At 42.6% G+C, this 288,358-nt stretch overlaps 3 protein-coding genes and 1 pseudogene across 5 annotated transcripts; 2 read left to right on the top strand and 2 right to left on the bottom strand.

Annotated features, from left to right (window-relative positions):
- Positions 1 to 14,106: 14,106 nt before the first annotated feature.
- Positions 14,107 to 53,001, bottom strand: LOC121572369 (kinesin light chain 1-like). 2 transcript variants are annotated; one of them, XM_045211690.1, is made up of 16 exons: positions 52,658 to 53,001; positions 45,271 to 45,554; positions 36,827 to 37,057; positions 35,684 to 35,762; positions 35,073 to 35,301; positions 34,778 to 34,865; positions 34,129 to 34,230; positions 33,496 to 33,669; positions 30,984 to 31,083; positions 28,648 to 28,697; positions 27,985 to 28,040; positions 27,753 to 27,861; positions 27,250 to 27,366; positions 17,668 to 17,792; positions 15,616 to 15,679; positions 14,107 to 15,318 (listed from the first exon to the last, which is right to left on the bottom strand). In XM_045211690.1, exons 2-16 carry the CDS (start codon positions 45,517 to 45,519, stop codon positions 15,235 to 15,237), a joined length of 1,857 nt encoding a protein of 618 aa, XP_045067625.1. In that variant the 5' UTR covers positions 45,520 to 45,554; positions 52,658 to 53,001; the 3' UTR covers positions 14,107 to 15,234. The 2 variants fall into 2 exon arrangements, with proteins under 2 accessions (XP_045067625.1, XP_045067626.1); XM_045211691.1 differs by lacking the exons at positions 14,107 to 15,318; positions 15,616 to 15,679; positions 17,668 to 17,792 and adding an exon at positions 18,685 to 21,378 and having other exon boundaries at positions 52,658 to 52,998.
- A 21,346-nt stretch (positions 53,002 to 74,347) lies between these two features.
- Positions 74,348 to 175,926, bottom strand: LOC121572371 (phosphofurin acidic cluster sorting protein 2). 2 transcript variants are annotated; one of them, XM_045211692.1, is made up of 25 exons: positions 175,573 to 175,926; positions 121,338 to 121,425; positions 117,194 to 117,283; positions 116,732 to 116,857; positions 114,245 to 114,407; positions 113,088 to 113,179; positions 112,646 to 112,729; positions 106,366 to 106,425; positions 101,399 to 101,550; positions 100,862 to 100,955; positions 98,255 to 98,344; positions 95,882 to 96,033; positions 94,827 to 94,959; positions 93,024 to 93,128; positions 92,366 to 92,472; positions 91,885 to 92,039; positions 91,445 to 91,555; positions 89,997 to 90,099; positions 89,464 to 89,496; positions 87,371 to 87,413; positions 85,970 to 86,012; positions 85,430 to 85,568; positions 81,381 to 81,604; positions 80,940 to 81,053; positions 74,348 to 77,239 (listed from the first exon to the last, which is right to left on the bottom strand). In XM_045211692.1, the coding sequence occupies exons 1-25, from the start codon at positions 175,803 to 175,805 to the stop codon at positions 77,121 to 77,123; spliced, it is 2,853 nt and encodes a 950-aa protein (XP_045067627.1). In that variant the 5' UTR covers positions 175,806 to 175,926; the 3' UTR covers positions 74,348 to 77,120. The 2 variants fall into 2 exon arrangements, with proteins under 2 accessions (XP_045067627.1, XP_045067628.1); XM_045211693.1 differs by lacking the exon at positions 89,464 to 89,496.
- Positions 175,927 to 182,454: 6,528 nt separating this feature from the next.
- On the top strand, positions 182,455 to 187,596 carry LOC123482785 (annotated as a pseudogene).
- Positions 187,597 to 212,923: 25,327 nt separating this feature from the next.
- Positions 212,924 to 216,150, top strand: LOC121572373 (transmembrane protein 121-like). Its single transcript, XM_045211648.1, has one exon. It carries the CDS (start codon positions 214,624 to 214,626, stop codon positions 215,653 to 215,655), a length of 1,032 nt encoding a protein of 343 aa, XP_045067583.1. The 5' UTR covers positions 212,924 to 214,623; the 3' UTR covers positions 215,656 to 216,150.
- The last annotated feature ends 72,208 nt before the right edge of the window (positions 216,151 to 288,358 follow it).

Here is a 288,358-nt window from a genome sequence, read left to right on the forward strand (position 1 = left end):
TCGAGGCTGTAATCGCTGCCAAAGGTGCTTCAACAAAGTACTGAATAAAGGGTCTGAATAGTTATGTAAATGTGATATTTCAGTTTTTTATTTATTTAATACATTTTAGAATAAGGCTGTAACGTAACAAAATTTGGAAAAAGTGAAGGGGTCTGGATACTTTCCGAATGCACTGTATGTCACTCATATACAGTGTATTTCATTGCAGTGAATCGAGCAGTGTCACGTTCGTTGAATGACGGGTCAGACCAAGGCGCAGCGTGATATGCGTACATGTTTATTAAACTTTAAACACACGACAAAACAACAAAGGAACCGAAACGTGAAGTCCAAGGTAGAACACACAACATACCTTACAAGGAACAAGATCCCACAACTAGACAGTGCCAATAGGCTGCCTAAGTATGGACCCCAATCAGAGACAACGAGCGACAGCTGCCTCTGATTGGGAACCACACCGGCCAACATAGAAATACACATACTAGATAATAAACATAGAAAACGCACAACAAAGAATATACACACCCTGACTCAACATTTAAGCGTCCCCTGAGTCAGGGCGTGACAAGCAGGTGGAGTAATGAGTCACCAACACTCTGTATTAAACCCACTGCCCAGCACAAGAGACCAATTCAAGTTTTGCAGACTCTATATTGAGTAATTCCGATTACATCTTGTATTTTATTAAATGTGTATTTATTTAAAGAGTGACTGCCCCTAAAAAGCAACTAATCCCTTTGAAAACGGCCTATGTGGCTTCGATATGAGTCAAAAACATTTATTCTTGTGTCAAAATTGACTACAAAGTTTAAATAGGATCATTTTTAATGAAGTCAGTCTTGTCTAAAATAGTTTAATATTATTTTTTCTGGTTTGTCTGTTGAGCAACACATCCTAGTCATGTCGAGTTTTGTGGATCTATGTATGTGTAAATGTTTAATTAATTATGGAAAAACTACACTGAACAAAAATATAAACAATATGTAAAGTGCTGGTCCCATGTTTCATGAGCTGAAATAAAAGATCCCCCAAATTTTCCATAAGCACCAAAATCTTATTTCACTCAGTTTTTGCATTAATTTGTTCACATCCCTATTAGTGAGCATTTCTCCTTTGCCAAGATAATCCATCCACCTGACAGGTGTGGCATATCAAGAAGCTGATTAAACAGCATGATCATTACAAAGGTGCACCTTGTGCTGAGGACAATAAAAGGCCACACATTTTCAGTTTTGTCACAATGCCACAGATGTCTCAAGGTTTGAGGGAGTGTGCAATTGGCAGGCTGACTGCAGGAATGTCCATTAGAGCTGTTGCCAGATAATTGAATGTTCATTTCTCTACAATAAGCCGCCTCCAACAACGTTTTAGAGAATTTGGAAGTATGTCCAACCAGCCTCACAACCGCAAACCACATGCATGGCGTTGTGTGGGTGAGCTGTTTGCTGATGTCAACGTTGTGAACAGAATGCCATATGGTGGGGTTATGGTATGGCCAGGCATAAGCTATGGACAATGAACACAATTGCATTTGATCGATGGCAATTTGAATACAGAGATACCGTGATGAGATCCTGTGGCACATTGTCGTTCCATTCATCCGCCGCCATCACCTCATGTTTCAGCATGTTAATGCTGAAACATGTCACAAGAATCTGTACACAATTCCTGGAAGTTGAAAATGTCCCAGTGCTTCCATGGCCAAAATTCTCACCAGACATGTCACCCATTGAGCATGTACGACAGTGTTCCAGTTCCAGCCAATATCCAGCAACTTCGCACAGCCATTGGAGAGGAGTGGGACAACATTCCACAGGCCACAATCAACAGCCTGATCAACTCTATGCGAAGGAGATGTGTTGCGCTGCATGAGGCAAATGGGCACACTAGATACTGCCTCGTTTTCTGATCCACACCCCTACCTTTTTTTTAAAGGCATCTGTGACCAACAGATGCATATCAATATTCCCAGTCATGTGAAATCCATAGATTAGGGCCTAATGAATTTATTTGAACTGTAACTCAGTAAAATCTTTGAAGTTGTTGCATGTTACGTTTATATTTTTGTTCAGTATAAATTAAATCTTACACAAATAATAGTTTGAAAACATTTTTTTTCTTTCACCTTTATTTAACCAGGTAAGCCAGTTGAGAAGAAGTTCTCATTTATAACTGCGACCTGGCCAAGATAAAGCAAAGCAGTGCGATAAAAACAACACAGAGTTACGTATGGGGTAAAACAAAACATAAAGTCAAAAATACAACAGAAAATATATATACAGTGTGTGCAAATGTAGCAAGTTATGGAGGTAAGGCAATAAATAGGCTATAGTGAAAAATAATTACAATTAGTATTAACACTGGAGTGATAGATGTGCAAGAGATGATGTGCAATTAGAGATACTGGGGTGCAAATTAGCAAAATAAATAACAATATGGGGATGAGGTAGTTGGGTGGGCTAATTTCAGAAGGGCTGTGTACAGGTGCAGTGTTCGGTAAGGTGCTCTGACAACTGATGCTTAAAGTTAGTGAGGGAGATAAGAGTCTCCAGCTTCAGAGATTTTTGCAATTCGTTCCAGTCATTGGCAGCAGAGAACTGGAAGGAATGGCGGCCAAAGGAGGTGTTGGCTTTGGGGATGACCAGTGAGATATACCTGCTGGAGCGCATACTACGGGTGGGTGTTGCTATGGTGACCAATGAGCTAAGATAAGGCGGGGATTTGCCTAGCAGTGATTTATAGATGGCCTGGAGCCAGTGGGTTTGGCGACGAATATGTAGTGAGAACCAGCCAACAAGAGCGTACAGGTCACAGTGATAGGTAGTATATGGGGCTTTGGTGACAAAACGGATGGCACTGTGATAGACTACATCCAATTTGCTGAGTAGAGTGTTGGAGGCTATTTTGTAAATGACATCGCCAAAGTCAAGGATCGGTAGGATAGTCAGTTTTACGAGGGCATGTTTGGCAGCATGAGTGAAGGAGGCTTTGTTGCGAAATAGGAAGCCGATTCTAGATTTAACTTTGGATTGGAGATTCTTTATGTGAGTCTGGAAGGAGAGTTTACAGTCTAACCAGACACCTAGGTATTTGTAGTTGTCCACATACTCTAGGTCAGACCCGTCGAGAGTAGTATTCTAGTCGGGTAGGCGGGTGCCAGCAGCGTTCGATTGAAGAGCATGCATTTAGTTTTACTAGTGTTTAAGAGCAGTTGGAGGCTACTGAAGGAGTGTTGTATGGCATTGAAGCTCGTTTGGAGGTTTGTTAACACAGTGTCCAATGAAGGGCCAGAAGTATACAAAATTGTGTCGTCTACGTAGAGGTGGATCTGAGAGTCACCAGCAGCAAGAGCGACATCATTGATACAGTGGGGGAAAAAAGTATTTAGTCAGCCACCAATTGTGCAAGTTCTCCCACTTAAAAAGATGAGAGAGGCCTGTAATTTTCATCATAGGTACACGTCAACTATGACAGACAAATTGAGAAAAAGAAATCCAGAAAATCACATTGTACGATTTTTAATGAATTTATTTGCAAATTATGGTGGAAAATAAGTATTTGGTCACCTACAAACAAGCAAGATTTCTGGCTCTCACAGACCTGTAACTTCTTCTTTAAGAGGCTCCTCTGTCCTCCACTCGTTACCTGTATTAATGGCACCTGTTTGAACTTGTTATCAGTATAAAAGACACCTGTCCACAACCTCAAACAGTCACACTCCAAACTCCACTATGGCCAAGACCAAAGAGCTGTCAAAGGACACCAGAAACAAAATTGTAGACCTGCACCAGGCTGGGAAGACTGAATCTGCAATAGGTAAGCAGCTTGGTTTGAAGAAATCAACTGTGGGAGCAATTATTAGGAAATGGAAGACATACAAGACCACTGATAATCTCCCTTGATCTGGGGCTCCACGCAAGATCTCACCCCGTGGGGTCAAAATGATCACAAGAACGGTGAGCAAAAATCCCAGAACCACACGGGGGGACCTAGTGAATGACCTGCAGAGAGCTGGGACCAAAGTAACAAAGCCTACAATCAGTAACACACTACGCCGCCAGGGACTCAAATCCTGCAGTGCAAGACGTGTCCCCCTGCTTAAGCCAGTACATGTCCAGGCCCGTCTGAAGATTGCTAGAGTGCATTTGGATGATCCAGAAGAGGATTGGGAGAATGTCATATGGTCAGATGAAACCAAAATATAACTTTTTGGTAAAAACTCAACTCGTCGTGTTTGGAGGACAAAGAATGCTGAGTTGCATCCAAAGAACACCATACCTACTGTGAAGCATGGGGGTGGAAACATCATGCTTTGGGGCTGTTTTTCTGCAAAGGGACCAGGACGACTGATCTGTGTAAAGGAAAGAATGAATGGGGCCATGTATCGTGAGATTTTGAGTGAAAACCTCCTTCCATCAGCAAGGGCATTGAAGATGAAACGTGGCTGGGTCTTTCAGCATGACAATGATCCCAAACACACCGCCCGGGCAACGAAGGAGTGGCTTCGTAAGAAGCATTTCAAGGTCCTGGAGTGGCCTAGCCAGTCTCCAGATCTCAACCCCATAGAAAATCTTTGGAGGGAGTTGAAAGTCTGTGTTGCCCAGCGACAGCCCCAAAACATCACTGCTCTAGAGGAGATCTGCATGGAGGAATGGGCCAAAATACCAGCAACAGTGTGTGAAAACCTTGTGAAGACTTACAGAAAACGTTTGACCTGTGTCATTGCCAACAAAGGGTATATAACAAAGTATTGAGTAACTTTTGTTATTGACCAAATACTTATTTTCCACCATAATTTGCAAATAAATTCATGAAAAATCCTACAATGTGATTTTCTGGATTTTTATTTTCTCATTTTGTCTGTCATAGTTGACGTGTACCTATGATGAAAATTACAGGCCTCTCTCATCTTTTTAAGTGGGAGAACTTGCACAATTGGTGGCTGACAAAATACTTTTTTTCCCACTGTATACACAGAGAAAAGAGTCGGCCCAAGAATTGAACCCTGTGGCACCCCCATAGAGACTGCCATAGGTCCAGACAACAGGCCCTCCGATTTGACACATTGAACTCTATCTGAGAAGTAGTTGGTGAACCAGGCGAGGCAGTCATTTGAGAAACCAAGGCTATTTAGTCTGCCAATAAGAATGCGGTGGTTGACAGAGTCGAAAGCCTTGGCCAGGTCGATGAAGATGGCTGCACAGTACTGTCTATTATCGATCGCGGTTATAATATCGTTTAGGACCTTGAGCGTGGCTGAGGTGCACCCATGACCAGCTCGGAAACTGTATTGCATAGCGGAGAAGGTACGGTGGGATTCGAAATGGTCGGTGATCTGTTTGTTAACTTGGCTTTCAAAACCTTTCGAAAGGCAGGGCAGGATGGATATACAGTGAGGGAAAAAAGTATTTGATCCCCTGCTGATTCTGTACGTTTGCCCACTGACAAAGACATGATCAGTCTATAATTTTAATGGTATGTTTATTTGAACAGTGAGAGACAGAATAAAAAAAAAAAAAAAAAAACGCATGTCAAAAATGTTATAAATTGATTTGCATTTTAATGAGAGAAATAAGTATTTCACCCCTCTTCAAAACATGACTTAGTACTTGGTGGCAAAACCCTTGTTGGCAATCACAGAGGTCAGACGTTTCTTGTAGTTGGCCACCAGGTTTGCACACATCTCAGGAGGGATTTTGTCCCACTCCTCTTTGCAGATCTTCTCCAAGTCATTAAGGTTTCGAGCCTGACGTTTGGCAACTCGAACCTTCAGCTCCCTCCACAGATTTTCTATGGGATTAAGGTCTGGAGACTGGCTAGGCCACTCCAGGACCTTAATGTGCTTCTTCTTGAGCCACTCCTTTGTTGCCTTGGCCGTGTGTTTTGGGTCATTGTCATGCTGGAATACCCATCCACGACCCATTTTCAATGCCCTGGCTGAGGGAAGGAGGTTCTCACCCAAGATTTGACGGTACATGTCCCCGTCCATCGTCCCTTTGATGCGGTGAAGTTGTCCTGTCCCCTTAGCAGAAAAACACCCCCAAAGCATAATGTTTCCACCTCCATGTTTGACGGTGGGGATGGTGTTCTTGGGGTCATAGGCAGCAATCCTCCTCCTCCAAACACGGCGAGTTGAGTTGATGCCAAAGAGCTCCATTTTGGTCTCATCTGACCACAACACTTTCACCCAGTTCTCCTCTGAATCATTCAGATGTTCATTGGCAAACTTCAGACGGGCCTGTATATGTGCTTTCTTGAGCAGGGGGACCTTGCGGACGCTGCAGGATTTCAGTCCTTCACAGCGTAGTGCGTTACCAATTATTTTCTTGGTGACTATGGTCCCAGCTGCCTTGAGATCATTGACAAGATCCTCCCGTGTAGTTCTGGGCTGATTCCTCACCGTTCTCATGATCATTGCAACTCCACGAGGTGAGATCTTGCATGGAGCCCCAGGCCGAGGGAGATTGACAGTTCTTTTGTGTTTCTTCCATTTGCGAATAATCACACCAATTGTTGTCACCTTCTCACCAAGCTGCTTGGCGATGGTCTTGTAGCCCATTCCAGCCTTGTGTAGGTCTACAATCTGGTCCCTGAACCTTGGAGAGCTCTTTGGTCTTGGCCATGGTGGAGAGTTTGGAATCTGATTGATTGATTGCTTCTGTGGACAGGTGTCTTTTATACAGGTAACAAGCTGAGATTAGGAGCACTCCCTTTAAGAGTGTGCTCCTAATCTCAACTCGTTACCTGTATAAAAGACACCTGGGAGCCAGAAATCTTTCTGATTGAGAGGGGGTCAAATACTTATTTCCCTCATTAAAATGCAAATCAATTTATAACATTTTTGACATGCGTTTTTCTCCCTCACTGTAGGTCTGTAACAGTTTGGATCTAGAGTGTCACCCCCTTTGAAGAGGGGGATGACCGCGGCAGCTTTCCAATCTCTGGGGATCTCAGACGTTACGAAAGAGAGGTTGAACAGGCTAGTAATAGGGGTTGCGACAATTTCGGCGGCTAGTTTTAGAAAGAAAGGGTCCAGATTGTCTAGCCCAGATGATTTGTAGGGGTCCAGATTTTGCAGCTCTTTCAGAACATCAGCTGTCTGAATTTGTGTGAAGGAGAAGTGTGTGGGGGGGGGGGGCATGGGCAAGTTGCAGCGGAGGGTGCAGAGGTGGTGGCCGGGGTAGTGGTAGCCAGGTGGAAAGCATGGCCAGCCGTAGCAAAATGCTTGTTGAAATTCTCGATTATTGTAGATTTATCGGTGGTGATAGTGTTTCTTAGCCTCAGTGCAGTGGGCAGCTGGGAGGAGGTGCTCTTATTCTCCATGGACTTTACAGTGTCCCAAAACATTTTGGAGTTAGTGCTACAGGATGCAAATTTCTGTTTGAAAAAGCTAGCTAGCTCATACAAGTTTATTGTGTATTTTCTAGATACTGCTGGTTATGTAATGTTAGCATTTGATAATGCAAGCTAGCTAGCTACAGGCTAGCTAATGTTCGCTAAAGTGCTCATACAAGTGTATTCTGTATTGTCTAGGGCAAAACGAAATAATGGATGCAGCTATGGCCGTAGCTAACTCATGTCTGAATCTGACTAATACAGTTAACTAGGAGCAACAAACCATAAATAATGGCGTCACCGGCCTGAATCTAATCTAATCCAATCTGGAGCTACAGTCAGCCTACATCTGTAAAGCATAGAATAGAATTAGCTTGACCCGAGTTACTGCCCTGATGACACAGACGGCTTCATCAACAACTGTAATGTGTGTTATGTGAAATGTTTTATAAAAAATACCCGGTTTGATAAACTAGTAGGTTAATTACCCAACCAAGCAGATACAAGTAGTAGAGTCACTTTGGTTGTGAAGTGCATTATCAAAAAGCTTTGTCCTTTCTTTAGAACAAAATGCAATTTACCACGTGGCTGTCTGTTGTATCACCCCGTCACAGGCCCTCCCAGTCAACACCACCTCATAAGATGAGGAAGTACATTGGTTATGAGGATTGCCTGCTGCAGTTGTTCGAGATATGTCCAGCTGAACATGCAACATAGAGAAGACCAGCAAGGGGACCCTCCAGCATCACAGACATGCCCATGCTTTGAGCGTTCCTATAAATGGAACAGGGAGTACACTTAAATCAGATTGGTTACATTTGACCTGGTGAAAGGTCAAACCAGTTTAGAGTTTTGTCCAAATTCACCTTTATAACCTAGCCTGGTGAAACCAGCCTGATCACTGTGTTTACCATTCTATTTCACTACATATACCATGATATCTGAAGTGAAATATAAAGGTGAATGCAGCGATCAGGTAGTTCCACCAGGCTAATCATAACCACCATTGATCATGTAATCAGTGCTCTGGGTGTGTGTTTGTGTGTGACTGTCCAAAATCTTTGATGAGGGGCCAGGGGCTGATCTACGCTGCCATGCTCACCAACGGGGCGCTTTCAAAGACCTTACTTCCAGCCTCACCTCTTTCCCGCTCACCAACGGTCGTCGATTAGGTAGGTTTAGTCTGACTTGTTCAAACTTCAACATAGTATATGTTTGTGTGTCAGATATCACCTATTCTAACTGCCATTGGTAATAGAACAGTGACTGTGTGTGTATGTATTCGCAGAAACATGTATGGAGCCAGCACATGGAGACTTGCAAGATGATGTGATGAAGTCCAGGACTGACAGACGGGCTTGATACTGATGTCTCTAAATGGAGAGAGACCTGGCACTCAGCATAACATTTTTACTAGACAACTTTTACTTGTATTGTCTTTTTTAAAATTGAATGTAATGTTATCAGTCAATATGGGGTGGGAGAAACCCTATCTATTCTGCACCAGGATCAGCGAACTCCTGTTGTATACGGGACACCACACAGGAAGGTATGACCACTCTGACATGTTCGCCAACAAAATTATGATAGGCACAGTTTCTGTATCAGCTGAGAATGACAATGAAAGGTGCAGATTGTTATATTAGCAGAACACTGCTTCTATGGTAATTATGTAAAGGGTTGTTTATTCTACATGGAGCTGTTACTTCATTTGAAAGGTATCAAAACACTTTGTTTAGAATATCTACATAAATTCAGCAATTGCATTCTTCTCATATTACTCTGTAGCCTACTGACCTATTTAAAGCTTCCTCCGGCATCTCACCACACATCTATCTGCCTTTAGTCATTGAACTCAACCTGCAGGAGGTTTGTTGATTGAGTGGGGTGAAACAGCTGCGGGCAAGGTTCTGACAGATGGGTGTGTCTTGATGGTGGCAAGGACACACCCAAATGAAACCACACACCCAAGCCAACTGAAGTTTTGCTTCTGTCATGGCCACCAGTATTTCTTGAGGAGCAAGCCAAAAAATAAGTCAAAATTAGCAGGCACAGTTCCCCTTTAAATATAGCCTGCCCTACACAATAGCTTTCAACATACCAGTATTGGTGTAAACTTTTTTAAAGAAATGCTGGTATAAATAATACAATATAAGAGTAAAAAGTATCTCACATTATCCATTTATTTTTTCAAAGGTGGTTGCAATGCTGTGAAAAACAGTTGTACTGCACTAGAGTTAAAAAAAAAATCGATATGCCCAAAGTTTAGCATGAATTTGCAAGGGGACTCTTATTTATATATATATATAAAGAAATCCGCGATCGTGCTGCCAGCATAATATCCTGCTGCTATGAGAACGGTACTCAATGCCGCTGCGCGATAGGAAGCTGGGGTGTAACGTGTGCAACGTGTGCATGTCCTTGGAAAACAAAAAAAGTGATACATCAAACCGATGACGGTGCGTATAACAATGAATTTATATATAAGGTTTATATACATCATTGATATATCAGCCACCAATGTTCCATGAAACGATGCCTACCATTGACTATACTTGACAGTTTATCATTAAGGCTTGGTTGCTCCACCTCGGACTTTATTTTGTTCATTATATTCTATTCTTGTTCTATTCTGTTCCATTCCATTTCTATTATTAGAAAAGCGATACCCCTTGATAAGTTAAATAGTTTGATCCATTTTCTCAAGACAACTGCTGATGACTTGCTATGATTACCCAGAAGTGACATGACATTGTTTGTTGTTGCAGTTATGCATAGGCATACAGCATTGTGCCTACATTATTTTACGTCATTTAGCAGACGCTCTTATCCAGAGCGACTTACATGAGCAATTAGGGTTAAGTGCCTTGCTCAAGGGCACATCGACAGATTTTTCACCTAGTCGGCTCGGGGATTAGAACCAGCGACCTTTCCGTTACTGGCACAACGCTCTTAACCACTAAGCTACCTGCCGCCTCTAAAGCCCGTGCATTATGTCCACAGTCATCATAGGCTATCAAAAGGTTAGTAATAACAATCAATACCAGGACATGATATTAATTTACATTCAATGAAGGAATTCTGACTGAAAATGATTGCATGAGATGAATAATATCATAACCTGAGAATGGTAAACAATTTTACACCACTAAGAGACCCTTTAAATGTGAAGTAATTTGAAAAACCTTTGATCTACATATACATATATATACATACACACATATATATATATATATATATATATATATATATATATATACATATATATCTATATATATATATACATACACACACATATATACATATATATATATATATATACATACACAGTGGGGAGAACAAGTATTTGATACACTGCCGATTTTGCAGGTTTTCCTACTTACAAAGCATGTAGAGGTCTGTAATTTTTATCATAGGTACACTTCAACTGTGAGAGACGGAATCTAAAACAAAAATCCAGAAAATCACATTGTATGATTTTTAAGTAATTAATTTGCATTTTATTGCATGACATAAGTATTTGATCACCTACCAACCAGTAAGAATTCCAGCTCTCACAGACCTGTTAGTTTATCTTTAAGAAGCCCTCCTGTTCTCCACTCATTACCTGTATTATCTGCACCTGTTTGAACTCGTTACCTGTTTAAAAGACACCTGTCCACACACTCAATCAAACAGACTCCAACCTCTCCACAATGGCCAAGACCAGAGAGCTGTGTAAGGACATCAGGGATAAAATTGTAGACCTGCACAAGGCTGGGATGGGCTACAGGACAATAGGCAAGCAGCTTGGTGAGAAGGCAACAACTGTTGGTGCAATTATTAGAAAATGGAAGAAGTTCAAGATGACGGTCAATCATCCTCAGTCTGGGGCTCCATGCAAGATCTCACCTCATGGGGCATCAATGATCATGAGGAAGGTGAGGGATCAGCCCAGAACTACATGGCAGGACCTGGTCAATGACCTGAAGAGAGCTGGGACCACAGTCTCAAAGAAAACCATTAGTAACACACTACGCCGTCATGGATTAAAATCCTGCAGCGCACGCAAGGTCCCCCTGCTCAAGCCAGCGCATGTCCAGGCCCATCTAAAGTTTGCCAAGGACCATCTGGATGATCCAGAGGAGGAATGGGAGAAGGTCATGTGGTCTGATGAGACAAAAATAGAGCTTTTTGGTCTAAACTCCACTCGCCGTGTTTGGAGGAAGAAGAAGGATGAGTACAACCCCAAGAACACCATCCCAACCGTGAAGCATGGAGGTGGAAACATCATTCTTTGGGGATGCTTTTCTGCAAAGGGGACAGGACGACTGCACCGTATTGAGGGGAGGATGGATGGGGCCATGTATCGCGAGATCTTGGCCAACAACCTCCTTCCCTCAGCAAGAGCATTGAAGATGGGTCATGGCTGGGTCTTCCAGCATGACAACGACCAGAAACACACAGCCAGGGCAACTAAGGAGTGGCTCCGTAAGAAGCATCTCAAGGTCCTGGAGTGGCCTAGCCAGTCTCCAGACCTGAACCCAATAGAAAATCTTTGGAGGGAGCTGAAAGTCTGTATTGCCCAGCGACAGCCCCGAAACCTGAAGGATCTGGAGAAGGTCTGTATGGAGGAGTGGGCCAAAATCCCTGCTGCAGTATGTGCAAACCTGGTCAAGACCTACAGGAAACGTATGATCTCTGTAATTGCAAACAAAGGTTTCTGTACCAAATATTAAGTTCTGCTTTTCTGATGTATCAAATACTTATGTCATGCAATAAAATGCAAATTAATTACTTAAAAATCATACAATGTGATTTTCTGGATTTTCGTTTTAGATTCCGTCTCTCACAGTTGAAGTGTACCTATGATAAAAATTACAGACCTCTACATGCTTTGTAGGTAGGAAAACCTGCAAAATCGTCAGTGTATCAAATACTTGTTCTCCCCACTGTGTGTGTGTGTGTTATATATATATATATATATATATATATATATATATATATATACATATACATACATACATACATACATACATACATACACACACAGTGGGGAGAACAAGTATTTGATACACTGCCGATTTTGCAGATTTTCCTATTTACAAAGGATCTTGTCAATGATCTCAAGGCAGCTGGGACCATAGTCACCAAGAAAACAATTGGTAACACACTACGCCGTGAAGGACTGAAGTCCTGCAGCGCCCGCAAGGTCCCCCTGCTCAAGAAAGCACATATACAGGGCCGTCTGAAGTTTGCCAATGAACATCTGAATGATTCAGAGGAGAACTGGGTGAAAGTGTTGTGGTCAGATGAGACCAAAATGGAGCTCTTTGGCATCAACTCAACTCGCCGTGTTTGGAGGAGGAGGAATGCTGCCTATGACCCCAAGAACACCATCCCCACCGTCAAACATGGAGGTGGAAACATTATGCTTTGGGGGTGTTTTTCTGCTAAGGGGACAGGACAACTTCACCGCATCAAAGGGACGATGGACGGGGCCATGTACCATCAAATCTTGGGTGAGAACCTCCTTCCCTCAGCCAGGGCATTGAAAATGGGTCGTGGATGGGTATTCCAGCATGACAATGACCCAAAACACACGGCCAAGGCATCAAAGGAGTGGCTCAAGAAGAAGTACATTAAGGACCTGGAGTGGCCTAGCCAGTCTCCAGACCTTAATCCCATAGAAAATCTGTGGAGGCAGCTGAAGGTTCGAGTTGCCAAACGTCAGCCTCAAAACCTTAATGACTTGGAGAAGATCTGCAAAGAGGAGTGGGACAAAATCCCTCCTGAGATGTGTGCAAACCTGGTGGCCAACTACAAGAAACGTCAGACCTCTGTGATTGCCAACAAGGGTTTTGCCACCAAGTACTAAGTCATGTTTTGCAGAGGGGCCAAATACTTTTTTCCCTCATTAAAATGCAAATCAATTTATAAAATTTTTGACATGCATTTCTCAGGATTTTTTGTTGTTATTCTGTCTCTCACTGTTCAAATAAACCTACCATTACAATTATAGACTGATCATGTCTTCAGCAGGGGATCAAATACTTTTTTCCCTCACTGTGTATATATATATATATATATATATATATATATATATATATATATATATATATATATATCTCAACACATATATAGCACCGGAGTGATACATTTTAAATCTTACAATCATATATAAACAAATATTAATCATATTAAAAAACATTCACAATTCAAGCTTAATGATATTTTTATCTCAATACTATATTCATATGATGGATTAATACAAACTCAATAAAATGTTACCAATCATTATATTTATGCATAATCATTTTTCAATATATAATGTAATATCTGTCCTACAACTGGTAAATAGATCTTTCATGGCTGAATGAAAACAAATGTCTTACTTTTGGCATCTCTCCAGCAACGTTCTTAGGGAGGAAAAGCTATAGAGAAAATGACCATTCACTTTTCAACATTGGAACATTTTGACATCCATACAAAGTTAGCCTTAGCTTGTCACTTATTATCATGCCAAACAATTACAATTTTGCTGTGAGGCTAGACTGTTGGGCTTGACAATGAGCAATGGAGTGGTCAAGAGCACAAACAGATCTGAGACCAGGCTAGATATGGCTTAGCTACACTCTTAGAAAAAAAAAAGTGCTATCTAGAACCTAAAAGGGTTCTTTGGCTGTCCCCATAGGAGAAACCTTTCAAGAACCCTTTTTGGTTCCAAGTAGAACCCTTTTGAGTTCCATGTAAAACCCTTTAAAACAGAGGGTTCTACATGGAACCCAAAATAGTTATACCAGGAACTAAACAGGGTTATTCTATGGGGACACCTGAAGAACCCTTTTGGAACCCTTTTTTCTATGAGTGTATTGCATGAATTGGAACTAAGATACAGCATTGGAAAGTATAGCTTTCGGAAACACTAGATCCCTGACTCTGAGATAAATAATTACTGTATTAGGTTCTTATACAGTGCCTGAAGAAACAACATAACCAGGTCAATATGTGGTTACCATCTAACCTAAAATGATAATTACATCATGACATTTGGCCTTTACTGAGTAAGTACTTAGATTAAGGTTAATTTCAGTAGCTGCACTTTCCCCCAGAGTTATTTGTGCTCATATTGCTCCTTTACTTGAAAATCTCTGAGGAACACCCTAATTAATGAACATGGTCAAAAAAGAAGTAATTTGGAACAAGCTAACAGGGGTCCTAGCACCACTTTAATTATGGTACACTCAACAATGCTAAAGGCTAAGCTGTAGTAGCTATATAAACAAGACATCTCTGGTTCCATCAACTATTTTCTTAATGTACATTGTTATTAGGTGAAGTACCCCTTTAAATCTCAGATATATTTTATTCTATATTCTAAATTCATGATTACCATCTTCATGACTTAATTACTATTTAACAACAGTACAGAGTATCTTCATGGTTATGGAAAGAGGGAGAAAACACTGTAAAAAGAAGTGTAACGGCTAAATTGGACAGCTCTTGAAAATAATAATCCTCTCTGATTTGGGAAGAGTGCTTTCGGAAGCTGCAGGTATAGTGAATAATAGATCCAGGCTTGGTCTCCACGGGAAACACTATTGTCCACAATACACTGCCCTGAGAGTCTGATTGCACAGTGCACCTTAAGGGGATTTGTATCAAACTAAGCCAAGCAGTAACGATTTTCGCTGTCTGATCTCACAATATATTATTACATTAAAACCAAGCAAATTTTTACAATATAATTGTTGTATTCTACAGAAAGTCTACACAATTAATACAATGTCCAGAAAGCAGCAATAACATTAAACAGTGTTTAAATGTAGGAATGGAAACGACAGAATTTAGGTGTAGAATGGCACAAGTGAAAATTAAACAACATCATATTTGGAAAAACTGTTGGGAGTGTGTGTGTGTTCAGTTTCCAGTTCCACTGTAGAGCTCAACAGTACTGGAACTCAGGTACCTGCTCTGCCTTAGCCTCCTGCCACCTGCTGGACTCTGTAGATAGAAAGAGAGAGAGAGAGAGACAGGAGGAGGAGGGAGAGAAGGAGACACAGAGAGAAAATGAAAGAAATACAGATTTAAAAAACAAAACATAAAAATACTAGGTCATGCTTTATCGCTAAACTTGTTTCTGAAGAGAGAGAATGGCGGGGATGTTTTTAGAACCGGTATCTTGTTCCTGGGTGAACTAAGGTGAACTATCCAGCAGGCAGCTGATAAATTGCTACAAGGCCATAATGCAAACTAAGCAAGAAGTATGAATACCAGTATATCCATTAGGGGACGAGTTACCTGAAAGGAGTCATCGTCATCACTGCTCTTGTTCAAGTAGTTCAGAGAGGCAGCTCGTTTCATACTGCAAAGGAAAAAAAAAGTATTTTCATTGGAGTGGGTCTTAAGCAAATTTACATTAAATGTCTTATGCTTTGGCGAGTGTGTGTGTGTGTCTTTGTGTGTGTGAGGCCACTGAAGGGTACTGGACCTAGCATGAAAAGAGGAGTGTATCATGTTGTGTGAATGTGTGTGTCAAACGAATGTCACAACATTTTAATTTGTTTACACATTTGTCAAGTGCATTTCATTTTGTTTGATAATGATTTAGTAACACCGTTACTGAATATCTGCTCAGAATAGCATAGCTCCATGTGAGATTCATCATTATTGTAACTGTACATTTAAGATAATTTTCTTGCTATTTATCTTCAATTGAATCTTATACAGATGTGTTGAGTTGGTGGTCCTAATAAAGTAGGACCACCAACTCAATAGCTAAAATAAAAAACACTGCAGCATTTTCCTTAACCAAAAATGCAGTGTCAGACTATCTGCTGTAGTTGCAGAAACACAATTGTAAGAGAGTGAAAATTGGAGTGGAGAGGGGATAACATTTTTTTGAGGTACTTGGTTAAAATAATTTACTATGTGTGAATATTGTTGTCCATAATCTAAATCTATATTTTTTAGGCCAGGGTATTTTGACACTATTGAGACAGCATGGAAATCAGATGGGGATACAGGCAGGTGGGAGAAACATTGGGATAGGTGAACATGGGGATTGAACCCTGGTCTCCAGTGGGGAGATTACAATGTCAATAATCAATTAACTATAATGGCTTGGGAGTATGAACACATAACTAAAGTTGGCAAATAATTAGTAGGAAACCACTTTATCGTTATTATAATGGCGTCATATTTACTTTAGACAGATAGCTGTGTTGCCACATTAGCTTGCAACTATCGTCATAAAAACCTAGCAATTCTAACGTTAGCTAACTAAAATACAGCGGTTTTCATTCAATCTTAGCTAGCCAACATTATACTACATCTAAAGTAATTCTGACGACAAAGGTTTTGCCTAACTATTTGCTTACTTTAGAAATGTAATTGTATTTCCAGCCACTATAATGCACTGTAGAATAAATCTTCATCAGCGGAATGCATTGAGGTGAACTGTCAGTCGACCAATGCCATGACAACATTCAGTTACTGATTGGTTGGTGGAAATAACAAATATTTTCCATGACAACATTATGCAAAGACGACGCACTAGGGGCTTTATTTTTCGTGTGGCGTAGCGTACGTTAGTTGGCTATTTCGGCATGTAAATAGCGCTCTGGCATTTACCACCCCTGCGCCTAACCCAACCTGGTGTCTGAGCATTTCTTATTAAACATTTACCAAAATGTACGCACTGCAAAAATTGAGCATGGAAATTAGTCTTCCTCTATTATTTAATGTTCCTACAGTGAGGGTTCAACCAACGATGCATACAAACCCAGGGTTGCTGATGCTATGTCTTGGCCAATGAGAGGCTTTGAAGCCACTGTTGACCTTAACAAGGGCCCCAGGACTAGTGGAGGCAAAATAACCCCATAACATCAAAGATCCACCACCATATTTTACAGTAGGTATGAGGTTATTCTCTGCATATGCATCCGTTTTGAGACGCCAAACCCACCAGTGGTGTGGGTGGCCAAAGAGCTCTATTTTCATGCCATCTGACCATAGCACCAGTTTCAATCCAAGTGCCAATGCCGTTTTGCAAACTCCAGGCGCTGATATTGTCAGATGGGTCTTGGGTCCTTCTAAAGGCAGGTGGCTACGCCTCTTACGTCAGAGCACAGGCCATATTTTCCCGCCAAATCGTACCCGAACACTGTTATTCCAGCAGCTACCAGAGGCAACACTGGGGTCTGAGGTTATCATGTAATCTTCAAAGCATTTTATTATCTGATCCTTGCCACTTTATTATGGCCATTTAGAGCTATCTGAATGAAACATTCTTACATAATGGGGTGTGAGGACTCACTAGGCACTGTGTGTTTGTGCATGTTTATAACTTACTGGGGGTTGCGTGGGTCGGGGGGACCGTTCCCCTGTAGTTTCTTCACCAGCATCTCACTGCTTCGCCGTATGATGTCCCGGAGCTTCCCCATCGATCCTGCTCTCCTCAGGCCCCCACTGCCATCCTGAAAAAACACCAGGGTCAGGCAGTCCTGTAAACTCAGTCTCCCAATCCATTCCTGAAAGACCCCAGGGGGTGTGCACATTTTTATTCCAGTCCAGCCCAAACATACCTGATTGCTTTGACAAATTGTCTCCAAAGAGCATCAGCAATAAACTTCCTTTACAATACCCAATGTGTTTTTTTGTGCTGGCCTAGAACAAAAGCCTGCAGACCTTGTGGCTCTCCAGGGGTGTATCTCAACAATTAAAGTGGCTTACTCATACTCACCTTGTCTCCTTTCCTTCATCTGTACTGATGGGTTAGGGTTAGTACTGGACGATTAAAATCAAGTCCACAAATTGTTATCCCTATGGTTTTTACTGTTCAGTATTTTTCAGACCAGTGCAAATGAAGGCGGCAGATGAGAAGAAGCTACCTAACCCTGCCCTTGCTAAGGCAGTCAAGGGCATTATTTCAAAATCAGTACTTCTCCAGTAGGGGGCAGGAGAGATAAGAATTGACAGTGTGTCGAAGATAATACATTTCAAACACAAAAATGCATGAATAGGATGGAATAGGAAGCTGTAGAAATGCTTTGCTTTGAGAAACTAGTCTTTGATGCCCTACCACCACTGAAGCAAACCTTTAGTCCTTAGAGACTTCAACTGACATGAAGCGCACACTTCGAAGGAGAATGTACAAGTGCACACTTCAGGTAGAAGGGGGTGAAATGTAATTGGATTAATCTGCATTTTAGTATGACAGTGAAGCTATCATGCGCCAGAGCATCCGGGTAGTGAAACTAGGTCAATGGACTCCAGAGGGGGGAGAGAAAGAGTGTGTGGGAGAGAGCGAGAGCATATTGGATGTGCGGTTCTCCCTCAGGTTGGTTTCCACAAGCATCCAGCCAAAGAAAAGCCCAAAATGAAAGTCTTTATTTTCAGTCGATGTCAAACAAAGTTAAGAGACACATTCATCACAATGTAACAGAGCGAGGGTGTACGTAGGCCTACATAATGCCAGGACAGGGGTATCAGTAATGGAGAGCACAACGTTCTACAGACAGACCGATTAAAAAAAGGTGTGACATAGCTAGATTGCTCCACTACATAGGCCTACCAGCCCGACAGCCAGTGTGTTTCAGAATTGGCTAGCTCCACTATTACTGCTTTTCAGAATCGGTTAGCGACATTGGAGCCGTCTCTTTACACTGAGACACCAAAATGCCACAGTTACATGGAATTGCATTTTCATATGGTAACAAATAGTGTAATTACTTTTAACTATTCAATAACTACACATTAACTAATAGTCTCATAGTACCGCATCAGTTTTGGTAAAGCACATGCACTTTCTTTTAAACCATTATCTGTAAATGTACTATAATTGAGTATATACCTGCACTGATTGTGAAACAGTTCTTATATAATAGTTAAAGTCCTTATAGAGTAAACTACACGGCATACAGGCAACTTCAATTTGGTGGTGTTGGCTAATGCTGAAAAGACTGGCTAGCTAGAAGGTTAGTTACTAGTACTACACGTATTCAGACTAAAATACATTGTTCCCCTCGTTCCTTCTTTATACTAACTAAACTAAAGTGACTGAAACATGGGAAATAGAAAAGAAACTGGAACAGTTAAGTAGTGGACATCCGTGAGTACATTTCAAGCTGCAGTGTTGTTTGAAAAATCTTTCCATTCAGGTAACATAACACTGTTCAACGATGCCTCAATATGATCACACCTAACTTAAAATACCCAATCTACAGCAGATCTTTAAGCTGCTATAAGCATAGCATGACAATGTCATCAGGAGCAATCAAAATCTGATGTCAATTTATAACGTATAGCTTATGTGCAGCCAGCCAGGTCACTTGTCACTGTGTTCAAGGTAACTAAGTTGTTGGCTGACAAGGTAGCTAACATTTGTCGTTTCATATGTGCCATGGCTATTCATAGAGGTGTCATAAACTAACATAAGCTGTTATGACTGCCTTACGTCATGACAGGGTAAAGTAGGCTTTTAAGATGAGGATAACAAGAGAGAGAGAGCTGTGCCAGGAACAACAAGAGGACCATCAAGCTAAAACCAAATAATGGACCTCACGAAATTTCACTCAAAATACAAAGTCAAATACAACGACTTTGTGCGGCAGTGTACATTAATTTGTGTGTTTCTGTGTCTCTGGTGTTTGTGTCCCTTTTCAATGGCTACTTCAATACATGAAACAAGATTATCTCTTGCTTGGAGCATAATTACAGAGAAAATCACATTTTTCAAGCCATGGCTTTGGAAAAGCAACTTGCACAATGCCATTCAATTCAAAGACTTAGTTTGAACCTACATTTAGCAAGCTGTTCCTCTTTAAAAGTCAATACCATAAATCAGGCACTGACACCACCATCATTCCTGATCCTATGGCTATATAATAATAATGGCTTAAAATATTAAGCAATTGCTTAGAGGGACAATGCAAAGATAAATAAGCATGATGATAAACACTGTTTAATATTTTCTTAAATAGCATAAAAGTAAACTAAATAAAAACAATAAAACAGGAGACATTGATACACTAATCTCAATAAAACACATTAGTAATCAATGTGTAAACTCAAAAGGTGCTTGTAAGTGGCGACGTGACTTGGAATCATTATAATAGCGTCATAATATTTTGTATTTTCTTACATCTGCTCCCATATAACATAATAGTACGCATTAATATTTTACAAGGGTCATGGTCACACTTAAAACAAGTTGCAAGTTAAAATAAGTTAAAATAAAAAAAGGCACCTAGGTAGTTCAATCCTGGTCAAATGTCAGGACAAAAAGCTGTCTGCAGCAAAATAAAAAAACAGTACTGTAGCTAGCTGCACTGTTATAGCTGTAACAAAACAGGATACAAAGTCTAACTGGTCTCATTTGATAGTGGACTAATAATTGATGCCGTTATAACTGTGTGACTGTGCTTGGTGGAAATATGAAGATCAATTGAAAAGCAATCATATTTGCATACAAGGAGAACAGAAAAGAGGGAAAATCAAACAACCAATCCAAAGCTTTGATAGTTAAGTTTCCGGTGTTCAATTGGCCTCTGGTGCCACTGTCCACCATCTCTTATTGGTTAGAATATCATACATAGTACACAAGTGATGACACAGCAAGAGAAAAGGGAGAGACAAAGAGGGGGAGAGATGGATAGAGGAAGAGAAAGATGATGTGATGCAGCATGATGAGAGAAATGAGAGGGCATGAACGAAAGAGCAATTTAGCTAGAGAGAGAGAGAAAATGCAAGAGGAAGAGGGTAAGAGATGAGGAGAAGCAGGGCAGAGTGTGGAAAATGCAGGGAGATAGAGAACATGTGAGAGAGAGAGCGAGGGAAAGTGTGTGAGAGAGAAAGAGGCGGAGGTGAAAGGGATAATCCGTTTTGGGCCAGAATTTGGAGTGGGGATGAAGGAGGTGTCCTCCATGAGAGATTAGAAGAGGCTTCACACAGAGGAAATGACAAGCGGCATCCATTTTGATTCGATTGGCGTGATTTGATTGGTTGGCTTGATTTGATTGGTTGAGGAGAGTGACGGAGGAAGGTCATCCCGCTGATTTAGGCCTAATGAAGGAGAGAAAGAGAAGAAGAGAAAGAGAAGAAGAAGAAAAGTAGAGAGAAAGCGACAGAAAAAAAAGAGAGATTGAGGAGAGAGTGAGAACCAGAACGAGGAGAAAGCGAGAGATGCAGCAAGAAAGAGAAGAGAAACACACAGGTAGAAAAACATGAGGTTAACACACCCTTCTAGAGAAGAATAAAGCAAGATTAAAAGATCAAAGCTTAGAACATTAATTTATGACCAATATTAATAAATCAGTATCAAACATGACTGTACATTTGCACTTGTCATAGTGAATTAAAATGTAGAAGACAGACAGTGTAGGGCCACAAATGATTGACAATTATATCACAGTAATCATTTGAAAAGGTTTAGAGAAGACAAAGCTTTTGTAGTATTCACTAGGCTGCACTGAATGCATTATTGAAGAGTCAGCTAATGACATCATCAGTGTGAGCCGCAGTGGGACTCGAGGGGCACCTTGGCAGTCTGCTCACCCTGCAATGCAGTGTGCACCTAGCCATCTACAGTAGGGACCAGGTCTGTGGAGAATCTGCTTTAAAACTGGTTAGAAACCATTATACACTGAGTATACCAAACACTAGGACCACCTAATATTGAACAGCCTCAATTCGTCGGGGTATGTACTCTACAAGGTGTCGAAAGCATTCCACAGGAATGCTGGCCCATGTTGACTCCAATGCTTCCCACAGTTGTGTCAAGTTGGCTGGATGTCCTTTGGATGGTGGACCATTCTTGATACATACAGGAAACTGTTGAGCGTGAAAAACCCCAGCATCGTTGCAGTTCTTGACACAAACCGGTGCGCCTGGCACCTACTACCATACCCCGTTCAAAAGGCACTTAAATTTTTTGTCTTGCCCATTCACCCTCTGAATGACACAATCCATGCCTCAATTGTCTCAAGGCTTAAAAATCCCTCTTCAACCCGCCTCCTCCCCTTTATCGACACTGATTGAAGTCGATTTAACAAGTGACATCAATAAGGGATTATAGATTTCACCTCGACTCACCTAGTCAGTCTGTCATGTATACTTAGTGTATATTAAACCAAGTATAACATACAGAGACGTGATTAGAGGATATTAGTTATTTATTAATAAAATGTCTTCTGGATTGACAAGTTGCTGACAAAGAACCAAATCTATGTTAGAAATACACTACATGACCAAAAGTATGTGGACACCGGCTCGTCAAACATCTCATTCCAAAATCATGGGCATTAATATGGAGTTGGTTCCCCCTTTGCTGCTATAACAGCCTCCACTCTTCTGGGAAGGCTTGACTACAGTGAGGGAAAAAAGTATTCGATCCCCTGATAAAAATATCATTAAGCTTGAATTGTGAATGTTTTTTAATATGATTAATATTTGTTTATATATGATTGTAAGATTTAAAATGTATCACTCCGGTGCTATATATGTGTTGAGATATATGTATGTATGTATGTATGTATGTATGTATGTATGTATGTATGTATGTATGTATGTACAGTGGGGAAAAAAAGTATTTAGTCAGCCACCAATTGTGCAAGTTCTCCCACTTAAAAAGATGAGAGAGGCCTGTAATTTTCATCATAGGTACATGTCAACTATGACAGACAAAATGAGAGAAAAAAAAATCCAGAAAATAACATTGTAGGATTTTTAATGAATTTATTTGCAAATTATGGTGGAAAATAAGTATTTGGTCAATAACAAAAGTTTCTCAATACTTTGTTATATACCCTTTGTTGGCAATGACACAGGTCAAACGTTTTCTGTAAGTCTTCACAAGGTTTTCACACACTGTTGCTGGTATTTTGGCCCATTCCTCCATGCAGATCTCCTGTAGAGCTGTGATGTTTTGGGGCTGTCGCTGGGCAACACGGACTTTCAACTCCCTCCAAAGATTTTTTATGGGGTTGAGATCTGGAGACTGGCTAGGCCACTCCAGGACCTTGAAATGCTTCTTACGAAGCCACTCCTTCGTTGCCCGGGCAGTGTTTTTGGGATCATTGTCATGCTGAAAGACCCAGCCGCGTTTCATCTTCAATGCCCTTGCTGATGGAAGGAGGTTTTCACTCAAAATCTCACGATACATGGCCCCATTCATTCTTTCCTTTACACGGATCAGTCGTCCTGGTCCCTTTGCAGAAAGACAGCCACAAAGCATGATGTTTCCACCCCCATGCTTCACAGTAGGTATGGTGTTCTTTGGATGCAACTCAGCATTCTTTGTCCTCCAAACACGACGAGTTGAGTTTTTACCAAAAAGTTATATTTTGGTTTCATCTGACCATATAACATTCTCCCAATCCTCTTCTGGATCATCCAAATGCACTCTAGCAAACTTCAGACGGGCCTGGACATGTACTTGCTTAAGCAGGGGGACACGTCTTGCACTGCAGGATTTGAGTCCCTGGCGGCGTAGTGTGTTACTGATGGTAGGCTTTGTTACTTTGGTCCCAGCTCTCTGCAGGTCATTCACTAGGTCCCCCCGTGTGGTTCTGGGATTTTTGCTCACTGTTCTTGTGATCATTTTGACCCCACGGGGTGAGATCTTGCGTGGAGCCCCAGATCGAGGGAGATTATCAGTGGTCTTGTATGTCTTCCATTTCCTAATAATTGCTCCCACAGTTGATTTCTTCAAACCAAGCTGCTTACCTATTGCAGATTCAGTCTTCCCAGCCTGGTGCAGGTCTACAATTTTGTTTCTGGTGTCCTTTGACAGCTCTTTGGTCTTGGCCATAGTGGAGTTTGGAGTGTGACTGTTTGAGGTTGTGGACAGGTGTCTTTTATACTGATAACAAGTTCAAACAGGTGCCATTAATACAGGTAACGAGTGGAGGACAGAGGAGCCTCTTAAAGAAGAAGTTACAGGTCTGTGAGAGCCAGAAATCTTGCTTGTTTGTAGGTGACCAAATAGTTATTTTCCACCATAATTTGCAAATAAATTCATAAAAATCCTACAATGTGATTTTCTGGATTTTTTTTCCTCAATTTGTCTGTCATAGTTGACGTGTACCTATGATGAAAATTACAGGCCTCTCACATATTTTTAAGTGGGAGAACTTGCACAATTGGTGGCTGACTAAATACATTTTTTTCCCCACTGTATGTATGTATGTATGCATGTATACAGTGAGGGAAAAAAGTATTTGATCCCCTGCTGATTTTGTACGTTTGCCCACTGACAAAGACATGATCAGTCTATAATTTTAATGGTAGGTTTATTTGAACAGTGAGAGACAGAATAACAACAAAAAATCCTGAGAAACACATGTCAAAAATGTTATAAATTGATTTGCATTTTAATGAGGGAAATAAGTATTTGACCCCTCTGCAAAACATGACTTAGTACTTGGTGGCAAAACCCTTGTTGGCAATCACAGAGGTCAGACGTTTCTTGTAGTTGGCCACCAGGTTTGCACACATCTCAGGAGGGATTTTGTCCCACTCTTCTTTGCAGATCTTCTCCAAGTCATTAAGGTTTTGAGGCTGACGTTTGGCAACTCGAACCTTCAGCTCCCTCCACAGATTTTCTATGGGATTAAGGTCTGGAGACTGGCTAGGCCACTCCAGGACCTTAATGTGCTTCTTCTTGAGCCACTCCTTTGTTGCCTTGGCCATGTGTTTTGGGTCATTGTCATGCTGGAATACCCATCTATGACCCATTTTCAATGCCCTGGCTGGAGGTTCTCACCCAAGATTTGATGGTACATAGCCCCGTCCATCGTCCCTTTGATGCGGTGAAGTTGTCCTGTCCCCTTAGCAGAAAGACATCCCCAAAGCATGTTTCCACCTCCATGTTTGATGGTGGGGATGGTGTTCTTGGGGTCATAGGCAGCATTCCTCCTCCTCCAAACACGGCGAGTTGAGTTGATGCCAAAGAGCTCCATTTTGGTCTCATCTGACCACAACACTTTCACCCAGTTCTCCTCTGAATCATTCAGATGTTCATTGGCAAACTTCATGTATATGTATATGTGCTTTCCTGAGCAGGGGGACCTTGCGGGCACTGCAGGATTTCAGTCCTTCACGACGTAGTGTGTTACCAATTGTTTTCTTGGTGACTATGGACCCAGCTGCCTTGAGATCATTGACAAGATCCTCCCGTGTCGTTCTGGGCTGATTCCTCACCGTTCTCATGATCATTGCAACTCCACGAGGTGAGATCTTGCATGGAGCCCCAGGCCGAGGGAGATTGACAGTTCTTTTGTGTTTCTTCCATTTGCGAATAATCGCACCAACTGTTGTCACCTTCTCACCAAGCTGCTTGGCGATGGTCTTGTAGCCCATTCCAGCCTTGTGTAGGTCTACAATCTTGTCCCTGACATCCTTGGAGAGCTCTTTGGTCTTGGCCATGGTGGAGAGTTTGGAATCTGATTGATTGATTGCTTCTGTGGACAGGTGTCTTTTATACAGGTAACAAACTGAGATTAGGAGCACTCCCTTTAAGAGTGTGCTCCTAATCTCAGCTCGTTACCTGTATAAAAGACACCTGGGAGCCAGAAATCTTTCTGATTGAGAGGGGGTCAAATACTTCTTTCCCTCATCAAAATGAGAATCAATTTATAACATTTTCGACATGCGTTTTCTGGATTTTTTGGTTGTTATTCCGTCTCTCACTGTTCAAATAAACCTACCATTAAAATTATAGACTGATCATTTCTTTGTCAGTGGGCAAACGTACAAAATCAGCAGGGGATCAAATACTTTTTTCCCTCACTGTAGATGTTGGAACATTGCTGCGGGGACTTGCTTCCATTCAGCCACAAGAGCATTAGTGAGGTCGGGCACTGATGTTGGGCAATTAGGCTTGGCTCGCAGTCGGCGTTCCAATTCATCCCAAAGGTGTTCGATGGGGTTGAGGTCAGGGCCCTGTGCAGGCTAGTCATGTTCTTCCACACCGATCTCGACAAACCATTTCTGTATGGACCTCGCTTTGTGCATTGGGCATTGTCATGCTGAAACAGGAAAGGGCCTTCCCCAAACTTTTGCCACAAAGTTGGAAGCACAGAATCTCCTAGAATGTCATTGTTTGCTGTAGCATTAAGATTTCCCTTCACTGGAACTAAGGGGCCTAGCCTGAACCATGAAAAACAGCCCCAGACATTTATTCCTCCTCCACCAAACTTTACAGTTGGCACTTTGCATTGGGGCAGGTAGCGTTCCCCTGGCATCCGTCAGACTGTCAGATGGTGAAGAGTGATTTATCACTCCAGAGAACGTGTTTCCACTGCTCCAGAGTCCAATGGTGGCGAGCTTTACACCACTCCAGCCGATGCTTGGCATTGCGCATGGTGATCTTAGGCTTGTGTGTGGCTGCTTGGCCATGGAAACCCATTTCATGAAGCTCCCAACGAACAGTTCTTGTGCTGATGTTGCTTCCAGAGGCAGTTTGGAACTCGGTAGTGAGTGTTGCAACCGAGGACAGACGCTTCAGCACTCGGCGGTCCCGTTCTGTGAGCTGTTGCCCTACCACTTCTCGGCTGAGCCGTTGTTGCTCCTAGACGTTTCCACTTCACAATAACAGCACTTACAGTTGACCGGGGCAGCTCTAGTAGCCAGAAATTTGACAAACTGACTTGTTGGAAAGGTGGCATCCTATGACGGTGCCACGTTGAAAGTCACTGAGCTCTTCAGTAAGGCCATTCTACTGCCAATGTTTGTCAATGGATATAACATGACTGTGTGCTTGATTTTATACACCCGTCAGCAACGGGTGTAGCTGAAATAGCTGAATCCACTAATTTGAAGGGGTGTCCACATACTTTTGTATATATAGTGCATATTTTACACTACATTTGCACTCAATGCCTTCCTAAATAATATATGAAGGCTTAGGTGTGTGTGTCTGTGCAGTGCACTCACCCCATTCCAGTCCACGCTGCCGTCCTCCCCTGCTTCGGAGGCGCTCTCGTATTTGACGCTGCTCAGACTCTCCCTGCTCCTCCTCCCGTCTCCGTCTCTCTGCAGCTCCACCACACCCTGAACAAAACACACAAATCCTTTCAATATTGCTATATCATTTCACCTTTTGTTCTTACATTATTATTGAAAGTAATTGGTGCAACTGATTGGTAAATCAGTAAACCATGCAGTCACTAAAACACACACTCAAGCAAAAAAGTCCATGAATATACAGATGTGCCCTGGATCAAAGGCAAGCAAGAAATAGGGAAATCCTAATACTCAATATGCAACAATAGATCATCAAGTCTCTGTGGATGTCTACATTCAGTTAAAGCATTCCCATAACTGAATATAAACAAGTTTGGATTTCATAGTGTGGATTTAAGCTTGAACGTGTGTGTGTGTTTTTATAAAATGTGAGGGATTAGGCGTGTGTGTGTGTGTGAGCGAGAGAAGCTGACCTGTTTTCGGGACCTCAAGGCACAATCCTCCAGGGTCTCAGCGGCCTCCATCTTGCCTTGGCGGCGGTACAGAGCTCCCAGATTACGTAGCGTGGTGTTGACAGTGGGGCTGAGGGACACACACACACCAAGGTCACTTCAAAATCACTGCAGTGACTACAGAGATGCTAATCACTACCATTCCTTTGCTTCGGTAATGCTTACAAGTCTTTAAGTGGACTTCTTTTCTTACCTGTTCACCTTGCAGTTTTTATACCAGCCGCCATAATCTCCATAGTCATCTTTGCTCTGATGATAGAAGGATAGAGAAGGAGGGGGATAGAGGAGCACAAAAAGACATCACAAAAAGGGTAACCCCTCACATTCTCCAAAATGTCCCTCCGATTGATTCAGCTATTTGACAAACACAGCAGGGCAACATCCTGTTAAAAGACATCTACAACCGAATTCAAATCTCGCCAGACTACCACTGACTGTTAGCAATGTGCACCTTCCCTTGAGGCATGCTTGGGAAGAGCTTTTTGTTGTTGTGGATTTCAGTTAGCAGGAAGTTGCTCCCTCGATGTGTATGATGTCATATCGCTGAGTCTACCCAAAATAATCATTTCCCCAAAAAAATTTAATTTAGCAGACGCTCTTATCCAAAGCGATTTACAGCAGTGAGTGCATACATTTAGGTTATTTTACTGGTCCCCCGTGGGAATCAAACCCACAACCCTGGCGTTACAAGCGCCATGCTCTACCAACTGAGCAACACGGGACCAGACAGAACACTGGACCTACCAGAATTGACAAGTAAACAAATAGGCGCTCCTTATAAAAATGGGCAGCCCTGCCACATGCCCGTTCATGCCCGCGCTCTCTCACACACAGATACACTTTACATGGCACTCACCTTGCACTCCTCCCGCTCCTCGGCATGCATCCAGATGGGCTTGTTCTCAGCTGCAGAGACAGAGGAGAAAGAGAAAGGTGTGCTGTGTGCTGGCAAAAACATCCCCAACGATTAACAGACAGACGTTGAACAAATGGTAGGATACAGACGTAGACGGCTGCACCTTGCTGACATGTAGGCAACATTAGTTCAACTTTGTTCCCATCCTTCGTGTGACAAGATCCTATCGCAACCTCTCAATCTCAGTAATCGTTAGAGATACGTTGAAACCGCGTTTAAAACAGAGACCAGAGTTCTGATAATCCCTCCAAAATGCACCCCCACCCCACTCCCTCACGGAATCAATTGAGACTTATTTGTTAATTAACCGTGCATTATATTGGCATGGTAAGAAACTCAAGAGAGAGACAAGGTCACAATTCTGCCTCAAATTTATTGAGAATATGGAAATACGTGAAAATAATGTAGGCATGAAAGGCACTTGTGTGTAAAAATACTTAAACCTCAAATCAAAGTCAACCCATCATTTCACATGTTAAATCTTGAGGAGAGATAACAACTTTGATGAAAGCATTTCATTAGATTATGGATCAAAAATAACAAATAAATGAAGTATATTTCATATATTTCATAAAATATAATAAATCATTCAAAATAAAATAAACGTCAAACATTCAATACAAACTCAACATAACGAGAACACAACATGTGATTTGCGAAAGACAATGGAAGGACAGTAAAGAAAAATACATGAGAAATGTAAAGAGGATGTGGTAGCTTACTTGAAATATCTTGGTATGTTAAGCGTGAAAAACACTATCATAATGAAGACATGCTTATCCCCCCCCCAAAAAAACTTTTGACAGTATGATAACCAACCTGTCTTCTTTACAGCGACATCATAAGTATTATGCTAGTAGTTATAAGAAAACGTTGGCTGTAATAAGTGGTCATGTATGTTATGTGATCCTATAACAGTGTTACGAAGGCATTGTGTCAGACTACTTCAAGAAGTGATTTCCAAAGAAAAGTTTGTGAAATAAGAGACGACTTCATGACAGAAGAACCAAAAAATACAATGAAACATAAAATGTGCCACTATTTTAAAAAGTATGAAAAGTATATAACAAAGTATGGAATTTTACATAAGACAAAAACAAGCAACACAAAACAAACAAAGTCCAGACAATTCCATGCCCTCATGCATGAAGACACACAAAAACCGAGACTTAAATATCTTTGTTCACATTCTTTATATCGCAATTGGTAATAAATAATTAAATGGTGGACAATATAATAAGCACCACCTATGTAAACCAAGTTGGATTTTGTTCTTGTTTCAGATATGTGCATATTCCACTCCGGGAAAAACCCATCAATGTTTCCACTCACCTTCATTGCTGTGTATCATATGCACACGCCCAGTGATTATCCTACAATGTGACATGGCATTTAGGGTGAAAGTTCAAGAATACCTTTTATGGCACTTTGATCAACCATAACACCTCAAATTAAAACTCTCAGAAACAGCTTGCAAATGCTAGAAAATAGGAAAATGGTCAAGATCCCAATACATTCAATATGGGAAGAAGTCACATTTTTTCATCTTCTTGGTATCAAAATACTTCTTCCAACGGGGGAATTTAACAAAACAGAATCGGTTAGTTAGTCAGCTGGCACTTAAATAATATTCAACATCTTTACATCTAAAAAAAATTAAAAAAAAAAAAAAGACTAAACTATCCTTTCATATCCTCTATACTCTTAGTAACCAGTTGCTTTCTTTATAATCTAGAAAGTCAAAAATGATTTCGAAGTATTTCTTGAACAGCTCTTAAATCAGTCTGCTCTAGCCTGCACTGTTCTGTAAGAGGTGGTTGAACCATACACTTCAAGTCGAATATTGATTATGTTCTCATTAGCAATGAACCCCTACACTTCAAGTTGACTTGTCATCCATGTTGTCATTAACTGGGTGTCATAATAACCCATCCTAACAATTGATGGCAAAATGTGACAAATCAGTTAGCATTTTCTGCTGGCACACTAGCTATGTGTGAAATAACGGTGTTCTACAATGTCAGAACCACAGACTTATTGTATGTCTATGGTCAGTACAGTCAAGTGCTCTATTGTTCCTTCTAGAAATGTAAGACTTTGAATTCACATAAGGGTTTATGTAAATGACTCACATTGATCTCGATTGACTGAACAGCCATTTCATGTGAAAGCAACACTAGAACGTTTTGAAAAAAGTTTGCAAATAAGGACGCAAAGTGACTACTATCCCCAAGAGTTTGTAGTGGCCCGTTCGAGTTTTGGACTAGTTTGCTCACCATCCACGGATCCAAATTCCTTCTCGTGAGCTTGGGTGAGGATCTCTTTGTAAAGGACTTCCGCCTCCTTGTACTTCCCCTGCTTCAAGTAACACGAAGCCTGGGAGACAAGAGAAAAGGTTCAAACAGTTCAGACATTTCACCTTTGAACTACAAGTATGCACAAAGCAAATCACTGAACCAGGTGCTATCTATACAAAGCAACAACCATCAAAGTTAGGGCGGCAGGTAGCTTAGTGGTTAAGAGTGTTGTGCCAGTAACCAAAAGGTCGCTGGTTCTAATCCCCGAGCCGACTAGGTAAAAAATCTGTCGATGTGCCCTTGAGCAAGGCACTTAACCCTAATTGCTCCTGTAAGTCGCTCTGGATAAGAGCGTCTGCTAAATGATTAATTATTATTATTATTATTAATTATTATCTTTAAAGGAAAACAAAGTTCATTCTCATCCTTGCACCATCTTGTTTAGTCTACCACCAATATACAGTGGGGGAAAAAAGTATTTAGTCAGCTACCAATTGTGCAAGTTCTCCCACTTAAAAAGATGAGAGAGGCCTGTAATTTTCATCATAGGTACACGTCAACTATGACAGACAAATTGAGAAGAAAAAAATCCAGAAAATCACATTGTAGGATTTTTAATGAATTTATTTGCAAATTATCGTGGAAAATAAGTATTTGGTCACCTACAAACAAGCAAGATTTCTGTCTCTCACAGACCTGTAACTTCTTCTTTAAGAGGCTCCTCTGTCCTCCACTCGTTACCTGTATTAATGGCACCTGTTTGAACTTGTTATCAGTATAAAAGACACCTGTCCACAACCTCAAACAGTCACACTCCAAACTCCACTATGGCCAAGACCAAAGAGCTGTCAAAGGACACCAGAAATAAAATTGTAGACCTGCACCAGGCTGGGAAGACTGAATCTGCAATAGGTAAGCAGCTTGGTTTGAAGAAATCAACTGTGGGAGCAATTATTAGGAAATGGAAGACATACAAGACCACTGATAATCTCCCTCGATCTGGGGCTCCACGCAAGATCACAAGATGATCACAAAATGATCACAAGAACGGTGAGCAAAAATCCCAGAACCACACAGGGGGACCTAGTGAATGACCTGCAGAGAGCTGGGACCAAAGTAACAAAGCCTACCATCAGTAACACACTACGCCGCCAGGGACTCAAATCCTGCAGTGAAAGACGTGTCCCCCTGCTTAAGCCAGTACATGTCCAGGCCCGTCTGAAGTTTGCTAGAGTGCATTTGGATGATCCAGAAGAGGATTGGGAGAATGTCATATGGTCAGATGAAACCAAAATAGAACTTTTGGTCAAAACTCAACTCGTCGTGTTTGGAGGACAAAGAATGCTGAGTTGCATCCAAAGAACACCATACCTACTGTGAAGCATGGGGGTGGAAACATCATGCTTTGGGGCTGTTTTTTCTGCAAAGGGACCAGGACGACTGATCCGTGTAAAGGAAAGAATGAATGGGGCCATGTATCGTGAGATTTTGAGTGAAAACCTCCTTCCATCAGCAAGGGCATTGAAGATGAAACGTGGCTGGGTCTTTCAGCATGACAATGATCCCAAACACACCGCCCGGGCAACGAAGGAGTGGCTTCGTAAGAAGCATTTCAAGGTCCTGGAGTGGCCTAGCCAGTCTCCAGATCTCAACCCCATAGAAAACCTTTGGAGGGAGTTGAAAGTCCGTGTTGCCCAGCGACAGCCCCAAAACATCACTGCTCTAGAGGAGATCTGCATGGAGGAATGGGCCAAAATACCAGCAACAGTGTGTGAAAACCTTGTGAAGACTTACAGAAAACGTTTGACCTGTGTCATTGCCAACAAAGGGTATATAACAAAGTATTGAGAAACTTTTGTTATTGACCAAATACTTATTTTCCACCATAATTTGCAAATAAATTCATTAAAAATCCTACAATGTGATTTTCTGGAGAAAAAAATTATTCTCATTTTGTCTGTCATAGTTGACGTGTACCTATGATGAAAATTACAGGCCTCTCTCATCTTTTTAAGTGGGAGAACTTGCACAATTGGTGGCTGACTAAATACTTTTTTCCCCCACTGTAAATACAACATATAACAGGATCAAAGAGCTATGGCATGGATGAGCAACTTTGGTTCTCATAGGACAGGGGTGTCAAACTCATTCCATGGAGGGCCTAGTGTCTTTTAAAAATATTTGTATTAAGCCCTAGACAACCAGATGTGGGGAGTTAATTAATCAATCAAGCGCAAGAGAGGAGTGAAATCCCGCAGACACTTGGCCCCTCCGTGGAATTAGTTAGACACCTGTGTCGTAGGGCCTTAGTGTCTGCTGGTTTTTGTTCTTAAATTTGAAACCGCCGTCTGATTTAGACCAGGGAAACCAGGTGTGGGCACTTGTGTCCAATTAGTGTCAGATGAAAGAGAAAACCAGCAGACACGGAGTTGTTCACCCCTGAGCAGCAGTAGAGTCAAGCACGGCAGTCAAGCCAGGCAGCCCCCCTCACCAGGTTGTTCTTGGTCTTGGCCACGTTGGGGTCGTCAGGGCCCAGCCTGCGTTCGTAGATCTCCAGGGCCCGGCAGTAGTAGTACTCCACCTCCTCGTACTTGCCCTGGTTCTGGCACAGCAGGGCCAGGTTGTTCAGCTGCTTGGCCACATCAGGATGGTCCTTGCCCAGCACCTATATAGGAGGCGAGAGGACAGAAGCATCAACCAACGTGAGTTGAGGAGCAGCCAAATAATCATTGGAACATTTCTTGAGATTTCTGGAAACATTGATGTTTTATGGCTGCCATGAAACCATTAGAATTGTTATGGGACAGAGTGATGGCATACTTTTTTTACGAACCTCAGCTATCATCAAAGCTACAAAAAATTAATTATCATGTAATATGACCTCATATCAACGTCTCGCCATGTTAAAAATGATAATAATGAGCTAGTGATGAACCAGTGATGAACTTCGGTTATAAGCGCCACCTATGTAAAGTTACTTTTCAATTCCAGATTGCGACATTTGCAATTGTTAAGTATATTCATTAGTAATATTGCTAATTGAATGTAGCACAGTACAAATTAACTGACATTGTATCATTGTACCAAGTATGTCTACACTGGTTATGAACTGCACTGGACCTACCTTCTCCCTGATCTCCAGAGCCCTCTTGCAAAGGGGCTCAGCTTCCTTGTACTTCCCCCTCTTGCCATACAACACTGCCAGATTGTTCAGTGTCGCAGCCACCTGAGAAACAGAGAAGGATTAGTGAGCAGCTTTCATCATGTTATGTAGCTGCTCTGTGCCTGCATTGCGGTGAGTCAAACAAGGGAGCCTGTACCGTGCTCCCAAAAGTGCAACTACAAACGTGTCGTCTTATAGACCCCTAACACCACTACATATTGACATTAATTTAATTGACAATAGTCATATTGACATATCACCTTTGGGAGCATTAACACTAGAGTGAGAGAGCACCTTTTGCATTCCTTTTATGCCCGTGTACTTTCCAGGAGCCAGTGATGTGGATGCGTATAAATGCATATTCACTAACTTCTCTCTGGCTAGATGCCTGCCCAAGTGCTGACACAACCAGATTTGCCATTAGGAACGTGCTAAATAGTACATTCCTGTAATGTATTAATGGCCCACATGTTTTAGGATTAGCCAGCCTTTGGAGCCACTGATGGCAGTTTCAACCTGACCTGCTCCAACCCATGATGAACAAAAAAAATTCAGAAAAGTCCCTTTCGTCTAGTGAGAAGAGATTGCTCCATCCGGTATACTAGCTCACCGCAGGGTGGTCTTTCCCAAGGGTTTTCTCCCGGATAGACAGTGCATCGTTGAGCAGGTGAGCCGCCTCCTTGTATTTGTTCTGGTCCCTGAAAAAAAGAAGGAAAATACATTAAAAAAAGAGATCCTGAATAAACTCGGTACAGAAGGGAGAAGCAGTGTGTAGGTAAGTGGCATAGGTGGTTATAGAGGTGTTACATTATAAGGATAAAGGATAGCAGTGTGATAACTCGGCTCCAGCAGGAGAAGGGTTAATATGGTGGCTGCAACACAAAGACCAACGCAAAAGCACACACCTGTAGACCAGGGCCAGGATGTTGAGCATGGTGGCCACGTCAGGGTGGTCGTGTCCAGATGTCTTCTCCAAGTCCTCCAGGGCCTGTTTGCAGAGGGGCACGGCCACCTCGTAGCGGCCCTGGGAGGCATACTGGATCACCAGGTTGTGGAGGGTCCTCAGGCGGGCCGGGATCTCATAGCCACCCTGCTGGGCTGCGGCCACTGCTGCGCTGTTATGCTGGTGCGGCACTGAAGGAGAGAGACAGGGGAGGGACATATGCTGTTTGTTCATAGGTTTAGGCAGCTGCTGCAGAGTTTTATGTTCGTATAATGTGGATTTGGAATTCTCTCATTTGCATACAATCCAAAGAACATAAGAGTTGAAGACCAGTAAAATGCCAGTTCTGTGCTGATAAAATGATCAGATTTAAGGTCCTCAGCTCAATATTAGAGCAACACAAGTTCAAATATGGGACCTTAAATAAAAAGAAAGAAATAAGATGACGCAGCAGGTTTTGTTGTCTGACGTTATGCACCAAAGCAATGAACATACAATTAAAGGAAAGAATCTATACTAAGCCGATACTGTATGACGACATAGGATATGGTTGTAGGTAGACAGACCACTTACTTCCTTGACTGTTTTCCTCCTCATCATTGGGGAAGAGGTCATCTAGTGTATCTTTAGGAGGCTCTCCATCTTTCTCCTCCTGGAGAAAAACGTTCAAAAAACAATCCGTCGCTTATTGGCACTTTCATCGTTTCATCTTGGAAATTATACTTTTTTTTAAAGGCACGTGTCTTTGGTTTAAGGAGAGGAATTCTAATTCTATACTCAGTGCCAGTTACATTTGCCAAGATCCACCCCACAGTTTACAAACAGCCGGGGCAGCGCTTTTGACTAGAAATTAAAGTAAATTTTGTGCCTTTAAATCCCAGATGGCCACAAGAAATTTCCATCGAATTGAGAGTAAAATGTTTGACAGACAGCATATGAACATCCATGTCCCTGGTCTCTCATGGAGACTCACCACAGTTCCCTTCAGGCTGAACTAGAAAAACCCCACCTACCACATTCATACCCCCTGTCCTTGCATTCTCAAACACGTACTACAATTAGAAATATATTCAACAGCCGACATCATTTGAACAGTGCTAAATTCCAGTCTGGACTACATTTGGTACATATTAACGGGCTCTCTTCAAAGTGTATAAATGTTAATGACTAAATGAATTGCCTTACCAGCAGCCAAGGGACAGATGACTTCCGCCCACCATAAACTTTAACCAGTTCATAATGGTTGGGGCGAATAAGGTATTATAAAAAGAGAGTGAGTGAGACCAATTCATTTACCTTGGCAGCCTACATTGCTCATGTAAAGGGAGAAAGAGAGAGGGAAGAACAAATAAGAGTACAAGAGGAGCAAAATGGCTCTTTTATGACAAAATACGGAGCTTGTCTGTCTAGTTAACTAATAGGCTGCTACGCTTTACAAAAGACAACTCATTTAATCTCGTAGGGAGAATTCCACAGCCATCAATTCGCTCAAAAAAATTATCTTGCACATAAAGAGATTCAAATCCTGGTTGAGAATGTAGACTACAGGCAGGAGAGAAGAGGTCAAGTATTATCGATAGGTCACAGTTGCAAACCCCAGCAGCGGCTTCATCAGCTGAGGCTTATGCCATGCCTGATTACTTGCTTTTGTGCTTGCGCGCAAGCAATCGTGTTGTCCATTCAAGTATGGGTGTATGGGAGTGCATAACAACTCACAATAGGGGACACGTCCTCGTCGAACTTCTTGAGCTGGTTCATGAACTCCAGGTGCTTCTTCTCTTCTTCCAGCTGGGCCACGTTCTGCTCGCTCTTCTGCAGCTTCTGCTGGGTGCCCGCCAGCTCGTCCCGCAGCCACTGGTTCTCCTGGCACAGCCGACGTACCTGGGCACGCAGCTTCTGCTTCTCCGACTCCACAGCGTTCAGGTGGGCAGACAGGGCCATCATCACCTGATAGAGAAAGGTGCATACATACATACATACAGAGGGATCAATTAATGATGTATCATTGTACAGTGGTTCCTCAATTAAAATGTTTTGAGCTTATGTGGTAGATTGTGGTAAATTGCCTCTTTCTGTCATTGCACCACACTATCACAAGGGGGAGTTAGAATGCTGATATATCGGTAGTCTAAACGGTGGCACAAATTGTCTATCTTTTCGTAAATTAATGGAGGTGTGAATGTTTCAGTCCGAGAGTCTCTTCTCTGGCACTAGAGTTCTGCATCAGGCAAAAATAATTATAGCTGGCGACTAGTCACTAGCACTGCATCGCAGTGCTAGCTGTGCCACTAGAGATCCTGGTTCGAATCCAGGCTCTGTCGTAGCCGGCCGCGGCCGGGAGACCCATGGGGCGGCGCAAAATTGGCCCAGCGTCGTCCAGTGTAGGGGAGGGAATGGCCGGCAGGGATGTAGCTCAGTTGGTAGAGCATGGCATTTGCAATGCCAGGGTTGTGGGTTAGATTCCCACGGGGGGCCAGTATGAAAAAATAAAATAAAAATGTATTCACTAACTGTAAGTCGCTCTGGATAAGAGCGTCTGCTAAATGACTAAAATGTAAATGTAGTCCTGGAGTTGAGAAAGAACTTTGGTAAATACAATGGCTCAATTACACTTGACATGTGGACTGACGATTTTTGAAAAATGGGCACGGTGGGCCTTTGGTTTCTCTCCCTCTAAAAACAGAAATCAATCATTCTAAATAATAAACTGGCTTTCTTTACCACAGTGGGAAAGAGTGATATCCCCTCTATTTAAAGAACGTTTCTGAAACACGGAGTCCTTCTTTGCTGATGTGAAGAAGAAACTGAATGAAAGCGAGTCCCTTGAGGATAGGGAGGGGAAAAGGGTTGCCCATATTTTCAAGACCTGAGCTACTTTATTTATTTATTTTATTTATGAAATGTACTCGTTTATTTAGTAAATGTAATATATTTGTTTAGCCTTGGCCTATTTAGTAGGCTATTTCACAGCATAAAGCTATATTTGTCAGCACAAAGCTGACTGACTCACTCAATCGTGGCTTTGGATCAAAATAAATAAGTACCAACATTCTTTCTGATAGTCTTTAATAAATAAATGTTTTCACCAAGTTAATCTGCTCATGTTGTGTGTGTGTTCAATTATTTGTGACATTGTGGTTACAATGAAGAATGTAAATGAAATAAATCCTATTCATAATGAATAATCAGATGCGTTTTGCAAGCTTGTCCTTTTTCCTTATTAATTGTTTTTGTACGATTTTATATTTTTAGACAAAACAAAACATACACATAAAACAACAACTGCATCACACCTGCCTAGACCCACCTGCTCACACCTCCATCTCCAGCATCACTCTCCGCCACATGGCCTCAAACTGCACCATTTTGTTTCTCTCCATTGCCCACATGCACTTTCAACATTTGGATAATAAAGCATATAAAGGCTGACATTTGTTGAAGTATACGTTTTTTTCAAGATGATTGACGAGAAAGGTATCGTCCAACCCATTGGGTATCTCACTGCACCCTTATATGCCATGTCTTGAAATATGCAGACAGACGGATTAAAAGTTAATTTCCATTGTAATACTTGACAGCCAAATTTCTAACTCCACCCATAACTTTTGGACTTTATAACATTCCCAGAAGGCATGGATTATTAAAACCTAATGAAAAATGAACCTGCTAATCTAATTGAATTTACTGCAGGCCTAAGACTTACGGGAAGATTATATTGAAGATAGAAGCAGCCTCAATGTGTTCCGAGAGCCGATCCGTTACCCAACAAAATAATATCAATTTATTTAGCCTAATTGTTTCCTTCATTCATTAATTTGTCTGCATGTCTATTCAACATAAAAAGAAACCATGCCATTAATTAAGAAAATTTACACTACCGTTCAAAAGTTTGGGGTAACTTAGGAATGTCCTTGTTTTCTAAAGAAAAGCAATTTTTTTGTTCATTAAAATAACAAATTGATCAGAAATACAGTGTAGACATTGTTAAATGTTGTAAATGGCTATTGTAGCTGGAAACGGCTGCTATTTAATGGAATATCTACATAGGCGTATAGAGGCCCATTATCAGCAACCATCAGTCCTGTGTTCCAATGGCACATTTTGCTTGCTAATCCAAGTTTATCATTTTAAAAGTCTAATTGATCATTAGAAAACCCTTTTGCAATTATGTTAGCACAGCTGAAAACTGTTGTGCTGATTAAAGAAGCAATAAAACTGGCCTTCTTGAGACTAGTTGAGTATCTGGAGCATCAGCAATTGTGGGTTTGATTACAGAATCAAAATGGCCAGAAACAAATAACTTTCTTCTGAAACTCGTCAGTCTATTCTTGTTCTGAGAAATTAAGGCTATTCCATGCAAGAAATTGCCAAGAATCTGAAGATCTCGTACAATGCTGTGTACTACTACCTTCACAGAACAGCGCAAACCGGCTCTCACCAGAATATAAAGGAGTGGGAGGCACAACTGAGCAAGAGGAGAAATACATTAGTGTCTAGTTTGAGAAACAGACGCCTCACAGGTCCTCAACTGGCAGCTTCATTAAATAGCACCCGCAAAACACCAGTCTCAACGTCAACAGTGAAGAGGCGACTCCGGGATGCTGACCTTCTAGGCAGAGTTGCAAAGAAAAAGCCATATCTCAGACTGGCCAATAAAAATAAAAGATTAAGATGGGCAAAAGAACACTGGACTTTTTCTTTGCAACTCTGCCTATAAGGTCAGCATCCCGGAGTCGCCTCTTTACTGTTGACGTTGAGACGGGTGTTTTGCGGGTACTATTTAATGAAGCTGCCAGTTGAGGACCTGTGCGGCATTTGTTTCTCAAACTAGACACTAATATATTTGTCCTCTTGCTCAGTTGTGCACCGGGGCCTCCCACTCCTCTTTCTACATTTACATTTACATTTTAGTCATTTAGCAGACTCTCTTATCCAGAGCGACTTACAGGAGCAATTAGGGTTAAGTGCCTTGCTCAAGGGCACCGACAGATTTCTCACCTAGTCGGCTTGGGGATTAGAACCAGCGACCTTTCGGTTACTGGCACAACGCTCTTAACCACTAAGCTACCTGCCGCCCCCCTATTCTGGTTAGAGCCAGTTTGCACTGTTCTGTGAAGGGAGTAGTACACAGCGTTGTACGAGATCTTCAGTTTCTTGGCAATTTCTCAAATGGAATAGCCTTCATTTCTAAGAACAAGAATAGACTGACGAGTTTCAGAAGAAAGTTATTTGTTTCTGACCATTTTGAGACTGTAAATCAAACCCACAATTGCTAATGCTCCAGATACTCAACTAGTCTCAAGAAGGCCAGTTTTACTGCTTCTTTAAATCAGCACAACAGTTTTCAGCTGTGCTAACATAATTGCAAATGGGTTTTCTAATGATCAATTAGACTTTTAAAATGATCAATTTGGATTAGTAAACACAATATGCCATTGGAACACAGGACTGATGGTTGCTGATAATGGGCCTCTGTACTCCTATGTAGATATTCCATTTTTAAAAAAAATCAGCAGTTTCCAGCCACAATAGCCATTTACAACATTAACAATGTCTACACTGTATTTCTGATCAATTTTATGTTATTTTAATGGACAAAAAAAATGCTTTTCTTTCGAAAAAAAAAGGAAATTTCTAAGTGACCCCAAACTTTTGAACGGTAGTGTATATATTTTTATGACAACTCAATTTGCTTTAAAGAGCCTTCTAATATTTGACAACAAATAAATATACTAAAACAATAACTTCAAAAACAGTACATTCATCACTGGAGTTCTTCAAATTGCTGTGCAGGAAAAGGATGTCATCCACCGTGCCTGGTTGCAGGCTCACAGCTGGTTTCTCTCTGAATCCACAAATCCATCTGTAGGCGCTGCTTTATCCTTTGGAACCACACACTTACCAGGTGGACCAGTAGGCCTCTTGAAGCAATAGAGGAAGTCAACAAGATCCACAAGTATTCTTTCACAATAGCTGGCCATACAGTGATATGAAAAAGTATTTGCCCCCTTTCTAATTTTCTCTACTTTTGCATATTTGTGATACTGAATGTTATCAGATCTTCAACCAAAACCTAATATTAGATAAAGGGAACATAAGTGAACAAATAACACAACAATTACATATTTATTTCATAAACAAAGTTATGCAACACCCAATTCCCCTGTGTGAAAAAGTAATTGCCCCCTTACACGCAATTACTGGTTGTGCCACCTTTAGCTGCAATGACTCCAACCAAATGCTTCCTGTAGTTGTTGATCAGTCTCTCACGTCGCTGTGGAGGAATTTTGGCCCACTCTTCCATGCAGAACTGCTTTAACTCAGTGACGTCTGGGTTTTCAAGCATTTCAAGTCCTGCCATAACATCTCAATTGGGATTAGGTCTGGACTTTGACTAGGCCATTCCAAAACTTCCAATTTGTTGCTTTTTAGCAATTTTCATGTAGGCTTGATTGTGTGTTTTGGATCATTGTCTTGCTGCATGACCCAGCTGCGCTTCATCTCACAGATGGATGGTCTGACAATCTCCTGTAGAATTCTCTGATACAGAGCAGAATTCATGGTTCCTTCTATTAAGGCAAGTCGTCCAGGTCCTGAGGCAGCAAAGCATCCCCAAACCATCACACTACCACCACCATGCTTGACCTTTGGTATGAAGTTCTTACTGTGAAATGCAGAGTTTGGTTTTCGACAGGCATTACTGGAACCATGTCGTCCAAAAAGTTATACTTTTGAATCATCTGTCCATAGAACGTTCTTCCAAGAGTCTTGATGATCATCCAGGTGCTTTTTTGGCAAACACTGCATTCCACAGTAAGAACATCATACCAAAGGTCAAGCATAGTGGTGGTGGTGTGATGGTTTGGGGATGCTTTGCTGCCTCAGGACCTGGACGACTTGCCTTAATAGAAGGAACCATGAATTCTGCTCTCTATCAGACAATTATACAGGAGAGTGTCAGGCCATCCATCTGTGAGCTGAAGCTGAAGCGCAGCTGGGTCATGCAGCAAGACAATGATCCATAACACACAATCAAGTCTACATGAAAATTGCTAAAAAGCAACAAATTGGAAGTTTTGGAATGGCCTAGTCAAAGTCCAGACCTAATCCCAATTGAGATGTTATGGCAGGACTTGAAATGCTTGAAAACCCAGACGTCACTGAGTTAAAGCAGTTCTGCATGGAAGAGTGGGCCAAAATTCCTCCACAGCGACGTGAGAGACTGATTAACAACTACACTAAGCATTTGGTTGGAGTCATTGCAGCTAAAGGTGGCACAACCAGTTATTGAGTGTAAGGGGGCACTTACTTTTTCACACAGGGGAATTGGGTGTTGCATAACTTTGTTTATGAAATAAATATGTAATTGTTGTGTTATTTGTTCACTTATGTTCCCTTTATCTAATATTAGGTTTTGGTTGAAGATCTGATAACATTCAGTATCACAAATATGCAAAAGTAGAGAAAATTAGAAAGGGGGCAAATACTTTTTCATAGCACTGTATGTTATCTGCAGTTTTGAGCTGCACTGTCCCATTCTGTGGTAGATAACATCCACTCTTCGTTTATGTAATGGGCTGTAAGGCACAAGTATCCTATTTTTCGAAAATCGTCAGTCCACATGTCAAGTGTAATTGAGCCATTCTATTTACCCAAGTTCTCTCTCAACTCCGGGACCACCTGCCAGCTGATTTTTTTTGCCGGATGCAGGACTCGAGGGCGATAGGAGAGAGACCGACTGAAACATTCACACCCCAATTAATTTGCAAAAGGATAGTCTAATAGCTTGGCGTGTGAAAAATCCCCCAATTTGTGCCACAGTTTAGAATACCGATAGATGCTGCAGTCCTATTGTAAAGTGTAGTCTAATGGCCAAAAAATTGCAAACTTGCAATGTATTCGATGCTTAAGTACTCTAAAGTTTTACATTTCTAAGTCAATATCACAGACCAGATTTTCCCTAACGAAAATTGCATCAACCCCTACAAATGTATTAATAATCCACATCATAATTCAAACGAAATTAGCTGTAGCGAGAGGAGAGACTGCATGTTAAAGACAAATCCGAAAGAATGTGTCTTTAACCCTGCATTAATAATATAACTTATTTTGAACAAAAGCCAGGAATGAGTGAGTCACTCAGCCCTATGCTGTTCCTGCTTCTGTTGCCTATTTGAGTGTTTGTTTAATATCCTACTGATTCTGTGATCACCAAGCTTCATGCAACTGCCAAAATGTCGGATAAAGCAATTTCACAAATCCGGCTCTTTTAAACTTTGCTATGCTGTATTAAAGGCTTTACCATTTTTTTCTCCATTACAACAGACTCTGGTATTACTTGTACTTTATTCAGTATCGTTTACACTTTCCCAAACTGGCAGATAAATGACATTGTAATCTAACAGCACCTGTTTGTCATGCAACCGTATCTCCTGCACTTTTGACAATGATTTTACACGAGGCCTAATTCACACGATGCCTAAAATACTTCTATCCAATAGGCTAATAAATAATCACATTTTTCCTTTCGATTATTTGATTAACCTATATCACGATATTTCAAGTTATCCCTTTGGAGCACATGCAAAAGCAATTTGGAGTTGTTGAACGGGATTGACAAAATGTATTACAATTTAATTTCAATGAACTGAATGATGAGAATGAAGAAGAGTGATTGAATTTAAAACAATATTGTAATAATTGCTCTTCCTCTGTCCTGCGCGCACACTAAAAAATACACTTTGTTTGTTTCTACTTTGTCAGAAGAAGCTGTAACTGGACTGTGGCCTATTACTTACTAAAACTATTGTTATACTGTAAGGTTTCTATTCTAAGAGAAAATTAAATGTTATGTTATATTCCATTATATTCTTAAAATATATGTTGACTGAATGTACGCAAGTGATGCCAACTGTAAAATGCATTTTTGTTTTTCTTGGAATAGAAACACCATAATATTAATCAATTTAACGAAGCTAAATTTCTAACAGTATAAACAGCACAACAAATACATTTACAAACAAATGATAATCAATCCAATATAGTCTGTTCTAACAAAAAAAGGTTTTAAAGTCTCTAGTACAGCCAATATTAAAACTGTCAAATGCATTCGTAAATTCAATCGCTTTAGCCGACATGTTGCGGTTTATTCATTGTTTAATTATTCAAGGCTCCCTTTGTTATTTCATTTTAGAACTAAAATGCTTGACTGTATTTAAAGACATTGATGACTTGTATGCTGTGTGATGACATGTACAAATGAATGAATGATTGATATACTGTATATTGAAGTAGTAAGTATGTGATTCAGCCATGCCTCAGGACTACCTGGCCTGACGACTCCTGGCTGTCCCCATTCCCAGTCCACCTGGTCATGCTGTTGATCCAGTTTCTGCTGTTCTGCCTGTGGCTATGGAACCCTGACCTGTTCACCGGGTGTGCTACCTTGTCCCGGACCTCCGCTCTCCCTCGTTTGCTCTCCCTTTCTACCGCACCTGCTGTCTCGACATCTCAATGCTCGGCTATGAAAAGCCAACTGACCCTTACTCCTGATGTGCTGACCTGTTGCCCCTCTACAACCACTGTGATTATTATTTGACCCTGCTGGTCATCTATGAACGTTTGAACATCTCGAAGAACGATCTGACCTTAATGGCCATGTACTCTTATAATCTCCACCCGGCACAGCCAGAAGATGACTGGCCACCCCTCAGAGCCTGGTTCCTCTCTAGATTTCTTCTTAGGTTCCTGCCTTTATAGGAAGTTTTTCGTATCCACCGTGCTTCTACATCTGCATTACTTGTCCTTTGGGATTTTAGGCTGGGTTTCTGTATAAGCACTTTGTGACATCTGCTGATGTAAAAAGTGGTTTATAACTACATTTGATTGATTGATTCAGAATGAAAAACGTGTGGCAGCGGTGGATTCCTGTGGCCAGAGAAAGGCAGGCTATATAAGCCATAGAAAGATTAGTTAACTTCCAAACATGAAACTCTGACGCATGCAACATTAACACCCTTTAATGTTAACTCATGGGGATCCCCCAAGAATGGATTGTGAAACCGTGCTATAATCACCCCAAGTCTCTCCCGTATGGCTTACTCTCTCCATATCGCCCAGGGACCCTCAACCCTTGACCCATCCCCGGGTGCAAGTCTTACCTGCGCCTCGCCCAGCCCCAGCTCGATCATCTCTACCGACTTGCGCAGCAGGCTGGACTTCTCGTGCACCAGGTTGGCCTCCTCGTCCTTCTTCAGGCAGCGGATGGTCTCCAGCAGGCTGTGCAAGATGGAGTTGTGCTCGCTCTTCAGCGCCTCCAGGCCCTGGATCACCAGCTTGGTGTTGGAGATGATCTCCTCCTGGGACAGCTTCTCCAGTCGGTCCTCCCTGGGGTACACCATGATTGACATTGCCTGGTGGACCTAGGACCTAATACACTTAGAGGCTGGTGGAGGGAGGGAAGTGGAAGAAAAGGAAGGTTAGGTCACGCTTAGGGCAGTGGTTCCTTCTAATGCCATGACCTCACTTTTGGGGATTTTCTTGGACCTATCAGAACAAAACAATAGCCTACTTCTTTTCACAAGCTGGTTTTTAGTGACACAGGAGGGACTAACCACTACTACCCTCCATTTGTGAAACTGCTTTAGGGTCAAGTGGTGGAATTCACACCTAAATTGTCTGGTCTCGTTACGAGCTACACATAAAGCTTGTCAACGGGAAGTTTAATAATGCTGCAAGACAATAAGAGTGATGCTCCTGTTAATAATTTACAAAACATAAAATGACAAATCTTCTATAGGCTATAGAACAGTCAAAGTAGTAGCTATGCGTTGTTCTACGAGATTCCAACATCTTGAGACTTCCACTGTCTTTTTCAGCAGAAAAAAAGCACAGCTCAAGCAAACTTTCATTGAGGTTGCTCCGTTTACAATCCACGCTACATGTTTTGAATTAAACTGGATAGAGATGTATGAGAAAATGGAAGCCTTGGGATACAAAACGAAAGGGTAGGAGTCCAATCTAGCCCACAATCTCTACACTCCCTGGAATCGACAAGGCCAGAGGAATTAAACACTTGGCTCTCTCTGCCTTCACAAGATGGTCACGTGATTATGCTTGGTGTGGGCATAGCCAACAGAAAATTAGGCTAACCCCCGAGCATTTAGCCCTGAGTTCACCATCAAAGCGCTTGTAGATAATTATGAGTAGGCTGTTGTAGCCGGCTTAATGTGCATTTCCATTGTGGAAAAATTCTGCTTTCGTCACTCATATTGGTTTTCTTATTATAAAACATAAAAACAGGCAGATAACTAACTCTGGGGTGATTTTTGCATTTAAATTGAAATATCCCAGTACAATTAAAAGGTCTGTTTAGATCCATGGTAACAGACTGACAGAAAGAGCACCAAGAGCCAATCATAAAATGAGAACTAGTCCTGCACTGTGCCTACGTATCGTTTCACCTGGATGCACACTGTGCGAATGCAAACAAGCACGCACACAAACAGTCTAACAGAGTAGTACAGTAGGCTACTAGCTTGCATGACATTCCTTTCATATTAAAAACAAACATGGCATTTCAGAAAGCCTTCTAAAAATAGGTTGACTATCCAGCGAAAGCCTATAGATTCAGAAGAACACAGAATTGCTTTAAAGAATGGAATTCATTGATGCTCACATAACTCTTCTTGCTTAGATAGACTGAAGGCCTTTAGACGATAATGGACGCATCCTGACTTGAGATCCACGCATATAACTTCAAATTTCGCAGAAACCTCCTTTTGAAATCAACGCAAGTCCAATTTACACACAAATATTTAAAGTTAGGATAGGGCCCTTAGATCTCCATTCTATAAAACCCAGTAAGCTTCCGAGAAAAGTCAAAAGCAATGTTCTTCCGGTGTATTCCAGCACAAAACAAATGTTGTTTTGAACATCCTAGACAACCAGTTACGGAGATTGAATGAAAAGCCCTGCTGAGTCGTTAAAAGGGGAGAGGGAGGTTGTCTCCTTGATGTGACACCCCAAGGCTAAAGATACTTTTATAAACCGGCTTTTATAAACAGCTGGTCTGATATGTCTCTTCAAGCTGACATTTTCCAACCAATCTGACAATGGTGAGTCATGGCAATGAATCATTGATGCTGGTCCAAATGCCACGCAACCCCTTTCAGAGGCAGAAGGAGCAAAAGAGAGCGTGAGAGCGTGAGAGCGAGAGAGACAGAGAGAGAGAGACAGAGAGAGAGAGAGAGAGAGAGAGACTAGCACAAGTAGAGATCTGCTGAGATAATTGTCTCTCTTCAGTCTCTTGGCTTTACTTGCAGCTTTGCCAGCAAAATGAATGTCTTGTTATGTCTGGTATTACAAATAGATGGGCTACACAAATGTCTGCTGAAGAGGGAATGGAAATTCCAACCCGTCTGGTTTGAGAGCAGTAAATCAGACATAGTGGTATCAATAGGATGTGCAGTCCATTCGGAAAGTATTCAGACTGCTTCTCTTTTTCTACATGTTGTTACATTACAGCCTTATTCTAAAATTGATTAAATAAAAAAACGTTCCTCGTCAATCTACACACAATACCCCATAATGATAAAGTGAAAACAGGTTATTAATTTGTGCAAATGTATTAATTTTTGCTATGAGACTTGAAATTGAGCTCAGGTGCATCCTGTTTCCATTGATCATCCTTGAGATGTTTCTACAACTGGATTGGAGTCCACCTGTGGTAAATTCAATTGATTGGACATTATTTAGAAAGGCACACACCTGTCTATATAAAGTCCCACAGTTGACAGTGCATGTCAGAGCAAAAACCAAGCCATGAGGTCGAAGGAATTGTCCGTAGAACTCCGAGACAGGATTGTGTCGAGGCACAGATCTGGGGAAGGGTACAAAAAATGTATGCAGCATTGAAGGTCCCCAAGAACACAGTGGCCTCCATCATTCTTAAATGGAAGAAGTTTGGAACCACCAAGCCTCTTCCTAGAGCTGGCCGCCCGGCCAAACTGAGCAATCGAGGGAGAAGGGCCTTGGTCAGGGAGGTGACCAAAAACCTGATGGTCACTCTGACAGAGCTCCAGAGTTCTTCTGTGGAGATGGGAGAACCTTCCAGAAGGACAACCACCTCTGCAGCACTCCACCAATCAGGCCTTTATGGTACAGTGGCCAGACAGAAGCCAATCCTCAGTAAAAAGCATGACAGCCCGCCAAAAGGCACCTAAAGGACTCTGACCATGAGAAACAAGATTCTCTGGTCTGATGAAACCAAGATTGAACTCTTTGGCCTGAATGCCAAGCGTCACATCTGGAGGAAACCTGGCACCATCCCTACAGTGAAGCATGGTGGTGGCAACATCATGCTGTGGGGATGTTTTTCAGCGGCAGGGACTGGGAGACTAGTCAGAATTGAGGGAAAGATGAATGGAGCAAAGTACAGAGAGATCCTTGATGAAAACCTGCTCCAGAGTGCTCAGGACCTCAGACTTGGGCGAAGGTTCCCCTTCCAACAGGACAACGACCCTAAGCACATAGCCAAGACAACGCAGGATTGGCTTCGGTACAAGTGTCTGAATGTCCTTGAGTGGCCCAGCCAGAGCACGGACTTGAACCCGATCAAACATCTCTGGAGAGACCGGAAAATAGCTGTGCAGCGACGCTCCCCATCCAACCTGACAGAGCTTGAGAGGATCTGCAGAGAAGAATGGGAGAAACTCCCCAAATACAGGTGTGCCAAGCTTGTAGCATCATACCCAAGAAGTAGAGGCCGTAATCGCTGCCAAAGGTGCTTCAACAAAGTACTCAGTAAAGGGTCTGTATACTTTTTAAATGTGATATTTCATTTTTATATATGTGCAAACATTTCTGAAAACCTGTTTTTGCTTTGTCATTATGGGGTATTGTGTGTAGATTTTATCAATTTTAGAATAAGGCTGTAACGTAACAGAATGTGGAAAAAGTCAAGGGGTCTGAATATCCTTCCGAATGCACTGTATTTTATGGAAAAACAAGCTTGAGCTTTGCAATGCATTTTTTTTATCTCTGTACAATTCACAAACTAACTACATTAAGACATTAGCAAATAGGCATAAGAACTCCAAATCAATATGGCCCTGAACCTGTATCGATTCAACATGAGACCTAAATTCAATCCTGGGGAATATGATTCCCTATTTGTGCAAGGTTACGCATAGGCTAGTACCTTTTCTTATACATATAGGCTATTGCAGTAAATGGGGGAGGTTTTAGGAGTTTACAGCATTTCTCTCTGATTCATTAATTTCCTCCTTCCTCGAATAGGTCAGACACATGAGAAATCTGATGGACGATAGATACTCAGCACAGTACGAGGCCGTTCCTTCTCTTGCTAGACCTGGTACTGTCGAACCTGCCGTTTCTACTTGTAGAATCGCAATGATCGGCAATGGCCGACTTTGAGTCAGAGAGCATGAACCTCCACGTGGGGGAGCTGACAGGAGTGACAAGAAAAAGGAAAAAAACAGGGCACTTTCCAGTGTAATCCACCCTCTTTTCTAAAACAATAAAGCTGCAAAATATTTTTTTTTCTAGAGCAAGTCTTTACAACTAGCTAAGGAATTTTGTGCTTGAAGGATTTTTTAAGTTAGGTTTGATATGCACTAGCTCATTAATTAGCTAGCTAATGTTTGCTTGCCAACTGAGCAAGGCTGTCACACACTTCATATGAAACGAATGGGGTGGTAAGTGCTGCACAATGCACACAACACAAAATGATTTACCAAGCGAGCTATCTAGCAAGATGAGGAAATAATTAAATTCACTATCCATTATCCCATACTGCCAGTGCCAGTTCCCTTGCTAGCTAACGTTAGCTTAAGGGTTAGTATCGCCATTTGTCAGTAGCACAGCATAGCTAGCTTCTCCACTGAATCTCAGCAGCTTACAGGCAGCTGCTTCATTCAAAAATGAATCCATTGTGATTTATTTATAAATGTTGCTAACTATGCTAGTTATGGCCATCTAGCTAGTATCAAGAAGGGCTTACTACAAATACTAGCTAGCTAACAACATTAGCGCCGCTTGCTAGTTAGCATTAGCAATCTTCAGCAGGCACAACCCAAACAAGCTACTGCCACCTTGTGGTGTGGCGTATTTACGGTGGTTAAACTGGGCTATATGAACAACAAAAGGTTAACTGCCGACACTCTAGGCAGAGGTGCTAAGTACCTATCGGCAGTCAGATTTCTCGGTGTGTCTGACCCTTTAGATGACATTCAGAGACAATGGAAAGTATTTCCCCTGAGTGTTGCGAACCATTCAACTGGAGATCAAAGCACAACCTTATTCATGCTTAAATTCCTTGCACTGGTAAAATCGTTATGTGAAACAGGCAATGATAGGAATACATAGGAAATGGAAGGAATAATAGTCAATGGAGATGTTCTCTTCAAAGTGTAGCAGCTATGAATGTTTCAGATTTTGTCTGTTTTGTAGGCCTCTTTTTATGTACACTTTTGACTGACATCAAGGGGGTAAGGGCCCAACGTGATTTCAAAAGTCATAGTCCAAGAGTGTACATTTTACAGCATCACAAGGGTAAATTATAGGCCTATTACTGTTTGTGTCAGCTTGCTTCGAGGTTTCCCCACCATAGCATACATTTATTTGACAGAGCACGTTGAAAGGAAACTTCACTGCAAACTACTATGAAAATAATTACAGAGGAACAAAAGCTTTCATACAGTACTGTATGTCTTCTGGGTGTGTGCATTTGCGCACCTGTCTGGTAAAAAACTGTAACTAGGGGACCAATTTCTTCCTTTTATCTCACTCTCTTTCAGATCCAGTTAATATCTGACTGCTGTTGTTATGAGGTGTCTGCAGTCCAAAGGTCACTTAATTTCTTCACTGGCCTCGATTTACCTTCTCCACTCCAGTAAAAAATTCATTTGTGGAATATTAGGTTTTTACATTGTGTAAAAGCACAATTTCCCTGTTGAGATGCATTACATAGAAGAAAACGATCTGTGATTCATTCATTGCGATGATCATTGATCTCCTGAAGAAGCTATCCCTTTTCCTTTCTTTCTGTGCCCCCAAATGTTTGGATATACTGGTAAAGTTGCCAGGTTGTTAGCCAATGAGGTAACATTGGTTATTGACGTCGACGAGCAAGTAGTGTAATGTAAAATGCGGTCCAGTCGATTCGCTATAAGAAGACCTGGTTGGGCTACAGGCAAGCTGTTTTCGCTGCAGTAATGGTGAAACCGTAACGCACTCGTTTGTTTCTCTAGGGCACTTGGAAACAACGGTACAGCGAAGCCTTATCATTACAGTAATTATTATCTGGGAGATTTTTTTTCATAGTCGCACAGTGCTCCCAAAATAAAACTCCTGGTCGCACGAGACCAATGGGATGCTCGAGGAGGGTCATCACACACTATTGGGTCCCACAGCTAAATCTTTTGTCTCATATGCGACCAAATTAGTCGCACTTTAGAGCCCTGTGGGGGCTGCTCTTACACACACTAAATACAGTAACACATTAACACACACACAAAATACAGAAACAATACACACAGACAAGTCTGTCAAGATATAGAACATCAAATCAATGCCCCTTTTAATATTATACTGAACAAAAATATAAAACGCAACATGTAAAGTGTTGGTCCCATGTTCTGAAATAAAAGATCCCCAACATTTTCCATACGCACAAAAGCTTATTTATCTCAAATTCAGCACAAATTTGTTTACATCCCTGTCAGTGAGCATTTCTCCATTGCCAAGATAATCCATCCACCTGACAGGTGTGGCATATCAAGAAGCTGATTAAACAGCATGATCATTACACAGGTGCACCTTGTGCTGGGGTCAATAAAAGGCCACTAAAATGTGCAGTTTTGTCAACACAATGCCATAGATGTCTCAAGTTGAGGGAGCGTTCAATTGGCATGCTGACTGCAGGAATGTCCACCAGAGCTTTTGCCAGAGAATGTAATGTTAATTTCTCTACATAAGTCACCTCCAACATTGTTTTAGAGAATTTGGCAGTACGCCCAACAAGCCTCACAACCGCAGACCACATGTAACCACGCCAGCCCAGGACCTCCACATCAGGCTTCTTCACCTGCGGGATTGTTTGAGACCAGCCAGCTGATGAAACTGAGGAGTATTTATGTCTGTAATAAAGCCCTTTTGTGGAGAAAATCTCATTCAGATTGGCTGGGCCTGGTTCCCCAGTGAGTGTGCCTGGCTCCCAAGTGGGTGGGCCTATGCCTTCCCAGGCCCACCAATGGCTGCGCCTCTGCCCAGTCATGTGAAATCCATAGATTAGGGCCTACTCAATTTATTTCAATTTACTGATTTCCTTATATGAACTGTAACTCAGTACAATTGTTGAAATTGTTGCATGTTGCGTTTATATTTTTGTTCAGTTTAAATAAAAGGCTTTTACACGGACTGTTATCAATAGAGCAAGAACAATCACACTGTTCTTTCTTATGCAGTGTTACATTCTGTGACCCGAGACAAAAACACAGATGCTGCTATATGTATGTGGTTACATACCTAAATTGGTTAATTCCTCGTAGAACAGCCAGGAACTATAGGAGCCTTCTCGATGTACACACACACAGCTGAGACAGCAACAGCAGCAAACCTATCTCAACAGAATTCCCAGATGAGCGCGGCAATATGGTTTGGGATAAATGCGTGGAAATGTTCACTAGAACGACGCCATTTCATCGCGCACGACTGACAAACAAACCCTTTGACGGTACATTCTAAGTAAATATCAGGGCGACCGCAATGATAAATGGTGTTTCCAACTGAGCTTATTTTCTTCAATCACTGAGCGAGCTCCTTTTAAATCCAAAATGTCTTCCATGGATATTGATCTCCCAGCATCCACAGCGAAAGTTTTGAATGACGTCGTCATGTATTGCCTGTTTTCGGGCGTGGCTGCAGAGAGGCTGTGTGTCTGTGGCACTGACTGACCGTATGAATAACAAATCCAAATGCATCATTTCCATAGATACATCATTGGTCATATATAGATAAATAAATCCCCCTTTTATTAATTTGAATGTACACATGCTTTCGACTATTCTACATAGCAAATACATAAAATGTGATGATTTGATTTATAACCTAGTTATAACAAATATGTAATTAAATAGGCCTAACCAAACACATCTTTTTTTTTTCATCCAGATGTTCGAATACAGTAAAAAAGTTTTGTGTTTCACAACTTCATGTTAAATGGTTCCTCACCCTGAAAGTAGTCTATGGGAAAAACTATAATCAATGGTTCGGTTGTCTTTGAACATCCACTAAAATCTGTAGGTAACATTAGCCACGACTAGCTAATAATAATCAAAGGAACAAGCAGAGGCCATTTTTTAAAAATCCTTTAAAGGAAATATATTAAACAAGCAGTCCCCAAGAAGGAAAGAGATCAATAGTTTCTAGTAAATCATTGTGTGATGCATTTATTCATATGATATTTTAGAAATATGTAAACAAAAAACAACAAATGATAAAATGGCTATGAACGTTCTCATGCCACGTTCAAGACAATTAGGAACACAGAAACTCCTACATTTGAACGCAGCATAAGAGTTGCGGGGTAAACCACACATCACTCGAGGAACAACATTAATACTGTGTTCAAGACAACTTGGAACTCGGGAATTTGAGATTAGTAAACTAGTTGTAAAGAGATGAGGTCCGAGTTTCCCACTTGGAAATGATCAGAATCAACCAATAGGAAGCTCTATGCAAAAAAACGTACGCAAATTCAAGTTGTCTTGAACACAGCATAAGCGTAATTCAGAGTCCACAGACACAGACACGTGATAGTCCGGTGTCCCATTGTGACTTAGCTGACAGATGAGATCCACTTTCAGCGATCATTTGTCTAACCACGTTAGCTTTGCCCAGAGTGGCTCAATATGTGGTTGCTAGCCAAGTGGTTGCTAGCAAATCGACAGCATGCTAGGTATCAACACCCAATCCAGTAGGGGCTGGAAGCTATAATGAACTTCGATTAGTCAATCACGCCACGATATTGCAGAGTATCCCGCCCTGTTCACGTTCCCTCGCCCATGCTCACATTGCCCAACGGTCCCCTGCCCACTTCGCTTCCCTCCATTGAAAATTAATGGCTTCTGTTTTTTCATCGCCCCCTATCGTCATCAGTGGATACCTACTGTGGACACGCAGCTCGAACATGCACCTTCAAAAAATTGGGCGTGGATTACTCACTGTTACCTTACTAAATTCTGCTACGTTTTTTCAAATGATTGGACCTTAAAGGTTGTATTTCCAGACAGAGGAGAAGGACACCACAGAAGACCTGTATAATGACATCATCACAGACAACGACCTGATCGAACCTGGTTCTCCTGTGACAATCACCCCGACCTCAACAAGCAACCCATCACTCACCAGCCAGCACCTGCAGCAGCCTTTCCACCATCTGTATGTAAGTACAATCCTCATTATCTTATATGGAGCTACTTGATTGTCAACTCATTTAGTAACCACACCACCAAATGAAACAGCAGATTCCCATTTTTGAATTGTTCTGTCACCTCTGTCCTGAGCTACTACTAACACCACAAAACCTGTGAGACCTGAGGCAGATAGACCTGCAAAAAGGAAGAAGCATATAAGTCCAGGGGATCAACAGGGAGAGAATGTTGCTGACAACGAGGATGAACGATTCATGAATGTCATCATCGACCTCCTCGGGAAGCTACCGCCTCAACAAAAGACTTCGGCCAAACACAGAATGCATACTCCACCTATTGTATTCGATAGGCAAAATCCAGATAGATAACTTCTGAAAAACTGGTCCCAGAACTACATTATATATACAAAAGTATGTGGACACCCTTCAAATTAGTGGATTTGGCTATTTCAGCCACACCCGTTACTGACAGGTGTATAAAATTGAGCACATGGCCATGCAATCTCCATAGACAAATATTGGTGGTAGAATGGGCTTACTGAAGAGCTCAGTGACTTTCAACGTGGCACCGTCATAGGATGCCACCTTTTCAACAGTTTGTCAAATTTCTGCCCTGCTAGAGCTGCCCCACTCAACTGTAAGTGCTGTTATTTTTAAGTGGAAACGTCTAGGAGCAACAATGGCTCAACCACGAAGTGGTAGGCCACACAAGCTCACAGAACGGGACCGGCGAGTGCTGAAGCGCGTAGCGCATAAAAATAATCTGTCCTCAGTTGCAACACTCACTACCAAGTTCTAAACTGCCTCTAGAAGCAACGTCAGCACAATAACTGTTCGTCGGGAGCTTCATGAAATGGATTTCCATGACCGAGCAGCCGCACACAAGCCTAAGATCACCATGCGCAATGCCAAGCATCGGCTTGAGTGGTGTAAAGCTTGCTGCCATTGGACTCTGGTGCAGTGGAATGATGCTTCTCCATCTGGCAGTCCGAAGAACAAATCAGGGTTTGGCAGATACCAGGAGAACGCTACCTGCCCCAATGCATTGTGCCAACTGTAAAGTTTGGTGGAGGAGGTATAATGGTCTGGGGTTGTTTTTCATGGTTTGGGCTAGGCCCCTTAGTTCCAGTGAAGGGAAATCTTAACGCTACAGCATACAATGACATTCTAGACGATTCTGTGCTTCCAACTTTGTGGCAACAGTTTGGGGCAGGCCCTCCTGTTTCAGCATGACAATACCCCTGTGCACAAAGCGAGGTCCATACAGAAATGGTTTGTCGAGATTGGTGTGGAAGAACTTGACGAGCCTGCACAGAACCCTGACTTCAATGTCACGGATTCAGCCGAGGCTGCCCCTCCTCCTTTCTCGGGCAGGCTTCGGCGTTCGTCGTCACCGGAGTACTAGTATCTATGTTCGACTTGTTTTGTCTTAATTGGTCACACCTATTTAACCCTCTGTCTCACACTGTGTGTTGTGCATGTTTGTTCATGTTTTGGTTGTCGTTAGTGTGCGGGTTTGTTCCCTCCCTGCGTGGAGGTTGTTGTTCATTATTTTACCTACGAGTAAAGTACGCCTTTTGATTAGCTCTGTGTCCTGCGCCTGACTTCGCCTACCGCATTACACTGACGCCTTGACAGAAACACGCACCTTAACATGGAGTCAGCAGGTACAGCAATGCCAGCCGGATCGATGGAGGAACGCGTCCAACAACAAGCGGCCATGATCCAGGCTCTCGGCACCGCGATGGAACGAGTGGTTAATACCATGGAGCGATGGGAGAGAGGAGGTATCCCTATACCTCCTCCAATTACACCACCACCAACACCGCTGTCCACCTCTTCACCATCTGGGTGAAGAGGGCATATGACGGTACAGCTGCTGGGTGTCAGGGTTTTCTGCTCCAGGTAGAGCTCTACCTGGCAACCATCCACCCGGCTCCCTCGGGATACGAGAGCGTGTCCGCCCTCATCTCCTGTCTGTCCGGTTAAGCGCTGGAGTAGGCCAACGCCGAGTTGCGGAGTTTACCCGCCGCTTTAGGGCGGTATTCGATCATCCACCAAAGGGGAGAGCGGCGGGTGAGCGTCTATTCCACCTCAGACAGGGGAAGAGGAGCGTGCAGGAGTTTGTACTGGACTTTCGGACTCTGACTGCCAGCGCAGGATGGAATGAGAGGGCCCTCATCGACCACTACCGTTGCAGCTTAAGGGAGGACGTTCGTCGGGAACTGGCCTGCAGGGACACCAACCTAAACCTGGACTAACTGGTGGATATGTCAATCCGACTGGATAACCTGTTGGCCACCCGCGGACGTCCGGATCAGGGGCCGTCCATTCCATCCCCCAGCACCTCCGACCCTACCCCTATGGAGCTCGGAGGTGCTGCTATGAGGGGAGGGCCTTCAAGGAGTCGAGGCAGTAGGCAGAGCACTGGTGGACTGTTTCAGGTGAGTAGGCACCCAACTCACCCAGAGCTTCCTGTTGCGCATATGTGTATAGATGTTGTATTTCCCGAGTTTTCTTCTCATTCCCAGCATAAGGCGCTAGTAGATTCAGGCGCAGCTGGGAACTTTATTGATCGTCAGTTTACCCGTAAGTTAGGGATTCCTATTGTGCCAGTTGATGTGCCCTTCCCTATACATGCCCTAGATAGTCGCCCTTTAGGGTCAGGTCTGATTGGGGAGGTCACAGCGCCTCTCTGGATGAAGACGCAGGAGGGGCATGAGGAAACAATTAGTCTATATCTGATTGATTCTCCTGCATTTCCAGTGGTGTTGGGGCTTCCCTGGTTAACTTCTCATGACCCCACTATTTCATGGCAACAGAGAGCTCTCAAGGGATGGTCAAGTCAGTGCTCGGGGAGGTGTGTAGGTGTTTCCGTAGGGGCAACTACGGTGGAAATTCCAAACCAGGTTCCCATCATGCACATTCCACCTGAATATGCCGATTTGGCTCTCGCCTTCTATAAAAAGAAGGCGACTCAATTACCACCCCATCGACAGGGGGATTGTGCGATAAACCTCCAGGTAGGCGCTGCGCTTCCCCGGAGTCACGTGTATCCTCTGTCACAGGAAGAGACGGCGGCTATGGAAACATATGTCACCGAATCTCTGAGGCAAGGATACATTCGGCCGTCCACTTCCCCTGTGTCATCGAGTTTCTTTTTTTGTGAAGAAGGATGGTGGCTTACGCCCGTGCATTGACTACCGTGGTCTTAATCAGATCACTGTAAAATACAGCTATCCACTACCTCTGATTGCGAGTATGACGGAGTCATTGCACGGGGCGCACTTCTTCACGAAATTGGATCTCAGGAGCGCGTACAACCTGGTGCATATCCGGGAGGGAGATGAGTGGAAGACAGCATTTAGTACCACCTCTGGGCACTATGAGTACCTCGTCATGCCATACGGTTTGATGAATGCTCCTTCAGTCTTCCAATCTTTTGTTGATGAGATTTTCAAGGACCTGCACGGACAGGGTGTATTAGTGTATATTGATGACATTCTCATATACTCCGCTACCCGGGCCGAGCATATGTCCTTGGTGCGGCAGGTGCTTGGTCGACTGTTGGAGCATGACCTGTATGTAAAGGCGGAGAAATGTCTGTTCTTCCGAGAGTCCATCTCCTTCCTAGGACACCGCTTGTCCACGTCAGGTGTGGAGATGGAGATTGACCGCATTTCGGCCGTGCGTAATTGGCCGGCTCCAACCACGGTGAAGGAGGTGCAGCGATTCTTGGGTTTTGCCAACTACTACCGGAGGTTTATCCGGGGCTTTGGTCAGGTAGCGGCTCCCATTACCTCCTTGCTAAAGGGAGGACCGGTGTGTCTACAATGGTCAGCTGAGGCGGACAGGGCTTTTGGCCATCTGAAGGATCTGTTTACTTCGAATCCGGTGCTGGCTCATCCGGATCCTTCCTTGGCATTCCAGGTTGAGGTGGACGTGTCCGAGGCTGGGATTGGAGCTGTACTGTCTCAGCGCTTGGGTACGTCACCAAAACTCTGCCCCTGTGCTTTCTTTTCTAAGAAGCTCAGTCCGGCAGAGCGCAACTATGATGTGGGGGACCGGGAGCTGTTAGCTGTGGTTAAAGCTCTGAAAGTGTGGAGGCATTGGCTTGAGGGGGCTAAACATCCTTTTCTCATTTTGACTGACCATCGTAATCTGGAGTACATCCGGGCGGCGAGGAGGTTGAACCCTCGCCAGGCAAGGTGGGCCATGTTTTTCACTCGTTTTGTGTTTACTCTCACTTACAGACCAGGTTCCCAGAACGCTAAGGCAGACGCCCTGTCCCGACTGTATGACACAGAGGAGAGGTCCATTGAGCCCACTCCCATACTTCCGGCATCGTGTCTGGTGGCACCGGTAGTGTGGGAGGTTGACGCGGACATCGAGCGGGCGTTACGTACCGAGCCCACTCCCCTCCAGTGTCCAGAGGGTCGGATGTACGTGCCGCTCGAGGTTCGTGATCGATTGATCTATTGGGCTCACACGTCACCCTCCTCTGGTCATCCTGGCATCGGTCGGACAGTGTACTATCTTAGTGGGAAGTACTGGTGGCCCACTTTAGCCAAGGACGTGAGGGTTTATGTTTCCTCCTGCTCGGTGTGCGCCCAGTGTAAGGCAACTAGACACCTGCCCAGAGGGAAATTACAACCCCTACCCATTCCACAACGGCCATGGTCCCACCTATCGGTGGATTTTGTGACGGACCTTCCCCCCTCACAAGGGAACACCACGATCCTGGTCGTTGTGGATCGGTTTTCCAAGTCCTGCCGTCTCATTCCTATGCCAGGTCTCCCTACAGCCCTACAAACTGCTGAGGCCCTGTTTACACACGTCTTCCGGCACTACGGGGTACCTGAGGATATTGTGTCGGATCGGGGTCCCCAGTTCACCTCAAGGGTCTGGAGGGCGTTCATGGAACGTCTGGGTGTCTCTATTAGCCTTACCTCAGGTTTTCACCCCGAGAGTAATGGGCAGGTGGAAAGAGTTAACCAAGATGTGGGTAGGTTTCTGAGGTACTATTGCCAGGACCGGCAGGGGGAGTGGTCGGGTTTTATCCCCTAGGCAGAGATGGCCCAAAACTCACTCCGCCACTCCTCTACTAACCTTACTCCTTTCCAGTGTGTGTTAGGTTATCAGCCGGTCCTGGCACCTTGGCATCAGAGCCAGATCAAGGCTCCTGCGGTGGATGAGTGGTTTCGGTGCTCGGAAGAGACCTGGAACGCTGCTCATGTACACCTGCAGCGGGCCATCAGGCGACAAAAGGCGAGCGCCGATCGCCACCGCACTGAGGCATACACCGGGGGACCGGTTCTGGCTCTCGACCCGAAAACTGCCCCTTCGCCTGCCCTGCCGGAAGCTGGGTCGGCGGTTTGTGGGGCCATTTAAAGTCCTGAGGAGATTGAACAAGGTTTGTTATTGGTTACAGCTTCCTGTTAATTACCGTATTAACCCCTCGTTCCATGTGTCTCTCCTCAGGCCGGTAGTAGCTGGTCCACTCCAGGAGTCCGAGGTACGGGAGGTTCCTCCGCCCCCACTGGACATCAAGGGGGCACCGGCGTACTCGGTCCGTTCCATCTTGGATTTGAGGCGTCGGGTGGGGGGCCTGCAGTATCTCGTGGAGTGGGAGGGGTACGGTCCAGAGGAACGGTGCTGGGTCCCTAGGAGGGACATCCTCAATCCCTCCATGTTGAGGGATTTCCACCATAGTCATCCAACTCGCCCTGATCCGCGTCCTCCTGGCCGTCCCGAGGCCGGGGTCAGAGCACGGCTGGAGCCGCGCGTCAAGGTGGGGGTACTGTCACGGATTCAGCCGAGGCTGCCCCTCCTCCTTGCTCGGGCAGGCTTCGGCGTTCGTTGCCCAGGAGTCCTAGCTACTACCGATCCATGTATCTATGTTCGACTTGTTTTGTCTTAATTGGTCATACCTGTTTCCCATCATGTAGTTATGTCTTCCGTATTTAACCCTCTGTCTCACACTGTGTGTTGTGCGTGTTTGTTCATGTTTTGGTTGTCGTTAGTGTGCCGGTTTGTTCCCTCCCTGCGTGGAGGTTGTTGTTCATTATTTTACCTACGAGTAAAGTACGCCTTTTGATTTGCTCTGTGTCCTGTGCCTGACTTCGCCTACCGCATTACATTGACGCCTTGACATTCAACCCCATCGAACACCTTTGGGATGAATTTGAACGCCGATTGTGAGCCAGGCCTAATCGCCCAACATCAGTGCCCGACCTCACTAATGCTCTTGTGGCTGAATGGAAGCAAGTCCCCGCAGCAATGTTCCAACATCTAGTGGAAAGCCTTCCCAGAAGGGTGGAGGCTGTTATAGCAGCAAAGGGGGACCAACTCCATGTTAATGCCCATGATTTTGGATTGAGATGTTCGACGAGCAGTTGTCCACATACTTTTGGTCATGTAATGTATGTATACGTTGAAATTGCGTAGAAAATTCCATGTAGAACGGTTCAAAATCTTTTTAATCCTATATTCAATATACTGTATATTGGGTGGTTGAAATTGTGTTGAATTTCACATTTGATTAGACATACAGTATGTTATTTGACCTTGTTTCAAGGTTGATAGTAAAATTGTATGTTGGAATCAAAGCAAATTGTATTTGTCACATGTGTCCCGAATACAACAGGTGTAGACCTTACAGTGAAATGCTTACTTACAAGCCCTTAACCTACAATGCAGTTTTAAGAAGTAATAATACAAAATAATACAAAATAAAAGTAACAAATATTAAATTAAAGAGCAGCAGTAAAAATAACAATAGCGAGGCTATATACAGGGGGTACCGGTACCGAGTCAATGTGCGGGGGCACCGGTTAGTCGAGGTAATTGGGGTAATATGTACATGTAGGTAGAGTTATTAAAGTGACTATGCATAGATAATAAACAGAGTAGCAGCAGCATAAAAGAGGGGTGCAAATAGTCTGGGTAGCCATTTGATTAGATGTTCAGGAGTCTTATGGCTTGGGGGTAGAAGCTGTTTAGAAGCCTCTTGGACCTAGACTTGGCGCTCCGGTACCGCTTGCCGTGCGGTTGCAGAGAGAACAGTCTATGACTAGGGTGGCTGGAGTCTTTGACAATTTTTAGGGCCTTTCTCTGACACCGCCTGGTATAGAGGTCCTGGATGGCAGGAAGCTTGGCCCCAGTGATGTACTGGGCTGTACGCACTACCCTCTGTAGTGCCTTGCGGTCGGAGGCCGAGCAGTTGCCATACCAGGCAGTGATGCAACCAGTCATGATGCTCTCGATGGTGCAGTTGTAGAACCTTTTGAGGATCTGAGGACCCATGCCAAATCTTTTCAGTCTCCTTAGGGGGAGTAGGTTTTGTTGTGCCCTCTTCACGACTGTCTTGGTGTGCTTGGACCATGTTAGTTTGTTGGTGATGTGGACACCAAGGAACTTGAAGCTCTCAACCTGCTCCACTACAGCCCCGTCGATGAGAATGGGGGCATGCTCGGTCCTCTTCTTTTTCCTGTAGTCCACAATCATCTCCTTTGTCTTGATCACATTGAGGGAGAGGTTGTTGTCCTGGCACCACACGGCCAGGTCTCTGACCTCCTCCCTATAGGCTGTCTCGTCATTGTCGGTGATCAGGCCTACCACTGTCATCGGCAAACTTAATGATGGTGTTGGAGTCGTGCCTGGCCATGCAGTCATGAGTGAACAGGGAGTACAGGAGGGGACTGAGCATGCACCCCTGAGGGGCCCCCGTGTTGAGGATCAGCGTGGCGGATGTGTTGTTACCTACCCATACCACCTGGGGGCGGCCCATCAGGAAGTCCAGGATCCAGTTGTAGAGGGAGGTGTTTAGTCACAGGGTCCTTAGCTTAGTGATGAGCTTTGAGGGCACTATGGTGTTGAACGCTGAGCTGTAGTCAATGAATAGCATTCTCACATAGGTGTTCCTTTTGTCCAGGTGTGAAAGGGCAGTGTGGAGCACAATAGAGATTGCATCATCTGTGGATCTGTTGGGGTGATATGCAAATTGGAGTAGGTTTAGGGTTTCTGGGATAATGGTGTTGATGTAAGCCATGACCAGCCTTTCAAAGCACTTCATGGATACAGACGTCAGTGCTACGGGTCGGTAGTCATTTAGGCAGGTTACCTTAGTATTCTTGGGTACAGGGACTATGGTGGTCTGCTTGAAACATTACATTTACATTTATATTTACGTCATTTAGCAGACGCTCTTATCCAGAGCGACTTACAAATTGTGGTTATCCCACCTTATAGCCAGTGGGATAACCACTTTACAATTATTATTATTATTTTTTTGGGGGGTAGAAGGATTACTTTATCCTATCCCAGGTATTCCTTAAAGAGGTGGGGTTTCAAATGTCTCCGGAAGGTGGTGAGTGACTCCGCTGTCCTGGCGTCGTAAGGGAGCTTGTTCCACCATTGGGGTGCCAGAGCAGCGAACAGTTTTGACTGGGCTGAGCGGGAATTGTGCTTCCGCAGAGGTAGGGGAGCCAGCAGGCCAGAGGTGGATGAACGCAATGCCCTCGTTTGGGTGTAGGGACTGATCAGAGCCTGAAGGTACGGAGGTGCCGTTCCCCTCACAGCTCCGTAGGCAAGCACCATGGTCTTGTAGCAGATGCGAGCTTCAACTGGAAGCCAGTGGAGTGTGCGGAGGAGCGGGGTGACGTGAGAGAACTTGGGAAGGTTGAACACCAGACGGGCTGCGGCATTCTGGATGAGTTGTAGGGGTTTAATGGCACAGGGAGGGAGCCCAGCCAACAGCGAGTTGCAGTAATCCAGACGGGAGATGACAAGTGCCTGGATTAGGACCTGTGCCGCTTCCTGTGTAAGGCAGGGCCGTACTCTCCGAATGTTGCAGAGCTTGAACCTACAGGATCGCGTCACCGCCTTGATGTTAGCGGAGAACGATAGGGTGTTGTCCAGGGTCACGCCAAGGCTCTTCACACTCTGGGAGGAGGACACAACAGAGTTGTCAACCGAACATGTTGGTATTACAGACTCAGACAGGGAGAGGTTGAAAATGTCAGTGAAGACACTTGTCAGTTGGTCAGCGCATGCTCAGAGTACACGTCCTGGTAATCCGTCTGGCCCTGCGGCCTTGTGAACGTTGATATGTTTAAAGGTCTTACTCACATCGGCTACGGAGAGCGTGATCACATTAGCTAGGTTTCCTCCCAATTAGCGACAGATTTTAATGCAAATATTCCACCAGTTGTGTGTTTCCACTGACTTGTTGCAGATACAAATCAGTGCGTGATGACATAATGCACACAACATTAAATTTTTGCTTACGTTTTCATTTACTGAATAAAAATCTAATGTTCAATGTGTTTCCATCGCATTTTCAACTCTACCGATAGTTTTGTCACAGAAACTGTTGCCTTAAATAGCAAATGTGCCTACTCTTGTCTTGGTATGTGCGCTCTAGCCAACAACTCGCAGTGCGGGTAGGCTCTGCAGGAAGGCTAGTATACATTATGAGATTTTTATGGATAAGAGTGAGAATATTTGTATTTGTCAAGCGACAGTCAAGTATTGATCATCATTCCACCAGAATAAGACCCTTGATATTTATTGGATAGGAGGATCAAGCTCATAACCGTGCACTTTCACCACCATGTGAAGTTCATCATAACTTATTTAATCTGTAGCCTAATAAACTGCATAGTTTCCCGAGACATAGTGGGAGGATGACATGCCATGTCATTGCGTGACTCCAAGTTTACTTCGATATGATGGTTATTATATCAATATCTGCGCATAAAGGGGACCGTTAGAGATATATGGAACTCACACGGACCCGAGGACAATCAGACCCGAACCCAAATGGACCCAATGACAACCAGACCTAGACCCATACCCAAATGGGTCCGGGTCTAGACTATATTTTAGAATATTCGCATGACAATCTGTCTCCAATTGGATGGAAACCTAGCTACTGTTCCAAAATGAGATTGTTACGCAGTTAACACACACTGCCCTCAAACCAAGGCACGCTGTCTGCTAATTATCTATAGGCTATGTTTCAACCTGTCAATTTTACATGATTTTCTAACAACAGTTTGAAATGAGGTGCGTTCCGCCTCCTAATTAATTCACATAGAAGTAGCCTATTTCACTGTGTCGGACAATTTACGTTTGCTATGCTAATGTGAGGCAAGGATTAGCTATATGAGCCGGACAAACTTCTCTCTTCTATGAGAGCCCAAGCACTACACCAGTGTTTCCTCAGGTCAAGTATGCATACATTTGTGCATCTTCAGTCAGAACAGAACCTGCCTGAACTTTTTCCCCCTGGCGCATTTTCCGGCTGGTGCCTGCATTGCCTTCATTGTTGTTTTCCTATAATAATTACTGTGTTCGTTCCTATCAAAGTAAGTGCTTTATTACCTTATCATGATACAGTTTCTGTATATTGTGTTATGTCATTTATACTGTAGCACACCGTATTTATGTAGGGAGCATAATGTATTCTGTGTGTATTCCTTTATAACCGCGGACACGTGATTTCATTACCTGTATGGTGTTACACTCAATTTTGCTGATGTAGATTATATTAGTTCTGTAAAACAATGCAAATGCTAATGGCGTCAAATAAGTATTAGCTTGTGTTGTATCCTTTGAAGCTGCCCTGGCCTTATCATGACCATTGCATTGGCCTGTGTATTCATTTGGCCTGCATAGCTCTGTGCTATCCCGTTGTGGAGTCTTTGTGGAGCTCTTCAGTTATCATGTTACTTGTAATATTGTTTTATTGCTATATCCTGATATTTTATTCGAATTACTAATAATTCCTCTTTATTATGTACTTTCAGAAACCACACACACACACAGTGTTGAACATAACTTGCCAACATCATAACTGGAACTGGAAATCTTTCATGCCGAAGATTGAGGATAGCTTTTATATGATAGCAACATACTTTTTTGGAGAGGGAGTAGGGAGGATGAGGGAGTGGAGAGGATGATGAGGGAGTGGGGAGGTGGGTGAGATATTGTCACTGTAATTGCATAATGGAACTGTATGTGATTTGAATGTGAACTGTATGTCCAATTACAAAAAACCTTGTTCAGTAATCAACTCACTTGTTCGCTGGCGGTGAACTATGTGGCCATTGAGGACAGCAGTGTCGATCAGATATAAAAATATAGTCTTATACCACTTGGTGGTTTTCCAAGCACATGCCACAAAGCTGTTTATCATGTCCGCCTTATCCACTGCCCCCATTTTGCAATTATAGTCAAGCACACATTCTGGTTTGATCTTTCTCTCTCCCGTCAAGGGGTCCACCTTCCCTGTGGCTCTCTTCTCATAGCGATTAGTCTCCTCCACTATGTTCCCAACCAGCTCCTCTGTCAGAAACAGCTTGAAGCACTCTGCCTTAGAGGGAGATGGCATGGGGCTTTGCACTCGAGACTGGGACTCATCAAAGCCAACAGCAGGGCCAGGAGGGATGAAATGGCTGCCAGCCTTCCAGCTAACGCAGACCTCCTGTACTTCACCCACTGTTGGTGTGCCTCTATCACCACCAGCATCTTCAGAGGGACCTGGGACTTCGTTGGTGAGCAAGGGGTCCTCAGATTCAGGTTTCTCAATGCGGTAGCTGGCTACATACATGAACAACAACACTGATTAGCTCCAAATGAGTGTCAGGGGTGACGTGATTGGCTGCTGGTGTGGTGAAACATCCACAGATGGTTTGTTTACATAGCAGGTAAGGATAATTAACATGGCAGGTTAGGATAATTAACGTGGCAGGTTAGGAAAACTAATGTAGCAGGTCAGGTGAATTAACGTAGGAGGTTAAGAGAATGAGGTTAAGGTTAGGAAAATAGTTAGGGTTAAGCTTAGCTACAACGCTACAGTTGTCAACAACTGTTGTCCCCGACAGGACCACTAGATAGAGCTGTTGTAGGCCTAGCTACTCCATCTAGCCACAACGGTAGAAACGTAAAGAAACCATCTGTGGCGACAAATCATCAGTAACGTTAGCACGGGTCACTTGTATCAATAAATCACTATCATAATTTTTTTGTTTGGTAATCATTTCTTTATTCACTGTTTAATTCACGTTTTCAAGTACTATGACAAATCATGCATTCCGATTCTTGTATAGATTGTAATGGACACATATGATGTGTGTAAAATACTTTTTTGAAGGTTGTACTGATTATGTTGAGCTAATGCTAAGCTATTTTGTTGACATCATTCAATGCATTCTGGGTGTCACGTAAAAGCCTGTCCGACCAAAGATGTTATATCAAAATGAGGTAAAGGGATGGTTCACTCAATCAAACAAATGTATGTATAAAGCCCTTTTTACATTAGCCGATGTCACAAAGTGCTTATACAGAAACCCCAAAGAGCAAGCAATGCAGATGTAGAAGCACAGTGGCTGGGAAAAACTCCCTAGAAAGGCAAGAACCTAAGAAGAAACCTAGAGACGAACCAGGCTCTGAGGGGTGGCCAGTCCTCTTCTGGCTGTGCCTGTGGAGATTATAAGAGTACATGGCCATTAAGGCTAGATCGTTCTTCAAGATGTTCAAACGTTCATAGATGACCAGCAGGGTCAAATAATAATCACAGTGGTTATTGAGGGTGCAACAGGTCAGAACCAACAGGTCCGTCTTCTTCTTCTTCTTCTTCGATTGGCAGCTAATAAATGTTGCATTACCGTCACCAACTAGACTTATAAATAAATCAACAAATACCATACCATCCAACCCTACACTCATTAAAAACCCACCACCCTACTCCACTATTTAAACCCATCTAGTCCTACCTCAGGCCAACAGCCTGAAAGGATGGGACACCACCACTCAACACACCCTGTAACTCTTCTGACGTCAAATCTCTTCTCTGCAGCTGCCACCACAACCTTTATTTTCTGCGTTGTTCCATCCCTGCAGTACAGTTGATAACCATTGTTATGAACGCTAAAAAGCCAATCTTACTGAAGCATATATCACTCATTGACATATCCCTCTGTACTGATACAGATCTACTACTCACACGAATCCTCTCAGGATCCCTCCCCTTGACCCATCTTCCTCAACTTTCTTCACTGCCTCAGCATACGACATCCTCTGCTCTAATCTAACCCTGGTAACCTCAACCTGCCTCTCTCGCACCGGACATTTCTGATCCCCAGCCCAATAGGCACCTACAATTAACACATACCGCTTCTTTCCCCAATGCTACACATTCCTTTGTGCCCTTCTGCACACTTATCACACCTAGGAACCTCCCTCCTACACACTGCTGCCACATGCCCATAAGCTTGACACCTGTAATAACGTAATGTATTTTGCACATAAGCTCGTACGGGATAACTGAAATATCCTAACATCACTTTGTCGGGCAAAGACAACATCAAAACTCAAAAGAACATACGATGACTCTTCTGTTTCACCACTCACGCCACCCTGTCACTTCTCCCAAAATGTCACTCCTACCGTCACAGACTCATCTTTATCCTGAGCATCAGTGCAAGCCTCGGGCTCCGAGAACTTCACCACACCTGCCACCTCCGATAATTCGCCCTCATTCACTTCCATTTCTCCTCCAGACCTCGATCCGGCGTACGGCTCACTCTGCTTACACTTTCTACCATTCTTCTTCGACAAACCATCTCCCTTTTCCCCGCCATTTTTACCCAACTCAAGTTCACCCTCTTCCTCCCTCTCTCTCTTCAACCTCCTCTGCCTCTCCTTTTCCCTCCATTCCTTCTCCGTATTCCAAGTATACGTCTCCTTATGATAATATTATACTTCTTCTAACATTCAATACTGTTCAAAAGTTTGGGGTCACTTAGAAATGTCCTTGTTTTCCATGAAAACAGACATGAAATTAGTTTGAATAGATATAGCAAAATACATAGGAAATGTAGTCATTGACAAGGTTAGAAATAATGATTTTTAATATAAATAATAATTGTGTCCTTCAAACTTTGCTTTCGTCAATGAATCCTCCATTTGCAGCAATTACAGCCTTGCAGATCTTTGGCATTCTAGTTGTCAATTTGTTGAGGTAATCTGAAGAGATTTCACCCCATGCTTCCTGAAGCACCTCCCACAAGTTGGATTGGCTTGATGGGCACTTCTTACGTACCATACGGTCAAGCTGCTCCCACAACAGCTCAATAGGGTTGAGATCCGGTGACTGTGCTGGCCACTCCATTATAGACAGCATACCAGCTGACTGCTTCTTCCCTAAATAGTTCTTGAATAGTTTGGAGCTGTGCTTTGGGTCATTGTCCTGTTGTAGGAGGAAATTGGCTCCAATCAAGCGCCGTCCACAGGGTATGGCATGGCGTTGCAAAATGGAGTGATAGCCTTCCTTCTTCAAGATCCCTTTTACCCTGTACTAATCTCCCACTTTACCACCACCAAAGCACCCCAGACCATCACATTGCCTCCACCATGCTTGACAGATGGCATCAAGCACTCCTCCAGCAAATGTTCTTCTTTGTGATCCGAACACCTCAAACTTCGATTTGTCTGTCCATAACACTTTTTTCCAATCTTCCTCTGTCCAGTGTCTGTGTTCTTTTGCCTATCTTTTATTTTTATTGGCCAGTCTGAGATATGGCTTTTTCTTTGCAACTCTGCCTAGAAGGTCAGCATCCCGGAGTCGCCTCTTCACTGTTGACGTTGCGACTGTTGTTTTGTGGGTACTATTTAATGAAGCTGCCAGTTGAGGACCTGTGAGGCATCTGTTTCTCAAACTAGACACTCTAATGTATTTGTCCTCTTGCTCAGTTGTGCACCGGGGCCTCCCACTCCTCTTTCTATTCTGGTTAGAGCCAGTTTGCACTGTTCTGTGAAGGGAGTAGTACACAGCGTTGTACGAGATCTTCAGTTTCTTAGCAATTTCTCGCATGGAATAGCCTTCATTTCTCAGAACAAGAATAGACTGATGAGTTTCAGAAGAAAGTTATTTGTTTCTGGCCATTTTGATTCTGTAATCAAACCCACAATTGCTGATGCTCCAGATACTCAACTAGTCTCAAGATGGCCAGTTTTATTGCTTCTTTAATCAGCACAACAGTTTTCAGTTGTGCTAACATAATTGCAAAAGGGTTTTCTAATGATCAATTAGACTTTTAAAATGATCATATTGGATTAGCAAACACAACGTGCCATTGGAACACAGGACTGATGGTTGCTGAAAATGGGCCTCTGTGCGCCTATGTAGATATTCCATTAGAAATCAGCCGTTTCCAGCTACAATAGCCATTTACAACATTAACAATGTCTACACTGTATTTCTGATCAATTTGATGTTATTTTAAAGGACAAAAAAAATGCTTTTCTTTCAAAAACAAGGACATTTCTAAGTGACCCCAAACTTTTGAATGGTAGTGTACATCTCATTCTTGCCCTCTCAAGGGATGCCATTTTCTACAGCTCCCTTTAATAATAATAATAATAATAATATGCCATTTAGCAGACGCTTTTATCCAAAGCGACTTACAGTCGTGCGTGCATACATTTTTGTGTATGGGTGGTCCCGGGGATCGAACCCACTACCTTGGCGTTACAAGCGCCGTGCTCTACCAGCTGAGCTACAGAGGACCCTTTCAAAAGACTGTCTCCACTTCTTCCTTTCCAGCCCTACCTGGGACCCACCTCAGCAGTAAATGTCAGTTGGCTTTTCATAGCCAAGCAATCAGAGGTCGAGACAGCATGTGCGGTAGAGAGAGAGAGAGTAAACTTCCAGAAGTGAATGATGGGAAGTGAATGATGGTAAACGACACACCCCCTTCGCCTTCAACATGCATACTGCAAACAGACCCAACTCTTCTTGTCACCTCTTCTTATCTTTGGTTAATGCAAAAATAAACATGGTGGCGTGCACAAACTCTATCTACTGTGGGGTTACTTTTAACTTTTAGAAAGTGTTTTACTCAATTATTTCGATCACTGGTGAGCTCACCCGTGATATGATGAATTGTAAATAGTAATTGCTATTAGCTAATTCAGATTATGATTTCTATCAGCTGAGAGTTGGCTTAAATATGACTCACTCTTTACTCAGTTAGCGCTAGGATGTCACGCCCTGGCGTATGGAAGTCTTGTATGTTGAGTCAGGGTGTGGAGATCTATGTGATGCATTCTATGTTTGTATTCTAGGTATTGTGTTTCTATGTTTGGCCGGGTGTGATTCCCAATCAGAGACAGCTGTCGCTCGTTGTCTCTGATTGGGGATCATACTTAGGTAGCCCAGTTGCCTACTATGTTTGTGGGATCTTGTTCCGTGTTGGCTTGTATTGTGTATAGCCTTGGACTTCACGTTACGTTGTTTTGGTGTTTAATATAAATAAACATGTTCGTATACCACGCTGCTCCTTGGTCTGACCCGTCTCTCAACGTTCGTGACATAGGACTAATGTAGCCTACATTTTCTGAATTTGGATGATAATTGTGTTATGCTGTTGCTACTTCTGTGAATGCCTGAACATTGCATCTAAAAAATAAACTGCTCACATTGAGGACATAATGTTGTAGAGACTGTGTTTGTGCAAAATGTTTCTGTGAAAAAACAATGTGGCCAGCTCAAATGCTGACTGTTGTGTCAATCGTAACTTGACATTCTAATGAAGTGTTCCAATCACACTGGTTTAAGCGTACACTGCAGGGACCACTGTAGAATGATCACACCAGTGTGTGTTCCTACTAGTCAAAGGGCTCGTGTGAGAGTGAAGTGTTGCATCTTAATATGCAACCTAGTCCATGAATTGATGATATGCCCTTTTTTTACAGATGTTGCAAAACATTGCAGCTTTTGATTGCTGATAGTTAGGCCTAGTGCACAGTTCTGACTCTGTCTGTTTGGTGGCCGACCTGCCTATACTGTGCCCCTCCCCTCTCTCTAAGTCCCACGCTAGCTCGCTATGAAAGAGATGAGTGTTTGTGTTCTCGGAAGTACGGCAACTAATCAGTCTCTTCCGTTTCAAGAATACTGACACTCAGAAATGGCACCATTTTCGTATTAACGGAAAACTGATTTTTAAAAAATTTGTCACATCCCTAGCCTAGTTACACCCTAACACAGTGGTCTGAAACTCCTGGTTTACAGGCTACATTAAGCGTGCAAGTCACATTATGCTGGCCTGCAAAGTAATATGTAATTCCTATTGGAATACAGCCAGAGTGAGGAAATTGAGAATGACTGCCGGGGTAGGGAAGATTGATTATTGAGACTACCTAAACCACATCAACTGGAACAGCCATCTCAGTAATGGGTGCAATAAGTCCAACTTCTAACAGATTGGATTAGTTTAGAAAATATATGTTATTTATGTTTGTGTAGCATAAGATTACTCAACCAATCAATGTATATGCAAAAACACAGGTATTGAAACAAACAATTCTGAAAATCAACCTGCAATACATGCTGTGAAATATGATAATGATGAGTGCGGTTTCGAGTGGTTTTTAGCAAACATTAATTTTTATTTTACTCAACAAGCTTGTCCAAATTCAGCTCACTTCGAGCAGTTTGTTTAGTAAACACACTTTAACACATTAGCAAAAATTATTTTAATTTTGCCCTCAACTCACAGAATAATTTTGATTAAGCCATTGGTTAAAATTGCTTTTCTACGGTGCGGATGATGTCACCATAGTCTAGGATAGGAAGCAGCAGTTGGGTTAATGTCTTTCTAATGGATACAGTAAAACAGTTCTTAGATCTGTATAGTAACCCAAGCTTATAGTTAATTGTTTTTCTTAGATAATCAATATGCTTTCCAAAAGATGAATCAAACAAATCCAAATACTTTTAAAAAATCAACACTTTCAAGGATTGTTCCATCAATTGCATGAATGAAAAAAATTGCCAGCTGTGGAGTTTATTCTTTGTCGTGTACCAAACAGTATGATATGGGACTTTGATTTAAAACCAAATGATTTGCTAGAAACCATTTGTGTTTATCTTGTAGACTTGCTCGTATCTGCAAAACATTTGAACCATACAGTATATCCATACAGTATATTTGGAGGACTATCGTCAGCAGACCTGGGTTCATATAGATGCCTTTAAGAGCCACATTGTTGACAGCGCTCTACAATGCGTGATCTAATTGAATCCTTGCCTTCGCCTTCTTTGGAATCTGTATCAGATACGGATGGTGAGACTGGATGCTTGCCCAAGTCAGCGATTGTTGATTGTGCTTATGAGAAGATGAACATGCCTCTGAGTGGCACAGATGGCAGAGAGGGAGGGTGCAGGCTTCCTATTTGACAACCAAAGTTGGATCGGATTTAATTAATATTAAATCCAAACATGAAATTAAGCTCTGGTGTGTGGAATATCTGACCTTATTAACATTAAATTGAAAGATTCAGATCATGATGCAGATGTGTACAATGACTCTGCCATCTGCTGTTGGTAAGGGGAATCCAACACCATGTAACACTGTCCAGCCTCAGACATGAGCTCATTTTCTGTATGCGTGTGTTCTGTATGCAAAGACAGGTCTCAGTATGGTTAATAGGTGCATGGTATTATGACAACGTGAGTATCTTTCCAAATTGAAACAGTAATAAAACAACACAAATTCTCTCAACACTCATTTAATAGCCTGTTTTCACTTACAACACTTCAAAACCCAATTTCTAAACAGAATTTCTTTACAAAAGAGCTCAACTCTTTTCTTAAAAAGGGTTAGAATCATAAAATGGCCATACAAAAACTTAATAAAGAGTAAGATGTAAATAAAACCAAAGATATTTCAATAAACAGAAACTGATATGAAACAATACATACTGACATCATAAAAACAAGAGATTTTACCTTGTATTCTTTAGTGGTTCATTTAAAAAAGAAGAATACTGTCTGTCACATCATTTCAAATAATGTTTGTGCAAAAACATCTGCAAACTTTAATATACTTAAAAGAGCTGTAAAGCTCAATGTTGGAGTTATTTGACTGTCCAGTTTTTCTTGGTATTACTTTGTGCCGCTTGACTTCCCAAAAGTAGTGCTATAATATAAATATGTATTATGAAGTAGTGGAACATATTTATGTATCAGTTATGTATACATACACTACATGACCAACATCTCATTCCAAAATCATGGGCATGAATATGCAGTTGACCGGGGCAGCTCTGGCAGGGCAGAAATTTGACGAGCTGACTTGTTGGAAAGGTGGCATCCAATGATGGTGCCACGTTGAAAGTCACCGAGCTCTTCAGTAAGACCATTCTACTGCCAATGTTTGTCAATGGAGATAACATGACTGTGTGCTTGATTTTATACACCTGTCAGCAACGGTTGTGGCTGAAAGAGCCGAATCCACAAATTTGAAGGGGTGTCCACATTCTTCTGTATATATATTCTATATTTGTTTTCATGAAATAGTGGAACATTGTACAGTCAAATGAGTGGGATTGACTGAAGACCTTCCCTCTTTCCGAGGCAAAAACATGAGACACCTTGACCATCAGAAATGCATGAAGAAAGGGTAAAACATACGGTAACATACACTGTTGTTAATACTCAGCTACCATGGTGAAGATTAACAAAAAATATGTCAAATGTAATACCTATACATGTAGTATCTAATCGCAAGAGAAGCCATCGTTTTCAAAGGGTTGAAATTGACAAATGGGGTTACACAGTATCCCTTCTCAGCACATGCAAAACACTTAAAATCTCCAAAACACACTTTTATCCAAATGAAATGCATTTTTCGTGTCCAGTCACATTAGACAACACAAACAAAAGGTCAAAAGATGGAAGCGAAATAACTAAGGAAGGAATCTTTGATGTTTTGACTTCCAGGTTCCTTCCAGTGTCCTGCATAGCCTCGACTGAAGAGGCACATGACGTTATTTCCCTCATAGGTCTATGAGAAAACACACCTCATGAAAAAACAACACACAATACAACAACATTCCTGACATTAAAATGGTACCCTCAAACTGCACCCAGACTCAATCCTGGCAATTCCCTCAAAACCAATGAAGCCTGTGGCCCTTTTTGACTCAACGTTATGAGTGGGTCTATCTTTGAAGAGAGTATAAAAACAGAGCACAGTAGACAGCAATTAGTTCATTGTTGAATACGGCACGCTAGTTTCGTAAAGGGAATCCAGTCTTTCAAGAAGTTAGAAAAAAGAACACCACTTCAAAGTCACTGGTAAATAGTTAATTCTTATACCCTTTTCACACTACTGTACCAACCCAAACTGTACTGTGTTTAACTGTATTTTCTTTTCACATGGTCATTTTGAACACAGTTCCAGCAACTATAGTGGATGCGTAACCAGGCCAGTGCAGTACAGCTCGGCTTGGATCGACTCAGTAGTAGTGTGAAAAGGGTATTACTGAAAACTGCACTGCTGAACCCTTTGCAGAGACAGTAGGCTAACCAGGTGTGTTAGAGCAGGGCTACAAGACATTTGTCTCCTTCTTTCCTCTCCCTCCCTCACTCTTCTCTCTCCTATTCACGTTTGTGTGTATACATTCTTGCATGCACCTAGGGCCCTCTTCACAAATTCACAAGTGAAGTCACTGCATTGAACTCGCCTAAGGGTACATCCCACTCACTTACGCCTATGTTCGGAAGAATGTCTCTCGTTATACAGTGCCAAGTTTCTTGGTTACTGATTGTCCCTATTCTGTTTCCGTACAATGTGCTTCTAAATCAAGAAGGCAAGTATCCTAGCTAGAAAGTAGTGTATGAAAAACTTGAGTAAGTCACTTTTCTCACAAAAATTATGATAACGAAATACATCTCTCCATAGCAACAGGGGTTCCTCTGCAAATTTCACAGCAATTCCTCTCTTAGCATCCCACCCGTTCCCCTAAAAATCAGTAACACACACTGCCACCCGGCACACATTGCGAACACACACTCCAACACACCCCTTTGATCCTCTTACATTATATACAGGACATTTACCCACATAGGATTTCACAGAAATAATAATATAGTAACAAAACAAAGTGCCAACAAAGCTGCCATTACAGGTGGCCATTATAAGTGTCTAACCACAATATACACTATTATACTTAAAAGGCAGCATACATTTTTGTACAAAACGTGTTGTTATTTCCTTCTTTTTTTTGCTGGTGTATAAAACAGTCAACAACATCCATTCTATACTGGGAACACAGGTTTGTAACTGGACAGTTTCCACAGGAAAAGGACTAGGGGGTTTGTTTAAGTTTTTTGCTTAGTCAGAGCAGCCTTGGCTGGGTTCCAATCTGGTGGATTACTCCCAGCCTTCCCCACTACCTTTGGTAACTTGGAGAGCCCACAGAGAGCTGAAAGAGTTGGATTCATTTCAAACTTAGAAATATATTTATAATAATTGCATTTTGAAACATTGGGAACCAGCATATAAGGACCTATAATCTTCACTTGATGGAGCTATTACCATATTGATAGCCATTATTGATATTACCATATTGATAGCCTCAATACCTAGTAAATACAAATATCAAAGGACAGAAAGGAAGGGAGTGATTTTTCAGAATGGACTCCAGCTTGTCTCTCTCTATGGGAGATGAGGACTGTTCAAAGGACAAAGGGAACGGAGTGATTTTTTCAGAATTGAACCCAGCCCCAGTCTCTCTATGGGAGATGAGGACCATTTTAAAGGACAGAAGGAAGGGAGTGATTTTTCAGAATGGAATCCAGCCCGTCTCTCTCTATGGGAGATGATAAGGACTGTTCTGGGGTCAGGGTTTAGGGAGGGTGTAGCTGCAGCCCAATATGTCGACCGGAGTAAGGGCGAGTGGGTGTGTCGAAAGGGAAGTAGTGGGCATGTGGAAAGAAGTGGGTGTGTCAAAAGCGCTCTGCTATAGGCTAGATGGTTTTGATTGAGCAGTTTTTTTTGTCCGGTTCTTACCATACAACTATCGTACTGCGAGAGTTTGGACTTGAGTCTGAGTCGGCCAAAGGATGAGTATTTAGTTATTTTTACACAAATAATTGTACATTTTAAGTTGTAAAACTGATGATTTTTTATTTTTTATTAAAAGTACTGATGATGGGTGTACTGTTGCTTGTATGCGTGTGCTCACTGTGACTGTCACCCTGATATTGGCTACTAGATAGCTACTTCCCATGCTGGGACAGTGGTGCTTGGCAAGCGGGAGCAAGGACACTGTGTCCAGGTGTTGTTGCCCTTCATATCCTGCCCATTGAGTAGACTGTATGTATGTATCAATGTGAAATCTCTATGGTTATCAATAGTAGTTATTTATTTTGTAGGCTGCTATCCTACTTTAAATAAAATCATGGGAGAAAAAAAATATCCCCCCATTAGCTACCGCTGGCGACAACGTGACACAGCTGCCCAGTGGGAAGCACCTCCGGTCGGCAGGCACCTTGATACAAAACCGGTGCACTGGTTGGCGGACTATCGACTCGGCGTGCAGCCCAATCAGCCACGCAAAACGGTCTTGAGTGGCAACAAATCTGCCCAATTAGCTGATTCGCTTTCAATACACCCACTCCTTTCGACACACCCACTCGCCCATACTCCGGTCGCCATATTGGGCTGGAGCTACCCATACTTGGGTTTAGGTGGCAGTGATATGTCACATGGTGGGCTTGGTGTAGCCGAAGATGCCAACAGGGAAGTGCTTGACGTGAGTGGGCCACTGGGCGGCCAGCTGGAAAAACTTGACGTCATTCCACTCCACGCCGTCAATGGACACTATGGAGAGAGAGAGAAAGGAGAAAAATATGCAAAAGTGTTAATTTTCAACCACTTGGTGGCGATACTGCACTTCTTAAAGACTCAAAAGATTGAATTGAGGCTATTCAGAAAATTCACATTAACCTATGTGTGTGTGTCTTCAGCACCTACTCTACAGTATGTGTATAAACAGAATGAGTATGTAGTATACACGTATGATTGAACATGTGGGTGCATGCTTGCATTGAAGGGTTGCAGAGTGGGGTGTGTGGGTAGGGCTGTTGCGGTCTTGACATTTTATCAGCCGTTTATTGTCGAATTACTGTCGGTCTCACGGTAACTGACAGCTAATTAACATAAACACGTTTAGCCTCCACGCATACAAGCCGCTGATGTGCGACTTTGGAACATCTACATTTAATATACACCATCAAAATCCATTTAATATACACCATCACAATAAATCCATTATTTATTTTAGGCAGGTCTAAAGAAACATTATTATATGAAGAAAATGTATTTCAGAAGAAGATAATATATGTATTTTGGGCCATGCCACAGGCTGTAGGCTAGTTCATTTAGCAGACAAGATATGCTTATAAATCCCGTGCCATTATTTTATATTATATGATTTTATAGTAAGAAGAATATAATTGAACTTAGCTGAATAAAATAGAAAGGATATTTTTCCTATTCCGGAGTGAGTGCCCATATGAAGTGGCTATGTTGAGCGTAAAAGTGATCATTTGAAACAGGTCCTATATGCTAGATTTAGATTTATTTGGCAATTTTAGTTGTGTTGATACAAACCTTAGAATGTCTTAGAAATCAAAACATATATGGGCTGCATGATGCGACTATAGCCTATTGACGATTTAAGAAAGTCGCAAAAAAAGCTTGTGCTCTGTTCCTTGCCTCAGGCTTCACACGCTGCGCTCTCATCAAGTGCCTCGAATAGTAAATGGAGGCAGCTTTCCACGGTTCGTTTTTTCAATCATGCCTGGTAGGCTATTCATTTATAGTGGAGCATGTACTTAATATTAGCAGCTGAGAAATAAATATAGTAGCAGCTGGGATCCTCCTCTTTCTGCTTTCACACAGGACCGCATATAGAAAAGTCTGGTCTTATAAGAACACTTATATCCCTCCCATGCATCAACCACTATTTGAGGAGCATTCAGCCCCTCGCTGCGTGACAAGTGATATTCCGCCCAAACTATTTATGCTATGGGCTCTCCAACCCTGTTTCTGCAGCTACCCCAGTGCTTAATTTGGGCGTTTGGGAACATCGATAGTAACATATTTTCACAAAGAAACATATTTCATTTAAACTGTTGACAGCCTCTCTCGCTGCACGCTCGAGAAATGAATGAAGGCGAGAGAGGAGGACATGGAAAAGCACAGTGGTGAGATATTCTGTAGCTAAAGGTAATGTGTGAGCCTATTAATTATGAAAATATACAAAATTCCCTATTACTAGGCTTAAAAAAAAAAAAAAAAAATCACTATAATTGTAGGCTAACTCTGCCCTACACAATCAATTAACCAAAAAACATGATTTTTGGGGGGTTTGTATCATTTGATTTACACAACATGGCTACCACTTTGAAGATGCAAAATATTTTTATTGTGAAACAAACAAGAAAATTTGAGCGTGCATAACTATTCACCCCCCCAAAGTCAATACTTTGTAGAGCCACCTTTTGCAGCAATTACAGCTGCAAGTCTCTTGGGTTATGTCTCTATAAGCTTGGCACATCTAGCCATTGGGATTTTTGCCCATTCTTTAAGGCAAAACTGCTCCAGCTCCTTGAAGTTGGAAGGATTCCACTGGTGTACAACAATCTTTAAGTCATACCACAGATTCTCAATTGGATTGAGGTCTGGGCTTTGACTAGGCCATTCCAAGACATTTAAATGTTTCCCCTTAAACCACTCAAGTGTTGCTTTAGCAGTATGCTTAGAGTCATTGTCCTGCTGGAAGGTGAACCTCAGTCCCAGTCTCAAATCTCTGGAAGATTTTCCCTGTATTTAGCACCATCCTTCATTCCTTCAATTCTGACCAGTTTCCCAGTCCCTGCCGATGAAAAACATCCCCACAACATGAGGCAGGATGGTGTTCTCGGGGTGATGAGAGGTTTTGGGTTTGCGCCTGACATAGCGTTTTCCTTGATGGCCAAAAAGCTAAATTTTAGTCTCATCTGACCAGAGTACCTTCTTCCATATGTTTGGGGAGTCTCCCACATGCCTTTTGGCGAACACCAAACGTGTTTGCTTATTTTTTTCTTTAAGCAATGGCTTTTTTCTGGCCACTCTTCCGTAAAGCCAATCTCTGTGGAGTGTACGGCTTAAAGTGGTCCTATGGACAGATATTCCAATCTCCGCTGTGGAACTTTGCAGCTCCTTCAGGGTTATCTTTGGTCTCTTTGTTGCCTCTCTGATTAATGCCCTCCTTGCCTGGTCTGTGAGTTTTGGTGGGCGGCCCTCTCTTGGCAGGTTTGTTGTGGTGCCATATTCTTTCCATCTTTTAATAATGGATTTAATGGTGCTCCGTGGGATGTTCAAAGTTTCTGATATTTCTTTATAACCCAACCCATATCTGCACTTTTCCACAACTTTGTCCCTGACCTGTTTGGAGAACTCCTTGGTCTTCATGGTGCCGCTTGCTTGGTGGTGCACCTTGCTTAGTGGTGTTGCAGACTGCAGACTTAGTGGTGTTGTGACACTTAGATTGCACACAGGTGGACTTTATTTAACTAATTATGTGACTTCTGAAGCTAATTGGTTGCACCAGATCTTATTTAGGGGCTTCATAGCAAAGGGGGTGAATACATATGCGCGCACCACTTTACCATTATTTATTTTTTATACTTTTTTGAAACAAGTTATTTTTTCATTCCACTTCACCAATTTGGACTATTTTGTGTATGTCCATTAAATGAAATGCAAATAAAAATCAATTTAAATTACAGGTTGTAATGCAACAAAATAGGAAAAACACCAAGGGGGATGAATACTGTATAGGCCTATGCGTATGCAAAAGCTGAAATATGCGTATGGGGGTTTTGAATTAATCATCACCTTAGAAAGCGCTGTCCATTTCATTATGTCAGGCTTTGAAACAACATCCACAACAACCATGTCTTCCCCTCAGTTTCAACCTGCTGTTGAACTTCTTTCTTCAAATTGATCAATCACAGTGAGGTGAGTTTTAAAAGCATGATGCTGTTTTGATGATAAAGTGTTTGATGTGATTTTCGATTTTATTTGCATTGATGTCAGAGTGGTTAGAGGGACAATAGAGCGCTGAGTACCAGGCCATTAGGACCTGATGGTCGTTAGCTTGTTGGGTACTACTAACAGAGGAGTTTACCGTGACTCAACGGTCACGTGGAATTTGACTGCGGTCATGACGCGTGCCTGCAGGTGTGGCGATAATATGGTCACCAGTGCTTGACTTGGACTGAAATAGGTGCCAGTATTCATTTTGGGTGCAGGTACTGTTTATATTTTGGTGCAGGAGCTCCACAATACTTTTGAGCTAATATTCTATAAGAGGAACAGGAGCTCAAGCAGTAGAAAATGTGATGTGCCGGTACTCAGCTCCAGTGAGCTCCTGCCCAAGTCAAGCACTGATGGTCACCGCAACAGCCCTATGTGTGGGTGTGTGTGTATGCTTACGTGTGAGTGTGTGTGTGTGTGTTTGTCAGGCCTGTACCTCTCAGCATGGTGTGCTGGTGTTTGGCAGTGCAGATCAGCCTACTGATGCCCTCGATCACCTGGCTCTTGGAGTCCACCTCCTTCTCCTTGGGCTTTTTACTCAGGAATATCACTGCTCATCAAAGCAAGAGAAAGAGAAGCGAGAGAGAGGACATCAGTGAAGTAAAGAGATAATTTGCCATACAGGCTACAAAATAAAATAAATAAATTGTTTTACTAAAGATGTAAAGGTAAAGACGTCGTTTTCATGACGACATCAACACAACACCTGGTTGTTGCTGTATTTGGCCAGATTACAACCAGAAAAAGATGTCTTCTTCATCAGGTACACATTTCCATATAGAAAGACATAACATGCTATGAGTTGTAAGGTCGCATACATGCTTATAACAGGTAATAACGCATTCAACCCATTGGCTTTCAGTAAAGCGCCACCCACCTTTCTTGTTCTTCTCCTTCATGACGACGGTCATGGCCATGCCGGGAGGGGGGGTCAGCTCTCCTCCGTTGGGGATGCGGGACACCTGCAGTGAGCGGAAGTTGCTCTTTAGGGTATTCTTGATTCCCACGTCGCGCTTCTCGCCCTCCTTCTTCTTGTCGGCGCCGTGACATGTCCAGTAGTCCACCTGGAGCCCCATCACCTCCCCGCCCGTCACCGGAGAGCTGCACGGCGGAGGTATATGGGAGAAAAACATTTTATGAACGTAACAGGAACGTAATAAGAACGTCATAGGAACGTTTTGTAGGCGTGAAAGGTAAGAAAAGGCCCAAACTGCCAGGTATAGTACCATCTGAACTTGTGCGTGGATGTGTGGGGCTGTAGCCAGTTTATTATGTACAACTTCCAGGTCAAGTCATAAAAAGGAAGAGGAGAAAGGGTCCAGTAGAACTCCAGTGAAAGACACAGAAGACAAGTGGTCGTTCCCCCTTCCCCACCCAACATCTGGTCTCCAAGGAACATCTGGATGGAGAAAGGTCATTCAAAGTATGCGGAGTATGTGGAGTGGCAGGAAAGTGGGGTGGGGTGGCGAAGGATGGATATCCTCTCTCACTCGCTCCAGATTGGTCCATCTTTGGCCTTTTAAATTAATAATATATACACTGCTCAACAAAATAAAGGGAACACTAAAATAACACATCCTAGATCTGAATGAATAAAATAATCTTATTAAATACTTTTTTCCCTCACTGTATGTAAAGAAAAAAGTATTTGATCCCCTGCTGATTTTGTACGTTTGCCCACTGACAAAGACATGATCAGTCTATAATTTTAATGGTAGGTTTATTTGAACAGTGAGAGACAGAATAACAACAAAAAAATCCAGAAAAACGCATGTCAAAAATGTTATAAATTGATTTGCATTTTAATGCAAATCATGACTTAGTACTTGGTGGCAAAACCCTTGTTGGCAATCACAGAGGTCATACGTTTCTTGTAGTTGGCCACCAGGTTTGCACACATCTCAGGAGGGATTTTGTCCCACTCCTTTTTGCAGATCTTCTCCAAGTCATTAAGGTTTCGAGGCTGACGTTTGGCAACTCGAACCTTCAGCTCCCTCCACAGATTTTCTATGGGATTAAGGTCTGGAGACTGGCTAGGCCACTCCAGGAACTTAATGTGCTTCTTCTTGAGCCACTCCTTTGTTGCCTTGGCCGTGTGTTTTGGGTCATTGTCATGCTGGAATACCCATCCACGACCCATTTTCAATGCCCTGGCTGAGGGAAGGAGGTTCTCACCCAAGATTTGACGGTACATGGCCCCGTCCATCGTCCCTTTGATGCGGTGAAGTTGTACTGTCCCCTTAGCAGAAAAAATCCCCCAAAGCATAATGTTTCCACCTCCATGTTTGACAGTGGGGATGGTGTTCTTGGGGTCATAGGCAGCATTCCTCCTCCTCCTCCAAACACAGCGAGTTGAGTTGATGCCAAAGAGCTCCATTTTGGTCTCATCTTAACACAACACTTTCACCCAGTTCTCCTCTGAATCATTCAGATGTTCATTGGCAAACTTCAGATGGCCCTGTATATGTGCTTTCTTGAGCAGGGGGACCTTGCGGGCGCTGCAGGATTTCAGTCCTTCACGGCGTAGTGTGTTACCAATTGTTTTCTTGGTGACTATGGTCCCAGCTGCCTTGAAATCATTGACAAGATCCTCCCGTGTAGTTCTGGGCTGATTCCTCACCGTTCTCATGATCATTGCAACTCCACGAGGTGAGATCTTGCATGGAGCCAAGGGAGATTGACAGTTATTTTGTGTTTCTTCCATTTGCGAATAACCGCACCAACTGTTGTCACCTTCTCACCAAGCTGCTTGGCGATGGTCTTGTAGCCCATTCTAGCCTTGTGTAGGTCTACAATCTTGTCCCTGACATCCTTGGAGAGCTCTTTGGTCTTGGCCATGGTGGAGAGTTTGGAATCTGATTGATTGATTGCTTCTGTGGACAGGTGTCTTTTATACAGGTTACAAACTGAGATTAGGAGCACTCCCTTTAAGAGTGTGCTCCTAATCTCAGCTCGTTACCTGTATAAAAGACACCTGGGAGCCAGAAATCTTTCTGATTGAGAGGGGGTCAAATACTTATTTCCCTCATTAAAATGCAAATCAATTTATAACATTTTTGACATGCGTTTTTCTGGATTTTGTTGTTGTTATTCTGTCTCTCACTGTTCAAATAAACCTACCATTAAAATTAGACTGATCATTTCTTTGTCAGTGGGCAAACGTACAAAATCAGCAGGGGATCAAATACTTTTTTCCCTCACTGTAGTTGAATGTGCTGACAACAAAATCACACAAAAATTATCAATGGAAATCAAATTTATCAACCCATGGAGGTCTGGATTTGGAGTCACACTCAAAATTAAAGTGGAAAACCACACTACAGGCTGATCCAACTTTGATGTAATGTCCTTAAAACAAGTCAAAATGAGGCTCAGTAGTGTGTGTGGCCTCCACGTGCCTGTATGACCTCCCTACAACGCCTGGGCATGCTCCTGATGAGGTGGCGGATGGTCTCCTGAGGGATCTCCTCCCAGACCTGGACTAAAGCATCCGCCAACTCCTGGACAGTCTGTGGTGCAACGTGGCGTTGGTGGATGGAGCGAGACATGATGTCCCAGATGTGCTCAATTGGATTCAGGTCTGGGGAGCGGGCGGGCCAGTCCATAGCATCAATGCCTTCCTCTTGCAGGAACTGCTGACACACTCCAGCCACATGAGGTCTAGCATTGTCTTGCATTAGGAGGAACCCAGGGCCAACCGCACCAGCATATGGTCTCACAAGGGGTCTGAGGATCTCATCTCGGTACCTAATGGCAGTCAGGCTACCTCTGGCGAGCACATGGAGGGCTGTGCGGCCCCCAAAGAAATGCCACCCCACACCATGACTGACCCACCGCCAAACCGGTCATGCTGGAGGATGTTGCAGGCAGCAGAACGTTCTCCACGGGCGTCTCCAGACTGTCACGTCTGTCACGTGCTCAGTGTGAACCTGCTTTCATCTGTGAAGAGCACAGGGCGCCAGTGGCGAATTTGCCAATCTTGGTGTTCTCTGGCAAATGCCAAACGTCCTGCACGGTGTTGGGCTGTAAGCACAACCCCCACCTGTGGACGTGGGGCCCTCATACCACCCTCATGGAGTCTGTTTCTGACCATTTGAGCAGACACATGCACATTTGTGGCCTACTGGAGGTCATTTTGCAGGGCTCTGGCAGTGCTCCTCCTGCTCCTCCTTGCACAAAGGCGGAGGTAGCAGTCCTGCTGCTGGGTTGTTGCCCTCCTACGGCCTCCTCCACGTCTCCTGATGTACTGGCCTGTCTCCTGGTAGCACCTCCATGCTCTGGACACTACGCTGACAGACACAGCAAACCTTCTTGCCACAGCTCGCATTGATGTGCCATCCTGGATGAGCTGCACTACCTGAGCCACTTGTGTGGGTTGTAGACTCCGTCTCATGCTACCACTAGAGAGAAAGCACCGCCAGCATTCAAAAGTGACAAAAACATCAGCCAGTAAGCATAGGAACTGAGAAGTGGTCTGTGGTCACCACCTGCAAAACCAGTCCTTTATTGGGGGTGTCTTGCTAATTGCCTATAATTTCCACCTGTTGTCTATATCATTTGCACAACAGCATGTTACATTTATTGTCAATCAGTGTTGCTTCCTAAGTGGACAGTTTGATTTCACAGAAGTGTGATTGACTTGGAGTTACATTGTGTTGTTTAAGTGTTCCCTTTATTTTTTGGAGCAGTGTAGTTTACAAATAGTTCAACTGCTATACCCCATCAGAACCCGAAATACAATAAGAAACTAATTCATGTGGAAGGTGTGGTCTGTACCTTGTGAAATTGTTTTATTGGCTACTGTGGCCAATGGGCCTCTGTGGGGGTTGTAGCCATAGTTATAAGGTTGAACCTTCAGATCAAATAATGGTTATGAGAGAAGGAAAGATAAATTAATTAACAAGACAGCTAGGGTACAGTACGTACCCGGCTCCGGCAAGGGTGGCTGAGACGGAGGGGGAGGGGGGCGGGGTGCAGGTCAGGTCCTTCATGTAGGGTGGTCCCGGCTGGGGGGGAGGGGAGGCCAACATATTGATGCTCCCCATCACGGCATCATCAGAGTCCACTGGATATTAGGGAGGAGGAGGTTTTGTTAACGCCTTTTCAGCAACCAGAAAAATACATCTTTATCTGGTTTAATCTGGTTATCTAACCAGTTAACAACCAAAATATGACGTCTGTCCCATGGCGTCTTGATCTAGTCATGAAAACGTTGCTTTACCTGGTTTTAACAGTGGTTGTAATCTAGTTATATAATGTATTTTAACCAGAAAACCACTTTACAGGCAAAATATTAAATGATTAAGACATTATGCATACAGTATTTTGCCCGCTGGACCCCTTCTCTCTCAGTCTTCCCTTCTTCCACCCATCTCATTCGAAACAATGGATTACCAGACAATACAAAGCAAACGTCAAAGTTTCAAGGTCAAAGGTCAAAGGAAAATAAAGAGTAGGATGTCTTACTTGAGGTCGAGAGGTTGTGCTCAACGATGCCCACTTTCACCAGCTGAGGGGGGACAAAAAACACAATTGAGATTTACATTTTGGTCATTTAACAGACACTCTTATCCAGAGCAACGTACAGTCAAGTACATTTAACCAAGGTACAATACATGACCAAAAGTGTGTGGACACCTGCTCGTCGAACATCTCATTCGTGCATTAGTGAGGTCGGGCACTGATGTTGGGCGATTAGGCCTGGCTCGCAGTCGGCGTTCCAATTCATCCCAAAGGTGTTAGATGGGGTTTGGGTCAGGGCTCTGTGCAGGCCATTCAAGTTCTTCCACACCGAACTCGACAAACCATTTCTGTATGGATCTCACTTTGTGCACGGGGGCATTTTCATGCTGAAACAGGAAAGGGCCTTCCCCAAACTGTTGCCACAAAGTTGGAAGCACAGAATCGTCTAGAAGGCTGTAGCGTTAAGATTTCCCTTCACTGGAACTAAGAGGCCTAGCCCGAACCAATAAAAACAGCCCCAGTCCATTATTTATCCTCCATCAAACTTTACAGTTGGCACTATGGTAGCGTTCTCCTGGCATCCCCCAAACCCAGATTCGTCGGTCGGACTGCCAGATGGTGAAGCGTAATTCATCACTCTCTATTTCCACTGCTCCAGAGTCCAACAGCAGCGAGCTTTACACCACTCCAGCCGACGCTTGGCATTACGCAAGGTGATCTTAGGCTTGTGTGCAGCTGTTCGGCCATGGAAATCCATTTCATGAAGCTCCCGACGAACAGTTATTGTGCTAACGTTGCTTCCAGAGGCAGTTTGGAACTCGGTAGTGAGTGTTGCAACAGAGGACAGATGATTTTTACATGCTACGAGCTTCAGCACTCAGTGGTCCCGTTCTGTGAGCTTGTGTGGCCTACCACTTCGCGGCTGAGCCGTTACGTTTCCACTTCACAATAACAGCACTTACAGTTGACCAGGGCAGCTCTAGCAGGGCAGAAATTGACAAACTGACTTGTTGGAAAGGTGGCATCCTATGACGGTGCCACGTTGAAAGTCACTGAGCTCTTCAGTAAGGCCATTCTACTGCCAATGTTTGTCTATGAAGATTGCATGGTTGTGTGCTCGATTTTATACACCTGTCAGCAACGAGTGTGGCTGAAATAGCCGAATCCACTAATTTGAAGGCGTGTCCACATACTTTTGTATATATAGTGTAAGAAAAGAACAACCACATATCATAGTCATTGCAAGTAAAACTTTCCTCAATAAAGCAGCTATCAAAAAAAATCTGTTCTCATTGTGTATTATCGTTACAGCTTCAAATAAATGACAGGTAATTGCCAGTCTACCTGGAGATAAGCGCTGAAAGATAACGCTCACGTTATTTCGTTGCAAGTGAATATTCTTACCCCAATAAATGGCACAAACTTCTGACAGGAGTCCTCATCAGGGCTGAGGGAGAGAGAATGGATAACAAATAATCATGTTAGTCTCGCGTTAACACAACGCTCCAGGATCAACACACTCCCTGTTTTGGATGTGGTGGTGTGATGGGTCTGAAGGAAGAATGAGTGTGTGTGTGTGTGTGTGTGTGTGTGTGGCTAAGGCATGTCCAATCGGAATTGATGAGACATGGCAGCTCCCAAGTGGTTCTGGAAAACCCGGAACATTTTGGGAATTAAGGTCATGCCGTGATGGGAATGCCAGGGAACGCTCCTTACAACCGACCCCTAAACAGGTGCGTTGTAAGCCTGCCGTGACGTGAGCAGTGGAGGAGGGGTGGAGTGAGTGAGTGAGGGGGTTAACATTGTTGGTGACATTGAATGTGAACCCAATATACAGGGTGAGTTCTGCAATCCCACTGGTTTTGGTTTCTCAGTACTTGAGGTTACTGATTGGCTGAAAAAAAAATAAACAAGGACGAAAATCTACAGAACTACGGCACTCAAGGACCAGAGCCGTCCACACCCGCTATACATTGTGGGGCAAATCCTAACTTCCATTTAGGTACATTTTCACTTAGTCATTCATTGATGTCAATGGGAGACTAAGAAAAAAGTTGACTTAAGTGGAAGCTAGGATTCACCCCTGTATTTGTAAAGGGGCCTTTATAGACAGAGGGTTAAAGTACAATTAGCATATTTCATATGTTCGGTCCCAGTCAACTACTTATTTGTTAAGTTGGTAGTGCTGCCGTTGTCTTACCAAAGCTATCCTTGCCTATTACTCACAAATCCCCTACAAATTAGCTCAAAAAGCTGGATATGGCTGGTGCAAAACCAAAATAACCTGCAAAATGAGGCCAGAGAGGGTGTATTTTTGGAGAGCATGGTTAAAAGAGCTGTGAGAAAAGCATGTTAGGACAGCAAAGAGGTAGGACAAACAGAGCATGACAAGTTCATCTCCCTCGCGAGACACACTCGAGAGTAGCGTCTATAATACAGTGCACTGCGCCTGTTATACGCCTGGTCATCGATAAGGTGACCTTTAAATGTTTCCGTGCTCATCCTCCCTGGTGGATTTAAAGTGTGTCTCATTACACTCTTACAAGGCCAGAATTGTTTCTGAGGTGGGTCAACAGTGACATCTGAGCAGAGATTTGAAAATAATGGTCACACACGCAGGTGTGTGTATCGTGTGTGTGTGTGTGTGAGAGAGTGTGTCACGTGGCTGGTGTTCTCTACCTCCGCACTACACACGTTTTCTTCCTCCCTCCTTCCTTCCATCTCTTCAAACCACCTAATTAGATCTCCACTGTCATCTCTCCGTCTTTACACTCGTCCTCCACCTTATTCTTAATCTTGTCTTATCCCCTCTTTCCTGATGTCCTCCACATGTCCTCTCTCTCTCGGAGGTAATAGGAAAGAACGCATCAATGTCAACCTTTCTCTCTTAGATCTCATTGCGTCAACAGTTTGCCCTACTGTTCCCAACTTTAAAGAGGAAAGTGTGTGGGAGACCTTAAAGGTAGAGTCAGCAATGTGATTCATCAACCACAGCGGGTGACTTCCTGCTTACAGACTTCAACGATAACAGGGTTTCAATCCACCAAGACGGCCACTATTGGCTCTTCCCAATTTGCAATTTTGGCACTCCTTTAAGGCATGCCGGCATTGGAAAGATCCAATAACGGCATTCTTGGCAGATTTGACTTTTGTTGTTGACTTCTGTAAGCAGGAAGTCACCCCGCAGTGTATGATGATGTAATATTGCTGACTGTACCTTTAATGCGGTTGTATATTATCCAAAGTCCACATATCCAAACCAAATCCAAACCAAAAGCCAACCAAGCCAGACAAACAAGTGGTTAAGTCATTAAGACATGCAAAAACTCTAATCAATACGGGGGTAGTCGATGCAGACCAGATGTGAAGTTAAGACGAACAGTGAGTGATGTGTGGGTGAGTTAGACATTAGACAACAAGGGGTTACAGGTTATATTGGTGGACAAAATGCAACACAGCAAGGGGGCGGGGTCAAACGAAAGGCTGCGGCCAGGTACCTGATGTAAAAATCAAAATACAAGCTTCTCTTCCTTGAATGCAAATGAAAGAAAGAAAAAGGTAGAAAAACTCAGTGTGGTAAAATGGTACGAGTCGTCGTTGTTCTTTCTTCATGAGTTCATGAGTTATGAGTCAACTGTCGCAAAATATGTGCCGTCAAAGTGGAGTCGACATGTTGATATTCTGTCGGTGCTAATTTGAATAAGCGAATGTTGTCGATGAATGTGATTGAATGTGGTTGAAATTAGCAATACTGGTGTTGCTTTTTCCAAAAATGCATTCATGAGAATGTAGCCTCTAAATAGACACATCTTAAGTGTAGAGGGAGATACAATAGATCATCCAAATATAGTTTATTGGAGAATAATAGCATACAAAAATATCTACATACACAATATCTAAATTTTACCAGACATTTCATAAACACACGCACACATGCACACGCATGCATGCGCACACACACACACCCTTAAATATCCCCCATTCATGCTGCACTCGCATGCTTGCACACACACACACACACACACCTTACCTTTTCTGTTTGTAGGTGAGCATGGCCTCAGAGATGGGACACTGGTGCGAGACGCTTGCCCCAGCCAGGTACTGAGACACGCGGCCTGCCACATCTATGTTGTCTGGGGAAACGTGGGGAAATGTTTTTGTTTTTATACCCTTTTTAAATCCCATTTATTATTCTTCATGTATTGTATTATCATACAACACCTACAGTAAGGCAACAGTAGAAGCATCATAATATACTAATAGTGTGGCTCTGAGCATATTACACTTAAATAAATATTTTATAAAACTTCCTGCTATGAATACCCTGTACATAAATAATAACTTATATTTTTTGTAATAATGTTTAAAATAATAAATACAATATTATTATTATAACAAACTAGTATATTTTAAGAACATTTAGAAAGACTTGTGACGCATAATGCACCATAATGCTGATAGATGTGTCACGACTTCCGCCGAAGTTGGTGCCTCTCCTTGTGAGGGCGGCTATCGGCGGTCATTGTCACCGGCTTTCTAGCTGCCACCGATCTACGTTTCTGTGTTCTATTTGTTTTGTCTTGATTGTACACACCTGGTTCCCATCACGTTATGATTATTTCCCTATTTAACCCTCTGGTTCCCTCATGGTTTTGTGCGTGATTTTCTTTGTTTGGTGTTTATGACTACTGTGAGCTGGTGTATTTCCCTGTGTGGAATTAGTATTTACTTATTTCCGAGTAAAGTTTGTCTGTTACTCAGTTCTGTGTCCTGCGCCTGACTCCGTCCTACCGCTGCACACTGACACCTGACAAGATGTTCCTGGGAAAATTGCAGTTGGCTCAGAACAGGGCAGCATGGCTGGCCCTTAAAAGTACACGGAGAGCTAACATTGATGACATGCATGTCAGTCTATCCTGGCTTAGAGTGGAAGAGAGATTGACTTCATCACTGCTTGTTTTTGTGAGAGGTGTCGACGAGTTGAATGTACTGAGCTGTCTGTTTGGAATACTGGCACACAGCTCGAACACCCATGCATACCCCACAAGACATGCCACCAGAGATCTCTTCACAGTCCCCAAGTCCAGATCAGACTATGGGAGGCGCACAGTACTACATAGAGCCATGACTACATGGAACTCTATTCCACATCAGGTAACGCAAGCAGTAGAATCAGATTTAAAAAACAGGTAAAAATACACCTTGTGGAACAGTGGGGACAGTGAAGAGACACACACACATACATATAGACACTCACTCTACACACACGTACACATATGTGATAGTGGAGTAGTGGCCTGAGGGAACACACTAAATGTATTGCGTAAAGTGTTATGAAATATAATGTCATGAATGTTTTAAATGGTATATAACTGCCTTAATATTGCAGGACCCCAGGAAGAGTAGCTGCTGCCTTGGCATTATGAGTAGATCCCTATCATACATGGTATTGTGGCTCATAGTAAGTGTTAGCTGTACCTGATGTTGGGGCCTCCTGTCTGCCAAACAAGTCCCTCCAGCCGGCGTCCATGAAGATGTTGTTGAACTTGCTGTCGAACGAAGACATGTGTTTGGCCAGAGGGTGAGTGCCTGCAGAGGGAGGAGCAGACTGATTAGAAACAGGAAAACGTTTCTAGTCTGTATGTTGTTAGCCTGCTATGATACCCAGGGTCCTATATCAGATCTGTTCCTGTAACTATTGTTTTGCGTGCAGTTTTCCGTTTGACGTCAACGCATGATTTATGGGAGTCATGAGTTATGCGTGCAGAATTGGAAATAGGCCATTATTTTCTACAGTTTGTGGACTTTTCCAATGCACGAATGAATTGGAATTTATCCCCTAAATCTACTGAATTGAAATGGAATTGACGACTAACCCGACTCTGGACTCCATGGCGATTGGCTGAATTGTTGCTTACCGACAGGGATGACCAGGAAGCGGATGTAGCTTAGCCAATCAGGCGTCTTGTTGGCCAGCTGCTCCACGAAACACCTGAGGATGGTGCTGAGGTAACTCTGGTCTCCGGCCACCGCCACTTTGATGGTGGGGGGTGTTTGGGCGTTGCAGTTACAGCTAGCCAGAGAAGTGGGGAAAAAACATTACGAGAAACAGTAACTTGTTTCCACTTTATTACCATGTTATGACCCCTTTATTCTGCACTGTAATGGAAAGGGCTACCAAAACGTTTCACATATCAAAAATGATACGTCCCTAATCATGATCATCATAAGATCCACTCGCCTTGGTGACCACTGAAGTTAAATTCACATTAAAAAGTCTACAAGAAACCAGTAAATTTTTACAATGAAGCCAAGTTAAAGTTAAATAGATGTATTTCTCTCAACTACAACCATTGAATTAGAAAGAGACCATGTTCTGCAGAGGAAGCGAGTTCTTACAATCTCTGGATCCTGGTGACGATGGTGTTGAAGGCTGCATGGACATCCGCACCAGAGATGGTGCACACGATAGGCTGGCTGTGCTCATGGAGAATCTCAGATAGATACTGCAGGGAGGGAGGGAGAGACAGAGAGAGAGGGGGCAGAGAGAGAGCGAGAAAGGGGGTGAAAGGGGTTTCAAGACAGAGGTGAGAGGGGGCTTGGGATCAACTGAGCTAGTCAACCAGAAGCCGAATCAAAAGACCTCAGGTCTGGGCGTGTGAGTGTACATGCGCGTGCGCCTGTGTTTGTGAGTGCACATGCTTCAGAGTTGCATTATGTTCACATAAGCAATGGATTCCTAAGCCTTTATCCAGTTAGGCTTAGAGATATGAATGTTTAAAAATACCTGATCTTGCGCATTTTCCTAAAAGGAGTATGTTTGTTGAGTGCACAGCTGATGCAAATACTACTGATAGAATGAGTAGCATAATACACTAGAAAGAATATGGTAAGAGGGTCATTTCATAGTATTTATACAATACTGCAATTACGATTTTGTATCTTTCCAAAAAGTGCACCATTTGGTACCAAGTGGATACCAACTGTTTAGAATGATTTTCTACGACCAGATAGTGCCCCTTGTTCTTACAACATTAGGCACACAGAGGTAGCCTACCTGGCCCTGCCAGTCTATGGTGTTGATGAGGATGATGCTCTCGGGGAGCTGCTCGTCAGAGATAAGGATCTGGTTCAGCTGGTCGTACACAGACTTCCTGGGGACCTGGCGAAGGAAGAGGCAGAAGTCAAAGAGATGATCTATCTGTATACATATACAGTGGGGAGAACAAGTATTTGATACACTGCCAATTTTTCAGGTTTTCCTACTTACAAAGCATGTAGAGGTCTGTAATTTGTAATCATAGGTACACTTCAAATGTGAGAGACGGAATCTAAAACAAAAATCCAGAAAATCACATTGTATGATTTTTAAGTAATTAATTAGCATTTTATTGCATGACATAAGTATTTGATCACCTACCAACCAGTAAGAATTCCGGCTCTCACAGACCTGTTAGTTTTTCTTTAAGAAGCCCTCCTGTTCTCCACTCATTACCTGTATTAACTGCACCTGTTTGAACTTGTTACCTGTATAAAAGACACCTGTCCACACACTCAATCAAACAGACTCCAACCTCTCCACAATGGCCAAGACCAGAGAGCTGTGTAAGGACATCAGGGATAAAATTGTAGACCTGCACAAGGCTGGGATGGGCTACAGGACAATAGGCAAGCAGCTTGGTGAGAAGGCAACAACTGTTGGCGCAATAATTAGAAAATTGAAGAAGTTCAAGATGACGGTCAATCACCCTTGGTCTGGGGCTCCATGCAAGATCTCACCTCGTGGGGCATCAATGATCATGAGGAAGGTGAGGGATCAGCCCAGAACTACACGGCAGGACCTGGTCAATGACCTGAAGAGAGCTGGGACCACAGTCTCAAAGAAAACCATTAGTAACACAATACGCCGTCATGGATTAAAATCCTGCAGCGCACGCAAGGTCCCCCTGCTCAAGCCAGCGCATGTCCAGGCCCGTCTGAAGTTTGCCAATGACCATCTGGATGATCCAGAGGAGGAATGGGAGAAGGTCATGTGGTCTGATGAGACAAAAATAGAGCTTTTTGGTCTAAACTCCACTCGCCGTGTTTGGAGGAAGAAGAAGGATGAGTACAACCTCAAGAACACCATCCCAACCGTGAAGCATGGAGGTGGAAACATCATTCTTTGGGGATGCTTTTCTGCAAAGGGGACAGGACGACTGCACCGTATTGAGGGGAGGATGGATGGGGCCATGTATCGCAAGATCTTGGCCAACAACCTCCTTCCCTCAGTAAGAGCATTGAAGATGGGTCGTGGCTGGGTCTTCCAGCATGTCAACGACCCGAAACACACAGCCAGGGCAACTAAGGAGTGGCTCCGTAAGAAGCATCTCAAGGTCCTGGAGTGGCCTAGCCAGTCTCCAGACCTGAACCCAATAGAAAATCTTTGGAGGGAGCTGAAAGTCCGTATTGCCCAGCGACAGCCCCCGAAACCTGAAGGATCTGGAGAAGGTCTGTATGGAGGAGTGGGCCAAAATCCCTGCTGCAGTGTGTGCAAACCTGGTCAAGACCTACAGGAAACGTATGATCTCTGTAATTGCAAACAAAGGTTTCTGTACCAAATATTAAGTTCTGCTTTTCTGATGTATCAAATACTTATGTCATGCAATAAAATGCAAATTAATTACTTAAAAATCATACAATGTGATTTTCTGGATTTTTGTTGAAGTGTACCTATGATAAAAATTACAGAACTCTACATGCTTTGTAAGTAGGAAAACCTGCAAAATCGGCAGTGTATCAAATACTTGTTCTCCCCACTGTATATACATCTTGTACACACACAAGCTTACTTTATTATTGCGCACACACTCACACACACCTGGACAGCGATCCTGGATTCTGGGGATGTCTCGCTGTCGATGCTGCTGGTCCTGTCACTCTGGGCCTTGGAGTTCTGCCGGTCCTTCATGGACGTGCTCCTAGGACGCCTCTGCAGCTTGTTCTCTGTTTTACTGTGGACCACAAACAGGCACGGACCCAATGAAGCACTGAGCCACAACTGAGCCAGGTTGAGCCACTGCTGAGAAATCTTAATAAAAAATAAAAAATCTTCACAAATACTAAATACTAAGTAGTAGATATGCCTACAGCAGAACTCCTCAGACAATCCTGGCCATCTAATCATCCCCTTTGACTCTCCACAGCAAAAACGTTTCAAGCTTTTGTTCTGGAAACATTTTGTGAGCACAAAATGGCTGCCACGCATTCTCTATGTGGTTGCTACTAGCTAGCTACACATTCATGGTTGAGTTAAATTATCCTTGCACAATAGAGAAATGTACAAAGACAAATGTGCAGTGTCTGTACTAGGCAGATTGCTTATTCAATGGATCTAACCTGGTTCATCAGACGCGTAGGTGGAAGTGGTGCTTGGGGACGTCCTTCTGCTGATTAGTTTGTTTATAGATAGGTGTAGCAGGGGAAATCACTGTATTGCGCTGAACAACCAATATACCAGATGCTGAATCAGAGAGGTAAACCTGATCTCTTCCTCTCTTTCCCTCTCTCCCCCTCTCTCTCTCATCCCATCCATTTTATTGAGGGAATGTGTCTTATCCAACTCAGGGCCTGGAGAGCTACTGGGTGTGCAGGCTTTTGTTCCAGCCAAGCACTGAGACACCAGTTTCAAATAATGAACTAGTCATGATCAATCTGGATCACAGTTAGTGGTATCAGGTGTATTAGTGCTGGGTTGGAATGAAGCGTGCACACCCATCCTTGTTTAGTCAGAGTGTAAAGGTTAATAAGCAGCACTGTGTGTGCGTGTGTGTGTGACTATATGTGTGACTGTGTGTGCCTGCATGCGTGTGTGTGTGTGCGTGAATGCATATATGTCATAAATGCAAGTGAGCGTTTGTGCTTGTGGGCGGCTACCTGGGCGACATGAGTGTCTGGGACTCGGTTTTGCAGAGTTTGGCCACTGGGCAGGGCAGTTTGTCCGTGCTCAGGTCCCAGCTTGTGGGGGTGGGGTTGGGGTTAGCCTCCCCTGGCCCTGTGCCAGCCCTAGTCTCCTCATCCTCCGCGTCCTGTACATAATGGGAGAAATGTAGTTCAAAATATATTTTCAATAAGAATGTACAGTACATACTAGGGTACTTCACTCATTCCATGGATTTCCATCCGCTGCACCATGTTCCCGCTGGTTCATTTCTCTCCCTAGAGAATGAACACTTTACAGTTGGTATTGTCAGTGGGAATTCACTGACACCAGAGACACAAGTCACGAAGGTTCACCCTGTGCGAGTTCAGAACACCTGTTTTACAGGTGAACTCAATTATCTGCATCCCATATGGCACCCTATTCGATTTATAGTGCACTACTTTTGACCAGATCCCTATGGGCCCTGTTCAAAATTAGTACACTATAGAGAATATGGTGCCATTTGGGACGCACCCATTGAGATAATATTTTTCTCAATGGAATCATTTACATTTTAGTCATTTAGCAGACGCTCTTATCCAGAGCGACTTACAGTTAGTGAGTGCATACATACTTTTTTTATTTTTCATACTGGCCCCCCGTGGGAATCGAACCCACAACCCTGGCGTTGCAAACTATCAACTGAGCTACATCCCTGTACCCTGAATCATGCCCAAGAGGTAGCAACCAAAACCAATACGTAACAGATTATGAAATGCACACAGTACCTACAAATCAGCTATTTCTGTGCAGGGTACCCATTGTCGATGCATTTGAATGTGCTGTCATGGTGAACGTTACAACATCACATAACGCCTGGCAGATGTCCGTGAATACATTAACATGAAGCTCAGTGTGTGCATGTAAGTATCATGTGTTTGGCCACTGAACATCCTGTCCTTGGGCCCCAAACACAAGCGCTCTCTCTCTCTCTCTCTCTCTCTCTCTCTCTCTCTCTCTCTCTCTCTCTCTCTCTCTCTCTCTCTCTCTCTCTCTCTCTCTCTCTCTCTCTCTCTCTCTCTCTCTCTCTCTCTCTCTCTCTCTCTCTCTCTCTCTCTCTCTCTCTCTCTCTCTCTCTCTCTCTCTCTCTCTCTCTCTCTCTCTCTCTCTCTCTCTCTCTCTCTCTCTCTCTCTCTCTCTCTCTCTCTCTCTCTCTCTCTCTCTCTCTCTCTCTCTCTCTCTCTCTCTCTCTCTCTCTCTCTCTCTCTCTCTCTCTCTCTCTCTCTCTCTCTCTCTCTCTCTCTCTCTCTCTCTCTCTCTCTCTCTCTCTCTCTCTCTCTCTCTCTCTCTCTCTCTCTCTCTCTCTCTCTCTCTCTCTCTCTCTCTCTCTCTCTCTCTCTCCTCAGGTGCCCCCTCGTTGCCGGGGTTCCTGGGGGTGAAGGAGTGCAGAGGAGGCATCGGAGCGCGAGAGACAACAGTGAAGAATAACAAACAGTCTGTAAAGCACTGCTCTTCTCACGGACCAATACGTACGCTGACGCCCTCTCTACAGCCAGCTGGACCTGGGCCTCAGTGCTGTCGGTGTGTGTATACAGCGTGTATGTACACAATGCATGTGCGTGTGCATGTATGCGTGTGTATTTGTGTGTAATAATGGAGGTCTTTGTGGTAACAGTGTAAATGTACTCTTGTTCGCATCAAACTGGTCGGGTGGAAGATAAACAGATGGGAGCTGATTTATGATAATGGACAAAACAGCAGCGCAGAGTGAGGGAAGAGAGAGAAGCAAAATGTTTGGGAACCCCTGATCTACTTCACCGACCAAAAAATGATCCACCCCAGTCTACCGTACTTTGTTCGGTCTACATTTTAGGAATGTTTACTGACAACTGCTGTATCCATCAGGCCTGTCGTGAGTTTTTTATCCGACAGGTACTTTACTCACAAAAATGGTTTGATGGAAACATGGTTAGTGAGAAAGAGAGAGAATGAAAAAAATTCAAGACCGGTAGAGAGAACGACAGACATCAAAGGAGAGAACAGGAGCGAGTTGAGGCAAAGAGACAGGCAAAAACAGAGACAGAGTGGAAAGAAAGATGGAGGTACTAGAAATCTGGAGACAGAGAGACCGGCCCAGCCATTGAGAAAGAGAGAGAACAGCAAAACAGACAAAGAAAGAGAGAAAGAGCACGTTGGAAGAGCACAAAATATGTTAAGCCTACAGGGATCCTCCAGAGGTTGCCCTGTGTAGAGTAAAGTTGTCCCTAGACACTGATCTTGGGTCAGTTTTCCCCCACTTATGGTTAAGGTTCGAATTGGGGGAATGGAAGTTGATCCTACAGCTGTACCTAGGGGAAACTTCACCTCGGCGCAGGATGCCCACTCACCCCTGCAGGAGACTCCAATCCGGTGCTGTCGTCTGTATACTTGGTCCCTAGTAGGACTTTGGCCCTGTCCGGGGACAGCAGATCTCCACCCTAAAAGGAGCAGAACCCAGGACGCAGTTACCAAAACCGCCTGCTAGGGGACGCCCTTGAGCATATCCTAATTCCATGTCTCTAATATAGAATAAGAAATCACATGAACTCTATTTACATATGCGCCAGCTGGCAGCAAAATAGCTGCCTACTAACCCTTAGGTGGCTGGCTGCCCCCCTAGCTGGCTACTTTTTTCATGAGCTACAGCAGATTTTCAGGAGCACACTGTATTCATGACATTTCTATCTGCAACATTCCATAAGTTTGCTTACTTTAAGCTGGAATCCTTAATGGTGAAACGGTCTTTTGCGATATTACAACAACAAAGAAGTTACTGCAAACAATGAAAACTGTTTTCTTCCCTCTGACATCATTGTATGTGCGATAGAACAGCAGAATATATACTGCACATTTGTTTTACCGCGTCTCGCAACGCTCCTCACCGCTTTGTCAACAAAACAACAACAATACCAACGGCGGTGGGACTGTTTCCCCTACTGCGGATTCCATCTTTAACGTGCCCCAGAATCAAACTCTGAAATGCCTTTATCGATACTTTCATAGCTGGTGCCTACATATTTGATGAGATGAGCAATGTTCTAGGTAGAATCCATATTTTGTGGCAATGTTTGACTCGCTTGAATTAACGACAAGTCCTCCTCAGTACAAATCATTTCTGCAGGCCTTAGGACACTGTGCACGCAGAATCGATCTGGCCTTACTCAATATCTGACCCTCAAACTAAGAAACCACACACACAGTTACAAAGTGTCTGGTGCAGTACACAGTACTACAATACATACAGTTCAGAGAATATCCAGGAATGGCCATCTAAAATGCCTGGCATATGGATGCCACACATAATTGACTATTTAAAGGGATAGCTACAAATGTACCTAATCTAAAATGCCTGGCATACGGATGGCAAAAATAATTTACTATTTATAGGGATAGTTCATCCAAGCAACAAATGTACCTCATCTAAAATGCCTGGCATATATATGGATGCCACAAATCATTCCTATTTAAAGGGATAGTTCATCCTTCAAAATGCCTGGGGCTTCATTTATCAATCATGTGTAGCCACAAATCTGGGTGTACACCATGCGTGAGATCATTTCCACGCAAAGTGTGAGATTTATCAATATGAACGTTTGCTTGAGTGTGTACATTTATGCACAGCCATGACCATGTGTACGCACAGTGCCAAGTGGTAGAATAAAGGAACTGCTCAAGCGTAGAATTGGAAAAATACACTGAGTGTACAAAACATTAAAACGCATGCCATTCTGGTGCACATCAAAGTGCTATCCACCCTCGTGTTTATGGCAACGTGCACTTTTCAGCGGGAGCTTGCTGATCGGTATCTCAAATCCCTCGATGAGCCAATGTTTTGGATGCAATCATCAGCTAAACGAACCGTAACATACCATTTCCATACACCATCGCACAACAGGTTGAAGTCAAGAGGGGTTTCTTTGCCATCAATGGGTTCCCAAATATGAATGAACGGAGCAATAGAGAGCACACACAGACATAAAAGCACAATCCCAAAATATGTGAACAGAAAAGGCTTCCACTCTTAATGTGCAGGTGATAGGTTATGTGATGCACAAAAAACGCTGCTGAATGTTGCGGCCAGGTGGAACGCACGACTCGTTCATTCTGCAGAACAGCAACGTTGGCCTATACACCTACAGCAGGGAGCTGTTGAGGATGGATGGCTTATTAGTGAGTGTTGCCTACTCATTTGAAGTATATTTTCCATTGCTAAAGCCACTTGAATTGTCTAAATGGTCCTCTCTTTGTATCTATGTTTTCATTTTTACTGGTCAAACCACAACTGAGCGAAGCAAATAAAACAATGGTGTTGTATATTACCCACTGGCATTAAAGGGATGATTTTCCCCATATATGGTTAATTAGGGGTGTTTCAAAATGCAAATAGCCAAGGTCGTGCACAAGCATTGAGGCTGAGAACAATTGGTATTTATCAACGGTTATCTCCAACCGGTGTGCATATGACGCTCGTAGGATTGTTTGATAAATCACAATTTTTCTATGCGTACGAACATTCTAAATTCCGTTCTTAATTAGTATTTTAGAATAGTTTTTACGCAATATTGATAAATGATGCCCCTGGCATATATATGGATGTCACAAATCACTACTGTTTAAAGGGATAGTTCATCCAAGCTACAAATGTTCCTCATCTTATGGATAGCTAAATAGACAGTAAACCTGGAGATCTAAATAGATAATGGGATCTGGATAGTCAGCAACCTACCCATGTTTGCATAGCTTTAGAGCATTGTTGGGTTAAAAAAAGCAATGGGAGCGGTAAAACTCATGTTAGCATTAGCATGCTAATCCAAATGATATTAAACAGCTAGTCCAGCAGAGTAACAAAAAAAACATTGGTGTGTGTGTGGCGTGGGCTTGTTGTGGCCTTATGCTCCACTGGTAGCAAAGAGGAGTGTGTGTGTGTGTGTGCGTGTGCGTGTGTGTGTACTTACGATGCAGGCCAGGTCCCTGGGCTGGCTCTTCTGACTGTGCAGACTCCCAATCTCAGTCTGGGAGCTCGAATGGGACATTCCCTCAAAGAAGGGCCTGGGTGACAACCACATTAAAAAAAAACATTTTTTAAACTTTCACATACATACTTGAGCGATAATAACTGAGATGAGCTGGGTAGCAGTGACAAACTTGTGTACCCATCTAGGTGATGTTTTCATATTAGTAATTCAGCTGCAATTATCTCTCATGTTTCTCCCCTGCAGCAACTTTCTTTTCTCTCTCTTTGATTTGATGTACAGCAACAATGCACAAATAAACTCCCCTTAACACTGAGGAAAATATGTGGAGTCTTCACTTTGACTAGAGTGTGAACATTATATGGGGCCCTGTTTAAGTTTAGCTGTACTCACAACATTTTGTGAGGCCATATTTAAGTGAACCCTACTTGAGTTTGGGTTTAGCTGTATTTGGGACATTTTGTGGGGCCTTACTTTAGTTAAGGTGTACAGTACTGATAACATTATGCAGAACCTTACTTGAGTTTGGGTTTGGGCGTGCTGAGAACACTTTCGTTGTCCTCCATTTCAGGGCCGCTGTCACTCTGGTTGTAGACCTCCAGACTGTCATAGAGCAGGTCCAGATCCTCCTCCACCTCCTGGGTCTGGTCCACTGGGTCCGAGTCCAGAACCTAGCAACAACAAATGGACAGTGAAATAATCAGTCAATCAGCCAATCTCTCCATCCATCCATTCATCCATCCATCCATCAACCAATCAAATCACTTCCAAAGAGCAAGTAATAGCACACTGGCAAGGAATAACTCCTCTGGCTGATGTGGTTGAAAGTTCAGAGTAGCATTGGTAACTCAGAAAATAATTGTATACATACACTCATTGGCCAGTTTATTAAACACACCACCCCATTTACGAAAATGGTTTGCTCCTGGTGGCCATGGTGGCCATGACTTGCTATATAAAGCAGGCAGACAGGCATCCAGTTACTGTTCCATTGAATGTTAGAATGGGCAAAACGAGTGACCTAAGCGACTTTGAGCGTGGTATGATTGTCGGTGCCAGGCGTGCGGGTTCCAGTATCTCAGAAACGGCCAGCCTCCTGGAAGGAGCGGCTCCAGTGGGCACGCGATCACCAACACTGGACAATTGAGGAGTGGAAAAACATCGCCTGGTCCGATTAATCCCAGTTGTCAGGATTTAGTGTAAGCAGCATTAAAAATATTGAAACATCAATTAAAAGCTCACTGCTAGGGCCTCCCGAGTGGCGCAGCGGTCAAAGGCACTGCATCGCAGTGCTTGAGGCGTCACTACAGACCCGGGTTCGATCCCAGGCTGTGTCGCAGCCGGCCCCGACCGGGAGACCAATGAGGCGGCACACACTTGGCCCAGCGTTGTCCGGGTTAGGGGAGGGTTTGGCCGGCTGGGATGTCCTTGTCCCATCGCGCTCTAGTGACTCCATGTGGCGGGCCGGGCGCATGCATGCTGACTTCGGTCACCAGTTGTACAGTGTTTTCTCCGACACATTGGTGCCATTGGTGCGGCTGGCTTCCGGGTTAAGCAAGCAGTGCGGCTTGGCAGGTTTGTGTTTCGGCGGACGCATGGCTCTCAACCTTCGCCTCTACCGAGTCCGTACGGGAGTTGCAGCGATGGGACAAGACTGTAACTACCAATTGGATATCACGAAATTTGGGAGAAAAAGGGGTAAAAAGTACACCGAAATAAAAACACAAAAAATTAAATATAATAATACACCTAAAACTCACTGCTAAGCGATAAAAAATCTGTGTTCTGCTGTATATCTTGAATTTTGTTTTTGTTGCAGGAAGAATAATTCATTTCCCCTTATATTCTCACTAGTTGAATATCTCTGTTTAAATTTGATTCAAGTGACACTCATAGTTTGTGATTGGCTTTTACAAACGAACCCAACGTCTGGATTGATGCGGTAATAAACTAGTGCTGCCAACCAAGGGTTCAAGGCTTCCCACACCCCTGCTACTCTCATCAGTTCCAAGTGAAGTGACACTCAATGAGTCATTTATGAGTATGTAATTATGATTCAATATATTGGCAGATGCTGAAGCACAACTTTGGGTTAGGGAAGACGAACAATGTGAAACACTGGCTCTCGTGGACAATACTTTTTCAACCGTTTTCAAAAATGTATTTCTTCCGACGACAGGATGCATGACAAAGCTGTGACCGGGGTCAACCAATTGGTCCATAGAATGTCCTGTCAGTAAAATACATGTGTTGATCCAATCCTGCACATACAGTGGGGAAAAAAAGTATTTAGTCAGCCACCAATTGTGCACGTTCTCCCACTTAAAAAGATGAGAGAGGCCTGTCATTTTCATCATAGGTACACGTCAACTATGACAGACAAATTGAGAAAAGAAAATCCAGAAAATCACATTGTAGGATTTTTAATGAATTTATTTGCAAATTATGGTGGAAAATAAGTATTTGGTCACCTACAAACAAGCAAGATTTCTGGCTCTCACAGACCAGTAACTTCTTCTTTAAGAGGCTCCTCTGTCCTCCACTCGTTACCTGTATTAATGGCATCTGTTTGAACATGTTATCAGTATAAAAGACACCTGTCCACAACCTCAAACAGTCACACTCCAAACTCCACTATGGCCAAGACCAAAGAGCTGACAAAGGACACCAGAAACAAAATTGTAGACCTGCACCAGGCTGGGAAGACTGAATCTGCAATAGGTAAGCAGCTTGGTTTGAAGAAATCAACTGTGGGAGCAATTATTAGGAAATGGAAGACATACAAGACCACTGATAATCTCCCTCGAACTGGGGCTCCACGCAAGATCTCACCCCGTAGGGTCAAAATGATCACAAGAACGGTTAGCAAAAATCCCAGAACCACACGGGGGGACCTAGTGAATGACCTGCAGAGAGCTGGGACCAAAGTAACAAAGCCTACCATCAGTAACACACTACGCCGCCAGGGACTCAAATCCTGCAGTGCAAGACGTGTCCGCCTGCTTAAGCCAGTACATGTCCAGGCCTGTCTGAAGTTTGCTAGAGTGCATTTGGATGATCCAGAAGAGGATTGGGAGAATGTCATATGGTCAGATGAAACCAAAATAGACCTTTTTGGTAAAAACTCAACTCGTCGTGTTTGGAGGACAAAGAATGCTGAGTTGCATCCAAAGAACACCATACCTACTGTGAAGTATGGGGGTGGAAACATCATGCTTTGGGGCTGTTTTTCTGCAAAGGGACCAGGACGACTGATCCGTGTAAAGGAACGAATGAATGGGGCCATGTATCGTGAGATTTTGAGTGAAAACCTCCTTCCATCAGCAAGGGCATTGAAGATGAAACGTGGCTGGGTCTTTCAGCATGACAATGATCCCAAACACACCGCCCGGGCAATGAAGGAGTGGCTTCGTAAGAAGCATTTCAAGGTCCTGGAGTGGCCTAGCCAGTCTCCTGATCTCAACCCCATAGAAAATCTTTGGAGGGAGTTGAAAGTCTGTGTTGCCCAGCGACAGCCCCAAAACATCACTGCTCTAGAGGAGATCTGCATGGAGGAATGGGCCAAAATACCAGCAACAGTGTGTGAAAACCTTGTGAAGACTTACAGAAAACGTTTGACCTGTGTCATTGCCAACAAAGGGTATATAACAAAGTATTGAGAAACTTTTGATATTGACCAAATACTTATTTTCCACCATAATTTGCAAATAAATTCATTAAAAATCCTACAATGTGATTTTCTGGATTTTTTTTTCTCATTTTGTCTGTCATAGTTGACGTGTACCTATGATGAAAATAACAGGCCTCTCTCATCTTTTTAAGTGGGAGAACTTGCACAATTGGTGGCTGACTAAATACTTTTTTTCCCCACTGTAACCAACCATTAATAAACCTAGCCAGCCCTGTACACGTTGAACCATGAGGTGTGTCCCAAATGGAACCCTATTCCCTACATAGTGAGAGATGGGCACTGGTCAAAAGTAGTGCACTATATAGGGAATAAGGTGCAATTTGGGACATACCAATGGTACCACAGTTGCCTTTCCTATTTAGGTCACTTCCTGCTTGAAGGAGAGGTAATATCGTTAAGGAGTTAGGTGATAAAGGAGAGCGGCGCTCTCAGGACGAGACTGGTAGACAGCTAGCAAGGTTAGGTTAAAGAGACAACAGTGGGCCTAGCTAACACGCTTAAATCAATTAAACTGATCTGTAAACAGAAAGGGTGAAAGACAATACGCTCCATATATCTGGGACTTCATTAACAGATAGCATGGTATAAAATGTATGCACTCACTAACTGTAAGTCGCTCTGGATAAGAGCGTCTGCTAAATGACTAAAATGTAAAATGTAAATGTATAATGGTATACTTTTTGCAAAAAGGGGCTACCTAGAACCATAAAGGGTTCTTTGGCTGTCCCGGCACTGTAGTAGGGGAACCCTTTTTGGTTGGTAGAACCTTTTCACAATATGGTTCTTTGAGGGTTCTTCATTGAAAACAAGAAAGGGTTATCCTACAGGGATGGTGTTCTCGGGGTGATGAGAGGTGTTGGGTTTGCGCCAGACATAGCGTTTTCGTTGATGGCCAAAAAGCTCAATTTTAGTCTCATCTGACCAGAGTATCTTCTTCCATATGTTTGGGGAGTCTACCACATGCCTTTTGGCGAACACCAAACGTGTTTGATTATTTTTTTCTTTAAGCAATGGCTTTTTTCTGGCCACTCTTCCGTAAAGCCCAGCTCTGTGGAGTGTAAGGCTTAAAGTGGTCCTATGGACAGATACTCCAATCTCTGCTGTGGAGCTTTGCAGCTCCTTCAGGGTTATCTTTGGTCTCTTTGTTGCCTCTCTGATTAATGCCCTCCTTGCCTGGTCCGTGAGTTTTGGTGGGCGGCCCTCTCTTGGCAGGTTTGTTGTGGTGCCATATTCTTTCAATTTTTTATTAATGGACTTAATGGTGCTCTGTGGGATGTTCAAAGTTTCAGATATTTTTATATAACCCAACCCTGATCTGTAATTCTCCACAACTTTGTCCCTGACCAGTTTGGAGAGCTCCTTGGTCTTCATGGTGCCGCTTGCTTGGTGGTGCCCCTTGCTTAGTGGTGACTCTGGGGCCTTTCAGAACAGGTGTATATTTACTGAGATCATGTGACAGAACATGTGACACTTAGATTGCACACAGGTGGACTTTATTTAACTAATTATGTGACTTCTGAAGGTAATTGGTTGCACCAGATCATATTTAGGGGCTTCATAACAAAAGGGGTGAATACATATGCACGCACCACTTTTCCGTTATTTATTTTAAGTTATTTTTTTCATTTCACTTCACCAATTTGGACTATTTTGTGTATGTCCATTACATGAAATCTAAATAAAAATCAATTTAAATTACAGGTTGTAATGCAACAAAGCAGGAAAAACAGCAAGGGAGATGAATACTTTGCAAGGCATTGTATAAAACAGAACAGTTGAAGCGTGCAATACTAACCTCATCTGTCACTTTGAATCTCTTCAACAGGGCCACAAACTTCTGTTTGAAGTTGGGTTGCTGTAAAAGGAGGGTGAGAGAGAGGGAGGAAGAGAGGGAGGGAGAGAGGAAGAGAGAGTTTGGTGTCAACAAAAGTACACCAAGAACTTGTCAGAATGATAATTTCTATTAGGATCCCCATTACCTGACGCCATGCCGTAAGCTAATCTTTCAGAGACGTCAGTGTAACCAACAAAGCTGTCTTCAAACTCATGTGATGACAGCTCTATAATATTGAGAGCTCAATAAATCACAGTGAAGTTAACACAATAGACTTCTGAGTCTAGTCTTCACAGCCAAATTGTATTACGCTCCGGAGTGAAGTTTCCCCTAGGTAAAGATCTAGGATAAGCTTCCCCTCCTCCCCTCCTCCAATCCTAACAATATTAATTCATTGGGAAAATGCTAAACTGACCCAAAATCAATGTCTAGGGGCAATTTCACCCTACTCCCATTAATATGCTTATCTGAAGAGTGCCAGCATCTGAAGAGCACTATAAAAATCTGAAGCTGCACCATTAAAAGTCAGTTAATGTTCACACGGCTTAGTGGCTTCGACCTCGGTGACCTTATGTGACCGTGACGTGCTGCATGATTCGCTGATTCACCAATGGCACATTAGGTCATTGGAGAGAGCCAGACGTATCATTATTAACAATGCCAAGGATTACTGATTGAAGCAAATACCCGGGCCTAGGGAAGAATATTTGATAAAGTGTGCGTTTATTTGTGATTGATGTTTGTGAGTGTATGTCTGAGTGTGTTACCAGCTCCCATGTGTGGGTCTCAGTTTGTGCGGATTGGTGCCTGCTTAATTTGTATCCTTAGTTGGTGTTTTAGTCTGCGCCTTCTACATACACAGTGTTATGGTCTAAAAGAGGATGTTGAACTCATTCCAGGACATTTCTCCTGTCACTACTGCTTAGCTAAGGATTTAGGATTTAGAAGACTGTAGACGTCTTCTGTGCCATCCCAGAAAATAACAAGACTGAGGAGCAGACCTAACATAGACATACCTTAAAGAGATTACAGTCGACTCTTGATGACTGCCCCCATTTGCACTGGCTTGGAATTTTCGAGACGGCACACACTACACCTGAGCATGCAGTTATCAGGAGCAAGGAATTGAATTGGGACCGAAAAACTGTATTGCATTCAAATGTAGTTTGTACTTACAGTGCCTTCAGAAAGTATTCACACCCCTTGACTTTTTCCACATTTTGTTGTGTTAAAAATTGGGATTAAAATGGATTTAATGTAATTTTCTTCTTTTTTAAGATCCATACTAAATATTTGGTAATATCAAAGATTCATTTTAAGATTAATGAAAAATAAAACACTAATACTGATTAGATACAGTTGAAGTCGGAAGTTTACATACACCTTAGCCAAATACATTTAAACTCAGTTTTTCACAATTCCTGACATTTAATCCTAGTAAAAAATCCCTGTCTTAGGTCAGTTAGGATCACCACTTTATTTTAAGAATGTGAAATGTCAGAATAATAGTAGAGAGAATGATTTATTTCAGTTTTTATTTATTTCGTCACATTCCCAGTGGGTCAGAAGTTTACATACACTCAATTAGTATTTGGTAGCGTTGCCTTTAAATTGTTTAACTTGGGTCAAATGTTTCAGGTATGTTGGGTGAATTTTGACCCATTCCTCCTGACAGAGCTGGTGTAACTGAGTCAGGTTTGTAGTCCTCCTTGCTCGCACACACTTTTTCAGTTCTGCCCACACATTTTCTATAGGATTGAGGTCAGGGCTTTGTGATGGCCACTCCAATACCTTGACTTTGTTGTCCTTAAGCCATTTTGCCACAACTTTGGAAGTATGCTTGGGGTCATTGTCCATTTGGAAGACCCATTGGCGACCAAGCTTTAACTTCCTGACTGATGTCTTGAGATGTTGCTTCAATATATCCACATAATTTTCCTTCCTCATGATGCCATCTATTTTGTGAAGTGCACCAGTCCCTCCTGCAGCAATGCACCCCCACAGCATGATGCTGCCACCCCCGTGCTTCACGGTTGGGATGGTGTTCTTCGGCTTGCAAGGCACCCCCCTTTTCCTCCAAACATAACGATGGTCATTATGGCTAAACAGTTCTATTTTTGTTTCATCAGACTAGAGGACATTTCTCCAAAAAGTATGATCTTTGTCCCCATGTGCAAACCGTAGTCTGGCTTTTTTATGGTGGTTTTGGAGAAGTGGCTTCTTCCTTGCTGAGCGGCCTTTCAGGTTATGTCGATATAGGACTCGTTTTACTGTGGATATAGATACTTTTGTACCGGTTTCCTCCAGCATCTTCACAAGGTCCTTTGCTGTTGTTCTGGGATTGATTTGCACTTTTTACACCAAAGTACGTTCATCATCATATGACGGCTGCGTGGTCGGTCCCATGTTGTTTATACTTGCGTACTATTGTTTGTACAGATGAACGTGGTACCTTCAGGCATTTGGAAATTGCTCCCAAGGATGAACCAGACTTGTGGAGGTCTACAATTGTTTTCCCCAAGGTCTTGGCTGATTTCTTTTGATTTTCCCATGATGTCAAGCAAAGAGGCACTGAGTTTGAAGGTAGGCCTTGAAATACATCCACAGGTACACCTCCAATTGACTCAAATGATGTCAATTAGCCTATCAGAAGCTTCTAAAGCCATGACAACATTCTTTGGAATTTTCCAAGCTGTTTAAAGGCACAGTCAACTTAGTGTATGTAAACTTCTGACCCACTGGAATTGTGATACAGTGAATTATAAGTGAAATAATCTGTCTGTAAACAATTGTTGGAAAAATTACTTGTGTCATGCACAAAGTAGATGTCCTAACCGACTTGCCAAAACTATAGTTTGTTAACAAGAAATTTGTGGAGTGGTTGAATAACGAGTTTTAATGACTCCAACCTAAGTGCATGTAAACTTCTGACTTCAACTGTAAGAATTCAACCCACTGAGTAAATACATGTTAGAATCACCTTTGGCAGCGATTACAGCTGTGAGTCTTTTGGGGTAAGTCTCTAAGAGCTTTGCACACCTGGATTGTACAACATTTTCCCATTATTCTTTTTTAAACACTTCAAGCTCGGTCAAGATGGTTATTGATCATTGCGAGACAGCCATTTTCAAGTCTTGCCATACATTTTCAAGCTGATTTAAGTCAAAACTGTAACTAGGACACTCAGGAACATTCTATGTCGTATTGGTAAGTAACTCCAGTGTATATTTAGGCCTTGAGATGTAGGTTATGTTCCTGCTGAAAGGTGAATTTGTCTCCCAGTGTCTGTTGGAAAACATACTGAACCAGGTTTTCCTCTAGGATTTTGGCTGTGCTTTATTCTGTTTATTTTTATCCCCCTCCCCCAAAAAAATCCCTCTGTCATTTAGGTTAGTACTGTAGAGGAACTACAATGTTGTTGATCCATCTTTAGTTCTCCTATCACAGCCATTAAACTCTGTAAGTGATTTAAAGTCACCATTGGCCTCATGGTGAAATCCCTGAGCGGTTTCTTTCCGCTCTGGCAACTGAGTTAGGAAGGACTGGGAGTATTGCTACACCATCCAAAGCGTAATTAATAACTTCACCATGCTCAAAGGGATATTCAACGTCTGCTTTAAAAAAAAAAAACGATCTACCAATAGGTGCCCTTCTTTGCGAGGTATGGGAAAATTTCCCTGATCTTTGTTGTTGAATCTATGCTTGAAATTCACTACTTGACTGAGGGACCTTACAGATAATTGTGTGGGGTACGGACATGGGGGTAATTATTCACAAATCATATTAACCAATATTATTGCACACAGAGTGAGTCCATGCAACTTATGTGACTCGTTGGCCTGAATGCCAAGCGTCACGTCTGGAGGAAACCTGGCACCATCCCTACGGTGAAGCATGGTGGTGGCAGCAACTTGCTGTGGGGATGTTTTTCAGCGGCAGGGACTGAAAGACTAGTCAGGATCGAGGGAAAGATGAACGGAGCAAAGTACAGAGAGTTCTTTGATGAAAACCTGCTCCAGAGCACTCAGGACCTCACACAGGGGCAAAGGTTCACCTTCCAACAGGACAACGACCCTAAGCACACAGCCAAGACAACGCAGGAGTGGCTTCGGGACAAGTCTCTGAATGTCCTTGAGTGGCCTAGCCAGAGCCCGGACTTGAACCCAATCGAACATCTCTGGGACCTGAAATAACTGTGCAGCAACGCTCCCCATCCAACCTGACAGAGCTTGAGAGGATCTGCAGAGAAGAATGGGAGAAACTCCCCAAATACAGGTGTGCCAAGCTTGTAGCGTCATACCCAAGAAGACTTGAGGCAGTAATCTATTGTGTGTAGATTGATGAGGAAAAAAAACAATTTAATCAATTTTAGAATAAGGCTGTAACGTAACAAAATGTGGAAAAAGTCAAGGGGTCTGAATACTTTCCGAACGCACTGTATGTGGTGTTCAATGCAGGCCTACATTGCATGAGACTTTTTAAAACATTTTTACATTATGAAGGGCTTGATATTCATAATTTTTTACATGGTTCTAACACCATGGGACTTTAAATTGCATTGTATTGTGTTGTATGATGCAAGAAACTACATTACAAAATACAATTAATTATTATTACCAAACAGAGAATTAGACAATGTAGGCTACCCCTCTGCCTATTGGCTTATTTGCATATAAATTCACCAAAAAAAGAAACGTCCCTTTTTCAGGACCCTGTCTTTCAAAGATAATTAGTAAAAATCCAAATAACTTCACAGATCTTCATTGTAAAGGGTTTAAACACCTTTTCCCATGCTTGTTCAATGAACCATAAACAATGAATGAACTTGCATCTGTGGAATGGTCGTTAAGACACTAACAGCTTACAGACGGTAGGCAATTAAGGTCACAGTTATGAAAACTTAGGACACTAAAGAGGCCTTTCTACTGACTCTGAAAAACACCAAAAGAAAGATGCCCTGCTCATCTGCGTGAATGTGCCTTAGGCATGCTGCAAGAAGGCATGAGGACTGCAGATGTGGCCAGGGCAATAAATTGCAATGTCCGTACAGTGAGACGCCTAAGACAGCGCTACATGGAGACAGGACGGACAGCTGATCATCACACCTGCGGGACAGGTACAGGATGGCAACAACAACTGCCGAGTTATACCAGGAACGCACAATCCTTCCATCAGTGCTCAGACTGTCCGCAATAGACTGAGAGAGGCTGGACTGAGGGCTTGTAGGCCTGTTGTAAGGCAGGTCCTCACCAGACATCACCGGCAACAACGTCGCCTATGGGCACAAACCCACCGTCGCTGGACCAGACAGGACTGGCAAAAAGTGCTCTTCACTGACGAGTCGCGGTTTTGTCTCACCATGGGTGATGGTCGGATTCACGTTTATCGTCGAAGGAATGAGCGTTACACTGAAGCACTGCAGTACTTAATGCAGCTTATTAAATTTCTGTTAGTCACATGTCTGTGGAACTTGTTCAGTTTATGTCTCAGTTGTTGAATCTTGTTATGTTCATACAAATATTTACACATGTTAAGTTTGCTGAAAATAAACGCAGTTGACAGTGAGAGGACGTTTCATTTTTGGCTGAGTTTACAAGCCTGTCTCAAAATACAACACCGCTCCTTTAATTAAGACATAAGCTTTTTATGTGACTGGCTTTCCAAAGACAGCTTGAAATGTGGCCTACACGTTTTGTGCTCTAGTAAGAATCAGTAACTCCCCAATGCTGATCTATGCTTATCTATAACTTGGCTAATAACTCACTAACTAACAAAGAATATCAAAAATGTGCACAAGCGCAGCTCTGATCAGAACTGATCTGAAAAGCGCATTCACTTGTGGGTGATTGAAAGACCGCTCATGGGCTACCCCTGCCAATAGACTTCTACTCCGTTGCGCTCTGGCTACAACAAAATCACAGACTCAATCTTGCAAAGTTAGACTTGTTTTGATTTGTTGCATTGAAAAGGGGCTGATATAATGTTGATTCGATCACAGAAAATACGTTAATATATATAGTGCAAACTCTCTTGCGTCTCTGTGCGGCGTGGTAGTCCTGGAGGAGGTGTGTGGCCGCGCAGGTGCGCAGCTTAGAGGAAGCGTTGCTCAGGGCTCTATGCTGGGGCTAATCTCATTCTCTGCACTAAAATAAACGTACATGCTAGGTTTAATGTGTAGTTGAATGAATTTATCCAACCACATTGTAAAGTTGTTGATGCAGGGAGGCTCCCCCATCCTTACCCTTGTCATGGATGTTGTCCGAATCATTTTCCTCCGGTTTTTCTTTGGCTTCCTCTGTACATCATCATCCTCATCGTACAGGTCCTATGAAAGAGAGCGTTTTGTGTCATAGAGATCAGTGTTTTACAACCCATGGGAATGTACCTTTTTGTTTCAGCCCAGCACTAACACACATGATCATCAAGATTAGTTGAATCAGGTGTGTTAATGCTGGGCTAGAACAATAAAGTGCAGTTCTGTGAGCTATAGATTGAGAAACACTACGCCAATGACATTTTGGTCTATAACTACAACTAGAACCCAGGAGAACTAGTATGCAGGGATTTACTGTATTGGTATACAGTGTGTATTTTTGTGCTCGTGACTGCAAATATCCATTACAGATCATTAGAACTGGAGATCTTCCCCAACAGCAAACTGTAAGATATGTGCAGTGTCTCACCACTGGTTGAACAGCATCGTCGCTAGCTTCCTGCTCCGAGGAGTAGCTGTCGTCGTCATCCTCTGAGTAGTTGTCCATATCCGGGGAGCGATCTGGGGTGAAAGACAGGAACATAAGCTACATGTCAATTCTCCCTTCACTCACTGTGACACTGGAGAATTTAGCATTGATTTTAAATGTCCTGTTGCTCCACTTGGAGGCTCTGAGCTAAAAGGACAAGGTCAAGTAGGTTTTAATACCTCTAATGTCACTCCACACATCCTCAAGAACGGGAAAATAGAATGAAAGATTTCATATAGCTTGCCAGCCATCTGGCTAATATTTCATCCTTGACAGATGATTTCATTGTTGGGCGCGGGCCGTCAGTTTCACAGTGAACATTAGTGCAGCTGACATCTGTATTGTTTACTGGGCGTCCATTTTGGCTCTGGGAGCATGAGGATCCTAAGGGAGCATCAGGTGCCAGGCTGTACCCACCTTAAGAACCACTGCGATTATTATCCTCAATTTTCCCTCAGTAACATTGGTCCTAATGTACTTAAGGTGTCATGGTTAGGGATATAGGCCCCGGTACTAACGGTGGCCTGTGGACACAGGCAATATGTTGGAAGGACCCTTCCCATGGGGCCAATAGTGGGTCTGTGGTCGGCCTAATGCACTTCAGTAAATGTATGGAAATCTATAGAGCGACACAAGGACGAGTGAAACGTTGAGACATTGAAAGGCTACACAGAAGAAGTTTCTTTCAAAAGCATTTTCTTCAGAAAAGTTAACCTCAGCCATTCTGTGTCAAGCCCTTTGTGAAAACGAGTTGTCAATATAGAAACAAATGTCTATTAAAATGTGCAATTGCCAAGGAAATGGTTTCACTCACGTGACTGTCAGGCTAAGTGCAATGCAAATATGCACTTATTATGCAATTAAAAGCCATGCGATAGACTAGCGTCCAGCCCAGGGTGTGTACTTGTACATCAAGCTTACTCATTCTACAAAAACAAGAGATATGCTCTTGCCCCAAAGGCCGTTCTGGCTCGGACAAGGATACTTTATGCAGTTAAATAACATTATGCCAAAAACAACTGTTTTCGGGATGAATAGCTTTCCTCAGTTTACGGGCAAACACTTGTGATGACAAGCACTGGTTTCCAGGTCCCCACCTAAGGCTTTGGCCTTGGTCCCTGGCTGCCCACTGCCGTCCTCATGGTCAATGGGCTGACTGGACAGGGAATACACGCTGAGCTCGGCCGCACGCACCGGCACCTCCTTCACGTTGCTATGGAGACCCAGGATCTGGGCTCCATCTGTCGGGTGCTGCATCACCTAGACAGAAGTCAGGACAGAGAAGTGTGTGAGCGACATACAAATGTTGTTGCGTTCATTCATATGCAGGCGCAAACACACACACATACACATTCGTACATTTGCACACCCCCGCACGCACACCTTCAACTGAAGCGCACAGTTTTCATTCGAAACGGGGCAGCTTTATTTTCCTCCCCATGTTTTCTTCCTCATGTCTCACCAAATCGGATTTGTGCGTCTCACCATGACAGAAACCCCATCACAGCGACGCCTCTACTACCACCACACTGCACTTCTCTACGTTCGCTCTAAGCTCTAGGCTGTGTACCAAATTGCATACGGTGCCATTTGAGAGGCAGCCCCGGAGTTTCATTACCCATCAATCACTGGGGCAAGTTGCGTCGAAAATGAAAGCCCCAAATGTTCTCCAATCAGTGCTGTCATTCAAACCCAAGGCAAAGCCTGACGGCACTTTGTTCACACAGTCACATCTCTACTGACATGTTCTCTGTCATTCTCCCCGGCATGCTGTATTATTCAGCTGTTTGTGGAGGAGACCTGAGGAAAGTTGTGAAACTAATTGCGAGTGTATTGCGGATGGAGACCTGAGGAAATGTAGCTATGGTAGTCCTGTAATGTGATTTGGGGGAATGGGGAAGCATGCCTACATCCGGGGGCATGGTTTAATGTTGGCTGGTGGCTGTGTGGAATAGTTAATGTATGTGCATATAATGACACTGGCTGGTGTTCAGTACATTTCAAATAGTGGGTTTCTGGATATCGCTTCTGTTCACTTTATGCATTCGGTTACAGTTCCTTGTTATGGCCGGTTAATAGGTTCCTTCTTGCTTTGGCAGCTTTTAATTTAGCACAGACCTTGCTAAAAAAGGATTCTGAATAGGAACTGGTAGAGCAGCCTGATCTCATAGACTAGATGTAACATAATGTACGTGAATCACATTAGTATGATTTGTTATGTTTGGTATGGTTACATAAGACAGAAGGTTACTTAACGCAAAAATGAAAGGAGGGTGGTTGGTCGGGGTGGATGGGTAGGCGTATAACGCAAACGTCTAGCAACCCAAAGGTTGCGTGTTAGAATTTCATCATGGACAACTTTAGTATTTTAACTAATTAGCAACTTTGCAACTACTTACTACTTTTTAGCTATTATGCAACTACTTAGCATGTTAGCTAACCCTTCCCCTAGCCTTAACCCTTTAACCTAACTCCTAACTCCAACCCTTTAACCTACCTCCTAAACCTAACCTTAACCCTAACCCCTAGCCTAGTTATGATATACATTAGCGTTAACCACCTAGCCAATGTTAGCCACAACAAATTGGAATTCGTAACATATCATGCGAAATGGATGTTATTTACGTACAGAATAATACAAAATGCTCTGAGACCAGGTTAGGTGGAGTTGTCTATGCCTCCTGCAAACCAATAAAGGTAGGCTATGTGTTGAGGTATGAGTGTGTGTTGGGGTATGTGTTGAGGTGTGGGCCCTGCCAGAGTGCGAATTACACCTGTTTTGAGTGCACGCGCCTAATAATAAAGAAATAATTTAAACTGTCAAAATGTATTACCTTTTAATGTGGCATGAACACAACCAGTCATGATATTTTCATCTGATTGTCAAACAAATCACTTCAAAAAGTAGGCATGTTCGTCCACTCCAAAATAATTCCAGCATCCAAACTGCATACTCGCGCTATTTTATGAACGGAAATAGAAATCTGTTACAAAACACCAAAAAGTGTGCCTAATGACATTCAGCGATTGCCATTGATTAGGCCTACATTAATTGATGCGTCTTGCTGACAAACTGAGCTTTTTTGTAGCCTGAAAAGTCAGGACACCCTGAAATGCATTGGAATAAAGGCTAATTTTTATCAAGGACGCATGGCAAACAAATGGCGAAAAATGAGGAAGTACAAAGGAAAATCTATGCGTAAAGGAGCTCATCTGAAGCCAAAATTCAGCACTACTGGATGGACAGCGACGCCATAGAAATAAATGGTTCAAACCATGACAAAGAGGTGTTCGTTTCATTGGAAGATTTTATTTTCATATTTACCACTGCATTTTAAACGAATTGGAGAATGGTTAAATTAGCATTATTTAGAGACCCCCCAAAGTTGGACTTTTGCTGCATTTAGGGGAGCTAACATCTCATTCAGGGAAGCTGAGCCCCGCCTGGCTCCCCCATAATTCGCACCATGGGCCCTGTTTTCCATAGTTACGGATTTATAACCCCATGACAAGCAACATGTGTTTGACTTCATATGCTGTTGTCATAAAAATATCGGTCACAAATATTAAGCTGTTGTCTTTACCTCTGCCATATTGATGACGCCCACAGCCAAGGTCTTGTACCCCAGGATGGTGCGGTTTTTATATCGCTTCCTCCTCTGCAGCATGATCTGCAATCGGTTGGCGTCCCTTTTGAGGAAGTGGGGATACTAGGGGGGGACAGAAAAGGGCGTAACACACATTAGGTGTTAAAGGAGGTTACATCACACCTTACATCATGTCTGTAGCTATAACAATGTTTTTCCTCAGTCTGTCATTTCTTTGATGCCTTCAGATCCACCACCTCAGATGGGCTTTGAACGCCAACCTGAGGTGTGGGAAATACACTATAACTAAAAAGGGGGTATGATTTGTTTACATAGGCACTACCATTAATTTAGCAAAAAGCACTGTTGGCTACCGAAATATGTACTTCAGTCACGTAACGGATCACTCTTTGATACTTTGATATAATAGTTTTGAAAGCCGTGTTAACCTGGCCATACCTGGAGTGAGAAGGTTAGCTCAAGGTCAGTCTCCATCAGTCCGTCTGGGGGAAGGACATACTCATTGGACCTCAAGATGCGCTTGGAGCCCTGTGGCGGAAGATTTAAAGAGAGGCACAGTGAGAGTTAGGGATGTAATGGTGACTGAAACAAAGACATTTGGTGGTAACACTTGACTTTGCAATGCTCCTTTCCCTGAGAAACGTGTACAGAAACTCAATTCTAAAACTCACACATACCTGTGTCAAAGAAGGAGGGTTTGCCAACGATGCCTAGATGGTAGGGGCTAAAGCTTAGGGTTGTTTCTGGACAGGGTCTTGGAGTTGCATGTTACCTCAGTAACCTACTGATCCAGCCAAATTAAATTTAGACTCAGCGATATGATGTAGATGCAGAAAGTAAAAAGCATAATGGATCAATTTCCGCAACAACTAAGAGCGCTGAAGCACGAGGCTCAACTTCTTTGGTGCCCTCGCTACCACGTTGTGAACAGCGTGATGCGAACACGTGCACATATACTATGTGTGACTGTGTGAGAGCATCTCGCTCATCTCAATATCTCCGGTGCTGCTTGTGGCAACGTCATTTCGCTGAGTCTTTCCCAGCATGCTCTATCATCTCACCCCACTCCCAATACAAGCTTGCTTTCATCGTGTATCAGTGGCAGTGTCCGAATACCCATATTTGCGTCCTAAATAGCAGGCTGTTTGAGTATGCGAAAACAATATTGTTCTATAGTATGTGACATTTTGAAAATCAAGTATACTTTAAATGCCTGGATGTCATACTCATTTCGGCTTTGACAACAGCTGATCAATTAGATATGGGGATGCGCTACCGAAATCAACGAATAGCGGGAAACAACGCAATCGCGCATGACGCATTCTCAGTATGCGAAAATAGAACGTTTTATAGTATGGCCTCGTGGCAATGACTGGCGCGGAATAGGTGGAATGCTAACAAATACATCAAACACATGGTTTCCAGGTGTTTGATGCCATTCCATTTGCTCCGTTCCGGCCATTATTATGAGCTGTTCTCCCCTTAGCGGCCTGCTGTGGTATATGTACACTACCGGTCAAAAGTTTTAGAACACCTACTCATTCAAGGGTTTTCTTTATTTTTTTAAACTATTTTCTACATTGTAAAATAACAGGGAAGACATCAAAACTATGAAATAACACATATGGAATCATGTAGTAACCAAAAAAATATATGTTATATTTGAGATTCTTCAAATAGCCACCCTTTGCCTTAATGACAGCTTTGCACACTCCATATTTAGTATAATACTATTTTATAGATTTTTTTAATTTTATAGTGCTTTTCATAATTATCTCAAAGCGCACCAAAAGCAAAAAATACATAATTATCATCATTAGTAGCCTACCTATAGTTGGCTAGATCAACTAATAGAGGCCAAGGCTTTGAGTGCATGCATCCTCAAAGATGGAGATGTACAGTTCATGGCTTGATCAGAGGAAGGTCAGGGATATGATTGATGAAGACGGAGTCTGGTGATGATCTTGTATAGGGCTAGTTCCCTGAGTCGTGTAGCCACTGGACTTCTCCTTCACAATGTATGGCATCCACTTGGATGATTCCTCAGCAGCTCTGGGCACCAGAAAGCTCACCACACACGGTTCAGAGTAGTAGCTAGCCAGTCGCCCTCATTACGAGCTCTCTGCCTCATTCCTCTCCTGCATCTCCCATTCCTCTCAAACTTCAGCTGACTCTTCAATTGATACATGCTTAGGCCTACGGTTAACTCAAGTTTACTCCAAATACGTTGTTCCAAATGCTAGCTACTTAGCTAATGTTAGCCCAAAACAACAACACTCCGGCACTCTGCTGTAGTGAAAGTTCACTGGGTGGGGCTACAGACGATCCTTTCTAGTTCATACGCGTAGCCATCACTGACGGTGCATTTAAGACAACAGGGAACTCAGGGAAAAGGCCAGTGACATGCAGAAAAAAATAGGGGGAAAAACTCAACAACAAAGATATCGAGATTGTTTTATTTTCTTTCTATCATGGTCAGTTAGCGCTTCACTAACTCTTAGTCTCCATGCTGACTGTTTGGTTTTCTTGTGGGAGGATAGTCTAGCTTGACATCCAAATCAACTGACTGGAAACGCAACAGGTTAATTGCTAACAAGACAACAGGGGAAAGCAGCAGTCAGCATCAAACTCCTATTGAGCTGTTGCACACAGCTGTACTAAAATGGACCAGCAGACAGTTATCAAAGTGATGAAACTTCACAATACATTCAGTCTTTAGAGACGAAAGGGAGGAAGAAAGTTTGTGAGGAAAACAAAACACATGGAAAAATCTGGGTTCGGATGTGCATTCCTCTCATGGTGATTCAGCAAACTCAAAAGGGTGCTAGCTACTTCAAGACACTAATGCTAATTGATACCAGAGCAGGAAGAAAAGACACGTGGCTTCCAAGAGTAGCCCCATCAGGCACTGACAGACAACTAAGTGCGTAGGTAGGTGTCGACTTCAGACAAGTCTGCAACCAAAGCTATTGGTTAGCCCAATGACAATACAATTAACTCATTTCTGAACGCATTCAAAAAAACGGAAAGGACCAAACACAAGTATGCATTAGCGGCTTTTAACATACGGAACAAAACCAACACAATCTTCTGAGTTCTGTAGCTAGAGATTCAGAGAGTGACCAATAATAAACGTTTTCCTCCTGTCAATGGGGAATAGAGAGCAGTCGAGACCAGTCTTAACTCCTACCTACACTGCAACTTTTGGTTATTTTGTGTTGCCGCTCAACATGCCGTCATCAGAGGATCAGATGTGGCCATTTAAGTGCCTTTTCTGACAAGTAGCAAGCTGGCTGCTGAGACAGGCGCTAGCTAGCCATCACCATAAGCACAGGAGGAAATTAATAGACCTGAATAATTGGTGTTCTCAGAAATGTGCTGAAGTACCAAGTTACTCGTAGCAGGCAGGCTGCTGAGACAGGAGCTAGCTAGTCATCACAATCAACACAGGAGGAAATGAATAGACCGGAATGATGTTCTCAGAAAAGTGCTGAAGTACCTAGTTACTTGAGGACAGAGCAGCGGTGGGCAATATTGACTGACACTTCAGGGTCTTTTAGGGAACAGCCACCTAGGGTTTTCAGGTCAGGTTTTCTACCACCTGATGAACTGTAATTGTCATGCTGACATGTTTTCAATCTCTTGAGGTTCGTTGTCCTTGTACAACACCAGTGAACATGTCAAAAGGTTCGGACTTGTTGGGGACCTCTTAGATTAAAGTGAAATATATTTACCAATGTAAATGTCAGATATCTCTGTGTGCATCTGAAAGGTAAGCATGCCATGTACAGTATATAGAATTATTACAAAGATTTCTGATAATCTACCGCTTAATACTCTTGAAGTGCAAATGACCAGTGAATTTACCACCAGTAATTAGAGAGAATAGAAAGAACACAGTTCAACCACACAATGCTCTTTCTCTCTGACTGCACAGAACCCTGAGCAATACGCGAGCACTGGGCCATACCGCGACCAAAGCGACCACTTTGGAATGCAGAGTGCCTAAAGTAACGGTCGGTAATGACTCCCCTTCCCACATAACTGTAATCTTTTTCCTTTCTCTCTGTTCCTATCGAACAAGCTGTCACCTTGGTAACCGCTTGGGCAGTCCTCTGAGACTATTGAGCTTAGTGGAAGGTGAGATTCTGGGGAGGTTGTCAGGTGTGAAAGGAAAAAGTATGTAGCTACGTCGCAGTTCTGCCAAGGTGCATGAAATAAAGGATGTACAAAAGATATGCATAGAAATAGCTTGTAAGGAGGACCACAGAGAAGTAAAAAATATTTCCGATGTTGACCATGAGCTTTCGTTGGCCATTAGCTTTTGTTAGTTATTGCCATATCTGAGTAAATTGACTAGTAGTATTGACCTTGATATAGCCCTTTGATTTTGTGTTGTTTATTTCAGAAAATAGTATGAGCCAATTGACGCAAACAGTTGTTCCCAAACCATCCCATAACACAAAACTTCAATGGTCAACAGCAATCAAAGTACCTGTGTTTTTATGGACACTCCATTTGATACTAATACAATCCAAAGGACATTACTTAAATCGTCATAATCTTCTTAACCTGGACTCACCTGTATTTTGACAGCTATCACCACGGAGCTAAGCTCTCGGTCCAGTTCTTTCAGTACAATCAGCTTCTTGAGGGTCAGGCTGCACAATCTGCGGTCAACAGGGGAGACGGAAGGGATTTAGTTTCATTTCATTCATTTAGATCATTTCAAACATGCACAATGATACACAAACATCGTCATATATGATAAATGATAGCATGTATACAGTGGGGGAAAAAAGTATTTAGTCAGCCACCAATTGTGCAAGTTCTCCCACTTAAAAAGATGAGAGAGGCCTGTAATTTTCATCATAGGTACACGTCAACTATGACAGACAAATTGAGAAAAAAAATCCAGAAAATCACATTGTAGGATTTTTAATGAATTTATTTGCTAATTATTGTGGGAAATAAGTATTTGGTCACCTACAAACAAGCAAGATTTCTGGCTCTCACAGACCTGTAACTTCTTCTTTAAGAGGCTCCTCTGTCCTCAACTCGTTACCTGTATTAATGGCACCTGTTTGAACTTGTTATCAGTATAAAAGACACCTGTCCACAACCTCAAACAGTCACACTCCAAACTCCACTATGGCCAAGACCAAAGAGCTGTCAAAGGACACCAGAAACAAAATTGTAGACCTGCACCAGGCTGGTAAGACTGAATCTGCAATAGGTAAGCAGCTTGGTTTGAAGAAATCAACTGTGGGAGCAATTATTAGGAAATGGAAGACATACAAGACCAGGGACGGCCTGTTCAATAGGGCGATATGGGCGACGCACTGCCAAACGGGAAAAGGAAGGGATTTTTTTTCTAATCAATTATATCACGGCAACAGTAGTTATCAGTGTTGTAATCTGATCTGACTGCCACTAAATGTCAAATCAGGCTAAAGTCGTGCTTCAAATGGCCCCGCCCGTTTTTGGGCGATTTCAGTCAGGTTGAAAATCGCCCAGAAGTCTCTCATAGCCTGTCATGTAAAATCTATTTTTTTCAAATTTCAAAGCTTTCAATACATTCTCTATGGGTGTCTGTGGGCTTGCACTTACGGCGCTTTCGTCATACGTGACGTAACCATGAACGTAACTAAGCAAATAGCGGCTAGCAGCGTCTCTGTTGCGACCTGCAGTGTGGCGTTATTTTATGTTTTTAATTTGTACACTTAGTGGCGTTATTTTATGTTTTTAATTTGTACACTTAGTTTACAAACATTCTGCCAACCATGGATTTCCAGTGGTGGGTTTTGGACTGATCTTGTTGATCGTGGTACATACCCGCTACGAACGGACTAAATAATGAAAACGTTGCTGGCAGCGGAATCCAATACAGCTGGGAGACTTGGCTGGATGACAGAGTCCCGGACAGAGAAGTGGAGCCGGCCGGCTTCACCCTGGTCGGAGCGGACCTCGATCTGACAGTCACAGGGAAAATCGATCCTGGTAAGAGAGCGACTCTGTACCCCGAGCCCCGACATTGAACTGCTTTCTGTGTCACTGCGACCTTACTATCTGCCCCGTGAGTTCCCCCAATTGTTTGTTACCGTTGTGTACTGTTGATAATCACAAGTTTACTGGAGAACTGAGACCAAGTAGAGACTTTGGACAGGGTGGATATGGTATAATAAAGGCAGTTTATTCAGAGGTAAAGATATCTGGAATCGCGTGCACGGACTCGTTCGTCAAACTCTTAGGGAGCTATCTGAAGAGAGCCCCGAAAACATTGTGTGCTGACATTTTATACAATAAATGATGTAGGTTGAATCTAGTAGTTCTGATCTTCTGATTGGTCCTGATGAGTTGGGCGAGGTCCCCTCCACTGTTGCATTGGCTCTGAGTCGGGTTCTCTGTCTTCAAATGTTCAGCCTAAAGAGAGGGGATTTTTGTGTGTGTGTGTGTGTGTGTTTAACAGTGATGATGTGTGTGTGTGTGTGTGTTTAACAGTGATGATGTGTGTGTGTGTGTGTTATCAGTGATGATGTGTGTGTGTGTGTGTGTGTGTGTCCTCAGAGCAAGAACTCGTGAGTTGGAAGAACTGAGAGACCTATGGCGTGGGTGTTGTCCTTGGCCACCTGCTGACAAGGCTGACAAGATAGGACTCTTTTGTCCATTGTTATAGGATAGGAACAGCATTGATTGAAAACAAACGCCCAACACAAAATGGGTCATGCACAAGATTTTAGTCAGACCAAGCTATAACATTATATATTTACTACGACAGTACATTCAACCAAAAGCTAATATAACAAAGGCATCAGAGATTATTTATAATCTGTCACAGAAACTGGAATCCATCTCCCCAGATCAGTCAATAAATGCTTCTGGTATTGACTTATATGCTGCCCCTGTCTTCATGTTGTTGCTGGACATATCTTTTTTAAAATGTGTGTAGGTCACCTAAATCATCAGAAAAATTGCCCCTCCTGAGAATTTTTTCAGGAGCCGCCACTGTACAAGACCACTGATAATCTCCCTCGATCTGGGGCTCCACGCAAGGACAAAGAATACTGAGTTGCATCCAAAGAACACCATACCTACTGTGAAGCATGGGGGTGGAAACATCATGCTTTGGGGCTGTTTTTCTGCAAAGGGACCAGGACGACTGATCCGTGTAAAGGAAAGAATGAATGGGGCCATGTATCGTGAGATTTTGAGTGAAAACCTCCTTCCATCAGCAAGGGCATTGAAGATGAAACGTGGCTGGGTCTTTCAGCATGACAATGATCCCAAACACACCGCCCGGGCAACGAAGGAGTGGCTTCGCAAGAAGCATTTCAAGGTCCTGGAGTGGCCTAGCCAGTCTCCAGATCTCAACCCCATAGAAAATCTTTGGAGGGAGTTGAAAGTCCGTGTTGCCCAGCGACAGCCCCAAAACATCACTGCTCTAGAGGAGATCTGCATGGAGGAATGGGCCAAAATACCAGCAACAGTGTGTGAAAACCTTGTGAAGACTTACAGAAAACGTTTGACCTGTGTCATTGCCAACAAAGGGTATATAACAAAGTATTGAGAAACTTTGTTATTGACCAAATACTTATTTTCCACCATAATTTGCAAATAAATTCATTAAAAATCCTACAATGTGATTTTCTGGATTTTTTTTCCTCATTTTGTCTGTCATAGTTGATGTGTACCTATGATGAAAATTACAGGCCTCTCTCATCTTTTTAAGTGGGAGAACTTGCACAATTGGTGGCTGACTAAATACTTTTTTTCCCCACTGTATGCATACAAACACACAATAACATACGCACTATACACATATGTACACATGGATTTTGTGTTATCGATATGTAATAATAGAGGCCTGAGGGCGCACACCTAATATGTTGCGAAATCTGTTATGAATGTATTGTAATGTTTTTAAAATGTATAACTGCCTTAGAAGAATAGCTGCTGCCTCCCACTTGTCCTGGTCCCTTTGCAGAAAAACAGCCCCAAAGCATGATGTTTCCACCCCCATGCTTCACAGTAGGTATGGTGTTCTTTGGATGCAACTCAGCATTCTTTGTCCTCCAAACACGACGAGTTGAGTTTTTACCAAAAAGTTATATTTTGGTTTCATTTGACCATATGACATTCCCCCAATCCTCTTCTGGATCATCCAAATGCACTCTAGCAAACTTCAGACGGGCCTGGACATGTACTGGCTTAAGCAGGGGGACACGTCTGGCACTGCAGGATTTGAGTCCCTGGCGGCGTAGTGTGTTACTGATGGTAGGCTTTGTTACTTTGGTCCCAGCTCTCTGCAGGTCATTCACTAGGTCCCCCCGTGTGGTTCTGGGATTTTTGCTCACCGTTCTTGTGATAATTTTGACCCCACGGGGTGAGATCTTGCGTGGAGCCCCAGATCGAGGGATATTATCAGTGGTCTTGTATGTCTTCCATTTCCTAATAATTGCTCCCACAGTTGATTTCGTCAAACCAAGCTGCTTACCTATTGCAGATTCAGTCTTCCCAGCCTGGTGCAGGTCTACAATTTTGTTTCTGGTGTCCTTTGACAGCTCTTTGGTATTGGCCATAGTGGAGTTTGGAGTGTGACTGTTTGAGGTTGTGGACAGGTGTCTTTTATACTGATAACAAGTTCAAACAGGTGCCATTAATACAGGTAATGAGTGGAGGACAGAGGAGCCTCTTAAAGAAGAAGTTACAGGTCTTGCTTGTTTGTAGGTGACCAAATACTTATTTCCCACCATAATTTGCAAATAAATTCATTCAAAATCCTACAAATGTGATTATCTGGAAAAAAAAATCTCATTTTGTCGGTCATAGTTGACGTGTACCTATGATGAAAATTACAGGCCTCTCTCATCTTTTTAAGTGGGAGAACTTGCACAATTGGTGGCTGACTAAATACTTTTTCCCCCCACTGTATGTCTATGTTTGTGTTGCTTTACAGTCCCCGCTGTTCCATGTGCCTGACTGGGCCTCTCTCCTTTTCACTGACAGTCACAACTCAACAATCTATGTGGTCCTTGCATAGACATTAAAACCAGGGTATTTGATCAATTGCATATTACTATTTGAATAAATCATGATAATAAAAAATGGTGAACTGAAAACTAACATGGCCAGGTAAATTTTTTGCCCTGGCACCCTTGCGACCAGTTAAAAATGTGTGTCGCATTGCCAAGTCAAACGGTCGCAAATGCGACTGTTTTGGTCGCAGTATCGAACCCTGTATTGAGACCTAATTAGTTCTCCGTCATTAATCTAACAGCTCAAGGAGAGGATATGCTATTGGATCGTAGGCTTACATAGGCTTATTACAATATAATACTGTTTGTTAATAAATGGTTATGAATCCATATTTTGAATTTACAAATGATAAGAAATGCCTATATGTATGAATGTTTATATTGCTAATAAATGTTTATAAGGCTTTATTAAAAGTGGGTACTGGCAAAACCTGGAGGACTTAAATTGTGTGAACATTACTCATCCAATAGACTTAGGCACTCTTACCAGATTGTTGATTATTGGTTAAAAAGCCCTATCCATAAGGAAATATAAAAGACACTGTTTGCGAGTCTAGCAACATTAACATGACACAAAAAACTGCAGGCAGTGAACCATTGAACCGCAATGTATGAAAACAAGGTAGCAAATAATTTTTTTTTGCAAACTAACTGCATGCTCCGAAGAGATATCTTTTTAATTATTACAACATTTCAAAACTGCAATGGGTCTTCGTCAGTAGACCACGAAACCAATGTACGTTGGCAGAACATGAAAACATGACAAAAAAAGTAGGAAACAAAACAGATATTGTATTGTCGGTTCAGATCTGAATAGGAGTGCTGCTGTGAGCTGACGGTGGCCCTGAGCTCTTAGTTTCCAATCAGACTGTAACTACGTCCCAAATGGCACCCTATTCCCTAAAGTGCACTATGGGCCCTGGTCAAAAGTAGTGCACTAAATAGGGAGTAGGGTGCCATTTGGGATGTAACCTCTATCGAAGTACTGCATTGCCAGAGTATGAGTCATACAGGAAGCTTGAGACAGCTCCTATTCTTCCATTCTAGTGCATTTGGAGGAGAAAGTAGAGCTGTGGTTGAATTAATGTGTTTTCTCTCCCCTTTTCACACTCTCTCACTCTCTGTGATGGGGTGGCAACCTTGGTCAGCGGAGTAAAAAAATAATAACTTTCCAATTCCCCATGCGTACGGACACTTACTCAGAAACACGCACAAAAAAAATACAATGGAAATGCAAGCACTTTCAACAGACTTACACAAACAAACACACATCCTCGGACCCTCACACAGCTATCCCCCACACACACACACACGCAAGCACACACACGTACACACAACCACACACTTCCGAGGGGAAGTTGGGGTCACGGTCTCTGTCTTTGAGACAGAGACTCTGGAGTGTAGTTGACAGGCAAACACAAACAGGCCAGTTCAACATCCAGCACTGACAGCACACACACTACAAGAGACAAGCACATGCATGCACATGCTCCCACACAGACCATACAAACACAAATATACACACACAAACATAAAGAGATGCACACAAACACACTTGGACACAAAGGGGCTGGAATGTTCGGAAGCAGTCATGGAGAAAACTTTGCGCTAACTCAGCAAAAAGCCAGACCACCTGATTGAACGCATTCTGTACCGGCCATTCATCGGAAGGACAGAGGCAGAGAGGCAGAGAGAGCGGGGGGGGTGGTGGACAGAGAGAGATGAAAAGAGAGAGAGAGAGTTAGGGGGAGGGAGATTGAAAGGTCTGGACATTCCAACACAGAGACCATGGAAAATAGATACAGTATATTTACAGGAAATACTCACTCAAAAATAAAGCGAACTTGGATGGAATATGGGTAGAAATGCATCAAATTATTTATTAATCTTCAACATAGAAATGCTACCAAAAATTATTTACTGAAACTATATTTTGAAAGAGTAAGCAAAATACTTTAAGCATATGTTTTCATTTCAGTCTCCCCCATCTCCACTGACCGAAGTTAATTGTTTGGATTTCTTTTTTATTAATAATGTGAAATTAACAGCTGTACAGAAAGACTCATGTGAAGGCCAAATTACAGAGGAGGAACTTCTTGATGCAATTAAAGCCTTTAAGTCCGGGAAAACTCCAGGGCTGGATGGCATACCAGCTGAGGTACACCAAACCTTTTTTGATGTACTCGAAGGACCGTTATTAGCATGTTTTAACAACTCCTATAAAAATGGTAGATTATCAGAAGGTCTGATTTCATTATTATTGAAACATGACCCAAGTGGTAACTATAAAGATCCAGTCCATACAAAAACTGGAGGCTCATTACACTTCAGTGTTGTGATGAAAAAATTCTAGCAAAATGCAAAGCACATAGATTTAAAAAGGTATTGTCGGATATTATTCATCCTAATCAGACAGATTTTTTACATGGACGATACATGAGAAACCAGGCCTGGTATTCATAGCTGACTTTGAAAAGGCTTTTGATCAAGTACGACTGGAATTTATATATAAATGCTTGGAGTAATTCAATTTAGGAGAATCTCTTATACAATGGGTTAAATTTATGTATAGTAACTCTAGGTGTAAAATAGTAAATAATGGCTACTTCTCAGAAAGTATTAATCTCTCAAGAGGAGTAAAACAAGGTTGTCCACTATTGGCATATCTATTTATTATGGCTATCGAAATGTTAGCTATTAAAATCAGATCCAACAATAAAATCAAAGGGCTAGAAATGCAGGGCTTAAAAACAAAGGTGTCATTGTATGCTGATGATTCATGTTTTCTTTTAAATCCACAATTTGAATCCCTCCACAGCCTCATTAAGGATCTAGATATTTTTCCTAACCTCTGGATTACAACCAAATTATGATAAGTGTACTATATTACGTATTGGATCACAAAAAAATACAACTTTTACATTACTGTGTAGTTTACCATTAAAATGGTCTGACGGTGATGTAGACATACTCTATATTCATATCCCGAAAGAAAGAAATGATCTCACTACAATACATTTTAATATAAAGTTAGCAAATATAGATAAGATCTTGCTACCATGGAAAGGAAAATACCTGTCCATTTGTGGAGAAATCACCCTGATTAACTCTTTAGTAATATCTGATATGAGCAAAGAATATTCCATTTTATTTGGAACGGCAAGCCAGACAAAATTAAACAGGCTTATTTATATAATGAATATGAATTCAGAGGGCAGAAATAATTAATATTAAAGCATTAGCCCTCTCACTAAAGGCTTCAGTCATACAACAGTTATACTTAAATCCGAACTGGTTCTCTAGCAGATTAGTAAGAATGTCTCACCCCATGTTCAAGAATGTACTTTTTCTCTTTATTCAGATTACAACCTCTCACTTTCAGTTATTTGAAAATGAAAGCATCTCCAAAATATTGCTAATTTTAAAAAAAGCGATAGAAAGTTGGTTGCAATTTCAGTTTAATCCACCAGAAAAGACAGAAAAAATTATACAACAAATATTATGATTAAACTAAAATACAATAATTGCTAAAAAACATTATTGTTAAAAAATATATATACACACTACCTGTCAAAAGTTTTAGAACACCTACTCATTCAAGGGTTTTTCTTAATTTTTTACAATTTTCTACATTGTAGAATAATGGTGAAGACATCAAAACTATGAACTAACACATATATATACACACATATATTTACACACACACATATATACACACACATATATACACACACATATAAAACTATTTGATCCCCTGCTGATTTTGTACGTTTGCCCACTGACAAAGAAATGATCAGTCTATAATTTTAATGGTAGGTTTATTTGAACAGTGAGAGACACAATAACAACAAAAAAATCCAGAAAAACGCATGTCAAAAATTTTATAAATTGATTTCCATTTTAATGAGGTAAATAAGTATTTGACCCCTCTGCAAATCATGACTTAGTACTTGGTGGCAAAACCCTTGTTGGCAATCACAGAGGTCAGACATTTCTTGTAGTTGGCCACCAGGTTTGCACACATCTCAGGAGGGATTTTGTCCCACTCCTCTTTGCAGATCTTCTCCAAGTCATTAAGGTTTCGAGGCTGACGTTTGGCAACTCGAACCTTCAGCTCCCTCCACAGATTTTCTATGGGATTAAGGTCTGGAGACTGGCTAGGCCACTCCAGGACCTTAATGTGCTTCTTCTTGAGCCACTCCTTTGTTGTCTTGGCCGTGTGTTTTGGGTCATTGTCATGCTGGAATACCCATCCACGACCCATTTTCAATGCCCTGGCTGAGGGAAGGAGGTTCTCACCCAAGATTTGACAGTACATGGCCTTGTCCATCGTCCCTTTGATGCGGTGAAGTTATCCTGTCCCCTTAGCAGAAAAACACCCCCAAAGCATAATGTTTCCACCTCCATGTTTGATGGTGGGGATGGTGTTCTTGGGGTCATAGGCAGCATTCCTCCTCCTCCAAACACGGCGAGTTGAGTTGATGCCAAAGAGCTCAATTTTAGTCTCATCTGACCACAACACTTTCACCCAGTTCTCCTCTGAATCATTCAGATGTTCATTGGCAAACTTCAGACGGGCATGTATATGTGCTTTCTTTAGCAGAGGGACCTTGCGGGCGCTGCAGGATTTCAGTCCTTCACGGCGTAGTGTGTTACCAATTGTTTTCTTGGTGACTATGGTCCCAGCTGCCTTGATCATTGCAACTCCACGAGGTGAGATCTTGCATGGAGCCCCAGGCCGAGGGAGATTGACAGTTATTTTGTGTTTCTTCCGTTTGCAAATTATCGCACCAACTGTTGTCACCTTCTCACCAAGCTGCTTGGCGATGGTCTTGTAGCCCATTCCAGCCTTGTGTAGGTCTACAATCTTGTCCCTGACATCATTGGAGAGCTCTTTGGTCTTGGCCATGGTGGAGAGTTTGGAATCTGATTGATTGATTGCTTTTGTGGACAGGTGTCTTTATACAGGTAACAAGCTGAGATTAGGAGCACTCCCTTTAAGAGTGTGCTCCTAATCTCAGCTCGTTACCTGTATAAAAAGACACCTGGGAGCCAGAAATCTTTCTGATTGAGAGGGGGTCAAATACTTATTTCCCTCATTAAAATGCAAATCAATTTATATCATTTTTGACATGCGTTTTTCTGGACTTTTTTGTTGTTATTCTGTCTCTCACTGTTCAAATAAACCTACCATTAAAATGATAGACTGAATTTCTTTGTCAGTGGGCAAACATACAAAATCAGCAGGGGATCAAATACTTTTTTCCCCTCACGGTATATACACATATATACACACATATATATTTTGGAAATAAAAATGTACATGGAAATAAAACACCATAAATACCTTATTTACATAAGTATTCAGACCCTTTGCTATGAGACTCGAAATTGAGCTCAGGTGCATCCTGTTTCCATTGATCATCCTTGAGGTTGTTTCTACAACTTGATTGGAGTCCACCTTTGGTAAATTCAATTGATTGGACATGATTTGGAAAGGCACACACCTGTCTAAATAAGGTCTCACAGTTGACATTGCAAAAACCAAGTCATGAGGTCCAAGGAATTGTCCGTAGAGTGCCGAGACAGGATAGTGTCGAGGCACAGATCTGCGGAAGGGTACCAAAAAAGTTATGCAGCATTGAAAGTCCCCAAGGACACAGTGGCCTTCATCATACTTAAATGGATTTAGTTTGGAACCACCAATATTCTTCTTAGAGCTGGCCGCCCGGCCAAACTGAGCAATCGGAGAAGGGGAGAAGGGCCTTGGTCAGGGAGTTGACCAAAAACCCGATGGTCACTCTGACAGAGCTCCAGAGTTCCTCTGTGGAGATGGGAGAACCTTCCAGAAGGACAACCATCTCTGCAGCACTCCACCAATCATGCCTTTATGGTAGAGTGGCCAGACGGACGCCACTACTCAGTAAAAAGGCACATGACAGCCTGCTTGGAATTTGCCAAAAGGCGCCTAAAGGACTCTCAGAGCATGAGAAACAATATTCTCTGGTCTGAGGAAACCAAGAGTGAACTCTTTGGCCTGAATGCAAAGCATCACGTCTGGAGGAAACCTGGCACCATTCCTACGGTGAAGCATGGTGGTGGCAGCATCATGCTGTGGGGATGTTTTTCAGGGGCAGGGTCAGGGAGACTAGTCAAGTTCGAGGGAAAGATGAACAGAGCAAAGTATAGAGAGATCCTTGATGAAAACCTGCTCCAGAGCGCTCAGGATCTCAGACTGGGGCGAAGGTTCACCTTCCAACAGGACAACAACTCTAAGCACACAGACAAGACAACGCAGGATTGGCTTTGGGACAAGTCTTGGAATGTCCTTGAGTGGCCCAGCCAGAGCCCAGGCTTGAACACGATCGAACATCTCTGGAGAGACCTGAAAATAGCTGTGCATCGACGCTCCCCATCCAACCTGACAGAGCTTGAGAGGATCAGCAGAGATTAATGGGAGAAACTTCCCACATACAGGTGTGCCAAGCTTGTAGTGTCATACCCAAGAACACTCAATGCTGTAATCGCTGCCAAAAGATGCTTCAACAAAGTACTGAGTAAAGGGTCTGAATACTTACGTAAATGTGTTATTTCAGTTTTTTTATTTTAATAAATTTGCAAACATTTCTAAAAACCTGTTTTTGCTTTGTGATTGTGGGGTATTGTGTGTAGATTGATGAGATTTTAAAAAAATGTAAAATCTATTTTAGAATAAGGCTGTAACGTAAGAAAATTTGGAAAAAGTCAAGGGGTCTGAATACTTACACACATACATACACATACATATACATATATACATAATTTACATACATACAAAAACAATATATGGGGAATTGGAAATGATGCAGAAAGCTGATCTACCCCCTAAAAAAAAAAGAAAAAAGAAAAAAAATGAAACTAACACAGTGCATTAGAGCAATGCTTATGTTGAAAGCCTCAAAGCTGATCTGCTAAAATGATCTGATATTTCTGGGGATCTGATTTTCTCCTAACAAAATATTTCCTGTTGGATAATACACACAGGGAACAGACTTAATGTGTTGTGAAAAGTGTTATGAAATGTAATGTCATGTAATATTTTAAACTGTATATAACTGCCTTGATGTTGCTGGACCCCGGAAAGAGTAGCTGGTGCCTTGGCAGCAGCTAATGGGGATCCTTAATAAATACAAATACAGTATCTCTTGTTATGGTTTCTCTTCTCCAAGCACTTTGAGTTTAGTAGTAGCCCATACAAGACTAGGAATAGTCCATTGCTACTTCCTTCATATCCCAAACCAACCTTCCGTAAAAAATATGGCCAACACTTTTGCATTACTTTGGTATTATTTATGGGTTAGTAACTATACTGTAACAACTTTAACTTGATATATTTGAAAGTGTGTCCCAATTTGGATATAGCAAATGCCGTTATGTCAAATGCTCCTATGGGAAAGCGTCCAATAATCTGCAGCCTATAACATGGACACAACTGTGTGACAGGTGCTACTTGTCTTCAATACATCCCCCTGTTAGGAATGATGAACTGTATCGAGAAGCATTTTATTCATGCCAAACCCATTTTCTCATAACACCATTAGGTCCTCTCTGCCTGACAGTGCCCAAAGACAAATAGGGGGAGTGTAACGGTAAACTGCACCTCCGATGAATTGTGTTTCATTAGCATGACAGAAAGAGCATGTGCTCCCAAACCCCAATTCCCTGGAGACGAGGGGAAACGCGTTGAGGTAAAATGACAGATTATGCGTAACCGTTAAGCAATCAGTTACAGGGAACACATTGCATCTGTCAAAAGAATGATTAATGCACTTGGGACTATTAACATGGCAGCCGGTGGAGCACTACAATAGGCTTGGGTGGTATCCAGATTGTCATACCTTCATACTGACCTTGTGCCATATTCGGTAATACCGGTACTGAACACAAGGGACGCTATTTTCATACCCCACTGAGCCTTTGTAATCCGAAGGTTAGCAATGCTAACAAGTACATGTAAAATGCCATAGAGAATACTAACTAAATGCTAACGAGCGCATTGCGAACATTTTATACAGTCTATGACCTAAACAATTTTCAGGACAGACATCCCAGCTAATTAAGTTATACACATAATAAAAAAAATGCTACTCACAGATGGCTGCACACACAAAACTTTATATATATATATAACTTGATCCATGAGGGGATTCCCTGCTGTTACAGGAAAGCGAAGCTTGATTTTGGAAGAAGCTAACCACTTAGTTAGATAACTAGCTACTAAATTAGCAAACCAAATGCAAACTGCAGAGCATTTAGCACATTTTAGACAGTTAACTTAATAGTTCTAAGATGTCTATCAGGCAAACATTTAGTTGTGAATTCCATACTGTAACTAGATCACCTGGTGCGTGTTGCACAACAGTAAGTGATTCAGAAAACTGGTCTCTCATCGCTGTGAGCTTGTAAACAAACACCACGTGACTAGGTACTACCAGTAAGCTTAATAATGCAAAATGATGTGACAGGTGAAATGAAGAACGCAATCTTTTTCTTCTAAAATATTGCACAAGTTGACTGCAGGTATTTACTTTAAAAGTAGCTACAAATATTCACATTTATAACAGAAACTTAAAAGAAGTCGTTTCGACGGTATTTAAAAACCATCCCGTGGCTATTTCCAAATATCCTGGTATACGGTATATACGGTATACCACCCATGTCTACACTACACTGACTTAGAAAATAGGTCCTTAAAAAGGTGCACTCCGTATTCAACAGTGTGGCCACAAAACTTGGAGGACTGAGATTGAGTCTAATGCTGACCCCACATCAGTAGTTTGTAGCCCTTTCCTGCAGTCAAATTACCTAGTTGGATCATGGGTGGAACGTTATAATTTCTTTCATTATTTCTTAATTACTAGGCGGCTTCCACCCGGTTACGTAACCCTGCACCTTAGAGGCTGCTGCCCCATATACATAGACTTGAAATCACTGGCCACATTGATAACGGAACACTAGTAACTCTAATAATGTTTACATATTTTTGCTTTACTCATCTCATATGTATATAGTGTATTCTATTCTACTGTATTTTAGTCTACTTTTGTTTCAAAGTAGATTTGTTTAAGACTACCAAGAAACACTATGTGACCCTGATTTAGCCCACTGCAGTAAAAGGTTAAGGCAGAACAACTCATAATGGTTAATATTAGGGTTGGGAGAGGTGATCCCACATCAGTTGTTATTTGCAGAACTACTAATAATGGTTAACATTAGGGTAGGTAAAACTGAACCCACATCAGTTATTGAAGGCAGAAGGTTGTTAACGGGGGATTAGCTGTGGCATCAGGGAAGAAAGAAGGCTAGTCTCTGTTCCCGGGGAAATGTTTGTGGGTTAATGGGAAAACTAAAAGCTGTACTTATTTACAGTGTGTGTGTGTGTGTGTGTGTGTGTGTGTGTGTGTGTGTGTGTGTGTGTGTGTGTGTGTGTGTGTGTGTGTGTGTGTCTGTGTGTGTGTGTGTGTGTGTGTGGCATATGTGAGTGAGAGAAATAATGGATTTAGAAACGCTGCTGTATTGAACCCTTTCCGACTGAAGTGTACCGCAAGGTTCTGTATTGAACCCTCTTAGTTCTGCATTCTACTGCACTGTAGTCTTATCTACCATTTCTTATGCTATTATATTGTACTCTCCCCTTATTTGAATAGTAACAACACATCATCTTAGCTTCCTCTTTGGAAAATGTCAAGGGAATTACAGCTAAATGAAAGATAATGTAAATGCAGCAGGATTGAATTCGGCCCTTATGTCTCTGTGCAGTATGACTGCATAGAGACAGTGACACTACCATAAAACCCAATACACATGGATAAAGTCATGTGTTTCTGAATATATGGACTTGTATGAAGCCATTAATGGAGTCCTATAGTATTTAATTTTACAATGCATTATATGTGGTTCTTGTCAATGTAGTATTTTCCCCCAGCACTTGGCTCAGTGAATGAGTGATATCCCTCACCTTGTGCAAACACATACTACCACACGTACACCACAGACACACACCAACCTACACACACCAAACCACACACACACACTAATGAAAAACACCCCTGACCCTTGAAAGCACCGCGATGCTCTTGGATTAACCGAGCCGTGTGTGACATTGAAGGACAGTGGCAGAATTGCTCCTCACTACTTTATTCCCCCGAGTCGCACCACAGATTTATAGAAAAGAGAAAGGGCATTCAGAGCAGTCACCCACACACACATCCATGCAAGATATACGAATTAGAACACAAACGCGCACGCATGCACACACACACACACAGGGAGTCTCTTTGTGGCCCATTCATACATTGTGCCCATATCTCTTATTACTAGAGGGGGGTGCTATAAATAATGGAAGGACGTGAGGAGGAGGTTTGTGATTGGCTGATGATACTGGAAGGAAGTGGCGAGGGGGGTTGTGATTGGCTGACGATAATGGAAGGACATGGGGAGGAGGCTTGTGATTGGCTGATGATAATGGAAGGATGTGGGGAGGAGGGTTGTGATTGGCTGAAAAAGCAGCTCGGAGTGTGTTTGCTGACTCTTCTCTGCACCCCAAAGGAGTTTAAAGGAGAAGTAAAAAACAGAGTTAGAATATACTGTATTAAGCTTACGCATGGTCAGAATATGGAGTAAAACACACACACAGACACTTGTATAGGCAATCATGACAGAATGAAGCACACACATCATCACACAACTGTACTGAAGAAGAGGGGACACATTTCTGCAATCCTCTCATAGGTTTGACCTGAAATCGTAGCTCCCAAAATATTCTATAATTTCTTTCTATTCTTTCTGCCTTTGATCATGACCCAATACATTGTCCGTGAAGTTGCTAATCTCTCTGTAAGGGCCTTGACACATTAGAGAGAGAAGCAGGTTGCTTCCTGACTGAGTTGTCCAAGGCTTTAAGAAGATTAACTATGATTGGTCTAGCTCGTCCCCTTTCAGCACCAAAACAGGGACACAAAAACACACGGCTCCTAATCTCCCCGCCTCCCGCCAGGAAGAGGATTGGACGTTGGATTGGTCGGATTCTACTTTTGAATGTCGGTGAAATCTGCGGCTAAGGTTGTGTTATTGTTCTGCCTTTGTATTGTGCTGTGGCTGCACAAGTGTTTTAAAAAAATGATTTAATCAATTAAATCAAAGTCATATCAACCCACCCTGTGAGTGACAATTACCTCAGTGTTTCCCAAGCCTTTACCATCGATTCCCTCCCACTTGCTGTGATTTCAAGTGGTTACATTTGAATATTTCAAAGTGGGAAGCAGTCTAAAACTATTGGCTGTAGTCTGTCAATAGATTGACTACTTCCGGTGACACAGCAAAAAACGAATTAGGAGTGATATCCGTGTGCACCATATACATTTTGATTACAAACTGCTTTTATATAAAAGCAGTTTGTAATCAAAATCTATATGATGCACACAGATATCACTCCTAATTCGTTTTTTGCTGTGTCATCGTTATATATATATATATATATATATATATATATATATATATATATATATATATATATATATATATATATACACATACACTACCAGTCAAAAGTTTGGACACACCTACTCATTCAAGGATTAAACTTTTTTTTATTATTATTACATTGTAGAATAATAGTGAAGACACCAGAACTATGAAATAACACATATGGAATCATGAAGTAACCAAAAAACTGTTAAACAAATCAAAATAATTTTTATATTTTATATTCTTCAAATAGCCACCCTTTGCCTTGATGACTTTTGCACACTCTTGGCATTCTCTCAACCAGCTTCATGAGGTAGTCACCTGGAATGCATTTCAATTAACATTTGTGGAATTTACTTCCTTCTTAATGCGTTTGAGCCAATCAGTTGTGTTGTGACAAGGTGTGTGTGTGTGTGTGTGTGTGTGTGTGTGGGGGGGTGTTCATTTCATTTGTGGGGGGTTTTCAAGTCCATGGGGGGTAGAAATGGGAAAAGGTATCGTGGGGGGATATGATGCAGGATATATTACTATGATGGGGGATTTATCAATAAATGGGGGGCAAACACAGAATAAGTTTATACGCTAAAGTCGAGTGAACGATCCCTTCACCTCGTTTTTTATAACATCTTTGGTCTGACAGACATGACAACCAGAATGCTTTGTATGATGTCAACAAACATGGCGCCACACATAGCTGGCAAATAGCTTAGCATTAGCTCATCATAATGTGTACAACCTTCAAAAAAGTATTTTACACACATCATATGTGTCTATTACTATCTATGCAATAATTGGAATGCGTGATTTGTCAACAGTACTTGAAAACATGTGACTAAAACAGTAAATACAGTGCCCTCCACTAATATTGGTACCCTTGGTAAATATGAGCAAAACGGGTTGTGAAAAGAATGTATTTATTGTTCATCCTCTTGGTCTTTCATTCAAAATATTCACAAAAATCTAACCTTTAATTAAAGTAAAATAATTGAAAGAAAAAATGTATTCTCATCATAAAACATGTATATATAACAAATATATGTGTGCCACAATTATTGGCACACACGCTCTGAGTCTTCTCCTATAATGTGTAATGAGGTTGGAGAACACATGGCAAGGGATCTGAGACCATTCCTCCATACAGAATCTCTCCAGATCCTTCAGATTCTGAGGTCCACGCTTGTGGACTCTTCTTCAGCTCATCCCACAGGTTTTCTATGTGGTTTAAGTCAGGGGACTAGGATGGCCATGGCAAAACCTTGATTCTGTGGTCAGTGAACCATTTTTGTGTTGATTTTGAGGTGTGCTTTGGATCATTGTCCTGCTGGAAGATCCAACCACGGCCCAGTTTAAGCTTCCTAGCAGAGGCAGTCAGGTTTTGATTTAATATCTGCTGGTACTTGATGGAGTCCATGATACCATGTATCCTAACAAGTTGTCCAGGGCCTTTGGAAGAAAAACAGCCCCACAACATCAAAGATCCACCACCATACTTCACAGTGGAGATGAGGTACTTTTCTGCATGGCTATCTTTCTGTCTACACCAAACCTACCTCTGGTGTTTGTTTCCAAAAAGCGCTATTTGGTCTCATCTGACCATAGAACCCGGTCCCATTGAAAGTCCCAATAACGTTTGGCAAACTGTAGGCGCTTGAGTTTATTGTTTGATGACAGCAAAGGCTTTTTTATAACAACCCTTCCAAACAACTTTTGGTTATGTAGGTGGTGTCTGACTGTAGTTTTGGAGAATTTCTGACCCCAAGACCCAACTAACGTCTGCAATTCTCGAGCTGTGATCCTTGGAGATTTCTTGGCCACTGGAACCATCCTCGTCACTGTGCTTGGGGTCAATATAGACACACGTCCTCTTCGAGCTACTGTGCTCGAAATGTAGCTAGCTTGTTGCTACCTGGATAGCTAACTAAACAATAGCTGGAACGACCTAGCGAACAGACGCGAACTGGCTGAGTCGATTCAGTGGCTAGCTTTGCACTTGGCTAGCTAACAGTAGCTGCTAGGGGTAAGTTATAACCTACATTTGTGTTTTGTTTTTACTTACTGGTAACCAGAGTCGTTCAAGGGAATTTGGGACATGGGTGACTAGTTAACGTTAGCTTGGCTCTCTCTGTGTGTTCGTGCCGTGGGAGGAGTTTTATATATATATATATATATATTTTTTTTTTTTCTTCCCGTTGGCAGAGAGCAATGGCTAGCTAGTATGCTAACTATTCTAGCTAACTATTCCTAGAAAACATTGAACCGCTGTAGTTTACAACAATTATAGTTTCTGAGGTGGAAGTTGGGAGAGTTATATTTGGGTGTTTCAGTGAAACGTAAGTGAGGGAGGCCCCGCTCTCTCGCTTTCCCAGATGTTTAGTTCATTTCATTCCGATATCCTTTGCATTATTGTAGCCATTTTCTGTAGCCTGTCAACCATGTGTCTGTCTATCCCTGTTCTCTCCTCTCCGCACAGGCTATACAAACGCCTCACACCGTGTGGCTGCTGCCACTCTAACCTGGTGGTCCCTGCACGCACCCCACACCTGGAGTTCCAGGTCTCCGGCAGCCTCTGGAACTGCCGTTCTGCGGCCAACAAGGCAGAGTTCATCTCAGCCTATGCTACTCTCCAGTCCCTCGACTTCTTGGCGCTGACGGAAACATGGATTACCACAGAAAACACTGCTACTCCTACTGCTCTCTCCTCGTCTGACCATGTGTTCTCGCATACCCCGAGAGCATCTGGTCAGCGGGGTGGTGGCACAGGAATCCTCATCTCTCTCAAGTGGACATTCTCTCTTTCTCCCCTGACCCATCTGTCTATCTCCTCATTTGAATTCCATGCTGTCACAGTCACTAGCCCATTCAAGCTTAACATCCTTGTCATTTATCGCCCTCCAGGTTCCCTTGGAGAGTTCATCAATGAGCTTGACGCCTTGATAAGTTCCTTTCCTGAGGATGGCTCACCCCTCACAGTTCTGGGTGACTTTAACCTCCCTACGTCTACCTTTGACTCATTTCTCTCTGCCTCCTTCTTTCCACTCCTCTCCTCTTTTGACCTCACCCTCTCACCGTCCCCCCCTACTCACAAGGCAGGCAATACGCTTGACCTCATCTTTACTAGATGCTGTTCTTCTACTAATCTCACTGCAACTCCCCTCCAAGTCGCCGACCACTACTTTGTATCCTTTTCTCTCTCGCTCTCCTCCAACACTACTCACTCTGCCCCTACTCAGATGGTAATGCGCCGTCACAACCTTCGCTCTCTCTCTCCCGCTACTCTCCTCTTCCATCCTATCATCTCTTCCCTCTGCTCAATCCTTCTCCCTCCAATCTCCTGATTCAGCCTCCTCAACCCTCCTCTCCTCCCTTTCTGCATCCTTTGACTCTCTATGTCCCCTATCCTCCCGTCCGGCTCGGTCCTCCCCTCCTTGATGACTCATTGCGAGCTCACAGAACAGGGCTCCAGGCAGCCGAGCGGAAATGGAGGAAAACTAGACTCCCTGCGGACCTGGCATCTTTTCAGTCCCTCCTCTCTACATTTTCTTCCTCTGTTTCTGCTGCTAAAGCCACTTTCTACCACTCTAAATTCCAAGCATCTGCCTCTAACCCTAGGAATCTCTTTGCCACCTTCTCCTCCCTGCTGAATCCTCCTCCTCCCCCTCCCCCCCTCCTCCCTCTCTGTGGATGACTTCGTCAACCATTTTGAAAAGAAGGTTGACGACATCCGATCCTCGTTTGTTAAGTCAAATGACACCGCTGGTCCTGCTCACACTGCCCTACCCTATGCTTTGACTTCTTTCTCCCCTCTCTCTCCAGATGAAATCTTGTGACGGCCGGCCGCCCAACAACCTGCCCGCTTGACCCTATCCCCTCCTCTCTTCTCCAGACCATTTCCGGAGACCTTTTCCCTTACCTCACCTCGCTCATCAACTCATTCTTGACCACTAGCTATGTCCCTTCCGTCTTCAAGACAGCGAGAGTTGCACCCCTTCTCAAAAAACCTACACTCGATCCCTCCGATGTCAACAACTACAGACCAGTATCCCTTCTTTCTTTTCTCTCCAAAACTCTTGAGCGTGCCGTCTTTAGCCAACTCTCTTGCTATCTCTCTCAGAATGACCTTCTTGATCCAAACCAGTCAGGTTTCAAGACTGGTCATTCAACTGAGACTGCTCTTCTCTGTGTCACGGAGGCTCTCCGCACTGCTAAAGCTAACTCTCTCTCCTCTGATCTCGTCCTTCTAGACCTATCTGCTGCCTTTGATACTGTGAACCATCAGATCCTCCTCTCCACCCTCTCCGAGTTGGGCATCTCCGGCGCGGCTCACTCTTGGATTGCGTCCTACATGACAGGTCGCTCCTACCAGGTGGCGTGGTGAGAATCTGTCTCCGCACCACGTGCTCTCACCACTGGTGTCCCCCAGGGCTCAGTTCTAGGCCCTCTCCTATTCTCGCTATACACCAAGTCACTTGCCTTTGTCATATCCTCACATGGCCTTTCCTATCATTGCTACGTAGACGACACACAATTAATCTTCTCCTTTCCCCCTTCTGATAACCAGGTGGCGAATCGCATCTCTGCATGTCTGGCAGACATCAGTGTGGATGACGGATCACCACCTCAAGCTGAACCTCGGCAAGACGGAGCTGCTCTTCCTCCCGGGGAAGGACTGCCCGTTCCATGATCTCGCCATCACGGTTGACAACTCCGTTGTGTCCTCCTCCCAGAGTGCAAAGAGCGTTGGCGTGACCCTGGACAACACCCTGTTGTTCTCCGCTAACATCAAGGCGGTGACCCGATCCTGTAGGTTCATGCTCTACAACAATCGCAGAGTACGACCCTGCCTTACACAGGAAGCGGCACAGATCCTAATCCAGGCACTTGTCATCTCCCGTCTGGATTACTGCAACTCGCTGTTGGCTGGGCTCCCTGCCTGTGCCATTAAACCCCTACAACTCATCCAGAACGCCGCAGCTCGTCTGGTGTTCGACCTTCCCAAGTTCTCTCATGTCACCCCGCTCCTCCGCACACTCCACTGGCTTCCAGTTGAAGCTCGCATCTGCTACAAGACCATGGTGCTTGCCTACGGAGCTGTGAGGGGAACGGCACCTCCTTACCTTCAGGCTCTGATCAGACCCTACACCCAAACGAGGGCACTATGTTCATCCACCTCTGGCCTGCTGGCTCCCCTACCTCTGCGGAAGCACAGTTCCCGCTCAGCCCAGTCAAAACTGTTCGCTGCTCTGGCAACCCAATGGTGGAACAAGCTCCCTCATGACGCCAGGACAGCGGAGTCACTAACCACCTTCCGGAGACACTTGAAACCCCACCTCTTTAAGGAATACCTGGGATAGGATAAAGTAATCCTTCTACCCCCCCTCCCCCCCAAAAAAACAAAAACAAAAAAACAAATTATATTATATTGTAAAGTGGTTGTCCCACTGGCTATCATAAGGTGAATGCACCAATTTGTAAGTCGCTCTGGATAAGAGCGTCTGCTAAATGACGAAAATGTAAAATGTAAATGTTAACATCTCCAGTTGCTTTAAACTTCTTAATTATTGCCATGATAGTGGAAATGGGCATTTTCAACCGTTGAGCTATTTTCTTATAGCCATTTCCTGATTTGTACAGCTCAACAACCGTTTGTCGCACATCATTACTGTATTCTCTGGTCTTTCCCATAATGATGGTTGACTATGGGAACTTGGCCTGTGTGTCACCTCATATTTATAGCTCAGTGAAACAGGAAGTCATGGCTTACCACTTAAGTGTTCCTAATCAGTCAGGTGAACTTAAAAACGTAAAATATGAATGGGAATATACCTCTGTTAGATTGTACTCATAAGAATTTCTAGGGGTGCCAATAATTGTGGAACAAATGTTTGAGAAAAATATTTATTATTTTTATTTTCACATTAATTTTTTTCAATCATTTTACTTCAATTAAATGTTAGATTTTTGTGAATATTTTGAATGAAAGACTAAGAGGATAAACAGCAGACATTTTTTTCACAGCCCGTTTTGCTCATACAGTTGAAGTCGGAAGTTTACATACACTTAGGTTGGAGTCATTAAAACTAATTTTTCAACCACTCCACAAATGTCTTGTTAACAAACTATAGTTTTGGCAAGTTGGTTAGGACATCTACTTTGTGCATTACACAAGTAATTTTTCCAACAATTCTTTACAGACAGATTATTTCACTTATAATTCACTGTATCACAATTCCAGTGGGTCAGAAGTTTACATATACTAAGTGCCTTTAAACAGCATGGAAAATTCCAGAAAATGATGTCATGGCTTTAGAAGCTTCTGATATGCTAATTGACATCATTTGAGTCAATTGGAGGTGTACCTGTGGATGTATTTCAAGGCCTACCTTCAAACACAGTGCCTCTATGCTTGACATCATGGGAAAATCAAAAGAAATCAGCCAATAGTACGCAAGTATAAACACCATGGGACCACGCAGCTGTCATACCGCTCAGGAAGGAGACGCTTTCTGTCTCCTAGAGATGAACGTACATTGGTGCGAAAAGTGCAAATCAATCCCAGAACAACAGCAAAGGACCTTGTGAAGATGCTGGAGGAAACTGGTACAGGAAGAAGACACTGCTCCAATACCGCCGTAAAAAAGCCAGACTACGGTTTGCAACTGCACATGGGGACAAAGATCGTACTTTTTGGAGGTAAATGTCCTCTGGTCTGATGAAACAAAAATAGAACTGTTTGGCCATAATGACCATCGTTATGTTTGAAGGAAAAGGGGGATGCTTGTAAGCCGAAGAACACCATCCCAACCGAGAAGCATGGGGGTGGCAGCATCATGCTGTGGGGGGTGCTTTGCTGCAGGAGGGACTGGTGCACTTCACAAAATAGATGGCATCATGAGGAAGGAAAATTATGTGGATATATTGAAGCAACATCTCAAGAAATCAGTCAGGAAGTTTAAGCTTGGTCGCAAATGGGTCTTCCAAATGGATAATGACCCAAAGCATACTTCCGAAGTTGTGGCAAAATGGCTTAAGGACAACAAAGTCAAGGTATTGGAGTGGCCATCACAAATCCCTGACCTCAATCCTATAGAACATTTGTGGGCAGAACTGAAAAAGTGTGTGCGAGCAAGGAGGCCTACAAACCTGACTCAGTTCCACCAGCTCTGTCAGGAGGAATGGGCCAAAATTCACCCATCTTATTGTGGGAAGCTTGTGGAAGGCTACCTGAAACGTTTCATCCAAGTTAAACAATTTAATGGCAATTCTACCAAATACTAAGTGAGTGTATGTAAACCTCTGACCCACTGGAAATGTGATGAAAGAAATAAAAGCTGAAATAAATCATTCTCTCTGCTATTATTTTGACATTCCACGTTCTTAAAATAAAGTGGTGATGCTAACTGACCTAAAACAGGGAATTTGTACTAGGATTAAATGTCAGGAATTGTGAAAAACGGAGTTCAAATGTATTTGGCTAAGGTGTATGTAAACTTCCGACTTCAACTGTATTTACCAATGGTGCCAATATTAGTGGAGGGCACTGTACATTATGATCCATACATACATACATACGGTATGCTACAGCAGAAACGACAACACGATATACAGAAAATAAGGAACTTACTTTGATAGGAACGCACACCAAAGATATTATTTGTAAGGAAAATATCAATGAAGGCAATGCGGGCGAAACCCAGAAAATGTGCCAGGAGGAAAAAGTTTGTGCAAGATCTGTTCTGACTACAGATGCGCATTGTCTTCATACTTGATCAGGGGTAACACTGGGGAAGTGCTTGGGCTCTCGAAGAGAGAAGTTTTTCCTGCTCAGTAACGCCTCAAACATAAATTGTCCACAACAGTGAAATGGGATACTTCTTGTGTGAATGAATGAGGCGGAACACACCTCAATTCAAACTGTTGTTAGAAAATCAAAGTTGTTAGAAAATAATTGGAAATTGACAAGTTGAGACATAGCCTATAGATAATTAGCAGGCAGCGTGCCTTGGTTTGAGGGCAGCACAGGTTAACTGTCCTGTTCGTAACAATCACATTTTGGAACAGGGAGTGCATTCTGACATCATGCACATAAAAAAACTCACGCTGGGGCGACCGTTAGAGATATTTGGAACTCACATGTGAAAAGGTTGAAATCAGGCTGTAACACAACAAGATGTGGAAAAAGTAAAGTGGTGTGAATACTTTCTGAAGGCACTGTACATCATTGTTCTGACTCCAATATCTCAGATGTATTTAAATCTCTCCGAGGCTTGTTATGGTTCAGCAGTAAACAAAAACAGTTCTATCAGCCTCCCCATTTGCACACCCAAATGCAGATAATTTATGCTTTTTAGCAACTAGCATTCATCACTAGCAAATTATTATCATCCCCCCATTCATAATATGATTTTTTTTAAATGCCATTTAGCAGACACTTTTATCCAGTGACTTACAATACATTGAGTGCATTCATTTTAATATATGTGATCCCTGCGGGATTTGAACCGACGACTGTGGCGTTGCTAACGACATGCTCTTAAGTGAGCCACACAGAACCACATTCTCTTGGTTTGTGTGGCTCATGTGATTTTGCCTGACCGAGTGACAACCCAAAGGCTGCAATTTATCTCTGTCATTGCTAAGCGCTAGTGTTACTGTAATGGAAGGAATTGATTGGTTCTTGTTGTTAATGACTGTTGTTCTCATGTGCCAAGCTAGGCTAGTAGCTTTAGCGGTTAACCTGTTTTTTATTGGAGTAAATGCCTGTGGTTTAGCTGTTAACATTTTTAAGTACAGCTCAAATATCCCTTGAATTAATACCCCATAGAAACTATATTGTCAATACTTTCTTGTGGCCAGCAGCAAGTAACATTGTAGGTTTAGTAGTAAAACCAATTGTTAGCTGTAATATCCCTCCCAGTTATTGTCCTGTATGTCTCAATAAGTGAAGATAGTGTTACCACCTTTTCTTGGCGCTCGGCGCAGGCATTTCCTATTGATTGCTTGGTTCCAACAGAAATAGGCAGGCTGCTCAGTCCCGCAGTGTTAGTCAAAGCAAATAGCCATCCCATTCACAACAGAACTGGGCTTAGATTAAACATTTGGTTAGAAATGTTTGTTTGCAATACACTATTACATGTATTTTAAAATGATATGATAGCAATTCTTATCCAGGCAGTGATATTACCCTTTAAGTACCATTTTAGCATGATATGACCTTTAATTGCCATTTCATAGTTACAGTTACAAAGTTTTAAACCGGCTTATGTACATGCATTTAGTGCTGGAGATTACCCATTTTCACTATGTTGACTCATTTGTAAGTGAGAAGCAATTGCATCATATTACTGCATTAGTAATGTGAAGCAAAGTGCAACCAAACCTGTCATTCAACCGAACCTGAACAATAAAGGTGATGAAGCCATCACTGCTCTAGATGTGTCAGAACTAGCATGTTTGAACTTGCTTTGGAAGGAATTGAGTAGTACAGTAGCCTGTAAAGCCTGAAGAGTCATGGCCACCCCCTGTAAATGTCACAAGCTGAGGATTGTTGATGTTGTGCCATGACTGTGTGGCACGACCACGGGATTACACAACCCCCGAGGCTGTGAGTATAATGTAGGGCACAGCAGAGAGAGAGAGAGAGTATATACAGTACCAGTCAAAAGTTTGGACACACCTACTCATTCCAGGGTTTGTCTTTATTTTTTACTATTTTCTACATTGTAGAATAATAGTGAAGACATCAAAACTATGAAATAACACATATGGAATCATGTAGTAAACAAAAAAGTGTTAAACAAAACTAATATATTTTATATTTGAGATTCTTCAAATAGCCACCCTTTGCCTTGATGACAGCTTTGCACACTCTTGGCATTCTCTAAACCAGCTTCATGAGGTAGTCACCTGGAATACATTTCAATTAACAGGTGTGCCTTCTTAAAAGTTAATTTGTGGAATTTCTTTCCTTCTTAATGCGTTTGAGACAATCAGTTGTGTTGTGACAAGGTAGGGGGGTATACAGAAGATAGCCCTATTTGGTAAAAGACCAAGTCCATATTATGGCAAGAACAGCTCAAATAAGCAAAAGAAAAATGACAGTCCATCATTACTTTAAGACATGAAGGTCAGTCAATACGGAACATTTCAAGAACTTTGAAAGTTTCATCAAGTGCAGTCGCAAAAACCATCAAGCACTATGGTGAAACTGGCTCTCATGAAGACTGCCAAAGGAATGGAAGACCCAGAGTTACCTCTGCTGCAGAGGATAAGTTCATTAGAGTTACCAGCCTCAGAAATTGCAGCCTAAATAAATGCTTCACAGAGTTCAAGTAACAGACACATCTCAACATCAACTGTTCAGAGGGGACTATGTGAATCAGGCCTTCATGGTCGAATTGCCGCAAAGAAACCACTACTAAAATAAACCAATAAGAAGAAGAGACCTGCTTGGGCCAAGAAACACGAGCAATGGACATTATACCGGTGGAAATGTGTCATTTGGTCTGGAATCCAAATTTGAGATTTTTGGTTCCAACCGCCGTGTCTTTGTGAGACGCGGTGTGGGTGAACGGATGATCTCCGCATGTGTATGTCCCATCGTAAAGCATGGAGGAAGAGGTGTTATGGTGTGGGGGTGCTTTGCTGGTGACACTGTCTGTGATGTATTTAGAATTCAAGGCACACTTAACCAGCATGGCTACGACAGCATTCTGCAGTGATACACCATCCCATCTGGTTTGGGCAGGGTGGGACTATCATTTGTTTTTCAACAACAGTTTTCAGCTGTGCTAACATAATTGCAAAAGGGTTTTCTAATGATCAATTAGCCTTTTAAAATGATAAACTTGGATTAGCAAACACAACGTGCTATTGGAACACAGGACTGATGGTTGCTGATAATGGGCCTCCGTACGCCTGTGTAGATATTCCATTACAAATCAGCCGTTTCCAGCTACAATAGCCATTTACAACATTAACAATGTCTACACTGTATTTGAGATCAATTTGATGTTATTCTAATGGACAAAAAAAAATGCTTTTCTATCGAAAACAAGGACATTTCAAAGTGACCCCAAACTTTTGAACGGTAGTGTATATATTTTTAATTATTAGCATTTTTATGTTTAGCTCACATAATATAATTAAAAAGTATGCATGAAGATTTCTGTAATAGAATAAACATGGCAAAAACAAATGTAAACAGAATAAATGCATTTCTATAGCTTCCAAAATATTTTTTACAATCGTGTCGGAGTGCCAAGATGGAAGCGCGGTGGCTTCAAAACATTGCTCCCCTGTCAGTCATCTAATGTATATATATAAATCATTGGTCAGAACAAAGAAGGGAAAGGGGATTGTTTGGTTTCATAATAAGAGAGAGTTATCTGAGTGCATGAGAGGAATCTGTGCTTTCAGGGGGAAACCAAAACATGAACTTTGCAATGTTTCCTCCAGCATTGCACAGTCACAGCAGCCTACTGAAGGACGAAGGACGTGCAATGGAAGAAAAAGCATGTTGTGGTAAATTGGTGGTACCTGCAACAACCAAACTTGATGGACAATGTTGATTGGCAGGTGAAATGATGTCCAATGAGGTTAAAGTGGGAGGAAGGATCAGGTCAGAACCGTATTGTCCAATAAGGTTGCGGGGTGAGCACAGAGTTTTTTTTTTGTTTTTTTTTTGGCCTACAGAGGCTAAAGAACAATGACGTTGTACACAACTGTGCACAATTTTCAGGCACCCGCTTTGGCTCGTGAGTGCTACTTTCAAAACTACTGGCTGAAATTATACAAATCCTTTATAACGCATCTTTAACATTCCACTTGCAACATTGGATCCCAGTTGAACCAAATAAAAGTGATGCGTAAGTGACATCAGTCACACTTGCATTGCAATATCAGTGAGTATTTAATGTAATGATTATTTTGATATGGTAATCATTCTGTGGAAAAATCTAACAGTATTTACGGTAAGGTAGGTCAACTCTGTAGTGTCCAGCCAAGTGCCCTGAGACTTTAACTGACCCTTTTACTGAGCCAGCCTTATTGACCCTATTCCTGCGGCAGTGAAACATTGTGTTCTGCACTGCCGAGACAAGTCCAGCTAAATGTGAATGAAACAACAAGAGCGGAGTCATCGCAGACACAGACTGGGTGTGTGTACGTGTGTGTGTTTTGTGGCCGAGAGAGAATTGATGCCACAGCCACTCTCTGTCGGGCCTATTCACTTCTAACTCCTGCCCGTGCCACCCCGAGGGCAGGAAGTGAGTCAAACAGGAAGTGACACAAGCTAGGTCAAACTTTAGTGTAGCAGGCTTTGGTGTATTTGAATAGGGTTGGACTAAAACACATTTCAAGCACAATAGCTGCAGTGATAACATTAGTTATAGTGTTTGGCTGGGGGAGGAAGATAGCAGGATAGTTCAGGTTTTACATACATTTCTTTGGCATAGTGCTGGGCGAAATTAATAAAAATCCATAACATGATGATTATATCAATAATCACAACAACAATAGGCTAAATATGAGCATTTCTATTTAACAATTTCAGATGGCCCACGTTCCATAATAAATGGGTTGAACAAGACTTATGGCACATTTGGCAAAGCACCAGATGTAGTCATTTATGAAACATCTACAGTGGGGAGAAGAAGTATTTGATACACTGCCAATTTTGGAGGTTTTCCTACTTACAAAGCATGTAGAGGTCTGTAATTTTTATCATAGGTACACTTCAACTGTGAGAGACGGAATCTAAATCCAGAAAATCACATTGTATGATTTTTAAGTAATTAATTTGCATTTTATTGCACGACATAAGTATTTGATCACCTACCAACCAGTAAGAATTCCGGCTCTCACAGACCTGTTAGTTTTTCTTTAAGAAGCCCTCCTGTTCTCCACTCATTACCTGTATTAACTGCACCTGTTTGAACTCGTTACCTGTATAAAAGACACCTGTCCACACACTCAATCAAACAGACTCCAACCTCTCCACAATGGCCAAGACCAGAGAGCTGTGTAAGGACATCAGGGATAAAATTGTAGACCTGCACAAGGCTGGGATGGGCTACAGGACAATAGGCAAGCAGCTTGGTGAGAAGGCAACAACTGTTGGCGCAATTACAAGTTCAAGATGACGGTCAATCACCCTCGATCTGGGGCTCCATGCAAGATCTCACCTCGTAGGGCATCAATGATCATGAGGAAGGTGAGGGATCAGCCCAGAACTACACGGCAGGACCTGGTCAATGACCTGAAGAGAGCTGGGACCACAGTCTCAAAGAAAACCATTAGTAACACACTACGCCGTCATGGATTAAAATCTTGCAGCGCACGCAAGGTCCCCCTGCACAAGCCAGCACATGTCCAGGCCCGTCTGAAGTTTGCCAATGACCATCTGGATGATCCAGAGGAGGAATGGGAGAAGGTCATGTGGTCTGATGAGACAAAAATATAGCTTTTTGGTCTAAACTCCACTCACCATGTTTGGAGGAAGAAGAAGGATGAGTACAACCCCAAGAACACCATCCCAACATGAAGCATGGAGGTGGAAACATCATTCTTTGGGGATGCTTTCTTTCTGCAAAGGGGACAGGACGACTGCACCGTATTGAGGGGAGGATGGATGGGGCAATGTATTGCGAGATCTTGGCCAACAACCTCCTTCCCTCAGTAAGAGCATTGAAGATGGGTCGTGGCTGGTTCTTCCAGCATGACAACGACCTGAAACACACAGCCAGGGCAACTAAGGAGTGGCTCCGTAAGAAGCATCTCAAGGTCCTGGAGTGGCCTAGCCAGTCTCCAGACCTGAACCCAATAGAACATCTTTGGAGGGAGCTGAAAGTCCGTATTGCCCAGCGACAGCCCCGAAACCTGAAGGATCTGGAGAAGGTCTGTATGGAGGAGTGGGCAAAAATCCCTGCTGCAGTGTGTGCAAACCTGGTCAAGACCTACAGGAACGTATGATCTCTGTAATTGCAAACAAAGGTTTCTGTACCAAATATTAAGTTCTGCTTTTCTGATGTATCAAATACTTATGACATGCAATAAAATGCAAATTAATTACTTAAAAATCATACAATGTGAGGGCGGAGCTAGCATGTTGGAGTGAACGGCTGTGTGTGAGAGGCTCCTACAACTTTTTTGCGAAATAATCTAACCTAACTTACTTTATGGCACTTGTTACAACAAACATTTCTTTCTAATACAATATTGTAACTTTCTATGTGAAAATGCCGAGTAATAAGCGGATTTATTGACCAAAGGACAATAAATCCACATCGGAGGCCTACTCCCCACCAAAAAACGAGACAGACATGGCGGAAGGCACAGCTAACAACGTGACACTTACAGAACTTACCCGGGCTTTGGGAGAACTACGTGTTGCTATAGCGGAGGATCTTAAGGCTACTATTGCTGAACTGGACACTAAAATCGAGAGCACCATTCGAACGGTCGCTTCGCAGGGCCAGAGTATTGTGGACCTTGAGAAAGCTTCTGAATTCAACGCTGGTAGGATCGACGAGTTAGAGAAGCTATGCACATCATTGCAGGATAGTGTACAGAGGCTTTCTGTGAAAGTGGTCGACCTGGAGGGCAGATCCAGGCGTCATAACCTTCGCGTTGTGGGTCTGGCAGAAGGGGTGGAGGCGGGCTCTCGCCCCACCGACTTCTTCGCCAAGCTACTGAAGGATGCAATGGGACCGGATGTTTTGGCTTCGGATCCCCTACTGGACCGTGCACATCGTGCCCTTGTCCCAGTGCCTGGACCGGGCCAGCGTCCTCGCCCAGTAATCATCTGTTTTCACAGTTTCAAGACCAAGGATCTTATCCTGCGCGAGGCTCGAATGAGTGGCAACCTGTTACATAAAGGGCACCCCTTACGTGTCTATGAGGATTATGCGCCCGATGTGGCAAAGTACCGTGCTGGCTACAGAGATGTCATGACCAAACTCTACAAACTCTATCTTCGCCCAGCCTTGCTCTTCCCTGCAAGACTAAGAATTACCGCGCCTTCCGGGGAGAAGATTTGGCTATCCTCGGTTTTGGACGCAGAGAAGTTTATCCGGGAATTTATGCCAATCCCCCGTACAGGTTAGAGTGCCTTGTCATTGTGTGTTAGGGTCTGCTCATGGACTCGAACCCATACTATACCATAACGGGTGGAACCGTATTAAACGGTCTCAGCAAGGGCTACGAACATGTAATATGCTGAGCTGACCAATGGAGGGCGGTCAGAGCTCTCATTTAACGTTAATTTCACTTTCATTCCGACTGGGTTTAGAGCGATGCCTGTTTTGGAGGCCTTCCAGGTCGGATCATTGACACTTTCGGATGGATATACTTATATTCCCCCATTTTTGTTTTGTTTTGTTATTTATTTTTCAATTCTTACATTATTCCTATTACCATACCATGTATTTATTGCTTGCAGGGGTCTGGGGGTGATGGTTGGGAAGGGGCAGACACAGACACCTGGATAGCAACTTGATGCTTTGTGCTGTTCTGCCTTTGTCATAGCCTGGCCCGCTCTCACGATTTGATTCCCACCAGCCCTCCGTGGTGCTTGTGTCTGTGTAGGTGTGCATACATATAATAATTATTATTTGTACTTTATTATTATTTTCTCTTAGCATTTTAGTATTATGTATGTGTATATTTTAAATTAGTATAGATTATTATTCTGGGGTATGAATGTTTGTGTATGTAGATGTGTGTGTATGGATGTATGTATGTGTGTGTGTGTATGTATCTGTATATATTTAAGAATATTTATTTTATATGTATATATTTTTTGTATGTGTATGTATACATGTGTTTGTATGTGTATGTAGGTGTGTGTGAGTATGTATGTGTGTGTGTGTATGTGTGTGTATGTATATATGTGTGTATGTGTGTGGGTGCACGTGTGTGTGTGTGCGTATATACAGTGGGGAGAACAAGTATTTGATACACTGCCGATTTTGCAGGTTTTCCTACTTACAAAGCATGTAGAGGTCTGTAATTTTTATAATAGGTACACTTCAACTGTGAGAGACGGAATCTAAAACACCTCCTGGCTACAACATCTTCCAGTTATCTTCAGAAAAATGTATCTACCTTGGAATTTCCCCTCTCTGATGCAAAATCTCAAGGCAAACATACAATTTTGGAGAACTCTCCCAATTTCTCTGCTCGGAAGAATTAATGCCATTAAAATGGTCTTCCTCCCACAACTGCTCTACCTATACCAGAACATCCCAGTATTCATACCTAAATCCTTTCATAAACAACTGGACTCTATTGTCAATCCTTTAATCTGGGATTATAAAACACACAGGATAGGTAAAAAACACCTATGTAAATCCAAGATGGAAGGAGGATTGTCTCTCCCAAATTGTATATTTTACTATTGGGCCGCTAACCTCCGCGTTGTTACGTTTTTGCTGGATGACGCACCCCCGCCATCCAGCTGGCTTAGTATGGAGCGTGAGGAGAGTCACCCCTTCTCTATTGGTGCTGTGATTTTGTCACCTGTCAATCTGGAGATGTCACTTTACAGTAACAATCCTATTATACATAGCACAGTCCGAATCTGGAAGCAAATTAAAGTCCACTTTGAGCTTAGACCAATATCATTCATGCTCCCTGTTGCCAGGAATCCCTCCTTTGCCCCCTCTAACCTTGATAACACCTTTGAGCGATGGGGAGAGTTGGGGATAAGTACCATAGGGGATTTATATATAGGAGGGACCTTTGCTTCCTTTGAATCGCTGAGGTAAACTTATAACCTTCCCAGAAGTAACTTTTTCAGATACCTATAAATTAGAGACTATGTTAGAAAACACCTCCCAACATTTGGGAATGCTAAACCTTCCATGTTTGACGGATGCATAAAAATATGCCTCACCTCAGACAAACTGATATCTCGTCTATATGATGCTTTTCAATCTGTTAGCGCACCCTCTACTGATGCCATTAAGGCAAAATGGGAGGAAGAACTAGGGACTGACATTTCGGTGGCAGACTGGGAGGATAGCTTGGAGTATATCCACACCTGCTCCATTAACTCCAGACATCGTCTCATACAATTTAAGGTATTACACAGATTACACTATTCCAAAACTAAACTGCATAGGATATTTCCTGATACATCCCCTATGTGTGATAAATGTCAGGCTGAGCAGGGTACACTACTCCACTGCTTTGCCCTATGCTCTAGCCTGTATGGTTATTGGTGTGGAATTTTTGGGGTCCTCTCTGAAGTTCTGGAGACTTCAATAGACCCAGACCCGCTTCTGATAATCCTGGGAGTGTCCGATTCCCTAAACGGATTAACCAACTCCCCAAAACAACTCATCTCTTACAGTCTCATTTCGGCAAAAAAATTAATCTTGTTGTTTTGGAAAAGGAGGGAAGCGCCCTCTACCAAATTATGGCTCAGCGAATTGGCAAACACTGTACACTTAGAAATAATTAGATATATTCTGAACAATAAATTACCAACATTTGATCAAATCTGGCAGCCTTTCCAGTCGGCGCTGTGAATTTGTACTTTTTAACGCACTCTCAATTGTCATATTGTAATCTACCTTTGGGCAGCGTGTGCTGGCCCCGCTACCCGAGCAGTCGGGAGGGGAATAGGGGGGGGGATAAAGGGGGGTATAAGTGGGGGGGTTACATCTACCCTTTTTCTTTCTACCTGTCCCTGTTCTGTATGTCTTGTTTTGTAATATTTGTTTTGTGCCCAGAACTCTGGGTCTTGGCGTTCATATCTGTTCTCTTATGTTTAGATAAGAACTGTACAGGTGTCTTTCATACCTATACACCATTCTTATGTGTGTTCAATAAAAAATATTTGAACGAAAATAATAATACAATGTGATTTTCTGGATTTTTGTTTTAGATTCCGTCTCTCACAGTTGAAGTGTACCTATGATACAAATTACAGACCTCTACATGCTTTGTAAGTAGGAAAACATGCAAAATCGGCTGTGTATCAAATACTTGTTCTCCCCACTGTATGTACTGCTTATGCATGCTCTATAAAGCCTTTATACAGTTGTTCCTTTTAAGTGGGAGCCACCTTATGCAAGTCTGCTGTAGCACAGGAAATGCTCGAATGAACATCTTCAAGTAACTGACTGCCAGGCTTGATGGCTGGTTTCGTGGCGAGATAGATAGATGGTGGCACTTCCCACTTCCCTCTCCAAGTCTGTGGTTTCCTCCCTGCCTTTGTGCTCCATAGACACGCAATGAAGACTGGACTCAGTAACCCAGCACGAAATCAACAGGGCAGTTTTTATTAGGCACCAAATGGAAGAAAACAGACTGAAACAGGACGGAACTACCCGGACTCCTATAAGCAGCGCTCATTTTTATTGTCTGTTGCAAATCTTTTTTTAAACGTTATGCCCCAAAGAATATGGCCCTGGCTCTAATGGCTTGGACAGAATGATAACAAATGAGAGGCTTTGTATCTGTGGCCTTAGCACATCAATTCCACACTGCTGCTTCAGAACAATGACATGAGTCTGACAGCCCCGGCCTAAAACCAAGAGCCAAGCATTCGTATCGATCTATCTGTATCTGTCCCTTCGTATAGGCATCCAAACTGATCAGAGACCAGTTTTTAGTTAACAGATGATAGTATTGATCACTCAGCACTTCTAGCCTGACAATGTTTGGACAGCTGGGGAAGTCTGTGTAGTTGTGTTGGTTGGGAATAAACAGCAGACAACAAGGATTTGGGAAGTGAATAGGCAGGCACGGGATCGAAGGATTCACGCATTCACGCACGCACACGCACATACACACACAGTGTCACTAATGCCACTAATGGCTGGTCGGAACTCAAGAGTAAGCAAGCCCGGAATACTGGAATGCAATATTTCCCCATGCTTATCCTGCTGCCTGTCATCAGAGAATTCCATAAGTCAAAATGTAAAATCAAAATGATTGGGCAGGGAGCCCTGCCTTGCCTAAGTAATAGTAGGAGAAACAATGAACCCAGACTACTGAAAAACAACAGACTGTTGCTGTGAAAGAGCAGTTTGGTCAGTGCTCTGGCCTCCTTGGATAATCTTAACAGGGCCCGGAGAAAGCTCACTAACCGCTAAAGCTACGGCTCAATTTCTCTTCCGACCGCTCGCATTTGAAGTGGAGAGCTCGACTGTTCCTGTTTCCTTACTTCCCCCCTCGTTCTTTCTCTCCCTCCACTTCAGAGGAATGTCAGATCACAGCTCCGCTATCTGCTGTGCCATGTGCTGCTGCTAACATGAAAGGCTAGGGAGCCGATGGGGAAACTAAGAGGAAGCTGATGCTACCGAATGGTAGTGCACATTATGGGGAGGAATCCTTTTTAAGTGGCATAGGGCTCAATCTTAAAGGAAAATTCCACCCAAAAACTATCTTTTGGTATTTGTTTGACTAGTCCATTGTTGATATAGTCCCAAAATGTTTTGCATGTCAGATACATGCTAAGATACTGTATCTCCCAGTCTCTCTCCCTACCGCTCTCTCTCTCTATAAATAGGCGGTGACCCGATCCTGTAGGTTCATGCTCTACAACATTCGGAGAGTACGACCCTGCCTTACACAGGAAGCGGCACAGGTCCTAATCCAGGCACTTGTCATCTCCCGTCTGGATTACTGCAACTCGCTGTTGGCTGGGCTCCCTGCCTGTGCCATTAAACCCCTACAACTCATCCAGAATGCCGCAGCCCGTCTGGTGTTCAACCTTCCCAAGTTCTCTCACGTCACCCCGCTTCTCCTCACACTCCACTGGCTTCCAGTTGAAGCTTGCATCTGCTACAAGACCATGGTGCTTGCCTACGGAGCTGTGAGGGGAACGGCACCTCCGTACCTTCAGGCTCTGATCAGTCCCTACACCCAAACGAGGGCATTGCGTTAATCCACCTCTGGCCTGCTGGCCCCCCTACATCTGCGGAAGCACAGTTCCCACTCAGCCCAGTCAAAACTGCTCGCTGCTCTGGCACCCCAATGGTGGAACAAGCTCCCTCACGATGCCAGGACAGCGGAGTCACTCACCACCTTCCGGAGACACTTGAAACCCCACATCTTTAAGGAATACCTGGGATAGAATAAAGTACTCCTTACCCCCCCAAAAAAAAAATAATAATTGTAAAGTGGTTATAAGGTGAATGCACCAATTTGTAAGTCGCTCTGGATAAGAGCGTCTGCTAAATGTAAATGTATATATACACAGTTGAAGTCGGAAGTTTACATACACCTTAGCCAAATACATTTAAACTCAGTTTTTCACAATTCCTGACATTTAATCCTAGTAAAAATTCCCCAGTTAGGGGATCACCACTTTATTTTAAGAATGAGAAATGTCAGAATAATAGTAGAGAGAATTATTTATTTCAGCTTTTATTTCTTTCGTCACATTCCCAGTGGGTCAGAAGTTTACAGAAAATCAATTAGTATTTGGTAGCATTGCCTTTAAATTGTTTAACTTGGGTCAAATGTTGCGGGTATCCTTCCACAATCTTCCCACAATAAGTTGGGTGAATTTTGGCCCATTCCTTTAACTTCCTGACTGATGTCTTGAGATGTTGCTTCAATATATCCACATCATTTTCCTTCCTCATGATGCCATCTATTTTGTGAAGTGCACCAGTCCCTCCTGCAGCAAAGCACCCCCACAGTATGATGCTGCCACCCCCGTTCTTCACGGTTGGGATGGTGTTCTTCGGCTTGCAAGCCACACCCTTTTTCCTCCAAACATAACAATGGTCATTATGGCCAAACAGTTCTATTTTTGTTTCATCAGACCAGAGGACATTTCTCCAAAAAGTACGATCTTTGTCCCCATGTGCAGTTGCAAACCGTAGTCTGTCATATTTATGGTGGTTTTGGAGCAGTGGCTTTTTCCTTGCTGAGCGGCCTTTCAGGTTATGTCGATATAGGACTCGTTTTACTGTGGATATAGATACTTTTGTACCAGTTTCCTCCAGCATCTTCACAAGGTCCTTTGCTGTTGTTCTGGGATTGATTTGCACTTTTCGCACCAAAGTACGTTAATCTCTAGGAGACAGAACGCGTCTCCTTCCTGAGCGGTATGATAGCTACGTGGTCCCATGGTGTTTATACTTGCGTACTATTGTTTGTACAGATGAACGTGGTACCTTCAGGCGTTTGGAAATTGCTCCCAAGGATGAATCAGACTTGTGGAGGTCTACAATTGGTCTTGGCTGATTTCTTTTGATTTTCCCATGATGTCAAGCAAAGCCATGACATCATTTTCTGGAAATTTCCAAGCTGTTTTAAAGGTACAGTTAACTTCATGTTTGTAAACTTCTATCACAATTCCAGTGGGTCAAAGTGAATTATAAGTGAAATAATCTGTCTGTAAACAATTGTTGGAAAAATTACTTGTGTCATGCACAAAGTAGATGTCCTAAACGACTTACCAAAACTATAGTTTGTTAACAAGAAATGTGTGGAGTGGTTGAAAAACAAGTTTTAATGACCTAAGTGTATGTAAACTTCCGACTTCAACTGTATGTATGCATGTATGTATGCATGCATGCATGCATGCATGCATGCATGCATGTATGTATGTATGTATGTATGTTATGTATGTATGTATGTATGTACAGTGGGGAAAAAAAGTATTTAGTCAGCCACCAATTGTGCAAGTTCTCCCACTTAAAAAGATGAGAGAGGCCTGTAATTTTCATCATAGGTACACGTCAACTATGACAGACAAATTGAGAAAAAAAAATCCTGAAAATCACATTGTAGGATTTTGAATGAATTTATTAGCAAATTATGGTGGAAAATAAGTATTTGGTCACCTACAAACAAGCAAGATTTCTGGCTCTCACAGACCTGTAACTTCTTCTTTAAGAGGCTCCTCTATCCTCCACTCGTTACCTGTATTAATGGCACCTGTTTGAACTTGTTATCAGTATAAAATACACCTGTCCACAACCTCAAACAGTCACACTCCAAACTCCACTATGGCCAAGACCAAAGAGCTGTCAAAGGACACCAGAAACAAAATTGTAGACCTGCACCAGGCTGGGAAGACTGAATCTGCAATAGGTAAGCAGCTTGGTTTGAAGAAATCAACTGTGGGAGCAATTATTAGGAAATGGAAGACATACAAGACCACTGATAATCTCCCTCGATCTGGGGTTCCACGCAAGATCTCACCCCGTGGGAGTCAAAATGATCACAAGAATGGTGAGCAAAAATCCCAGAACCACACGGGGGGCCTAGTGAATGACCTGCAGAGAGCTGGGACCAAAGTAACAAAGCCTACTATCAGTAACACACTACGCCGCCAGGGACTCAAATCCTGCAGTGCCAGATGTGTCCCCCTGCTTAAGCCAGTACATGTCCAGGCCCGTCTGAAGTTTGCCAGAGTGCATTTGGATGATCCAGAAGAGGATTGGGAGAATGTCATATGGTCAGATGAAAACAAAATATAACTTTTTGGTAAAAACTCAACTCATCGTGTTTGGAGGACAAAGAATGCTGAGTTGCATCCAAAGAACACCATACCTACTTTGAAGCATGGGGGTGGAAACATCATGCTTTGGGGCTGTTTTTCTGCAAAGGGACCAGGACGACTGATCCGTGTAAAGGAAAGAATGAATGGGGCCATGTATCGTGAGATTTTGAGTGAAAACCTCCTTCCATCAGCAAAAGGCATTGAAGATGAAACGTGGCTGGGTCTTTCAGCATGACAATGATCCCAAACACACCGCCCGGGCAACGAAGGAGTGGCTTCGTAGAAGCATTTCAAGGTCCTGGAGTGGCCTAGCCAGTCTCCAGATCTCGACCCCATAGAAAATCTTTGGAGGGAGTTGAAAGTCCGTGTTGCCCAGCGACAGCCCCAAAACATCACTGCTCTAGAGGAGATCTGCATGGAGGAATGGGCCAAAATACCAGCAACAGTGTGTGAAAACCTTGTGAAGACTTACAGAAAACATTTGACCTGTGTCATTGCCAACAAAGGGTATATAGAAAGTATTGAGAAACTTTTGTTATTGACCAAATACTTATTTTCCACCATAATTTGCAAATAAATTCATAAAAAATCCTACAATGTGATTTTCTGGATTTCTTTTTCTAATTTTGTCTGTCATAGTTGACGTGTACCTATGATGAAAATTACAGACCTCTCTCATCTTTTTAAGTGGGAGAACTTGCACAATTGGTGGCTGACTAAATACTTTTTTTCCCCACTGTACATACATACAGTGGGGGAAAAAAGTATTTAGTCAGCCACCAATTGTGCAAGTCCTCCCACTTAAAAAGATGAGAGAGGCCTGTAATTTTCATCATAGGTACACGTCAACTATGACAGACAAAATGAGGAAAAAAAATCCAGAAAATCACATTGTAGGATCTTTAATGAATTTATTTGCAAATTATGGTGGAAAATAAGTATTTGGTCAATAACAAAAGTTTCTCAATACTTTGTTATATACCCTTTGTTGGCAATGACACAGGTCAAACGTTTTCTGTAAGTCTTCACAAGGTTTTCACACACTGTTGCTGGTATTTTGGCCCATTCCTCCATGCAGATCTCCTCTAGAGCAGTGATGTTTTGGGACTGTCGCTGGGCAACACGGACTTTCAACTCCCTCCAAAGATTTTCTATGGGGTTGAGATCTGGAGACTGGCTAGCCACTCCAGGACCTTGAAATACTTCTTACGAAGCCACTCCTTCGTTGCCCGGCAGTGTGTTTGGGATCATTGTCATGCTGAAAGACCCAGCCATGTTTCATCTTCAATGCCCTTGCTGATGGAAGGAGGTTTTCACTCAAAATCTCACGATACATGGCCCCATTCATTCTTTCCTTTACACGGATCAGTCATCCTGGTCCCTTTGCAGAAAAAACAGCCCCAAAGCATGATGTTTCCACCCCATGCTTCACAGTAGGTATGGTGTTCTTTGGATGCAACTCAGCATTCTTTGTCCTCCAAACACGACGAGTTGAGTTTTTACCAAAAAGTTATATTTTGTTTTCATCTGACCATATGACATTCTCCCAATCCTCTTCTGGATCATCCAAATGCACTCTAGCAAACTTCAGACGGGCCTGGACATGTACTGGCTTAAGCAGGGGGGACACGCCTGGCACTGCAGGATTTGAGTCCCTGGCAGCGTAGTGTGTTACTGATGGTAGGCTTTGTTACTTTGGTCCCAGCTCTCTGCAGGTCATTCACTAGGTCCCCCCGTGTGGTTCTGGGATTTTTGCTCACCGTTCTTGTGATCATTTTGACCCCACGGGGTGAGATCTTGCGTGGAGCCCCAGATCGAGGGAGATTATCAGTGGTCTTGTATGTCTTCCATTTCCTAATAATTGCTCCCACAGTTGATTTCTTCAAACCAAGCTGCTTACCTATTGCAAATTCAATCTTCCCAGCCTGGTGCAGGTCTACAATTTTGTTTCTGGTGTCCTTTGACAGCTCTTTGGTCTTGGCCATAGTGGAGTTTGGAGTGTGACTGTTTGAGGTTGTGGACAGGTGTCTTTTATACTGATAACAAGTTCAAACAGGTGCCATTAATACAGGTAACGAGTGGAGGACAGAGGAGCCTCTTAAAGAAGAAGTTACAGGTCTGTGAGAGCCAGAAATCTTGCTTGTTTGTAGGTGACCAAATACTTATTTTCCACCATAATTTGCAAATAAATACATTAAAAATCCTACAATGTGATTTTCTGGATTCTTTTTTCTCAATTTGTCTGTCATAGTTGACGTGTACCTATGATGAAAATTACAGGCCTCTCTCATCTTTTTAAGTGGGAGAACTTGCACAATTGGTGGCTGACTAAATACTTTTTTTCCCCACTGTATGTATGTATGTATGTATGTATGTATGTATGTATGTATGTATGTATGTATGTATGTATGTATGTATGTATGTATGTATGTATGTATGTATGTATGTATGTATGTATATATATATATATATATATATATATATATATATATATATATATATATATATATTATATAAACCCATCTCTCTCCCTCTCCCCCTGTCTCTCTTTCTATGGCAAGATGGCGCCGACAGATCGGGCAGCTCTGCTTCTAGCTCCCAAGCAACTTTGCAGTATTTTGTTTTTTTTGTGTGTTATTTCTTACATTACTAGCCCAGAATTGTTTTTGTGTTATTACATACAGCCAGAAATAACTTTTGGATATCAGAGCGGTTGCAACTCACCAGGATTACGACCAGGAATACGACTTTCCCGAATTGGATCCTTTGTTCGTACCCCCCAGGGCAATTGAACTGATTCCAGAGGCTGATCCAAAACACCGCCAGCGGAGAAGAGGTATTTGGAGTGGACTTCTAGTCCGACTAGAAGCATTGCCGGCAGTGTATCAAGCATTAGTAACACACTACGCCGTCATGGATTAAAATCCTGCAGCGCACGCAATGTCCCCCTGCTCAAGCCAGCGCATGTCCAGGCCCGTCTGAAGTTTGCCAATGATCATCTGGATGATCCAGAGGAGGAATGGGAGAAGGTCATGTGGTCTGATGAGACAGAAATAGAGATTTTTGGTCTAAACGCCACTCGCCATGTTTGGAGGAAGAAGGATGAGCACAACCCCAAGAACACCATCCCAACCGTGAAGCATGGAGGTGGAAACATCATTCTTTGGGGATGCTTTTCTGCAAAGGGGACAGGACGACTGCACCGTATTGAGGGGAGGATGGATGGGGCCATGTATCGCAAGATCTTGGCCAACAACCTCCTTCCCTCAGTAAGAGCATTGAAGATGGGTCATGGCTGGGTCTTCCAGCATGACAACGACCCGTAACACACAGCCAGGGCAACTAAGGAGTGGCTCCGTAAGAAGCATCTCAAGGTCCTGGAGTGGCCTAGCCAGTCTCCAGACCTGAACCCAATAGAAAATCTTTGAAGGGAGCTGAAAGTCCGTATTGCCCAGCGACAGCCCCGAAACCTGAAGGATCTGGAGAAGGTCTGTATGGAGGAGTGGGCCAAAATCCCTGCTGCAGTGTGTGCAAACCTGGTCAAGACCTACAGGAAACGTATGATCTCTAATTGCAAACACAGGTTTCTGTACCAAATATTAAGTTCTGCTTTTCTGATGTATCAAATACTTATGTCATGCAATAAAATGCAAATTAATTACTTAAAAATCATACAATGTGATTTTCTGGATTTTTGTTTTAGATTCCGTCTCTCACAGTTGAAGTGTACCTATGATAAAAATTACAGACCTCTACATGCTTTGTAAGTAGGAAAACCTGCAAAATCGGCAGTGTATCAAATACTTGTTCTCCCCACTGTATATACAGTTGAAGTCGGAAGTTTACATACACTTAGGTTGGAGTCATTAAAACTCGTTTTTTAAACCACTCCACAAATTTCTTGTTAACAAACTATAGTTTTGGCAAGTCGGTTAGTACATCTACTTTGTAAATGACACAAGTAATTTTTCCAACAATTGTTTACAGACAGATTATTTCACTTATAATTCATTGTATCACAATTCCAGTGGGTCAGAAGTTTACATACACTAAGTTGACTGTGCCTTTAAACAGCTTGGAAAATTCCAGAAAATGATGTCATGGCTTTACAAGCTTCTGATAGGCTAATTGACATCATCTGAGTCAATTGGAGGTGTACCTGTGGATGTATTTCAAGGCCTACCTTCAAACTCAGTGCCTCTTTGCTTGACATCATGGGAAAATTAAAAGAAATCAGCCAAGACCTCAGAAAAAAAATTGTAGACCTCCACAAGTCTGGTTCATCCTTGGGAGCAATTTCCAAACGCCTGAAGGTACCACGTTCATCTGTACAAACAATAGTACGCAAGTATAAACACCATGGGAACACGCAGCCGTCATACCGCTCAGGAAGGAGACGCGTTCTGTCTCCTAGAGATGAACGTACTTTGGTGCGAAAAGTGCAAATCAATCCCAGAACAACAGCAAAGGACCTTGTAAAGATGCTGGAGGAAACTGGTACAAAAGTATCTACAGTGAGGGAAAAAAGTATTTGATCCCCTGCTGATTTTGTACGTTTGTCCACTGACAAAGACATGATCAGTCTATACTTTTAATGGTAGGTTTATTTGAACAGTGAGAGACAAAATAACAACAAAAACATCCAGAAAAACGCATGTCAAAAATGTTATAAATTTATTTGCATTTTAATGAGGGAAATAAGTATTTGACCCCTCTGCAAAACATGACTTAGTACTTGGTGGCAAAACCCTTGTTGGCAATCACAGAGGTCAGACGTTTCTTGTGGTTGGCCACAAGGTTTGCATACATCTCAGGAGGGATTTTGTTCCACTCCTCTTTGCAGATCTTCTCCAAGTCATTAAGGTTTCGAGGCTGACGTTTGGCAACTCGAACCTTCAGCTCCCTCCACAGATTATCTATGGGATTAAGGTCTGGAGACTGGCTAGGCCACTCCAGGACCTTAATGTGCTTCTTCTTGAGCCACTCCTTTGTTGCCTTGGCCGTGTGTTTTGGGTCATTGTCATGCTGGAATACCCATTCACGACCCATTTTCAATGCCCTGGCTGAGAGAAGGAGGTTCTCACCCAAGATTTGATGGTACATGGCCCCGTCCATCGTCCCTTTGATGCGGTGAAGTTGTCCTGTCCCCTTAGCAGAAAAACACCCCCAAAGCATAATGTTTCCACCTCCATGTTTGACGGTGGGGATGGTGTTCTTGGGGTCATAGGCAGCATTCCTCCTCCTCCAAACACGGCGAGTTGAGTTGATGCTAAAGAGCTCGATTTTGGTCTCATCTGACCACAACACTTTCATCCAGTTCTCCTCTGAATCATTCAGATGTTCATTGGCAAACTTCAGACAGCCCTGTATATGTGCTTTCTTGAGCAGGGGGACCTTGCGGGCGCTGCAGGATTTCAGTCCTTCACGGCGTAATGTGTTTCCAATTGTTTTCTTGGTGACTATGGTCCCAGCTGCCTTGAGATCATTTACAAGATCCTCCCGTGTAGTTCTGGACTGATTCCTCACCGTTCTCATGATCATTGCAACTCCACGAGGTGAGATCTTGCATGGAGCCCCAGGCCGAGAGAGATTGACAGTTATTTTGTGTTTCTTCCATTTGCGAATAATCGCACCAACTGTTGTCACCTTCTTACCAAGCTGCTTGGCGATGGTCTTGTAGCCCATTCCAGCCTTGTGTAGGTCTACAATCTTGTCCCTGACATCCTTGGAGAGCTCTTTGGTCTTGGCCATGGTGGAGAGTTTGGAATCTGATTGATTGATTGCTTCTGTGGACAGGTGTCTTTTATACAGGTAACAAACTGAGATTAGGAGCACTCCCTTTAAGAGTGTGCTCCTAATCTCAGCTCGTTACCTGTATAAAAGACACCTGGGAGCCAGAAATCTTTCTGATTGAGAGGGGGTCAAATACTTATTTCCCTCATTAAAATGCAAATCAATTTCAAAAAATTTTGACATGCGTTTTTCTGGATTTCTTTGTTGTTATTCTGTCTCTCACTGTTCAAATAAACCTACCATTAAAATTATTGACTGATCATTTCTTTGTCAGTGGGCAAACTTACAAAATCAGCAGGGGATCAAATACTTTTTTCCCTCACTGTATATCCACAGTAAAACGAGTCCTATATCGACATAATCTGAAAGGCCGCTCAGCAAGGAAGAAGCCACTGCTCCAAAACCGCCATAAAAAAGCCAGACTACAGTTTGCAACTGCACATGGCGACAAAGATCGTACTTTTTGGAGAAATGTCCTCTGGTCTGATTAAACAAAAATAGAACTGTTTGCCATAATGACCATCGTTATGTTTGGAGGAAAAAGGGTGTGGCTTGAAAGCCAAAGAACACCATCCCAACCGTGAAGCATGGGGGTGGCAGCATCATGCTGTGGGGGTCCTTTGCTGCAGGTGGGACTGGTGCACTTCACAAAATAGATGGCATCATGAGGAAGGAAGATTATGTGGATATATTGAAGCAACATCTCAAGACATCAGTCAGGAAGTTAAAGCTTGGTCGCAAATGGGTCTTCCAAATGGACAATGACCCCAAGCATACTTCCAAAGTTGTGCCAAAATGGCTTAAGGACAACAAAGTCAAGGTATTGGAGTGGCCATCACAAAGCCCTGACCTCAATCCTATAGAAAATCTGTGGGCATAACTGAAACTGAGTTTAAATGTATTTGGCTAAGGTGTATGTAAACTTCCGACTTGAACTGTATATTTATATACAGTACCAGTCAAAACTTTGGACACACCTACTCATTCTAAGGATTTTCTTAATTTTTACTATTTTCTACATTGTAGAATAATAGTGAAGCCATCAAAACTATGAAATAACACATATGGAATCATGTATTAACCAAAAAAGTGTTTAACAAATCAAAATATAATTTGTATTTGAGATTCTTCAAATAGCCACTCTTTGCCTTGATGACATTTTTGCACTCTTGGCATTCTCTCAACCAGCTTCACCTGAAATGCTTTTCCGACAGTCTTGAAGGAGTTCCCGCATATGCTGAGCACTTGTTGGCTGCTTTTGCTTCACTCTGCAGTCTGATTCATCCCAAACCATCTCAATTGAGTTTAGGTCGGGGGATTGTGGAGGCCAGGTCATCTGATGCAGCATTCCATCACTCTCCTTGGTAAAATAGCCATTACACAGCCTGGAGGTGTGTAGGGTCATTGTCCTGTTGTAAAACAAATAATAGTCCCGCTAAGCCCAAACCAGATGGGATGGAGTATCGCTGCAGAATGATGTGGTAGCCATGCTGGTTAAGTGTGCTTTGAATTCTAAATAAATCACAGCCAGTGTCACCAGCAAAGCACCCCCACACCTCCTCCTCCATGCTTTACGGTGGGAAATACACATGCGGAGATCATCCGTTCACCCACACCGCGTCTCACAAAGACACGGCTGTTGGAACCAAAAATCTCAAATTTGGACACATTTCCAACGGTCTAATGTCCATTGCTCGTGTTTCTTGGCCCAAGCAAGTATCTTCTTCTTCTTGGTGTCTTTTAGTAGTGGTTTCTTTGCAGCAATTCGACCATGAAGGCCTGATTCACACAGTCTCCTCTGAACAGTTGATGTTGAGATGTGACTGTTACTTGAACTCTGTAAAGCATTTATTTGTGCTGCAATTTCTGAGGCTGGTAACTCTAAATGAATTTATCCTCTGCAGCAGAGGTAACTCTGGGTCTTACATTCCTGTGGCGGTCCTCATGAGAGCCAGTTTCATCATGGCGCTTGATGGTTTTTGCGACTGCGCTTGAAGACACTCAAAGTTCTTGACATTTTCCGACATTTTCCGTATTGATTGACCTTCATGTCTTAAAGTAATGATGGACTGTCGTTTCTCTTTGCTTATTTGAGCTGTTCTTGCCATAATATGGACTTGGTCTTTTACCAAATAGGGCTAGCTTCTGTATACCCCCCTACCTTGTCACAACACAACTGATTGGCTCAAATGCATTAAGAAGGAAAGAAATTCCACAAATTAACTTTTAAGAAGGCACACCTGTTAATTGGAATGCATTCCATGTGACTTCCTCATGAAGCTGGTTGAGAGAATGCCAAGAGTGTGCAAAGCTGTCATCAAGGCAAAGGGTGGCTATTTGAAGAATCTAAAATATATTTTGATTTGTTTAACACTTTTTTGGTTACAACATGATTCCATATGTGTTATTTCATAGTTTTGATGTCTTCACTATTATTCTACAATGTAAAAAATAGTAAAAATGAAGAAAAACCCTTGAATGAGTAGGTGTGTCCAAACTTTTGACTGGATATATATATATATATATATATATATATATATATATATATATATATATATATATATATACACACACACACACACACACACACACACACACACACACACACACACAGTATATGGCCAAAAGCATGTGGACACTGCTTCAAATTTGTGGATTTGGCTATTTCAGTCACACCCGTTGCTGACAGGTGTATAAAATTGAGCACACAGCAATGCAATCTCCATAGACAAACATTGGCAGTACAATGGCCTGTACTGAAGAGCTCAGTGACTTTCAAAGTGGCACCGTCATAGGATACAAATTTCTGCCCTGCTAGAGCTGTCCCGGTCAACTGTAAGTGCTGTTATTGTGAAGTGGAAACGTCTAAGAGCAACAACGGCTCAGCTGCAAAGTGGTAGACCACACAAGCTCACAGAACGGGACTGGCGAGTGCTGAAGCGCGTGGCGCGTAAAATCGTCTGTCCTCAGTTGCGACACTCACTACCAAGTTCCAAACTGCCTCTAGAAGCAACGTCAGCACAATAACTGTTCGTCGGGAGCTTCATGACATAGGTTTCCATGGCCGAGCATCCGCACACAAGCCTAAGATCACCACGCGCAACGGCAAGCGTCGGCTGGAGTGGTGTAAAGCTTGCCGCCATTGGACTCTGGAGCAGTGGAAACGCGTTCTCTGGAGTGATGAATTACGCTTCACCATCTGGCAGTCCGACAGACAAATCTGGGTTTGGCGGTTGCCAGGAGAACGCTACCTGCCACAATGCATTGTGCCAACTGTAAAGTTTGGTGGAGGAGGAATAATGGTCTGGGGCGTTTTTTCATGGTTCGGGCTAGGCCCCTTAGTTCCAGTGAAGGGAAATCTTGACGCTACAGCATACAATGACATTCTATACGATTCTGTGCTTCCAACTTTGTGGCAACAGTTTGGGGAAGCTATACATCTTGAGAACTTGATTGGTGACGTGCAAAACATTTTGGGACTATATCAACAATGGACTAATGAAACAAATACTAATTGATTGTTTTTGGGTGGATTTTTCTTTTAAGGGCGGGAAGAAGCCAAAACTGTCTCATCCCTGGCAGAAATTGGTTGAGTCAACATAGATTCTTTGTGTCTTTCAACAAACATTTGAATGTATGTTTCCTTGTGTCAACGTGGCTAGTTGATTGAATTTGCAATGAGTCATAACCTTTCACTGGTTGAGTCATTGTAGGCCAATTTTCAATTTGGTATTTTTTTGTGTAGTAGGACTACCAACAAAATATCTGTGAACTGAGGAACAACATAGTCAATTTTACTACAGTGAGTCCAACTTTATAGCGTTGAACGGCTGGTGCTCTATTGCTCTACTGTAGTGGCTTTAAGGGGAGTTCACGCCCTGGTTTCACATTGCACACAAATATTAGCTTAGCTGGCTAGCACTCTGGTGTCGGAACAGCTGCAGAAAGAAACACATGCTACAGCAGGGGTTATAAACCTCAGCTAATCCACACTGGACCAGACTATTTTCCTGACACACACACACACACACACACACACACACACACACACACACACACACACCTCCACATTCTAAAGCACAACAAAGATCCTGTAAGTGCTTGCCATAGTTCTGTGATAGTTTTCGGAAAAGAGAGCATGTGCTTCTGATTTGGGGTGAGGCCTTTTTGGTAATTCCTCCAATAACAATATGAAGCTGGGCCTCTTTCACTTGGACACACATGCATATACGCCCCAAAAGCTGACCTGAAAAAAATACACAAGCGATTGTCCACTGTGGCTCAGAGGGTAAAACAATAGATGGTATAACAACAACAACTACATAATATGTTGACATTTCTGTTGACCAAGGACCAGATTCTGAAATATTCACCACAAAAACAGGCCACAAATAACAAAATGTCAAAAGCATTATCATTCAATAATGAATGTGTATCGAATGCTAACTAGGTTAACGTCAGGAGGGCGAATGCTCTGACCATGATCCATTCCACACATTAAAAGGGGCCTGAGGCGATGACATCAGAAACTCGCAATTTAATCAAACCCGTGGGGTTCAGTTATCTGCTTTCAAGCCAGTAGTAGGCCTTCGGAGAGCACAGGATGAAAAACGAGCACAGTCGAGGTCCGTAAGCGCTCCCTTTCCAATTGCAATTAATTCCTACCATAGTAGTTTTAAATATTGAAGAGGATTCGGAGCGAGACAGAGAGACTTGACTCTTTTTTAACTAGCACTGACTTTGCTGATAGCTACCTTCATTTAGGAAAATGTACTTACTATGACTAGGATATGTGGTTGTCCCACCTAGCTATCTTAAGATGAATGTACTAACTAAGTCACTCTGAATAGGAGCGTCTGCTAAATGACTAAAATGTAAATGGAGAGCGAGAGAGAGAGAGATCAGCACCAGCTGAATGAAGACATCAAATCAACTGACAGGGGATAAGGAACCAGGAACTTTAAATCAGGGATTTGCACTAAGTGCCAGATCAAGTAATAGAAGAGGTTTTTCTTTGGTGACAAAAGTGCCATGCTTCATTACTGAACTAAGTGGATTCTGTATGTTGATGTGTTTTAAGCATTAAAATTGAAGGGAAAATGATTAAAGCTAAAGGGCATTGGCTCCAAAGTTCAACCACTTTTTGGGGCAATGCTTTACAAAGACCTCCTTGCAGGGTAACTCATGGGCTGTGTCTCAAATGGCACCCTATTCCCTAGTAGGGCCCTGCTAAAAAGTAGTGCACTATATAGGGTATAGGGTGCCATTTGGGATCACCCCTGCTGTTTGCAGGGTAAATGTAAGGGTATAACTTTAGCCTTTAACCAATAAGCAAGTATGCAACAGTGGGTTGGTTTTGATTTGCACCTTACAAAGGATGTACCATATTCAACTCAGTTAATACCTTACCACCATTAGTTGTGAAACTTATTCAATTTCCATAGGTAGCCATTGAGAATCACTGGATGTTGTACTATACATTAGCCAATATAGGCTTTTCATCGTTTCCAATATTAAATAGGTCACTCCCTATCCTACAGGACATTCAATCATGTCAACCCCATCCCTTTTAAACCAAGCTACCCATTTTACATTTACATTTTAGTCATTTAGCAGACGCTCTTATCCAGAGCGACTTACAGTTAGTGAGTGCATACATTTTCATACTGGCCCCCCGTGGGAAACGAACCCACAACCCTGGCGTTGCAAGCGCCATGCTCTACCAACTGAGCTACAGGGGACCCCACTCCATCAGGAATAAATGGGCCCTGCACCAATTAAACACCAATAAAACAGCATGAATAATAGAGGCGCTATTGGCTGGCTAACCTCATTCCAGAGCACACGTTTAATTACTGTGTCCATCTATTCCTGGGTGGGTTATTAATCTCTACCTTCTGAGGAGAAACCGGGATCGGGTTGTGTGTGTGAGTGGCATATCAGAGACAGTGTTTTTTATTTTTTATAATGTGTGTGTCTGTGTGTATGTATTAGGGCTGGGTGATATCAAATTAATTAGATTCATTCAAATGTATGTTTTAGCGCAATGCTTCAAATGCCTGTATCGCGAGAATCAAGGTTTTTATATTTTTCAGTTTTTATGAGCGTTCTGTCTTTTTGGTCTCGTCTCCTTCGCTCCTTCTATGCCGTGTGCACCTTCCCGTTCGCTATTTCAGCCACACATATTGCTAACAGGTGTATAAAATCGACCATACAGCCATGCAATCTCCATAGACAAACATTGGCAGTAGAATGGCCTTACTGAAAAGCTCAGTGACTCGTGAATACTGTATATCGTGAATCACCCATAACTTCGAAAAAGATAGAGATATGATTTTTAGGTAACATCTCCCAGCCTTAATGTGTATGTGTCCGATGCACATGTACGCGTACGTGCATGTGGAGGTCCCTGACCTCCCATCTGATCTAGAATGGGCTACCCTTTCTGTTCCCTTTGACTGAGATGAAAGGGTGGATTGGACTGATTTTTGTGACAGAAGACAAGCAGAGCTCTTCCTTTTAAACATACAGACGTTTCAAATGTCTGGAATGTCCTTTTATGGATGAACAGATACTAGTCCACCCACAGATGGAGGAATCAGGGATGGGTGAAGATGCACCTAGACTCTGATCTTGGGTCAGTTTTGCATTTTTCCCACTAATGGTTAATGTTAGGATTGGGGGAGGGGAAGTTCATCCTAGATCTGTCCCTATGGGAAACTTCACCACGAAGGTTACAACTAACAGTTTCTATATGAGAAAAGGCTAAATTGATTCCTATATTGGTCCAAACTCAAATGGCCACCTCTTCATATAAATATCAATGCAGTAATAATATACCTACTCATGCTATAATCTGTGTCAGTTACTACCACATCTATTATGTTTTTTGATTTGACACAAAAATGACGATGTACTAGTACAATGCTTACATTCACCAATGCTTGCACATATACAAGTTTGGACACACCTACTCATTCAAGGGTTTTTCTTTATTTTTACTATTTTTTTACACTGTAGAATAATAGTGAAGACATCAAAACTATGAAACAAAACATATGGAATCATGTAGTAACCAAAAAAGTGTTAAACAAATCAAAATATATTTGAGATTCTTCAAATAGCCACCCTTTGCCTTGATGACAGCTTTGCACACTCTTGGCATTCTCTCAATCAGCTTCATGAGATAGTAAAGCATTTCAATTAACAGGTGTGCCTTGTTAAAAGTTCATTTGTGGATGTCTTTCCTTCTTTCTTTCCTGTTGTGACAAGGTAGGGTGGGTATACAGAAGCTAGCCCTATTTGGTAAAAGACCAAGTCCATATTATGGCAAGAACAGCTCAAATAAGCAAAGAGAAACGACAGTCCATCATTACTTTAAGACATGAAGGTCAGTCAATCTGGAAAATGTCAAGAACTTTGAAAGTTTCTTCAAATGCAGTCGCAAAAACCATCAAGCACTATGATGAAACTGGCTCTCATGAGGACCGCCACAGGAATGGAAGACCCAGAGTTACCTCTGCTGCAGAGGATACGTTCATTAGCGTTACCAGCCTCAGAAATTGCAGCCCAAATAAATACTTCAGAGTACAAGTCACAGACACATCTCAACATCAACTGTTCAGAGGAGACTATGTGAATCTGGACTTCATGGACGAATTGCTGCAAAGAAACCACTACTAAAGGACACCAATAAGAAGAAGAGACCTGCTTGGGCCAAGAAACACAAGCAATGGACATTAGACTGGTGGAAATGTGTCCTCTGGTCTGGAGTCCAAATTGGAGATTTTTGGTTCCAACCACCGCGTCTTTGTGAGACGCTGTGTGGGTGAACGAATTATCTCCGCTTGTGTAGTTCCCACCGTAAAGCATGGCGGAGGAGGTGTTATGGTGTGGTGCTTTGCTGGTGACACTGTCTGTGATTTATTTAGAATTCAAGGCACACTTAACCAGCATGGCTACCACAGCATTCTGCAGCGATACGCCATCCCATCTGGTTTGGGCTTAGTGGGACTATCATTTGTTTTTCAACAGGACAATGACCCAACACACCTCCAGGCTGTGTAAGGGCTATTTTACCAAGAAGGAGAGTGCTGCATCAGATGACCTGGCCTCCACAATCACCCGACCTCAACCCAATTGAGATGGTTTGGGATGAGTCGGACGGCAGAGTGAAGGAAAAGCAGCCAACAAGTGCTGTTCGAAAAGCATTCCAGGTGAAACTGGTTGAGAGAATGCCAAGAGTGTGCAAAGCTGTCATCAAGGCAAAGGGTGACTATTTGAAGAATCTAAAATATAAAATATATTTTGATTTGTTGAACACTTTTTTGGTTACTACATGATTGTGTTATTTCATAGTTTTGATGTCTTCACTAAATAAAGAAAAACCCTTGAATGAGTAAGTGTGTCCAAACTTTTGACTGGTACTGTTCAGTTCAAATAAAGTGTTGTCAAAGATTGTTCCATCAAATCAAATGTTGAGTGAATAGGCCTAAGCCTACTGTAAGTAGGTTGGACCAAAAAACTATGCTAAGTAGCCTATTTGTATTTGTATTTATTAGGGATCCCCATTAGCTGCTGCCTCTTCCTGGGGTCCAAACATATTAAAGCACTTCCATTACATATAAAACAAAATATAAAACAGTACATCATATGACATTATTACACCACTACCTATCTACAATACAAAATGTTTAATACCACCATACCACAATATCACAATGCGTGCGTATGCATGTGTCTATACCCTTGTGTGTGTCTCTTCACAGTCCCCGTTGTTCAATAAGGTGTATTTTTACCTGTTTAAAAAAAAAAGTGATTCTACTGCTTGCATCAGTTACCATAATTCCTAATTTTGCTCTCTGTCGCTCTTTTTTTGTATGGCCATTAGAGAAATGTTTGCTTCAAGATGGGGGCAATTTAAAAAAACGAAAAAGTAGATTGTGCTGATTTATTGGCACATTGAACCATATCGCTGGCTTTAGTTAAACTCAGTGGATAGTGCTAAAACAATGACATAATTTCTGAATTCTGCCATTTTTACGCAAGTTGGCCATTAGGTTGAGATCTGGTGACAGACACACACCCTATGCTCCTTTGAGACACCTCTATCAAAGTCACTGAGATCTCTTCTTCTAGCCATCGTAGCCATAATAATGGGCAATGGGTATTTTTATACATGACCCTAAGCATGATGGGATGTTAATTGCTTAATTAACTCAGGGACCACACCTGTGTGGAAGCACATCCTTTCAATATACTTTGTATCCCTCATTTCCTCAAGTGTTTCCTTTATTTTGGCAGTTCCCTGTAGATTCCCGAGGCAGTTTCATTGACTGGCAAACAGATTTTCTAGCTACATATCAAGTCTGTTTTGCCATGCAGCTCTGGAATGTAGGCTATGGGTGGATATAATTCATAACAAACGGTTTAGCTCGGTGAAAATAACTCCATGTAGCCTAGAATAACGGTTATCGTCTTCAAATAACGGGAAAGTGTCCCTGTGAAAGTCAAAAGGGGACTATGCCAGGCAAACCCTTTCTATGGAGAGCAAAACAATAATACAAGTAGGTTATAACTTGTCCAACAAGCTAGTAATGTAGCCTATGCAATTGCATATTCTTTTGTCTAGAAAACGGTTGTTCAGTCTGCGTATAGCCTAACCTTCTGTGGGATTAAGATAGCTTTATCGTCATGTTGTTCTTTGTCGTACATTCTTAAAATAAACATAAACAAAGCAGACTACGAGGGCAGACTGATTTAAAAAGGTAAATGTAAATGATAAATCCCGAGCAATTGACTGTCTAGTCCGAGTGACCTACACCAACAACAAACTCAACCAAATGTCATTCAATTATGGATGTGTGAGGTTGTTGCTACAGACCATGGAACAGACTTCAAAATGTAGCCTAGCTATCTTGTAACAACCACTCCGAATTGGAAACATTATTACAGACGTCCACTCACAAAGAAAAAGTATTACATATGTGCTGGGCAATGTAAGTAGCTTAGCCTACCTTGGAACACAACTTGGAGAAGAACGGTCTATTTCCCATGTTGCAAAAAGGTTCATAGGCACGGGCATGGGACCATCCGACCCACCCGAATTCGAACCCATGCCTCCTGCTCCAACCACGGCTCCGGGAGCAGTGGGCATAGGTGCCGGGGGTGGTCCACCGATCCCGCTGCCGCTGCCTGGATTCAGGAAAGCGGCCCGCACTCCTCCTCTCTCTACGGCCGCCGCCATCATCGCCTCTCCCGGGGTAGCAGCAGGCTATCAGGCTGTGATGCTCGCTCGCGTAGGCACCCTCCGCTATATCACAGAAACTTCTCAATGTAGCAGGCAGCTCAAGGCTAGCATATCGAGATAGTGCTGAAACAGAGGCATTCGAACACAAATCTGGGCGGGGCGTTATTCAGCACGCACACACAAAAACGAGGCACGGTTCTACTATTGAACGCTAGGGGCGCCCACAGACCATCTGATTTTTCAAAGGGGCTAGTCATTGGTTGATTGTAAATAAAAAATCAGAGCTGAATATTATTGGATTATCATAACATTAATTCATTTTAATTAACCACAATGATAATCCAATAGCTAGTAGACAATTATTGGTCTATGCATAATTATTGATTGGACACTTTGACCATAGTAAGACACGTTATATATTATATAGGCTAATGATACTTTATATCAGTGATCATTCATTCATATTTTTTTTTCTGCAACAACCAATGATGTATTCCTTAATATAAAATCCTTCTCCTCTACTAGCCTATAATCCATTACTGAGACGGAAATTGTGATATATGGTGATATAAAACTTTTCATTAGAAGCAAGTCATTTTAAAATGTAATTTTATAGATATAAAAAATCCACTGTGTCGCTTGCACATTCCATCAACAGTTGGAGAAAAGATGCTTCTGTTACACTTCATTTGAAGGTCTGCTTGTAATCTGTTTATTACATAGTTTATTTTGTGTGTGCTTAAATTAGGTTGGTTTTTTTGGGACTATTCCATTGGTTCCATTGTACTGGGCAAACTAAATTACTTGACATGTAGGCCTATTTGACCCAGGTCTGATCCCCAGCTGTAATTTCTGTCAATAGTTTTGCTGGTGAGCAGGCTGAGCACTGACTAGGACAGGGCTTGACTTGGTCCCAATTTAGTTACCCATAAGGAGCACCCACACCTTGTTTAGTATGATGTAGTGCCCTCCAGTGGCAATCAAAGATACATTGACTGCTGCTACTACTGTATTTATATGTGATTATAGCTTGAATAGGGACATTGCATGCATATCTTCTCTTCTGCTCATATCTGACATTAACAGGAGTAAAGCATTCTAGTGTAGTTATAATGCACTGTAAGACGGGTCATACGCATGTATATGACCCCCGCAGAATGTCTTATTACCCTCTTATAATGATCCTGACTAAAATAATTTGAGTCAGTTGAACATGTGCTACACAGAGAGACATATTATAAGCCTTGTGATAAGACATTAAAATTACAAGGGCTCACATATGGTTATAAAGTAATAAAGCATTAAACCTGTTGGCTTTACGTCAAGTGTTACTGCAGTTCTCAAAGGAAATCATATTTCTAAACCAAATATACTGGGTAGACAAGTGCACCAGCTCAGACAGGTCACCATCACTAATTGAATGAGAGGCAACAACTGCCATCACCCTTTAGGTGGTGTAACATTTTCTGGCCTATGCAGACAAAGAATCGATTATCTCTTCCTCTGAGCGAGTGAGCCCAGGGCTGCGTTCAGTACGTTTTCACGTTCTGGAACGTTCAATTGAACGGAAACGGTGCTATACCAAAGATTGTCTATTATATTGACAAGATAGTCGATTGACCGCTCTAACAATGGACATGCATGTCCTCAAAGATGGAAGGCAGGCGGGAGGAAGCGCAGATACGCGTGTGAACAACAGGCCATAGAGATAGATAGAGAACTCATCTTTGTAGTTATGCTATTATAGCGTCTGTGACAGAATGGGAGGTGCCATACAGGCTATCTCCATTTTAAAGTATTCCGTTTTCTTCTTCTTCATTGGCTGATTGCTCCCAACTCATAGGAATCCCCATCCAGTTGACTACTATTGAAACCCTCAATGGCATGGTCCATGAGTCCTCTATCTCTATGACAACAAGCACAACTCCAAATTGAAAGCTGTTTTTTTTCTCAGTTGCTGAGATGCCACGTGCGTTTACTTATATCAGAATTTGTAACAACCTAACCATTACGAAACTTCTATTAGATCAAATAAGCCTCACATAGCAAATTAGCAATTACATTTTTTGTTGACCAAATTTGACACTCTCTCATTGACCTCCATACAAAAATCATTCATTTCGTGGGCTTATTTTTCGTGGACAGATTTAGAGTAAAACCTCTCACTTCGCCTCTTCCTCTCTGGATGTACTGAACGACCAGTTGAAAAACTGGGAGGGGTTGGGTTGTGGGTTGGGTAACGCTGTTAGCATGGCCACTGCTAAATACGTCATTGCTTCAAACCTCACCTTGCCACACCCGACCAAACGGAACCAAACGTACCTCAAAGTCTGTTCAAGAACGTACAAGAGCATTTTGGGGCAACGTGTCGTTCAGTACAAACCATTCCGCCATGTAGCAAACATTCATGCGAACTGAACCCACCTCAGCTTGGGAGACGGCAAATGTACTGTCTATTGAGTCCAGCCATTGTGGTTTCATCTCGCTGTGATATTCTCAGCCAGATTTAAAGCTCTCAACATGAAAAAATAATAATGAAATAATTTAATAGAACTGAATGAAGACCCCTTTCTCTTGGTCACAGATGGACAAAATCACTTCGTGCTTAAAGCTGAAGTTGTAACAAGTCTGCACACATTTGAATGGTGTCTCTACGCCGCTCAGTGGACGTTTAGGAGAAAATTCTCTGTTGACAGTTAAATTAAATAGTGCCAATATTATACTGTCACTAAGTATGATCATATTTATTTTACAATTATAAGAAATGTAAATCTTATAGTAAGTCATCTATAATTTGATTGTAACTATATTTAGAAAGCATTTCAGTCATTTGAAAACCTATTGCCCCACTAGGGAAAAAATAATATAGGATTTGTGATATTTACAGTGGGGAAAAAAAGTATTTAGTCAGCCACCAATTGTGCATGTTCTCCCACTTAAAAAGATGAGAGAGGCCTGTAATTTTCATCATAGGTACACGTCAACTATGACAGACAAATTGGGATTTTTTTTCTCCAGAAAATCACATTGTAGGATTTTTTATGAATTTATTTGCATATTATGGTGGAAAATAAGTATTTGGTCACCTACAAACAAGCAAGATTTCTGGCTCTCACAGACCTGTAACTTCTTCTTTAAGAGGCTCCTCTGTCCTCCACTCGTTACCTGTATTAATGGCACCTGTTTGAACTTGTTATCAGTATAAAAGACACCTGTCCACAACCTCAAACAGTCACACTCCAAACTCCACTATGGCCAAGACCAAAGAGCTGTCAAAGGACACCAGAAACAAAATTGTAGACCTGCACCAGGCTGGGAAGACTGAATCTGCAATAGGTAAGCAGCTTGGTTTGAAGAAATCAACTGTGTGGAGCCCCAGATCTCCCTCGATCTGGGGCTCCACGCAAGATCTCACCCTGTGGGGTCAAAATGATCACAAGAACGGTGAGCAAAAATCCCAGAACCACACAGGGGGACCTAGTGAATGACCTGCAGAGAGCTGGGACCAAAGTAACAAAGCCTACCATCAGTAACACACTACGCCGCCAGGGAGTCAAATCCTGCAGTGCCAGACGTGTCCCCCTGCTTAAGCCAGTACATGTCCAGGCCCGTCTGAAGTTTGCTAGAGTGCATTTGGATGATCCAGAAGAGGATTGGGAGAATGTCATATGGTCAGATGAAACCAAAATAGAACTTTTTGGTCAAAACTCAACTCGTCGTGTTTGGAGGACAAAGAATGCTGAGTTGCATCCAAAGAACACCATACCTACTGTGATGCATGGGGGTGGAAACATCATGCTTTGGGGCTGTTTTTCTGCAAAGGGACCAGGACGACTGATCGTATAAAGGAAAGAATGAATGGGGCCATGTATCGTGAGATTTTGAGTGAAAACCTCCTTCCATCAGCAAGGGCATTGAAGATGAAACGTGGCTGGGTCTTTCAGCATGACAATGATCCCAAACACACCGCCCGGGCAACGAAGGAGTGGCTTCGTAAGAATCATTTCAAGGTCCTGGAGTGGCCTAGCCAGTCTCTAGATCGCAACCCCATAGAAAATCTTTGGAGGGAGTTGAAAGTCTGTGTTGCCCAGCGACAGCCCCAAAACATCACTGCTCTAGAGGAGATCTGCATGGAGGAATGGGCCAAAATACCAGCAACAGTGTGTGAAAACCTTGTGAAGACTTACAGAAAACGTTTGACCTGTGTCATTGCCAACAAAGGGTATATAACAAAGTATTGAGAAACTTTTGTTATTGACCAAATACTTATTTGTGTGACTGTTTGAGGTTGTGGACAGGTGTCTTTTATACTGATAACAAGTTCAAACAGGTGCCATTAATACAGGTAACGAGTGGAGGACAGAGGAGCCTCTTAAAGAAGAAGTTACAGGTCTGTGAGAGCCAGAAATCTTGCTTATTTGTAGGTGACCAAATACTTATTTTCCACCATAATTTGCAAATAAATTCATTAAAAATCCTACAATGTGATTTTCTGGAGAAAAAAAATCTCAATTTGTCTGTCATAGTTGACGTGTACCTATGATGAAAATTACAGGCCTCTCTCATCTTTTTAAGTGGGAAACATGCACAATTGGTGGCTGACTAAATACTTTTTTTCCCCACTGTATGCCCAAAACAATTGGGAAATTATATTATTTTATACTAATACAATTGGTCAGATAAATATATTTTGTTTAACAAGTAATGCAAACATTTCTCAAAAAGGTAGGGGTCAAAATTATTGACACGTATTGACACAACATTTTTGACCTTTCAATACCTAACCTGGATAATGACACTGAGCCTTTTTCTAAAATGTTTTATGAGTTGGAGAACATATTGGGAGGGTCCAGTGACAGCTAAATAGACCCATAACGTCAAAGACCCACCACCATATTTTACAGTAGGTATGGGGTTATTTTCTGCTTGCGCATTCTCATTTCGACGCCAAACCCACCACTGGTGTGGGTGGCCACAGAGCTCTATTTTCATGTCATCTGACCAAAGCACCGGTTCCAATCCAAGTGCCAATGCCGTTTAGCAAACTCCAGGCATTTACATTTGTTGGATGACATGAAAATAGAGCTCTTTGGCCACGCACTGCAGTGGTGGGTTTGGCATTGAAATGAGAATGCATAAGCAGAAAAGAACCCCATACCTACTGTAAAATATAGTGGTGGATCTTTAATGTTATGGGTCTATTTTGCTTCCACTGGTCCTGGGGCCGTTGTTAAGGTCATCATGAACTTTACCCAGTACCAGGACATTTTAGCCAAAAACCTGGTTGCGTCTGCCAGGAGGCTGAACCTTGACCACAAGTGGATCTCCCAGCAAGACAATAACCCCAAGCAAGCACACATCAAAATCCACAAAGAAATGGTTAATTGGCCACAAAATGAACATTTTACAATGGCTAGCTCAGTCTCTACGGACTTGAAACCCATTGAAAACCTATGGTTTGTATTGAAGAGGGCAGTCCATAAGCACAGACGAAGGATATCAAGGATCTGGAAGGATTCTGTATGGAGGAATGCTCTAAGATCCCTCCCAATGTGTTCTCAAACTCAATAAACATTTTACAAAGAGGCTCAGAGACGTTATCCTCGCAAGGTGAGGTCTTGAAAGGTATTGAAAACAGTGGTGTCAATCATGTTTACCCTGAGTGGCGCAGTGGTCTAAGGCACTGCATCGCAGTGCTAGCTGTGCCACTAAAGATCCTGGTTTGAATTCAGACTCTGTCGTAGCCGACTCCGACCGGGAGACCCATGGGGTGGCGCACAATTGGCCCAGTGTTGTCCAGGGTGTTGGAGGGAATGGCCGGCAGGGATGTAGCTCAGTTGGTAGAGCATGGCGTTTGCAACGCCAGGGTTGTGGGTTCAATTCCCACGGGGGGCCAGTATGAATTATTATTATTTTTTATAATGTATGCACTCACTAACTGTAAGTCGCTCTGGATAAGAGCGTCTGCTAAATGACTAAAAATGTAGATTGTTTTGTATTACTTGTTAAACAAAATCTCTTTCTCTGAGCAATTGTATTAGTATAAAATAATATAATTAATTGCTTTTGGGTGCATACAATATAGCTCAGTATTTGAATTATTTATTTTATACAGTCATTTCTGCTAATCTTTATCAAGGTTGTCAGTCATTTCGGGCCCCAATGTACCTCCATAATATCAATTCCCATAATTAAAGCACATGCCTGTATCATTATAACACATATTCCAGGGAGAATATTACGAACTAGACCATAGAAACCTTTATAGAGATGATGATTGAAACTAACTCTCATGAAGAGGAACTTGTTCTTTCATACCAGATGTTTAAATACAGGAACTAGGTTTACTATGATCCTTCTATAACACCCATCCACATCAGAAATAGGCTTGTTACAGTAAAGAGGAAGCCTAAAAACTATTAACCGTTACATTGCTTTCATATTCCCCTCACATCCAGGCAGGAGCATTCAAACCCAGGTAACGACTTGATGTATTTTTTCATCGCTACATTATTGTGCTATCTTCACAAGGTACTTATTAGAGGTTAATTTTTTTAAACTCAGGAAACTTTTCACGTTTACAAATGATAGAGAAATGTAGCTGTAAATACTAACAGTGTGTGTGTGTGTGTGTGTGTGTGTGTGCAGAATGCAGGTGAAACTCATACTAATGGCATTGTGTGCAGTGGTGTCCTCTTTCAAACAACCACTGAGCACTGAGCTGGATGGCATCTGGGAGGAGTGGAAAACCCAACACGGCAAACAGTATGCCAAGGTTACTTAGAGCCTATGGCAAACACAGTATGCCAATCATTTGAGTTAATCCTAACTTTCACTTAAAGATGCAATATGCAGAAATCGCTCCATAATTTCCTGGTTGCTATAATTCTAATAGTTTGCCTAACTTCACTTCATGTGACAAAACAAGCAAGTATAGTGTAGAGAATCATTGTACCATCTAAACCTCTATGAAATATATTTTCCATAACCCAAAATATGTTTATATAAAGCTGTTTGAAGCTGGTGTACAAAACCAAAAGTAGAAGACGCAAAAACGAAACGTAAGAATGGGAGGCATAGAAATAGTGCACATAGAACAGATCTACCGCTTCTTAGACTTACTTTCAATGAGAATGACAGATCTATAACACACATGTCTATGTGAATTTGGTCAGGTGGCCCAAAAAGTTACATATTGCACTTTAAAGTCAAATATTGTGCCCAGCTAGCACATAATGTTCTGAGAACCATATGTTTCTTAGAGCTTGGTGAAAGCGTGGTTGTCCTATGGTTATTTTGCACACAACCTTCCCACAACGTTCTGGGAATGGTACAGGATAGTTGCTTGGCTTTGAAACATTCTCAGCACATTTAAGGAACTTGACAAAATAACTTTATTTTCTTGGTATTTCATTACTTTAACAGAACGTTTCCTAAAAGTTCAAACATGGTTACATTTTATTGAATTTTTGGTAATGTTCTAGGAACGTTCTCCAACTGGTTTATTATTGGGAATGTTCTCAAATAGTTTAGAGAAGGTTAAGAAACATACTTCTATTGGAATTTCAGTACTTCAGCATATCGTTTCCTACAGATTTCCTCATAGTTCTATTTAAAGTGTTCTCAGAACATTAAGGTTCTCAGAACATTAAGGACATTTTCCATAAAAAACACAAGAAAACTGTAGTAACGTTCAAAGAATGTTCTAAGAATGCTATTTAAAAACATATACATTCCGTTCTCAGCGTCAGCAAAACTCTCTCCATCCTCTATCTTGTTAAGTGTGTTCCACACCTGATCTTAATGAGTGCTTGTTTCCTTTGAAATAGGGTCTGTCTGAACAGACTAAAATGAACAGCTTTGTATGAATTAAAAAAAACATGGCATGCTTGCTCCATCCTGGTGGTGCAGTGGACTAATTCAATGGATTGAGACTAGAAATCATAGGTTTGAATCACACTGATGCCGAGTCACAATACAAAATAAATGTGTTTGCACGATTAATGCCTAAGCAAATACATTTCCATGTGTCCTCTCCTTGCTTGGAGTTCAAAACAGTTAACCCAAACTAAGCTAGCCGTCTTATTGAAACATTCAGTGAAAGTTTTAAGGAAATTATTTAAAAAACTCCAAATAACTTTGACATTTTGTTCAAAACATTCACAACGTTATTTAATTACCTTCAAATAACCTAGAATTTCCGTTCTCAGAACGTTAATAAAACTTCCCAGGAAAACATTCAGGGAACCATAGTAAAATGTTCTCAGAACCTCTCTGCAACCAATAAATTAACATTCCCAGAACAGGGAAAATTTTCACTTCTGTTCAGTTTTACCGGTCAGGAAACGTATGCCTTCATGCCCATAACCAATGTGAAACCAAAATGTACGTTCCCACAACTTCCAAGGAACCAAGTGTGCTAGCTGGGTGAAAATGTGACTTAAGTGGAAGTTTAGGATGTGTTAAGATTTGCCCCATAGAGATTAATCATGACGTCAATAACTTGTGGGGCCTTTGGCTTATCTTTCTCAGGTGGACGAGGGCTTCAGAAGGATGATCTGGGAGACAAACCAAGGCCTCATCCGTCAACACAACCTGGAGGCAGAAATGGGCAAGCGCACCTTCACCCTGGGAATGAACCAGTTTGGAGACATGGTAAGTCAAGCCACAATTGTAATTGGGCCAGCAATTGGATGAGCATGAAACATGAATTTAAGAAATATAAATAGGAAAGAGAACAGCTTTTACAGATTGTTTTATTAAGTCCCAGATAAAGGGGAAGTTCAGTATTTTACAACTTAATATTAAAGAAGAGCTGAACTGAATAAACAACTTCTCTGGTTGAAAACGGCCTATGTGTCATCGATAGTAGTCATAAACATAAATTCTAGTGCCAAAATGGATTAAAAAGTGTAAATAGGATAACTTTCGTCATAAAGTCAGTATTTTCCAAAACTGAGTTATGTGAGATTTAACACAACTTGAAATGTTATCACTACAGAGGTTCATATTAGGCCTACCTGTTTCTCCCATTAAATACATTAGATGTCAGTTCGCTCCAGCAAGACACAAAACATATATGACTAGGCAATATTGTGGGAAGTACTATATATGCTGTATTGTAGTAATGAATGACACCCCCTGCCCCAATTTGTCCAGACCACAGAGATACAGTACAATGCAGATATATCTACACATTCATTGTTTTATACAATATTTAATCAATTTCTAGAATACACATTTTCCTGACTAAGATTAGTATGCCGAACCATTCTAGTGTTCTATTTAATTCTGTGTTCCAGACAAATAAAGAGTACCACACCTTGCTGACAGTTAATGCTGCTGAGGCGGAGAAAAGCCTGGATGGGATCCCCCTCTCTGAGTGGAACAGCAGTCTCTCAGCAGCTCCCGAGACGTGGGACTGGCGTCAATATGGATATGTGACTCCAGTGAAGAGCCAGGTTGAAGAGCAGCCTCTTTCATTTGTTCTCTCTCACTTTGGGGGCGAATCCTAACTTCTACTTAAGTCGAAGTTTCACTTAGTCTCCCATTGACATCATGCATGACTAAGTAAAAATGTGACTTAACTGGAAGTTAGGATTCTCCCCTTCATTTTTCTGGTATTGTACAGATTGACACTGATATAGAAAGGATTAAAGGAGTGGGTAGTCTAGGTGCCACTTATTAGACATGACATGAAAAGCCACTTTCTATGCATTTAGAAAGGTGAGAAAACTGTTGAGGTAGTGGCCTGATATGATGAGTAGGGACAGGAGTTTTTCCTGAGCACTTTACCAGGAAAAACATGCCGCCTTACTTCTAGGGGATAACTTCAAAGCACAATAGGGGAAATAAAACGTGTATTTTATCGTGGACTTTGCTATGCATTTACTTCTAGGCAATAACGTCAAAGCAAACAGAAGATATGAAAATTATTTTATTTGATCTAGGGACATTGTGGATCTTGCTATGCATTTGCTGCAGTCGGAGCCCTGGAGGGCCAGTTGTTTAAGCAGACAGGCATATTGTTGCCTCTGAGTGAGCAGAACCTGGTGGACTGCAGTGGAGACTATGACAATAACGGCTGTGACGGTGGCTTGGCCATGAGGTGTTTTAGTTATGTCTCAGATCATGGGATTATGTCGGAGAGGAAATATCCTTACACTGCAGAGGTACAATACAATATGTTACCATTAGGGTTGCAAAATTCTGGTAACTTTCCCAAAATTCTCAGGTTTTCCAGAAATTCCAGTTGGAAGATTCTTGGAATCAGGAGGGAATAACCAGGAAACCAGGAATCCTCCAACTGGTATTTCTGGAAAAAGTGGGAATTTTGGAAAGTACATAGAATAGATGAGTGAAAAGCTCACTGTAAAGCTTGAGATGATCAAAAATAAACTGTTTTCAGGTGGGCCCTTGTAAATACCAGAATGCAACAAAGGAAGCCTGGTGCAAGGGCTTCAACAGAGTTCCTTCTCTGGATGAAAAGACACTTTGTATGAGGTCGGCCCTATCGCTGTGTCTGTGAATGCCAGACATCCCTCCTTCAAACTCTACAAAGATGGTGAGCTTGGTGTCACACTCCTATGATTAGATGTGAACAAGTATACATGTACATTCATGTCAAGGGTACGCTCTCCAAAAAGAGGTCATAGATTATCTCTTTTGAGATTGTAGTAGTTTGACTTTACTGCATGGACTCTTCTGCAAACGTGTTACTACAATTTTAGGTGTGAACCATTAAGCAACATATAAATAAGAAGAGAAAACAGCCCTAGTCTTACCAATACCAGTTCATGTTTAACCTGCTAGTTTGAGGAGTACAAAGTATCATTGTTGACAAAGGTTTACAGCCCAGGTTGGTCATACTGTGAAAGAACTCATACTTTACACATGAAGACACATAACAAAAATTACTTTGGAAACACTTTACTTAAAGCATCCAGGCATAACTTGTTATAACCATGTATGAGTCTTTATAATGTCTTATATCAAGGCTTATATTATGTCTTTCTATGCATACATTTTCAACTGGTCATTTAGCCCGTATCACTATGAAATTATTATAATGTTAAGGGGTCATACATCATCATGACAAGTCGTAATGCATTATAACCGCATAATGCATTATACCTGGATGCTTTAAGTAAAGGGTTACTATTACCTCTATTAAATTGTAAATAAATACATATGAATTGCACATTAACTTTTGTAGTGTTCTTTAGGAGTCCTCTACCAGCCTGACTGTTCAACAAGAACCAACCATGCTGTACTGGCTGTCGGGTATGGTAGTTCTTACCTGGACTACTGGATTGTGAAAAACAGGTCAGTGTTTACTTTGACAGTATAAAGTCATCCAACAACTCAATATTAATTACATAGGGCAACCTTTTCGATGCAGAAAATACAGTAAAACTCATCATAATCTGCCAGTGTGATTTAATTTAATTCAACACTTTTCTTCAGCAATTTGTGTTATAAAAAGGCCACCATTTACGCATTGCTCAGTTTACAAAAAATCTAGTTAAATAATCCCCATTTTATAACGCACACTGTCGAAGAAAAGTTCAAAATTAAATTGTACTGCCAGGTTTTAATGGATTTTAATTGTATTCACACGTCATGTACATATCTAATGTAAATGTACACACACTCGGTACTAAGTATTCTTTAATTTCTCCATTGGTTTTGCAGCTGGGGGACAGGTTGGGGAAGAGACGGGTACATTCTCATAGCCAAAGGATACAACCAGTGTGGTATTGCCAAACACCCAGTCTACCCTATTATGTGATTTGTGTATGTTGACACACTTGGAATCTTAGCTAGAGATACAGTGCATTCGGAAAGTATTCAGACCCCTTGACTTTTTCAAAATGTTGTTACGTTACAGCCTTATTCTAAAATGTATTACATATTTTTCCTCAACAATCTACACACAATACCCCAAAATGACAAAGTCAAAACAGGTTTTTATAAATTTTAGCAAAGTTATTAGAAATAAAAACCAGAAATACCTTATTTACATAAGTATTCAGACCCTTTGCTATGAGACTTGAAATTGAGCTCAGGTGCATCCTGTTTCCATTGATCATCCTTGAGATGTTTCTACAACTTGATTGGAGTCCACCTGTGGTTAATTCAATTGATTGGACATGATTTGGAAAGGCACACACCTGTCTATATAAGCTCCCACAATTGACAGTGCATGTCAGAGCAAAAACCAAGCCATGAGGTCGAAGGAATTGTCCGTAGAGCTCCGAGACAGGATTGTGTCGAGGCACAGATCTGAGGAAGGGTACCAAAACATTTCTGCAGCATTGTAGGTCCCCAAGAACACAGTGGCCTCCATTGTTCTTAAATGGAAGAAGTTTGGAACCACCAAGACTCTTCCTAGAGCTGGCCGTCTGGCCAACCTGAGCAATCGGGGGAGAAGGGCCTTGGTCAGGGAGGTTACCAAGAATGTCGTGGTCACTCTGACCCATTGGATGCAGTGATCAAAATATAGTGGCTATATCCAGGAAAGCCAAAATTCCAACAGCTGGGCCTAAAATAGTGTATAAGAGATCATACAAAACATTTAGCTGTGACTCATATGTGGATGATGTAAAACATATTTGTTGGTCTGATGTGATTAATAAGGAGCATCCAGATGCTGCACTTGATGAATTTATGAAATTGCTTCTTCCAATTATTGATAAACATGCACCTGTTAGGAAACTGACTGTTAGAACTGTTAAGGCTCCATGGATTGATGAGGAATTTAAAAACTGTATGGTTGAAAGAGATGGGGCAAAAGGAGTGACTAATAAGTCTGGCTGCACATCTGACTGGTTGACTTACTGCAAAATGAGAAATTATGTGACTAAACTCAACAAAAAGAAGAAGAAACTGTATTATGAAGCCAAGATCAATGATATAAAGAATGATGGAAAACAACTTTGGAGTACTTTAAATGAAATTATGGGTAGAAAGACATCTTTCATCGAATCAGATGGCTTATTCATCACAAAACCATTTGATGTTGCCAATTATTTTAATGATTACTTCATTGGCAAGGTGGGCAAACTTAGGCAGGAAATGCCAACAATGAACAGTGAGCCATCGTATTCATGCATAAAAAACAAATAATGAAAGAAAAGCATTGCAAGTTTGAATTTTGTAAAGTTAGTGTGGGAGAGGTGGAAAAATTATTGTTATCGATCAATAATGACAAACCTTCTGGCATTGACAACTTAGATGGAAAGCTACTGAGTATGGTATCTGACTCGATAGCCACTCATATCTGTCATATCTTTAATCTGAGCCAAGAGGAAAGTCTTTGTCCTCAGGCCTGGAGGGAAGCCGAAGTAATTCCGCTACCCAAGAATGGTAAAGCGGCTTTTACTGGTTCTAACAGTAGACATATAAGCTTGCTGCCAGCTCTTAGCAAACTGTTGGAAAAAATTGTGTTTGACCAAATACAATGCTATTTCTCTGTAAACAAATGAACAACAGACTTTCAACTTGCTTATAGAGAAGGGCACTCAACATGTACTGCACTGACACAAATGACTGATGATTGGTTGAAATAAATTGATAATAATAAGATTGTGGGAGCTGTACTGTTTGATTTCAGTGCAGCCTTTGATATTATTGACCATAACCTGTTGTTGAAAAAACGTATGTGTTATGGCTTTTCAACCTCTGCCATATCGTGGATTCAGAGCTATCTATCTAATAGAACTCAAATAGTTTTCTTTAATGGAAGCTTCTGTAATGTCAAACATGTAAAGTGTGGTGTACCACAGGGCAGCTCTCTAGGCCCTCTACTGTTTTCTATTTTTACCAATGACCTGCCACTGGCATTAAACAAAGAATGTGTGTCCATGTATGCTGATGATTCAACCATATACGCATCAGCAACCACAGCTAATGAAGTCACCGAAACCCTTAACAAAGAGTTGCAGTCTGTTTTGGAATGGGTGGCCACTAATAAACTGGCCCTGAACATCTCTAAAACTATGAGCATTGTATTTGGTACAAATCATTCCCTAAGTTCTAGACCTCAGCTGAATCTGGTAATGAATGGTATGGCTGTTGAACAAGTTAAGGAGACTAAATTACTTGGCGTTACCTTAGATTGTAAACTATCATGGTCAAAACATATAGATTAAATGGTTGTAAAGATGGGGAGAGGTCTGTCTGTAATAAAGAGATGCTCTGCTTTTTTGACACCACACTCCAAAAAGCAAGTTCTGCAGGCTCTAGTTTTGTCTAATTTTGATTATTGTCTAGTCGTGTGGTCCAGTGCTGCAAGGAAAGACCTAGTTAAGCTGCAGCTGGCCAAAAACAGAGCAGCACGTCTTGCTCTTCATTGTAATCAGAGGGCTGATATAAATACTATGCATGACAGACTCTCTTGGCTAAGAGTTGAGGAGAGACTGACTGCATCACTTCTTCTTTTTATAAGAAACATTGTGTTGAAAATCCCAAATTGTTTGCATAGTCAACTTACACACAGCTCTGACACACACACTTACCCCACCAGACATGCCACCAGGGGTCTTTTCACAGTCCCCAAATCCAGAACAGATTCAAGAAAGCGTACAGTATTGTATATAGCCATTATTGCATGGAACTCCGTTTCATCTCATGTTGCTCAAATAAACAGCAAACCTGGTTTCAAAAAACAGATAAAGCAACACCTCACGGCACAGCACCTCTCCCCTATTTGACCTAGATAGTTTGTGTGTATATATTGATATGTAGGCTACGTGTGACTTTAAAAAAAATGTATGTAGTTCTGTCCTTGAGCTGTTCTTGTCTATTAATGTTCTGTATTATGTCATGTTTCATGTTTTGTGTGGACCCCAGGAAGAGTAGCTGCTGCTTTTGCAACAGCTAATGGGAATCCTAATAAAATACCAAATACCAATACCTGATGTAACATCTCTGGAGAGACCTGAAAATAGCTGTGCAGCGAGTCTCCCATCCAACCTGACAGAGCTTGAGAGGATCTGCAGAGAAAAATGGGAGAAACTCCCCAAACACAGGTGTGCCAAGCTTGTAGCGTCATACCCAAGAAGACTCTAGGCTGTAATCGCTGCCAAAGGTGCTTCAATAAAGTACTGAGTAAAGGGTCTGAATACTTATGTAAATGTGATATTTCCGTTTTGTATTTTTAATACATTTGCAACAATGTCTAAAAACCTGTTTTTGCTTTGTCATTATGGGGTATTGTGTGTAGATTGATGAGGTGAAAAAAGTATTTAATCCATTTTAGAATAAGGCTGTAATGTAACAAAATGTGGAAAAAGTCAAGAGGTCTGAATACTTTCTGAATGCACTGTGTCATTTTTGGGTGTAATTCATACGTTTGTGTAATTCATTAATTGATCTCAATATATGATTAAAATGTTTGTTTGATTAAGATCACATTGAGTTAATTTAAAATCTAATAAATTCACAGCCAGTGTATCATCAATTGTATTGTGTGAAGTTAAAGATAGAATCCTTAGTTAATATATCAATTTTTGGACTTATAAATTAATTATATATACCCATTGATTCTTGAAGAATATAACTTATAAATGCCTCATGAGCTAATTCAACTATCGTACCCCATCAGAACCCAAAATATATACTGTATATTTTTTACTCCAATGTTTGTAAACAATGTAAATGTAACAAACACTGTATAGCCTCAAAACATGGTTAACACTATAATTCTGATGTCATTGTTGGTCAGTCCTTGCATCCATAGCTCTGTCTATGAATTTGAGAATGGTTACATTTCTCTAGGCTCATCACTCAGCTTTTAAGGTATTTATTATATCATGCTGTATGTTCTCTCTCTCTCTCTCTCTCTCTCTCTCTCTCTCTCTCTCTCTCTCTCTCTCTCTCTCTCTCTCTCTCTCTCTCTCTCTCTCTCTCTCTCTCTCGCTAAAGTATTACCAATAGGGACTTACTTCATAAACTACTGTGGGTCAAATTTATCCTCAGGTAGACTCCCTTTACAGGTAGTGTGTGTGTGTGTGTGTGCATGTGCATGTTTGCATGCCTGCAGTAGTTGTGAACAAGACAGTTCCTAAACACTTCTAGGACGGCTTGGATTGAATTCCAGTCAGTCATTTGACTCTCATGGTCTGCCAACAGATGGCAGAATTGTCCCGCAGTTGTGCTTTGCTGATTGATGTTACACCATAGAGGTCGATAGAGGGGGCTTCTTTGCATCTGTGCCATATGGCTCCTGTGACCGCATGGGCAGCGCCATTGAGGGCTTTCTCCATTTCAAAGTAGTCAATTTATTTTACTCCTACTTCTATTAGTCGGAGAAACTGAAAGGGTGCATACTGCCACCTGGAGTGAGTTGTCTGAACAGGTATAAAGCCAAGATTGGGGATTTACTGCCACCTGCAGTTATGTAATGTTTTCTCAGGAGTTAAATTCATTTGTTGATCCCTCCTTTCCGTAACCCATAGGAAGTCCCACCCAGTTGACTACTTCAAAATGGTTAAAGTCCTCAATGGCGCTGCCAATGCTAAAATAGGCTTTGGGGCACTAGCGCTGTCTATCTAAGTCTATGAGTTACACTCACAGCTTTGCTATAGCACCACCAGTAGAGAGCACCCTTTTACTTTTTGAATGACAGATAATCTACGTAACACTGTGCTCAATCACTTGCATTTCTGTCTCAGTTCATCTAATCATATTTTTCTCAGGTCAATGGAAATGACTAAGCCCTAACACACCAGGGGCCTAATTTATAAACGTTGTGTACGCACAAAATATACACCAAAACATGCATGCACCAGTTTTCACGCAAAAGTTTGCATTTATAAAAAATGAACTTGATGTGAGAATGTGCTTATCCTCCCACACACCTTAGACCATGCGTACGCACAGTTTCTAGTGGTTGAAGTCTTGCATTGCAAGAAGGCAAAAGTAGCCTAATAGTAGCCTTGTACAAATTCGTCCCATCTCTCATTTAATTGGACCCACTTCACAGCAGTAAATACTGTAGATAAGTTATTTCAAGCAGCCTATTTTGCTCTATGCGATCCAATCCGAAGCACAGTTTAATGGTACAACAGACAGTTCACCTTTTCCATTGACGTTTGTAGGCTACGTCTGAATGCTGTAATGTATAAACATAATACATAATACACAATGTTCCCTCTCATTTTTTTAGGCACTAAACTAATTTCAGGTCTGCTGAGCGCAAACTTGAATGTTGTGAAAATTCTGTGCAACTTCCACTTTACAAAATAAAATGCATTATTATTCCCATACCATTATAACAGAGAATCAGACAAATTATGCTACCCTCTGCCTATTGGCTACTTAGCTTATTCAAGCCTGTTTCAAAATACAACACTGCCCCTTTAAGAAAAAAGAAAAAAAAGCTATTTACATTACTCGTTTTTCAAAGATGGCTAGAAATGTACACGTTTTAAGTATTTTGTACACTCTAAAAATTAGGGGTTCAACAAGGGTTCTTCTAAGATCCTCAAAGTTCTTTGAAGAACCTTAGGGTTCTTGGCACTGAAAATTGCCCCCAAAAGGTTATTCTAAGAACCCCATAGGAGGTGGGGTTCATCGAGGAACATCCTTAGTTGGTGGGGGTTCTTGCAGGAACCTAACTGCCCAACTGAAACATTTGGATTTGAATTTGAAAGGACAGCAGGTGCAGGCACTTAAATGAAAAATGTCAAGGTCTCCTTAATTTAAGGTAAGATTTGTCCCATATATGATCTAAATTGATATTGTTTTATGATGATACCATCTATCTTTGATATTTGTGCACATCTTTCTAAAACAGAAAATTGACACAATTCAATAGATATCAATCATCAAAGAGGTAAGAATATGTATGCTATAAGAATATGTTGAAGGCTAGCTGGTGTCACGCCCTGGCTCTGGGGACTCTTATATGTTGAGCCAGGGTGTGGATTTTTCTATGTTATAGTTTTCTATGTTGTGTTCTAGATCGTTTAGTTTATATCTATGTTGGCCAGGGTGGTTCCCAATCAGAGACAGCTGTAGCTCGTTGTCTCTGATTGGGGACCATACTTAGGCAGCCTGTTTGGCACTAGTATTTTGTGGGATCTTGTTCCGGAAGGTTTGTATTGTAACCTAGGACTTCACGTATCGTTTCGTTTATTGTTTTATTCGTGTTAAGTACTGAATAAAGAATGTACGCTTATCACGCTGCGCCTTGGTCCGCTTCATCTGTCAACGATCGTGACAGAAGATCCCACCAAGAGAGGACCAAGCAGCGTGCCCAGGAGGAGAAGTTGGCGATGTCCCAGGTGGGCGAATGGTGGTCTTGGGAGGACATATTTGCAGGCAGAGGGCCATGGGCAAAAGTAAATGCCCAGGCAGGAGAGGAGAAACGGCGCCAACCGTGCCGACGACGGACACATGAGAGGCAACGCCAATAAAAAAATTTGGGGGGGCACACGCCGTGGACGACGGGGCTGCTGGAGGCAGCTACAGGACGAATCGGCGGACTAGGAGAGGAGGCCACCAGGTTTGGGGGGCTAGAAGGGGGGTTGGCGGAGCCTAGAGGTAGAGCAGAGCCAACTCCCCGTACTCAGGCTAGGCAGCGTGAGACTGGGCAGGTTCCGTGTTATGCGGAGCCACGTACTGTGCCGCGAGTGTTCCGGCACAGTCCTGTACGTCCTGTGCTAGCACCACGCACGTGTCGTGCTAAGGTGGGCATGGAGCCAGGATGGAGTGTGCCGGCTCAACGCTCGTGGCCTCCAGTACCCCTCCTCGGTCCCGGATATCCTGCGCCATTGCCACGTGCTGTAGTGCCAGTACGAGTGCACAGCCCTGTACGTCCTGTGCTGATGCCTCACACAGATTGTGTGGAAATAGGCATTCAGCCAGGACGGGTTGTGTCAGCTCTCCGCTCCAGACCTCCAGTCCGTCTCCACAGTCCAGCCCGGCCTGTTCCTGTCCCTCGCACCAAACCAGTGGTGCGCGTCACCAGCCCGGTCCGGCCTGTTCCTGTCCCTCGCACCAAACCAGTGGTGCGCGTCGCCAGCCCGGTCCGGCCCGTTCCTGCTCCCCGCACCAAGCCAGTAGTGCGCGTCGCCAGCCCGGTCCGGCCTGTTCCTGTCCCTCGCACCAAGCCTGTGGTGCGCGTCGCCAGCCCGGTCCGGCCTGTTCCTGCTCCCCGCACCAAGCCAGTGGTGCGCGTCGCCAGCCCGGTCCGGCCTGTTCCTGCTCCCCGCACTCAAGCCAGTGGTGCGGCGTCGCCAGCCCGGTCGGCCTGTTCCTGTACCCGCACCAAGCCAGTGGTGTGCGTCGTCAGCCCGGTCGGCCCGTTCCTGCTCCCCGCACCAAGCCAGTGGTGCGCTGTCGTCAGTCCGGCACGGTCCGTGCCTGTTCCACCGGTGCCTGGTCCGGCACCGGTCAGCTGCTCCACTCCGGGCCAGAGCAATCCGCTCCACGGTGTTCAGTCCAGCTCCGGCCAGCGGGGCCAGACCAGACCAGGGGCGCAACGGGGGGGTAGAGAGAGAGTGGTGGTCACGCCCGGAGCCGGATCCGCCTCCGAGGCGGAATGCCCACCTGGCCCTTACCCTGTTGTGTTGGTGTGGCGCGGTCGCAGTCCGCGCCTTTGGGGGGTACTGTCACGCCCTGGCTCTGGGGACTCTTATATGTTGAGCCAGGGTGTGGATTTTTCTATGTTATAGTTTTCTATGTTGTGTTCTAGATCGTTTAGTTTATATCTATGTTGGCCAGGGTGGTTCCCAATCAGAGACAGCTGTAGCTCGTTGTCTCTGATTGGGGACCATACTTAGGCAGCCTGTTTGGCACTAGTATTTTGTGGGATCTTGTTCCGGAAGGTTTGTGTTGTAACCTAGGACTTCACGTATCGTTTCGTTTATTGTTTTATTCGTGTTAAGTACTGAATAAAGAATGTACGCTTATCACGCTGCGCCTTGGTCCGCTTCATCTGTCAACGATCGTGACAGCTGGATTGGGTGCAGATGACTGAACTTCTCACTTTTGTGTCTGTGTCTGCAGGTATACAGACGACGAGGCATGCAAAGGTATGCCAATTGGTATTGGTATGTTATGCAGATCACATGTACCATCCTCCTCCTTTATTTCTTCAATGAAAATCCCATAAGCTTCTCTCTACATTATTGACAAGGTATGTGTGTGAAAACCATTATCAAAACAGTTTTTTAAAATTCCCATTTACCACAGAAACCAAGGTATGAATACTGTCGTGTGGATGTTTTGTTAAACATCTGTATAATTACTATTTTTCGGATTCACAGACTTCACCCTCCCTACACCTCTGATGAATATAACAGGAAACCTGTTTGATCACCATGCACTGCAAAATCATCATCACAGTTTCAATTTGAAGAACACCTAAAGGATACTCCAGGAACATTTTCTTTTTAGAGTGTAGGAAGCAATCACTCCCCTATTGCTGACTACAGATTATCTATAACTGGGCTAATAACTCACTAACTAGCAAAGGATATGAACAAAATGTGCACACCTGGCTACATATATCTTAACCATTGCAGAATAAATTCCTCACCGTTTCTGGCCATGATGAGTTCATATTCCCAAAGTAGCCATACAACAAATTACCATGCGCATCTCTCATTTAATTGGGCTTATAGGCTATTATAATTTCTAGTTTTTGCTCTATGCAGATGACAGGGTGCGCGGTTTATAACATACAGTAGAAATTAACAGGTGAACACACAGCTGATCTTTTGCATTGAAGTGTGTAGGCCTGCTGTAGTTATTTCTTTCCACGAGTAGTCAATGTTTCAGAATTCGTGGGCAGTGCAGCATATTTAGGTTAGGGAAAAAGTGAATGCAAAACATTATTGCATTCAAACGATCTGTTTACAGGTCCACGACAATTTGCAATTGTTTTTGTCTTTCAGAAACGGTCAGATACACCAAATGTCACTGAAAAAGAAAACATATTCTGCCAACATCTCCAAAGACATTTGATCAAGTTCGTCATTATACACTATATATACAAAAGTATGTGGACCACTTCAAATGAGTGGATTTGGCTATTTCAGCCACACCTGTTGCTGAAAGGTGTATAAAATCAAGCACACAGCCATGCAATCTCCATAGCTGCGTTTAGCGCGTAAAAATCATCTGTCCTCGGTTGCAACACTCACTACCGAGTTCCAAACTGCCTCTGGAAGCAACGTCAGCACAATAACTGTTTGTCGGGAGCTTCATGAAATGGGTTTCCACATCTCAGGAGGGATTTTGTCCCACTCCTCTTTGCAGATCTTCTTCAAGTCATTAAGGTTTCGAGGCTGACGTTTGGCAACTCGAACCTTCAGCTCCCTCCACAGATTTTCTATGGGATTAAGGTCTGGAGACTGGCTAGGCCACTCCAGGACCTTAATGTGCTTCTTCTTGAGCCACTCCTTTGTTACCTTGGCCATGTGTTTTGGGTCATTGTCATGCTGGAATACCCATCCACGACCCATTTTCAATGCCCTGGCTGAGGGAAGGAGGTTCTCACCCAAGATTTGACGGTACATGGCCCCGTCCATCGTCTCTTTGATGCGGTGAAGTTGTCCTGTCCCCTTAGCAGGTCATAGGCAGCATTCCTCCTCCTCCAAACACGGCGAGTTGAGTTGATGCTAAAGAGCTCAATTTTGGTCTCATCTGACCACAACACTTTCACCCAGTTCTCCTCTGAATCATTCAGATGTTCATTGGCAAACTTCAGATGGGCCTGTATATGTGCTTTCTTGAGCAGGCGGACCTTGCGGGCGCTGCAGGATTTCAGTCCTTCACGCGTAGTGTGTTACCAATTGTTTTCTTGGTGACTATGGTCCCAGCTGCATTGAGATCATTGAAAAGATCCTCCTGTGTAGTTCTGGGCTGATTCCTCACCGTTCTCATGATCATTGCAACTCCACGAGGTGAGATCTTGCATGGAGCCTCAGGCCGAGGGAGATTGACAGTTATTTTGTGTTTCTTCCATTTGCGAATAATCGCACCAATTGTTGCCACCTTCTCACCAAGCTGCTTGGCGATGGTCTTGTAGCCCATTCCAGCCTTGTGTAGGTCTACAATCTTGTCCCTGACATCCTTGGAGAGCTCTTTGGTCTTGGCCATGGTGGAGAGTTTGGAATCTGATTGATTGATTGCTTCTGTGGACAGGTGTCTTTTATACAGGTAACAAGCTGAGATTAGGAGCACTCCCTTTAAGAGTGTGCTCCTAATCTCAGCTCGTTACCTGTATAAAAGACACCTGGGAGCCAGAAATCTTTCTGATTGAGAGGGGGTCAAATACTTATTTCCCTCATTAAAATGCAAATCAATTTATAAAATGTTTGACATGCGTTATTCTGGAATTTTTTGTTGTTATTCAGTCACGTGAGCCAAGCGTCACGTCTGGAGGAAACCGGGCACCATCACTACGGTGAAGCATGGTGGTGACAGCATCATGCTGTGGGGATTTTTTTCAGTGGCAGGGACTGGGAGCCTAGTCAGGATCGAGGCAAAGATTAATGGACCAAAGTACAGAGAGATCCTTGATGAAAACCTGCTCCAGAACGCTCAGGACCTCAGACTGGTGTGAAGGTTCAACTTCTAACAGGACAACAACCCTAAGCACACAGCCAAGACAATGCAGGAGTGGCTTCGAGACAAGTCTCTGAATGTCCTTGAGTGGCCCAGCCAGAACCCGGACTTGAACCCGATTGAACATCTCTGGAGAGACCTGAAAATAGTTGTGCAGAAATGCTCCCCATCTAACCTGACAGAGCTTGAGAGGATCTGCAAAGAAGAATGGGAAAAACTCCCCAAATATAGGTGTGCCAAGCCTGTAGCATCATACCCAAGAAGACTCGATGCTGTAATCGCTACCAAAGGTGCTTCAACAAAGTACTGAGTAAAGGGTCTGAATACTTATTTAAATGTACTATTTCAGATTTAATTCAAAGACAAAAAAAGCTATCTGCACACTACAAGACAGACGCACCAATACACCACGGATGCTAATTGCACTAAATGTTAACAGTGTGCAGAGTCCAACACCAACACAGAGTCCAACACTCTCGTGTGCTCACTGTAAATAATTCACACACACGCAACTTATTATACATTTTTTGTACGCTGCTCTTTTAGAGGTTTCCATATGGAAGTGCTATGAATATTTTATGAAGACTATATGTAAAGAGGAGCCCTTGGGTTTTGTCCCAAATACCACTTATTCCCATTTTAGTGCACTTCTTTTGACCAGGGCCCATACTGGCCTAAACCTATTTGGAATGCAACCTTGCCCTACTCTACAGTTTGTAATAGGTACTCCTGGGAGATAACCTAGCTGAAGCTGTATTTACCCAGCATGTCTGTCAAAACTGGTGCCATCAAAACCACTTTGGTTCTTAATACGAGAGATGTGCACAGAATTTTAACAGGATGATTGCTCCCACCTACGATAGGCAGTGTACAGTTGCCAACGTGACTGACAGATCGCTGTGTCGAAACACACAAGCGATCCTACAAGCGATGACACAGGAGTTTGAATGCACACACAACACACAGGAGAAGAATGGCACAGGAAGACGTGTGAGATATGAGATGTATTGTTTCACACATTGCCAAGCCTTTGAAGCTCTTGCTCCGGGCACTGTTGCATGCTGGGAGGATGGAGACGTTCCTAAAAAACATCAGAGGGGGTCTCCCAGGGAGTCAGTGTTTGGTTGGTTGGTGTGTGTGATTGTGTGTGTGTGTGTGTGTGTGTGTGTTTTGAGGCGGTCTACCACCTTACAATTTACAATACCAACTCTACGGTAAGCATTTGCTTAGTTGGAATGAGGAATGGAAATTGTAGCATGCTTAGGGGAGAGAAACATGCAAGTATCTTTTTCCCCACAAGTCATTCAGGTAGTGTTGTGCAACAATTGACACTTATGAGGAAAACAGTGGTGTGGAGTAGGTAGAGAGGTTACCGCCACACCACAACTGACATAGGATCAGATATTTTCTCAATCTTCTAATGGTTGAGGTTAGATCGGGGGTGGGATAATCTAATCTCCAAAATCTGTAGTTACAGTAACCCAGTGGGCTACTCTGCATAGCATCATTTCAGAGAATGAAAGATTGGAAATCTACCTGCTGGTTCCTGGAACCAGATAATGATGGAGTCTGCAGAAATTTGGCACAAAATGTGGAAGGAAATACTACTTTATATACAGTAGTATTGAACAATGATAGATAATGGCCTGCGATCTCTGGCTGACATTGAGGTTCCCTGGAGGTCCATTAGTGCTAAAGGGCTGGTGAGCTGAGTGAGTTAGCCAGCTGGCCCAAAGGGCTTAACCTCCTGTAGGGCCTAGCTGACTGGCAGCAGGACAATGTGTGAGAATCCTCCACTATGGTCTCCATATTAGGAAAGCCTCAGTCTCAGAATAAATTATTTCATTCTCAGCAGGAGTTGCCTCTGATATGCCTCCTAACATATACACCGTACTCCACAATTTCCTTAAAAGTCTGAGATGGTCTTTACAAGGGTTACAGCATTAATTAATAGGAATAGATCATGCCTACAGTACTTTGATTATGTCTAGTTCCTGATTAGTTCATAGTTAATACTTTTTTGGTCTGGGAATAGTAGTTTTATATCATGGGCAAAATATGATCTGACCTTTTTTCCCAATCAAAAGGGGTCAAGGTCAACATGCTATTGATTTGGAATGGAATGACCCTCAATTCCTTTTTATGGTGTATTATAGTGTGTGTTCAATTCCTTGACATCAAGTATCTCTTTAAAAAGTATTGATGTTGTAATTGATGTCATCCATCTGACTAAACCTTCCATTACTCTACCCCTATTGACAATAATGTCCATGGCTAAAACATCCATCCAAAGTTCTCCATCCATCCTGGTCAAATGGGTGCTATTGGCTTCTGAAATGGAGGTGATTGCCATAATATTCGAAATATTCTAGATTAATGTTTGATCAGTGCTGATAAGATCATCACTGTAAAGTATTGAGGCAACGACCACGAAGCAGCAAAATCAATGCACACATCCCATTAGTCACGCTCCAATGGAGATTGGCTGAGAGGATGTCCTGTCACGTGGTCGGCCATTTTATAACTGCGGCGGGTTGGTATAGTCTAATTTGCTCTGAGACCCCTTCACAATCCAATCAATGACTCAGCAGGCTCCTAAATGATGGTCTTTAGGGTTGCTGGAGTGGGAGGGAGAGGCTTGAAGACAGGCTTTAATTCAATATACATTGCATAAGAGGAGTGGGTGAAAATGATAAATTATTACATGGTGGGTTAGGAGAGGTGAGCTGAGGAAAGGATTTAGTGGATTAGGAGAGAGTCTGGGAGGGAGGCAGGGGTGAGGGGAAGGTGCCGGATAATGCTCTGGACCTTGGTGGCCATTTTGGATTGAGTGTTCAGGGGGAAAATACTACCTTATGAGGGAGAACACAGTAAAAGTTTAAGCATGAACAATTAAATGTAGTTATTACTCTCTTTTCAAGTCATATGTATTTATACTTCTATGTACATTTTTGTAAGACATTAACACTTTGACTTTAGCCTATGACTATGAGATCATAAGAATGTGGTGTCATGTTAAAAATGCACTATAATTTGCACTATAAAGCGTTGAATTCACAAGGAAGATATAAATTATTCATAAACCTTCAAAACCCATTGGTGAGAAATACATTTAAAAAAACGTTATTGTCATGATCACTCTTACAGTCCTCAGATATATCATGAATCATCATGATGAGCCAAGGGACCAGGGTTCCGGTCTAGAAGCACGGTTTCAACTGCTCCTACAGCCTTGCTTTGGTACTGGAGTTTAACTGACACCCGGCCCAGAAAGACAATTTCTGTAGATGGCCACATACAGAAGTCATATTTGAACATTCTTAATAAGACACTTTACTCATCACCCTTGTGCACAAAACATCCATTGAATCATTGAAATAATTGTTGCTGAGGCCGATTTCTTTTTTATCAGTCACGGCCGAAGATATTACAATTTTTATTAATCTAATGTCTGCCATGTTTTTGGATGACTTGATGACGTTGTCGCCGCTTGCGCTGCTCCCCACTGAGTGCTAGTGCAAATGTGAATTTGGGCTGTGTAAACCGGATGCAACCCGGATATAGACGGTCCATGAATCAGCATATGTGAACAGGAGTATGTTGAAAACAAAGGAGGTCTGGCATCTTGAACGCAGTCCCCAGCTATTTAAACCGCAGTGTGATCAACTGTATAATTACAGTACAATGCAATGACTGAGCATGCATGATGTCTCCTTTAACAGCGACTGTAATATCAAAATAACTTATTTATGGTTCTTTATCGACCCCCCAAAAGCATTTTTCATTGCTTCCGTGCCAGTTCTTGAAGTGCATTTATTTTATTCAAGCTCAGAATATTTGTTACATTTTAAGACATCAGAACTTCATAGACCAAATTAAATTGCTCATTTGCTACAAAATAATACAATTAAAAGGAGCCCCACTATCTTTTACAATTTATTGTAACAAAATGACTGATTAATGTTGCAAATTCAAGTAATGAAACTTTAACTTATTAAGGCTTTTAGATAGTTGTGTCATTGGATCTTTTTATCAGGATTTTCAAAAAACTCTACCCCTCTCGAACTTTTGTGTTCCCTTGTACTTTGGAGTGTAGTGTTCTTGCCCTGACATGCTTTCGTCCTTTGCTGTCTGCCCAAGTGGGAAGTAGGGTGAAGTTGCCCCTGAAAGCTTATCTAAGGTCAGTGTAGCTTATTTCCAGACAATGGTTAAGGTTAGGATTCTAGATCTGTGACAAATGGCAACTTCTACCTGGAGCCCCAGTGAAAAGGCTACTACCCTGATGCCCCCCGCCCTGGCAGAAGTAGGTCAAGGATAGAAACTGAAGGGCATGTACACTCTTAGAAAAAAAGGTGCTATCTAGAACCTAAAAGGGTTCTTCGGATGTCCCCATAGCAGAACCCTTTGAAGAAACGTTTTGGTTCCAGGTAGACCCTTTTTGGTTCCAGGTAGAACCCTTTTGGTTCCATGTAGAACCCTTTCGGGTTCCATGTAGAACCCTTTCCACAGAGGGTTCTACATGGAACCCAAAAGGGTTCTACCTGGAACCAAAAAGGATTCTGCCTGAAACCACAAAAGGTTCTCCTATGGGGACAGCCAAAGAACCCTTTTAGAACCCTTTTTTTTCTAAGAGTGTATAACAGCTTGTAACTCTGTTATGACATGCTTATGACTGCGTTACCACCATCTCACCAAGAAGGTTCAGGTAATGTTTCCCATAACAGCAGATGGATCTTAGTAGAATGAGGCTTTCTCACCTCTCATCTTCAGTCTAAACACGAAGGCAACCCAAACACATTAAAACCACGTAGTGTCAAGGGCCGTCCGCATCCATTAAAGTAACCTGTGCAGACTGCAGAGGAAATGGACGGAAACTAAGGGTCCCAAGCACCGTGCGAGGGTTTTCAGATGACCTGTGCAACTGTGGGAAAAGCGGAGGCAGGCAAAACTCACTGAAGTGTGAAGAAGAAGGATGTCATCCTCCAGAGCCGAGAGGCAATTACCCGCCTGACTCCAGAACACCGGAACAGTCCTTCTGACCTGGTTGTGTGCTCAGAGTCTCATACTGTATATACACACACTGTTTCAGATGAGAGTCCAAAGGACTTCCTAAGGGGAAGACCTGGTATATACAGAAAGCTTTTCGACAACCGGAAGGCCAAGGAGTTGATGGAGGCGGACATTTTGGTTTGAAGATGAAAGATATACAGACAGGTTAAAAGTTATCAAAGCTGACTGTTATACTTTGTATAATTGATTGATGATGTGAGTGTTGTGTCTACAGTCTTCTGACATTTGTATGATTTGTTTGATATTTCATTGTCCCTGATACGTGTTCCAGAAATGCCAGACAAAATGTTTATACTGAATGTGAAAGCCTTGTATCTTGACTTTTTTTATTCTAACAACTATTGTGTCTTATGGGAGCAGGTTGGTCTTTTGAAAGACACACACACACACACACATTTTACAAAAATCTAGAGGGGATGTATATTGGTCTAAGGATAGATACTGTAACATCAAACACTAATCGGTTTACCGCTAAACACACCCACATTTTACGGAGATTGAAATTGATTTCTGAGCCCGGATGCAAGGGACGAGACAACGAAAGTAGCCGATTTGTTTTGTGTGAAAAGATGTCCGGTTTTACACACTTCTTTCGGTTTATTGCTGACTGACAGTTACAAGCTCAAAGACGGAAATAATAGAGGGAGTAGACAAAGACAGTGTGAGTTACTGGAACATTCCTGGGTTTATAATGAGTTCTATTAGCTCTTTGACTTCTGCAGTGCTTTCAGCAGATGGGGGTTAGAGAGGGAATTGAAACATAACATTCATCTTACATGTACTTTAGAATGAAAATACAGAAAGTCCCATTCTGTTTTACTCTCTTCAGCTTGAAAGGGCTGATCTAGGACCTCCATGACCATGTAACCTTTTTCATTGTCATCTAAAAGGCCCTTAAATTAACATTCCTACAAAACTTGTATTTAAAATGCGGGGGGGGGGCAACATCAGACAAGGGTTCTGGGGGACCTCCCCCATTTCTGTTGCCAAATTGCCATTCAAAGCTCATTTCATGCATTTCTACACTATCTAATTGGGCAATAAATGATGACATCACTAGACAAAAGTGTTGGGGAGAAACATTTAACTTTGAAATGTATGTGTGTGCGTCCCTAGTCCCTTGCAGACTTGGATTTAAATACTATTTGAAGTCATTTCACTTGATTGAGCTTGTCTGGCTTAATGGACCAATAGAATAGCCACAAATCTGCAAACCCCACCCATCTGGCACTCCAGGCTAACTAGGGCAAATGCTCAAAGTATTTGAAAGATGTCAAATAATATTTGAACCCAGGTCTAGTCCCTAGTGGAAATTACGCCCATGCATCTCTCCCAATGAGAAGTATTTAAACCAACAGCTGCCACAAATTAGGGTGCATCTGCAGGTATGTAAATATATGCTAATGAATGGCCTCTTTCCTCTCCCACTGCTTTGAAGTAAGCTAGGGCAAGTGGATGGTTGAGAGTTTGGACTAGCTAGCGTCCCTCGAGTCCTAATGAGCACTGTCCCTCGAGTCCCAATGAGCCAGATTTATATAATCAGTAATTTACATATATACACGCACTTAACAATATAAATAGCCCCCTTATATTTAATTCATAAAGCCAATTGATGAATAATTGTTATATGTTGCTTAAATTAGGTACATTTCCTATTAAGTATGTTTTTTAAGACGATTTACAACTTTATAAGACTTGTTTGTTATCCCACAAGGCTTTGAGAATTGTTTGGGGAGTTGTGTAGTACGTTAGCTTAAACTGTTGCTTTAATTTAATTATGTGAAGTTTATCTCCAGGATTACAGTCTCATAGTCTGTATTTGATTTTGAGTTGAAGAAAACAGATAGTCTACCTCCTTCAGTAGAGAAAGAGTAAGCATCTCATGCCAAGTACACAAGCTGAGAAAATGCCAGAAAAATTTGTAAAAGTTTTATATCATGTGACAGCGTGAAATGCAAAGAACTGTGGGAAGCGATGTGTCTGCAGTGTAAATGCCTTTGGGTGCCAGATGCAATTTTACACTCATGAGTGGAAAATGGAGGATTTTGGATGTGTGTGTGTGTGAGTATGTGCATGTGTGTATGCATGTGTGCATCTACAGTCCCTCTTTGCAAAATAAACACCCACACACTATGAAATATAAGCTCAAGATATAAGAGTGGACATTCAAAGTAAAGGAAAACATGCTGAGAGAAACATATGCATAGGTAACGCTTCAGGCACCCTACTGTGCATATGAACCATATAACACATTCATAAACAGCTTAAGGCATTAGAAGCACCAAAACAGTTTCAGTTTTGTTTTTGCAAAGGAGATGCAATGCCAGGCTAGCAAAACATGTTCTGATTTCCCCTATATGAATGACATTGAGCAGCACAATCAAATGTCTGAACACCTTACAAACACTCCTAATCGAACTCCCATTACAACAGTATAACCCTTGAAAACATAATATATATTTTTTAAGTCCCCTTGTGACCTCTGATAGGTGAGAGGAAAGGATTGTATATAAGGGTACATCTCAATAGTCTAAAGTGGCTTCCTCTCCTCTCCTCATCTCCTTTCCTTCATCTGCATTGCCGTGAAATAACTTGAAGAACAAAAGCACATTCCTGGTGGCAACCACAACATTACTCTGACCTATCCTGTGTGTTGAGGTCAGTGCAGAAAAAGGAGAAGAGAGGAAGAGAGGAGGCCACTTTTTAGATGCACCGCATGTTTCCACGTCACTGCTGGCACCTATTTAATCCAGACCCATTGGGCCAAGTTGGAAAGGAGACTAGGGAAAGAACTACGCTATAAAACTACAGTGGGGAAAAAAAGTATTTAGTCAGCCACCAATTGTGCAAGTTCTCCCACTTAAAAAGATGAGAGAGGCCTGTAATTTTCATCATAGGTACACGTCAACTATGACAGACAAATTGAGAGAAAGAAAATCCAGAAAATCACATTGTAGGATTTTTTATGAATATATTTGCATATTATGGTGGAAAATAAGTATTTGGTCATCTACAAACAAGCAAGATTTCTGTCTCTCACAGACCTGTAACTTCTTCTTTAAGAGGCTCCTTTGTCCTCCACTCGTTACCTGTATTAATGGCACCTGTTTGAACTTGTTATCAGTATAAAAGACACCTGTCCACAACCTCAAACAGTCACACTCCAAACTCCACTATGGCCAAGACCAAAGAGCTGTCAAAGGACACCAGAAACAAAATTGTAGACCTGCACCAGGCTGGGAAGACTGAATCTGCAATAGGTAAGCAGCTTGGTTTGAAGAAATCAACTGTGGGAGCAATTATTAGGAAATGGAAGACATACAAGACCACTGATAATCTCCCTCGATCTGGGGCTCCACGCAAGATCTCACCCCGTGGGGTCAAAATGATCACAAAATCCCAGAACCACACAGGGGGACCTAGTGAATGACCTGCAGAGAGCTGGGACCAAAGTAACAAAGCCTACCATCAGTAACACACTACGCCGCCAGGGACTCAAATCCTGCAGTGCCAGACGTGTCCCCCTGCTTAAGCCAGTACATGTCCAGGCCCGTCTGAAGTTTGCTAGAGTGCATTTGGATGATCCAGAAAAGGATTGGGAGAATGTCATATGGTCAGATGAAACCAAAATAGAACTTTTTGGTAAAAACTCAACTCGTCGTGTTTGGAGGACAAAGAATGCTGAGTTGCATCCAAAGAACACCATACCTACTGTGAAGCATGGGGGTGGAAACATCATGCTTTGGGGCTGTTTTTCTGCAAAGGGACCAGGACGACTGATCCGTGTAAAGGAAAGAATGAATGGGGCCATGTATCGTGAGATTTTGAGTGAAAACCTCCTTCCATCAGCAAGGGCATTGAAGATGAAACGTGGCTGGGTCTTTCAGCATGACAATGATCCCAAACACACCGCCCGGGCAACGAAGAAGTGGCTTCGTAAGAAGCATTTAAAGGTCCTGGAGTGGCCTAGCCAGTCTCCAGATCTCAACCCCATAGAAAATCTTTGGAGGGAGTTGAAAGTCCGTGTTGCCCAGCGACAGCCCCAAAACATCACTGCTCTAGAGGAGATCTGCATGGAGGAATGGGCCAAATTCCAGCAACAGTGTGTGAAAACCTTGTGAAGACTTACAGAAAACGTTTGACCTGTGTCATTGCCAACAAAGGGTATATAACAAAGTATTGAGAAACTTTGTTATTGACCAAATACTTATTTTCCACCATAATTTGCAAATAAATTCATTAAAAATCCTACAATGTGATTTTCTGAGAAAAAAAAATCTCATTTTGTCTGTCATAGTTGACGTGTACCTATGATGAAAATTACAGGCCTCTCTCATCTTTTTAAGTGGGAGAACTTGCACAATTGGTGGCTGACCAAATACTTTTTTCCCCCACTGTATTTGGACCTAGACACCGGTTTTGGGTGTGCTTCTGAGGAAATCTATGGCGGAAAAAATTGGGCTAATTTGATTCATCCGTATGCATTTCCAGAGCATCTTTTCATGACTTTTTAATGTTTCCATCCTATCTAAAACTTTTAAAAATAACACATTTGTGGGTCAGATGATGCATTTGTAAGATTTCTGGTGTCTGGGAATCTTGGTCTGATTACTGACTCACGTGGTCATTAAAATGAAAAATGAAGATTCTGATGACTAATTTCTGTCCCAATTTTTACTTTGTACACTCGTTTTATGAGTTCCAACATGAAGTTGCTCTTATTCCTGTGTAGTAACACTGTAATTAAAGTAGCTACAACATCGTATTGATAAGGTACGTTATTAGTTGCAGAGCCAAAACACCTAATGAAGAGGGGACCTAAGGTAAAAACATAGTAATGGAGTTGAGTGTTTTTTGTAATAACACAAGAGGAAAACAGACTGCTTTGTAATAACAAAAACAACTAAACTCCATAATTATACAATTACTAAAATACTATGTAATAACAATGCTACCATCACAATGTTACCATAACGACGTGTTACTATCACTTTCTTCCATATGGATTCTCTCTATGGTTGGACATAATCCATTTGGATGAAAGTTATGGTAACACTATGTAATGCTGTAATTAATACAGTTGTTAACATACCACCCAACCATAGAGAGCATGGACCCAACAAGGTGTCGAAAGCGTTCCACAGGGATGCTGGCCCATGTTGACTCCAATGCTTCCCACAGTTGTGTCAAGTTGACTCGATGTCCTTTAGGTGGTGGACCATTCTTGATACACAGGGGAAACTGTTGAGCATGAAAAACTCAGCAGTGTTGCAGTTCTTGACACATACTATCATACCCTGTTCAAAGCCACTTAAATCTTTTGTCTTGCCCATTCACCCTCTGAATGGCACATATACACAATCCATGTCTCAATTGTCTCAAGGCTTACAAATCCTTCTTCAACCTGTCTCCTCCCGTTCATCTACACTAATTGATGTGGATTTAACAAGTGACATCAAAAAGGGATCATAGCTTTCACCTGGATTCACCTGGTCAGTCTATGACATAGAAAGAGCAGGTGTTCTTAATGTTTTATATACTCAGTTTACAATTTAGAAATGAGCAAGTTGATTTCTGTAGCGTAGTAACTTTGAATGTTTGATATGAACACCTTTAATCCATACAAATACTTTACTCTTAATCACAACAAAAGAATAATGGGATCGCCACATTGGCTTGTTGGCAGCAGCCCAGACAAACACCTACACAATGTTTGGTAATACACAAGTACAGTATATGGGTGTGCATCATCGATTCTGTTTGATGCTCATCAACAGATGGACTTGTTCACATGTCAACAATGGACCCATAGTAATGCATGCAAATGTGTGAGTCAAGCCAATCTGTCAATTAAGAAAAACAAAGCCTTCGAAAAAAAAGTCAGTGTTTACCAAAATGGGCAAAGCTTGGTCATGCTGTTCTTTGCACACAAAAAAAGCAGTGATCATTTATCTTCCATGAGTCTCAGAAATTGTGCTGGGATGCCTATTTCTTCTGTTCAAAAACATAAATGTATATTGTTTTCTAAAACGTACAGTCAAGCAAATGTGACTCACTATCCAATATGGTAATTACTCTAGTACAGCAGGCTACATTAAACATAATTGTTCTTTCTGTGAAGAAAAAGGTGATAAATGAACGGCGGTGGTTACATGTTATAAATAACCACCAGTGTTATTTACACAAGCCACACGTGAAAAAATATAATCTTCAAAGGGGAGAAAATTACGATGGGACTTGAAGTGCCCTTAAACATCAATGGCCATCGTCAGTAATGGGCGGCCTCTCTCCATGGGGTTCACTGGGTATGCGTCCCAAATGGCACCCTTTTCCCTACATAGTGCACTACTTTCTACCAGAGCCCCTATGAGCCCTAGCGAGAAGTAGTGCCCAACATAGGGAATAGGGTTCCATTTGGGATACAACCTGGGTATCTGCTGCAGCTCTCTACTTCTGTGCCCCTGACTGCCTTCTGTGCCCCCGAGTGGCTCACACGAGTCCAGATAAATAAATTAGGCACGTGGTATAGCATGTGGATTATACCACCCGCACACATTTGACAGGACATATATCCCTCTTATGTATACAAACACACACAGACATAAATATTTATCACAGCAAACATGTAGCACCATTTTCTAGATGGTAGATGTTATATCCACACCCTCAACCACAGCACAGCAGATGGATACGGTATGCTTTTCTGACTGACCGTGACCATGGCCATTACTCTTGGCGGCATGGGACCCGGTCTCGCACCAGCTGGAAAATGGGCTTTTGGTTAAAGGCAGGCAGTGCCTTTAAAAGGTAAGCCACATGGAGGGACCAGTAATAGCTCCCAGCTGGCAGGACCAATATTTCACGGTAAAGGAAGAAATAGGTCAGCGCCAAGTAGTAGCCGAGCTGTTGCTAAGAATATCGCTGGCCCCAGTGGACATTATAGGACTCTTTTTAGGTACTTTCTCTCCACAAGGTACAGGTGACTACTCTGTCATGAGTTTCCAGTGTTTGCCCAGCCAATAAGACAACCTAATGCTCACAGACAGGTGGAATTGGGAAAAGTCACTTTGAGAACTGTCATTGTAAAATGTTCAGAGTTCACAAAAAAACGTATTGCATGTCAAAATGATTTCCGTACACCGTACCGAACTCCCTTTCGAACGACACATTCCAATTCCACCCCTACTCACAAAAGTTGTAATTGCTCCTGTAAGTCGCTCTGGATAAGAGCGTCTGCTAAATGACTAAAATGTAATGTAAATGTATGTTGTGTTTGGATGGTGTTGAGTGCGATGTTACCCAAATTGCTCACTGATCTGTTGATGCAATTATGCGAGCAACAGAAATTCCACCCCTGTATCAAACAGTCCTTGAGACTCCTGGTATTTTTTCTCAGCTAGAAAGCATTTTTTCATTGGTTCTTCCAATTTATTGGAGGGTGATGTCATTTGTGCAATGCACGTTGTTGGCTGCTGTGGAACTGTGATATCGCCCTCATAGGTTATTGACTCTTTGAGATAATACGATTTGAGAACCTCACAATTTGCATTTGCGTCTCCTGTTTCATTACAGTAATGGAGTTAGCTCTACTTTGTGCACTTACTGCATTGAATAGAAGAAAGGGGCTGGTGCCAGTTGCAATTAAAGGAAGTTAGACACAATTGGAATTGAGAAGCCACTCCTTGGAGTTTCCATAGCAATAACCAACGGCATAAGACAGTGGCGTTATAATCACTCGGAAATGACATACAAACAAGCTGTTATTTCTTTTGATATGTTATAATATCCCTACTCCCATTTTACCTGTTAAAATATAATTACATCGTAAATAAGAAAACACTTTAGCTCTTGCTGAAAGCTTTTACAATGTCATTGCGATTGATTATACATAATTGTATATTTTGTAAGTGGTTTTGGCTGTGATAATGTTGCTAGTGAGGAAAACCATAAGAACATCCAACCAAGTCATAACAAAACATGTAATAGAACCAAAGTGCTCTTTTTATTAGTAATTTAAATGATTTTATTGTTATGGCACATTCAAATTGACAGATTAAACACACATTCAAACATTTAAGAGATACAATTAAGTCTACACTAATGAAAAAGAAGAGGTTACCTCAATGATACACCAATCCTGATTTCAGGGAGTATTTTTTAGAAAAAGGAACTTACAGTAAGGGCAGAAAGAGACTAAAATGATTTCCCTGCACAGAGAAAGGCTACAAAGCATAATTGACATATGTATCTACTTGGTTTCCATTTCTACTCGGATACAGATAGTGCCTCACTACAGTGGGTAAGGACGATAGGCTGTCTCTGCTTCACTGGTGTTTAGATAGTTTCATATAAGCATTCACGACAGGGAGAGTGTCTGCAGTCAATGACACGCGATCCAATTAACTGATGACCTGGGGGGTGTCTTAACAGTCTGATGTTAGGATTGATGCCAAGTGATCAAACATGGCTTATTAGCCTAGCGTAGCCTAGCGCTGGGACTAACGCTCCCCCACACACTGGCTCAAAGACATGGAGTGGTGCTACCCCTCTCTCCTTCCCCATTTATTATTACATGCTTAATTAGCCTAGCGAAGTGCTGGGGCTAGTCAGCTAGCTCCTTCACACTGCTAGCCCTCCCTCTTGCCCATTTATTATTTACGCTTGACGATCCCTCTGTTAATTCTGGAAAGGAGAAGTCTTTCATCAATTGTGAATGAGCCGTCCGTCCAAAAAGAGAGATTGTGATGTTGAAGGTACAGGTTATAGCTTGTAATGAGTCAGCATGAATTATCAGCCATAGAAATATGATTTCTGGAACAGACATCCTCATTTAAGTCAATGTTCAATGTTCCTTGATTCTATTTCTAAGTTGTCAGAAATCGAACTGAGTTTTTAAGCTCCCCTATCACTATTGTTATAAATTGTGCATAATTGCACCCACATTTTGGATGGATGGTGGTATATTAAGTGCTCTGAGTATCTCTTGTCTCTCTCCCCTGTGATTCAGTGGTTCCTTGAAGAAATCAGCGCAAAGGTTCTGAAAGGGCAGCCAAGGCTTAGCCTCCCCTTCTCCACACACACACACACACACACACACACACACACACACACACACACACACACACACACACACACACACACACACACACACACACACACAGGGAGCCACTGGAGGGTACGTGTGGATCACTCATTACACTGGAGTGTGTGTGGGGGTGTGTGTCACTCGTCTCAGTGGAGTGTGTGTGTGATGTGTATGTCATTGAATTCTCCCCCTCCCTGAGCGTCTTTGCCCTCCCCTGATAAAAGGAGGACCTCGACATCTGACGGGTTGGGTGGACTTCACAGCAGGGATCAGTCACTCTGAAGGAGAGGGACGGAGAGCTTTAAAGAGCATGGACCAGGAGGGGAAAAGAAGGGATGAAAAAAGATAAGAGAACTTGATGGCAGGAGGCAGCTCACACATGACCATCCCCATCGCTCCCTAACATCCCTATCGCTCTTTCCCTCGCTCTCTCTCTCCTCCTGCAGCTGTGGCTTTCTGAGCATGCCTCTTAGACATCCAACGGCTGAGCGCACACGAGTGGGGGAAGGAAGAGAGGCAAGAGAGGAGGGGCGAAAAGAGATTCCAGCAGACCTAGTTTGAGAAAGCACAGACAAATAGCACCTCGAGTAGGAGCAAGGAGGGCAAATATTTAGAGATTTTCACATTAGAGGACATTTGAAACAGGGAGAGTTGACAATGCTGTGACAATGTGATGGCCATTCGTAAGTCCTTTTCAGAGGGGGAAAGAAGATGAGAAAGGAGTGAAAAGGGCTTTTTGTTGATGGCCGTGTGTGTGTCTCAATGGGCAGTGGGGCACGTCAGGCATTCGAGGGTTGACCGCACTCCGGTGGACATTCTAGGACACTCACCTAGAACGGATCGTCGATCAAAGGGACACATTATTTTTCTTGTTCCACCTGAGTCTCCGCAATAAGCGCTTTCGGTTGTCAAGGGGAGAGCCTCTTTGAAGTGAGAGTACTTGTTATTGAAAAGGACACGAGGCTTGTTGTTTTTCAGGGATTCAACTTGAAAGATAAACTTTTCTCTGTCCTTTCTTTTTGAGGTTGTTCCCTTTTATGTGTCAAAAGGGGAGGTCGGGGGATGATTTTGTGGGTCAACAGAAAGAGAACATTGGAATCGCAGTTGTTCGTTTCCTTTTGTCAACACAATATCTTGGGAATATCACAGTGTTGGGGACATGTGAGGATTACAATGGAGACGAAACCATTATTTTTTTACAGTGGATATCCAATACTCACATAATGAACCCTCTCCATCATGTTTTTTCACTCTGTGCAACGGTATGGAATTAGTGCTTGGGTTCGCAATTCCACATTGGCATCAAACCGGAAACATAATGCTGCGAAACAATATGATTGATTATAACTAGAGACGTAAGTGTAAGTGCATTGCTGAGTCCATGGTGCTTTTACTTACTGCTCGGAAGAGCTCCGGGATAATTTTTGTATGCGGCAGCTAATCAACAACGTCCGACATCTAAAATGATATCAACCACTGACAGAATTACAAGAACATTAAACTAATACAAGAACAATTCACAGTTACTGCAAATACTAAAGGACTACAAATCAATGACGTGGAAGTATTATTGGCAGTAAGGATTTTTATTTATTTATTAGGATCCCTAGGTAGTAATGCAGTTTCAAAGTTTGACTGTTTCCCTTGACTTGCTGGGTACTGAATAGAGGTTGAAGAATAACTGTTCGTTTTTATGGAGGTATTTTGGGGGAACTGATGTCGAGTCATGCAAGTGGACCTGACTTTGTACAAACACTAATCTGATGGGACTACAACTATCTGAACCAACTTGCGGTACCACAATTACCTACAGTATACCTGATCAACCAACAGTACTAACATGAGCTGATGAACAGAGACAGTAACCACAAATGTATTATAATATCCAACCCTCTTTGAACCCAGGTTTTTGCTTTGACCTACAACCTTCATTCTTTTTTTTTTCTTATTTTCTTCTTTGACGTTTGTCTTTTTCTTGGAACTTCATTTTTCTCTGACCTTTGTTTCATCTTTTGTCTTGGACCTTTGTTTCACTTCTTTCTTGGACCTATTTTTCTCTTGGACCTTCACCACCTGGTCAGTATGGTGCCACCACCGCCCGCCAACATGCCTCATGTGTGTTTGTCTTCCATCTTGATCATGGGCAGCATGGCGCTGATGGACGCCTACCTGGTGGAGCAGAACCAGGGGCCCAGGAAGATCGGTGTGTGCATCATGGTCCTCGTGGGGGACATCTGCTTCCTCATCGTCCTACGCTATGTAGCCGTGTGGGTGGGTTCCGAGGTGCGGACCTCCAAGCGTGGTTACGCCATGATCCTATGGTTCTTCTATGTCTTCGTCCTGGAGATCAAGGTCTACTTCGTCTACCAGAACTACAAGGCCGAGGACGGGAAGGGGGGAAGTTTGAACGGTTGGACTGGCAGCGGTGGCGTGGACGGGGTGGCACGGAAGGTGCTGACATTGCTTCTGTCCATCTGCGTGCCCGTGGTCTACATCACATTGGTGGCCATCGACCACATGGAGTACGTGCGGCCGCACAAGAAGAAGGAGGAGATCCGGAGTCGACTCTTCTGGGTGGTGGTGGACTTGCTTGACGTCCTGGACGTGCAGGCCAACCTATGGGAGCCTCAGAGGAAAGGGCTCCCCCTATGGGTGGAGGGACTCATGTTCTTCTACTGCTACATCCTGCTGCTGGTGCTGCCGTGCGTGTCGCTGAGCGAGATCAGCATGCAAGGGGTGAACATCGTGCCTCATAAGATGATGCTCTACCCGATTCTCAGCCTGGTGACTGTTAACATTATCACTCTCTTCATTCGAGGCGGGAACATGGTTTTCTATAAGGACTCCAGGGTGTCTGGGATACTGATGGGTAAAAATGTGATCGCCATTGTTCTCAAGACGTGCAGTTTTGTCCAGTATCGTAGGCATCTCGGCGAGGTCCCGTCTCCCGCCCTTGGGGTAGATATGCAGAAGAATTGCGTTGTCCATGGCCCGAAAGTGACTATGCCTGTGCCCATGCCGATGCCCATGCCACCCCAAGTAGTGATTCAAGACTTCACAACGTTTCCCGAAGAGATGGCGTGTATGAGTGACACAGAGGTTGAGCAAACGTGACACAGGTCTTGGTGAGAAAGTAATAAAGATACATAACATATTATAAGCTTTATTATAGGACATTCTAAAAGATGATGATCTAACGAAGAACAAAAAAAAGAAAAAAGGTTAAAGGGATACTTATATTTTTATAAGATGTTGTGCAGAACAAAGTATGATGTATCTTTTAATTTGGGGATGATTTGTGTCTCTTTGTGCACCTGCTCTGGATAAGAGCGTCTGCTAAATGACAAAAATGTAAATGTAAATGTTAAACGACCTAAAAATATGAATGTGAGGTGCTGGATAGAGTAAATGGAAGACATTCTACTGATCAATGCTGTGTTTATTGTTTATTTCAGCATCGTAAAGAGGCAGTTCAATGAACAGTAGAGTACTTTCACTCTGACCGGCCCTCCTTTCCAGACTGTTTTCGTTCTAATGCTGTTTGAGTGTCAATGTGAACCATTTGTATTGAATGACTTGTCTTTGATAAATGAGCCCTGCATTAAAAGAGTTCAGGTTGTGATTGTTATGTATTTTGCATAGACAATTTCTTACTGTTCACTGTGGTCAACAAAATAAGATTGAAGAAAATACTTTAATGCGACTGGAATATGTGTGCCCGAAAATAGGCCTTTATCAAATATGTATTGAAAAGGAAAATGAGCGATGTCTGCTAACTTGTTCTGACACGCACTTATGAAGCTGAGCTTTTGAGCTAAGCTGTACGTGTATGACTACAAAGACAGATATTTCTATTGAAAGAAAACGTTTTATCAAAGAAGAGGTATTCTACACACAGTTGTGTTCAGACAGAGAAATCACAAGACAACTTCTGTCCTGTGAAAACTACAGATTTTTATAATTGAGGCATGGCTGTTCTCTTCACTTCCTCCATTCACCCTTGGAAGACGCGTTCACCTTTTTCAAAAGTACAATTTCAGTATACATAAGAAAAACTATATCAAGTGCATAATTAATACTAAGACATTACATTTGGCAATCAGTGCTCCCTCAAAAAATAAGGGCATGACGCCTCTGCGTTCAGAGTTGGTAGAGAATATATTCCGACTCACAATATGAGCTCTATGTTTGAGAAATATAACTAATACACAATATCAAAATTCTGTTTACAGTTTTCTCAGAAAGACCATGCTGCATTATTGGTGTGGTATCCATAGCTACCCAATATCTCGTAATGACTGTGATATCTGCAGAATGAGGAAGATAAGTTAATGATTATTTAACTGTTGCTAGCTAGATCATTACATTTCCCTTTGTATTGTTCTCTGATACTGTTTTACAATGCCTTTACATCAGCACTCTTTGTTTGCGGTTAGGCTTTGAACCCTTAAAAGCACATTATTTATAGGGTAAGTATTACAGTATGCAGGCAATGTTCAAACAAAATGTTCCAGCTCACAATTTATCCCTCACTTTTTAGACCCTAAGGGGTAAAGAGGAAAAATAAAACATGATAAACTTCATTTAAATATGACCAAGGACACAATGTATACTGCTGCTGGGCAGTTATTCATGTTTTAGGAGGTGTCTGTTGCTGAGGTTGTCTATAAGGAATGGGTAAGTGAAATGGAATTCATTGAAAGAACATTGACCGTTAATAAGACTTCATTATGGAATGCAGTTAATATGTGCAGTGGTCTTGAGGTCCTATGACGGGTCAAAGGTATGACCCATACTCACACACATATATTATATATGCACAAATACAGATGCAGTATTTTTTTGCACGTGTTACAGCACGGCACAGCATGCCACACTCACCTGGGTCAAAATCGCCTGCAGAAAATTGAAATAACGAATGCCACTCATCCTCATCATCACCAGGGAATTTCAATTATTTTGTGTACGTTTTTCTTTTGACCAATGATCTCACTGCAAAAACTGATGTTTGTCCAAAAGATGCAAACATCACACAACGAGGCTGCAGTCAACCTATACCTATGAGGAATACCTATGTGAGAATGCTGTTCATTGACTCCAGCTCAGCGTTCATGAATTTATGTAAATCCTGCGGCGGAGGAAAATTCTCAGCAACAACAGAGTTCGGGACCCTGGGACTGAACACCTCCCTCTGTAACTAGATCCTGGACTTACTGACAAGCCGACCCCAGGTGGTGAGGGTAGGCAACAACACCTCCGCCACACTGACCCTCAACACGGGGCCCCTCAGGGGTGTGTGCTTAGCCCCCTCCTGTACTCCCTGTTCACCCACGACTCCGTGACCACACATAACTCCAACACTATCATCAAGTTTGCTGACGGCACGGACAGTGATGAGACAGCCTACACTCTAAAAATAAAATGTTCCTAGAGGCACCACCGGAACCCCAAAATGTGCTTCCAGGAACCTTTTCCCTGAGGAATCTTTTAAAAAGGTTCCTCAAAGCACCTTCTAGGTTTAAAGGTTCCTGTAGGAATCTTCAATGTCCCATTTATTCTCGTATGAATAATAGTAATAATAATAACAATAATACTATTAACAATAATAATAACAAAAGTAACATTTTGATTGGCAAACTTGTAAAGTCACAAATTAATTTGATTGACTTTGAAAGTCACAGAAAACCAAATATGCAATCAATAAATAAACTACAATGTCAACCGTTGACAAACATTCATATTGTGTATAGACAACAAGATAGGAGCCTATACTAAAAATACAATAATTATTGTTGTCATCAAATATACGAATCAAAAGACCCCATCTTACTGATAAAAATGATACGTTGAAATACAGTGGAGAATATTTTACAGGTCATTCATATAGAGACACTAACAAATCATTAGCACATCAAATAACAGCTTTCTAAGTGGTTTCTAATTTTAGTAATTTGGCTGATATAAGTTTGCCATTCAACATTTGTTCGTAATTTACACTACCAGTCAAAAGTTTGGACACACCTACTCATTCAAGGGTTTTTCTTTATTTTCACTATATTTTACATTGTAGAATAATAGTGAAGACATAAAAACTATGAATTAACACATATGGAATCATGCAGCAACCAAAAAAGTGTTAAACATATCAAAATATATTTTATATTTGAGATTCTTCAAATAGCCACCCTTTGCCTTGATGACAGCTTTGCACACTCTTGGCATTCGCTCAACCAGCTTCATGGGGTAGTCACCTGGAATGCATTTCAATGAACAGGTGTGCCTTCTTAAAAGTTAATTTGTGGAATTTCTTTCCTTCTTAATGCATTTGAGCCAATCAGTTGTGTTGTGACAAGGTAGGGGGTGTATACAGAAGATAGCCCTATTTGGTAAAAGACCAGGTACATATTATGGCAAGAACAGCTCAAATAAGCAAAGAGAAACGACAGTCCATCATTACTTTAAGACATGAAGGTCAGTCAATACGAAACATTTCAAGAACTTTTAAAGTTTCTTCAAGTGCAGTCGCAAAAACCATCAAGCGCCATGATGAAACTGGCTCTCATGAGGACCGCCACAGGATTGGAAGACCCAGAGGTACATCTGCTGCAGAGGATAAGTTCATTAAAGTTGCCAGAAATTGCAGCCCAAATAAATGCTTCAAAGAGTTCAAGTTACAGACACATCTCAACATCAACTGTTCAGAGGGGACTGTGTGAATCAGGCCTTCATAAATTGCTGCAAAGAAACCACTACTAAGGGACACCAATAATAAGAAGAGACCTGCTTGGGACAAGAAACACGAGCAATAGACATTAGACCGGTGGAAATGTGTCCTTTGGTCTGGAGTCCAAATTTGAGATTTTTGGTTCCAACCGCTGTGTCTTTGTGAGACGCAGTGTGGTTGAACGGATGATCTCCGCATGTGTAGTTCCTACTGTAAAGCATGGAGGAGGAGGTGTTATGGTGTGGGGGTGCTTTGCTGGTGACACTGTTGGTGATTTATTTAGAATTCAAGGCACACTTAACCAGCATGGCTACCACAGCATTCTGCAGTGATACGCCATCCCATCTGGTTTGCGCTTAGTGGGATTATCATTTGTTTTTCAACTGGACAATGACCCAACACACCTCCAGGCTGTGTAAGGGCTATTTTACCAAGAAGGAGAGTGATGGAGTGCTGCATCAGATGACCTGGCCTCCACAATCCCCCGACGTCAACCCAATTGAGATGGTTTGGGATGAATCGGACGGCAGAGTGAAGGAAAAGCAGCCAACAAGTGCTCAGCATATGTGGGAACTCCTTCAAGACTGTTGGAAAAGCATTCCAGGTGAAGCTGGTTGAGAGAATGCCAAGAGTGTTTAAAGCTGTCATCAAGGCAAAGGGTGGCTATTTGAAGAATATCAAATATCAAATATATTTTGATTTGTTTAACACTTACTTGGTTAATACATGATTCCATGTGTTATTTCATAGTTTTGATGTCTTCACTATTATTCTACAATGTAAAAAACAGTAAAAATAAAAACCCATTGTAGTGTTTATATTTGTTATAGTAGTTTGATGAATTATTATCTTAGCTAGCGAATAGCTAACGTTTACTCATCTTCCACGTCGATCCGTTGCAGTTGTCTCTCACCTGTTGTGTATCCAACCATCCACGCGCTTCCGATTTCCAGTGCGTCTTTTGACCAACTGTCTCAATTTGATTTACAGTGGGGAAAAAAAGTATTTAGTCAGCCACCAATTGTGCAAGTTCTTCCACTTAAAAAGATGAGAGAGGCCTGTAATTTTCATCATAGGTACATGTCAACTATGACAGACAAAATGAGGAAAAAAATTCCAGAAAATCACATTGTAGGATTTTTTTATGAATTTATTTGCAAATTATGGTGGAAAATAAGTATTTGGTCAATAACAAACGTTTCTCAATACTTTGTTATATACCCTTCGTTGGCAATGACACATGTCAAACGTTTTCTGTAAGTCTTCACAAGGTTTTCACACACTGTTGCTGGTATTTTGGCCCATTCCTCCATGCAGATCTCCTCTAGAGCAGTGATGTTTTGGGGCTGTCGCTGGGCAACACAGACTTTCAACTCCCTCCAAAGATTTTCTATGGGGTTGAGATCTGGAGACTGGCTAGGCCACTCCAGGACCTTGAAATGCTTCTTACGAAGCCACCCCTTCGTTGCCCGGGCGGTGTGTTTGGGATCATTGTCATGCTGAAAGACCCAGCCACGTTTCATCTTCAATGCCCTTGCTGATGGAAGGAGGTTTTCACTCAAAATCTCACGATACATGGCCCCATTCATTCTTTCCTTTACACGGATCAGTCGTCCTGGTCCCATTGCAGAAAAACAGCCCCAAAGCATGATGTTTCCACCCCCATGCTTCACAGTAGGTATGGTGTTCTTTGGATGCAACTCAGCATTCTTTGTCCTCCAAACACGACGAATTGAGTTTTTACCAAAAAGTTATATTTTGGTTTCATCTGACCATATGACATTCTCCCAATCCTCTTCTGGATCATCCAAATGCACTCTAGCAAACTTCAGACGGGCCTGGACATGTACTGGCTTAAGCAGGGGGGACACGTCTAGCACTGCAGGATTTGAGTCCCTGGCGGCGTAGTGTTTTACTGATGGTAGGCTTTGTTACTTTGGTCCCAGCTCTCTGCAGGTCATTCACTAGGTTCCCCCGTGTGGTTCTGGGATTTTTGCTCACCGTTCTTGTGATCATTTTGACCCCACGGGGTGAGATCTTGCGTGGAGCCCCAGATCGAGGGAGATTATCAGTGGTCTTGTATGTCTTCCATTTCCTAATAATTGCTCCCACAGTTGATTTCTTCAAACCAAGCTGCTTACCTATTGCAGATTCAGTCTTCCCAGCCTGGTGCAGGTCTACAATTTTGTTTCTGGTGTCCTTTGACAGCTCTTTGGTCTTGGCCATAGTGGAGTTTGGAGTGTGACTGTTTGAGGTTGTGGACAGGTGTCTTTTATACTGATAACAAGTTCAAACAGGTGCCATTAATACAGGTAACGAGTGGAGGACAGAGGAGCCTCTTAAAGAAGAAGTTACAGGTCTGTGAGAGCCAGAAATCTTGCTTGTTTGTAGGTGACCAAATACTTATTTTCCACCATAATTTGCAAATAAATTCATTAAAAATCCTACAATGTGATTTTCTGGATTTTTTTTTCTAATTTTGTCTGTCATAATTGACGTGCACCTATGATGAGAATTACAGGCCTCTCTCATCTTTTTAAGTGGGAGAACTTGCACAATTGGTGGCTGACTAAATACTTTTTTCCCCCACTGTATACACACTTTACTCATGAGCACACTGCTGGTTCCAAAACGAACCCCTCTTTTGAAAAGGGTTCTTCAAAGCACCCCTTAAGTCTACAAAGGTTTTAGAATAACTGATGGCAGAGAATGGGTTCTTAAATTAACCCTAAGGTTCCTTTTTTTTTTTTACCTTATATTATCGTAAAGGGTCATACAGGAACCTTAAGGTTATTTTTTTTAACCTTAAATTATCCTGAAGGATCCTCCAAGCGGTACCAGAGCATCAGGTCTCGGACCAACAAACTCAGAGACAGCTTCTATCTCCAAGCAATAAGACTGCTGAACAGCTAACCGATGGCTGCTCACCCTCATCCACATACTATCTGCACTGACTATGCACACTCTCAGGTCTCTATTCACACACTCACACACATAAACACGCACACACATACACACACATTGATGCCACACACACACACACATTCACCTATATACGCTGCTGCTACTATTATTATTATTATTATTATTATTATATATTTTTTTTATCCTGCTGCTTTAATTTAATTGTCATTAATTGTCAACAATCTACACAAAATACTGTGTTATGTCAAAGTGGAAGAGAAATTGTAACATTTGTTTAAAAAAAATATGAAAAATAAAACACTAATATATCTTGATTACATAAGTATTCAACCCCCTTTCTGGGTGAGTCTCTAAGAGCTTTGCACACCTGGATTGTACAGCATTTGCACATTATTCTTTTAAAACTTCTTCAAGCTCTGTCAAATTGGTTGTTGATCATTGCTAGACAGCCAAGTCTTGCCATAGATTTTCAAGCTGATTTAAGTCAGATCTGTAACTAGGCCACTCAGGACTATTCATTGTTGTCTTGGAAAGCAACTCAAGAGTATATTTGGCCTTGTGTTTTAGGTCATTGTCCTGCTGAAAGGTACATTTGTTTCCCAGTGTCTGTTGGAAAGCAGACTGAACCAGGTTTTCCTCTAGGACTTTTCCTGTGCTTAGCTCTATTCTGTTTCTTTTTATCCTAAAAAACTCCCTAGACCTTGTTGATGACAAATATACCCATAACGTGATGCAGCCAACACCATGCTTGAAAATATAAAGAGAGATACTCAGTGATGTGTTGGATTTGCACCCAACATAACGCTTTGTATTCAGGACATAAAGTTAATTTCTTTGCCACATTTTTTGTTGTTTTACTTTAGTGCCTTATTGCAAATAGGATGCATGTTTTGGAATATTTGTTATGCTGTACAGGCTTCCTTCTTTTCACTCTGTCGTTTAGGTTAGTATTGTGGAGTAACTACAATGTTGTTGATCCATCCTCAGTTCTCATATCACAGCAATTAAACTGTTTTAAAGTCATCATTGGCCTCATGATGAAATCCCTGAGCAGTTTCCTTCCACTCCGCCAAGTGAGTTAGGAAGGACACCTGTGTCTTTGTAGTGACTGGGTGTATTGCGACACCATCCAATGTAATTAATAACTTCACCATGCTAAAAGGGATTTTTTTTACCCATCTACCAATAGGTGCCCTTCCTTGCAAAGCATTGGAAAACCTCCTTGGTCTTTGTGTTTGATTTACACAACATGCTTACCACTTTGAAGATGCAAAATATGTGTTATTGTGAAACAAACAAGAATTAAGACAAAAAAAAACAGAAAACTTGAGCTTGCATAACTATTTTTTTGCCACCTTTTGCAGCAATTACAGCTGCAAGTCTCTTGGGGTATGTCTCTATAAGCTTGGCACATCTAGCCACTGGGATTTTGGACCATTCTTCAAGGCAAAACTGCTCCAGCTCCTTCAAGTTGGATGGGTTCAATATTTAAGTCATACCACAGATTCTCAATTGGATTGAGGTCTGGGCTTTGACTAGGCCATTCCAAGACATTTAAATGTTTCCCCTTAAACCTCTCGAGTGTTGCTTTAGCAGTATGCTTAGGGTCATTGTCCTGCTGGAAGGTGAATCTCTGGAAGACTGAAACAGGTTTCCCTCAAGAATTTCCCTGTATTTAGCACCATCCATCATTCCTTCAATTCTGACCAGTTTCCCAGTCCCTGCCGATTAAAAACATCTCCACAGAATGATGCTGCCACCACCATACTTCACTGTGGGGATGGTGTTCTCGGGGTGATGAGAGGTGTTGGGTTTGCGCCAGACATAGCGTTTTCCTTGATGGCCAAAAAGCCAGTCTCCCACATGCCTTTTGGCGAACACCAAACGTATTTGCTTATTTTTTTCTTTAAGCAATGGCTATTTTCTGGCCACTCTTCCTTAAAGCCGAGCTCTGTGGAGTGTACGGCTTAAAGTGGTGCTATGGACAGATACTCCAATCTCCGCTGTGGAGCTTTGCAGCTCCTTTAGGGTTATCCTTGGTCTCTTTGTTGCCTCTGTGATTAATGCCCTCCTTGCCTGGTCCGTGAGTTTTGGTGGGCGGCCCTCTCTTGGCAGGTTTGTTGTGGTGCCATATTCTTTCAATTTTTTAATAATGGATTTAATGGTGCTCCGTAGGATGTTCAATGTTTCTGATATTTTTTTATAACCAAACCCTGATCTGTACTTCTGGATTTTCTATTATCTTAATTCTTTTGAACACTGTATTGTTGAGAAGGAGCTTGTAAGTAAGCATTTCACGGGACTGTTTTACATCTGTTGTGTGCTGTGCACGCAACAAATAAACTTTCATTTGATAACGCCTTGAAATGTGAGACCGGCTTGCCGAAATGTGCGACCAAGATATCGGGCTCATTCGCCTCTAGGACGCAATAACCTTGAGGATAAAGTTGAGGCATTAACTCCTGTGAGGTTAAAGATGAAAATGCAGAAATTGCTCTGCCATTTTCGATGAGTGAGATGCAAGACTTCTCTCTCACATAGTCACATAGTATCTGCGCATGTGCATGGGTTTGCTTCATGCTGTTACAGCGTGGTAGCAATGGGACCAAAACATCCGAGATGTTAAGCCTCACCCTTCAAAGCTCTTAGTTGTTGCAGAAATTGACCCACTATGCTGTTTACTTTGTGCATCTACGTCATATCACTGAATCTACCTTTAAAACAGAAAGACAAAACAAAACAGAAAGTGAAACAACTGCATGATTTGAGGATCAAACCCACAATGATGTAAGCTGTAAGCCCAGCTTCAAAGGAAAATGTCATACTTTTTCAACCTCATGTTCATCATCTCCAGCACCACCCAACATCAACATATGTGAAAATGGCGGGTTGTTTTGTTTTTGTAGTACACACAATAGCTACAGTAGGTGAGACAACAAAACATCGCAATCGTATCAAGTACGATTGCGATGAGTAGTTGAGTGTCATCCGCATAACAATGATAGGGAGACAATGTGAGGATATGTCAGAGCTGAGCGACTTGTTGTAAAAAGAAAAGAGGAGAGGGCCTAGAACCGAGCCCTGGGGGGACACCAGAAGTGAGAGCACGTGGTGCAGACACAGATCCTCTCCACGCCACCTGGTAGGAGCGACCTGCTAGGTAGGATGCAATCCAGGAGGATCTGTGTCTGTTTTTGTAAATCCCACCCATCTATGGATACTCACACACGCAGAGCGTAGGGAGCAGGGGGCAGCGCAGTGAGCTGGGGAGAGAGAGACCAGCAGCTATTTAATTTTGGCAGAAACAATAGGGTAAGGTAAGGTAAGGTAGGGCCATCATCATTATCATCATCATTATCATCATCGCTCGCCCTAGTCATGGGTTGAGTCATCACCGACTTCACTGAGATGGGAATCTGATGTCTTCCTGTCGGCACTCCTTCTTGCTCTCACACGTCTGTCATGTTGCTATAGTTACCTTTCATTCCAGTAATAACACAATGAGTGAACCATCACAGGGAGGCATATACTCCTTGTACAACAACAACAAGAGATGACAAGGACTGAAGGTGGGGGATGCCATATGGAGTGATTTTAGTACCAACAGAAATTGACTGTGAATTTAATAATTAATAGGACTTGCGACAGCAAAAGTACCACTTTAAATATTGTAAAAATATTTAGAACACTATTTTCCGTACACTGTTTAAGCTAGAAATGTCATTCAAACTTTAAAATGTACAGACCGGTCTGGATTGAGTTGCTTGTATACAGCTTTTTGATAACATTTATACTTTCTAAACTATTAAATGTTTTGTCCTTCTTAAAACCACTTTCATGGGATTTCTTCAACATTCTAAAGGTCCCAATGTTATAAACTCCCAGGCTTCCAACATTCTACTCATTGTAATTTTCTTTTTACTTTTGACACAAATCAGCTACTTTGACCACTTTCCCAACACGTTAGACAACAGCTTAGAGCGTATTAAATCTTGGTCTACTTCTCTGCTTTTCAAATCTAAAATAAGAACAGAAATATATTCTACCAATCAAACGTTACAGCTGTTTTAATAACCGCATCAACAACATAAAAAATAAAAATAGCGACAATGTTGACCACTTTCCCAACAAGTTAAGCAAAAACTTAGAGCGTATGCAATCTATCTACTTCTCTGCTATGCAAATCTAAAATCAGAACACTTCTTCCACTACCACACAAATATGTTTAAAGAGCTAAAGTAAGTCCCACAAAATAATTTAATGGAAAATGATAATTTAGTTTAGAATTTTGTATCATTTTAAATTCAGAATAATTTTCTGTTGGCACTAATATCACTCCATACTGCCATTACCTTTGGTATAGGATGGACTGCTGAATAAACTGCAGGTTTTTCTTTCTTCGGCTTGGCTTGTAATATGATAGCAAATTCACCATTTCATAAAGTTTTGTATTCTGCACTAGCACAAACGTAAATTTTGTGAGTAAATTTGAATAAAAAATGAATTTGTAAAGATCTACAGAAAGCAATTACAGAGTTTCAACTTGAGGTTTGCCATATTACTTACACTACATGAGTATGTGGACACCTGCTTGTCGAACATCTCATTCCAAAATCATGGGCATTAATATGGAGTTGGTCGCTCCTTTGCTGCTATAACAGCCTACACTCTTCTGGGAAGGCTTTCCACTAGATGTTGGGACATTGCTGTGGGGACTTGCTTCCATTCAGCTATAAGAGCATTAGTGAGGTTGGGCACTGATGTTGGGCGATTAGGCCTGGCTTGCAGTCCAATTCATCCCAAAGATGTTCAATGGGTTTCAGGTCAGGGCTCTGTTCAGGCCAGTCAGGTTCTTCCACACCGATCTCGACAAACCATTTCTGTATGGACTTCACTTTGTGCATGGTGCAGTGTCATGCTGAAACAGGAAAGGGCCTTCCCCAAACTGTTGCCACAAAGTTGGAAGCACAGAATAATCTAGAATGTCATTGTATGCTGTAGAGTTAAGATTTCCCTTCACTGGAACTAAGGGGCCTAGGCCGAAGCATGAAAAACAACCCCAGACCATTATTCCTCCTCCAACAAACCTTGCAGTTGGCACTGTGCATTGGGGCAGGTAGCATTCTGCTGGCATCCGCCAAACCCAGATTCGTCTGTCGGACTGCCAGATGGTGAAGCGTGATTCATCACTCCAGAGAACGCGTTAACACTGCTCCAGAGTCAAATGGTGGTGAGCTTTACACCACTCCAGCTGACGCTTGGCATTGCGCATGGTGATCTTAGGATTTTGTGCGGCTGCTCGGCCATGGAAACCCATTTCACGAAGCTCCCGAGGAACATTTATTGTGCTGCGTTACACGCTTCAGCACTCGCCGGTCCCGTTCTGTGAGCTTGTGTGGCCGTTGTTGCTCCTAGACTCCTAGCTTGCCTACGGAGCTGTGAGAGGAACGGCACCTCCGTACCTTCAGGCTCTGATCAGTCCCTACACCCAAACGAGGGCATTGCGTTCATCCACCTCTGGCCTGCTGGCCCCCCTACCTCTGCGGAAGCACAGTTCCCGCTCAGCCCAGTCAAAACTGTTCGCTGCTCTGGCACCCCAATGGTGGAACAAGCTCCCTCACGATGCCAGGACAGTGGAGTCACTCACCACCTTCCGGAGACACTTGAAACCCCACCTCTTTAAGGAATACCTGGGCTAGGATAAAAGTAATCCTTCTACCCCCCCAAAAAAAAAAGAATATATATCTCTCTATATATATATATATATATATATATATATATATATATATATATATATATATATATATATATATATATATATATATATATAAATATATATATATATATTGTAAAGTGGTTGTCCCACTGGCTATCATAAGGTGAATGCACCAATTTGTAAGTTGCTCTGGATAAGAGCATCTGCTAAATGACGAAAATGTAATGTAAATGTAGATGTTTCCACTTACTTCACAATAACAACACTTACAGTTGACCGGGGCAGCTCTAGCAGGGCAGAACTGACTTGTTTGAAAGGTGGCATCCTATTACGGTGCCACATTGAAAGTCACTGAGCTCGTCAGTAAGGCCATTCTACTGCCAATGTTTGTCTTTGGAGATTTCATGGCTGTGTGCTTGATTTTAAACACCTGTCAGCAACGGGTGTGGCTTAAGTATCCAAAACCACTAATTTGAAGGGGTGTCCACATACTTGGCTCTCTGTACTTGGCCCGTGTTGCACTTCGCCCTACGAGAGGTTAATCTTGGCCAGCTCATCCACCACAGTTATGGGCCAGGTAGTTTTACGCCTACCAGGTTTTCTTTTCCCTGGTGGAGTCCACCTTAGGGCAATTTTGGGGATTGTGATCCTGCTCCATCCGGAAAACATGGCCAAGACAACGCATTCTTCTGGTCTTGATTTGATGGGTGATGCTCTTGCTTTTGGTCTTCCTGTAGAGTTCGAGGTTGGTGATTTTATTTGGCCAGAAAATGCAGCAGATTCTTCTGAGGCATCCATTATGGAATGCCTCAACCTTCTTCATGTTCCCTTTGACGGCCCGTGAGCATTCAGACCCATACAACAGGATGGACTTTTCATTGCTGTTGTATAGGTGGACCTTTGTTTTAAGGCTGTACTGTTTGGATATCAAGATGGTATGGAGTTGGGAGAAGACACCCCAAGCTTTTCCCAATCTCGCCTTGATGTCCTTTTTGAGCCCAACTGTCCTTGCTGTTGAGGCTGCCCAGGTATGTGAAGTCATCCACAAACCCAAGTGGGTCACTGTTTACAACAACTGGTGCTGGGATGTTAAAGTTTTAAAAAGCACTTCAGTACAAATGTAAAGATCTGTGAAATGTTGCATTGCATTACAGTACTCCTTAAATGCAAGCTTGTTAGAATGGTGTGTATAGATACAAGATACCATGCTTCGAGGTGAAAAAACAATGAGTGTCAAAGAATTCTCATTTATTGGTTTGTGAAAATATTTTTTCCAATTATCAAAGCAGCATTCAAAGTCGACATTATATGACCTTGAAGGAAATGACTCCTTAGAAACCATATAATTGAACTTCTCTACCTCTCTCTGTATGACAGAGTTGAGCCTCCACACCAAAGCTATATGCACAGGAAATCAGCATTAGTACTCTGCAACAATTTACATTAAACATACCTTCATAAAACATACATTACACATCTATAAACATTATAAGCATTAAACAATATTAGTGATTCATTAATATATAGTCCGGCACAGTGGTCGCATCATAATACCCATAAAACCTAGTGGTAAAACCCAGTAATGGTTCCAATCATATTTTCACCATTCATTTTTGCGTCTGCGATTTTAGAACTACTTCATATAAGGTCTGTGTTTCGTGTAGGCTTACCCTGGCATGAAGTTTTGATAACTGTGTAATTCTCTCTCGGATTTATTCATATATTCACCTCAATTTACTCTCAAAAATGTGAAATGCTAATTAGCAACAGAGAAGACCACAGCAAGACTACAACTTCCTGCAGGAAGCTCCTGCACGTAATCTCTAGCCGACACTGTCAGATACTGTTCACCAGCACGATCAGAGAACTGTGTCCAATCCATGAACTTCGTATGTCCCCTTTCTCTGTTTTAGCTAGCCACTGACTACACTTTAGGTAGCTAGTTAGCAGAGCAGTAGATACCATTTTTATTTTGTTTTACTTAGCCTAGATAATTGTTTGTATAGTATGTCTGTGTCCAATCCATGAACTTCTTACATCCCCTTTCTCAGCTAGCCACTGACTACACTTTAGCTAGCTAGTTAGCAGAGCAATAGATCAAAAACATATTTTGTTTTACTTAGCCTAGATAATTGTTTGTACAGTATGTCGACTTTTGTGTCTATTTCAAAACGTATGGCATTTTTCAAGGCTGAGCATAAGAGCATTAAAAGGGAGAAGACCACTATCTGATTTACCGGTTTGGTCAGGGCCAGCATGAGGGATACAGTTGATCCTGTGTTGGTGAGTGTAGCTATTAAGATAAGTTTGAGCATCTTAGCAATACAGTGTGTTCTATACAGCTGTCAACATTATACAAGGAATATGATTGATATGTCAAATGATAAAATCCCAAGTTATCAATTAAAGGTTTATGGAAAAACTGCACTTGTCCTCATGTGAAAATTAGTTTATTAAATATTCTACAGCTGTAATGTCATCAATCAAATCAAACTTTATTTATATAGCACATTTCTTACAACGAATGCATTTCAAGGTGTTCAAAGTCATGCATTGAAAGGCGTGGCACTTAACATCCTTCCTCTTGGCAGGTCTCTATAGGTGACCAGGGGATTCTCTCTACCACATGTGAATGCCTCCATGGACCTCATAAGTATAGCCATGCAGCCTATTTTGGCGGTTCACAATATCGTCCGTACGGATGTGGAATGCGAGTGGAGGAAGCCAGCCGTGCCCAACCAGGTGCAGTCAGCGGATGACTGTACCCGGCCGAAGATAACAACCCTCTGTCCCGAGAGACCACAGAGGAGGATCTTCAGTCGCTAAGGAACCGTCTCCGGGGCAGGTTCAGTGGAATGGCATGTCTCCTTGAACCTGAGCCAGAACAACCGATACCCTACCTGTCATCCCTGTCACCCCTGTCTGTACCGGACATTGTTAAAAAGCAAGGGCACCTGGAGCAGCAGGAGGCTATAGGGCAGGCAACAGTTTGACAGCGCACCAACCCCAACTGGCACACCATGAGGAGAGAAAGGTTAATTGCCAGCAATTATGGAGCAATGGTTAGGGCCAAGCTAACTCTGCTGCTGCTAAAAAGGGTCCACAGATCACAGTCGTTGGATGGGGTGTTGTCTGTAAAGTGGGGGACATATAACGAAGGGGAGGGCACCAGACCATCCAGTGAGGCATCAAGGCAAACAGCTACAGGGATGGATGTGCAGTAGTCAGGGCTTTGGGTCACGGCGTCTGGGATCCTGGGTACCTCACCGAATCGTCTGGTGGGCACCACAGCAGTGGTGGACCTTACCATTGAAAAGGCAGTGAAGTCAAAGGATTACTATATCAAGGATGGAGGCTCTTACAGCCTCTGTGAAGACAATCCTTAAGGTCAGCTCCACATTACTGGAAGGGACACCTGCTTCTTCGTTGTATGGACCACCAAAGCCTCCATCACCATCCCCATCAGCGTGACGACCTCTGACAGACTCATATTGCTCCTCCTGTCAGTAACTGTTTTCAGGGAAGCCAATGGTCCAGAAATATTCCACATAGTTCATACACACACACTAGGCTGCCAGAATAGGCTATATTACATACACATTTTGCTCAAAAGAGCCAACTAAAGTAATGTAAATAACGTAAGTTCAATCACAAAGGCTGGACTGAGTGCATCTCCTCACAGTTTCATTCAGTAGTACAACACAATTCACATTGCATTTTATTATGGGCACACTGGGAATTTCTATCTGTGATGTTTAAATTATGTCTTGCCCCCAGAGAGAGAGAGAGTACATCACTTCCAACAGATCACCTTGCTGAAGGTAGCTTTGATCATGCACTGCTTCTCATAGGGTGAGCCTGATGTTCCGCACGTCACGCCTCATGTCTAAAACATGGGGAAAAGGGGACATAAAGTCAACATTTTTATGCATCTACAAACAAAATGTTTTACACAATATTGTATCATATTTGATGAGTTACTGACCTGTCCGTCCACAGGCTCGATCTGCTGTAGTCTCCACAACTGGATCACACTGGCACAGGATGTCCATGCACCGGATGGCCTGAGGGATGCACTACCTTTTTCCAATGCTTTATCACCATCTTTATCTGGACAGAAAATACATTTTTTATCATACTCAACACCCAATCCTCATGTCTCATTGTTTGTTCTTTTTCCCCAATCAAGTCTGGATCTTCCTCGTCTACCATGGTGGATGAGCTATCTTTTCTGGTAAATACAGGGCCATCTCTGCTGCTCTGGCACCCCAATGGTGGAACAAGCTCCCTCACGACGCCAGGACAGCGGAGTCACTCAACACCTTCCGGAGACACTTGAAACCCCACCTCTTTAAGGAATACCTGGGATAGGATAAAAGTAATCCTTCTACCAAATCCCCCCAAAAAAAAAGAATAATATATATATATATATATATATATATATATATATATATATATATTGTAAAGTGGTTGTCCCACTGGCTATCATAAGGTGAATGCACCAATTTGTAAGTTGCTCTGGATAAGAGCATCTGCTAAATGACGAAAATGTAATGTAAATGTAGATGTTTCCACTTCACAATAACAGCACTTACAGTTGACCGGGGCAGCTCTAGGAGGGCAGAACTGACTTGTTTGAAAGGTGGCATCCTATTACGGTGCCACATTGAAAGTCACTGTGCTCTTCAGTAAGGCCATTCTACTGCCAATGTTTGTCTTTGGAGATTTCATGGCTGTGTGCTTGATTTTAAACACCTGTCAGCAACGGGTATGGCTTAAGTATCCAAAACCACTAATTTGAAGGGGTGTCCACATACTTGGCTCTCTGTACTTGGCCCGTGTTGCACTTCGCCCTACGAGAGGTTAATCTTGACCAGCTCATCCACCACAGTTATGGGCCAGGTAGTTTTACGCCTACTAGGTTTTCTTTTCCCTGGTGGAGTCCACCTTAGGGCAATTTTGGGGATTGTGATCCTGCTCCATCCAGAAAACATGGCCAAGACAACGCATTCTTCTGATCTTGATTTGATGGGTGATGCTCTTGCTTTTGGTCTTCCTGTAGAGTTCGAGGTTGGTGATTTTATTTGGAAAGAAAATGCAGCAGATTCTTCTGAGGCATCCATTATGGAATGCCTCAACCTTCTTCATGTTCCCTTTGACGGCCCGTGAGCATTCAGAACCATACAACAGGATGGACTTTTCATTGCTGTTGTATAGGTGGACCTTTGTTTTAAGGCTGTACTGTTTGGATATCAAGATGGTATGGAGTTGGGAGAAGACACCCCAAGCTTTTCCCAATCTCGCCTTGATGTCCTTTTTGAGCCCAACTGTCCTTGCTGTTGAGGCTGCCCAGGTATGTGAAGTCATCCACAAACCCAAGTGGGTCACTGTTTACAACAACTGGTGCTTGGATGTTAAAGTTTTAAAAAGCACTTCAGTACAAACGTAAAGATCTGTGAAATGTTGCATTGCATTACAGTACTCCTTAAATGCAAGCTTGTTAGAATGTGTGTATAGATACAAGATACCATGCTTCGAGGTGAAAAAACAATGAGCGTCAAAGAATTCTCATTTATTGGTTTGTGAAGATATTTTTTCCAATTATCAAAGCAGCATTCAAAGTCGACATTATATGACCTTGAAGGAAATGACTCCTTAGAAACCATATAATTGAACTTCTCTACCTCTCTCTGTATGACAGAGTTGAGCCTCCACACCAAAGCTATATGCACAGGAAATCAGCATTAGTACTCTGCAACAATTTACATTAAACATACCTTCATAAAACATACATTACACATCTATAAACATTATAAGCATTAAACCATATTAGTGATTCATTAATACAGTGGGGGAAAAAAGTATTTAGTCAGCCACCAATTGTGCATGTTCTCCCACTTAAAAAGATGAGAGAGGCCTGTAATTTTCATCATAGGTACACGTCAACTATGACAGACAAAATGAGGAAAAGAAATCCAGAAAATCACATTGTAGGATTTTTTATGAATTTATTTTCAAATTATGGAGGAAAATAAGTATTTGGTCAATAACAAAAGTTTCTCAATACTTTGTTATATACCCTTTGTTGGCAATGACACTGGTCAAAAGTTTTCTGTAAGTCTTCACAAGGTTTTCATACACTGTTGCTGGTATTTTGGCCCATTCCTCCATGCAGATCTCCCCTAGAGCAGTGATGTTTTGGGGCTGTCGCTGGGCAACACGGACTTTCAACTCCCTCCAAAGATTTTCTATGGGGTTGAGATCTGGAGACTGGCTAGGCCACTCCAGGACCTTGAAATGCTTCTTACGAAGCCACTCCTTCGTTGCCCGGGCGGTGTGTTTGGGATCATTGTCATGCTGAAAGACCCAGCCACATTTCATCTTCAATGCCCTTGCTGATGGAAGGAGGTTTTCACTCAAAATCTCACGATACATGGCCCCATTCATTCTTTCCTTTACACGGATCAGTCGTCCTGGTCCCTTTGCAGAAAAACAGCCCCAAAGCATGATGTTTCCACCCCCATGCTTCACAGTAGGTATGGTGTTCTTTGGATGCAACTCAGCATTCTTTGTCCTCCAAACACGACGAGTTGAGTTTTGACCAAAAAGTTATATTTTGGTTTCATCTGACATTCTCCCAATCCTCTTCTGGATCATCCAAATGCACTCTAGCAAACTTCAGACGGGCCTGGACATGTACTGGCTTAAGCAGGGGGACACGTCAGCACTGCAGGATTTGAGTCCCTGGCGGCGTAGTGTGTTACTGATGGTAGGCTTTGTTACTTTGGTCCCAGCTCTCTGCAGGTCATTCACTAGGTCCCCCCGTGTGGTTCTGGGATTTTTGCTCACCGTTCTTGTGATCATTTTGACCCCAAGGGGTGAGATCTTGCGTGGAGCCCCAGATCGAGGGAGATTATCAGTGGTCTTGTATGTCTTCCATTTCCTAATAATTGTTCCCACAGTTGATTTCTTCAAACCAAGCTGCTTACCTATTGCAGATTCAGTCTTCCCAGCCTGGTGCAGGTCTACAATTTTGTTTCTGGTGTCCTTTGACAGCTCTTTGGTCTTGGCCATAGTGGAGTTTGGAGTGTGACTGTTTGAGGTTGTGGACAGGTGTCTTTTATACTGATAACAAGTTCAAACAGGTGCCATTAATACAGGTAACGAGTGGAGGACAGAGGAGCCTCTTAAAGAAGAAGTTACAGGTCTGTGAGAGCCAGAAATCTTGCTTGTTTGTAGGTGACCAAATACTTATTTTCCACCATAATTTGCAAATAAATTCATAAAAAATCCTACAATGTGATTTTCTGGTTTTTTTTCCTCAATTTGTCTGTCATAGTTGACGTGTACCTATGATGAAAATTACAGGCCTCTCTCATATTTTTAAGTGGGAACACTTGCACAATTGGTGGCTGACTAAATACTTTTTTTCCCCACTGTATATAGTCCGGCACATTGGTCGCATCATAATACCCTGAAACCTAGTGGTAAAAGCCAGTAATGGTTCTGTGGTGTCAGGACAACGATGCTGATATGCTGTGTAGACAAGAAATCCGCTTAACACTGTACTTGATTATAAAGGTTTATTATATCAAAGGTTCCAGCGTCAATTTACAGATTTCTGCAGAAATCCGGAGAACAACTAACCCAATCTAAAAATGATTATTCTCCCCGTCCTTTGTTCCAACCATGGTATTTATCCTATGTAACATAATATGGCGTGATTTGAATAGACCAATCCCTGATCTTCACACAGCAGACTCTCCTCTGTTTTAGGGCCCCCCTATATTAATGCTTTCCAGATGTTTCCGCAAGCAGAGCCAAGTTTTGGAATGTTCAGATACTACATATTTCCCCCCTTCGAGACTAATTAAGTCTCGAAAACAAAAAGAATAGGATTATGACAAATAATCTTGTGTAACTTTAGCAATAAAACAACATTTATGGAGTGTAAACACATTTTTCTATGGAGTGTAAACAAGTTTCTATGGAGTGTGAACACATTTATATGGAGTGTGAGAGCAAAAAACCTATCTGGCAGCTTTCTTTCCAAATATCCATCAATCAATCAAGACAGGAAAATTCTCTCACGGCCCCTCTGCCCCAGGCGACCACCTAAGTACTCCAGATCAATTTATAAATCTTTATCAATGCATTTTAAGCTATGATGCAATTGAATACACATGAAAACCTCAGAAAATAAAATACAATCAAAATTGTCCACATTCAGGCTGGTCGACCCATCGGACCCTCCTGTGGATTCTCTCTGTCCCTGCCTAGACCCAATATCCCTAAGCATCCACGAAAAAAACAAAAATATCTGAGGTCCCCACATGTACCCAACAACAGAAAACATCATTCTTCAAAAAATTAATACAAAAAGAATATGACACAAATTATGTATTACACATACAAATATGTCTATATATCATTGCAGACACTGGAATGTAGTCCACTACACTGCATCTCCTCAGCAGTGTCGACTTTCAATGCAACGTCGATGATGGAATCTGGTCGATGATGGAATCTGAACATTTCCACACCTTCCTTGTTCCACTTCATCCAGTCCATTCATAATGTCCATGTTTGAGTATTTGAGTCCCACTCTACACATGCCCCATATACTTCTGGAAGAAAAGAAAACACCAACCAGTATCTTTTGCAAAACAACACATGCAAATTAAAACATCAATATCAACAATAATATAAAAATGATATATAAAATGAATCATATTCCATTTCCCCCCTTTGATTCATAAGAAAATACTAAATATCACAATAATATGTAAAGAAATGTGAAAAATGATCGGATATTCAAAACGGATATCTATCCAACAATACTCCATCCAGTCCCACTTGTTTATCTCCATCTAGATCAGTAACAGTTAACAACGGCATCTGAGTGTTGTCTCCAGGCATCACAACTCCAACCCATCTCAATATCATAGCCTTTGCAAAAGTCAATAACAAAGTACAAAAGCAAAACATCACACACAGCACTACAAGAGCTGCTACAAAAATTGAACTATCACTGCTCCCACTGGGCCTAACTGATCTTGCAACCAAGCCTTCGCTGACCATCCAGCTCCTTCAGATTGACCAAACGCATCCCTTATACTCTTCAATGCATCTATAACACTAGTGATATTATCGGAACTATCGGGGATCAAAGTATAACAATCGTCCCCCGTCAAGTTCATAGCCACACATAAGCCACCTTGTTTGGCTAAAATATAGTCAAGAGCCATGTCATGTTTCAATAGCGTCAGTTGGTAACTTCTCTGAGTATTTGACAGAAGGTTAAACCCTCGTATCGTTTTGTTTGCAAGACCCTGCAACGTATAGGTGATATTATCAATATGATCTGCCAAAAATGTTACACCATACCATGGAAAAAGTCCAAGTCCCCACTACTCTCCTAGACTTATCCTCCAATGGTAGGATTCCAGATTATGAAATTGCGCCATTTCCCTTTTCACCCTATTTCCAGACCTAGAATCAGATTGATCTGTGTCCGGTGCTTCCCCCTTTTGAATGGTATAAACCTCATATGGAAGCTTCAACGTCGACATGTAACAACATCCTGTCCATCCATAGGGTAAGAATATATAGGCTTTATCACCACAAACCCACCAAATATCTCGAAAATTCCCTATAGTCACATTACCATCAAAGTCCTGCTCTTCTTACTAAATGGAACAGAAAAAGTTACTTTATATATCTCATCACTAACCTTACGGTCACGCATACCCAAAGTCATCATATAATCATCACAATCTGATACTCCCATAAACATACCTGGTCCATCATATGTTTTATTTGAAGAAAAACAGCTTTTAGCCCTCACGGGTTTCACCTCCAGTGCTTCAGGAATCGCTGTTAACTGATTTTCCTTCCGATCTAACAAATTCACATAGGGTAATTCATTTAACCAAGAACAATTAAACCTAGGCCTAAACAAATGCTTCGACAACGACATCATTATATCTGTTACTGATTGTTGCTGATACAACAGCCATGATAAAGCATAAGATTGACACGCAGTTGATAGAGGTTGAGCCACCGTCTCTAAGATTGAACCCCATGTGCCTGGTGCTGGAATTCTCAACAGACATGGACCCTCAAGATTCCTCACTGATCTTACAGAATGAGTTAACTGCTGGAACCATAGATTCCTACCTGCCCATCCATCTTTAATTTGCAAAACAGAAGAATCAAATCCATATGCCTTCCATTTAGTTTCTCTCTTCCCTAACGAGCGGTATTGATCAGATATATCTTCTGGTGTTCCATCAAAATTAAAGAACTCATCCTGTACCTCCGGGATAGAATTATGCACTATTTCAGATGAATCTTCATCATTCTCTGCTACCATCTGCTCTCCTATTTCAACACTATCCTTACTACCATTTACACCAATCTCCATCTGTATCATAGACTTCTGAGTCACATTTACTACATCCTTTAATTTCAGAAAAGCTGTTGTTGGTGTCTGTCACATTTCCGAAATGTGTTATCGCCGTCGTAACATTCATCTCTTTCAGAGTTACTGTTAAGATAGTGGCTTTAGTTGATGTATTAACACTCTTAATTATTTCCAGGGGCAAAGTGGCAGATATCCTCTGTGTATTATTTACTCTTGGAGTGACTACTGTAATATACTGCTCCTGAACTCCGTCTATCACCACTAGTGTCACTACATTAACTCTCAGTCCCGACTCTAATCGCTCACTTTCAAACTGTGGATTATAAAAAATACATTTATAATCACCTTGATCCTCCTGCTGGGAATTGTACACATAGAGACTGCAATCACCCTCAATCTTCAGTCTTCTTTTATCATTCAGCAACGCATACTTTCTCAATGCAACTGCTCCTAACAGATCTAAATGCCTGCCATAGCTATCTTCCCACTGAACTCTAAATTTCCCTTCACCACTGTTCTCTCTCGTACACTGACATGGGAGCTGAGCTGACTTTCCTAGAGTTACTTCAACCCTAGTTTTCGTAACATTTTGGTCTGACTTTTTTCCTAACTGGTCTGGGGCTACTTCGTCTAACCGAATCACCAGCCTCTCCTGTAACAGAGTTGCCCTTGGTGATCTCTGCGGTTTCACATTCCACTGAAATATGCCCTGTTGTTTCTGGGACGCATTGAAAATCAATGTCCCCAAATCTCCTTTCCTGTCCATCCATTGCAGAGTCATCTCTGGCATCATCAGAAGTGTACACATCATCATCAACGTTGTCCACAGCATGGACAATCTCTCCTTCTGGGTTTTGACTCTGGATATTGTCATGCATCTCTCCTTCTGCCTCTCTTGAGCCTTCAACATCCTGTCTCTCTGCACGTGGCACCTCTTCTCTAGGCGCTTTAACACAATGTGACAAATGATACCACGTTGGAGACCCTTTAACCTGGACAGCCGTTCCAGTAGTACGAACAACTTTAATCATAACTCCTCCCGGGGGGCTCATAGTTTTTTTAAACAATTATGGAAACGTTCTCTCAAATGGAGACTCATAAGGTTTTAACCATAACTCCTCCCGGGGGGCTCATAGTTTTTAACAATTCTGGAAACGTTCTCTCAAATGGAGACTCATAAGGTTTTAACCATAAGTCCTCCCGGGGGGCTCATAGTTTTTAACAATTCTTGAAACGTTCTCTCAAATGGAGACTCATAAGGTTTTAACCTTAACTAACATATTTCCTTACAAAAAACTAAAACCCCTGTTCTCAACCAAAACATATATATGTATATATCTCTAACATAAATGTTATCATAGCATGAGTCAACACAGCTGGAACACAGCAGAGACCTCCCCATGTACACACACGCATAGGCTCGCTTTCACACACACACACACACATATTCAAACAAGAATTCATCCATTTATACAATACTCTAAAGCATGCTTCCGTCGCTCCTTTTTTCTCATTGTTCCTTTCTAAATTTTTGCTACCTCGAGTTGCAGATATTCAATGAGTGGTTACTTCGAACATATACCTCGTCAACTATATGCCGAGAGGTAACATACAATTGAATGTATATTCCACAATCTCCAGTTTCCAGAACTGACCCGAAAGTCAACCTAGTGACTTTCCTAGGATTTACGGCCCATCTTAATGATCGCCACGTTTGAGGGCTTCCATAAATCAGCGACGTCCTAACAGTATACTTTTTTCCTTATTTCCTTGTCTTATTCCTTCATTCTATTCCTGGACACTCCTTTAAATTTATTCAAGCCAAATATCCCTGTGCCCAGTGTGATCAATTCCTATAGACACTCCCACCTGTTTGCGTTGTTTTCAACGCAAACAAATTAAGAAATTTAGAACGGATTGTCATCCCACAGCAAATAACAGCAAGGCGCACACACAAGTCCTTTGACGGTACATCCACTCAACGCACACACACAGCCACACGAACTGACCAGCGCCCAAAGTTGTGAGAAAGCTCACCTTATTTGCCGGCCTCTTTAGCGGGAGTCAGCTCGCGGCCCATGATGAAACGCTGAGAAAAGACGCAACACATCCCAAATCCTCGTCGCCAACTAATGTGGTGTCAGGACAACGATGCTGATATGCTGTGTAGACAAGAAATCTGTTTGACACTGTACTTGATTATAAAGGTTTATTATATCAAAGGTTCCAGCGTCAATTTACAGATTTCTGCAGAAATCCGGAGAACAACTAACCCAATCTAAAAATGATTATTCTCCCCGTCCTTTGTTCCAACCATGGTATTTATCCTATGTAACATAATATGGCGTGATTTGAATAGACCAATCCCTGACCTTCACATAGCAGACTCTCCTCTGTTTTAGGGGGCCCCTATATTAATGCTTTCCAGATGTTTCCGCAAGCAGAGCCAAGTTCTGGAATGTTCAGATACTACAGTTCCAATCATATTTTCACCATTCATTTTTGCGTCTGGGATTTTAGAACTACTTCATATAAGGTCTGTATTTCGTGTAGGCTTAACCTGGCATGAAGTTTTGATAACTGTGTAATTCTCTCTCGGACAAGGTGAGTTTTATTCATATATTCACCTCAATTTACTCTCAAAAATGTGAAATGCTAATTAGCAACAGAGAAGACCACAGCAAGACTACAACTTCCTGCAGGAAGCTCCTGCACGTAATCGCTAGCCGACACTTCAGATACTGTTCACCAGCACGATCAGAGAACTGTGTCCAATCCATGAACTTCGTATGTCCCCTTTCTCTGTTTTAGCTAGCCACTGACTACACTTTAGGTAGCTAGTTAGCAGAGCAGTAGATACAATTTTTATTTTGTTTTACTTAGCCTAGATAATTGTTTGTATAGTATGTATGTGTCCAATCCATGAACTTCTTACATCCCCTTTCTCAGCTAGCCACTGACTACACTTTAGCTAGCTAGTTAGCAGAGCAATAGATCAAAAACATATTTTGTTTTACTTAGCCTAGATAATTGTTTGTACAGTATGTCGACTTTTGTGTCTATTTCAAAACTTATGGCATTTTCCAAGGCTGAGCATAAGAGCATTAAAAGGGAGAAGACCACTATCTGTCTGGCCATGTGGAGAAGTGCAGCTTTAGTGAGGGGCAACTTACCGGTTTGGTCAGGGCCAGCATGAGGGATACAGTTGATCCTGTGTTGGTGAGTGTAGCTATTAAGATAAGTTTGAGCATCTTAGCAATACAGTGTGATCTATACAGCTGTCAACATTCTACAAGGAATATGATTGATATGTCAAATTATAAAATCCCAAGTTATCAATTAAAGGTTTATGGAAAAACTGCACTTGTCCTCATGTGAAAATTAGTTAATTAAATATTCTACAGCTATAATGTCATCAATCAAATCAAACTTTATTTATATAGCACATTTCTTACAACGAATGCATTTCAAGGTGTTCAAAGTCATGCATTGAAAGGCGTGGCACTTAACATCCTTCCTCTTGGCAGGTCTCTATAGGTGACCAGGGGATTCTCTCTACCACATGCGAATGCCTCCATGGACCTCATAAGTATAGCCATGCAGCCTATTTTGGCGGTTCACAATATCATCCGTACGGATGTGGAATGTGAGTGGAGGAAGCCAGCCGTGCCCAACCAGGTGCAGTCAGTGGATGACCTGTATCCGGCTGAAGATTACAACCCTCTGTCCCGAGAGACCACAGAGGAGGATCTTCAGTCGCTAAGGAACCGTCTCCGGGGCAGGTTCAGTGGAATGGCATGTCTCCTTGAACCTGAGCCAGAACAACCGATACCCTCCCTGTCATCCCTGTCACCCCTGTCTGTACCGGACATTGTTAAAAAGCAAGGGCACCTGGAGCAGCAGGAGGCTATAGGGCAGGCAACAGTTTGATAGCGCACCAACCCCAACTGGCACACCATGAGGAGAGAAAGGTTAATGGCCAGCAATTATGGAGCAATGGTTAGGGCCAAGCTAACTCTGCTGCTGCTAAAAAGGGTCCACAGATCACAGTCGTTGGATGGGGTGTTGTCTGTAAAGTGGGGGACATATAACGAAGAGGAGGGCACCAGACCATCCAGTGAGGCATCAAGGCAAACGGCTACAGGGATGGATGTGCAGTAGTCAGGGCTTTGGGTCACGGCGTCTGGGATCCTGGGTACCTCACCGAATCGTCTGGTGGGCACCACAGCAGTGGTGGACCTTACCATTGAAAAGGCAGTGAAGTCAAAGGATTACTATATCAAGGATGGAGGCTCTTACAGCCTCTGTGAAGACAATCCTTAAGGTCAGCTCCACATCACTGGAAGGGACACCTGCTTCTTCGTTGTGTGGACCACCAAAGCCTCCATCACCATCCCCATCAGCGTGACGACCTCTGGCAGACTCATATTGCTCCTCCTGTCAGTAACTGTTTTCAGGGAAGCCAATGGTCCATAAATATTCCACATAGTTCATACACACACACTAGGCTGCCAGAATAGGCTATATTACATACACATTTTGCTCAAAAGAGCCAACTAAAGTAATGTAAATAACGTAAGTTCAATCACAAAGGCTGGACTGAGTGCATCTCCTCACAGTTTCATTCAGTAGTACAACACAATTCACATTGCATTTTATCATGGGCACACTGGGAATTTCTATCTGTGATGTTTAAATTATGTCTTGCCCCCAGAGAGAGAGAGAGAGTACATCACTTCCAACAGATCACCTTGCTGAAGGTAGCTTTGATCATGCACTGCTTCTCATAGGGTGAGCCTGATGTTCCGCACGTCACGCCTCATGTCTAAAACATGGGGAAAAGGGGACATAAAGTCAACATTTTTATGCATCTACAAACAAAATGTTTTACACAATATTGTATCATATTTGATGAGTTACTGACCTGTCCGTCCACAGGCTCGATCTGCTGTAGTCTCCACAACTGGATCACACTGGCACAGGATGTCCATGCACCGGATGGCCTGAGGGATGCACTACCTTTTTCCAATGCTGTATCACCATCTTTATCTGGACAGAAAATACATTTTTTATCATACTCAACACCCAATCCTCATGCCTCATTGTTTGTTCTTTTTCCCCAATCAACAGTCTGGATCTTCCTCGTCTACCATGGTGGATGAGCTATATTTTCTGGTAAATACAGGGCCATCTCTCTTTCCCACCGGAAAATTGCACCTACATACCCGAATGTTGTCACTGGGTTTCCAGTCCGCCCATCTGAAAGACAAAACAAGTTACTTTTACTAGCTAGCTAAGTTGATTCCTGAAATGGTAACATATATATTAAAAACACATAACCCACAGACCTGACTATAGTAACTGTAAAATAGACTGGGCTTTGGCCTATCTGCACATCTAAAATCCTACTATGTGGATGGGACATTTTTGCTGGGATGGAAGAATCATCTGGAATGCTCAACTAGATGATCAGGACAGTCTAGGGTACTATTTGCCTGAAGAGGTAAAGTATTGCAATGAGCTATAGGACTGTACTTCTGATTTGAATTCTCAAGAGGAAAGTTAAAACCCTCAGCCGTAAGGTCACTGAGGAGGACCAACAGTGATAGGGGGATCGTCTGAAAGTGACTGACATGCAGGGATGTAAAATAAGAATTTTGGGCACTGGCCAGCAGACCACGATTTCTACATTCAGGTCCTAAATCTGTGGCATGTGATGTTGGTAAAGGCAAAATTTCACTGCTGTGTCAGGCTAGTTTGGCACATTGTCTACCAGCCCAGTCTGAAAACTACTAGCCTCGGGCTAGCTTAATTTTCATCCCTGCTGACATTTCTAACAGACTTCACACGTCATTTGATTAGTCATATACAACAGATGCACTCATTGAACAAAACCATTTCTGTGTTTTGTATGGGGAAAACATTGAGCCCACAAGTCCTTTGTGACCTAGTTATCCAACTTTAGCAAATGTAGCTAACTAGCCAACCAAGGTGCCTAACTACATTTACATTTAAGTCATTTAGCAGACGCTCTTATCCAGAGCAACTTACAGTTTAGTCACATTATTATTATACATATTTTTTTTTATACCCCCTGTGGGAATCGAACCCACAACCCTGGCGTTGCAAACGCCATGCTCTATCAACTGAGCTACATCCCTGCCGGCCATTCCCTCCCCTACCCTGGACGACGCTGGGCCAATTGCGCGCCGCCCCATGGGTCTCCCGGTCGCGGCCGGCTACGACAGAGCCTGGATTCGAACCAGGATCTCTAGTGGCACAGCTAGCATTGCGATGCAGTGCCTTAGACCACTGCGCCACTCAGGAGTTGGATGGTCTGGAGTAGCTAGCCCACCAGGCAATATTTAGCTAGCTAAACTCAGCAAAAAAAGAAACGTCCCATTTTCAGGACCGTCTTTCAAAGATAATTCGTAAAAATCCAAATAACTTCACATATCTTCATTGTAAAGGGTTTAAACAATGTTTCCCATGCTTGTTCAATGAACCATAAGCAATTAATGAACTTGCATCTGTGGAACGGTCGTTAAGACACTAACAGTTTACATACGGTAGGCAATTAAGGTCACAGTTATGAAAACTTACGACACTAAAGAGACCTTTCTACTGAGTCTGACAAACACCAAAGGAAAGATGCCCAGGGTCCCTGCTCATCTGCGTGAATGTGCCTTAGGCATTCTGCAAGGAGGCATGAGGACTGCAGATGTGGCCAGGGCAATAAATTGCAATGTCCGTACTGTGAGACGCCTAAGACAGCGCTACAGGGAGACAGGACGAACAGCTGATCGTCCTCGCATGGCAGACCACGTGTAACAACACCTGCACAGGATCGGTACATCCGAACATCACACCTGCGGGACAGGTACTGGATGGCAACAACAACTGCCTGAGTTATACCAGGAACGCACAGTCCCTCCATCAGTGCTTAGACTGTCCGCAATTGGCTGAGAGAGGCTGGACTGAGGGCTTGTAGGCCTGTTGTAAGGCAGGTCCTCACCAGACATCACCGGCAACAACGTCGCCTATGGGCACAAATCCACCATCGCTGGACCAGACAGGACTGGCAAAAAGTGCTTTTCACTGATCAAAAATCAAATCAAATCAAATTTTATTGGTCACATGCGCCGAATACAACAGGTGCAGACATTACAGTGAAATGCTTACTTACAGCCCTTAACCAACAGTGCATTTTTTTTATTTTTTATAAAACAACAACAAAAAAAATGTTGAGAAAAAAAAGAGCAGAAGTAAAATAAAATAACAGTAGGGAGGCTATATATACAGGGGGGTACCGGTGCAGAGTCAATGTGCGGGGGCACCGGCTAGTTGAGGTAGTTGAAGTAATATGTACATGTGGGTAGAGTTAAAGTGACTATGCATAAATAATTAACAGAGTAGCAGCAGCGTAAAAGGATGGGGTGGGGGGGCAGTGCAAATAGTCCGGGTAGCCATGATTAGCTGTTCAGGAGTCTTATGGCTTGGGGGTAGAAGCTGTTGAGAAGTCTTTTGGACCTAGACTTGGCACTCCGGTACCGCTTGCCGTGCGGTAGCAGAGAGAACAGTCTATGACTAGGGTGGCTGGAGTCTTTGACAATTTTGAGGGCCTTCCTCTGACATCGCCTGGTATAGAGGTCCTGGATGGCAGGTCCACTGATGAGTCACGGTTTTGTCTCAGCAGGGGTAATGGTTGGATTCACGTTTATCGTTGAAGGAATGAGCGTTAAACCGAGGCCTGTACTCTGGAGCGGGATCGATTTGGAGATGGAGGGTCCGTCATGGTCTGGGGCGATGTGTCATAGCATCATCGGACTGAGCTTGTTGTCATTGCAGGCAATCTCAACGCTGTGCGTTACAGGAAAGACATCCTCCTCCCTCATGTGGTACCCTTCCTGCAGGCTCATCCTGACATGACCCTCCAGCATGACAATGCCACCAGCCATACTGCTCGTTCTGTGCGTGATTTCCTGCAAGACAGGAATGTCAGTGTTCTGCCATGGCCAGTGAAGAGCCCGGATCTCAATCCCATTGAGCATGTCTGGACCTGCAGTACTTAATGCAGCTGGTAGCCACACCAGATACTCACTGTTACTTTTGATTTTGACCCCGCCTTTGTTCAGGAACACATTATTCAATTTTTGTTAGTCACATGTCTTTGCAACTTGTTCAGTTTATGTCTCAGTTGTTGAATCTTGTTATGTTCATACAAATATTTACACATGTTAAGTTTGCTGAAAATAAACGCAGTTGACAGTGAGAGGACGTTTCTTTTTTTGCTGAGTTTAGTTAACATTAGCTCACTGTTCGTGTAGTCAGACTTTTCTAAATGGTGACATGCTAGCTAACCAACTATCCTTGCCATGGTGCAGGCCTAATGTTAGCTAGCAAGTCTGACTACACGAACGGTGAGTTAACTATCTAGCTAAATATCCCTTCCCTGGTGGGCTAATGCTAGCTAGTATGTCACCACGTGATAAAGTAGCTGGCTACAGTCATTATGCTAGCCTATGCTGGTTTTCTTTTTACTTGTAAGGAAGGTAATTTTCATAAGCACCTAGCTAACAACAGATATTTAACCTAACCAAAATTGCTTCTTAGCAGCTAGCAAAGAGGGCTTACCTTATCACACGGCTCCAGCGACGCCTTTCACTTACAGAGGTCGGAAAACGATAAAATGCACATTTGCTTATTGGAGTAGTGGTTACAATCAGGTACATAGCACAGAACCATCCTTGCTTCTGATCAAAGAAGAGACGTAAGGTTAGCTATTTCACTACAAAGGCAGAGGGTAATCGAAAAAATTTAGTAATTTAAAAATGCTACGGTAGCTAACCTAGGTAATTTGAAAAATGCTAAACAAGAATACACATGAGAAACTAAAAAGGCTATATAATATCTATGCTACTTGCTAGGTTACTTGTCGATGAATTTGCATGGAGAAATGTGCCTTGAGTGATGACGTCAAAGCTTGCGACAAGATGTTTAGTTCTGTATGATAGCCACATTAGTGGATAATTAGCATTTCGTTTTGCGGGGGTAATTATAGGTGAATATATATTAAAAGTGACCTTGTCCAAGAGAGATTTGCGCGGTTATCAAAACATCACGCCAGGGTAAGCCTACACGAAACACAGACCTTATATGAAGTAGTTCTAAAATCCCAGACGCAATAATTAATGGTGAAAAAACGATTGGAATCATTTCCGGGTTTTACCGCTAGGTTTTATGAGTATTATGACTCATACTGTGGTACTCAATTCATATTGAGCTTGTAGTGCATTTAATACACTAATAATTCTTCCTTCAAACTATAGATTTTGTGGTAGCAAATTGTGGTAGCAATTTCCGTCTTGGAATAATTGGGTAATAACATGGTGATAACCATTACAATTACCAGTAGTTACCATTTACAAGAAAGACAATTACCTTATTACAAGTTTAGGCATTTTTTTAAATGAAAGATGCAGCAACAGAGAAGGCAGTAACTATGAAATAAAGTGGTATCAAAGCTGGAAAATGCTATTACCTGTTTCCATTTTGTTCTAATGCTGCATCCTGTCCTAATCTCATAATTTAATAAGAACATGGCTTGTTACCCAGAAACAGTTTGTATATGCATAACATTTCATTAGCTTTACATTTCAAAAGGCAGAATCAAAACGTTTCTGACAGAATCGTTTTGCTAACAACCTCCTTTTAACCAGATTCTGGAAGTTCTACAGTCAACTTAATGTTAAAGCCTTGCGACCTTGATATTAAACTCCATTGACTGTCTTGAAATGTTAGAAGACAAACCAGTGCAGAGCCTGTGGTCTAGCGGTAAACATGTGTGATATGTCGTATCGGGTGAATGGTGGCCATTATTGCTGTCAACAAAGAGTCCGTCTATGCTGCATCGTGTTAGAGGCTTTTATTAAAATCACGAGGTTACAGCATAAATGACAGGTGACATGACACCCGGAGAATGACGCCTCAGAATGGCTGCTCGTTCTGCCCCTCCGTCGTTGTTCCCCCCTTATATATAACCTTCCAAGATGTGAGTGGCTCCCTCTACTGTTCAATCCCCGTGTCTACAATACACTTCCGGTCTGTTGTATGTGACGTCACACCCAAAACATTCCCTCTTGATACTAACACAAACAACATTCCATTTCTTCATGAAAAACATTTAACAAAGGCATAATCTTCAGATACGATATTCCCCCCTTCGAGACGAACTAAACATCTCGAAAACAAACAGAATAGGATTATGACTAGTAACAATTTATCTTATTGAGTATCTTTAACATTAAACCAAAAACATTATCCTCTAGAGTGTAAATACCTTTCTATGAAATAACTGTTTATGAAGTGTGAATACATTACTATGAAATATGAACAAATCTCTATGGAGTGTAAGAGCGAAAAACTGTCCGGCAGCCATCTTTTCAGATATCCATCCATCAATCAAGACAGTAAAATTCTCTCACGGTCCCTCTGCCCCAGGCAACCACCTTCTGTACTCCAGATAACCTCATTAACCGTGTAAATGCATTTGAAACTATGATGCAACTAAATACACATGTAAGCCCCTGCAAACAAAATCCTATCCAAAAACATCCATTGTAAGGCTGGTCAACCCATTGGACCTTACCGTGGAACTCTCCCTGCCTAGACTTTCTGTCCCTAAGCATTCACCGAAATAAACAAAAACATCTAAGATCCTCACATGTATTCAATAACATCAAACATCATTCTACAAAAATTAATACCTGAGGCTATTACACAATTATGTATTACACATGTCTATATTTCATTGCAGACACTGGAATGTAGTCCACTACACTTCATCTCCCTGTAGTCTCGACTTCCAATGGACTGTTGATGATGGAATCAGCCACACCCTCCTTGTTTCATCTCCTCCAGTCATATTGTCCCTTCCTATTGTCCTTGTTTGAGTATTTCAATCTCCACATGTTCTCCCAAATGCTTCTGGAAGAAAAGAAAAGAAACGACCAAACAGTATCTTTTGCAAAACAACATTTTCAAATTAAACCTCAATTTCACCTAAGAATTTAAAAATGATATATAAATGATGTATGAATCACATAAACCTATTCCCCCCTTTGATTCATAAATCATACCAACATCACCCCAATATTGATTTATTTTTTTGAAAAATCATCAAATAATCAAAATGATATTTATCCATCAGTTCCACTTGTCCATCTTTATCCAGATCAGGAACAGTCAACACCGGCATCTGAGTGTTGTCTCCAGGCATCACTCTCCAACCTATCTTAATATCATAGCTTTCTCAAAGGTAAGTAACAAATTCACAGTGCTATCAAAGCTGCCATTAAAATGTAACCCATCACTGCCCCTACTGGCCTAACTGATCTTGCAACCAAGTCTTCCAAATGCATCCCTTATTTCCTTCAATGCATCTATAACCCCAGTGATATTATCTGAACTATCTGGACTCAAAGTATAACTAATATTTATCAATATGATCTTCCCAAATGTTACACCATACCATGAATAAAGTCCCCCCTTCTCCCTTAGACTTATCCTTCAATGATAGGCTTGAAGCCTATGACATGTCCCTTTTCATCCTATTTTGAACTCTAGTTTCAGATTGATCTGTGTTCGGTGCTACCCCTCTTTTAATAGTAAAAGCCTCATATGGAAGCTTCAACGTTGACATTAACAACATCCTATCCATCCATAGGGTAAGAATATATACGTTTTATCATCACAAACCCACCAAATATCTCAAAATTCCCAATAGTCACATTGTCAGTCAAAAGCTAATCGTTTAACCATCAAAGTCCTGCTCTTCTTACTACCTGGTATATTAAAAAGTAACCTTATATTTCTCATTACTACCCTTAATGTCCATGCTTATCCAAAGTCATCATATAATCATCACAATCTGATATTCCCATAAACATACCCTTTACCTCATATGTTTTATTAGAACAAAAACAACTTTTAGCCCTCAATGTTTCACCTGAATACTTCAGGGTTCCGTTGTTACCTGATTTTCCTTTCCCATTTAACAATTCCCATAGGGTAATTCATTTAACCAAGAACACTTAAACCTAGGCTTAAACCACTGTTCTGACAACGACATTATTTTATCTTTCAATGACTGTTGCTGATACCACAGTCATGATAAAGCATAAGACTGACCCATACCTGATAGAGGCCGCGCGACCGTCTAACATGTTTGGTGCTGGAATTCTCAACAGACATGGACCCTCAAGATTCCTCACTGATCTTACAGAATGAGTTAATCTATCTCTAATTTCCACAACAGAAGAACGAGCGGTACTGATCAGATACCTCTCCTTGTCTGTCATTAAAATCAAAGACCTCATCCTGTCCTCCATGATGAATCTATATTCTCTCTACTACTATCTGTTCTCCTATTTTAACCCTATTCGTACTATCATTGACAGCACTCTCCATCCGTAACATAACCCCATGAGTCTAAAATTCCCCATTTAATTTCAGAAAAGTTGTTGTCGATGTCATACTCCCTACATTTGCTATTGCCATCGTATCATTAATCCCTTCCAAAGTTACCATTAAAGTAGTTGACTTAGTTGCTGTATCAACCCTAATTACTTCTAGTGCAAAAGTTCCCATTATCCTATGTGTATTATTCATTGTTGGAGTGACTACTGTAACATATTCTTCCTGAACTCCCTTGGTGACTGTGAAACTTCAACAGATTTCAAATCTTCCATTATAGGCATCACTTTACGAATTACATAGCCCTTTAACCAATAATTTTTAACCAGAACAAATTCTAATGCTTGCCCTAAATAAGCATACATATATTCTCCCTGACCTTTCGCTGTAACATTACGCCAAATAAGTGAACAGTCACTCCTAACCCTCTTCCAAACTATACCTCCTTCTACTCCTGGTCCTGATAACAATACTTATCCTCCATAATTATCTCTCCATATGGGAGGAACGTCCCCATCCTAACCCTAATAAGTATTCTTTCCCCTAAAATTGGTGCTGTATTGGTTCCCTTATAACCAAATGCGATATATTTATGGCTTTAATAACTATCAATGTTGAAAGAGTTAAATTGCTTCTCCCTGTTGTTCCAATAAACTGAAGTGTTAATGTCCTTAGTTACTCCTAATTTTCCCCAAAGAAAAGTTGTCTCTGCTTGTACTTCCATCTATCACCACTAGTGTCACTTTTTCCCCAAATCTCAGTCCTTTCTCTAACCCCTGACTTTCAAACTTTTGATTACACAAAATACACCTATAATTACCTTGATCTTCCTACTCTACAGTGTCATTCACCATTGTTCTCTCTCTTACTACTAACTTTGAAACTTAGCTTACTGTCTCAGAGTTCCTTCAACCCTAATCTACTCCTAACTTATTTTAATCTAATGTTTTCTCTCATAACATTTAAAACTTTTTCCCCTGATTTATTCACAAAATCCCTTACCACCAAATTTTTAGAATATGTGATTGGGAAAGTTCCCCACCTGCTTCTGACTCATTACACACAGACTTGGCAAACGACTAAACACCTTTTAGCCTAGCCTGAAATCTCTTAGTGTAAGAATGTAACCCAGAATAAACAGTCACCCCTTTTAACTTTTCAGACAGATTGTCTAATAGACAGTCGTCTAGTGTACATCTTATTGTACAATTCAATTTAAACAATGCATCTCTTCCCAACACTGCAACAACAGTATCTTCGAATATTAGTACCTTAAGAGTAATTAACTGTTTTACAACCTCAAATCCCTATCCTAATTAGTTATCAATTAGTGAGATGTTTAACCTCTTTAGGCTGAACACAGATAAGTTTTCCCCTATTCACCATCACTTCTAATGGTCGGTTGTTTTCACTTCAATTGTTAGCTATTTTCTCTTCTTCTCTAATCGATGCTCTCAGCTGATACCCCCCTTCCGGATCTTCTAGGCACTAACAGGTGATCTTCACTTGCTCCTTTATCTTCCTCTGTTGTTTCCTCCTGACGCATTTTCATCACAGGTAAAGTACCCAATCTGTCCACAACTATAACAGTCTTCTGAAAGTTGCTGAAAGTGTAGCTGAAATCTTCCTCCTCCTATTTCTTCTCGTCCTCTTCAATTCTGTGTCTGTCCAGAAACTGGCTTTGGATATGAATCAACTGGTGCCGCCCTTGGTGGCTGATACAATTGCATTTGATATTGTTCAGTTGAAGCTGTAACAGTGATTGTTGATTTGGTTCATTCTGATTCCTCATAACCAAAACTTATCTTCTCCACCCGTTGTATGATTGAGTTTTCAGAGTTTCTTCATCCTGTTCTTTCTTCTTCTCCAATTCTTGGGATCCTTTTCTCAGCAGTTTCTCCTCTTCTGTATCTTCAGCTGTGTTACTTCTAAACTATTTGCTTTATCCAGGCATGATAAGCATCGGTCTATATCTCTATTTCTTCTTTGCTAGTCATTGTAGGATAAAATCCTCTTGAACATAAAGCACCTTTAATCTCCAAATCTTCATCGCTTTCTTCATCTTCAACTTCCATCAGAGATCAAATCTCGTGTATCCTTCTTCTTTTTCCTCTTGCCAACTTCCTTCTGATCACAGAGTCATATCCACCCATGCATGACCTCTTCATCATCACTCTCATCTTCATCATCCTCATCTTCTTTGACCTCACTCTTCTCTTCCAGACATCTCATTTCCTTCCTTCTGGATTCATCTTTATCGTCGTTTCTGCTTGTCCTCCATCTATTATTCGTCTTCATCTCTGATGCAACAATCACCCGGCTGGATGATCACTGAAAGCTGAGGATAAACATCCCTACGCTCTACTTTTTCTTCTCGTAAGGTGGGTGTCTTTTTGCTGAATCCGTATGTGAGAAAGGTGTACTAACTTCTGCCATTAGTTTTTCTAACACTACTTTCTAACACTCCTTTAGTTAAAGGATTACTATTCTTTCCCTATATCAATCGGTGTAATCACCTTCATCTAGCCTTGCTGTCCTTTCTCCCCATTGTAACAACCCTTTTATATTCCTTTATCGTGAATTATTTTATTTTAGCCTGTATAGCCTATGGCTTCCCCCCTCTAATTATTCATATAAACCTAACAACTCCAAAAAAAAAAAGTTTTTTTTATTTTATTTTAATAAATCACCCAAAATATGAATATTAAAAAATTCAATTAAATGTTTTATTCAAAAACCATTTAATTAAAAATAAAAAACCAATTAAAAAATCAATTAAAAATTATGAATAATTTAAAACCAATTTTTTATTTCTATATTCTATGTCACCAATTTATCAATTAGTGTTGGCTATCTTACCACAACCCATCAAATGCAAGTAAGTTAGTCACCTTCAAAGCAATCCCAAAAACAAAGCCTCTAACCCTTCAATACTCCAATTCCCATAACCCCTTGCTCTATCCCCTAATTATCTTAAATTTACAGAAGAATGTCAGTCTTTGCTTCCCAACACATCTGTAATCAAACACCAGTGATACACAGAGCTTCCAAAATGCAATTTTTAATGAAATAGTATTTGCCAAGCCTATGTAAAATTGTCATAACATCACATATCTTGTAACAGTCTCAAAACCTTTTTTTTTTGACTTGATCCTCTGCCGCGTCACGTGATCACTTCCTGTATCTCCTCGCTCCCCCTCTCTCCTGTCTCTCATGACAAGGGACAAAGACACAGAAACAGCTTTTAGTAGTTAATGCAATCACTGAGTATTTCCAACCATTCAATATTCGTTCGTTCTACATTATTCACTCTAAGACTAAACTCAGAACTAAATAGATCGCTCAAAAACATTTTTATTTATTTTAATCCGTCATTTAATTCAATTCATTATACTTCGCCAACATATATTTAATGTATAAATTCAATAGGTCACAAAACAAGTTTCATCTTTAACCAGCCGCCGTTGAAACTAAAATACTCGTGTTAAAATCTCTCCTCTTTGTCTGTGTCCATTTCCCCCTTGCAGGGTAACGCCAAATGGGACCTATGACCTTAACCCACCATTTTGGTTTGTAGGCTTAGCACACCCTCGTGTCGTAGTTTAGTGCCGTAAACCAAAACGTGTCCTAATCTCGTGCCATAAACTCCCCCTTTCTGTAGTGTAGTGTCGCAAAATTAAACGCATGCGCACAGCCATTCAAAAATACCTTTTCACCGTGGAAGGAAGATTTTCTACTCCCTCCCCAAACAGACAGAATAACAGTCCAGCTGTACCTCCCGTTTCCCCCTTATAGTCAAACAACATTTAACAGCGCTCACAAAACATATAACCTGACTTACACACAGAGACAAGTTTAAGAGACTTTAATCCATCGCAATGGAGTCTCTAAGGATACATTAGCATGTAGCACACAACACAATTAGCATTTAGCATTAGCCTTAGCCACGATGTACCATGTAGCATGAAACACACTCCCATTTAGCATTAACATTAGCCTTAGCCTCTAGCTAACTGCGGCCTACTACACAAAGACATACCCCGCACTGCCCTAGTTATTTTGAACCTATTTCTCCTACCGTTTTTGCTACCGGGACTAATGACCATTACACCGAGAAATCAAACCCAATCAGACATCCCGTCGGACGAAAGTCAAATCATAATCACAATCAGATAAACCTCATTAATCCGAGCTCTCTTTAAAAAAAGAAACCCACCGTCCACCCATTCTATCGTGTAAACGGATTTGCCGGCCCAACATCTAAAATGGCCCCCCCTGGAGGTCTTAAAGCGGTACAGTGCCCTAAAGATGAATGCATATCGGCCTTCTCTAAATTTCCCATTGCCAACCGGTACCAATGGAATCTATTTTAATGCTCCAAATTTCCCCATTGCCAACCGTTACCAATGGAATCTATCTTAATGCTCCAAATTTCCCCATTGCCACCCGTTACCAATGGAATCTATCTTAATGCTCTAAATTTCCCATTGCCACCCGTTACCAATGGAATCTATTTTAGCAGACTCTAGTCAACAGCAACAACGCCACCCGAGGCAAGGTCGTATGGTACATCTCTCCAGTGTACACAAGTCGTATCCAATCTAACAAACTCCGAAGCGGTAAGAAAAACTCACCCTTTTTTGGCCATGCTTCAAAGCGAGTTAGCCTGGCGGTTGACTGAAACAAAGAGGAGACGCAAACCCAGCCCCACGTTGGGCGCCATTATGTCGTATCGGGTGAATGGTGGCCATTATTGCTGTCAACAAAGAGTCCGTCTATGCTGCATCGTGTTAGAGGCTTTTATTAAAATCACGAGGTTACAGCATAAATGACAGGTGACATGACACCCGGAGAATGACGCCTCAGAATGGCTGCTCGTTCTGCCCCTCCGTCGTTGTTCCCCCCTTATATATAACCTTCCAAGATGTGAGTGGCTCCCTCTACTGTCCAATCCCCGTGTCTACAACACACTTCCGGTCTGTTGTATGTGACGTCACACCCAAAACATTCCCTCTTGATACTAACACAAACAACATTCCATTTCTTCATGAAAAACATTTAACAAAGGCATAATCTTCAGATACGATAGATGCTTGATACTTTATTAGAGGATCACAATACAACACATCAACCATTCAACATTGCCACCATAAATTCTGATCATCATCATTTATTCACTAACTTTACCAATCATTTATCCTGTTTCAGGACATAAAGTATAAGGACATGTTTATAAATAAAACATACAGTACATTATTCAGAATGTGGATGAGTTCTTCTCAGTACCAAAGTACCAAACAACTGTGTTACTGTTTGTTTTTATTTGTTAGTCAATCATTGATAGGTGGATGATGGAATTGATTGAAGTAATGTTAGGAATTACATCAGAGGGGATAGTTGATTCCATATGAAGACTGGATAGGATCCTTGCATCTCCATTCTGGTCTACTCCTCACCCAAAAATGTGTTCTAAACTTCGTCCCAAACTTTGAAATAAATGAAGCTTTAGAAATGCTTTATGGAAAATATATTTGTAAAAACCTTTTCAAGAAAGATCCCAAATACAGTTGAAGTCGGAAGTTTACATACACCTCAGCCAAATACATTTAAACTCAGTTTTTCACAATTCCTGACATTTAATCCTAGTAAAAATTCCCTGTCTTAGGTCAGTTAGGATCACCACTTTATTTTAAGAATGTGAAATGTCAGAATAATAGTAGAGATAATTATTTATTTCAGCTTCCCAGTGGGTCAGAAGTTTACATACACTCAATTAGTATTTGGTAGCATTGCCTTTAAATTGTTTAACTTGGGTCAAACGTTTCGGGTAGCCTTTCACAAGCTTCCCACAATAAGTTGGGTGAATTTTGGCCCATTCCTCCTGACAGAGCTGGTGTAACTGAGTCAGGTTTGTGAGCCTCCTTGCTCGCACATGCTTTTTCAGTTCTGCCCACACATTTTCTATAGGATTGAGGTCAGGGCTTTGTGATGGCCATTCCAATACCTTGACTTTGTTGTCCTTAGCCATTTTGCCACAACTTTGGAAGTATGCTTGGGGTCATTGTCCATTTGGAAGACCCATTTGCGACCAAGCTTTAACATCCTGACTGATGTCTTGAGATGTTGCTTCAATATATCCACATAATTTTCCTTCCTCATGATGCCATCTATTTTGTGAAGTGCACCAGTCCCTCCTGCAGCAAAGCACCCCCACAGCATGATGCTGCCACCCCCGTGCTTCACGGTTGGGATGGTGTTCTTCGGCTTGCAAGCCACCGCCTTTTTCCTCCAAACAGAACGATGGTCATTATGGCCAAACAGTTCTATTTTTGTTTCATCAGACCAGAGGACATTTCTCCAAAAAGTATGATCTTTGTGTGCAGTTGCAAACCGTAGTCTGGCTTTTTTATGGCGGTTTTGGAGCAGTGGCTTCTTCCTTGCTGAGCGGCCTTTCAGTTTATGTCGATATAGAACTCGTTTGACTGTGGATAGATACTTTTGTACCAGTTTCCTCCAGCATCTTCACAAGGTCCTTTGCTGTTGTTCTGGGATTGATTTGCACTATTCGCACCAAAGTACGTTCATCTCTAGGAGACAGAACGCGTCTCCTTCCTGAGCGGTATAACGGCTGCGTGGTCCAATGGTGTTTATACTTGCGTACTATTGCTTGTACGTGGTACCTTCAGGCGTTTGGAAATTGCTTCCAAGGATGAACCAGACTTGTGGAGGTCTACACATTTTTGGGGGGGATTGTCAAGCAAAGAGGCACTGAGTTTGAATATTGGCCTTGAAATACATCCACAGGTAGACCTCCAATTGACATAAATGTCAATTAGCCGATCAGAAGCTTCTAAAGCTATGAAATAATTTTCTGGAATTTCCCAAGCTGTTTAAAGGCACAGTCAACTTAGTGTATGTAAACTTCTGACCCACTGGAATTGTGATACAGTGAATTATAAGTGAAATAATCTCTGTAAACAATTGTTGGAAAAATGACTTGTGTCATGCACAAAGTAGATGTCCTAACCGACTTGCCAAAACTATAGTTTGTTAACACGAAATTTGTGGAGTGGTTGAAAAACAAGTTTTAATGACTCCAACCTAGGTGTATGTAAACTTCCGACTTTAACTGTATAAGTGACTACCTTATAAAAACCTGTTGTTGTAAGACCAGTATTTGACACCACTCAAAAAGACAGCCAAAGGTTTGTTGAATTCCCAATGTGTTATCACGATCCTTTCAACCATCTAAAAACACAACCAAATTCCAATTAAAAAGCAATGTCTGATTTTTGGTTTAGTCACCTAAATGTGTGATCACTGCGCTTTTAACCATTTAAAAGCACAACAAAGTTCAAGTGGGAAAACAATATCCAAGAAATTGCTTTATTTATACAACAAGGGACGTGTGCTTCATCTAATAGCACAACCAAATGACCAAAATTGCATTGCATTAAAAGTACATAGTGCAAGTGATCAATACTTTTTGAGATTCTGCACAGATTATTGTGAAGATCTCCACATACCTGCGACCTTTGCATGCTATCTTGAACACGCACGCTTTCTATCATTACATAAAAATACATTTATAGTTACAGTAACAACAAAATGTAGCCATGGATGATTTCCTCATTTTAAGGTTGAATAAATACTGTTACATTACTTTGTAAGATAGCCTTCACTTAAGGATATTTACTGTATTACAAAAATAATATTGACTTGTGTTTGGTTGCCTACACAACCAAATACCAACATTTGAAGGAGATCTACTGCTTGGATAGTTCCACATGCCACTGGCTTAGTCCTATTCTTTAACTTAGATTTTGGTTGAGATGGAGATGTGAATCCAACATATACAGTGGGGAAAAAAAGTATTTAGTCAGCCACCAATTGTGCAAGTTCTCCCACTTAAAAAGATGAGAGAGGCCTGTAATTTTCATCATAGGTACACGTCAACTATGACAGACAAAATGAGAAAAAGAAATCCAGAAAATCACATTTTAGTATTTTTAATGAATTTATTTGTAAATTATGGTGGAAAATAAGTATTTGGTCAATAACAAAAGTTTCTCAATACTTTGTTATTGTCACGAACAGAAGAGGACCCAAGAGCGCAAGTTCAAATTCAGAGTTCTTTATTCAAGGTTACAGGCGGGAAGAGGAGTCCCAGGGGTGTCAGGGGTCTTTCAGGGTCCTCCTGTGGGTACCTGTGCTCCGGGGGTCACCAAATGTCCGGGGGTGTCCAGTCCAAGTGCTTAGTGTGTGTGTTCCCCAGTGATGGAGCGGCGTATCGGGCTGAGGGTGGTGAAACGTCTGGGCACGCTCATCTGGTGGTCGGAGACCTGGGGGAACACACACACACAACAGCAATATGAATGGCAGGCAGAAGTACAGATCAGGGCTGGGCAAATATCGTGGTGAGAGACAGAAGGCAGAAACGAGTTACCGGGAGGGGCTGAAGATCGGAGAGTAGTCGAGGTCCAGAAGGCAGGTTGGGATAGACGGGGCAGTAGAACAAGGAGGCAGTCAAGAAAGGATCGGTATCACAAACAGGGAGTCAGAGCGCAGACAGGCAGGTTACTGGTCCGGGTTTGAAGACGATCTGACAGGGCTTGGCTGAAAAACAGGGCTTGATATACTGGGAGAGGTAGTGGGGAAATGCAGTTCAGCTGGCAGAGTAATTAGAACAGAGTGAGGCAAGGTGAGGATGGTGAGTGGGAAATGCAGTGCAGCTGGCCAGGTAACAAGAGCAGAGCAGGGCAGGTGGAGCTAGTTAGGCTGAGTAGAGAGAGGGAGGTGAGCAGAGTGGAAGATAATTGAATGCAATTAATGTTGCTACCAGGGAGAGAGAGTGCTCATGACAGGACCCCCTCCAAGGGACGGCCCCAGAAGTCCCAAGAACAACATCATGCCGGGAGGGTGGAGGGGAGCAGGCGGCGGGTCAGAACTCCTCCGAGCGGTCCGAGTGAATCTCCTCATCCTCAGAAGGAGCTGGAGGGTCACGGTCGGGAGACAGGACAGGCACTGAGACAGGAGCAGGGGCGGGCCGGACGGCTAGGAACCCCTCTTGGACGGCCCCTACGGATTGCAGGCTGATCAGGATGTAGTCGGTGGAAGTCAGTGATAAGGGTCCGGTCCACTATCCTCCTGGCCGGGATCCAGGTCCTCTCCTCTGGACCATATCCCTCCCAATCAACGAGGTACTGGAGACCCCTACCCCTTCGCCTAGAGCGGAGCAGCCGCCGGACGGTGAAGACAGGACCGCCATCTACGAGGCGCGGAGGAGGTGGCGCCGGAGCTGCAGGGACCAGGGGACTTTCATGGACCGGCTTGACCTTGGAGACGTGGAAGGTGGGGTGGACCCGCATGGAAGCGGGCAACTGAAGTCGGACCGCCGTTGGACTGATGACTTTCTGCACAGGAAAAGGACCAATGAAGCGAGGGCCAGCTTTCGTGATACAACCCGCAGCGGCAGATCCCGGGCAGACAGCCAGACCTTCTGACCAACCCGGTAAGTAGGTGCTGGGGTCCTCCGTCGGTTGGCACCGACGGCGTAGCTGGTTCCAGACTTCAGGAGCACAGTGCGAGCCTGGGCCCAAGTGCGGCGGCAGCGGCGGGCATACGCAAGAGCAGACGGACAGGTGGCATCCGCCTCCTGGCTGGCAAACAGTGGAGGTTGATACCCGTAGACACACTGAAAGGGGGAGAGCCCGGTGGAGGAACTGGTGAGTGAATTATGGGCATATTCCACCCAGAGCAGGTGTTGAGCCCAGGCCCGGGGATTTTGGGAAGCCACACACCTCAGTGCCTTCTCCAGCTCCTGGTTCATGCGTTCAGTCTGGCCGTTTGACTGCGGGTGGAATCCAGACGATAGGCTGGCGGTGGCCCCAAGGAGATGACAGAACTCCTTCCAAAAGGTTGCTGAGAATTGCGGGCCCCGGTCTGACACTATATCCTGGGGTAGGCCATGGATACGAAACACATGTTCCAGGACCACCTGGGAGGTCTCTTTAGCAGAGGGTAGTTTGGGAAGGGGCACGAAGTGGGTCATCTTACTAAAGCGGTCAACAATGGTAAGGATGACTGTGTGTCCGTCAGAGGGCGGAAGGCCCGTAACAAAGTCCAGTGAAACGTGGGACCAGGGCCTCTTGGGTATGAGTAGGGGTTGCAGCAACCCAGCAGGAGGCTGGTTGGGAGTCTTGTTTCGGTTACAAGTGGGACAAGCTCGGATGAATTCTCGGACATCCCGTCTCATCCCCCGCCACCAGAACCGCTGGCGGACCAGATGAAGGGTGCGAGTGATGCCGGGATGACAGGCCAGACGGGATTCGTGCCCCCACTGAATCACAGGTGACCTGAGATTTGCTGGAACAAACAGACGGTTGGGGGCGCTGGTGCTTGGACCTGGCTGGTCCCGAAGAGCCTCCATGACCTGCTTCTCGATCTCCCAGGTGAGGGCCGCTACGACCAAGTGGCTGGGAAGAATGGGAGCTGTCATGGCGGTGGTCTCGTCCTTCTGAAACATCCGGGAAAGAGCATCAGGTTTGATGTTGCGAGATCCCGGGCGGTAGGAGAGCGTGAAATTGAAGCGCGTAAAGAACAGAGACCACCGCTGTTGACGGGAGTTCAGCCTCCTGGCTGTTTGGATATACTCCAGGTTCTTGTGGTCTGTCCACACTACGAATGGTTCCTTTGACCCCTCTAACCAGTGCCGCCATTCTTCAAGGGCGAGCTTGACAGCCAACAGCTCGCGGTTCCCAATGTCGTAGTTGCATTCGGCAGGGGTTAGCCGACGGGAGTAGAAGGCACAGGGTGCATCTTGCCATCCTCAGCTGCTCTTTGAGAAAGCACTGCACCCACTCCCACGTCCGAAGCATCTACCTCCACCACAAACTGCCTTGCTGCATCTGGCATCTGGAGGATGGGAGCAGAAGTGAAACATGTCTTGAGGATATTGAAGGCCTTATCAGCAGCTGATGTCCATTGGTACGGTTGTTTAGTGCTGGTTAGCGCCGTGAGGGGTGCAGCCACTGTGCTATAGTTTCTGATGAATCTCCTATAAAAAGTTGGCAAAGCCCAGGAACTGTTGCAACTTCTTCCGAGACTCAGGAACTGGCCAGGAAGTGACAGCCGACACCTTCGTGAGATCCATCTGAATGCTGCCCTCGGTCACCACATACCCCAGGAATGAAACGGTCTTGGCATGGAACTCGCACTTCTCTGCCTTCACGAAAAGAGAGTTCTCCAGCAGGCGGCGCAGGACCAACCGGACGTGGAGCGTGTGTTCTGACAGAGTCTTTGAGAATATTAAAATATCGTCAAGGTACACAAATACGAACGTATTTAGCATGTCCCTGAGGATATCATTCACTAGGGCTTGAAAAACTGCTGGGGCATTGGTGAGGCCGAAGGGCATGACGAGATATTCATAGTGGCCGGTTGGTGTGTTGAACGCTGTCTTCCATTCGTCTCCCTCCTCATCCGCACCAGATGGTAGGCATTGCGAAGGTCCAGCTTAGTGAATACAGTGGCTCCCTGCAGCAGTTCGAAGGCAGACGAAGTAAGGGGCAGTGGGTAGCGATTCTTAACCGTGATGTCGTTCAGACCCCGGTAATCTATGCATGGACGAAGAGAACCGTCCTTCTTGCCGACAAAGAAGAATCCCGCTCCTGCGGGGGGAAGACGACGGTCTAATTATCCCGGAGGCAAGAGAGTCATTAATGTAGTCCTCCATGGCCTTTCTTTCCGGGGCTGACAGTGAATACAGACGACCCTTGGGAGGTGCTGTGCCAGGCAGGAGATCAATCGCGCAGTCATAGGGTCTGTGTGGGGGTAGAGATGTCGCCTTGGATTTGTTGAACACCTCTTTCAGGCTGTGGTAACAGGCCGGAACATTGGATATGTCGGAGGCGGGCCTGGGCTAGCTGTTGTTGCTGCAGTTGGAACTGTTGTTGCTGCTGGTTGAATAGCTGGAGAAGGGAAGCGATGTCGCCAGCCATCCGATTTATGTCTCCCTCAGAGCGTTCCAGTCGCTGTAGGGCAGTCCTCTCTGGCTCTTCCTCCATCGTGGTCAGGGAGTGCGCTGGGTCCATGATGGTCAGATCGTTCTGTCACGAACAGAAGAGGACCCAAGAGCGCAAGTTCAAATTCAGAGTTCTTTATTCAAGGTTACAGGCGGGAAGAGGAGTCCCAGGGGTGTCAGGGGTCTTTCAGGGTCCTCCTGTGGGTACCTGTGCTCCGGGGTCACCAAATGTCCGGGGTGTCCAGTCCAAGTGCTTAGTGTGTGTGTTCCCCAGTGATGGAGCGGCGTATCGGGCTGAGGGTGGTGAAAACGTCTGGGCACGCTCATCTGGTGGTCGGAGACCTGGGGGAACACACACACACAACAGCAATATGAATGGCAGGCAGAAGTACAGATCAGGGCTGGGCAAATATCGTGGTGAGAGACAGAAGGCAGAAACGAGTTACCGGAGGGGCTGAAGATCGGAGAGTAGTCGAGGTCCAGAAGGCAGGTTGGGATAGACGGGGCAGTAGAACAAGGAGGCAGTCAAGAAAGGATCGGTATCACAAACAGGAGTCAGAGCGCAGACAGGCAGGTTACTGGTCCGGGTTTGAAGACGATCTGACAGGGCTTGGCTGAAAACCAGGGCTTGATATACTGGGAGAGGTAGTGGGGAAATGCAGTTCAGCTGGCAGAGTAATTAGAACAGAGTGAGGCAAGGTGAGGATGGTGAGTGGGAAATGCAGTGCAGCTGGCCAGGTAACAAGAGCAGAGCAGGGCAGGTGGAGCTAGTTAGGCTGAGTAGAGAGAGGGAGGTGAGCAGAGTGGAAGATAATTGAATGCAATTAATGTTGCTACCAGGGAGAGAGAGTGCTCATGACAGTTATATACCCTTTGATGGCAATGACACAGGTCAAACGTTTTCTGTAAGTCTTCACAAGGTTTTCACACACTGTTGCTGGTATTTTGGCCCATTCCTCCATGCAGATCTCCTCTAGAGCAGTGATGTTTTGGGGCTGTCGCTGGGCAACACAGACTTTCAACTCCCTCCAAAGATTTTCTATGGGGTTGAGATCTGGAGACTGGCTAGGCCACTCCAGGACCTTGAAATGCTTCTTACGAAGCCACTCCTTCATTGCCCGGGCGGTGTGTTTGGGATCATTGTCATGCTGAAAGACCCAGCCACGTTTCATCTTCAATGCCCTTGCTGATGGAAGGAGGTTTTCACTCAAAATCTCACGATACATGGCCCCATTCATTCTTTCCTTTAGACGGATCAGTCGTCCTGGTCCCTTTGCAGATAAACAGCCCCAAAGCATGATGTTTCCACCCCCATGCTTCACAGTAGGTATGGTGTTCTTTGGATGCAACTCAGCATTCTTTGTCCTCCAAACACGACGAGTTGAGTTTTTACCAAAAAGTTATATTTTGGTTTCATCTGACCATATGACATTCTCCCAATCCTCTTCTGGATCATCCAAATGCACTCTAGCAAACTTCAGACGGGCCTGGACATGTACTAGCTTAAGCAGGGGGACACATCTGGCACTGCAGGATTTGAGTCCCTGGCGGCGTAGTGTGTTACTGATGGTAGGCTTTGTTACTTTGGTTCCAGCTCTCTGCAGGTCATTCACTAGGTCCCCCCGTGTGGTTCTGGGATTTTTGCTCACCGTTCTTGTGATCATTTTGACCCCACGGGGTGAGATCTTGCGTGGAGCCCCAGATCGAGGGAGATTATCAGTGGTCTTGTATGTCTTCCATTTCCTAATAATTGTTCCCACAGTTGATTTCTTCAAACCAAGCTGCTTACCTATTGCAGATTCAGTCTTCCCAGCCTGGTGCAGGTCTACAATTTTGTTTCTGGTGTCCTTTGACAGCTCTTTGGTCTTGGACATAGTGGAGTTTGGAGTATGACTGTTTGAGGTGGTGGACAGGTGTCTTTTATACTGATAACAAGTTCAAACAGGTGCCATTAATACAGGCAACGAGTGGAGGACAGAGGAGCCTCTTAAAGAAGAAGTTACAGGTCTGTGAGAGCCAGAAATCTTGCTTGTTTGTAGGTGACCAAATACTTATTTTCCACCATAATTTGCAAATAAATTCATTAAAAATCCTACAATGTGATTTTCTGGATTTTTTTTCTCAATTTGTCTGTCATAGTTGACGTGTACCTTTGATGAAAATTACAGGCCTCTCTCATCTTTTTAAGTGGGAGAACTTGCACAATTGGTGGCTGACTAAATACTTTTTTTTCCCCACTGTAGGCCTAAATAGCATCACTAATGATATGATTGCTAAAGTATGGTTACAATTGCATTTGCTCTGTTAAACCTTCTGTTTGGAATGACTTCAATAGCAACAGTGAATATATTAATTTTTTAAGTGGAGATCTCCCAACAATCATTCTCATGATAGCACATTGGTAATGGTCAGTGACAAATATCAAAGCTAAACAGGGCTTGGTTAAATACAATTATTTGTATACTAAAATTACACTGAACAAAAATATAAATGCAACAATTTCAAAGATTTTACTGAGTTATAGTTCATATAAGGAAATCAGTAAATTAAAATAAATTAATTAGGCCCTAATCTATGGATTTCACATGAGCACACAGGTGTGATCATTCTACTTTAGTCCCTCCAGCTCAAACCGGTGTGATTAGAACACTTCATTTGAATGTCTAGTTATGATTGATGGAACAGTCAGCGTTTGAGCTGGCCACTGTTTTTTCACAGAAACATTTTGCCACGAACACAGTCTTTGCAACTTTATGTCCTCAATGTGAACAGTTTTTGGGGGAATGCAGATGTTCAGACATTCAACAGCATAACACAATTCTCATCTAAATCGGAACATGTAGGCTACATTAGTCCTAGTGCTAACTGAGGAACGAGTGAGCCAACACAAGCGGTCATATTTAGCTAACTCTTGGCTGACAGAAACCATAATATGAATTAGTTAATAGCAATAACTATTTACAAATGATCACATCACGGATGAGCTCACCAGTTATCAAAATAATTAAGTAAAACCCTTTCTAAAAGTCTAAAGTAATTTGACGGTGGGTAGAGTCTGTGTGCGCCAACATGTTTGCTTTACCACGTCAACCAAAGACAAGACAAGGTGACAAGATGAGTTGGGTCTGTTTGCAGTATGCATGTTGAAGGCGAAGGAGGTGTGTCGTTTACCATCATTCACTTCCGGGAAGTTTACTCAAAAGCCGAGTGAACCATCCCTTCACCTCATTTTGCTATAACATCTTTGGTCTGACAGACGTTTACTTGACACCCAGAATGCATTGAATTATGTCAAAAAAACATAGCTCCACACATAGCCTGCAAATAGCTTAGCATTAGCTCATCATAATCAGTACAACCTTCAAAAAATGTGTGTCCATTACAATCTATGCAAGAATCGGAATGCATGATTTGTCACCAGTACTTGAAACATCTCAATAAAACAGTAAATAAAGAAATGATTACCACACTAGAGATGTGCAGTTCGCGAACGATTCGTTCTTTTTGAACGACTCTTTTTACTGACTTGAGAGTCATGATTCGTTTGTCTGAGTGACTCGTTAATTTTAGTCGTTTGTTTGACCTGTTGACCGCGAAGAGTCCTATAGCAGGATTAATACACGCTCCTCCGGCTCAGCGGCTCCAGAGAGACGTGCTCGGTCATACGCGAAGGAAATTAGATCATGCTGCAGGCAGCATAGAGAAGAAAAAGACATTTAGAACTGATCATTTATTGCATGGTGCAAGAATGAATTCAATTCATTGATTATTGAATGTTAGGATGGACACAACTTTGTAGAACCAAAACATACACAGCCTCTGCTCAACAAACTCGAACTCGAGAACGAATCGTTTGGGGGGGGCTGCAGTTCAAGAACTATATGGTGCTTATGACCCACACAGCAGTCAAGCAATGCATTCCGTCAAGTAGTTCACAATCTAGTTCGGTTGCGGCCACATCTAGACTTCATTTCAAATAATCTTATTTGTATGCTGAGCAATCAACAAATGTACATTGTTTAAAGCACACTTTTACAAGTCTCAGTCACAAATGACAGCTCCAATAAGCCCCCTATGGTGAACGACATGTGAACGAGAGGCTTGTAGAATCATGACTCTTTTGAGGTTTCAGTTCATCGTTTGGGGGTCCTGGGTGCTCCGGGCATTACTGACTCAAATGAATGAAATTAGTCGAAAGATTTGTTATTTTGACTGATTGAGTTGAAAAGATCTGAGTCAGTAAAAAGAGCCGAACTTCCCATCACTATACCATACAAACCATTTTCTGATAGTGATTTATTGATACAAGTGGCACGTGCCGGTGTTATGATACTGATGTTTTGTCGCCACACATGGTTTGTTGACGTTTGACTGTTGTGGCTAGATGGAGTAGTTAGGCCTACAACAGCTCCATCTAGTGGTCGCGTCGGGCACAACAGTTGTTGACAACTGTAGCATTGCAGCTAAGCCTAACCCTAACCTTAACCTCAACCTCCTACACTAATTCACCTCACTTTCTGTGTTATTTCTTCTATCCTGCCACATTAATTCACCTAACCTGCCACGTTAATTATTCTTACCTGCTATGTAAAGAAAACCATTTGTGTAGACAAATCATCAGTATCACCACACCGGCAGCCAATCACGTCACCCCTGACACTCACTTGGAGCCATTCATTGTTGTTGTTTATGTATGTAGCTGGTGGGCTAAGCTGTAGCATTAGCAATGTCTTTCAAAAGGAAACAGCTCACAAATAAGGACATTCTGGAGATGTTTTAAAATTCTGACAATGAGTCTCAGTATGAAAGTGAGGAATCGGATTCTGACAGTGACAGTGAAGAGCTTCCCCCCAACTTTGTGGCCATTGAGAACCCTGAATCTGAGGAACCCTTGCCCACAGACGAAGTCGTGGTCCCTCTGAAGATGCTGGTGGTGATGGAGGCAGAACAACAGTGGGTGAAGTACAGGAGGTCTGTGGTAGCTGAGAGGCTGCCAACAATTTCACCCCTCCTGGCTTTGATGAGTCCCAGTCTGGAGTGCAAAGTCCCTTGCCATCACCCTCTGAGGCAGAGTGCTTCAAGCTGTTTCTTACAGAGGAGCTGGTGGGAGACATAGTGGAGGAGACCAATCACTATGCCTTGGAGCTACAGAAGAGCGAGCCACTGGGAAGTTGGACCACCTGATGGGAGAGAGAAAGATCAAACCAGACTGTGTGCTTGACTATAATCGCAAAATGGGGGTAGTGGATAAGGCGGACATGATATACAGCTTTGTGGCATGTGCTTGGAAAACCACCAAGTGGTATAAGATTGACACTGCTGACCTCAATGGCCACATAGTTCACATCCAGTTAATAAGTGAGATGATTACTGAACACATTTTTTTTTTTGTAATGGGACATACAGTTCACATACAAATCAAATACAGTTCCATTATGCAATTATATTGACAATACTGACAATATCTCACCCACCTCCCCACTCCCTCATCATCCTCTCCACTCCCTCTCCAAACAGTGTGTTGCTAGCATACAAAATAAGAAATATGTCCATTTCCAGATATGATGTTGGCAAATTATGTTCAATACTGTTTGTGTGTGTGGTTTCTGAAAGTACAGAATAAATATATATTATTAGTCATTAGGATACAATATCAGGATATAGCATTAAAACAATATTACAATGAAGTAACATAATAACACTGCTATAATTATAAATGATAAGGAACAGTAACTGAAGAGCGCCACAAGGGCTTCACAAGGGGGCAGGACAGAGAGCTATGCTAAACAGGACAAACTAACACACACAAGCAAATACTTCTCTGACGCCATTAGCATAGTTTTACAGAACTAATAGAAGAATATAGCTACATGAGCACAGTTATAAAGGAATACATATATACATACAGTGAGGGAAAAAAGTATTTGATCCCTCTGCAAAATATAATTTTAATGGTAGGTTTATTTGAACAGTGAGAGACAGAATAACAACAAAATAATCCAGAAAAATGCATGTCAAAAATGTTATAAATTGATTTGCATTTTAATGAGAGAAATAAGTATTTGACCCCTCTGCAAAACATGACTTAGTACTTGGTGGCAAAACCTTGTTGGCAATCACAGAGGTCAGATGTTTCTTGTAGTTGGCCACCAGGTTTGCACACATCTCAGGATCTTCTCCAAGTCATTAAGGTTTCGAGGCTGACGTTTGGCAACTCCAACCTTCAGCTCCCTCCACAGATTTTCTATGGGATTAAGGTCTGGAGACTGGCTAGGCCACTCCAGGACCTTAATGTGCTTCTTCTTGAGCCACTCCTTTGTTGCCTTGGCCGTGTGTTTTGGGCCATTGTCATGCTGGAATACCCATCCACGACCCATTTTCAATGCCCTGGCTGAGGGAAGGAGGTTCTCACCCAAGATTTGACGGTACATGGCCCCGTCCATCGTCCCCTTTGATGCAGTGAAGTTGTCCTGTCCCCTTAGCAGAAAAACACCCCAAAGCATAATGTTTCCACCTCCATGTTTGACGGTGGGGATGGTGTTCTTGGGGTCATAGGCAGCATTCCTCCTCCTCCAAACACGGCGAGTTGAGTTGATGCCAAAGAGCTCCATTTTGGTCTCATCTGACCACAACACTTTCACCCAGTTCTCCTCTGAATCATTCAGATGTTCATTGGCAAACTTCAGACGGGCCTGTATATGTGCTTTCTTGAGCAGGGGGACCTTGCGGGCGCTGCAGGATTTCAGTCCTTCACAGCGTAGTGCGTTACCAATTGTTTTCTTGGTGACTATGGTCCCAGCTGCCTTGAGATCATTGACAAGATCCTCCCGTGTAGTTCTGGGCTGATTCCTCACCGTTCTCATGATCATTGCAACTCCACGAGGTGAGATCTTACATGGAGTCCCAGGCCGAGGGAGATTGACAGGTCTTTTGTGTTTCTTCCATTTGCGAATAATCACACCAACTGTTTTTCACCAAGCTGCTTGGCGATGGTCTTGTAGCCCATTCCAGCCTTGTGTAGGTCTACAATCTTGTCCCTGACATCCTTGGAGAGCTCTTTGGTCTTGGCCATGGTGGAGAGTTTGGAATCTGATTGATTGATTGCTTCTGTGGACAGGTGTCTTTTATACAGGTAACAAACTGAGATTAGGAGCACTCCCTTTAAGAGTGTGCTCCTAATCTCAGCTCGTTACCTGTATAAAAGATACCTGGGAGCCAGAAATCTTTCTGATTGAGAGGGGGTCAAATACTTATTTCCCTCATTAAAATGCAAAAATCAATTTATAACATTTTTTACATGCATTTTTCTGGATTTTGTTGTTGTTATTCTGTCTCTCACTTTTCAAATAAACCTACCATTAAAATTATAGACTGATCATGTCTTTGTCAGTGGGCAAACGTACAAAATCAGCAGGGGATCAAATACTTTTTTCCCTCACTGTATGTACTATACATACATACAGTGGGGAGAACAAGTATTTGATACACTGCCGATTTTGCAGGTTTTTACTACTTACAAAGCATGTAGAGGTCTGTCATTTTTATCATAGGTACACTTCAACTGTGAGAGATGGAATCTAAAACAAAAATCCAGAAAATCACATTGTATGATTTTTAAGTAATTCATTTGCGTTTTATTGCATGACATAAGTATTTGATCACCTACCAACCAGTAAGAATTCCGTCTCTCACAGACCTGTTAGTTTTTCTTTAAGAAGCCCTCCTGTTCTCCACTCATTACCTGTATTAACTGCACCTGTTTGAACTTGTTACCTGTATAAAAGACACCTGTCCACACACTCAATCAAACAGACTCCAACCTCTCCACAATGGCCAAGACCAGAGAGCTGTGTAAGGACATCAGGGATAAAATTGTAGACCTGCACAAGGCTGGGATGGGCTACAGGACAATAGGCAAGCAGCTTGGTGAGAACGCAACAACTGTTGGCGCAATTATTAGAAAATGGAAGAAGTTCAAGATGACGGTCAATCACCCTCGGTCTGGGGCTCCATGCAAGATCTCACCTCGTGGGGCATCAATGATCATAAGGAAGGTGAGGGATCAGCCCAGAACTACACGGCAGGACCTGGTCAGGACCTGGTCAATGACCTGGGACCACAGTCTCAAAGAAAACCATTAGTAACACACTACGCCGTCATGGATTAAAATCCTGCAGCGCACGCAAGGTCCCCCTGCTCAAGCCAGCGCATGTCCAGGCCCGTCTGAAGTTTGCCAATGACCATCTGGATGATCCAGAGGAGGAATGGGAGATGGGAGTGGCCTAGCCAGTCTCCAGACCTGAACCCAATAGAAAATCTTTGGAGGGAGCTGAAAGTCCGTATTGCCCAGCGACAGCCCCGAAACCTGAAGGATCTGGAGAAGGTCTGTATGGAGGAGTGGGCCAAAATCCCTGTTGCAGTGTGTGCAAACCTGGTCAAGACCTACAGGAAACGTATGATCTCTGTAATTGCAAACAAAGGTTTCTGTACCAAATATTAAGTTCTGCTTTTCTGATGTATCAAATACTTATGTCATGCAATAAATGCAAATTAATTACTTAAAAATCATACAATGTGATTTTCTGGATTTTTGTTTTAGATTCCATCTCTCACAGTTGAAGTGTACCTATGATAAAAATTAGAGACCTCTACATGCTTTGTAAGTAGGAAAACCTGCAAAACCGGCAGTGTATCAAATACTTGTTCTCCCCACTGTACATACATACGTACGGTGTGCTACAGTATAAATGACATAACATGATATACAGAAACTGTATTATGATAAGGTAATATGGCACTTACTTTGATAGGAATGCACACATGTACAAAGTAATTATTAGTAAGGATATCAACAATGAAGGCAATGCAGGCGCCTGCCGGAAAATGAGCCCGAGCCAGGGGAAAAAAGTTTGTGCAGGTTCTGTTCTGACTGGAGATGCGCAAATGTCTGCATACTTGACCTGGGCAAAACACTGGAGGAGTGCTTGGGCTCTCATCGAAGAGAGAAGTTTGTCCGGCTCATCTAGCTAATCCTCGCCCTACATTAGCATAGCATGCCTCAAACGTATATTTTCCGCAACAGTGAAATGGGCTACTTCTATGTGAATTAATGAGGAGGCGGAACGCACCTCATTTCAAACTGTTGTTTGAAAATAAAACAGTTGTTTGAAAACTCATTTGAAATTGACAAGTTGAAACATAGCATATAGATAAATAGGAGGCAGCATGCCTTGGTTTGAGGGCAGCACGGGTTAACTGTCCTGTTGTGTAACAATAACATTTTGGAACAGTGAGCGCATTTGGACATCACGCGCATAATAAAACTCACGCTGGGGGGAACGTTAGAGACATTTGGAACTTTCACATGAAAAGGTTAATGCCATAAAAAAAATGTATCTACCAAGGTTCCTTTATCTTTGCAAGAATCTCCCAATTTTTCTTACCTCTTCATTCAAGTACTGGGATCAATGATCATGCCATTTATTTGGGGTTACAAAGCCCATCGTATTTGTAAAGCTGACCTGCAAAAGCCCAAGGAAAGGTGAGACCTAGGCCTATCAATTTTTAAACATTACTACTGGGCTGCAAGTACCAGGGTGTTAGCCTACTGGCAAGTGAGCTTCCCTGATGTTGTTAGACACTGATGCCCCCCTGTGGCTAAATATAGAAGTCAGGACCACAACAAATACCTCTCCTTCCAGCCATGCTTTTCTCCAAAGAGGAGTGCCCAAACAAATTGACAGACAACAACTTTGTTTTGAGAAACTCTTTAAGAACTCTAAACTACATTAAGCATGTTTATAAGGTGCCTGATGCCTCTGTATACACCCTAATATGTTTTAATCATTATTTTGTTCCATCCCCATCTGATAAGTTATTGTTGAATGGAAGAAGAAGCATCTGGACACAATTGAAGACCTATACATAGACAGGAAATTGGCATCATTTAACCAGTTAAAATAAAAAATTTGAACTCCCCCACTATTTACAAGTCAGACACTATATCAAAGGGAAAATTCCAAACTTTGAAACCATCCCTGTGCAACCCCACTGGCCACACACTGGTTGAATCAACATTGTTTCCACGTCATTTCAATGAAATAACGTAGAACACCAATGTGGAATAGACGTTGAATTGACGTCTGTGCCCAGTGGGACACTCATTTTATGACCTGTTAAAGCACTCTCCCAACACAGAACACCTAGTCTCCTAGTTTGTATCCTTTTTTTCAAACTATACGGAGGCCTCTACTAGTCATCTCGAGGAGACCTGGGGTGAAAAGTTGAATATTAAGATCTTGAATGAGACCCTGTCTAGAATTCACTCTTGTTCCATCAATGCCAGGTATCAATTGACACAATATAACTCATGCACAGACTTCACTACTCCAAAACCAAACTACATAGAATCTATTCCGAGGTTTCCCCAATGTGTGACAGACGTAAAACCTCAGTGGGCTCATCGACTCATATTTTTTGTCTCTGCCCACTGCTAAATGACTTCTGGGTGAAATGTTGTTGAATGTTATTCAAAGGTGAATGAGAGGGCCACTGAACCTGACCCAAAACCTGCTCTTTTCGGATTTTCAGAGTCTGCTCTTAATTCATCTTACAAGAAGAAAAAATTGCATATTAAAAAAAGGCTGCTGCCCTTTTCCCTAAGATCCAGAATTACTATACTGACTGATATGTAGCTAAATGGAAAATGTTCTCTATAACAGAGCCAAGTCGACTTTGCCATGTAGAGGAAAAAACACCAGTGAGCCCTGGAAACCTGTCCTCCCGCAGAACAGAGTAGCAGCACCCTCTGGCGGGAAAACCGGAGCGGCACATACCAGAACTGTCTTGACTGTGAGGCAAAAGGCCATAAGCAAGAGGAAAAATGGCCACAGTGGATGGCGAAAGAAAGATTGCCGTCCTGCTCCATGAGTCATGAGACTGGAGGGAGGGCTGACATGCTGACTTAAGCCCCTGGTTGAATACCTGAGAAGGAGCCGGGGGGGAAAGCCTGAGGGAGGGAGGGACTCTGGAGGAACAAAACGTGCGTCTTCTCCGTTTTCTCTTAACGCAGCCCTGCCTTCCCACTGCTGCGAAACTCGGAGAGGTGAAGGAGTAGCAACCATTAAACCTGAAGAGAGAGTGTAGGGCATAGAGCCGTGCACACTATCTTCCTCAGCCGCAAGGGCTGCGCCCTAGGTTGGCCAACCCTTCTTAGGAGGGTTAGAGGGGCTCTCAGCGTAAGACTGCTTCCCTACAGGTTTGTCCTGCTTCAGGGGCCTAGCCTGAGTTTTGGAGGCCAGCTTGTTGCCCCCTTCCAGCTGTGAGGCTGGGGCAAGATGCAGGAACCAACGAGCTGCCACAGGGCCCGAGTCTGCATTGCAGGCAGAAGTTGAAAGCTTTGCCTTCTTTCTTGCGTATGGCACACTTCTGCCGCATGGAATAGAACCCAGTAGAAAATGGGTGATTTCATAGCGAACTGAAGCTTGTATCCCCTCGTAATAGTAGACAGGCCTTAGGGAGTAACTGTTTATGTGTGTCCATTCTCCGCTATGAGAAAGAGCTGTCCACAAGCCTGATGACTTACGCTCACCCGAGGTAGTGTGGTGGCACTTTTATTGAAATAACATGGGCATGTTCCTCTGTTACGAGGGGACAGAGAGAGATGTATTTCTGGAGGCACAGTGCTGTTAGGCACAGAGTCTGGACAGTGCTTGTTGGCAACTGACATTTAACTCACCCAGCCTCTGTTTGAACCTCAGAAGAGCTTTAACTTGAGTAAGTAAGCACAGGTAAGTAAGCATTATGTGAATTATGCTTGAGAGCCAAGCTAGTATATTTCAAGCCATCTCAAGGACTGGATCAACGCATAGCGGGGCCAGTTCAGTTAGTGAGCACAACACACTAAATTCTAGGCTAACTAAATATGAGAGCTAAGCTAGCAATAGCCAGACTGGTTAGCTAGCTGGTGTTAGCCATGAGGACTAGTAGCGAGGCCTAATCTTAGCACAGACCGGTACTCTAAAAACCTCACAACACTTGCATGACTCGTTAGAGAACTGCAATGAACATGCTAGTTTGGCAGGGGCCATAATAACTCTGGGGGAAAGCATTACTTAATCGGGTTATGTGTATGCTAGTCTCTACTACACAACAAACCTGCCAAGAGAGGGCCGCCCACCAAAACTCACGGACCAGGCAAGGAGGGCATTAATCAGAGAGGCAACAAAGAGACCAAAGATAACCCTGAAGGAGCTGCAAAGCTCCACAGCGGAGATTGGAGTGTCTGTTCATAGGACCACTTTAAGCCGTACACTCCACAGAGCTGGGCTTTATGGAAGAGTTGCCAGAAAAAAGCCATTGCTTAAAGAAAAGAATAAGCAAAATCATTTGGTGTTCGCCAAAAGGCATGTGGGAGACTCCCCAAACATATGGAGAAGGTACTCTGGTCAGATGAGACTAAAATTGAGCTTTTTGGCCATCAAGGAAAACGGTATGTCTGGCGCAAACCCAACACCTCTCATCACCCCGAGAACATCATCCCCACAGTGAAGCATGGTGGTGGCAGCATCATTCTGTGGGGATGTTTTTAATCGGCAGGGACTGGGAAACTGGTCAGAATTGAAGGAATGATGGATGGTGCTAAATACAGGGAAATTCTTGAGGGAAACCTGTTTCAGTCTTCCAGAGATTCACCTTCCAGCAGGACAATGACCCTAAGCATACTGCTAAAGCAACACTCAAGAGGTTTAAGGGGAAACATTTAAATGTCTTGGAATGGCCTAGTCAAAGCCCAGACCTCAATCCAATTGAGAATCTGTGGTATGACTTAAAGATTGAACCCATCCAACTTGAAGGAGCTGGAGCAGTTTTGCCTTGAAGAATGGTCCAAAATCCCAGTGGCTAGATGGGGGGGGAATAGTTATGCACGCTCAAGTTCAGTTTTTTTGTCTTATTTCTTGTTTGTTTCACAATAAAACATATTTTGCATCTTCAAAGTGGTAGGCATGTTGTGTAAATCAAATGATACAAACCCCCCAAAAATCTATTTTAATTCCAGGTTGTAAGGCAACAAAAAAGGAAAAATGCCAAGAGGGGTGAATACTTTCACAAGCAACTGTATATAAGGTCCCACAGTTGACAGTGCATGCCAGAGCAAAAACCAAGCCATGAGGTCGAAGGAAATGTCCGTAGAACTCCGAGACAGGATTGTGTCGAGGCACAGATCTGGAGAAGGGTACCAGAAAATGTCTGCAGCATCAAAGGTCCCCAAGAACACAGAGGCCTCCATCATTCTTAAAAGGATTACGTTTGGAACCACCAAGACTCTTCCTAGAGCTGGCCGCCCCAGGCTAAACTGAGCAATCAGGGGAGAAGGGCGTTGGTCAGGGTGGTGACCAAGAACCCAATGGTCACTCTGACAGAGCTCCAGAGTTCCTCTGTGGAGATGGGAGAACCTTCCAGAAGGACAACCATCTCTGCAGCACTCCACCAATCAGGCCTTTATGGTAGAGTGGCCAGACGGAAGCCATCCCTCAGTAAAAGGCACATGACAGCCAAAAGGCACCTAAAGGACTCTCAGACCATAAGACAAAGGTTATCTGGTCTGATGAAACCAAGATTGAACTCTTTGGCCTGAATGCCAAGCGTCATGTCTGCAGGTAACCTGGCACCATCCCTACGGTGAAAGATGGTGGTGGCAGCAACATGCTGTGGGAATGTTTTTCAGTGGCAGGGACTGGGAGACTAGTCAGGATAGAGGGAAAGATGAACGGAGCAATTTATATATAAATTTGCTAAAATCTATGAAAACCAGTTTTTGCTTTCTCATTATGGGGTATTGTGTGTAGATTGATGAACATTTTTATTTATTTAAATCAGTTTTAGAATAAGGCTGTAATGTAACAAAGTGTGGAAAAGGTCAAGGGGTCTGAATACTTTCCGAACGCACAGTAAGTAGTTTTGGTCATGTAGGGTATGTGAACTAGACACGTTAAATATTATATTTACAATGAAAAAATGTGTACATTTCAATTATGTATTTGTTTTTTAAGCTGTTGAATACAGACTTCTGGTGCCAAATTCGTCTGTAAAAGTACACCATTGTCATGCCCTGACCTATAGACTCTAGTTAGTTTGGGCAGGGTGTGAATATATGTGGGGGGTTTTCTATATGGTGGATTCTATGTTTCTATTTCTATGTTTGGCCGGGTGTGATTCCCAATCAGAGGCAGCTGTCACTCGTTGTCTCTGATTGGGGATCATACTTAGGCAGCCAGTTTTCCTGCCTGTGTTGTGGGATCTTGTTTGTGTTCGGTGAGTTTGGGCTTGTGTGTGTATAGCCTTCCGACGTCACGTTTCGTTGACTTTTGTATGTTTATACGGTTTAATAAACATGGATGCATTTCACGCTGCGCCTTGGTCTGACCCGTCCTGACAACCATGGAGATTTATGCTTGTGGCAGGTGATCATTTTGAAAGATCACATGAAACTTCTCTGAATCATACTAGACACCTTAAAAATACATAATATACTGAACAAAAATAGAAATGCTACATGTACAAGTGTTGGTCCCATGTTTCATGAGCTGAAAAAAAAGATTCCATAAATTGTCCATACTCACAACATATTATTTCTCTAAAATGTTGTGCACAAATTTGTTTCCATATTCTTATTGAGCATCTCTCATTTGCCAAGATAATCCATCCACCTGACAGGTGTGGCATATCAAGAAGCTGATTAAACAGCACTATCATTACACAGGTGCACCTTGTGCTGGGGACAATAAAAGGCCACTCTAAAATCAGTTGTGTAAAGTATTTAAATAGAACTAGTTTTTTTCAGTATCTGTACTTTACTTGACTATTTATATTTTGGACAACTTTTACTTTTACTTCACTACATTCCCAAAGATAATAGTGTACTTTGTCCTCCATATATTTTACCTGACACCCAAAAATACTCGTTACATTTTGAATGCTTAGCAGGACAGGAAATTGGTCCAATTCACACACTTATCAAGAGAACACGTGGTCATCCCTACTGCCTCTGATCTGGTGGACTCACTAAACACTTATGCATCTTTTGTAAATGAGGTCTGAGTGTTGGAGTGTGCACCAAGTTTTTCATAAATTTAAAAAACGGTGCCGTCTTCTTTGCTTAATATAAGGAATTTTAAATGATTTATACTTTAACTTGTGCTTTTGATACTTAAGTATATTTTAGCAATAACATTTACTTTTGATACTTACTGTAACTATTTTTACAACCAAATACTTTTAGACATTTACTCAAGTAGTATTTTACTGGGTGAATGTAACTTTTACTTGAGGAACTTTCTATTAAGGTATCTATACTTTTACTGAAGTCTGACATTAGGGTGCTTTTTCCACCACTGTCTAAAATGTGCAGTTTAGACACACAACACAATGCTACAGATGTCTCAAGTTTTGAGGAAGCGTGCAATAGTCACGCTGACTGCAGGAATGTCCACCAGAGCTGTTGCTAGAGAATTGAATGTTCATTTATTTACCATAAGCCGCTTCCAACGTCGTTTTGGCGAATTTGGCAGTATGTCCAACCGGCCTCACAACGGCAGACCACGTGTAACCACTCCAGCCCAGGACCTCCACATCTGGCTTCTTCACCTGCGGGATCTTCTAAGACCAGCCAACCAAACAGCTGATGAATCTGTGGGTTTGAACAACCGAAGAATTTCTGCACAAACTGTCAAAAACCGTCTCAGGGAAACTCATCTGCATGATCAATGTCCTCACCAGGGTCTTGACCTGATTGCAGTTCGGTATCGTAACTGACTTCAGTGGGCAAATGCTCACCTTCGATTGCCACTGGTACACTTGAGAAGTGTGCTCTTCACGGATGAATCCCAGTTTCAACTGTACCGGGCAGATGGCAGATGGCAGATGTGTGGGCAAGCAGATTGCTGGTGTCAACATTGTGAACAGAGTACCCCATGTTGGCGGTGAGGTTATGGTATGGGCAGGCCTAAGCTACGAACAAAATTGCATTTTATTGATGGCAGTTTGAATACACAGATACCGTGACGAGATCCTGAGGCCCATTGTCATGACGTTCTTCTGCCACCATCACCTCATGTTTCAGAATGATAATGCACGGCCCCATGTCGCAAGGATCTATACACAATTCCTGGAAGCTGAAAGTGTCCCAGTTCTTCCATGGCCTGCATACTCACCAGACATTTTCACCCATTGAGCATGTTTGAGATGCTCTGGATCGACGTGTACGACGACGTGTTCCAGTTCCAGGCAATATCCAGCAACTTGGCACAGCCATTGAAGAGACGTCTATGAATCAGAAGTTTGGACATCAAAGTACAGCACAGTAGAGTTCAGTACAGGATAATAAATTATAGTGTACTCAACTCTAGTGTGCTCTACTCTGTACTCTACTGTACAGTATAGGACTTAACTATACTCCACTTGACTATACTGTAGTGAACACTACTGTACTGAACTCAACCCTAATTTTCTTTACTGTACTGAACTATACTACTTTTCTTTACTGTACTGAAATATACTGTACTGTACTGTATTGTCCAAATGTGTGAAACATAGACGTCTATGATTGGTTCAGATTTGTTCCGGACCAAATCTGAACCAATCATCAAAGTCTAAGTTTGGTCCAAATGAAGGTCGGTCCAGAAGTCTGTGGACGTTGAAATCAAGTTCAGGGCGGACTGACCAAATTTCTGCTTTTCAACGTCCATGGACATCCGGTGTCATTTGGTGCTCAGTGGGTGAGGATGCTAGTTACAGTAAATGGGGAGAGAGAGAGAGAGAGAGTGAGGGAGAGAGAGAGAGAGAGGGAGGGGTTGTTCAGACTTTTAACACTCTTGCTTTGACCACCAGACGACACAAAGAAAACAGTTATCAGCTGAACATAACAGCATGCCAGTGGAAGGCAGGACAGTGCCATGTGACTACATGTATCAAATAATCTCTCACACCAAGTTGCTTCATTCCTCAGTGCCAACATGCACAGATGCAAAGATAGGCCCAGTCACCATACCCTCACACACACACACACAGTTTAGCAGATGTTATAATGAATGCAGCTGAATTCTTGTGTTAATAGCTCCTAACAGTGCAGCAAAAAAGTCAAACAAGTACACAAATAATTATAAAAAACAAGAAATCAGTACTTAGAGGTGCCCTTTATTCAGTATGACAACCCTATATGTTTCCTCAAACATCTAGTGTTTATGAAGACATTTTATATGCTATATAAAAGCCTTTATATGTTGTAGTTTGTTTAGAGTGGAGCCGCCTTCACAGGTTGAAGCTTTCCAGGATCAGGTCTGGACCTAAAGGCTGGACACACTGTTGCTTTAATGATCCATGGACAGGAAGGTGCTGCTATGTATACATGGACAGGAAAGGTGCTGCTTGGTAAACGGCCCATGTATTTTTGACGATGTTCCGTAGGAGGTAGATACCTGGCCTAAAGCGTGTTCTCTGCCAAGATAATCCAATATTATGAGTTCCTAGTAAGCCAACCTGGTAGGCCTGAAATGACAGTTACGCCGGACGTGGTGCTCCAGGCCAGAACACCCCTTTTTTTAATGTTGTTTTGCACATCGATGTTGACAGAATCCATCTGGATCATAACAGTCTCATGTGAAAGCCCTTACAGTGTTGTGGTCTTTAATGTGATTACAGAGGCTGTGGTCATAGTGTTGTGGTCTTCAAAGGCACATTATATGCTGTGAACATGGTAAAATAAAAACAGTGGTGAAGTTAATTCATTTATACAGTATATTTACCACTTTCTTTACCTTACCAAGTTTGTAGTTTACTGGGAACTAATGAATAATATTTGCTGCAGGCCTGACATTACAGTTACACCAGGTTGTCCGGCCCAGAACACGCTCTAGGCCAGGTATTGCATTTGCATCATACTTCAGATCCCCCTTCTACCGGATATTGGCTAATTAAACTGATATTATTTTCTAAGAAAATTCCAAGGACTATTTACTCAGTGGCATCCTTCTGAATTACAAGACGACGTGGCAACATACATAACTCTATACACACTAGGGATTAATGCCAGAAACCGGGATCCTAATATTGCCTGACCAAGCTCCCTCCCGTTTCCTGTGAAAAATAATAATTTCTAACAAAATGGCTGATACACTGTGTCTGCAAGAGCAATTGAGGAAAAAGATATTCACAAAAAGCGAGATCAAGGGCTTCCCACGTTTATAAGTGGTCTCTAAGTCACATGAAAGGTGCAATGTGTAACATTTTCAGGTAATTTCCCCTCAACTTTTTTATCTAATTTATTAATGCCTTTCTGTGCTTAGTAGGGGAGACCAGGGGCAATTGGGGGGCAATTGTAACACTTTCAATTTCCCCAAAAAGAAACAAGAAAAGTGATAAATCTCACTCAGTACATGGCTATACAGGTTTCAGGCAAATATCTCACTATTTGCTTGTTTTATGGACTTTCTATTTTTTTTTGAAAGGGTGAAAGTAGTTTTTTCCACCAGCTGAATGTGTTTTATACTGTCCTGAGCATTAATGTCCATGAATTCAAACTAGCATAATTTTCCTCACTATAGTTTGGCTAAACATTGACATGATTGACATTTGTCACGATTATTGTCTCTCACTAGGCACATGAGGTTTTGTCATGGCTGCTATGGTTGTGGGCAATTGTAACGCAGTGTTAAAATGACTCTGAGCCAAGCAGCCAAATAATGAAAACAAGTGATTTTAACTTAAAGTGGTATGAATTATACATTAATTATACAATTATGATCTGGGCACAATCAGACTATTCAAGATGTTTTGAGAGGAACCGTATGGCCATGCACAAGCAGGGGTATTACTGTAAATATTGGTTACGTACATAAAAATACTAATATTTCTTGCAAAATCATAAATGTTGTCTATGATAATATGATCATTCATGGACATTAATCTTTTTTAAGCTAACTGAGTATTTTCTAAATGTTATATTTGACCCCAGCTACTGTTACAATTGCCCCTGGCATGGGGTCAAATGTAAGGTCAGGACCATTCGTTTGAAAATCAATATTGCGTTGTAATCTTCTGCCTTATGTACAGACCTAGAAATTATATGAATGATTACGAGACAGATGTACGTTTCTTATATCAAAAAATGAAAAAAATGACTGGCCTACTTCAAGAGGTCTCTGAGCAACAGAGTAAAATACTAAAAAAGTACAATTGCCCCCAGTCTCCCATACAGCTGTACAACTACAACATCATCTTAATGCTAAAACTAAGGACCTATGGTTTCATTGTTTATGTTTTTGTTGTAATTTCATACTTTGTATGTAACAAAAGCATTTAGTTAACACTTTGGGGCCATACTTGTTAACTTTTACTTAGCCCATGGTTTAAACCATTGGTTTAAAATGGCTAGCTGCTAGCTTTTCTCATAAGCCAACCTGGCCAAATTAGCCACGATGCTGAGGACGGCCAGCTGAGAAGATAAGTATATCCAGTAACAAAATGCAAATCAACCTATCAGAGACTTTAAACAGTAGAGCCACCCTCCAATCGTATTTGTTCAACAGGTCAGTTTGGCCACCAGAGGCAGAATGTTAAACCATCCAACAGCTTGGTTTAATTTGTTACCCATGGTCTAAGTGGAGTGTGCTAATATATTTTAGTATGATGCTTCCTTGACTAGGCCACTGATGTCATACAAAAGTATGTGGACATACGCTTGTCGAACATCCCATTCCAAAATCATGGGCATTAATATGGAGTTGGTCCCTCCTTTCGTAAGACTTTCAACTGGATGTTGGAAAGTTTATTTTTAAGGAGAAAACCCTCCACTGCTGGTCCTCAAGTGAAATAGTGCAAATTTGACGAAGTAGCCGACTATCATGCATATAAAACCTTGTACAATTAAATGTACACATCTATGTAATTTCACCTATATTAATTGTAGTGACAGATATTTCTGTATTAGGCCTATCCTATAGCCTGTATTTTGTTCTGAGTGACTCCAAGATGCTCCTTTCATATTATTAATTTACTACGTGTTGCCTGTTCTTCGATTCACAATACAACCACAATTAGTGTAGGCCTAATAAATATGTACCATGTACATGTACTTACTGTATAAACTGAGGGTCGAGTGTTGTGAGTTAGTTGCTCTGCAGGCCAACGATACGTGACGTCCTAAGGTACACACAACAAACCTCACACAGAACAAGATCCCACAACCCACTAGTGCCAATAGGCTGCCTAAGTATGCTCCCCAATCAGAGACAACGAGCAACAGCTGCCTCTGATTGAGAACCACACCGGCCAACATAGATCTAGACATACTAGATAGAAAACATAGAACTACACAACATAGAAAATCACACCCTGACTCAACAAATAAGAGTCCCCAGAGTCAGGGCGTGACAGTACCCCCCCCCCCAAAGGTGCGGACTCCGACCGCACAACCTTTACTTAACAGGGTAGGGGCCGGGTGTGACAACCACCTATTCTCCGCCTCCCTGTTGCGCCCCTGGTCTGGTCTGGACCTCGGCGCGCTGCTTCCCCTCTCCTTCCTCCCACTATACTCCAAGCCCTGTCTGGACCCTGGTGTGGGAGACCCCGAACCTGGAGAGGGGCTGACGTCTGGGTCTGGACTGGAGCCGCTGACCGGAGCTGGACCGGGCACCGTTGGAGCGGACTGCTCAGGCTCCGGACTGGAGCCGCTGACCGGAGCTGGACTAAGCACCGGTGGAGCGGACTGCTCTGGCTCCGGAGTGGAGCCGCTGACCGGATCTGGACTGGACCCCGGTGGAGCAGACTGCTCTGGCTCCGGAGTGGAGCCGCTGACCGGAGCTGGATCAGGCACCGGTGGAGCGGACTGCTCTGGCTCCGGAGTGGAGCCACTGACCGGAGCTGGACTAGACCCCGGTGGAGTGGACTGCTCTGTCTCCGGAGTGGAGCAGCTGACCGGAGCTGGATCAGGCACCGGTGGAGCGGACTGCTCTGGCTCCGGACTGGAGCTGCTGACTGGTGCCGGACCAGGCACCAGTGGAACGGGCACGGGCAGTGCCGGACTGGACACACTCACCACTGGTCTGGTGCGAGGAGCAGGCACGGGCCGAACCGGACTAGGAACATGCACCACTGGCTTGGTGCGAGGAGCAGGAACAGGCCGGGCCGGACTGGCGACACGCACCACTGGCTTGGTGCGAGGAGCAGGAACAGGCCGGGCCAGGCTGGCGACGCGCACCACTGGCTTGGTGCGAGGAGTAGGAACAGGCCGGCCGGGCTGGGAACACGCACCACTGGTTTGGTGCGAGGAGCAGGAACAGGCCGGACCGGGCTGGCGATGCGCACAACTGGCTTGGTGCGAGGAGCAGGAACAGGCCGGGCCGGGCTGGCGACACGCACCACTGGCTTGGTGCGAGGAGCAGGAACAGGCCGGACCGGGCTGGCGACGCGCACCACTGGCTTGGTGCGAGGAGCAGGAACAGGCCGTACCGGACTGTGGAGGCGGACTGGAGGTCTGAAGCTGAGAGCTGGCACAACCTGTCCTGGCTGGATGCCTACTTCCGCACAGTATGTGTGAGGCATTAGCACAGGACGCACAGGGCTGTGCACGCGTACTGGCGATACAGTACGTGGAACCGGCGCAGGATATGCGGGACCGAGGAGGCGTACTGGAGACCAGGAGCGTTGAGCCGGCACACCCTGTCCTGGCTGGATGCCCATCTTCGCACGGCACATGCGTGATGCTAACACAGGACGTACAGGACTGTGCCGGCACACTGGAGACACAGTACGTAGCTCCGCATAACACAGAGCCTGCCCAGTCACACGCTTCATCGCATGAGTACGGGGAGTTGGCTCTGCTCTAACACTAGGCTCTGCCAACCACCCTTTTAGCCCCCCCCAAAAAAATTATTGGGGCTGTCTCTCTGGCTTCTTCCTCGACTGGTGTCCTCTGTGTTGCCGTTGCTCCTCTCCTGCCTGGGCATCTACCTTCGCCCATGGCCCTTTCCCCGCAAATATCTCCTCCTATGACCACCAATTGCCCACCTGTGACATGGCTACTCTCTCCGCCTGGGCACGCTGCTTGGTCCGTGTTTGGTGGGATCTTCTGTCACGTTCGTTCATAGACGGGTCAGACCAAGGCGCAGCGTGATATGCATACATGTTTATTAAACGAATAAACACAACGACAAAACAATAAACCAACGATACGTGACGTCCTAAGGTACGCACAACAAACCTCACACGGAACAAGATCCCACAACACCTAATTGCCAATAGGCTGCCTAAGTATGCTCCCCAATCAGAGACAACGAGCGACAGCTGCCTCTGATTGGGAAACACACCCGGCCAAACATAGATCTAGACATACTAGATAGAAAACATAGCACTGCACAACATAGAAAATCACACCCTGACTCAACAAATAAGAGTCCTCAGGGCGTCCATCGGCTTTTGTTGCTCTATGTAATAAAGTCTATCTTGATTCTACAAAAACTCTGGAAGAACTTTGATTTTTAAGAAGTATAGTGATAATTATCCACGGCACTCTCAGGCATAGTTCACATAATGCTTACTTACCCGTGCTTACTTACCCAAGTGCCCTTCATGTTAAAGCTCTCCCCCTGCACCTTTCTGAGGTTCAAACCGAGGCTGGGTAAGTTAAATGTCAGTCGCCAACAAGCACTGTCCCCACTCCGTGCCTAACAGCACTGTACCTCCAGAAATACATCACTCTCTGTCCCCTTGTAAAAAGGGGAACATGGCCGTGTTATTTCGATAAAAGTGTCTCTCTTTGACACCACCAGGGGTGCCACCACACTACCTCTGGTGAGCGTGAGTCATCAGGCTTGTGGACAGCTTTTCCTCCTAGCGGAGAATTTACGTGCATGCGCAGTTACTCCCTAAGTCCTTTCTACTATTACAAGGGGATATAAGCTTCAGTTCACTCTGAAATCACACATTTTCTACTAGGTTCTATTTTCAATAGCCAACGTCGACTCTACAAAAGTCGCCATCATGCGGCAGAAGTGTGACATGCGCAAGAAAGAAGGCAAAGCCTTTAACTTCTGCCTGCCCCGCAGACCCGGGCCCCGTGGCATACCGTTGGTTGCCCCTCCCTCACAGCTGGTAGGGGGCAACAAGCTGGCATTGGGGGACTGAGGTCCAGGCGGCGCATCTAGTGGAAAGCCTTCCCAGAAGGGTGGAAGCTGTTATACAGTGGTTCCTTAATTAAACCTTTTGAGCTTATGCTGCAACAGTTTGTGGTAGATGGTGGCAGATGGTGGTAAATTGTGTCATTCTGTCATCACAAGGGGGAGTTAGAATGCTGATCTATCGGTAGTCTAAACTGTGGCACAAATTGGGGGATTCTTCACACCTAGCCGAGCTATTAGACTATCTTTTTGTAAGTTAATAGAGGTGTGAATGTTTCGGTCTGAAAGTCTCTTTCTTTTGGCACTAAAGTCCTGCATCAGCCAACAACAAAAAATAGTTGGCGGGTGGTCCCAGAGTTGAGAGAGAACTTGGGTAAATACAATCGCGCAATTACATTTGACATGTAGACTGACTATTTTTGAAAAATAGGCACGTGGGCTTTTGGTTTCTCTCCCTCTAAAAACAGAAATCAATCATTCTAAATAACAAACTGGCTTTCTTTACCACAGTGGGAAAGAGTGAAATCCCCTCTATTTAAAGAACGTTTCTGAAACACGGAGTCCTTCTTTGCTGATGTGAAGAAGAAACTGAATGAAAGAGAGTCCCTTGAGGATAGGGAGGGGAAAAAGGTTGCCCATATTTTCAAGACCTGAGCTACTTTATTTATTTATTTTATTTATGAAATGTACAAGTTTATTTAGGCAATTTAATATATATGTTTGGCCTTGGCCTATTTAGTAGGCTATTTTGCAGCATAAACCCTACAGTGCCTTCAGAAAGTATTCAGACCCCTTGACTTTTTCCACATTTTGTTACGTTATAGCTTTATCCTAAAATTGATTCAATTGTTTTTCCCCCTCATCAATCTACACACTATACCCCATAATGACAAAGCAAAAACTGGTTTTTAGAATTTCTTGCTAATTTATTAGAAATAAAAAAACTGAAATATCAGTATTCAGACCCTTTACTCAGTACTTTGTTGAAGCACCTTTGGCAGCGATTACACCATTGAGTCTTCTTGGGTATGACGCTATAAGCTTGCACACCTGTATTTGGGGAGTCTGTCCCATTCTTCTCTGCAGATCCTCTCAAGCTCTGTCAGGTTGGTTGGGGAGATTCGCTGCACCACTATTTTCAGGTCTCTCCAGAGATGTTCAATCGGGTTCAAGTCCGGGCTCTGGCTGGGCCACTCAAGGACATTCAGAGACTTGTGCCGAAGCCAAGTAATTTTGCACCATTAATTTTCCCCATTTTTAGAAACACTTAAAATAAGGGCTGTGTTTTGTGTAGGCTTACCCTGGTGTGAAGTTTTGATAACTGTGTAAATTTATCTGGGACAAGGTTACTTTTTTTTATCCACGGCTGGGCACAAATGCTTTATGTGTGAGATAATTTTCACACAATCACAAGATGAGGATAAGGTGGAACTGAAAAATTGACTGGGATTTGTCTGCCCTAAATGCACCACCATCAAGCAGCTTAGGGAAGAGATCTTCTGGCTGTTCGCTCGGCTTCCGAGAAAAGGATAACCTAAGTACACCGACCTTGCTGTAGCCCAGGCAAACCGAATCTCAGTTATAAATGCCTCCTATAGCAAAGCTGTCAATGAGTCGGGTGGCGTTGATCTGTCCCAATCCAACGGACAGATGTTAAGCTCAACTCCGCGGCGCATGGGAGACTCTCTCCTGCCCATGGTTCAGGACTACTACTCCAATATTGACACCATTGTCACTCACGTAGGTTTTAACGACCTCCGCATTAGGCGATCTGATGAACTGAGGGAGGACTACAAACATTTTTTTAACACCCTCGCTAGCACAGGGAAGATAACCATTATCTCTGGCCCCCTCCCATGATATTGTAGGGGTTAGGAATGTTTCTGCCAACTCGTTGCCCTAAACTAGTACCTGAAGAAACTTTTCAACGACAGGAATATCTCCTTTTGTGACAACTTTGATTTGTTGTGGGAGATAAAAGCACTTTTTAATAGATACTGGATTCAGCCTAAGTGGTTCCAGGATAAAAAAAAACTGAAATATCATATTTACATGCGCATTTCGACCCTTTACTCACTACTTTGTTGAAGCACCTTTGGCAGCGATTACAGCATTGAGTCTTCTTGGGTATGACGCTATAAGCTTGGCACACCTGTATTTGGGGAGTTTCTCCCATTCTTCTCTGCAGATCCTCTCAAGCACTGTCAGGCTGGATGGGGAGATTCGCTGCACCATTATTTTCAGGTCTCTCCATAGATGTTCAATCGGGTTCAAGTCCCGGCTCTGGCTGGGCCACTCAAGGACATTCAGAGACTTGTCCCGGAGCCACTCCTGCGTTGTCTTGGCTGTGTGGTTAGGG

This window comes from Coregonus clupeaformis, chromosome 38, assembly GCF_020615455.1.
Source record: "Coregonus clupeaformis isolate EN_2021a chromosome 38, ASM2061545v1, whole genome shotgun sequence".
Lineage (NCBI taxonomy): Eukaryota > Metazoa > Chordata > Actinopteri > Salmoniformes > Salmonidae > Coregonus > Coregonus clupeaformis.

What these genes read in the sequence shown, in the direction of transcription:
- LOC121572369 (XM_045211690.1), bottom strand. Translation starts at nt 45,519, where the DNA reads ATGTCAATCATGGTGTACCCCAGGGAGGACCGACTGGAGAAGCTGTCC. An exon ending in ATCCTGGCCCTGGTCTACAG is followed by an intron (nt 34,866 to 35,072) that starts GTGTGTGCTTTT and finishes TCTTTTTTTCAG; the next exon opens with GGACCAGAACAAATACAAGG. An exon ending in CCAAGACCAAGAACAACCTG is followed by an intron (nt 31,084 to 33,495) that starts GTGAGGGGGGCT and finishes CTTGTCTCCCAG; the next exon opens with GCTTCGTGTTACTTGAAGCA.
- LOC121572371 (XM_045211692.1), bottom strand. Translation starts at nt 175,805, where the DNA reads ATGATGGCGGCGGCCGTAGAGAGAGGAGGAGTGCGGGCCGCTTTCCTG. An exon ending in GACCAAGGCCAAAGCCTTAG is followed by an intron (nt 113,180 to 114,244) that starts GTGGGGACCTGG and finishes CTTTCACCCCAG; the next exon opens with ATCGCTCCCCGGATATGGAC. An exon ending in CCAGGGACCTGGCCTGCATC is followed by an intron (nt 98,345 to 100,861) that starts GTAAGTACACAC and finishes TGCTCCTTTTAG; the next exon opens with GGTGGAGATCTGCTGTCCCC.
- LOC121572373 (XM_045211648.1), top strand. Translation starts at nt 214,624, where the DNA reads ATGGTGCCACCACCGCCCGCCAACATGCCTCATGTGTGTTTGTCTTCC.